The 236,197-nt window shown below is 44.1% G+C and overlaps 9 protein-coding genes and 2 long non-coding RNA genes across 11 annotated transcripts; 10 read left to right on the top strand and 1 right to left on the bottom strand.

Moving 5' to 3' along the window:
• Positions 1–4,574: 4,574 nt before the first annotated feature.
• LOC115354423 (NLR family CARD domain-containing protein 3-like) lies at positions 4,575–16,979 on the top strand (the record flags this gene model as incomplete). Its single annotated transcript, XM_030044818.1, has 6 exons — positions 4,575–4,647; positions 7,844–9,574; positions 9,623–9,937; positions 10,330–10,495; positions 15,243–15,250; positions 16,823–16,979. Coding segments are annotated over exons 1-6 (2,445 nt in total), but the record flags the coding sequence as incomplete, so codon positions are not given.
• Positions 16,980–33,662: 16,683 nt separating this feature from the next.
• Positions 33,663–38,825, top strand: LOC115354078 (zinc finger protein 436-like). Its single transcript, XM_030044254.1, has 2 exons — positions 33,663–33,958; positions 37,313–38,825. Exons 1-2 carry the CDS (start codon positions 33,673–33,675, stop codon positions 38,401–38,403), a joined length of 1,377 nt encoding a protein of 458 aa, XP_029900114.1. The 5' UTR covers positions 33,663–33,672; the 3' UTR covers positions 38,404–38,825.
• Positions 38,826–54,739: 15,914 nt separating this feature from the next.
• On the top strand, positions 54,740–72,793 carry LOC115354422 (NACHT, LRR and PYD domains-containing protein 12-like; the record flags this gene model as incomplete). Its single annotated transcript, XM_030044816.1, has 7 exons — positions 54,740–56,076; positions 56,176–56,526; positions 62,077–62,247; positions 65,017–65,187; positions 68,210–68,383; positions 69,388–69,541; positions 72,096–72,793. Coding segments are annotated over 7 exons (2,898 nt in total), but the record flags the coding sequence as incomplete, so codon positions are not given.
• A 7,152-nt stretch (positions 72,794–79,945) lies between these two features.
• LOC115354079 (zinc finger protein 436-like) lies at positions 79,946–84,410 on the top strand. Its single transcript, XM_030044255.1, has 2 exons — positions 79,946–80,294; positions 83,254–84,410. Exons 1-2 carry the CDS (start codon positions 80,009–80,011, stop codon positions 84,342–84,344), a joined length of 1,377 nt encoding a protein of 458 aa, XP_029900115.1. The 5' UTR covers positions 79,946–80,008; the 3' UTR covers positions 84,345–84,410.
• Positions 84,411–106,555: 22,145 nt separating this feature from the next.
• On the top strand, positions 106,556–178,640 carry LOC115354421 (NACHT, LRR and PYD domains-containing protein 3-like; the record flags this gene model as incomplete). The annotated part of the gene is made up of 13 exons (XM_030044815.1): positions 106,556–107,740; positions 129,231–129,249; positions 149,870–149,881; positions 151,297–151,319; positions 157,877–158,343; positions 158,737–158,910; positions 163,841–164,011; positions 167,135–167,305; positions 170,445–170,615; positions 175,089–175,259; positions 176,288–176,444; positions 177,093–177,135; positions 177,906–178,640. Coding segments are annotated over 13 exons (3,315 nt in total), but the record flags the coding sequence as incomplete, so codon positions are not given.
• LOC115354081 (zinc finger protein 771-like) lies at positions 138,575–143,877 on the top strand. Its single transcript, XM_030044257.1, has 2 exons — positions 138,575–138,921; positions 142,400–143,877. Exons 1-2 carry the CDS (start codon positions 138,636–138,638, stop codon positions 143,488–143,490), a joined length of 1,377 nt encoding a protein of 458 aa, XP_029900117.1. The 5' UTR covers positions 138,575–138,635; the 3' UTR covers positions 143,491–143,877.
• Positions 153,046–156,351, top strand: LOC115354091 (uncharacterized). Its single transcript, XR_003927761.1, has 3 exons — positions 153,046–153,062; positions 153,343–153,456; positions 156,316–156,351. It is a non-coding gene; the product is annotated as an uncharacterized LOC115354091 (long non-coding RNA).
• Positions 178,641–184,546: 5,906 nt separating the features above from the next.
• Positions 184,547–186,042, bottom strand: LOC115354420 (putative nuclease HARBI1). The gene is made up of 3 exons (XM_030044814.1): positions 185,331–186,042; positions 185,018–185,263; positions 184,547–184,695 (listed from the first exon to the last, which is right to left on the bottom strand). Exons 1-3 carry the CDS (start codon positions 185,998–186,000, stop codon positions 184,547–184,549), a joined length of 1,065 nt encoding a protein of 354 aa, XP_029900674.1. The 5' UTR covers positions 186,001–186,042.
• Positions 186,043–192,838: 6,796 nt separating this feature from the next.
• Positions 192,839–196,850, top strand: LOC115354080 (zinc finger protein 436-like). The gene is made up of 2 exons (XM_030044256.1): positions 192,839–193,187; positions 195,349–196,850. Exons 1-2 carry the CDS (start codon positions 192,902–192,904, stop codon positions 196,437–196,439), a joined length of 1,377 nt encoding a protein of 458 aa, XP_029900116.1. The 5' UTR covers positions 192,839–192,901; the 3' UTR covers positions 196,440–196,850.
• A 7,185-nt stretch (positions 196,851–204,035) lies between these two features.
• LOC115354090 (uncharacterized) lies at positions 204,036–209,524 on the top strand. The gene is made up of 3 exons (XR_003927760.1): positions 204,036–204,204; positions 205,863–206,011; positions 209,503–209,524. It is a non-coding gene; the product is annotated as an uncharacterized LOC115354090 (long non-coding RNA).
• A 1,512-nt stretch (positions 209,525–211,036) lies between these two features.
• Positions 211,037–224,340, top strand: LOC115354417 (ribonuclease inhibitor-like; the record flags this gene model as incomplete). The annotated part of the gene is made up of 6 exons (XM_030044810.1): positions 211,037–211,112; positions 211,593–211,629; positions 212,024–212,194; positions 216,279–216,449; positions 219,551–219,721; positions 224,178–224,340. Coding segments are annotated over exons 1-6 (789 nt in total), but the record flags the coding sequence as incomplete, so codon positions are not given.
• Between the last annotated feature and the right edge of the window lie 11,857 nt (positions 224,341–236,197).

Here is a 236,197-nt window from a genome sequence, read left to right as displayed (position 1 = left end):
ACACACACACACACACACACACACACACACACACACACACACACACTCGTGTCGTGTGTGTGTGTGTGTGTGGAGCAGCAGTCCTATCTATCTGGCTCCGCCCCTGCACCATCACAGATATCCACCTGCGTCCTGTGCACCGTCCACACCACAGAAGAAGACCACAGCTGAGACCAGATCAGTGTTCCTGTGGCCTGAAGGGCGAGGCGGAGGGAACGGGCTGTTTTCAGATCGAGGCCTAAACGGAGAGGCGACGCTGACTGATCAAAGAAATATTGTGCCGCCCAGCATTTTGGAAACAAACTCTGTTGATTTGCTCATAAAGTGAAGCTGCAGATGCCTAAGGTGTGCAGATTACATTCTGTTAGTGTGCAGGTGAGTCCCTGTGAGTCCCTGAGAGGCTGCGGCTCCTCCTCCTCGCCGTCCGGACGCTCCGCTCCTCCTCCGGCTTCAACTCTCTGTCTGGGTGTTAAAAGCTCAGCTGTTTGTGCTCAGCCGCCGCCAGGTGGCGCCGTGCTCAGTCTGAAGATGCCGTGGCCCCGCCTGCGGGCCGCCGCCGCAGTTCCCGGTCGGGCCTGCGGGTGGCGCCGCGGCCCCTGAGCCCCGGCCTGTGTCCTCAGGAGAACTTCTTCTTGGTGGCGGTGAAGCGCTCCATGTACTGAGAGGCGAAGCAGCACTGATTATCTGATATTCATATATGGACCGAGCAGCCCCAGCTGCTCGGTCACAAACTGACTGATATGGGAGTAGGCTCACACCTGACGGCATGGATCATGGACTATCTGACAGGCAGACCTCAGTATGTGCGACTGGGGGACTGCAGGTCAGACACTGTGATCAGCAGCACAGGAGCGCCGCAGGGGACTGTGCTCTCTCCAGTCCTGTTCACCCTGTACACGTCGGACTTCCAGTACAACTCGGACTCCTGCCACGTGCAGGACGCCTCACGACTGGACAAACTGGTGAGGAAAGCGGGCTCTGTTGTGGGCACACAACTGGAGAGCCTGACATCTGTGGCAGAGCAACGGGCGCTGAGCAGGCTCCTGTCAATCATGGACAATCCACTGCATCCACTGCACAGCACCACCACCAGGCAGAGGAGCAGCTTCAGTGACAGGCTGCTGTCACTGTCCTGCTCCACCGACAGACTGAGGAAATCATTCCTCCCCCACGCCATGCGACTCTTTAACTCCACCCAGAGGAAGTAACTCTTACTATATGCACATTCTTCCTTCTACTCAGCACCTTATATTCCTATTTTTTATATATTCCTTGTTTATAGTGTATATATTGCTTGCTGATATTTATCATCTGTTTATACAGTAAATTTGCACATTGCCCACATCTATGCACATTGTATACATCTATGCACACGGTTTTTTGCACATTGGGTACTTAGATCTCTAGTGTCATCTTTTATTCTTTATTTTTTATTTATTTAATCTTGTAATCTGTGGATACTGTTGAAAACTGTGCATTTCCTTTGGGATGAATAAAGTATCTATCTATCTATCTATCTATCTATCTGAAGCGGCAAACATTAAAGAGAGGTATGGAGGAGAAGTAGGGGCCCGGTGCAGTAAGATATGGATGGCAGGTTGGGGCGGAGCTCTGGGTGTCCTGGGCCTATGGGGCAGGAAGTTTGGCATGTGGATCATCAGCCTGTTTAAGTGCAGACCGTCCAGCTGCTCCCACTGGGCTGCTCCTCCTCTCCAGATCTGTTCATCATCCTCATGGACTGGATCTCAAGGCCCAGTCAGCAGGTGGAAGGTTCCACTTTGGTGACCACACGACTGCAGATGAGATGTTCTGCTGGCCGCTTTAAGCCATGACCTCCCAGCATGCACAGGGGCAGTTTGTGAATGAGGACGAGGATCGGCACCTCTGAGTCCGAGGCCGTGGTTCTCTGCCGGAAAAAGGTGGTTTGCTCTCTCCGAGCGGGGAGTGAGTTCCTGCTTCATGTGGAGGAGCTTCTCAGGCTTCTCAGCATCTCAGGCTCTGGTTCACAGTGAGGAGAGAGGGGAGGAGGAGGTCGACAGGCGGGGGGGAGGAGGTTGAGGTTTTTTTTTGTATTTGCATGTATAAATCTTATTTATTCATGGACTTACAAAATATAAGACTTTTACTATAGACTTTTAGCAGATGCCTGTGTTCTTCTCTGCTAAGTCATACGGTCAAACAAGCATTACTTCATAGCTTTGAATAAATTACACATCTTGCTAATGCAGTTTTTCAATATAAATAATATTTTGGAAATGAATCACTTGGTATCAAGTGGCTGTTCCTGCACTTCCACCTGATATTAGAGCAACCTGTGGCCTTCCTGTCTGCCCTGATTCTTTCTCTGTCTTCTTCTCTTCTTTCTCTCCATCCTCACACCTGAATGACATGAACTTTGTGTTCAGGAGATTTCAAAAATACAGCAGTCAAACCACATATAAAAAACATGACATTTGAATTTTAAATGATATCCTTATTGGATATCAGTTAGTGATTGGACACTGCATCACATACATCACAGCAGAGCTGTAGTGTTATATAGTGTTATGTATTTATATATAGGTGTATCCCTCCCAAGTTCTATCATTTGTTTTATGAGTCACCATCTAGTTCAAAAAATGACAACAAAATAAGCACAAACAAGTTCCTTTATTTTTCTTGTCATGATCTGTTATATTGTCAATACTGATCAGCACACAGCTGCAGGACAACAGTAACCTGTGCTTTTACTGGTAGCTGACCTGAATATTTACAAGCCTCCTCCTGATTCACTGACATAACTTACCTGCTGTCTTTCTAACCCTTTGAAAAATGTCCAGAGTCCCAAAGCGCAGTGACGCAGGTGGGAGCTGCTGAATTTTCCCATGAGTCGACGAGGACGTGAACGCAGCACGAGTGAAAGTGAAAGTTTGGTTGAAGGTTTGGACGAGCCGCGACCAGGAGGCTCATCATCATCATTAATGTTGGACTGTCCCACTGTCATGATGTAGAAGAGCTGCACACGTTCAGACGGCAGGAGAGGATTTCTGTTTATCTTTGAGTTCAAGTCCAAGAAGAAAGAAAGAAAGAAAGAAAGAAACTTCTGCCTCTGCGGTGAGTCGACACTTTTGTCTGACACTGTTTTCAAGCTGCATTTTTCACTGTTGAGTTCATCTGTTAGAAATAAAATTAAAAAGTAAAGCAGTGATCATTTTCTTTGTGGTGATGAAAAAAAAAATCTCCTCAGGCGGTAAAAACAAATGTGAGCCAGTTCTATCCGTCAGACAGCACGTTTTTAAAGCCGTTTAATTCCGTTTATTCCACAGGAAATACAGACGGATCTGTATGTATGAAAGCCGCCACTGGTAAATGAACAAATTAATAAATTAATTAATTAAAAATGCAAATCTATTAATAGTTTTCAAACTGGGCAGGGCCCCCTGTGTTCCCAGGGCCCTGAACAGGCCTGTGGCTTTTTCTTTTTGCAGCCTGAACAGAAAGCAGTGTTTCTTGTTTGTCAGGTTGCAGGTTTCATGACGACACCAGGATTTGCTGGTGAGCGCAGCGACTGGAACGCAGCCTCTGGATTGGACAGAAACAGGGAAACATGTCCATGAGCTCTGCTGCATTTACACTCTTTCATTTGTGCATTCCTAAAGGGAATTTGTGCTTCACAAATTATTTATTAATCTGCATTTATTTGTGCAGATCATCAGCGGCTCCCGGCTCCTTTACAGAGACCAAACGCTGCATGCATGAAACTGGTCGCCATGACAAATTCAAATTAAAATGTCGAATTTCACTGTAAGGCTCGGGCTGGGTGACAGAGACTAAATCAAATAGGCCTATTTAGAAATATTTTGACCAAATCCCTCAATATGGTTAATGTAGGGATGAGTGCTGTTGCTCTGGGAAAATATTCACACACTGAGATTTTGGATAATATTTTTTAACGTCTTTATTTTTCTGTGAGTGAAAAATATATTCAGTAAAAAAGACGACATTCACAAGTCAGCAAAGTGAGTAAGGAGGAGTGAAGAGCAACATGTGATCTATGAAGACACTGTGTGTGTGTGTGTGTGTGTGTGTGTGTGTGTGTGTGTGTGTGTTTGTGTGTGTCACCTGCGTAAATTCACTTTATTATTTTTTGAGACATGAGGGGGAAAAATACAACAAATAATTAGCAAGACATTAATAAAAATTAAAAAAAATGAGATCAGTGTAAAGACTGACCAAAAAAATTTAATTAAAATTAAAAAAACATACATTTGCAAAATAACCATTTTGGAATTGAAGTAGAAAAAACAACATAGAAAATTATTATAGATATACACTAAATATAAAATAGCAACAAAATAACTGTGACGTTTCTACAAAAATATGTTGAAACACACATTATTTATGTGACTCCATTTATCACAGTTAATGCCTGTTGTCCAATAGGAAACTAGAACATCAACCCATATATCATCCCTTTGGTGTGTGTGTGTGTGTGTGTGTGTGTGTGTGCACCTCTTAGACTGACTTAAAGCAGAAGATGAGTGACTGTGTGGAGGAAGAGGAGGGCAGAGCAGCATCTGCAGTGTCCAGCCGTCTGTCCATGAAGAGTGACTGGTCTAAAGGACGAATTCCAGACTTCAGTGATGGACCTGGAGCTTCAGACACAAAGTAAGACAGCTGTTAGAGTGCAGTGTGTGTTCACTGTTTTCTTGTGAAATCTGTTTGTGGCTCATGGAGAAAGTAGACGTGACACTGAAACTGATGCTTCAGATCATGAGCCACATCCGCTCTTTTAGCTGGACCCCCCCTCACAAAAAAAGGTTGCGACCAAATCATGAGCTGCTGGGAGTGACTGGGAAAGCTGGGAGCACCAGTGCTGCCAGTGGAAAAGTTAGTCTGGAGCCCTGATTTACAAGAACTAATAACCTGTTTCAAACATTTGTGTTTCCAGAGGTTCCTGCCACAGAGCAGAGTCTGCAGTGTCCAGCTGTCTGTCCATGAAGAGTGACCGGTCTAAAGGACTACCTGAAGACTTCAGTGCTGAACCTGGAGCTCCAGACACAAAGTAAGACAGCTGTCAGACTGTGAGCCTGATGGAATATGATGACATGAGGTTTAGGCCTGTCACAATAACACATTTTGCTTTGCGATGAATTGCATCGGAATTGCGATAAGCGATAACATTACGTAATATTGTGCTTTTAACACAATTTTTATTATTGCTGTAATTTTGACATTTTCAGACCATTCTTTAAACTTTTATTATGATAATAAAGGCATAATGATGCAAGAACACCCTTTTGAAGAGAAATAAACATTTATTCAACAAGAATATTCAAAAATATAAACAAGAAATTTTAAATATCCAAAATAAAAAAAGACGTAAAAATACCAAAATAAATAAATAAAGACGTTATGAATACAAAAAACTGGCCCTGATAACAAAAAGTGCACTGTAATTAAAAAAAAAAAAAAAAAAAACACAACCAAAAACGTTGAAATGGACAAGAACAAACCGGAGAAAATCTTCAGAGTGACAGAGCTCCCACAGGATCTCCGTCAGAATGAGCCCTGATATCAGGAAATGATGCACATTTATGTTCTTAGGCTGGGCCTGCCCCGTACAGAGGTTGGAGTATAATTGGCCAGTTACCCGGACATGGACAGGCCAACCACTGTCCATGCCTTGTTCCCAGAATGTGTGATGCTGTGTGTGTGGATGTTGACTGGGCGTGTGTCTAATGCAACAGACCTAAATAACAAGATAAAGTACATCTGGCTCCTGTTTTATCTGTCCTCTGTTATGCTGAGCCCGCTCCAAGTGGACAAGCTGTCCTGAACTATATGATACACTGGACAATACAAGAGACACTGAACTATAAGGCCAATTATAACAGACTCAAGTCTTTGTGGTTTCAGAAGAAGTTCCATGTCGTTCGCTCTTTTCTCCGCCTCGTCTTTGTGTGTGTGTGTGTGTGTGTGTGTGTGTGCAGCCCATGGCCCCGCCCCCTCACAGAGACAAAGACACTCGATGACAGGAGCGTTCCCTCCGTTCATTCCTCTGATGAAGCAGCTCACCTGGCTGACAGACGCTCTTGTCCTCTGCTCTCTTTGGCAGAGAGACGAGGAAAACAAACACGCATGAACGTGGCGATTAATCGCGATCAGAAAAGTTACCAACTTCATTTAAATTTACCGTGCAATTAACCGACTTATCACATATCACGACAGGCCGACTGAGATTATATAGCAGAGCAAGAAGTGAGGATTGCTCCCTGCTCTGCAATCCAGCTGTTCAAACAAAACACATCTGGCTCTGTGCTGTTTTCCACAAACTATGATGCTGTTTGATGTTTTGCACCAAAGCACCTGAGAACATTTCCACCTGCACCTGCACTCACAAGTTCTTCACACACCTGAGTCTGAAGTTTAGATTCACATTGACTGACAGAGAAATCTGATCCTGTGCTGCTCAGACTGATGTGCATGTGATGCACCATGGCTCACATCACACATGCACACACACACACACACACACACACACACACACACGTCAGCATGGAGGTGCTTCACCGTGAGCAGTGGTGAAGCCCATGACTTGAGTTAAAGTGTAGATCCTCCTGGTCAAATATTACTGCACTGCCAGTGGAAGCTGCTCAGTCAAATGTTTTACTTGAGTTAAAGTAATCTCTTTTAAAAATACTTAATTATTCAAAAGTACATTTTCATTTCATCATCAAGATTCAAGGTAAAAAACACAAGGTTCAACACATCGCTCTTTTATTTTCACAATGCATTTACAGAACCTGAGAACTCTCTGGAAAATATATTGTTTCAAACTGGGACTAAATTTTAGTTTTAGTTTTTTTATTCTTAAGCTGTGGTGTGTTTGTGTGCAGATTGGGGCCTAAACAGTCTTGGAGCTGCATCAGTTGCTTTGACTGGAAAGCTGAGACTCTTGTGGATTCAATGAGCCACATTTGATTCCTGTGTGATGATGTTGGCCCCCATAGCAGCCATTTCACTGCAGGCAGAGACTTTTGTCAAACTGGACGTCGCTGGAGAAAATGACCTCTAGTGACCTCTAGGAGAATCACAGCCTCATCAAACTTTACACACACAACCTAGCGAGCGAGGCCGTTCAGAGGAGCTCTGCTTCTCCAGCTGGACTGACAGTGAGGGCCAGTTTCTGACACATTTATACAACAAGGATAAGAGGATACTTAAGAAACACAATATGTATTGATCGGCTCCCAGGTGTCATGATAGTATCGATCAGGAGATCAGCATATTGTCCCAGCCTGAGGTTGTAATACCTGACTTCTGGCCCTGGAACCAGACAGGAGCACTGGAACCCAGCATGAAAACCCACCTGGATGTGGAGGGGATTCAGACATTTGTTATGGGGTCTAGTCGTAGTAAACTGTAGTAGTAACCATGGTGACTAATCTCAGGCTTAAGTCAAGGGGGCGTCGTCCTCTTGTGTTTGTTGAAAGCTTGTTGCAGCGAATTTCCAAACAAAAACAAAACAAAAACATGAGCTGTCAATCTCTTGGATTGCTGTATTTGTCATAATCTGCTGCAAAAAGTCAAAGTGGATGTCTTGCTGCTTACATGGACATTTAGTCTTGTAAATACTATCTTAATTGCATTAATATTAGAATATTTTTGTCCATGTAAATGTAGTCACACAAAGTGACATAAGAGACCACTTATGATAATTGTAATAACCGTGGCTAAATGTCAAGTGTCACATCATCGTGTTTGTGTGTTTTTTACATTTTTTTTTTTTTTTTAAGATTTTAAGATTTCTGTTAAAACATAATTTTGTCTAAACATAAACAAACTGCTTTCATCTCCACAGGGACAGGAAGAGGAGTCGAGGTGATGTGAATGAGCAGCCGTCCTGCTGTGCTTTGTGTCAGGAGCTCCTGAGGGATCCAGTCTCCACCAGCTGTGGACACTGGTTCTGCAGACGGTGCATCACCTCAGACTGGGACCAGTCTGATCCATCAGGAGATCCTGCCTGTCCCCAGTGTGGAGAAAGATCCAGAACAAGACCTGGACTGCAGACACCCAGTCAAACCAGCCCAGTGGACGGCGGTCTGCAGGAGGTTTTAGACGAGCATAAGATCAGTCTGAAGAGGAGATGTGAATTTGTGACAGAAGGAACTGCTGCAGCAGGAAGTGGAACCCCCCTCAACAGGATCTACACTGAGCTCTACATCACACAGGGACAGAGGGAAGAGGTTAATACCCAACATGAGGTGTGGCAGCTGGAGACAACATCCAAGATGGAGACCCTCAGTGACACTCCAATCAGGTGCCAGGACATCTTTAAACCCTTACCTGGCCAAGACACACACATCAGAGTAGTTGTGACGCAGGGCGTTGCTGGCATTGGAAAAACCTTCTCAGTGCAGAAGTTCACTCTGGACTGGGCAGAGGGCTTGGAAAACCAACATGTCAGTCTTGTGGTTCTGCTCTCGTTCCGGGAGCTGAACTTGATCAAAGATGAGCGCTACAGTCTTCTCCAGCTGCTCCGTGTTTTCCATCCAACATTACAGACGGTCACAGCAGAGAAGCTCGCCGCCTGTAAAGTCGTGTTCATCTTTGACGGCCTGGATGAAAGCAGGTTTTCATTGGATTTCCAGAACAATGAGGTCGTGTCTGATGTCACACAGACATCATCAGTAGACGTCCTGCTGACAAACCTCATCAAGGGGAAGCTGCTTCCCTCGGCTCTCCTCTGGATAACTTCCAGACCTGCGGCAGCCAATCAGATCCCTCCTACATGTGTCGACAGGGTAACAGAAGTGCGAGGGTTCACTGACCTCCAGAAGGAGGAGTACTTCAGGAGGAGATCCAGTGATGAGGAGCTGTGCAACAGAATCATCTCACACATCAAGGCGTCCAGGAGCCTCCACATCATGTGCCACATGCCAGTCTTCTGCTGGATCACTGCTACAGTTCTGGAGCACATGTTGACTACAGACCAGAGAGGAGAGCTGCCCAAGAGCCTGACTGACATGTACTCACACTTCCTGCTGGTTCAGACACAGAGGAAGAAGCACAAGTACAATGAGAGACATGACAGGAGTCAGCAGGAGCTGATGAAGACTGACAGGAAAGTTCTTCTGAAGCTGGGCAGGCTGGCATTTGAACATCTGAAGAAAGGCAACCTGATGTTCTACCAAGAAGACCTGGAGGAGTGTGGTCTTGATGTCACAGAGGCCTCGGTGTACTCAGGAGTGTGCACAGAGATCTTCAAAACCGAGTGTGTGCTCTTCCAGAGAAAAGTCTACTGCTTTGTTCATCTGAGCATTCAGGAGTTTCTGGCTGCAGTCTACATCTTCCACTGCTACACCAACAGCAACACAGAGGTACTGGCCAGAGTCATGAGGAGAGAATGTGATGACAAAAAGCCATCGTTGGATATCTTCCTGAAGACAGTCATGTCTGAAGCCCTGAAGAGCGAAAATGGCCATCTTGACCTCTTTGTCCGTTTCCTTCATGGCCTCTCACTGAAGTCCAACCAGAAGCTCTTAGGAGGCCTGCTGGGGTCCAACCAGAAGCTCTTAGGAGGCCTGCTGGGGTCCAACCAGAGGCTCTTAGGAGGCCTGCTGGGTCGGACAGAGAGCAGAGCAGGAGACATCAAGACAGCCATCAACAACCTGAAGGAGATGAACACCGACAGTGTCTCACCTGACAGAAGCATCAACATCTTCCACTGTTTGATGGAGATGAACGACCTCTCAGTACATCAGGACATCCAAAAGTTCCTCAAGTCAGAGAACAGATCAGAGAAGAAACTCTCTGAGATCCACTGCTCAGCTCTGGCCTACATGCTGCAGATGTCAGAGGATGTTCTGGATGAGTTTGACCTGAAGGCGTACAACACATCAGATGAGGGACGACAGAGACTGATCCCAGCTGTGAGGAACTGCAGGAAGGCTCGGTTAGTCCTGATGTCAAATCAACATTATACAAACAGTGTAGAGCTGCTTCCATACCTGACACCATCAGAAATACAATAAAGATATGTAGTTCTCTAAATATTCAGGATAAAGATTGATTCTGAGAGAAAAAATATACTTCAGGCAGTCCAGGGTAAAAAGGAGGCAACACGATGGTGATGCCCACAGCAGCTCACGCCTACAATACTTCAAAACCAGAGTTTTTCCTGAGTAATTGAACTTGAGCATCTGGTTTCTACTGCTTGGTTTGTTCGGATATTATACATGAAGCACCTTTCAAAAAATTTGTATCCTGTAATACAATTTAATATTACTATAATATAACACTAGACACAAGAAAATCACAGACTTGTCATTAAATCTGTAATTACAGACTTTCTGGCTGTCGACTCTCAAAGACTCACTGTGGAACCGTGGCCTCGGCTCTGAAGTCCAACCCCCATCTGACAGAACTGGACCTGAGTGAGAACATCAGGCTGCAGGATTCAGGAGTGGAGCTGCTGTCTGCTGGACTGGAGAGTCCAAACTGCAGACTGAAGACTCTCAGGTCAGACTGCACTTTTTAATGATGTGTGAACATGTCACATTCTGTTAGCTGAACAGGAGTTTTACAAGCTTACATCTCAAATTGTTGTCAAACTGTATTTTCACACAATGCTTGTGTGTTGAAATGAAAAAACTGTGAACTTGAGTGATGATATCGTACATATTGTGCATGTAGGAGTCTTTGGGAATCTGATATTTATTGTGATAATTCCACAGAACGTATAGAGGACACCATGATGGAGGTCTTGGTCCAACTATGGATTCACAAAGGATTCCAATATTTTCTTTGATGAATCATCGGGGACAAAAATCCCATGTGGGCATATCAGTGCATTCTGGTATCTTTCACAGATTAGGCATGATGGGATGGAGTTGATATGTCCAACTTTTCCCATCCTGATCACATTCCCTCATGGTCACTGTTGTCTTGTAACTGTTCTGAACCTCAACTAAACCTTTAGGACCTCTTGTTTTTCATTGATTATTATTTTGATCATTTTCACACACTTTTTCACAGCTCACCTACTTCCCATGCAAAACTTTGTTTAAACTCTGCAGGCTGACAGACGACCACGCCAAATGAACATTTTGTATATTTCAGGATATTTTCTGTCTCTAGTCCCTCAGACTGAGCCACATGAACACAGTGGACTGTCACCATGTTTTTGACTGAATACTGTGATATCCATATTGTGAGGATCTTGTTAGGATGACTGGTTGGTGCTTTCATCAAAGTGTAAGTCATTAGTAACATGGATATGATGAGCGAGCAGGCTGAGGCCAATAACAGCAGAGAGGAGCGTCTAATAAGTTGAGAAAACTGCATCCCTTTACTGTAATGCAGCCTTTAAAAGCAGGAGAGGACAACACTGATGCCACAAGATATTACCATATCCCAAATCCCACATGATATCTGATCTCATATCACAGTATCCATATTATATCAATATATTGATGGGCCCACCTCTACTGCCACCACCTGGTTAATCTTTTTATTTATTTATTAGTTATTTTTAAGTTATTTTTATTTGGAAAAGCATTCCTTATACATTGTCTCACCTGAGGCCTGTATCAGGCAGCAGCTCAGTTTTCCCTGGATCTCTCAGACCTATCCGGCTGCACTAATGGAGATCCTGGTGATCAGGGATAACCGGCATCACAACACTGATTATCAGCTCGCTCACTCCATCCAGGTTTGCCTCATCAAGAGCCATGAATGCACATGTATAAGGGGCGGAGTCTGAAGGAGCCGACCAATCACAAACATGAGCCACAAGGAAAAACGCAGAGCGCGGCTGCCTCAAAGAGAAGGCAGAATTCTGGGTAACGAACTGCCGACTGCATAAATGTTGAAGTTGCACGTCATCGGCTCAAGTTTCCACATCTGACACTGAAACCCATGAACTCACTGCACAGCAGTGGTGTAGTCTACGTGATACGCAGGTATACGGCGTATACCCAGTAGAAAAGGGCCCGAATTTCCGTATAACAACTTAAAAATGCGCAAAGATACGTATGAGTATGTTTTTTTGACATAACGTTCACTTTCCCGTTCATAAAGTCGCCTTCTCTGTGTTATGAAGTGGGTTCTTTTTGACCATATTTTGGGGCACACTACAGCTGGAGCTAACGTTAACGTTTCAGAAAGGGAGCCTGTGTGTGTGTGTGTGTGTGTGTGTGTGTGTGCGTGCGCGTGTGTGTGTGTGTGTGTGTCTGTGTGTGTCTGTGTGTGTGTGCGCGCGCGTGCATGTTCATGCACGCGTATACCCACTAGAATACACTAGACTACACCACTGCTGCACAGATGTGCTGTGTGTATTTAACCCCCCTCAGGGGTTAAAAGAGCATGGGAGCAAGTAAAAACACAAGAACATCATTGCATTTGTTAAGTTTGCCTTTTTATTACCGCCTGTTATACAGGCGATAATAAAATAAAGCGGACGCCAAAATTCAGTCACGTCCGTGCATCAGGTTGACAGCCTGAATAAAATCAGACTCTGAGCTGCGTTAGAACTCAGCAGGAACAAAAGGCAAATCTAAAGGCCGACTCGCCTCTGGAATGAAGGACAAATGATCCTTTTTCACATTTGCATCAGCGAGCTGTCAATCAGGCCCATTCTCTCACCCAGGAATAATTTGCCCCCCAAAATATTTAGAGCTAATTAATTGTGCCATTTTAAATGTCCCTAAAATGTTGTGAAACGCCTCTAAAATCCTTTTAATGATCACATTTCCTTTAATGGTCTGTCCTGTGTTCCTCTCGTGCAGAGTGTCAGCTCTGTACAGCAGCAGCTGTTAGCCTGAAGCTGCTTCACATCAGCATCACAGCCTCTCTCTCACAGAGAGTCAGAGGCAAAATCTAACGGGTTTGACCGGTCCAGGAAAATCCTCTCACGCCGTAATGCTCTCCTTATTTGGACTCGTCGTTCAGGGGATCGTCAATGATTGGGCAGGCCACGTTCTGGCAAACAGCTGATTGGCCAGAGGGCGGAGCTTTATGTAGGATTCAATCCTGTCCTGAAAGCTAGCCTGCCCCGGAGCAGGCTAGCTTTCAGGACAGGTTCAGGACAGGTTTCCTGTCCCGATCAGAGGTGAACCAGCTTTGTGATACAGAAAATCCGGAGTGGAGCCTGAAGGCATCTCGCTAACGCCTTAATCCCACTTCGTGATACAGGCCTCTGGTATTAAAACACTAATATTCGGCTCACACAACATCAGCATAGAATTTTTCAAGTCGTAACTTTTCAAGTTTTGCCCAACAGACTATTTGAGTCAATATCAATATAGGGTACCATTTGGTGTCCCGGGCAGAAATCACTCACTTTTCATGAAAAATTTGCAAAATAAGAAAACTTTGAGGGTTTATTATAAATGGCCAAACATTTAAACACACATTGGTGAAGAGATACATCTTTAAAAGGGTGTTTTTCATATTTAAAAAAAATGTTTTATGTTTAGATGCATGTGATTTTGCAATGTCCCAAACTCCTCTCTACTAACTTCACTGAGTGAAATAAGTAGATAAATGATAAACAATGTACAAATCTTTTACATGCTCTTGTTGCTCTCAAGTACTTGAATAAAATGAGTCAATTGGATCATTTATGGTCTAATTTCATAATAATAATAAACGTTTTGCATGTGTCCCTGGATTTGCTGTCCACCCCGTCATTAGGTGGTTACTGCCACTATAAGAAACCACCTGCTGTAATCAGTGACATCACTACCACTGCTTTGTCTTTTACAAATGGAGTGAAGAATAGCTCCTGCAGAGAGAGTACATATCAACATTTATATTTTGACATTTTCAGCTTTTTATGATTGAACTTGAATGTGTTCAATCTTAATGTGTCCCCCCTGTCATTGCAAAATATGAATCTATATAAATGCTTTTCAGAAATTCAAAATATGTTTGTTAAAGTATACACAGTCACCTTCCTAACTGATACATGTTGCTAGCTAATGGCCCACCATGTGCTCATTAAATGCAAACTTCAGCCAGAAACGTCCTCCCTGTCATTGTCCACCCCGTCATCAAGTCTAGTTTTATAACAGTTTTATAAGTTTTTCAGTGTTCCAGAAGTCAAGTGGAGGACAAAACATATGCAGAGAAAGAAACCATTTGAAGGGATACCTATGTTTCTACTTTTTGTGGTAGGCCTACATTTAGGGACCAACATGTTTTTGTTTTGTTTATATTAATCTTGTTTTTTCGTCTAGTTGAAGGTTTTATTTATTTATTTTTGCTGTTGTTGAGTGTCATTTCCAAATGTAGCCTACCTGTGCACAATTCAAAATACAGTAGGTGAAAAAAGTCATGTTTTGACAAAAAACATTTGTTGACAAAACCATAACATTGTTTCCTTTAAATATATATGAGGCACTTCACTATTGTCCACCCTGTCATGCCAAGGTCCACCCCGTCATGTCATTGTCCACCCCGTCATGTTCATGTTTTATATGAATAAATAATTATTTTCACAAGTTATCAAAACCTTTTGTGTGATTTTGCTCTGAAGAGATTAGGGCCAAACAGTATTATTTCAAAGTTTTACCAGATACCTTTATTTATAGAGTTTATTCAGAAAAGAAAGTACAACTTTCACAGATTTTACATATACAAACATATTTTTCCATAATTTCTGTATTTTTGAGAGATGTTTTCCAGAAACTAAAATATATTCCTGAACGAGGGACCAAATACCTTTCTGAAAATGTACATTTTGTAATCAATATATGATTAGAATATATTTACTCTGTTTAGAAATTGTCCCATGACAGGGTGGACACATTTTGCAATTCGCTTGTACTTTCTATGCTTGCAGTCAATTTATAAAAGGTGCAGGAGCTTGACCAACATGCATTTCTAACAGCTTAAGGTCTACTTTATACAGTGGATATGGAGTTCAGTGGAAAATCTCATCTTTTTTTGTGTGACATTGGGAAGTCTCAGTGGCACTCTATACTGATATTGACTCATTTACATCTGAACCTGGAAGCTTTCCACTCCCCGTTTGAAGAGAGTTGTAGGGGACTGAAAAATAAATCAATAACTACATAAAAAATAAAAAAGAGAAAAACAAAGCATATGTATATCAGCCCACATATATACACCTACATACATACATAAATACATGTGCACACCTGTACAAAGATACACAAATATACATCCAACATTCATTTGTCTGTAAAAAAACACTCTATGGAATCAATTACAATCTGATCTTATTGGTGTTGTAGTCCTCGAGGTCGGTCTGGGTCTCGAGACCACTTTCTGAGGGTCTCGGTCTCGTCTCAGAATCGAAGATATTTTCACTCGGTCTTGTCTCGGTCTCGGACGGGGCGGAATTGTGATTTTTGATCAAGACCGGTCGAGACCAGGCTCTCACTGCTGTGATAAGAGAAAAAAGAAAAGTGCAGCTGCTTCCCAGGTCACTCAGCCTTTGAGACACCTTGAGTGACGCCCCCTGAACACGCAGAGTGCATGAAGACGGCTGGAGAAGCCGTGGTTATGTTTGGCATCCCCGGGAAATCGCCATGAAAAATGTCAGCAAACTCACGTATCATTAAGTTTAGTTTCCAAAATCATAAGGACTTTATCTGCAAAACCATATGCAAGCGAAAACAGTCTGCAGGGTGCAAATTCTGCGGTGCACAACTCACAGAAACCGCTGTGTATTTTATAAGAAAGTCAAAGTCAAAGTGCCTTTACTGTCATTATATTGTGAACAATACAACGAAATTAAAAGTGCCGCTCTGTTGGATGCATCTTATTTCACATGCAGGTGTATTAATTGCTCATTATAAGCCATATTCACCTGACAATTCCAGATTAATATCTTATTTCAAGATTCAAAGAGTCAAAATATAGCTGTCAAAGCATCAAAATGCAAAATGTTCTCAAATTAATTAAGTTAAGGACCCATGATCAAGAAAGTCAACAAAAACACCTCGCTGAAACGGTTTGTCAGGTTTTTTCACTTAGTTCATTTAATTTAGGCCTTATTCCTTTTTCTTTTAATCTTTCTTTATGAAATGACATATTTCTCATTGCTTGTCAGTGCAGTTTTAAAAAGTATGATGGTGTACTTTTTACAAGAAGTCAAACAACAAGTTTCCTTAGATTTGACATTAGTTAAAAAATGGTGCAATATTTTTTGCAGCAGAGCTCTGGCCATGCAGTCCAGCTGGTTGAATTCCACTGCTCTTCACATTTTCTCTGCCAACTCTCATCCCTAATCTGAAAACGAGCCTCCTTCTCCCGTTTCTTTGTTACCTAAAGCATATTTTCAGACCGACACTGGAGAATACCGTTGTCTGGTCAGTCTTTTGAAATGCTCCTAACTTTGGCCCTGATTGGTCCAGAGACTGGGTGCTGGTGTCATGTGATGCAGAAGCTCTTGTTCTCCAGTTTTACTCTGAGAAGATGGTCGACTGAAGGCATGTGAGGACTTTTCACTGAGCCATTCATTTGTTATTTATGGACGGACCTATGGCTGTTTTCACGTCTACTGTATTTAGCACTGAATTTGAATAATTTGGACCTTTTATCATTTCTTGCTTTCATGGTTTGTTTATTTGTGTTTTTAATATTTTGATGTCTTTTCATTTCCTTTGATGGTTTTGTAAAGCACATTGGAACTTTGCTTTAAAGGTCTAATATAAATATAAATTAGTGTTATCAGTATTATTATTAATATAATTGTTATAATAATTATTTAATTGGTTTGTCCTTCTTTTTGAATATTTTGAAAAATCTATGACTGATAAAAAAAAAAAAAAACTGGAAATAATAGCTCCATATTTTGTTCTTTATTCAGATTGAGGCGCTGCGGGTTGTCAAAGAGCTGCTGTGCTTCTCTGGCCTCGGCTCTGAAGTCCAACCCCCATCTGACAGAGCTGGACCTGAGTGAGAACCAGCTGTGGGATTCAGGAGTGAAGCTGCTGTCTGCTGGACTGAAGAGTCCAAACTGCAGCCTGAAGACTCTCAGGTCAGACTGCACTTTTTAATGATGACATGAATGTATGGATACTGTTTGAATCATATAGTAGCACTAAATGTCTATAAGGCAGATATTGCTGTGAAGTATATATTGTGCTTTTTTAAAGTCGGGGCTGCTGGTTATTTTAGTTTTTGTGAGGATGGTTGGTCAGGTTCTGTATCATGGATGCATGCGTGCTTTGTGAGGTTTGACAGGTAACTAACAACCGTCTCATGTGTCAGGAGAGAGAGAGCTCAGGTAAGGTAAGGTAAGGTGAGGTAAGGTAAGGTAATTTTTATTTCACATGCCATACACAAAAAAGGTCCCCAGCCCACATGGGCTTACAAGACAGTAAAAAGAAATAGAATAAAAAGGAGCAATAAACACAGTAAGCAAAAACAGAACTCCTCCATCTGTGTCACTCACTGTCAAGCAGATATAGGCCCAGTCAGTTAACTTGGGCAGTACAGCAAGAACAACAACTTCAATTTAAGTCAGAGGCAAACACATCAAACATAAAGCGCCCTCATACGCTGTATGAGCGCCCCCTGCAGGATCCTACACTGCAGGTCACCTGATCTTTTGTCCAGCGGGGCTTTAGAAGACACCCTCCACACTGGTCTACAACCATCAGACACCTTCAGTTTAGTCCTCCACACAGTGTCCTTTCTCTCAGCCAGCACTCCTCGGGTTAAAGCAGCAACACAACACTTACACAGACATTTCCTATTTGACATGTAAAGGTCCATCTTTATGGCTGACGTAGAGCCCAACAGAGATCCTGTTTTCCAGTCTGTTCTATTGTGAGACCCAACTCAGGGAAAGGATCTCTGCTGTCAGGAAGTTCAGTCCCATGAGCGTAGTCCTGTAGCATGTCCAGATCCTCAGCAGTAAGTCTCTTAGTCCAAGTGTTCAGAACAGCCCTGACATGTTGGTTGGATCTCAAACCCAACAATGAACTATGAACCCATGTGTAGTGTCGCTCTTTCTCATTCATCTCCCTCCATACATCGACCAAGCTGTGGGTTTCTATCAGCTGTTTGATTGCACCTCAGGAGGCTGCATGAGGCTCAAGGTGATTCCGATCCATTTGATCATTTTCTGTGCAGTTGAAATCTCCCCCAAGAAACAAGAACTCTTCAGACCCACTCTGACTTAGAACCACACTGAGATCAGCTAAAAACTGAACCCTGTCACACCCTGCATTCGGAGCGTATACATTTACAAACACTAAACTGTAAGATTCATATTTGGCTTTTACGACCAACAATCTACCTTTAACTGTTTCCTCCACCACATACAGAGTGTGGCAGAAAACTCTTTGAAAAAAGCAGAGCTACTCCTCCACTGTCATTACTTAGATGGTGATGTGGAAACTTCGGTCCAGATCAGGCCAGATTGACTGCAGAAAACTTTTTAGACTTGGTACCAAAAAACACCAATAAAATAAGTCTTGGAGGCTTCAAAAATTAAGACTAGGAACCAGGCAGAGTCTTAAGCAGGCAGGTTTATTTTCATTCGAGATCTCAAATGAAAAGAAACAGTGAGTCGATCCTTGAAGAAGACTGGGGTTCTTAGTTTATCCACCTGTTTATATGTCCTCCCAACTCCTGGGTGCCCACCCTCACTATTTTCCTTCTTTGGTGATTTTTGGGGACCAAAAACCATAGTGTCAGCAGTTTTGTTCATACAAAAAGATCCTATATGATCCCAGGAATAGCGGTGTCAGCATTCGGCCAGCTGGTGAGATTACAGCTACTAATTGGGCCAGATTTACCTCGGGCTTGTAGATCTTGGACTCTGGCCGATGCTTTGCGGTCACTTTTCTAGATAAGGAAAGCACTAAAAATATGTCTGGCTTTGAAGTGAATTAAAGAAAAACACATACACTTCAATCCATGACATTTGTGGTCAGTGCTGATGGATGTCTACTCATTAAAAAGTATTTTTTTAATCCTTGACATGTCTCGGCCAATGCTGATTTATGTTCCTCATGAGGTATCTTATCTTTATTACCTTCTACAGTGTTGGTATTTTTGGGCTCAGAATTACCTTTACAATGGCTCATACTGACTTCACCATCCCAGTCTTTCTCCCAGTCAGTGTCACTGGTGCTGTCACTGTGTGTCTCCTGAACAAACATGACATTAATGAACTTCACTTTTACAAGTTCAAAAAGACACGCTCTCTTTCTTCCATCCCTCGCTCCATTTACACGGAGGGTTGATATTTTAAAGTTGTTCATAACAACAGATGTAAAAAGAAACAACATGAGACCAGGCTGAAACAACAGGGGAGCCAAGCTGCCTTATTCTGTCTCTGCTTGTCCATGCTGTAGTTCTTGTTTTATTTTCTGCAGAATCGTCTTCAACCTGTACGTCTCTTGATCAGTGTAGCCTCCTTTGTCTCTACTAAAGCTCTGACTGAGTGTAGAAACAGCTCCTTGTCCTCAAAATAATCTTCAATTTTTACTTTCTACATATTCTTTATCTGCTGCAAGAAGTTTTTTACCTGTCTCATCTCATAATGCTTCTCATGCATGAGCAACAGACATTTTGGATTTACAGCTGTTCTGACTGCCTGCAGCACTCTCCTCTTGCTCCTCCTCCTGCTCCTCTTCTTCTTCCTCCTCCTCCATGTTCATCTCAGATTCTTGCTCTTCCTGTTGTCTGCCTAAACTCCTGGTCACAGTTCCTTTTTTGACCTTTGAATACTCAAGCTGTTCCCGTTTTCTTTTCAGTGCAGGGATCTTTCAAACCTGTTCTTCCTCCATCATATCATCATCATCATCATCATCATCATCAGTGTTGAGCTCCACACTCTGTGCAGTTTGGTCTGTAGTGTCTGCTGCTGCAGGCTGCTCTCCTGTCTCATTTTCAGTATCTGCAGTGTTTTTATCTGTTTTTCATCCACATTGCTCTGTACTGTTTCATTATTCTTTTGTTCTGCACTGTGTTGCTCTGAGAGTTTCCTCCGTCTGCATCACTCTGCACATTCTCAGCTGAGGAGTTTCTCAGGACACACATGCACCAGGTGACCTTCCACTCCACAACCAAAACACTTCAAAGTCCCAGAGTTTACAAAAATGGCATAATCAAAATCATTAACCTTCAGATTGAACACCAAATTCAACTCCTCGTCTTTTTTATTCAGGATCATGTACACCTGCCGTCTGTGTGACACGACATGCGTCAACAGCGGCGACTTACAGCCAGATGACAGTTTCTTTATAGGAGAAACTATTTTTCCATGTCTGGAAAGCTCTCTGATCAAAATCTCATCCTTAATGAACGGCAGGATGTTGGAGATCATTATTCTCTTTTCCAGCGCGGTGAGCGGTGACACCGACACAAACGTGTCTTTCACAACAATGCCCACTTCCACCACTTTGTTCGCTTTGTTCACATCATCCACAAAAATCACCACAGCGGAGAGGGAGAGGGAGAGAGACCTGTATCAGTGTGAGCAGGCTGCTGGAAAACATGGCAGATCCATAATAATAAGTAGATAATACGGAAGACGTGGTGAATGGTTTTAGATAGATAGATAGATAGATAGATAGATAGATATACTTTATTGATCCCAACCAGGGAAATTCTGGTGTTCCAGCAGCAACAGTAGAAACATACAATAAAGTTAACTAAAAAAAAGAATAAAGGCTAAAAATATACAATAAAGACTATAAAGACTAAAGACTCAAAAAATACAATAAGGGCTAACCTAAGGAAAGGAGATACGAGATGTGAAAATATACATATGGAATGAGTATGACAATATACAGATGGAGCTGAAGTATATACATGATTGTATAGATTGTATAGATAAGGAGAGTTAGTATGAAACCAGGAGACTAAGAACCAAGTGGCAGAACCTGACGCCACTTGACGCCACATCTGCAACTTGTCTTTTAACAGATTCTTTGTAAATGTGGGACCAGAATTAGCAGCAAAAATAAAGGAACCAGCAACAACAGAATGTGGTGGTGTGGAAGATTTGGGGGACAGAAATCCAAGTACAATTTTTCTAGAAGCAGTTGATGAAAAAGAAATTATTGAAATAGTAAGAAATTGTAAAAACAAAACCTCTACAGACTGGAACGATATCAATATGACCACAGTGAAGAATGTTATTGAAGGAATCGCAAAACCACTAACACACATCTGCAACTTGTCTTTTCAATCAGGTACATTTCCAAATAAAATGAAAATAGCAAAAGTGATACCACTGTTTAAAACAGGGGATAGACACAATTTCACAAAGTACAGGCCTGTTTCTTTACTCCCCCAATTCTCTAAAATACTTGAAAAACTATTTACACACAGACTAGACAAATTCATTGAAAAACACAACCTACTAACAGAAAGTCAGCATGGATTCAGAACGGACAGATCCACATCTCTAGCATTAATCGAATTAATAGAAGAAATTACAGATTGTATTGATAACAAAAAATAGCAATAGGCATATACCGATATCGATACCATCGATCATAGCACATTACTAAAAAAACTAGAAAGGTACGGAATAAGGGGGGTAGGGTTGAGCTGGCTGAAAAGCTAAGTAACAGGCAACAGTTTGTGCAAATAGGTGAGCATTAATCAGAGTACATGAAAGTCACATGTGGAGTACCACAGGGGTCAGTACTAGGCCCAAAGTTGTTTGTAATGTACATTAATGACATATGCAGAGTATCACAACTACTGAAATTTGTTCTGTTCGCAGATGATACAAATATCTTTTGTTCTGGGGAGAATTTACAGCAGATTTTGGAGATGATTACAACAGAAATGAACAAACTCAACCTGTGGTTTGACAGAAATAAATTATCATTAAACCTGAACAAAACAAAGATTATAGTGTTTGGAAGACATAAAACAGAACCTCATGTAGAACTGGTAATTGATAATACACAAATAGAAAGAGTAAATGAAATAAAATTTCTTGGTGTAATCTTGGACCACAAAATCTGCTGGAAACCCCACATAAGCCATGTAAGAGCAAAGCTAGCCAAATGCACAGCAATTCTTGGAAAAATAGGTAATTTTCTGGATACTAAATCACTGCATATTCTGTACTCTTCACTGTTTTTACCATACCTAACCTACTGTGTGGAAGTCTGGGGTAACATCTATAAAAGCATTCTACAGCCAATATACACACTTCAGAAAAGAGCAATAAGGACAATAAACAAAGCAGGATACAGAGAACAGAGAAGGAGGTTACAATCTAAGAGGAGAACTAAATTTCAAAAAACATAAAGTAAGAACAACGATGAAAAGTATGTGTATATCAAGCTGTGGGGTGACTTTGTGGAACAGTTTGGAGCAAGAGATAAAACAAAGTACAAATATAAATATATTTAAAAAGAGGTACAAAAATTTATTCATAAATAGGTATATGGAAGATGAGGGATAAAATAAATTGCTGAAATGATAAGGGATAAGCGGATAGGGGTAATTATGTAGAATAGACCAATTATTATAGAATTTAATGGCTGTGGTAAACATGTGTATTGATATGGATATCTATGTAGCATATATACAGTGATATGGATAAATATGTAGTGTATATATATATATATATATATATATATATATATATATACACATATACATATACATATACATATATATTTATATATGTATGTATATATATATGTGTGTGTGTGTGTGTGTGTGTGTATATATATATATATATATATATATATATACTACATATAAAATAATGGGGGCTGCTGTTTGACGCATGTTGTACGCCGCCGGTGTGTGTTGGGCTTGATGGTTTGGTAAAGCACTTTGGAACTTACCTTCACAGGTGTAATAGAAATATAAATGAGTATTTTCAGTATTATTATTAATGCAATTGTTATAAAAATTATTTCATTGCTGAATGACTGATAAATATACAAAACGCTGGAAATATATATACACACTACTCACAAAAAGTTAGGGATATTTGGCTTTCATTTATGGAAAATATAAAAAGTTCACGCTACAGTGATATTATATCATGAAAGTAGGGCATTTAAGTAGAAGCATACACTGGTGATTTCCTCATCTCAAACAATTTCTTGAAACAAAAGCCAACAACAGTGGTGGATATACCACAACAAAAAATGTCAGTGTCAATAACTTGTCATGTGCCCTTGAGCATCAATTACAGCTTGACAACGACGTCTCATGCTGTTCACAAGTGGACTTATTGTCTGCTGAGGCATGGCATCCCACTCTTCTTGAAGGGCGGCCCTCAGGACATTGAGGTTCTGGGGTACAGAGCTCCGAGCCTCTACACAGCCACTCAGCTGATCCCATAGGTTTTCTATGGGATGCAGGTCTGGAGAAAGTGCAGGCCACTCCATCTGAGGTACCCCAGTCTCCAGCAGCCGTTCCCTAATGATACGACCTCGATGAGCTGGAGCATCAACCACCTGATGTGAATTTTGCCGTTAAGCTCCTTGTTAGAGAACAGCAACTTGTGCAAAAAGTACTGAAACACTGAACAGTTGGACATGTGCAAATATATAAACTATAATGGGTAGGGAAGGGGTGGGAAATTTAAAAAAGTGCATACTTCTTCCCACTCCTGTTTCGAACTTGTGTTTATTATGAATTGATGATGATGCTTTTATTATTATTTTTGTTTTGTTTTGTTTTATGTATGCATGCATGCATGTACGTACATACACTTTTTGTTTTAGTATTTCTTTCTTTCTTTTTCTTTTAGATATGTTCGAAATAAAATTCATTCATTTATTCATTCATTCATTCATAGTGAAGTAGAAAAAGCTCACAGAGCGCAAGGAGCCAGTTGAAACTTACCTTCACAGGTGTAATAGAAATATAAATTAGGATTTTCAGTATTATTATTAATGCAACTGTTATAATAATTATTTCATTGCTGAATTCCTGATAAATATCCAAAACACTGGAAATTATAGCTCCATATTTTATTCTTTATTCAGATTGAGGAGCTGCAGCTTGACAGAGAGCTGCTGTTCTTCTCTGGCCTCGGCTCTGAAGTCCAACCCCCATCTGACAGAGCTGGACCTGAGTGAGAACCAGCTGCAGGATTCAGGAGTGGAGCTGCTGTCTGCTGGACTGGAGAGTCCAAACTGCAGACTGAAGACTCTCAGGTCAGACTGCACTTTTTAATGATGACAGAAATATATGGATATTGTTTGAATCATATAGTAGCACTAAATGTCTATAAGGCTGAGAGAGAGAGAGAAACCTTCTTCTTCATTTAGATTGGAGTGTTTGTGTGTTCTAAACTGGGTTTCTCTCAGAGCCACATGACGTCTATCAGAAAGAGCTGCTGAGGCGTCGGCTCCAGATCTCTGCTGTGTTTGTGGAAGAAAATCAAACAGATCAGGGCTCATCAACTCCATTTGTCCAAAGGCCAGAATGTTGTTAGGCAGACACTGTGGGGAGCAGACTTTACAATAACAACATATTCATTTATTTAGGAATAATTAGCCTGTTATTGTTTAGTATTTTCACTTTCTTACAAATGAACACGTGTATCAGTGTGAGCAGGCTGCTGGAAAACATGGCAAATCCATAATAATAATAATTAGTTAATAAATAGTTAATAATAACTAGACAGTGAAGTAGAAAAAGCTCTCAGAGCACAAGGAGCCAGTTCACTGAGGAGTGACGCTTCACATCTGGAATTATGGAAATGTTATGACTGACAGGAAGTTTGAATCCCCTTTAACCGGTGTTGACTCTGTAATGCAGCGCCCTGATTGGAGGAAAATGTTGAGCCCATGCTTGCATGAAGATACAGCACAAGACTCATTCCATTCCTCAAAGACAGGAAGTGGTTTGAGCTTCACCTGTCAGGCTGCTGCTCTTCAGAGACAAGCAGCCAATCAGACGCAGCTCTGAGAGGGAGGCCTGACACAGATCTGCACTCTGCCTGTCTTATAGTTTATTTTTTATTCTTCATTCAGACTGAGGTACTGCAGTTTGACAGAGAGCAGCTGTGCTTCTCTGGCCTCGGCTCTGAAGTCCAACCCCCATCTGACAGAGCTGGACCTGAGTGGGAACTGTCTGGAGGATTCAGGAGTGGAGCTGCTGTCTGCTCTGGTGGAGAGTCCAAACTGCAGCCTGAAGACTCTCAGGTCAGTAGAGGGGTGGAGTCAGTCCTCTGAGGTCAGTAGAGGGGTGGAGTCAGTCCTCTGAGGTCAGTAGAGGGGTGGAGTCAGTCCTCTCAGGTCAGTAGAGGGGTGGAGTCAGTCCTCTGAGGTCAGTAGAGGGGTGGAGTCAGTCCTAGAGGGGTGGAGTCAGTCCTCTCAGGTCATTAGAGGGGTGGAGTCAGTCCTCTCAGGTCAGTAGAGGGGTGGAGTCAGTCCTGTGAGGTCAGCAGAGGGGTGGAGTCAGTCCTCTGAGGTCAGTAGAGGGGTGGAGTCAGTCCTAGAGGGGTGGAGTCAGTCCTCTGAGGTCAGTAGAGGGGTGGAGTCAGTCCTAGAGGGGTGGAGTCAGTCCTCTGAGGTAAGCAGAGGGGTGGAGTCAGTCCTTTGAGGTAAGCAGAGGGGTGGAGTCAGTCCTAGAGGGGTGGAGTCAGTCCTAGAGGGGTGGAGTCAGTCCCAGAGGGGTGGAGTCAGTCCAGGCGGAGCAGCTTGGTTGCTTGGTTCTTGTGCTGGACACAGTCAGTGCAGGCAGCATTTCCTGGGAAATGTCCAAAGTGCTCAGTGGCCTCAGGACTGGACAGACAGACAGAGAGAGATCAGCCAATCAGAGCAGCCACAGTGTGTTGGGGTCATGTGACCTGCAGGTGATGATGATGATGATGATGAAGAGGATGATGGTTTTGTGTTCATCCCTACAGGCTGGGAAATGACTGGATTCCAGCTGACAGCCTGAGAGGATGTGAGTACTGAGACACACACACACACACACACACACACACACACACACACACACACACACACACACAGAGCAGAGCTCCAGCTTGTGCAGGCTGAGTCGTGGGTTTGAATCCCACCTCAGGCCCTTTGCTGCAGGGCGGCCCCTCTCTCTCCCCGGCCTTTCCTGTCTCTCTCTGATGAGTCCAGTCAAAGCTACAAGGACAAAAACACATTAGAAAAGGAGAAGACAGTATGAACAGATGTGGAGAGAAAGAAAGAAGCAGACAGGAACTCAAACAGAACAACAGAAAATTAGAAGAAAAAAATAATTAAGAAAGCAAATCAGTTGTAGTTTACTTTTTGTGTGTGAGTGTGTGTGTGTGTGTGTGTGTGTGTGTGTGTGTGTGTGTGTGTGTGTGTGTAAGGGGGGGTGTATGATGAGGGTAGGGGGCAGGGGAAAGGACAGAGAGGGGTAGAGAAAAAGAGACGGAGATATAAGAGAAAAAAAACCTGAAGGAGAAAAAGGAGATAAAAAAGGTCTCATTTGTTTAATTGTTGATATGTATTTATTTTTCTCTGGTATTTTGGGTGGATATGAAATCTGCCTTACAAACTCAACAAAAAATGAGCATTAAAAACAAAAAACTAAACAAGCAAATCCTCTAAAACCAAACTCAGATTGAAAACACAAAGGGCTCTAGTTTCGCAGACCTGGCGAGGCGCGGGCGCAGCGCAGCTGCGCTGCACCTACTGGGTGTGGCCAAGTGGATTTTGCAAGTTTGGCACGCCGTGCGCCTTGGCGCATCTACTGCGCCGTTCCTCCTACCGGCGCAAGGGAGGAGAGAAGGCGTGGTGTGGGTTTGACACAGCCGATTCACTTTAAGCCAATCAAATGAGCCCCTGTCCTCACCTTTAAAATGCGCTGCGCGAAGGCGTATTGGAAGTCTACACATTTGACATGGACGAAGAGAGCAGCCGCATCACACACTCAGTGAGGCCAGTCTTGGCTGCTGCAATGTTGCTGGAGCTACCTGCCATCCATCTGTCTACCCATCCATCTAGCCACCCATCCATCCATCCATCCATCCATGCATCTATCCTTAAAATCGTCTTCCTGAGTCCCCTGTCTTTCCATTACCTGCCTGCCTCACATCTCTTTTTTTCCAGCTCTGTCACCGTCTGTTAAAGTTATTGATTTTTACGAGCAAATATAAATTTTACTGTGAAGCCCTCATTTTTAATGAATGTTTTTACCTCAAAGCATAATCCTCGGCATATTCATATAAATACATGTTTGTTTTGCAACTTTCGACTCCATCACTTACTGATGCAACAACACACTAGAGATTAAAACAAAACCCGGTTCATGAAAGCTTTTACATTCGCTGTTCTAAACGCCCAGTGTCTGGCAAGGAACCGATGCATTTTACATTTTCGATGTGTGGAATCAGGGTTTCCGTTAGAAAAAATTGGCACGGGACAACATGACCGGCAGGTTTTCAATTTACCAGACAAATGTTTGAAATTACGGTCAAATATTATCTGAATTTATTGAGCTTAAAATTATATGCAGACTACATAAGAATGACATCAAGGCATGTCAGTTTATAGTGTAATCTTTGTATTGAAAAGCAGGCTGTATCAAATAAAATTAGTGCCGTCAATTGACTCACGTGCGTAACGTCTAAAATAAATAAATAAATATTGCACAAGCCTGTGCTCTTTTAACATGAACATTGCATACAATTGCAACTACAATTTGCAAACAAAAAAAACGGGCTCATATCATTTTAATAACGCTGCGTGCTGCCAACTTGAAATCAAATAGATGCAATTAAAACTTAATTCAGCAGCTGAATTAAAATCAAAAGTCTCAAGTGTCTCTCCACAACTTGCAATGCGCATCAGTCTTGTGACCTTGTTCTCCCCCAGGCGACTTCGCTGCGCTGTTTTGATCCGGTTCTGCAGAAAAAAACCCCTCTCTCTCCCTCTGGTACACCGGAGCAGTGGCGGTTCTGCCTATGTTGCCGCTCTAGGCGAAATTACTGGCTTGCGCCCTTTCATGTTACTACTCCAACCGGGGCAGCATCAGTCGGCATCAGGCGAGCCGGCACTGGCCGGCATTAAGCCGCTCACCTGTCAGATCCGGCAGACCAGACCGGGTGGGCGCGGTACCGGCCAGTGCCGCGGCCGGCCCGCCTGATGCCGACTGATGGTACTGATGGCATGTGCGGGTCAATACGGTAGTCTAGAAAACTGGCGATTTTTTTTTCTTGTGCGCCCCCAAGTAGATTGCGCCCTGGGCGGTTGCCCACACTGCCCATAGCAAAGACCGTCCCTGCACCGGAGACAGGGATCACGAAGTCTATTTTTTTTTTTTTTAATTATAAATAAAATTACGTGGAAATTGACTGTTTTAATAAAATTCAAATTGTGAATATTTTCACCGGACATTTAAAAATTACCGGACTTTGGCAGATTTTACCAGTCATAGCCGGTAATGAAAACCCAGAGTGGAATATTTATATATATGGAAGAAGAACTGTGTAGTTAACACAAGCAGCGCCAGACAGCATGACTGGAAAAAAGACACCACCATACTGGACACATTGTTTGACTGCAGGTGATCAGGTTGGGTTTCCATTACGCTGCCAAACGGTGCCAATCTCCTTTGATCTGACATCAGTTGTGTCGGGACAGTCGATATGGAGATACATTTATGTGCTGATTGAGATAGTAGCATTGAATAGTGGTTTTTGTGGGTATTTATTGCATTGTTAATGTGCCTGACAGCCTGTGAGGTTGTGGTGACGTGTGCGCACTGCCCGCCTGTCAGCCAAACTTCCACTGCGCCGGCCCCGCTGCACCTTGCGCCGAAAGTAGACGTGGTTTCAGGAGGCGAGCTTTTGGCGCACCTCGGCCTCTGCGCCGGGAAACTAGAGCCCAAAGTGTAAAATGACATTAAAAATTAAAACTAATGAAAAATGACTAATGAATAATAACCTTCTAAGAGCCAAGAGAGTGTGAGTGAATGAGGCTTTCTGAGGTGTGTTGTGTGTCTTCTCCCCATCAGATGCCTGTGATCTCACACTGGATCCAAACACAGCGAACAGACTCCTCCATCTGTCTGAAGACAACAGGAAGGTGACGGGGGCTAGAGAGAAGCAGCCGTATCTTTATCACCCAGACAGATTTAACCGGGTGCCTCAGGTTCTGTGTAGAGAAGGTCTGACTGGGCGATGTTACTGGGAGGTCCAGTGGAGTGGATGGGTTGATATAGCAGTGACTTACAGAGGAATCACAAGAAGAGGTGATGACTCTGTGCTTGGATACAATAAACAGTCCTGGAGTCTGGAGTGCTCTGATCACAGCTACACTGCCAGACACAACAGGAAGTCCACCAGACTCTCTCTCCGCCCCTGTGGATCTCACAGAGTAGCAGTGTATCTGGACTGCTCTGCTGGGACTCTGTCCTTCTACAGAGTCTCTTCTGACAGACTGAGACTCCTGCACACCTTCAGCTCCACCTTCACTGAGCCGCTCCTCCCTGCGTTTCGTTTGTGGTCACATGATTCTTCTGTTGTGGTTGAGCTGCCAGTTTCTCAGAAACAAACTCTGACCTGAAAGAGTTCAGAACATGTTTGGATGATTTGTGGTTTCTAGTTTGTTTGGTTTTTATTGTATCAGGCATCTTGGTGGATAATTGTTAACTGACTGATTGGACAGGCTTGTAAAAATAATGAGTCATTATAATGTTTGTATATTCAAATCTTAATGTTGTGCAAAAGTGTCATTTAAACCTCCTCCTCCACTGATTGATTTTTTTTATATTTCTCTAATAAACACAGATGTGAGAATGACAGCACATTGCACACTGGAGAGCTGTGACTGGAGCCCCTCTCCTTTTGTGCCCCTCCCTTCACCTGTTGATCTCCAAGTCACATTAACATGTTTAACGGTCTGTACCTGAGGTTTGACTTTCAGCAGAGTTGTATTTCATGTTGGACAGTGCACATTAATAAACACATGACTGTAAATGTGTCAGAGGCTTTTCTCACCTGCAGCCCCTGGCCAGGTGTTCCACAGGTTTCCTAAAACTGAAGACGACTTGAAGAGGGAACAAATCTGATTTGAACTCAGCAGCTGGATGGCTGCTTTGTGTGACTCGATGTTGAATGGCAGGACAGGTTTGCTCTTTGTGGAGCTCGAGCCCTATTTCCAGATTATCTGGCATCATCCTCAGACGTAGAGAACATCATGTCACCTCTCACCTCAGTATTGATCCTGATATTGATTTAGCTGCAGGCCACAGCAGCGCTCAATGGGCCGATCGGCTTTGAAACACTAAGAAATGGTTGCTCTTCTGAAACGGACAGCTCGATGTAGACTCTTCACCGGTCGCAGAATGCAGCTGCAGGTAAACAACACAGCCTGGTGATCAGGTATAGTTTTGAACAAAGTTTGTCATGCAAGTCTGCAAGAGTCATAAAACCACCCAGCAGACTCATCGAGGAATAAGGAGACAATATTTTTTCACGAGGAGAGAGAGATTTCTTCTACACCACAGTAAGCAACATGCGGAAATTACGTAATGTTTGTCGAATATCATGTAGGCTATGTACAATATTTGACTTCGGGATGAATGGTGTTTATCTTATGTTCCACATTATCTTATGTTCCACATTATCTTATGTCTGAATTAGTTTTGGGATGCCTGCTGAGGGGACATCCGTGGTACAGAACGGACACGGTCGCGGTCGTAGTGGTATGCGTCTGAGGCAGGAAAACGGCGCCGGTGCTAGCGCTGCTAGCTTCTATTTGTTGCAGTTATTCTTTTATGGTTTACAGACAGTCAAATAATATTCTCGGTTAACTGAAATAAACCGATTAATGAGAACCGGTGGTCGACCAAGAAAATTTTCCATTTTCACCATCCCTATCATTTACACATGAACAAACAGCTGGTAAATACAGAAAATGCAGACTCGAAATATTTTCCCTCCATCCCTTTAAATGCGGCCCCTATGCGCCGCATGCAGTGCAGACCCACTCTCTGCACCACTGCCATCAGGCTGGAGGAGGAGGCCCTCTGGGAGCTCCAGGTGAGGGCGGGGCGACCCGACTACACCAGTTTGCGAGGTCGAAACTGCCAGAAATTAAAAAGAAGAAGAAGAAGAAGCGGCTTCCTCTGGTCTGCGGGTGAAAGTGTGTGTGAGAGCCATTTAGCCATTTAGATCTGCAATTATTGCAAGTTAAGGCAAAGAAGAAAAATGTAGATTTGGTAGAGGAATTCTATGTATATGTAGAAAGGAAATATATGGATTATGTACAAGTTTACTCTGATGGATCCAAAGACCCTGTATTGAATAGGACTGGTGCTGCAGTGGCAGTTCCTAGTCATAACGTAGGTATAAGTAAGAGGACATCAAGCTTCCTCAGTGTATCTACAGTTGAAATGTATGCAGTTAAGATGGCAATAGAATGGGTGGAGCACGCCAAAGTTAAGAGAGCAATTATATGTAGTGATTCATCAGCTGCACTGCACAGCTTGAAGGATGGAATAGTTAAAAACCATCAAGAAACTGTTTATGAAATATTGGAATTGTACACAAGGGTGAAGAGAGGGGGCACTGAGGTGATGTTAATGTGGGTCCCAGCACATGTGGGCATCACTGGCAATGAAAGGGTGGATAGATTAGCCAAACAAGCCCAGGGACCACAGATGAAAATTAGCAACATAGCTAATTCTGGTAAATGATCTATTCTGCACATGGCCCCTGTTAAATAAACCAATAAACTAAACTAAGCTAAACTTAAAAAAGAAAACATAGAGGTTAAAATTAAACTGTCAAAAACAGAAGGGACCATTGCATGGAGGGGAAGCATGAGAGAGTGGCAGCACTGATGGGATCAAAGGACTAAAGGAAGATCGCTGTATGAAATATACAAAAGAGTGGGGACTGGAAGGAGCAGGGGAGGAGACAGGAGAGAGGAGGTGATCATGACAAGGCTGCGTATAGGGCACAGTTATCTCAATGGGACTGTCCACATGATAGGGAGGCACCCAACTGGACTATGTGAACAGTGTCAGGAAAAAGAAAATGTAGAGCATGTAATGATTAGACGCAGGAAATATGAACTGGAAAGAAGGGACATGATGGAGGGAATGAAGAGAGAAGGAGTAGCAGGAACAGGCTTAAAGAATATAACTGAGGGTGGTGAGAGTGGAAGTGGGAGAAAGTTACTAGTAAACTTTCTAATAAGGACAGGACTGATGAAAAGAATATAGAGGATGGAATATTGTAGGGGTTGAATAACCCCGATAGGTGGCGGTAATGCAACGATAAGGATGCAAGCTGCCTTTAACACCAAAGAAGAAGAAGAAGAAGAAGTACAGTGTGTGTGAGCAGAGGAAGATGCTGCTCTCAAGCACTGAGACTTTGCTGTGGTGCGCGAAAAACAACCCCTGTGTCAGCTCTGCAGGTAGAAGTGGGAGAAACGCCGTTGTATCTCAGAAGGAAACAATTAATGGTAACCTACTGGGCAAATCTCCAGGGACACACAGGAGACAAACACCCAACGGTAAAAGTGCTTCTTCCATGTTGGGACAGAGAGAGATATAAGGGAGAATGTTTTGCATGGAGCAGTGGAAGAACAGCTGCAGAGATGGAATTAAGTCAGAAAAATGTTATTTCTGCTGTGCAATTAACAGTAACACCACCCTGTTTTTTTTTCCATCAGTTCATATTGACTTTCACATTCAAGAAATTGTGCATAAAGGTTGTGGAGATGTTGTGAGTTTAGTGGAGGAAAGATTACATACCATATATCATACATTTATTCCAGTATTTACAGATGGATCCAAAGACCCTCAAACTGGAAGAACAGGATTTTCCATTTTTATTCCACAGATGAAAAATTCAATCAAAAGGAGGACATCTGATGATTTGACTGTATGCACTGTTGAGGTGTTGGCAATATTAAAAGCTTTGCATTGGATTGAAGAATTAAGATTCCAGAAAGTTATTATATGTTCAGATTCAAGATCAGCATTACTATCAATACAATCATTCACATCTAGCAGCAGGCAGGATGTAGTTAATGAAGTCTATGAATCCATGTACAGACTTCAGAGGCAGGATAAGGTAGTCACCTTTATGTGGACCAGCTCACAGAGGAATTAAAGGCAACGAGATGGCTGATACACTGGCTAAACAGGCATTAAAACAACAGGAGAGTATGGCTGTTTCACTCAGTAAATGTGAAGCAAAAGGAATTCTAAAAAGAAATATACACAAGGAATGGCAACATGAATGGGATAATGGGGAGGTGGGAAGACACTTATATGCAGTACAACAGGAAGTGGGCACGGTGAGATCAGTGAAAAAGAGCACTGAAGAAGAAAATACAAGGTTGAGGGTAGGTCACACTGGGTTGAATAAAACACTTCACTTGATCAAAAAACATCCAACAGGCCTTTGTGATGTATGCTCAGTGGAAGAGTCAGTAGAACACGTCATTGTTCATTGCAGCAAGTATTCTAGAGAGAGAGTCAGTCTACAGAACGAGATTAGACGGATTGGAATACAAGATCTAACATTGGGAAGTGTATTAACTGTTGGATTAGGGAAACTCATTCAATTTATAAAAGATACAGGGCTAAATAAGAGAATATAATTATTATTTATTTATCTAGTTATTTATTTATTTTATTTATTTTGTAGTAGGAATGGATGATTCTGGTTCACACTCCAGCACAGTAGGTGGCGGAAATGCACCTTAACGTTGGTTGCCTCCCGCCATAAAATACGAAGAAGAAGAAGAAGGAAGAAGGAAGATGCTGCCGCTGCAGCTGCTGAGGGTGTCGGTCCATGAGCGGATCAGCGCCGCTGCTGCAGACTTTCTGCTGCTGCTGGAAAAAGGCAGAGAAGCGGCTGAGATCCCGGAGCTGAGAGCGCTGCTCACCGAGCGGCTGACGGCGGCCGCGGAGGAGATTGTCGGCCTGTTGGAGAAAACCGTGGCGGAGTACGAAGACAAAGCTGAGCGGGCAGAGCAAGAGATGTGCCGCCAGAGGAAGCTGCTCAACATCCTGCTGAAGCCCCAAGTCAGGCTGCACAGAGCAGGTCAGTCAGCCAGTCAGCCAGTCAGTCAGTCAGTCAGCCAGTCAGTCAGTCAGTCAGTCAGTCAGTCAGTCAGGCTGCACAGAGCAGGTCAGTCAGTCAGTCAGTCAGTCAGTCAGTCAGGCTGCACAGAGCAGGTCAGTCAGCCAGTCAGTCAGTCAGTCAGTCAGGCTGCACAGAGCAGGTCAGTCAGTCAGTCAGTCAGTCAGTCAGGCTGCACAGAGCAGGTCAGTCAGCCAGTCAGTCAGTCAGTCAGTCAGGCTGCACAGAGCAGGTCAGTCAGTCAGTCAGTCAGTCAGGCTGCACAGAGCAGGTCAGTCAGTCAGTCAGTCAGTCAGTCAGTCAGGCTGCACAGAGCAGGTCAGTCAGTCAGTCAGTCAGTCAGGCTGCACAGAGCAGGTCAGTCAGCCAGTCAGTCAGTCAGTCAGTCAGGCTGCACAGATCAGGTCAGTCAGTCAGTCAGTCAGTCAGGCTGCACAGAGCAGGTCAGTCAGTCAGTCAGTCAGTCAGTCAGTCAGGCTGCACAGAGCAGGTCAGTCAGCCAGTCAGTCAGTCAGTCAGTCAGTCAGTCAGGCTGCACAGAGCAGGTCAGTCAGTCAGTCAGTCAGTCAGTCAGTCAGTCAGTCAGTCAGGCTGCACAGAGCAGGTCAGTCAGTCAGCCAGTCAGTCAGTCAGTCAGTCAGTCAGTCAGTCAGTCAGTCAGGCTGCACAGAGCAGGTCAGTCAGCCAGTCAGTCAGTCAGTCAGTCAGTCAGGCTGCACAGAGCAGGTCAGTCAGTCAGTCAGTCAGTCAGTCAGTCAGTCAGTCAGTCAGGCTGCACAGAGCAGGTCAGTCAGTCAGCCAGTCAGTCAGTCAGTCAGTCAGTCAGTCAGTCAGTCAGTCAGTCAGTCAGGCTGCACAGAGCAGGTCAGTCAGTCAGTCAGTCAGTCAGTCAGTCAGTCAGGCTGCACAGAGCAGGTCAGTCAGTCAGTCAGTCAGTCAGTCAGTCAGTCAGGCTGCACAGAGCAGGTCAGTCAGTCAGTCAGTCAGTCAGTCAGTCAGGCTGCACAGAGCAGGTCAGTCAGTCAGTCAGTCAGTCAGTCAGGCTGCACAGAGCAGGTCAGTCAGTCAGTCAGTCAGTCAGTCAGTCAGTCAGTCAGTCAGGCTGCACAGAGCAGGTCAGTCAGTCAGTCAGTCAGTCAGGCTGCACAGAGCAGGTCAGTCAGTCAGTCAGTCAGTCAGTCAGTCAGTCAGGCTGCACAGAGCAGGTCAGTCAGTCAGTCAGTCAGTCAGTCAGTCAGGCTGCACAGAGCAGGTCAGTCAGTCAGTCAGTCAGTCAGTCAGTCAGTCAGGCTGCACAGAGCAGGTCAGTCAGTCAGTCAGTCAGTCAGGCGGCTGGCGTGTTGTTAGCCTCGTCTCGCTAAGTGCTCGGCTAACGGCAGGCCGGCCTCATACAGTCACAGTGAGGGGAAAAAATCTCACAGTGTATCCATTTTTTAAATTTTATTTTTTCATGTGGTGGAAAATGGCTGCCATCTGGGGGTTGGTGCTAATATTTTGCAGCGTTTGGCAAAATCCCAACTCCAACTTTTTTTTAGTTACTTATAATCTGCACATATACTCTGCTACTTCCCATATACTCATATACGTTACTTAGATATGTAGATATCGACACACACACACACACACACACACACACACACACACACCAGGTGGTCAGAAAGAAATAGCCCGTCGAGCAATGGAATAAAATAATAATTTGAGAGTATACAATAAAGTGCTGTATAATAAATGTGCAAAGACATGAACCTTATGGGAACTGTAATTATACGCTGAAAGGCTGTAGCAAATAATATAATTATGACTCTTGTGCAGAAGAGCACAGATAAATCCTCGTTATACTGATGGGAGTCTTCGTCCAAAAGAGCACCTGTTGCAGTAGGTTGTTGCCCACGGTGCAGGGCGGGGTGTTGGGGTGGCCCACGGTGCAGGGCAGGGTGTTGGGGTGGCCCACGGTGCAGGGCAGGGTGTCGGGGTGGCCCATGGTGCAGGGCAGGGTGTTGGGGTGGCCCGTGGTGCAGGGCGGGGTGTTGGGGTGGCCCATGGTGCAGGGCGGGGTGTCGGGGTGGCCCACGGTGCAGCACTGACCCCTTTACTGGCCCAGGGGATGAAAGTCTTCCTCAGTCTCTCTGTTCTGGACTTTAGAAAATACAGTCACATCCTGGAACAGAGGGCTCCTTGCCTCCTCTCCTCGCCTCCTCTCCTCACCTCCTCGTGTCTTAGCTCCGCCCACAGGAGCTGCGAGGCCTTTAACAGAATGAGACCTCCTCAGTCCCTCAGCCTCATGTTAATGCACCATCAGTCACTGATGACGTGTTTCTCATCTGTAGTTTACTTCCTCTACTGAATTCTCCCAAATACAAAACCTGAAGTGCTCCAACAGAAATGCAGTAAATCCTCTGTGATGCCCCGTCCGGGCCTGTCCCGCACACGACATGAAAAAGCCCCGTCTTCTCCCCGTCGTCCCAAGCAGCCACAAAGACACATGCGCTCAATATAACAAATGTTAATGTATTTAGAATGTGAAAGTAATAATAAATACGGTAAAGTGATGTAATCAGTAATCAGTACAACCTGACTAAACCAAAAGAAGCCAGACGACAGCGGCTCGCCTCCCTGGCTGATAAAAAACAGGAGAGAACCAGGTGAAACCAAACTGGACCAACTCCAACTCACATTCACAAAACGTCTTCTGTTTGCAGTCCTCTGTGTCGTGAAGCGCAGCAGCTCCTTAGAAAGAGCTGTGGAGGAAACATGGTGATGATGGTGATGATGATGATGATGATGATGATGATGATGATGATGATGATGAGAGCCTGATGCACTGCATACAGGAAACAGTCTGTTGTGGGTGAACAGTTTCACATGATCACTCTGACCTGGACACAGCGATGCCCTAACAACCACCCACAACACCACAGCAACCGCCTACTGACACCATAGCAACCACTCCAAAGACCATACCGACCACCTAGCAACCACCGGGAACACCATAGCAACCACCTGCCAGTGTCCGAGCAACCATCTAGAAAAACAGCTACAAACCCAACACAGCCCACACACGGCCCGGTGGAGGGGTGGAGGGGTGGAGGGGCGGAGGGGCGGCGGTTTAGGGCGTGGCCACACGTTGGGTGACATCAGTAAACACATTTAAAGTTTTAATTATTGTTCCTGAAGGGCTTACTGCTTTTGATTCATTGTTTTTATGTTTTGTGTTTTTAGCAGTTGTTATTTTTGTGCATTAGGATGTCATGCTTTGGGGATATATATTATATTATATTGATAAATAAATAAATGTGTCCTTGGTGTGTGTTCCAGTGATGCCTCAGCAGCTGCTGGTGTGTAAAGAGGAGGCTCCCCCTGAGCAGCAGGAGCAGACCCCCAGCCTGGACCAGGAGGAGCCAGAGCCCCCGCCCATTAAAGAGGAACAGGAGGAGCTGTGGACCAATCAGGAGGCAGATCTCACCACGTTCCCCTTCACTGCTGTGAAGAGTGAGGATGATGAAGAGGAAGCTCCGCCCTCACAGCTTCATCACAGCAGCTCCACTGAACAGATGGAAGCAGCCAGGAGGTCAGATCCAGCTGCTGGTGTGGAGACGTCCGACTCCTCTGAACCTGAGACTGAAGACAGTGAGGACGACTGGAGAGCGAGCAGAGAGCCTCAGGCGGCTCCAGAGTCCCAGGACAGACTCCTCAGTGAGGACACAGCTGACACCCCCCACAGAGTCCACTCAGAGAGCAGACAGGTGACCTGCTCACTTTGTGGCAGGTGTTTCAGCGGGAGCTCTCGGCTGGACAGACACATGAGGATCCACACGGGGGACAGACCCTTCAGCTGCTCTGTGTGCAGCAAACGCTTCAACCAGCAGGAGCACCTGAGCCGACACATGGTGACGCACAGCGGGGAGAAGCCGCACGGCTGCAGCGAGTGTGGAAAAGGATTCACACAGGTGAACGACCTGAAGGTCCACATGAGACGTCACACCGGAGAGAAACCCTACAGCTGCAGCGCCTGTGGGACGAGCTTTCACCGCCGGGACTGGCTCAGGAGACACCGGTGTGGCGGCGAGCCGACAGAGGGGAAACCTCACGGCTGCGGCGCGAGCGGCGGGACGGACGCAGCCGTCCACGGCGGGGAGAAAGCGTTCAGCTGCAGCGTGTGCTGGAAGAGATTCTGCAGCAAGAGAGACACGCTGAGACACATGAGGACGCACACGGGGGACAAACCCTTCAGCTGCTGCGTCTGCAGCAACACTTTCAGACAGAAGTCACACTTGTCCTTACACATGAGGACGCACACCGGGGAGAAACCCTACAGCTGCAGCGCCTGTGGGCGGAGCTTCAACCGGCAGGGACACCTCAGAGGACACAAGTGTGCCGGCAAGAGACGGACCGGAGAAACACCATGACGTCCAACGGTTTAGCGGCCTGCCTGTGTGTGTGTGTGTGTGTGTGTGTGTGTGTGTGTGTGTGTGTGTGTTCACATTCATAACAGCTTTTTTGAATTTGGTTTGTATTGAATAAGTCTGATTGAATGGTTGTGATGCTACACATCAAAAACTCATTTAAATTGTCTGAGCTGCAATAATCTTTATTGTTCACATTTAATATTTCCACTGAGGGTAAATGTGCTTTTTGTGAAAACTTTTCTAAAGAAATGAATTTGACTTGTCCCTCAGAGGCTTCCAGAGCACCAGCCTCCACTTCACTTTGTGCCTTGAAACTTTAACACACATCTGATCCTGATTAGCCCTGAATTATCAATTAGTTTTACTCTTATTTCATAAATAAATGAATACAGAAATCTTTGTTAATTTTCTGGTAGCGTTTTCTTGTTTGTTTTCCTGGTAATTTTCTGGTAATATTTTATCTTTTTTTTTTTTTAACTGATGCACTTTATGTGCTGATTTCCTCACAGCCTTTTCTCCATGTTTTTGAGAGCTCGGGTTTCACAGGTTTAATATTTTGTGCAGCAGAAGGCAGCAGCTGTAGGGAGGAGAAACATTACTGAGCCGGAGGAGTGGGGGTAATATTCCACCAAAAAAAAAAAAAAAAAAAAAAAAAAAACTCAGATATTCTCTAAGATTAAACTCTCAAAGTTATGAGAAAACCTCAGATATTCTTAGAGTAAAGTCATGAATTTCCAAGAAAAAAACTCATATTGTCTGAGACTAAATTCACAAATTCATAAGAAAAAAAAAACAAAAAAAATCTGAGATTATAAACTCTAAATTTAGAAAGAAAAAACTGACAATCCTCAGCATGTGGACTCTGAAGAGACGTTGCTGTGACTTGAGCCGATTCAGAAGAAAACAATCTGCTGATTCTGGGTCAGATCAGCAGGATCTCCTTGTTCCTGTAGACCACAGGTGTCAAACTGGTGCCATGGAGGCCAAGAGGCTGCAGGTTTTCATTCCAACCAAAAACTCCACCAGGTGATGTCACTGATTAGTCCCGCCTCTCTGTTTGGAGGTGGGGTGATCAGTGAAATCACCTGGTGGAGTTGGAATGAAAACCTGCAGCCTCTTGGCCTCCATGGCACCAGTTTGACACCCCCTGCTGTAGAATCTGCTGAGGGGATCAGCTGCAGGCCTGAGACACGGCCAGCAGGGGGCAGCACATGAAAACTGAAGAAGCAGAAGAAAATGTGTTTCTCTGAGGTTTTTTCTCTGCATTTTGCCCCCGTCCCTCGGCTCCATCACTTCTGTGTTAACCAGGTGAGAGTTTCTGAGTGAGGGCAGAATAAAGGAGTCAGACAACAGACGTGATGTTAGATGTTTATGTTGAGTGAAGCCGAGGAGACAAACAGCCTGGAAACAGTCAGCGTGTTGACAGATTGATGGCCTCACACTCCTGCAGAGGAAACCCCTGCAGCCCGTCGCCCTGCTGAAGCCCCGTCCCAGAGACTCTCTGCACGTCCCACAACGTTCCTCTGATCTCCCCCCAAAGCGAGCAGTGCTCTCACTCCTCCTCCCTCTCCTCCAGCCGCTGGTTTCCATTCATTCCACCACGATATGAACATGAACTCTGAGAAATGTCGAGGACTTTGTTCGCTGCAGAAGCAGAACATTATGAGGTGGAAACTCACACTTTTGGTTCTGTGATGTGAAATCTGTGGTTCCTTCGCAGGATTTGATCAACGGTTTGTTGACGTGGAAAATGTGAACGAGACAAACATTAAAAATCACTGGGACGGAGCTTTGAACTGGGACAGGAAACAGGAAGTGCAGGTTTCTGATGGATCACCACAACTGTCTCATTTTATCCCAAAATCGATCAATAGACCTGATCAAAAAAAGCCCTCTGTCTCTGAGGTGACACAGCTGATCGCCTTCCACAACAACAAAGTTAATGAGCTGATATAAGACTCTTTGACAAAATGGATCAAATAATGCCTAACATTATTCAAAAGTGTTAAATAAAACCATTAAAAGAGATTTAAATACATGTGGACCATGAAGGCAGCAGCTCTGAGGATTCCTTCATTCCAGGAGAAATTTACAACAACCTCTGGCTCCCGTAGTGTTTCCAGAGTTTACATTCGGAAATATCATTTCACTGCAGAAAACCTTAAACACATTATCAGGAAAAAAAAAAAAGCCTATGATCTAAAAGCCATTCAACAGAGCTGCTACTTTGCTTGAAACTCCAGAGCATTCAGAAGTTTGTTTCCAAAATGACAAAAAAAAAAAAAAAAAAAAAATCAAATCTTTCTTTAAAATAAAGAATAAAGATTTCCGGTGGCTGGGTTGGCTGACAGACTTCAGGATGTAAAACTGGGCTCCCACTCTGCCACATTTCCCTGAATCTTTAGTCCTTTTTTCATGCCGACAATTTGGAATTTCAGTGACGAATAATTTTATTTTCTCTTGACGAAAATGTTCAATTCAGGCTCACATTCTTATGAAGGTTTATCACTCAATATATCTATATATATATATTAAAAAAAAAAATCAACATTAGGGCTGACAACATTCAATAATATTCAATAACTGGTCCTGAGAAATTTTCAATTCTCAGATTTTTCTGGACCTGAAAGACACCGTCCCGGCCGTCAGGACACACACACACACACTCGTGTTGTGTGTGTGTGTGTGTGTGTGTGTGTGGACCAGCAGTCCTATCTATCTAGCTCCGCCCCTGCACCATCACAGATATCCACCTGCGTCCTGTGCACCGTCCACACCACAGAAGAAGACCACAGCTGAGACCAGATCAGTGTTCCTGTGGCCTGAAGGTCGAGGCGGAGGGAACGGGCTGTTTTCAGATCGAGGCCTAAACGGAGAGGCGACGCTGACTGATCAAAGAAATATTGTGCCGCCCAGCATTTTGGAAACAAACTCTGTTGATTTGCTCATAAAGTGAAGCTGCAGATGCCTAAGGTGTGCAGATTACATTCTGTTAGTGTGCAGGTGAGTCCCTGTGAGTCCCTGAGAGGCTGCGGCTCCTCCTCCTCGCCGTCCGGACGCTCCGCTCCTCCTCCGGCTTCAACTCTCTGTCTGGGTGTTAAAAGCTCAGCTGTTTGTGCTCAGCCGCCGCCAGGTGGCGCCGTGCTCAGTCTGAAGATGCCGTGGTCCCGCCTGCGGGCCGCCGCCGCAGTTCCCGGTCGGGCCTGCGGGTGGCGCCGCGGCCCCTGAGCCCCGGCCTGTGTCCTCAGGAGAACTTCTTCTTGGTGGCGGTGAAGCGCTCCATGTACTGAGAGGAGAAGCAGCACTGATTATCTGATATTCATATATGATATTATCATCTGATTATTAGCAAACAAACCTGGATCAATTAAAAAAACATCTTGTATTATTAAATTAGTATTTTAGAAAGAATTAGAAAGTTAGAAGAAGCTGGCCATAAATGAAACCAAACATAACCTGAAAATCTGAAGAAATGACCGTGTTTATAATTATTAAAATAACGTATTAACCTTCAGATCAGGTGGCTTGTGTGTGAATGTGTGAGAGGCTCTGTCCTTGTTCAGATTATTTTGGTGGTTTTCATATCAATCATCATGTCAATCAACATTACACCTGACACATCCTGAACACTGGCTGTGAAAGTCGAGCGGGGTGTTCGTTGTTTGATTCCACGCGTGTCAGATCCACTCAGGATCTGTCTGGAGTGTCGCTCAGGATTATTTCATCATCTCTCAGTCTATATTTGAGCAGAGATTATCAGAGAGCAGGAGGGATTATGAGCGTCTGACGGCAGGAAGTAATCTCATTGCTCTGCTGAGACGTGCTCCTGCCACACACACACACCTGGGCTCTACCTGGGTTTGTGTTCCGTCCAATCATCAGAGCGAACCTCAGCTGACGTGACCTTTAACCCTTCCAATCCCAGGAGGCCGGGAGCGGGCACGTTTATGAAGGGAATAAATAAAATAATTTCTTGTAACTGTTTTGAACATTTTTTTTTATTGACTTTGATTTAAGCTTTATTTATACAGGTAATCTGATGGGGTCTCACTCTCAAGGGACACCTGTCCAACAGATTTTTGGGAGGGGGGAGCAGTTCTGTTGTAATGTTATGGCAGTTTTCATGCAATTTATTTGAAAAAATATAACTGTCATAATTATAAATTATTTCCTAGTAATTTCTATTCCTATTTTTATATTTAAAAAATTCTACAAAGCCCCTCGAGGAGAATATTTCATTACTGTGAGGGACGGAGTGACTTCACTGTTTCCTCCTGCAGTCCAAACCTTCATGCAGTGTTTGGATTTGACACAGCTTTATTTTGACCTTAACACTGAAATATGAGGACACACTGCTTAAAGCCGAGTCGTCATGAACCGTGTCATTAAAGTTTTTATGAAAGAAGCCACGTCCCACAGAGCTGAATGACTTCAGGCCGGTCGCCCTGACGTCACATGTGATGAAGACCATGGAGCGGCTGCTGCTACACCATCTGAGACCGCAGGTGAGCCATGCCCTCGACCCTCTGCAGTTTGCGTACCAGGAGAAGGTGGGAGTGGAGGACGCCATCGTCTACATGCTACACCGATCCCTCTCTCACCTGGACAGGGGCAGTGGTGCTGTGAGAATCACATTTCTGGATTTCTCCAGCGCCTTCAATACCATCCAGCCCCAGCTGCTCGGTCCCAAACTGACTGATATGGGAGTAGGCTCACACCTGACGGCATGGATCATGGACTATCTGACAGGCAGACCTCAGTATGTGCGACTGGGGGACTGCAGGTCAGACACTGTGATCAGCAGCACAGGAGCGCCGCAGGGGACTGTACTCTCTCCAGTCCTGTTCACCCTGTACACGTCGGACTTCCAGTACAACTCGGAGTCCTGCCACGTGCAGAAGTTCGCGGACGACACGGCCATCGTGGGCTGTATCAGCGGTGGACAGGAGGAGGAGTACAGGAAACTCATCCAGGACTTCGTAGCATGGTGTGGTTCCAACCACCTCCACCTGAACACCTCCAAGACAAAAGAAATGGTGGTGGACTTCAGGAGGACCAGGTCTCGCCCGAAGTCTGTTAGCATCAACGGTGCCTGTGTGGAAATGGTGCAGACCTATAAATACCTGGGAGTGCAGCTGGATGATAGACTGGACTGGACAGCCAACACTGAGGCTCTGTGCAGGAAAGGACAGAGCCGACTGTACTTCCTCAGGAGGCTGGCGTCCTTCAACATCTGCAAAAAACTGCTGCTGATGTTCTACCAGTCTGTTGTGGCGAGCGCCCTCTTCTATGCGGTGGTGTGCTGGGGAGGCAGCATCAAGAAGAGGGACGCCTCACGACTGGACAAACTGGTGAGGAAAGCGGGCTCTGTTGTGGGCACACAACTGGAGAGCCTGACATCTGTGGCAGAGCAACGGGCGCTGAGCAGGCTCCTGTCAATCATGGACAATCCACTGCATCCACTGCACAGCGCCACCACCAGGCAGAGGAGCAGCTTCAGTGACAGGCTGCTGTCACTGTCCTGCTCCACCGACAGACTGAGGAAATCATTCCTCCCCCACGCCATGCGGCTTTTTAACTCCACCCGGAGGAAGTAACTCTTACTATATGCACATTCTTCCTTCTACTCAGCACCTTATATTTCTATTTTTTTATATATTCCTTGTTTATAGTGTATATATTGCTTGCTGATATTTATCATCTGTTTATACTGTAAATTTGCACATTGCCCCACATCTATGCACATTGTATACATCTATGCACATGATTTTTTGCACATTGGGTACTTAGATCTCTAGTGTCATCTTTTATTCTTTATTTTTTATTTATTTAATCTTGTAATCTGTGGATACTGTTGAAAACTGTGCATTTCCTTTGGGATGAATGAAGTATCTATCTATCTATCTATCTATCTATCTATCTATCTATCTGAAGCGGCAAACATTAAAGAGAGGTATGGAGGAGAAGTAGGGGCCGGGTGCAGTAAGATATGGATGACAGGTTGGGGCGGAGCTCTGGGTGTCCTGGGCCTATGGGGCAGGAAGTTTGGCATGTGGATCATCAGCCTGTTTAAGTGCAGACCGTCCAGCTGCTCCCACTGGGCTGCTCCTCCTCTCCAGATCTGTTCATCATCCTCATGGACTGGATCTCAAGGCCCAGTCAGCAGGTGGAAGGTTCCACTTTGGTGACCACACGACTGCAGATGAGATGTTCTGCTGGCCGCTTTAAGCCATGACCTCCCAGCATGCACCGGGGCAGTTTGTGAATGAGGACGAGGATCGGCACCTCTGAGTCCGAGGCCGTGGTTCTCTGCTGGAAAAAGGTGGTTTGGTCTCTCCGAGCGGGGAGTGAGTTCCTGCTTCATGTGGAGGAGCTTCTCAGGCTTCTCAGCATCTCAGGCTCTGGTTCACAGTGAGGAGAGAGGGGAGGAGGAGCTCGACAGGCGGGGGGGGGGGGAGCTCGACAGGCGGGGGGGAGGAGGTTGAGGTTTTTTTTAGTATTTGCATGTATAAATCTTATTTATTCATGGACTTACAAAATATAAGACTTTTACTACAGACTTTTAGCAGATGCCTGTGTTCTTCTCCGCTAAGTCATACGGTCAAACAAGCATTATTTAATAGCTTTGAATAAATTACACATCTTGCTAATGCAATTTTTCAATATAAATAATATTTTGGAAATGAATCACTTGGTATCAAGTGGCTGTTCCTGCACTTCCACCTGATATTAGAGCAACCTGTGGCCTTCCTGTCTGCCCTGATTCTTTCTCTCTCTTCTTCTCTTCTTTCTCTCCATCCTCACACCTGAATGACATGAACTTTGTGTTAAAGAGATTTCAAAAATACAGCAGTCAAACCACATATAAAAAACATGACATTTGAATTTTAAATGATATCCTTATTGGATATCAGTTAGTGATTGGACACTGCATCAGATACATCACAGCAGCACTGTAGTGTTATGTAGTGTTATATATTTATATATAGGTGTATCCCTCCCAAGTTCTATCATTTGTTTTATGATTCACCATCTAGTTCAAAAAATGACTGAGACAGTCAAAAAATGATCTGTCTGAACAACAAAATAAGCACAAACAAGTTCCTTAATTTTTCTTGTCATGATCTGTTATATTGTCAATACTGATCAGCACACAGCTGCAGGACAACAGTAACCTGTGCTTTTACTGGTAGCTGACCTGAATATTTACAAGCCTCCTCCTGATTCACTGACATAACTTACCTGCTGTCTTTCAACCACTGTAAAAAGCCTTTTTCATCCCTACCAAATCTTTCTCCTTCTCCCTCTGCCGAGAGCTTTCTTTTCTTTTCTGCCTCTCCATCATGAACTCCCTGTCATCAGATGACAACACGATTCAAATGAAAGCACTCGTGCTCCTGCGCATGCTCGAGTCCAGAGTCCCAAAGCGCAGTGACGCAGGTGGGAGCTGCTGAATTCTCCCATGAGCCTGATGAGGACGTGAACGCAGCACGAGTGAAAGTGAAAGTTTGGTTGAAGGTTTGGACGAGCCGCGACCAGGAGGCTCATCATCATCATTAATGTTGGACTGTCCCGCTGTCATGATGTAGAAGAGCTGCACACGTTCAGACGGCAGGAGAGGATTTCTGTTTATCTTTGAGTTCAAGTCCGAGAAGAAAGACAGAAAGAAAAGCATCATGAGACCAACTTCTGCTTCTGCTGTGAGTCACTGCTTCTGTCTGACGCCATTTTCAAGCTGCATTTTCACCGTTGAGTTCATCTGCTAGAAATAAATTTAAAAAGTAAAGCAGTGATCATTTTCTTTGTGGTGATGAAAAAAAAAATCTCCTCAGGCGGTAAAAACAAATGTGAGCCAGTTCAATACGTCAGACAGCACGTTTTTAAAGCCGTTTAATTCCGTTTATTCCACAGGAAATACAGACGGATCTGTATGTATGAAAGCCGCCACTGGAAAATGAACAAATTAATTAATTAATTAATTAATTAAAAATGCCAATCTATTAATAGTTTGTAAAGTGAGCAGGGCCCCCTGTCTTCTCAGGGCCCTGAACAGGCCTGTGGCTTTTTCTTTTTGCAGCCTGAACAGGAATCAAAGTGTTTCCTGTTTGTCAGGGTGAGAACAGGCCTCTGGGCCCTCAACACAGAAAAGAGAATAAGGGCCAAACCTGTGGCTCCTTAACAAGAAAGCATCATCTGCTTTGAAGCTTTGATGGAAAGGAGTTTGTGTTTTTGTGCTGAGGCTCTGTTCTCTGAGAACAACAACAAGAAAAAGACATGAAGGGAACACGGTGCGCCACCAAAACTACTGAAAGAAACATTTGCAGGTTTCATGACGTCACCAGGATTTGCTGGTGAGCGCAGCGTCTCGAACGCAGCCTCTGGATTGGACAGAAACAGGGAAACATGTCCATGAGCTTTGCTGCATTCACACTCTTTCATTTGTGCATTCCTAAAGGGAATTTGTGCTCCAGAAATTATTTATTAATCTGCATTTATTTGTGCAGATCATCAGCGGCTCCCGGCTCCTTTACAGAGACCAAACGCTGCAGGCATGAAACTGGTCGCCATGACAACTTCAAATTAAAATGTCAAATTTCACTGCGAGGTTCGGGCTGCGTGATAGAGACTAAATCAAATATCATTAAATATTTTGACCAAATACGTCAATATGGTTAATGTAGGGATGAGTGCTGTTGCTCTGGGAAAATATTCACACACTGAGATTTTGGATAATATTTTTTAACGTCTTTATTTTTCTGTGAGTGAAAAATATATTCAGTAAAAAAGACGACATTCACAGGTCAGCAAAGTGAGTAAGGAGGAGTGAAGAGCAACATGTGATCTATGAAGACACTGTGTGTGTGTGTGTGTGTGTGTGTGTGTGTGTGTGTGTGTGTGTGTGTTTGTGTGTGTGTTTGTTTCAGTGTGTGTGTGTGTTTGTGTGTGTCACCTGCGTAAATTCACTTTATTATTTTCTGAGACATGAGGGGGAAAAATACAACAAATAATTAGCAAGACGTTATTTAAAAAAAAAAAAATTAGATCAGTGTAAATAATGACCAAAAAAATTTAATTAAAATAAAAAAATAAAACATACATTTGCAAAATAACCCTTTTGGAATTGAAGTAGAAAAACAACATACAGAAAATACACAAAAATATGTTGAAACACACATTATTTATGTGACTGACTCCATTTAATACAGTTAATGCCTGTTGTCCAATAGGAAACTAGAACATCAACCCATATATCATCCCTGTGGTGTGTGTGTGTGTGTGTGTGTGTGTGTGTGTGTGTGTGTGTGTGTGTTTGCACCTCTTAGACTGACTTAAAGCAGAAGATGAGTGACTGTGTGGAGGAAGAGGAGGGCAGAGCAGCGTCTGCAGTGTCCAGCTGTCTGTCCATGAAGAGTGACCGGTCTAAAGGAATACCTCCTGTCTTCAGTGCTGAACCTGGACCTTCAGACACAAAGTAAGACAGCTGTCAGAGAGCAGTGTGTGTTCACTGTTTTCTTGTGAAATCTGTTTGTGGCTCATGGAGAAAGTAGACGTGACACTGAAACTGATGCCTCAGATCATGAGCCACATCCGCTCTTTTAGCTGGATCCCCCCTCACAAAAAAAGGCTGCGAGCAACCCACCATCATGAGCTGCTGGGAGTGACTGGGAAAGCTGGGAGCACCAGTGCTGCCAGTGGGAAAGTTAGTCTGGAGCCCTGATTTACAAGAACTAATAACATGTTTCAAACATTTGTGTTTCCAGAGGTTCCTGCCACAGAGCAGAGTCTGCAGTGTCCAGCTGTCTGTCCATGAAGAGTGACTGGTCTAAAGATCATCCTCCACTCTTCAGTGCTGAACCTGGAGCTCCAGACACAAAGTAAGACAGCTGTCAGACTGTGAGCCTGATGGAATATGATGACATGAGGTTTAGGCCCGTCACAATAACACATTTTGCTTTGCGATGAATTGCATCAGAATTGCGATAAGCGATAATATTGCGTAATGTGCTTGAAGGAGCCAAGCCTATTGCTTGGCTACTGAGGTGATTGACCAGGAAAACCTGTGGTTGACGCACATTCGCTGCTGCTTGCTGTGTTCTCAGTAAGAATGTCCGCTCGCTGTTCTTCTGATGCAACGTAACAGACAATTTATTTCTAGTGCACGATAACAGTGTCACAGTCCATCTCTATTACAAAACAAAAACCGAGCAAACACACTCAAGCATGTTCGCACTCTCGCGGTCAAAAACCATTTGCCCTTCCGGGCCAAACACCTGCCGACAACAGTGACATCACTACCTATATACACCTGTGCACAATGACAGCACAGCGACACCCACAGTATATACAAGGAATAACAACTAAATTTGACACAACATATTTGGCTCCTATAGTGCTTTTAACACAATTTTTATTATTGCTGTAATGTTGACATTTTCAGACCATTCTTTAAACTTATATTATGATAATAAAGGCATAATGATGCAAGAACACCCTTTTGAAGAGAAATAAACATTTATTCAACAAGAATATTCAAAAATGTAAACAAGAAAATTTAAATATCCAAAATAAAAAAAGACATAAAAATACCAAAATAAATAAATAAAGACCTTATGAATACAAAAAACTGGCCCTGATCACAAAAAGTGCACTGTAATAAAAAAACACAACCAAAAACGTTGAAATGGACAAGAACAAACCGGTGAAAATCCTCAGTTTTCTACAAAATATTTATTTGGTCACATATAAAGCAAGGCAGCGCTGGGCTCAGAGTGACAGAGCTCCCGCAGGATCTCAGTCAGAATGAGCCCTGATATCAGGAAATGATACACATTTATCTTTTTTTACAGTGCTTTATTCACACACACACACACACACACACACACACACACACACAAAATAATTAATTTGCTAGACCGTGTTGTTGTAGTCAGTTCTTCTTGGGCTGGGCCTGCCCCGTACAGAGGTTGGAGTATAATTGGCCAGTTACCCGGACATGGACAGGCCAACCACTGTCCATGCCTTGTTTTCGGAATGTGTGATGCTGTGTGTGTGGATGTTGACTGGGCGTGTATCTAATGCAACAGACCTAAATACAAGATAAAGTACATCTGGCTCCTGGTTTATCTGTCCTCTGTTATGCTGAGCCCGCTCCAAGTGGACAAGCTGTCCTGAACTATATGATACACTGGACAATACAAGAGACACTGAACTATAAGGCCAATTATAACAGACTCAAGTCTTTGTGGTTTCAGAAGAAGTTCCATGTCGTTCGCTCTTTTCTCCGCCTCGTCTTTGTGTGTGTGTGTGTGTGTGTGTGTGTGTGTGTGTGTGTGTGTGTGTGTGTGTGTGTGTGTGTGTGTGTGTGTGTGTGCAGCCCATGGCCCCGCCCCCTCACAGAGACAAAGACACTCGATGACAGGAGCGTTCGCTCCGTTCATTCCTCTGATGAAGCAGCTCACCTGGCTGACAGACGCTCTTGTCCTCTGCTCTCTTTGGCAGAGAGACGAGGAAAACAAACACGCATGAACGTGGCGATTAATCACGATCAGAAAATTTACCAACTTCATTTAAATTTATCGTGCAATTAACCGACTTATCACATATTACGACAGGCCTACTGAGATTATATAGCAGAGCAAGAAGTGAGGATTGCTCCCTGCTCTGCAATCCAGCTGTTCAACCAAAACACATCTGGGTCTGTGCTGTTTTCCACAAACTATGATGCTGTTTGATGTTTTGCACCAAAACACCTGAGAACATTTCCACGTGCACCTGCACTCACAAGTTCTTCACACACCTGAGTCTGAAGTTTAGATTCACACTGACTGACAGAGAAATCTGATCCTGTGCTGCTCAGACTGATGCACCATGGCTCACACACACACACACACACACACACACACACACACACACACACACACACACACACACATCAGCATGGAGGTGCTTCACCGTGAGCAGTGGTGAAGCCCATGACTCGAGTTAAAGTGTAGATCCTCCTGGTCAAATATTACTGCACTGCCAGTGGAAGCTGCTCAGTCAGATGTTTTACTTGAGTTAAAGTAATCTCTTTTAAAAATACTTAATTATTCAAAAGTACATTTTCATTTCAACATCAAGATTCAAGGTAAAAAACACAAGGATCAACACATCGCTGTATTATTTTCACACTGCATTTACACAACCTGAGAACTCTGGAAATATATTGTTTCTAATTTGGACTAAATTTTAGTTTTAGTGTTTTTTATTTTTAACCTGTGGTGTGTGTGTGCAGACTGGGGCCTAAACAGTCTTGGAGCTGCATCAGTTGCTTTGACTGGAAAGCTGAGACTCTTGTGGATTCAATGAGCCACATTTGATTCCTGTGTGATGATGTTGGCCCCCATAGCAGCCATTTCACTGCAGGCAGAGCCTTTTGTCAAACTGGACGTTGCTGGAGAAAATGACCTCTAGTGGCCTCTAGGAGAATCACAGCCTCATCAAACTTTACACACACAAACTAGAGAGCGAGGCCGTTCAGAGGAGCTCTGCTTCTCCAGCTGGACTGACAGTGAGGGACACTTTCTGACACATTTACACAACGAGGATAAGAGGATACTTAACAATCACAATATGTATTGATCGGCTCCCAGGTGTCATTATAGTATCGATCAGGAGATCAGCATATTGTCCAGCCTGAGTGTTGTAATACCTGACTTCTGGCCCTGGAACCAGACAGGAGCACTGGGACCCAGCATGAAAACCCACCTGGATGTGGAGGGGATTCAGACATTTGTTATGGGGTCTAGTCATAGTAGACTGAAGTAGTAACCATGGTGACTAATCTCAGGCTTAAGTCAAGGGGGCGAGGGGGCGTGCAGGATCCCACAACGTAAGACTGCTTTTGGTCAGTGTTGTGCAAGTTCATAGTTCTCATGAACTAGTTCAAAGTTCAGTTCACACAGTCTAAAAATAAATAGTTCACGTTCATAGTTCACCATTTCAATTTTGAACTAGTTCAAAGTTCAGTTCATTTCAGTTTTTTTTTAGGTGAAAAGTGAGAATGAAAGACTGACCTTGTTTTTCAAAGAAAACTATGACATCCATCACCACCTAAAACTGTTCGCTGTTTACAATTATATATTGTCCTAGTGGAATTGTAGAAATCTGTAAACCCCCCCCCCCCAATCCGTGTATCATTCGTTCTTTCTATTTTCAATTGCCAATCAAAAATTAAAAAATGAAAAAGTGACTGGTTATTTTGTTATTTGTTTTTTAATCTAACACCAAAATCCAAAATATGCCTGGTTTTTCATAGTTCAATTTTAGGCTCGGATCAAAAATACGAAATGGAAAAACGGGAATGAGGACTGAATTTGATTTTATTATTTAATTGGTCCGGTTTACGTGACCCAGAAGTTTGGTAATGAGCCGTAGCTCACAGCAGATCACAGCAGCCAGGTGCATTCAGTCCCGCCACCCTGATCACCGCCACCATGGATAGTTATTACGTGTTGTTTCGAGGACCAAAGCGTGTGACTAAAAGAAGAGGACATGACAACCGAAAAAATCAGCTGAGCTTCTTAACAATGATGGGTAGTAGCTCCGGAGACCTTCTTAACCGATCTGGGAAACCCGGCCCTTTTCTGTGAAATTGCACAGTGGCGGTTCTGCCTATGTTGCCGCCCTAGGCGAAATTACTGGCTTGTGCCCTTCCATGTTACTACTCCTACCGCGGCGCCAGTCGGCCGCGGCATCAGGCGGGCCAGCCGCGGCACCGGACGGCATCAGGCGGGCCAGCCGCGGCACCGGACGGCATCAGGCGGGCCGACCGCGGCACCGGACGGTACCGCGCCCACCCGCTTTGGTCCTCGAAACAACACGTAGCCTAATAACTATCCATGGTGGCGGTGATCAGGGTGGCGGGACTGAATGCACCTGGCTGCTGTGATCTGCTGTGAGCTACCGCTCATTACCAAACTTCTGGGTCACGTAAACCGGACCAATTAAATAATAAAATCAAATTCAGTCCTCATTCCCGTTTTTCCATTTCGTATTTTTGATCCGAGCCTAAAATTGAACTATGAAAAACCAGGCATATTTTGGATTTTGGTGTTAGATTAAAAAACAAATAACAAAATAACCAGTCACTTTTTCATTTTTTAAATTTTTGATTGGCAATTGAAAATAGAAAGAACGAATGATACACGGATCCCCCCCCCCCCGAAATTCCGTTTTATTTTTTCCCAAATTCCGTTTTTTCCGTTTTAATTTTTGGGAATTCCGTTTTTTACCCTTTACTCTTATTTTCCTTTACTACCAAAAAAGAATGTTTTTAATGTTTATGACTAAAATGCACACAAATGAAATAGAAATTACCTTAAATTAATTGAGGTAACAAATAAACAACACTTTATTTATTTATTTATTTATTTAACAATTACATTGTTATAGCAGTAAAAGGTGAAAATGATATGTTATTAATAATTGAACAATGTTAAATTATTTGTTTTAAAAATGTAAATTACTTATCAAACAGACCTAACAATTCAGCTACCAATGAATGAGCAGTAGTATGCATGTGATAACATAGATTGAAAAATAAGCCGAAGTGATACCTCTTCTCTGAATAGACAAGCTAAGCCAGTGTGCCGCTGTTAGCCAGTGAAAATAGCGCAGAGTGGTAGCTCTTCGCGTTGTTACACAAGCTATGTCAGTGCGCCGCTGTAGCTGGAGAGTTTCTCTGCCTGTTGGACTTGTACGGTGCCGGTGCAGGTGTTGGAATGGTTTTCTTGGTGGTGCAGGTGCAGGTGAAACCACTGGAGGGGTTGTGCCACCCAGATTTGCTTCCGTCCATGTAATTTTCCCCAGACATACGTTCATATTCCACACAAAAACAGCATTTCATTCAAATTATGTCAAATTCCGCAATATTCCGTGTTAAAAAGGAGAAGGGAAATTCCGCAATAATTGGACCTAAACATTGGCGCTGACTCACATAATCTGAACGAGTTCACGTTCAAGTTCTTTGTTTACAAATACATTGCGTTCAGTTGAACGTTCTTAAAAAAATGAACTTGTTCAATGAACGCGTTCTTTTGAACTCGTTCATGCACAACACTGCTTTTGGTAAATCGTCTTTCATCTTCACTGCCAAAAAACAGTGGAATAACCTCCCAACCAAACTCACAACCACAACAAATCTACACACTTTTTCCCGCTTAACAAAGCAGTGGCTACTGTCACACCAGAGCTGCTCGCACCTGTAGTCGCACCTGCGGCTGTGTGCGTGTGCATGTGTGTGTGTGTGCGTGTGCGCGTGCGCGTGCGCGTGCGTTTGCGCGTGCGTGTGTGTGTGTGTGTGTAAGCACATACTGGGGGGGGGATTTTGGGTTGTAAGGGTCTGAGCTTTGTATTAGCTTTGTAAGTAACTATGGCCGATGGTTTGTTAGTTTACAATATTTTAATGATTGTATATTTGTTTGTTCAGGGACTAAGGGTGGAAATTAGCTTTAGGGCTATAGCCTTGTACAGTGCATCTCTCCCTTTCGGGTTAATGTCCCCTGTACCTTGTCCCTGTTTTCAAAAATAAATAAATAAATCAAATAAATAAATAAGGGGGCGTCGTCCTCTTGTGTTTGTTGAAAGCTTGTTGCAGCGAGTTTCCAAACAAAAACAAAACAAAAACATGAACTGTCAATCTCTTGGATTGCTGTATTTGTCATAATCTGCTGCAAAAAGTCAAAGTGGATGTCATGCTGCTTACATGGACATTTAGTCTTCTAAATAATATCTTAATTGCATTAATATTAGAATATTTTTGTCCATGAAAACGTAGTCACACAAAGTGACATAAGAGACCGCTTATGATAATTGTAATAACCGTGGCTAAATGTCAAGTGTCCCATCATCATGTTTGCTTGTTTTTTACTTGTTTTTTTTTTTTTTTAAGATTTTAAGATTTCTGTTAAAACATAATGTTGTCTAAACATAAACAAAGTGCTTTCATCTCCACAGGGACAGGAAGAGGAGTCGAGGTGATGTGAAGGAGCAGCTGTCCTGCTGTGCTTTGTGTCAGGAGCTCCTGACGGATCCAGTCTCCACCAGCTGTGGACACTGGTTCTGCAGACGGTGCATCACCTCATACTGGGACCAGTCTGATCCATCAGGAGATCCTGCCTGTCCCCAGTGTGGAGAAAGATCCAGAACAAGACCTGGACTGCAGACACCCAGTCAAACCAGCACAGTGGACGGCGGTCTGCAGGAGGTTTTAGACGAGCATAAGATCAGTCTGAGGAGGAGATGTGAATTTGTGACAGAAGGAACTGCTGCAGCAGGAAGTGGAACCCCCCTCAACAGGATCTACACTGAGCTCTACATCACACAGGGACGGAGGGAAGGGGTTAATACCCAACATGAGGTGTGGCAGCTGGAGACAACATCCAAGATGGAGACCCTCAGTGACACTCCAATCAAGTGCCAGGACATCTTTAAACCCTTACCTGACCAAGACACACACATCAGAGTAGTTGTGACGCAGGGCGTTGCTGGGATTGGAAAAACCTTCTCAGTGCAGAAGTTCACTCTGGACTGGGCAGAGGGCTTGGAAAACCAACATGTCAGTCTTGTGGTTCTGCTTTCGTTCCGGGAGCTGAACTTGATCAAAGATGAGCGCTACAGTCTTCTCCAGCTGCTCCGTGTTTTCCATCCAACATTACAGACGGTCACAGCAGAGCAGCTCGCCGTCTGTAAAGTCGTGTTCATCTTTGACGGCCTGGATGAAAGCAGGTTTTCATTGGATTTCCAGAACAACGAGGTCGTGTCTGATGTCACACAGACATCATCAGTAGACGTGCTGTTGACAAACCTCATCAAGGGGAATCTGCTTCCCTCGGCTCTCCTCTGGATAACTTCCAGACCTGCGGCAGCCAATCAGATCCCTCCTACATGTGTCGACAGGGTAACAGAAGTGCGAGGGTTCACTGACCTCCAGAAGGAGGAGTACTTCAGGAGGAGATCCAGTGATGAGGAGCTGTGCAGCAGAATCATCTCACACATCAAGGCGTCCAGGAGCCTCCACATCATGTGCCACATCCCAGTCTTCTGCTGGATCACTGCTACAGTTCTGGAGCACATGTTGACTACAGACCAGAGAGGAGAGCTGCCCAAGAGCCTGACTGACATGTACTCACACTTCCTGCTGGTTCAGACACAGAGGAAGAAGCACAAGTACGATGAGAGACATGACAGGAGTCAGCAGGAGCTGATGGAGACTGACAGGGAAGTTCTTCTGAAGCTGGGCAGGCTGGCGTTTGAACATCTGGAGAAAGGCAACCTGATGTTCTACCAAGAAGACCTGGAGGAGTGTGGTCTTGATGTCACAGAGGCCTCGGTGTACTCAGGAGTGTGCACAGAGATCTTCAAAACCGAGTGTGTGCTCTTCCAGAGAAAAGTCTACTGCTTTGTTCATCTGAGCATTCAGGAGTTTCTCGCTGCAGTCTACATCTTACACTGCTACACCAACAGCAACACAGAGGTACTGGCCAGAGTCATGAGGAGAAAATGTTATGACAAAAAGCCATCGCTGGATATCTTCCTGAAGACAGTCATGTCTGAAGCCCTGCGGAGCAAAAATGGTCACCTGGACCTCTTTGTCCGTTTCCTTCATGGCCTCTCACTGAAGTCCAACCAGAGGCTCTTAGGAGGCCTGCTGGGGTCCAACCAGAGGCTCTTAGGAGGCCTGCTGGGGTCCAACCAGAAGCTCTTAGGAGGCCTGCTGGGGTCCAACCAGAGGCTCTTAGGAGGCCTGCTGGGTCGGACACACAGCAGAGCAGGAGACATCAAGAAAGCCATCAGAAACCTGAAGGAGATGAACACCAACAGTGTCTCACCTGACAGAAGCATCAACATCTTCCACTGTTTGATGGAGATGAACGACCTCTCAGTACATCAGGACATCCAAAAGTTCCTCAAGTCAGAGAACAGATCAAAGAAGAAACTCTCTGAGACCCACTGCTCAGCTCTGGCCTACATGCTGCAGATGTCAGAGGAGGTTCTGGATGAGTTGGACCTGCAGGCGTACAACACATCACAGGAGGGACGATGGAGACTGATCCCAGCTGTGAGGAACTGCAGGAAGGCTCGGTTAGTCCTGATGTCAAATCAACATTATACAAACAGTGTAGAGCTGCTTCCATACCCACTGTCAGAAATATATTAAAGATATGTAGTTCTCTAAATATTCAGGATAAAAGATTGATTCTGAGAGAAAAAATATACTTCAGGCAGTCCAGGGTAAAAAGGAGGCAACATGATGGTGATGCCCACAGCAGCTCACCCCTACAATACTTCAAAACCAGAGTTTTTCCTGAGTAATTGAACTTGAGCATCAGGTTTCTACTGCTTGGTTTGTTCTGATATTATACATGAAGCACCTTTCAAAAAATTTGTATCCTGTAATACAATTTAATATAACTATAATATAACACTATATAAACACAAGAAAATCACAGACTTGACATTAAATCTGTAATTACAGACTTTCTGGCTGTGAACTCTCAGAGACTCACTGTGAAACTGTGGCCTCGGCTCTGAAGTCCAACCCCCATCTGACAGAGCTGGACCTGAGTGAGAACAAGCTGCGGTATTTAGGAGTGGAGCTGCTGTCTGCTGGACTGGAGAGTCCAAACTGCAGACTGGAGACTCTCAGGTCAGACTGCACTTTTTAATGATGTGTGAACAAGAAATATTCTGTTAGCTGAACAGGAGTTTTACAGGCTTACATCTCAAATTGTTGTCAAACTGAAATGAAATGAAAATTGAAATGAAAAACTGTGAACTGTGAGTGATGATATCGTACATATTGTGCATGTAGGGGTCTGTGGGAATCTGATATTTATTGTGGTAATTCCACAGACGTATAGAGGACATCATCATGGAGGTCTTGGTCCAACTATGGATTCACAAAGGATTCCAATATTTTCTTGAAGAATCATCAGGGACAAAAATCCCATGTGGGCATATCAGTGCATTCTGCTATCTTTCACAGATTAGGCATGATGGGATGGAGTTGGTATGTCCAACTTTTCCCATCCTGATCACATTCCCTCATGGTAACTGTTGTCTTGTAACTGTTCTGAACCTCAACTAAACCTTTAGGACCTCTTGTTTTTCCTTGATTATTATTTTGATCACACACTTTTTCCCAGCTCACCTACTTCCCATGCAAAACTTTTTTTAAACTCTGCAGGCTGACCGACGACCACGCTAAATGAACATTTTGTATATTTCAGGATATTTTCTGTCTCTAGTCCCTCAGACTGAGCCACATGAACACAGTGGACTGTCACCATGTTTTTGACTGAATACTGTGATATCCATATTGTGAGGATATTGTTAGGATGACTGGTTGGTGCTTTCATCAAAGTGTAAATTAGTGCTGAACAGTCATTAGTAATATGGATATGATGAGCGAGCAGGCTGAGGCCAATAACAGAGCAGCGAGGAGCGTCTAATAAGTTGAGAAAACTGCATCCCTTTACTGTAATGCAGCCTTTAAAAGCAGGAGAGGACAACACTGATGCCACAAGATATTACCATATCCCAAATCCCACATGATATCTGATCTCATATCACAGTATCCATATTATATCAATATATTGATGGGCCCACCTCTACTGCCACCACCTGGTCAGTCTTTTTATTTATTTATTAGTTATTTTTAAGATATTTTATTTGGAAAAGCATTCCTTATACATTGTCTCACCTGAGGCCTGTATCAGGCAGCAGCTCAGTTTTCCCTGGATCTCTCAGACCTATCCGGCTGCACTAATGGAGATCCTGGTGATCAGGGATAACCGGCATCACAACACTGATTATCAGCTCGCTCACTCCATCCAGGTTTGCCTCATCAAGAGCCATGAATGCACATGTATAAGGGGCGGATTCTGAGGGAGCCGACCAATCACAAACATGAGCCACAAGGAAAAACACAGAGCGCGGCTGCTGCGAAGAGAAGGCAGAATTCTGGGTAACGAACTGCCGACTGCATAAATGCTGAAGTTACACGTCAACGGCTCAAGTTTCCACATCTGACACTGAAACCCATGAACTCACTGCACAGCAGTGGTGTAGTCTACGTGATACGCAGGTATACGCCGTATACCCAGTAGAAAAGGGCCCGCATTTCCGTATAACAACTTAAAAATGCACAGAGATACATATCAGTATGTTTTTTTGACATAACGTTCACTTTCCCGTTCATAAAGTCGCCTTCTCTGTGTTATGAAGTGGGTTCTTTTTGACCATATTTTGGGGGACACTACAGCTGGAGCTAACGTTAACGTTTCAGAAAGGGAGCCTGTGTGTGTGTGTGTGTGTGTGTGTGTGTGTGTGTGTGTGTGTGTGTGTGTGTGTGTGCGTGCGTGTGCGTGTGTGTGTGCGTGCGCGCGTATACCCACTAGAATAAACTAGACTACACCACTGCTGCACAGATGTGCTGTGTGTATTTAACCCCCCTCCGGGGTTAAAAGAACGTGGGAGCAAGTAAAAACACAAAAACACCAGAACATCATTGCATTTGTTAAGTTTGCCTTTTTATTACAGCCTGTTATACAGGCGATAATAAAATAAAGCGGATGCCAAAATTCAGTCCGGTCACTGCATCAGGTTGACAGCCTGAATAAAATCAGACTCTGAGCTGCGTTAGAACTCAGCAGGAACAAAAGGCAAATCTAAAGGCCGACTCGCCCTCTGGAATGAAGGACAAATGATCCTTTTTCACATTTGCATCAGCGAGCTGTCAATCAGGCCCATTCTCTCACACAGGAATAATTTGCACCCCCAAAATATTTAGAGCTAATTAATTGTGCCATTTTAAATGTCCCTAAAATGTTGTGAAACGCCTCTAAAAATCCTTTTAATGATCAGATGTCCTGTAATGATCTCTCCTGTGTTCCTCTCCTGCAGAGTGTCAGCTCTGTACAGCAGCAGCTGTTAGCCTGAAGCTGCTGAACATCAGCATCACAGCCTCTCTCTCACACAGAGAGTCAGAGGCAAAATCTAACGGGTTTGACTGGTCCAGGAAAATCCTTTAATGCCGTAATGCTCTCCTTATTTGGACTCGTTGTTCAAGGGGATCCTCAATGATTGGGCAGGCCACGTTTTGGCAAACAGCTGATTGGTCAGAGGGCGGAGCTTTATGTAGGATTCAAGGACAGGTTTCCTGTCCCGATCAGAGGTGAACCAGCTTTGTGATACAGAAAATCCGGAGTTGAGCCTGAAGGCATCTCGCTAACGCCTTAATCCCACTTCGTGATACAGGCCTCTGGTATTAAACACTCTGATATTCGGCTCACACAACATGAGTGTAGAATTTTTCAAGTTGTAACTTTTCAAGTCTTGCTTTTCCAGACTTTTCCTTTCATGGCCCAACAAACTATTTACATCTGAACCTGGAAGCTTTCCACTCCTAGTTTGAAGAGAGTTGTTGGGGACTGAAAAATAAATCAATAACTACATAAATAAATAAAAAAGAGAAAAACAAAGCATATGTATATCAGTACACATATATACACCTACATACATACATACATACATACATGACATGTGCACACCTGTACAAAGATACACAAATATACATCCAACATTCATTTGTCTGTAAAAAAAACACTCTATGGAATCAGTTACAATCTGATCTTATTGGTGTTGTAGTCCTCGAGGTCGGTCTGGGTCTCAAGACCACTTTCTGAGGGTCTCGGTCTCGTCTCAGAATCAAAGATATTTTCACTCGGTCTTGTCTCGGTCTCGGACGGGGCGGACTTGGGATTTTTGATCAAGACCGGTTGAGACCAGGCTCTCACTGCTGTGATAAGAGAAAAAAGAAAAGTGCAGCTGCTTCCCAGGCCACTCAGCCTTTGAGACACCTGGAGTGACGCCCCCTGAACACGCAGAGTGCATGAAGACGGCTGGAGAAGCCGTGGTTATGTTTGGCGTCGCCGGGAAATCCCCATGAAAAATGTCAGCAAACTCACGTGTCATTAAGTTTAGTTTCCAAAATCATAAGGACTTTATCTGCAAAACCACATGCGAGCGAAAACAGTCTGCAGGGTGCAAAGTCTGTGGTGCACAACTCACAGAAACCACTGTTACCCCTTTTCCACCAGGGCTGGTTTGGAGCTGGTGCCTGACTTAGCACCAGTTTTTTGGTTTTCTACCGCCCAAACTGGGGCCAAACTGGTGCCAAACTGGTTCCAAACTGGTGCTAGGCAAGCACCGACTCCGAGCAGGGGCTAAACAGGAGCCAGAGAAAGAACCGATGACGCGGCCCACCGCGTCATTGGTGGGCGGGGTTACAAAACAAAACGAACTGCGAACGCTTATAAACATAAACAATAATCCCTGAGAAGCCACGGGTTATACTGATTTTACAACGGCATGGAACGCGGCTCAGCCAATCACATTTAAGGATGAGAAGCACCCGTTTTATAACTAAACATAGCGGTCATCCGTTCCGATCACGAATCCGACAGGTAGCCGGCAATAATTGTGTTTTTAGCCTCTGTATTGAAATGTAGGCTTCTAAAGACACACGCAGTATTTGCATCGCTAATAAATCCAGATCCTGCTCCACCCGGGGCCAGAAACTGTATGGGGAAAGCAGCGTTATGTGTTTGACTGAGACGCGGCTCACGAACATCATCCCCGACTCACTGATCAGTTTCACCGGCTTCAGGACAGGACGGGCGGACAGAGACAGAGACGCTGCAGCCGCTGGACTGTATGAGTGTGCAGTTTTATGTGTGTTGAAGTGATGAAGCTGCCGTGACAATGTAATTTCCTGCAAAGGATTAATTAAGTATCATTCATTCATTCATTCATTCATTCATTCATGATGGTTATTGTGATTCTGAGCGAGCGTCTCACGCACCCGTCATCACGTTTTCCAATGACGTCATGACGTAGCTCTGAATTGGCTCCACTTTGCTCTTGACCGGTGGAATAGCAAACCGGTTCTTCGTTGGCACCAGTTAAGCACCGGCTCTAGCACCAGCTCCGAACCAGCACCAGGTTTTTTCTGGTGGAAAAGGGGCATGTGTCTTTTATAAGACCCGTGCAAAAACTAAAAGAAAGTGCAGCTTATTTCACATGCAGGTGTATTAATCGCTTTACACTCATTATAAGACATATTCACCTGACAAATCCAGATTAACATCTTATTTCAAGATTCCAAGTGTCAAAATTCAAAGAGTCAAAATATGGCTGTCAAAGCACTGAGGACTTTTCACTGAGCCATTCATTTGTTATTTATGGAGGGACCTATGGCTGTTTTCACGTCTACCGTATTTAGCACTGAATTTGAATTATTTTGGACCTTTTATCATTTCCTGCTTTCATTGTTTGTTTATTTTGTGTTTTTAATATTTTGAAGTCTTTTCATTTCAGGTGTTATCTTTATCTTTTCATTTACTCCGATGGTTTTTCAAAGCACTTTGGAACTTTGCTTTAAAGGTCTAATATAAATATAAATTAGTATTATCAGTATTATTATTAATATAATTGTTATAATAATTATTTAATTGGTTTGTCCTTCCTTTTTGAATATTTTGAAAAATCTATGACTGATAAATATCAAAAAAACAAAACAAAAAAAAAAAACACTGGAAATTCTAGCTCCATATTTTATTCTTTATTCAGATTGAGGAGCTGCTGGTTGTCATGGAGCTGCTGTGCTTCTCTGGCCTCGGCTCTGAAGTCCAACCCCCATCTGACAGAGCTGGACCTGAGTGAGAACAAGCTGCAGGATTCAGGAGTGGAGCTGCTGTCTGCTGGACTGGAGAGTCCAAACTGCAGCCTGAAGACTCTCAGGTCAGACTGCACTTTTTAATGATGACATGAATATATGGATATTGTTTGAATCATATAGTAGCACTAAATGTCTATAAGGCTGACATTGCTGTGAAGTATATGTTGTGCTTTTTTAAAGTCGGGGCTGCTGGTTCTTTTAGTTTTTGTGAGGATGGTTGGTCAGGTTCTGTATCTTGGATGCATGCGTGCTTTGTGAGGTTTGACAAGTAACTAACAACCGTCTCATGTGTCAGGAGAGAGAGAGGTAAGGTAAGGTAAGGTAAGGTAAGGTCATTTTTATTTCACGTGTCATACACCAGAAAAGATGCCCAGCCCACATGGGCTTACAAGACAGTAAAAAGAAATACAATAAAAAGGAGCAATAAACATAGTAAGCAAAAAGAGAACTCCTCCATATGTGTCACTCACTGTCAAGCAGATATAGGCCCAGTCAGTTAACTTGGGCAGTACAGCAAGAACACAACTTCAATTTAAGTCAGAGGAAAGCACATCAAACATAAAGCGCCCTCATACGCTGTATGAGCGCCCCCTGCAGGATCCTCCACTGCAGGTCACCTGATCTTTTGTCCAGCGGGGCTTTATAAGACACCCTCCACACTGGTCTACAACCATCAGACACCTTCAGTTTAGTCCTCCACACAGTGTCCTTTCTCTCAGCCAGCACTCCTCGGGTTAAAGCAGCAACACAACACTTACACAGACATTTCCTATTTGACATGTAAAGGTCCATCTTTATGGCTGACGTAGAGCCCAACAGAGATCCTGTTTTCCAGTCTGCTCTATTGTGAGACCCAACTCAGGGAAAGGATCTCTGAACGACCAGGATTGATCGGTCCAGGAAAATCCTCTCACGCCGTAATGCTCTCCTTATTTGGACTTGTCGTTCAGGGGGATCCTCAGTGATTGAGCAGGCCACGTTTTGGCAAACAGCTGATTGGCCAGGGGGTGGAGCTTTATGTAGGATTCAATCCTGTCCTGAAAGTTAGCCTGCCCCGGAAAGGCTAGCTTTCAGGACAGGTTCAGGACAGGTTTTCAATCCTGATGAGAGGTGAACCAGCTTTGTGATACAGAAAATCCAGAGTTGAGCCTGAAGGCATCTCGCTAACACCTTAATCCCACTTCGTGATACAGGCCTCTGGTATTAAACACTCTGATATTCGGCTCACACAACATCAGCGTAGAATTTTTCAAGTTGTAATTTTTCAAGTCCTGCTTTTCCAGACTTTTCCTTTTATGGCCCAACAAACTATTTACATCTGAACCTGGAAGCTTTCCACTCCTAGTTTGAAGAGAGTTGTCGGGGACTGAAAAATAAATCAGTAACTACATATATAAATAAAAAAGAGAAAAAGAAAGCATATGTATATCAGCCCACATATATACACCTACATACATACATACATACATACATGACGTGCACACCTGTACAAAGATACACAAATATACATCCAACATTCATTTGTCTGTAAAAAAAACACTCTGTGGAATCAGTTACAATCTGATCTTATTGGTGTTGTAGTCCTCGAGGTCAGTCTGGGTCTTGAGACCACTTTCTGAGGGTCTCGGTCTCGGACTGGGCGGACTCTGGATTTTTGATCAAGACCGGTTGAGACCAGGCTCTCACTGCTGTGATAAGAGAAAAAAGAAACGTGCAGCTGCTTCCCAGGTCACTCAGCCTTTGAGACACCTGGAGTGACGCCCCCTGAACGCGCAGAGTGCATGAAGACGGCTGGAGAAGCCGTGGTTATGTTTGGCGTCCCCGGGAAATCGCCATGAAAAATGTCAGCAAACTCACGTATCATTAAGTTTAGTTTCCAAAATCATAAGGACTTTATATGCAAAACCACATGCAAGCAAAAACAGTCTGCAGGGTGCAAAGTCTGCTGTGCACAACTCACAGAAACCACTGTGTCTTTTATAAGACCCGTGATAAAACTAAAAGAAAGTGCAGCTTATTTCACATGCAGGTGTATTAATCGCTTTACACTCATTATAAGCCATATTCACCTGACAAATCCAGATTAACATCTTATTTCAAGATTCAAAGTGTCAAAATTCAGAGTCAAAATATAGCTGTCAAAGCACCAAAATGCAAAATGTTCTCAAATTAATTATTTTAAGGACCCATGATCAAGAAAGTCAACAAAAACACCTCGCTGAAATGGTTTGTCAGGTTTTTTCACTTAGTTCATTTAATTTAGGCCTTATTCCTTTTTCTTTTAATCTTTCTTTATGAAATGACATATTTCTCATTGCTTGTCAGTGCAGTTTTAAAAAGTATGATGGCGTACTTTTTACAAGAAGTCAAACAACAAGTTTCCTTAGATTTGACATTAGTTAAAAAGTGGTGCAATATTTTTGCAGCAGAGCTCTGGCCATGCAGTCCAGCTGGTTGAATTCCACTGCTCTTCACATTTTCTCTGCCAACTCTCATCCCTAATCTGAAAATGAGTCTCCTTCTCCCGTTTCTTTGTTACCTAAAGCGTATTTTCACAGCGACACTGGAGAATACTGTTGTCTGGTCAGTCTGTTGAAATGCTCCTAACTTTGGCCCTGATTGGTCCAGAGACTGGGTGCTGGTGTCATGTGATGCAGAAGCTCTTGTTCTCCAGTTTTACTCTGAGAAGATGGTCGACTGAAGGCATGTGAGGACTTTTCACTGAGCCATTCATTTGGTATTTGATAATTATAAAAAAAAACAAACAAACAAACAAACAAACAAAAAAAAAACACTGGAAATAATAGCTCCATATTTTATTCTTCATTCAGATTGAGGAGCTGCTTGTTGTCAAAGAGCTGCTGTGCTTCTCTGGCCTCGGCTCTGAAGTCCAACCCCCATCTGACAGAGCTGGACCTGAGTGAGAACCAGCTGCAGGATTCAGGAGTGGAGCTGCTGTCTGCTGGACTGGAGAGTCCAAACTGCAGCCTGAAGACTCTCAGGTCAGACTGCACTTTTTAATGATGACATGAATATATGGATATTGTTTGAATCATATAGTAGCACTAAATGTCTATAAGGCTGATATTGCTGTGAAGTATATGTTGTGCTTTTTTAAAGTCGGAGCTGCTGGTTCTTTTAGTTTTTGTGAGGATGGTTGGTCAGGTTCTGTATCATGGATGCATGTGTGCTTTGTGAGGTTTGACAAGTAAGTAGGATTCAAGGATTCAAGGAACTTTATTGTCATACCAGCTCACATTTACATCTTAGTGGTACGAAATTAGCACTCAGGTCCCGGTTTAAGCCTAAATAAATAAAGCAAGGTAAAAACGAAATGTAAATATAAAATATAAGATATATAAGTATAAACAGTATATATAAATATAAACAGTATATATATAATAAATATAAATATACGGCCTATAAATATAAGTAGAGTACAGGCCAAAAGTTTGGACACACCTTCTCATTCAATGCGTTTTCTTTATTTTCATGACTATTTACATTGTAGATTCTAACTGAAGGAATCAAAACTATGAATGAACACATGTGGAGTTATGTACTTAACAAAAAAAGGTGAAATAACTGAAAACATGTTTTATATTCTAGTTTCTTCAAAATAGCCACCCTTTGCTCTGATTACTGCTTTGCACACTCTTGGCATTCTCTCCATGAGCTTCAAGAGGTAGTCACCTGAAATGGTTTTCACTTCACAGGTGTGCCTTATCAGGGTTAATTAGTGGAATTTCTTGCTTTATCAATGGGGTTGGGACCATCAGTTGTGTTGTGCAGAAGTCAGGTTACTACACAGTCGACAGCCCTATTGGACAACTGTTAAAATTCATATTATGGCAAGAACCAATCAGCTAACTGAAGAAAAACGAGTGGCCATAATTACTTTAAGAAATGAAGGTCAGTCAGTCCGGAAAATCGCAAAAACTTTAAATGTGTCCCCAAGTGGAGTCGCAAAAACCATCAAGCGCTACAACGAAACTGGCTCACATGAGGACCGACCCAGGAAAGGAAGACCAAGAGTCACCTCTGCTTCTGAGGACAAGTTCATCCGAGTCACCAGCCTCAGAAATGGCAAGTTAACAGCAGCTCAGATCAGAGAGCAGATAAATGCCACACAGAGTTCTAGCAGCAGACCCATCTCTAGAACAACTGTTAAGAGGAGACTGCGCCAATCAGGCCTTCATGGTCAAATAGCTGCTAGGAAATCACTGCTAAGGAGAGGCAACAAGCAGAAGAGATTTGTTTGGGCCAAGAAACACAAGGAATGGACATCAGACCAGTGGAAATCTGTGCTTTGGTCTGATGAGTCCAAATTTGAGATCTTTGGTTCCAACCGCCGTGTCTTTGTGAGACGCAGAAAAGGTGAACGGATGGATTCCACATGCCTGGTTCCCACTGTGAAGCATGGAGGAGGAGGTGTGATGGTGTGGGGGTGTTTTGCTGGTGACACTGTTGGGGATTTATTCAAAATTGAAGGCACACTGAACCAGCATGGCTACCACAGCATCCTGCAGCGACATGCCATCCCATCCGGTTTGCGTTTAGTTGGACCGTCATTTATTTTTCAACAGGACAATGACCCCAAACACACCTCCAGGCTGTGTAAGGGCTATTTGACCAAGAAGGAGAGTGATGGAGTGCTGCGGCAGATGACCTGGCCTCCACAGTCACCGGACCTGAACCCAATCCAGATGGTTTGGGGTGAACTGGACCACAGAGTGAAGGCAAAGGGGCCAACAAGTGCTAAACACCTCTGGAAACTCCTTCAAGACTGTTGGAAAACCATTTCAGGTGACTACCTCTTGAAGCTCATGGAGAGAATGCCAAGAGTGTGCAAAGCAGTAATCAGAGCAAAGGGTGGCTATTTTGAAGAAACTAGAATATAAAACATGTTTTCAGTTATTTCACCTTTTTTTGTTAAGTACATAACTCCACATGTGTTCATTCATAGTTTTGATTCCTTCAGTGAGAATCTACAATGTAAATAGTCATGAAAATAAAGAAAACGCATTGAATGAGAAGGTGTGTCCAAACTTTTGGCCTGTACTGTACGTACATACACTTTTTGTTTTAGTATTTCTTTCTTTCTTTTTCTTTTAGATATGTTTGAAATAAAATTCATTCATTCATTCATTCATTCCTTCATAGTGAAGTAGTAAAAGCTCACAGAGCGCAAGGAGCTTTCATTCATTCTGAAGCCCAACACACACCGGTGGCGCAGCGTCGCGGTGCGTCAGGTGATGCGCGTCACCTGAAGCACCCAACACAAAGTGGAGGCGTGGCTCTGTAGAACGTCAATAACCTTCCTCATGTGATAACTCCCCTGCTGACCTGCTGTGCCAGCTGTAGACGTCTATAATTAAGGATATATGATAAGGATCCAACGCCCAGTTTTCATTGCATCACCTGGAGTTCAACACGTTTGATCTTTAAAAAATTATGACCAACATAATTCATTAGATTTCATTTATTTATTATACATGAAAATAATTAAACACAACGTTTTAGTTATATGTAAAACTGCCATGACTCGTTTAAAAACTGATTTACAGCAAAGTGAAGACAGTAACATTTTAAATTCATGTGTTGACACCCAGTAACGTTACTGAAACTGGATTTCTCACCTGAAGAGCCAATCTCCGAGCTACAGCTCGAAAATACAGGAAAGTGCCACAGAAGCAGAGAAGAAGAGCAGCTACGGAAGCTGGGATGGACATCCAGAAGGGAGAAACTACGCTTTTCAGGCGCGTTGACGCTGGAAATAGGACAGTGGCGTGAAAGGTAGCAGCGCGGCGCGTTGACGCGCGTCTAGCCACCACCGGTGTGTGTTGGGCTTGATGGTTTGGTAAAGCACTTTGGAACTTACCTTCACAGGTGTAATAGAAATATAAATTAGTATTTTCAGTATTATTATTAATGCAATTGTTATAATAATTATTTCATTGCTGAATTATAAATAAATATCCAAAACACTGGAAATTATAGCTCCATATTTTATTCTTTATTCAGACTGAGGCGGTGCAGGTTGACAGAGAGGAGCTGTGCTTCTCTGGCCTTGGCTCTGAAGTCCAACCCCCATCTGACAGAGCTGGACCTGAGTGAGAACTATGAGCTGCAGGATTCAGGAGTGGAGCTGCTGTCTGCTGGACTGGAGAGTCCAAACTGCAGCCTGGAGACTCTCAGGTCAGACTGCACTTTTTAATGATGACATGAATATATGGATATTGTTTGAATCATATAGTAGCACTAAATGTCTATAAGGCTGATATTGCTGTGAAGTATATGTTGTGCTTTTTTAAAGTCGGGGCTGCTGGTTCTTTTAGTTTTTGTGAGGATGGTTGGTCAGGTTCTGTATCATGGATGCATGTGTGCTTTGTGAGGTTTGACAAGTAACTAACAACCGTCTCATGTGTCAGGAGAGAGAGAGAGAGAGAAAGAGAGAGGGAGAGAGGGGGGGGGGGAACCTTCTTCTTCATTTAGATTGGAGTGTTTGTGTGTTCTAAACTCGTTTCTCTCAGAGCCACATGACTTCTATCAGAAAGAGCTGCTGAGGCGTCGGCTCCAGATCTCTGCTGTGATGTGAGGAAGAAAATCAAACACATCAGGGCTCATCAACTCCATTTGTCCAAAGGCCAGAATGTTGTTAGGCAGACACTGTGGGGAGCAGACTTTACAATAACAACATATTCATTTATTTAGGAATAATTAGCCTGTTATTGTTTAGTATTTTCACTTTCTTACAAATGAATACCTGTATCAGTGTGAGCAGGCTGCTGGAAAACATGGCAAATCCATAATAATAATTAGTTAATAAATAGTTAATAATAACATAATAATAGTGACGTAGAAAAAGCTCTCAGAGCTCAAGGAGCCAGTTCACTGAGGAGTGACGCTTCAAATCTGGAATTATGGAAATGGAATGACTGACAGGAAGTTTGAATCCCCTTTAACCGGTGTTGACTCTGTTATGCAGCGCCCTGATTGGAGGAAAATGTTTAGCCCATGCTTGCATGAAGATACAGCACAAGACTCATTCCATTCCTAAAAGACAGGAAGTGGTTTGAGCTTCACCTGTCAGGCTGCTGCTCTTCAGAGACAAGCAGCCAATCAGACGCAGCTCTGAGAGGGAGGCCTGACACAGATCTGCACTCTGCATGTCTTAGAGTTTATTTTTATTCTTCATTCAGACTGAGGGACTGCAGGTTGTCAGAGAGCTGCTGTGCTTCTCTGGCCTCGGCTCTGAAGTCCAACCCCCATCTGACAGAGCTGGACCTGAGTGACAACGGGCTGCAGGATTCAGGAGTGGAGCTGCTGTCTGCTCTGGTGGAGAGTCCAAACTGCAGCCTGAAGACTCTCAGGTCAGTAGAGGGGTGGAGTCAGTCCTCTGAGGTCAGTAGAGGGGTGGAGTCAGTCCTCTGAGGTCAGTAGAGGGGTGGAGTCAGTCCTAGAGGGGTGGGGTCAGTCCTCTGAGGTCAGTAGAGGGGTGGAGTCAGTCCTCTGAGGTCAGCAGAGGGGTGCAGTCAGTCCTAGAGGGGTGGAGTCAGTCCTCTGAGGTAAGCAGAGGGGTGGAGTCAGTCCTAGAGGGGTGGAGTCAGTCCTCTGAGGTAAGCAGAGGGGTGGAGTCAGTCCTAGAGGGGTGGAGTCAGTCCTCTGAGGTCAGTAGAGGGGTGGAGTCAGTCCTAGAGGGGTGGAGTCAGTCCCAGAGGGGTGGAGTCAGTCCTCTGAGGTCAGTAGAGGGGTGGAGTCAGTCCTCTGAGGTCATCAGAGGGGTGGAGTCAGTCCTAGAGGGGTGGAGTCAGTCCTCTGAGGTCAGTAGAGGGGTGGAGTCAGTCGTAGAGGGGTGGAGTCAGTCCTCTGAGGTCAGTAAAGGGGTGGAGTCAGTCCTAGAGGGGTGGAGTCAGTCCTCTGAGGTAAGCAGAGGGGTGGAGTCAGTCCTCTGAGGTAAGCAGAGGGGTGGAGTCAGTCCTAGAGGGGTGGAGTCAGTCCTCTGAGGTCAGTAGAGGGGTGGAGTCAGTCCTAGAGGGGTGGAGTCAGTCCCAGAGGGGTGGAGTCAGTCCTCTGAGGTCAGTAGAGGGGTGGAGTCAGTCCTCTGAGGTCATCAGAGGGGTGGAGTCAGTCCTAGAGGGGTGGAGTCAGTTCTCTGAGGTCAGTAGAGGGGTGGAGTCAGTCCTAGAGGGGTGGAGTCAGTCCTCTGAGGTCAGTAGAGGGGTGGAGTCAGTCCTAGAGGGGTGGAGTCAGTCCTCTGAGGTCAGTAAAGGGGTGGAGTCAGTCCTAGAGGGGTGGAGTCAGTCCTCTGAGGTCAGTAAAGGGGTGGAGTCAGTCCCAGAGGGGTGGAGTCAGTCCTCTGAGGTCAGTAGAGGGGTGGAGTCAGTCCTAGAGGGGTGGAGTCAGTCCCAGAGGGGTGGAGTCAGTCCTAGAGGGGTGGAGTCAGTCGTAGAGGGGTGGAGTCAGTCCTCTGAGGTCAGTAGAGGGGTGGAGTCAGTCCTAGAGGGGTGGAGTCAGTCCTCTGAGGTCAGTAGAGGGGTGGAGTCAGTCCCAGAGGGGTGGAGTCAGTCCTAGAGGGGTGGAGTCAGTCCTCTGAGGTCAGTAGAGGGGTGGAGTCAGTCCTAGAGGGGTGGAGTCAGTCCTAGTGGGGTGGAGTCGGTCCTAGAGGGGTGGAGTCGGTCCTAGAGGGGTGGAGTCAGTCCCAGAGGGGTGGAGTCAGTCCTCTGAGGTCAGTAGAGGGGTGGAGTCAGTCCTAGAGGGTGGAGTCAGTCCTAGAGGGGTGGAGTCAGTCCTAGGGGGGTGGAGTCGGTCCTAGAGGGGTGGAGTCAGTCCTAGAGGGGTGGAGTCAGTCCTAGAGGGGTGGAGTCAGTCCTAGTGGGGTGGAGTCGGTCCTAGAGGGGTGGAGTCAGTCCTAGAGGGGTGGAGTCAGTCCCAGAGGGGTGGAGTCAGTCCTCTGAGGTCAGTAGAGGGGTGGAGTCAGTCCTAGAGGGTGGAGTCAGTCCTAGAGGGGTGGAGTCAGTCCTAGGGGGGTGGAGTCGGTCCTAGAGGGGTGGAGTCAGTCCCAGAGGGTGGAGTCAGTCCTAGAGGGGTGGAGTCAGTCCAGGCGGAGCAGCTTGGTTGCTTGGTTCTTGTGCTGGACACAGTCAGTGCAGGCAGCATTTCCTGGGAAATGTCCAAAGTGCTCAGTGGCCTCAGGACTGGACAGAAAGACAGAGAGAGATCAGCCAATCAGAGCAGCCACAGTGTGTTGGGGTCATGTGACCTGCAGGTGCTGATGATGATGATGATGAAGAAGAGGATGATGGTTTTGTGTTCATCCCTACAGGCTGGAACATGTAGAAGACTGGATTCCAGCTGACAGCCTGAGAGGATGTGAGTACTGACACACACACACACACACACACACACACACACACACACACACAGAGCAGAGCTCCAGCTTGTCCAGGCTGAGTCGTGGGTTTGAATCCCACCTCAGGCCCTTTGCTGCAGGGCGGCCCGTCTCTCTCCCCGGCCTTTCCTGTCTCTCTCTGCTGAGTCCAGTCAAAGCTACAAGGAGAAAAACACATTAGAAAAGGAGAAGACAGGATGAACAGATGTGGAGAGAAAGAAAGAAGCAGACAGGAACTCAATTAGAAAATTAGAAGAAAAAAATAATTAAGAAGGCAAATCAGTTGTAGTTGAAATCTGCCTTGCAAACTAAACAAAAAATGAGCATTAAAAACAAAAAACTAAACAAGCAAATCCTCTAAAACCAAACTCGAATTGAAAACTCAAAGGTAAAATGACATTAAAAATTAAAACTAATGAAAAATGACTAATGAATAATAACCTCATAAGAGCCAAGAGAGTGTGAGTGAATGAGGCTTTCTGAGGTGTGTTGTGTGTCTTCTCCCCATCAGATGCCTGTGATCTCACACTGGATCCAAACACAGCGAACAGAGAGCTCCGTCTGTCTGAGGACAACAGGAAGGTGACGGAGGTGAGAGAGCTGCAGCCGTATCCTGATCACCCAGACAGATTTGACCAGCCTCAGGTTCTGTGTAGAGAAGGTCTGACTGGGCGATGTTACTGGGAGGTCCAGTGGAGAGGAGGGGTTGATATAGCAGTGACTTACAGAGGAATCACAAGAAGTGGTGAAGACTCTCAGCTTGGAAACAACAAACAGTCCTGGAGTCTGGAGTGCCATGATGACGGCTACTCTGTCAGACACAACAGGAAGTACACCAGCATCTCTCTCCGTCCCTGTGGATCTCACAGAGTAGCAGTGTATCTGGACTGCTCTGCTGGGACTCTGTCCTTCTACACAGTCTCTTCTGACAGCCTGAGACTCCTGCACACCTTCAGATCCACCTTCACTGAGCCGCTCCACCCTGGGTTTTGTTTGTGGTTACCTGGTTCTTCTATTGTGGTTGAGCTGCCAGTTTGTCAGAAACAAACTCTGACCTGAAAGAGTTTAGAACATGTTTGGATGATTTGTGGTTTCTAGTTTGTTTGGTTTTTATTGTATCAGGCATCTTGGTGGATAATTGTTAACTGACTGATTGGACAGGTTTGTAAAAATAATGAGTCATTAAAATGTTTGTATATTCAAATCTTAATGTTGTGCAAAAGTGTCATTTAAACCTCCTCCTCTGATTGACTTTTTTTGTATTTCTAGTCACTAAACACAGACGTGAGAATGACAGCACATTGCACACTGCAGAGCTGTGACTGGAGCCCCTCTCCTTTTGTGCCCCTCCCTTCACCTGTTGATAAGATAAAATAAGATAAGATAAGATAAGATATTCCTTTATTAGTCCCACAGTTATGGGATCACCCCTTCCCCTCCAGTCTTTACGTGTTATCTGCCAGTAGTGTAGGGTGTGTGTGTGTGTGTCTGTGTGTGTGTGTGTGTGTGAGTGTGTGGGTGGGGGCAGCAGGGGGGGTAGTTAAGGTGCTGAGAATGTGCATTCTAGTGCAGTCAGTGCAGTCCTGGAGAGTGTGTGGTCTACTGGGAGCACTGGTTGTTATAGAGTCTGACGGCTGCAGGAAGGAAGGACCTGCGATAGCGTTCCTTCACACACTTTGGGTGAAGCAGTCTGTCGCTGAAGGAGCTCTCCAGTGTAGTTAAAGTGTCCTGCAGGGGGTGGGAGTCGTTCACAATCATGGATGACAGCTTAGCCATCATCCTCCTCTCACCTACCACCTCCACTGAGTCGAGGGGGCGTCCCAGGACAGAGCTGGCCTTCCTGATCAGTTTGTCAAGTCTCTTCCTGTCAGCCGTCGAGATGCTGCTCCCCCAGCAGACCACTCCATAAAAGATGGCTGATGCCACCACGGTGTCATAAAAGGTCTTCAGGAGTGCCCCCTGCACTCCAAAAGACCTCAGTCTCCTGAGCAGATAGAGTCTGCTCTTATTGTGACTTGATCTCCAAGTCACATTAAGATGTTTAACGGTCTGTACCTGAGGTTTGACTTTCAGCAGAGTTGTGTTTCATTTTGGACAGTGCACATTAATAAACACATGACTGTAAATGTGTCAGAGGCTTTTCTCACCTGCAGCCCCTGGCCAGGTGTTCCTCAGGTTTCCTAAAACTGAAGACGACTTGAAGAGGGAAGAAATCTGATTTGAACTCAGCAGCTGGATGGTTGCTTTGTGTGACTCGATGTTGAATGGCAGGACAGGTTTGTTCTTTGTGGAGCTCGAGCCCTATTTCCAGATTATCTGGCATCATCCTCAGACGCAGAGAACATCATGTCACCTCTCGCCTCAGTATTGATCCTGATATTGATTTAGCTGCAGGCCACAGCAGTGCTCAATGGGCCGATCGGCTTTGAAACACTAAGAAATGGTTGCTCTTCTGAAACGGACAGCTCGATGTAGACTCTTCACCGGCCGCAGAATGCAGCTGCAGGTAAACAACACAGCCTGCTGCTAGCTTAAGGAGCGGCAGAGTCCCATGTGGCAGCATCCAGAACAAGTCCCAGAAGAATACGACTGTCTGAGACCAGAACTATGGACATGCTCGCTTTGAGACGCCCTTTTCAGGAGGAACATCTAAAGCAGCAGAGACTAAACTAAACAAAGACAGGAGAGACTGAGCCTCTCTCACAGTTGATGTACAGTACACTGTGTGTATTTGAATTGGGTGATGTCCTCTTTGATTGGATTAAAAATGTAAATATTCCTCTTCCTCTCTTGTTTTATGTTTGTGTGCTACGGAGCCGTGGAGGGCAATAGTATGTGTCTGCAGACCCGGAGACTGCAGATTCAGACCCACAGTTCAGAGCGGCGCCTAATCAGTGGCGTGCCGCTGTTATTGATCATATCATTTACACATGAACAAACAGCTGGTAAATACAGAAAATGCAGACTCGAAATATTTCCCCTCCATCCCTTTAAATGCGGCCCCTATGCGCCACATGCAGTGCAGACCCACTCTCTGCACCACTGCCATCAGGCTGGAGGAGGAGGCCCTCTGGGAGCTCCAGGTGAGGGCGGGGCGACCCGGCTACACCAGTTTGCGGAGTCTAAGCTGCCGGAAATGAAAAAGAAGTAGAAGCGGCTTTCTCTGGTCTGCGGGTTAAAGTTTGTGTGTGCGGGTTACAGTGTGTGTGAAGTTTTTGCTGGACAGGAGACTTAATGGCAAGAGACTTAGGGCCCTATCTTGTGCCACCCGCTATCCGCTGCCACTACCCGCTACCCGCAAATTGCGGATTTAGGAGCTTCCGCTATCCCTAAACGGTATTTTGCGCCACCCGCTACCCGCTGTCCGTTATGCCGACTCCATCATTTGTGCCTGGAGGTGTGTCCGTGGGCGTGTTTCATGCGCTATCCCTAAAGTTGCTATCTTGCGCACACACTTTAGGGAAAGCGGATAGCGGGTGGTCCTGACCACCCGCCCGCTTTCCCTAAAGTTTGGGCTGTTAGGAGAGCGCGCCCAGGCGGCTTCAGTGCGCGCCCCGACGGAGCCTCGCCACGCACACGGTCGGACTGATACCGGGACGCCGCCGGAATGGACTGAGTATATTACTCATATAGACTGTTTAGAGGAAAGACTGTTTTAATTGGACACTTACGCCAGCATGTTTTATTGTTTTATCATAAGCCAGCAGCTGTGCTATATTTTTATTTTTAATATTTTATTTGCCCAATCTACCTTGTCAATAAATTAGTTTACACATAATTCCACCTCTGCCTCTTGTGTGTCTGTGGTGTGGCCCGGGGATTTTACTCAATCAGTACAACCTTGTGACAAGTCCACTTGGACACATGTGGCTCCACCTCCCGAATTAACTCGCCTATAATATAATATATAATATGCATATATATATAAAGCCAACTTGCTTTAGCCTCAGTAGAAGCCCTGAGAAAATCTACCTCCCTCTCTCCATCGCGGATTTAGGATTTAGGATTTAGGATAGCGCATCCTGCCCTTAAAGGCAATGACATCTGGCACACTGATTGGTTTAACTGGCGTAACGCCCAAAACACGCCTATGCATAATGTAGCGGGTAGCGCAGGTGTTTTGCGGATAGCGGGAGGTGCACAAGATAGCAACTTTTACGGGGGAACGCCTGTTCCTAAATCCTAAATCCGCAAATAACGGGTTTAGGGAGTCTGGCGCAAGATAGGGCCCTTAGGGTTATATGAGCAAGAGTTCTGCCCAGCAGTGGTGTGACCTACAACCCCAGTGTGGGCATTAGAGCCATTTAGATCTGCAATTATTGCAAGTTAAGGCAAAGAAGAAAAATGTAGATTTGGTAGAGGAATTCTATCTATATATAGAAAGGAAATATATGGATTATGTACAAGTTTACACTGATGGATCCAAAGACCCTGTATTGAATATAATGTAGGTATAAGTAATTATACAACACGTAGATCCGACCGAACAATCTGATTGGTCAATCAGACGTTTAGAATGTGCTCAAATGAGCAATTGAAATGAAAAAAAAAAAAACAAAAAAAACAAAAAACAAAACTCATCACTGAAAATATTACTCCGCTCGGCAATATTATTGCCAGAGTCTGTGTGGTTTCCATGGCAACACGACACGTTTCACTGAAACCCGCATCAAAAGCCGCTGTCAACTTTGTAAGCCTGCATAATGGACCGTTCTGTTGTCAATTTTGGTTAATTTGGCGACTTAAATTTGGATAAACGGCTGAACGAGGAAGACAAGACAGAAGAGAAAAAGCCGAGATACACGAGAGTGACGAGTGAAGAGCTGGATCAGCTGGAGAGGTCAGGAAATGAAGCCGGTACGGCCCAACGTCTTGGGCCGTCAAATGTCTACAAGACTACCTGACAAACCCCGGGCAAACAGCTGATTTCTCACCTGTAAGGAAAGAAGAGCTGAACAAGATCCTCCGTGAATTTTATGGCGCTTTAATTTCTAGCCTATAATAAAGTGCAGCAGCGGAGTCAGCACCACGGACAGTACCCACTGAGGCAGATTCAGCACCATGGACAGTACCCGCGGAGGCGGATGCAGCACCACAGACAGTACCCGCTGAGGCAGATTCAGCACCATGGACAGTACCTGCTGAGGCAGATTCAGAACCATGGACAGTACCTGCTGAAGCAGATTCAGCACCATGGACAGTACCTGCTGAGGCAGATTCAGAACCACGGACAGTACCTGTCAGATTTTCCAGGAGATGTGCGGCTATAACTTTGTTCTTGTTATTAATGTGTTAATGTTATCAGTTATTAATTATCCCATTAATCGTTATTAATTTGGTTTTTCTTTATGAGTTTCCTAGGCCATTGATTTAATTAATTTGTCAATTTATTTGCATCTGTACACTGAAGTGAACTTTTAATAAATCAACACATCTGTGAAAACTGTTGTCTTTATTTCAGAGGTAAATTGCTAACAGCCTGAAAAGGTGGTTCTATAACTCTGTTCAGCCTTAATGTGACTGCTTACTGTCCTTACTTTTGCTGCTAAGTCACATTAATCGGAGCTGACGTTAAATTGGAGTGACACACCCCCAGCTGAAATAAAACATCTGCCGGTGAGTTTATGAAAAGACAGATGTTTGTTGTGGCGCCGACACTGGAAAGCAGTAGCCTGTATTTAAATATAACTGTTAATGTACGTTGGTTGTAGATAAAGATCAGCCGTGTTGGTGAGTCGCTGTCACGGCACCTGTTAGATTAAAAATGACTGAGAAATCGGCAGAAGTATAACTATCAGTCCATGAAAAATTTATTTTTTCCAGTGGATATTCTAGTTCCAACATGATTGAGCTAGCAGATCAGTTCTGTGTTGCTATATGTGGTATTTATTCAGTTTTGGGAAATCACGATGTCTAGAAAACATGATAAGGCCAAGTTGGCTGGCTGACAAGGACTAGTTACCGTCAGATCTCATGTGTTTCCGCTGAAACGGAGAGAATGCTAGCAAAAAACTTTTATATTTTAAGAGCGAAATGCCCACAGTATGAATACATTATGATTATACATTTTATTTTGTTGTTAATAGTTGCATAATCGCATTATTATACTCGAGGGTGTGCTTGACCGTTAGTATTGTCACTTCATCGATGCTAATAATTGACAATAATAATAATAACGGTCAAGCACACCCTCTCGTGTAATAATGCTTAAGAGGACATCAAGCTTCCTTATACAGTTGAAATGTATGCAGTTAAGATGACAATAGAATGGGTGGAGCAAGCCAAAGTTAAGAGAGCAATTATATGTAGTGATTCATCAGCTGCACTGCACAGCTTGAAGGATGGAATAGTTAAAAACCATCAAGAAATTGTTTATGAAATATTGGAATTGTACACAAGGGTGAAGAGAGGGGGCACTGAGGTGATGTTAATGTGGGTCCCAGCACATGTGGGTATCACTGGCAAGGAAAGGGTGGATAGATTAGCCAAACAAGCTCTGCTGACTAGAACTAGGACAAGAGATCATATTACTCCAATATTGGCTTCTTTACATTTGGCTTCCTGTAGAATCTAGAATAGAATTTAAAACTCTTCTCCTCACCTATAAAGCTCTTAATGGGCAGGCACCATCTTATCTGAAAGAGCTCATAGTTCCTTATCACCCTGCCAGAGCACTGCACTCCCAAAATGCAGGTTTATTGGTGGTTCCCAAAATCTCTAAAACTAGATCAGGAGGCAGATCCTTCCAATTCCAGGCTCCACGTTTGTGGAACAAACTTCCTATCTCAGTTCGGAGGGCAGATTCACTCTCTATCTTCAAGAGTAGAACTTTCCTTTTTGACAAAGCTTATAGTTAGGGCCAGCCCAGGTTGCCCTGGACCAGCCCTTAGTTATGCTGCTATAGGCTTAAACCAGGGGTGTCAAACTGGTTCCATGGAGGGCCAAGAGGCTGCAGGTTTTCATTCCAACCAAAAACTCCACCAGGTGATTTCACTGATCACCCTACCTCCAAACAGAGAGGCGGGACTAATCAGTGAAGTCACCTGGTGGAGTTTTTGGTTGGAATGAAAACCTGCAGCCTCTTGGCCCTCCATGGCACCAGTTTGACACCTGTGGCTTAGACTGTCGGGGGACTTCATATCATGCTCTGAGCCCTTCCTCTTTTCTAATCTTCCTCTTCCCTCTTCCTTTCTTCTTCTTCCTGTCCTCCTCTATACCCCCCTTTTTTACTCAGTGCATGCTGTTGTTCCAGAGTCCACTGCCCCTTTGCTTTCGTTGTGCCTTTTGTGTCTTGTCTACGTCAAACTGTCCTGCTCATCCTGGAAGGTCATCCAGCTGCAGACGAGAAGGCTGGATGCTGCGTGTCACTTCCATCTACCTGTTCAGGATACCCTGCTGTTTCTGCTGTTGTCTGCTGTTCCAGTTTCTCCTTATCTCCCTGTTTCTGTCTCTTTGTCTCTCTCTCTCTCCCCTCCCCACCCAACCGGTAGAGATAGATGACCGCCCGCCCTGAGTCTGGTTCTACTTTAGGGTCCTTCCCATTAAAGGGGAGTTTTACCTTGCCACTGTCGCCAAGAGCCAAGAACTCAGGAGGGAATCTGTTGGGTTTCTTGTTTTCTTTTTTTTTTCTACTATAATTTGTAGAGCGTGGTCTGCTCTACCTGTAAAGTGTCATGAGATAACTTCTGTTGTGATTTGATGCTATATAAATAAAGTTTGATTGATTGATTGATTGATTAAAAAAGAAAACATAGAGGTTAAAATTAAACTGTCAAAAACAGAAGAGACCATTGCATGGAGGGGAAGCATGAGAGAGTGGCAGCATTGATGGGATCAAGGGACTAAAGGAAGATCGCTGTATGAAATATACAAAAGAGTGGGGACTGGAAGGAGCAGGGGACGAAACAGGAGAGAGGAGGTGATCATGACAAGGCTGCGTATAGGGCACAGTTATCTCAATGGGACTGTCCACATGATAGGGAGGCACCCAACTGGACTATGTGAACAGTGTCAGGAAAAAGAAAATGTAGAGCATGTAATGATTAGACGCAGGAAATATGAACTGGAAAGAAGGGACATGATGGAGGGAATGAAGAGAGAAGGAGTAGCAGGAACAGGCTTAAAGAACATAACTGAGGGTGGTGAGAGTGGAAGTGGGAGAAAGTTACTAGTAAACTTTCTAATAAGGACAAAACTGATAAAAAGAATATAGAGGATGGAATATTGTAGGGGTTGAATAACCCCGATAGGTGGCGGTAATGCAACGATAAGGATGCAAGCTGCCTTTAAACACCAAAGACGAAGAAGAAGAGGAAGTACAGTGTGTGTGTGTGTGTGTCTGTGTGTGTGTGTGTGTGTGTGTGTGTGTGTGTGTGTGTGTGTGTGTGTGTGTGTGTGTGTGTGTGTGTGTGTGTGTGTGTGAGCGGAGGAAGATGCTGCCGCTGCAGCTGCTGAGGGTGTCGGTCCATGAGCGGATCAGCGCCGCTGCTGCAGACTTTCTGCTGCTGCTGGAAAAAGGCAGAGAAGCGGCTGAGATCCCGGAGCTGAGAGCGCTGCTCACCGAGCGGCTGACGGCGGCCGCGGAGGAGATTGTCGGCCTGTTGGAGAAAACCGTGGCGGAGTACGAAGACAAAGCTGAGCGGGCAGAGCAAGAGATGTGCCGCCAGAGGAAGCTGCTCAACATCCTGCTGAAGCCCCAAGTCAGGCTGCACAGAGCAGGTCAGTCAGTCAGTCAGTCAGTCAGTCAGCCAGTCAGTCAGTCAGTCAGGCTGCACAGAGCAGGTCAGTCAGTCAGTCAGTCAGTCAGTCAGTCAGTCAGTCAGTCAGGCTGCACAGAGCAGGTCAGTCAGTCAGTCAGTCAGTCAGTCAGTCAGTCAGGCTGCACAGAGCAGGTCAGTCAGTCAGTCAGCCAGCCAGTCAGTCAGTCAGTCAGTCAGTCAGTCAGTCAGTCAGTCAGTCAGGCTGCACAGAGCAGGTCAGTCAGTCAGTCAGTCAGTCAGGCTGCACAGAGCAGGTCAGTCAGTCAGTCAGTCAGTCAGTCAGTCAGTCAGGCTGCACAGAGCAGGTCAGTCAGTCAGTCAGTCAGTCAGTCAGTCAGTCAGGCTGCACAGAGCAGGTCAGTCAGTCAGTCAGTCAGTCAGGCTGCACAGAGCAGGTCAGTCAGTCAGTCAGTCAGTCAGTCAGTCAGTGAGGCTGCACAGAGCAGGTCAGTCAGTCAGTCAGTCAGTCAGTCAGTCAGTCAGGCTGCACAGAGCAGGTCAGTCAGTCAGTCAGTCAGTCAGTCAGGCTGCACAGAACAGGTCAGTCAGTCAGTCAGTCAGTCAGTCAGTCAGTCAGGCTGCACAGAACAGGTCAGTCAGTCAGTCAGTCAGTCAGTCAGTCAGTCAGGCTGCACAGAGCAGGTCAGTCAGTCAGTCAGTCAGTCAGTCAGTCAGTCAGGCTGCACAGAGCAGGTCAGTCAGTCAGTCAGTCAGTCAGTCAGTCAGTCAGGCGGCTGGCGTGTTGTTAGCCTCGCCTCGCTAAGTGCTCGGCTAACGGCAGGCCGGCCTCATACAGTCACAGTGAGGGGAAAAAATCTCACAGTGTATCCATTTTTTATTTTATTTTTTCATGTGGTGGAAAATGGCTTCCATCTGGGGGTTGGTGCTAATATTTTGCAGCGTTTGGCAAAATCCCAACTCCATCTTTTTTTAGTTACTTATAGGCTGCACATTTACTCTGCTACTTCTCATATACTCATATATGTTACTTAGATATATAGATACCGACACACACACACACACACACACACACACACACACACACACACACACCAGGTGGTCAGAAAGAAATAGCCTGTAGAGCAATGGAATAAAATAACAATTTGAGAGTATACAATAAAGTGCTGTATAATAAATGTGTAAAGACATGAACCTTATGGGAACTGTAATTATACGCTGAAAGGCTGTAGCAAATAATATCATTATGACTCTTGTGCAAAAGAGCACAGATAAATCCTCGTTATACTGATGGGAGTCGTCGTGCCAAAGAGCACCTGTTGCAGTAAATGCTGTACTGGCAGGAGGGTGTTGGGGTGGCCCATGGTGCAGGGCGGGGTGTTGGGGTGGCCCACAGTGCAGGGCGGGGTGTCGGGGTGGCCCACGGTGCAGGGCGGGGTGTCGGGGTGGCCCACGGTGCAGGGCGGGGTGTCGGGGTGGCCCACGGTGCAGGGCGGGGTGTCGGGGTGGCCCACGGTGCAGGGCGGGGTGTCGGGGTGGCCCACGGTGCAGGGCGGGGTGTCGGGGTGGCCCACGGTGCAGGGCAGGGTGTCGGGGTGGCCCACGGTGCAGGGCGGGGTGTTGGGGTGGCCCACGGTGCAGGGCGGGGTGTTGGGGTGGCCCGCGGTGCAGCACTGACCCCTTTACTGGCCCAGGGGATGAAAGTCTTCCTCAGTCTCTCTGTTCTGGACTTTAGAAAATACAGTCACACTCTGGAACAGAGCCGAAAGGCCGGGCTCATTTCTTAGTGGTACGTCCTCGCCTCCTCTCCTCACCTCCTCTCTCCTCACCTCCTCTCCTCTCCTCTCCTCATGTCTTAGCTCCGCCCACAGGAGCTGCGAGGCCTTTAACAAAATGAGACCTCCTCAGTCCCTCAGCCTCATGTTAATGCACCGTCAGTCACTGATGACGTGTTTCTCATCTGTAGTTTACTTCCTCTACTGAATTCTCCCAAATACAAAACCTGAAGCGCTCCAACAGAAACGCAGTAAATCCTCTGTGATGCCCCGTCCGGGCCTGTCCCACACACGACATGAAAAAGCCCCGTCTTCTCCCCGTCGTCCCAAGCAGCCACAAAGACACATGCGCTCAATATAACAAATGTGCATGTATTTAGAATGTGAAAGTAATAATAAATACGGTAAAGTGATGTAATCAGTAATCAGTACAACCTGACTAAACCAAAGAAGCCAGACGACAGCGGCTCGCCTCCCTGGCTGATAAAAAAACAGGAGAGAACCAGGTGAAACCAAACTGGACCAACACCAACTCACATTCCCAAAACGTCTTCTGTTTGCAGTCCGCTGTGTCGTGAAGCGCAGCAGCTCCTTAGAAAGAGCTGTGGAGGAAACATGGTGATGATGATGATGATGATGGTGATGATGATGATGATGATGATGATGATGATGATGATGATGGTGATGATGATGATGATGATGATGAGAGCCTGATGAACAGTTTCACATGATCACTCTGACCTGGACGCAGCGATGCCCTAACAACCACCCACAACGCCACAGCAACCGCCTACTGACACCATAGCAACCGCCTACTGACACCATAGCAACCACTCCAAAGACCATACCGACCACCTAGCAACCACCGGGAACACCATAGCAACCACCTGCCGGTGTCCGAGCAACAATCTAGAAAAACAGCTACAAACCCAACACAGCCCTCACACGGCCCGGTGGAGGGGCGGAGGGGTGGAGGTTTAGGGCGTGGCCACACGTTCGGTGACGTCAGCAAACACATTTAAAGTTTTAATTATTGTTCCTGAAGGGCTTACTGCTTTTGATTCATTGTTTTATGTTTTGTGTTTTTAGCAGTTGTTATTTTTGTGCATTAGGATGTCATGCTTTGGGGATATATATTATATTATATTGATAAATAAATAAATGTGTCCTTGGTGTGTGTTCCAGTGATGCCTCAGCAGCTGCTGGTGTGTAAAGAGGAGGCTCCCCCTGAGCAGCAGGAGCAGACCCCCAGCCTGGACCAGGAGGAGCCAGAGCCCCCGCCCATTAAAGAGGAACAGGAGGAGCTGTGGACCAATCAGGAGGCAGATCTCACCACGTTCCCCTTCACTGCTGTGAAGAGTGAGGATGATGAAGAGGAAGCTCCGCCCTCACAGCTTCATCACAGCAGCTCCACTGAACAGATGGAAGCAGCCAGGAGGTCAGATCCAGCTGCTGGTGTGGAGACGTCCGACTCCTCTGAACCTGAGACTGAAGACAGTGAGGACGACTGGAGAGCGAGCAGAGAGCCTCAGGCGGCTCCAGAGTCCCAGGACAGACTCCTCAGTGAGGACACAGCTGACACCCCCCACAGAGTCCACTCAGAGAGCAGACAGGTGACCTGCTCACTTTGTGGCAGGTGTTTCAGCGGGAGCTCTCGGCTGGACAGACACATGAGGATCCACACGGGGGACAGACCCTTCAGCTGCTCTGTGTGCAGCAAACGCTTCAACCAGCAGGAGCACCTGAGCCGACACATGGTGACGCACAGCGGGGAGAAGCCGCACGGCTGCAGCGAGTGTGGAAAAGGATTCACACAGGTGAACGACCTGAAGGTCCACATGAGACGTCACACCGGAGAGAAACCCTACAGCTGCAGCGCCTGTGGGACGAGCTTTCACCGCCGGGACTGGCTCAGGAGACACCGGTGTGGCGGCGAGCCGACAGAGGGGAAACCTCACGGCTGCGGCGCGAGCGGCGGGACGGACGCAGCCGTCCACGGCGGGGAGAAAGCGTTCAGCTGCAGCGTGTGCTGGAAGAGATTCTGCAGCAAGAGAGACACGCTGAGACACATGAGGACGCACACGGGGGACAAACCCTTCAGCTGCTGCGTCTGCAGCAACACTTTCAGACAGAAGTCACACTTGTCCTTACACATGAGGACGCACACCGGGGAGAAACCCTACAGCTGCAGCGCCTGTGGGCGGAGCTTCAACCGGCAGGGACACCTCAGAGGACACAAGTGTGCCGGCAAGAGACGGACCGGAGAAACGCCATGACGTCCAGCGGTTTAGCGGCCGGCCGGCGTGTGTGTGTTTGTGTGTGTGTGTGTGTGTGTGTGTGTACCTGGTATTGCTAATGTTGTGGGGACATAAATCTGTTTACACAGTCACGTTGTGGGGACTCGCCTCCCTTATGGGGACAAAAAGCAAGTCCCCATAAGGGAGCACCATTAATTTTAGGGTGAAGACTTGATTTAAAGCCAAGATAACTTTAGGGTTAAGGTTAGGTTAGGGTTAGGGGTAGGATAAATCTCCAGGAAATGAATGTAAGTCAATGTAATGTCCCCAGAAGTGATGGAAACCAACATTGTGTGTGTGTGTGTGTGTGTGTGTGTGTGTGTGTTCACATTCATAACCGCTTTTCTGAATTTGGTTTGTATTGAATAAGTCTGATTGAATGGTTGTGATGCTACATATCAAAAACACATTTAAATTGTCTGAGCTGCAATAATCTTTATTGTTCACACATTTAATATTTCCACTGAGGGTAAATGTGCTTTTTGTGAAAACTTTTCTAAAGAAATGAATTTGACTTGTCCCTCAGAGGCTTCCAGAGCACCAGCCTCCACTTCACTTTGTGCCTTGAAACTTTAACACACATCTGATCCTGATTAGCCCTGAATTATCAATTAGTTTTACTGTCTTATTTAATAAATACATGAATACAGAAATCTTAGTTAATTTTCTGGTAGCGTTTGCTTGTTTGTTTTCCTGGTAATATTTTCTTTTTTTTTTTTAACTGGTACACTGTTTATGCTGATTTCCTCACAGCCTTTTCTCCATGTTTTTGAGAGCTCGGGTTTCACAGGTTTAATATTTTGTGCAGCAGAAGGCAGCAGCTGTAGGGAGGAGAAACATTACTGAGCCGGAGGAGTGGGGGTAATATTCCACAAACAAAAAAAACAAACAAACTCAGATATTCTCTAAGATTAAACTCACAAAGTTATGAGAAAACCTCAGATATTCTGAGAGTAAAGTCATGAATTTCCAAGAAAAAAAACTCATATTGTCTGAGACTAAATTCACAAATTCATAAGAAAAAAAAAATAAAAAAAATCTGAGATTATAAACTCATAAATTTAGAAAGAAAAAACTGACAATCTTCAGCATGTGGACTCTGAAGAGACGTTGCTGTGACTTGGGCCGATTCAGAAGAAAACAATCTGCTGATTCTGGGTCAGATCAGCAGGATCTCCTTGTCCCTGTAGACCACAGGTGTCAAACTGGTGCCATGGAGGCTGAGAGGCTGCAGGTTTTCATTCCAACCAAAAACTCCACCAGGTGATGTCACTGATTAGTCCCGCCTCTCTGTTTGGAGGTGGGGTGATCAGTGAAATCACCTGGTGGAGTTGGAATGAAAACCTGCAGCCTCTTGGCCTCCATGGCACCAGTTGACACCCCTGCTGTAGAATCTGCTGAGGGGATCAGCTGCAGGCCTGAGACACGGCCAGCAGGGGGCAGCACATGAAAACTGAAGAAGCAGAAGAAAATGTGTTTCTCTGAGGTTTTTTCTCTGCATTTTGCCCCCGTCCCTCGGCTCCATCACTTCTGTGTTAACCAGGTGAGAGTTTCTGAGTGAGGGCAGAATAAAGGAGTCAGACAACAGACGTGATGTTAGATGTTTATGTTGAGTGAAGCCGAGGAGACAAACAGCCTGGAAACAGTCAGCGTGTTGACAGATTGATGGCCTCACACTCCTGCAGAGGAAACCCCTGCAGCCCGTCGCCCTGCTGAAGCCCCGTCCCAGAGACTCTCTGCACGTCCCACAATGTTCCTCTGATCTCCCCCCAAAGCGAGCAGTGCTCTCACTCCTCCTCCCTCTCCTCCAGCCGCTGGTTTCCATTCATTCCACCTCGATATGAACATGAACTCTGAGAAATGTCGAGGACTTTGTTCTCTGCAGAAGCAGAACATTATGAGGTGGAAACTCACACTTTTGGTTCTGTGATGTGAAATCTGTGGTTCCTTCGCAGGATTTGATCAACGGTTTGTTGACGTGGAAAATATGAAAGAGACAAACATTAAAAATCACTGGGACGGAGCTTTGAACTGGGACAGGAAACAGGAAGTGCAGGTTTCTGATGGATCACCACAACTGTCTTATTTTATCCCAAAATCGATCAATAGACCTGATCAGAAAAAGCCCTCTGTCTCTGAGGTGACACAGCTGATCGCCTTCCACAACAACAAAGTTAATGAGCTGATATAAGACTCTTTGACAAAATGGATCAAATAATGCCTAACATTATTCAAAAGTGTTAAATAAAACCATTAAAAGAGATTTAAATACATGTGGACCATGAAGGGAGCAGCTCTGAGGATTCCTTCATTCCAGGAGAAATTTACAACAACCTCTGGCTCCCGTAGTGTTTCCAGAGTTTACATTCGGAAATATCATTTCACTGCAGAAAACCTTAAACACATTATCAGGAAAAAAAAAAAAAGCCTATGATCTAAAAGCCATTCAACAGAGCTGCTACTTTGCTTTAAACTCCAGAGCATTCAGAAGTTTGTTTCCAAAATGACAAAAAAAAAAAAAAAAAAAATCAAATCTTTCTTTCAAATAAAGAATAAAGATTTAAGGTGGCTGGGTTGGCTGACAGACTTCAGGATGTAAAACTGGGCTCCCACTCTGTCACATTTCCCTGAATCTTTAGTCCTTTTTTCACGCCGACAATTTGGAATTTCAGTGACGAATAATTTTATTTTCTCTTGACGAAAATGTTTAATTCAGGCTCACATTCTTATGAAGGTTTATCACTCTCTCTGTATATACACTATATTACCAAAAGTATTCGCTCACCTGCCTTTACTCATACTATGAACTGAAGTGCCATCCCATTCCTAACCCATAGAGTTCAATATGATGTCGGTCCACCTTTTGCAGCTATTACAGCTTCAACTCTTCTGGGAAGACTGTCCACAAGGTTGAGGAGAGTGTTTATAGGAATTTTTGACCATTCTTCCAAAAGCGCATTGGTGAGGTCACACACTGATGTTGGTCGAGAAGGCCTGGCTCTCAGTCTCCGCTCTAATTCATCCCAAAGGTGTTCTATCGGGTTCAGGTCAGGACTCTGTGCAGGCCAGTCAAGTTCATCCACACCAGACTCTGTCATCCATGTCTTTATGGACCTTGCTTTGTGCACTGGTGCACAGTCATGTTGGAAGAGGAAGGGGCCCGCTCCAAACTGTTCCCACAAGGTTGGGAGCATGGAATTGTCCAAAATGTTTTGGTATCCTGAAGCATTCAAAGTTCCTTCCACTGGAACTAAGGGGCCGAGCCCAGCTCCTGAAAAACAACCCCACACCATAATTCCTCCTCCACCAAATTTCACAGTCGGCACAATGCAGTCTGAAATGTACCGTTCTCCTGGCAACCTCCAAACCCAGACTCGTCCATCAGATTGCCAGATGGAAAAGCGTGATTCATCACTCCAGAGAACGCGTCTCCACTGCTCTAGAGGCCAGTGGCGGCGTGCTTTACACCATTGCATCCGACGCTTTGCATTGCACTTGGTGATGTGTGGCTTGGCTGCAGCTGCTCGGCCATGGAAACCCATTCCATGAAGCTCTCTGTACTGTACTTGGGCTAATCTGAAGGTCACATGAAGTTTGTAGCTCTGTAGCAATTGACTGTGCAGAAAGTCGGCGACCTCTTTGCACTATGCGCTTCAGCATCCGCTGACCCCTCTCCGTCACTTTACGTGGCCTACCACTTCGTGGCTGAGTTGCTGTTGTTCCCAAACGCTTCCATTTTGTTATAATAGAGCTGACAGTTGACTGTGGAATATTTAGGAGCGAGGAAATTTCACGACTGGATTTGTTGCACAGGTGGCATCCTATGACAGTTCCACGCTGGAATTCACTGAGCTCCTGAGAGCGGCCCATTCTTTCACAAATGTCTTGTTTCACAGTCTGCATGCCTGAGTGCTTGATTTTATACACCTGTGGCCAGGCCAAGTGATTAGGACACCTGATTCTGATCATTTGAATGGGTGAGCGAATACTTTTGGTAATATAGTGTATATATATATAAAATCAACATAAGGGCTGACAACATTCAATAATATTCAATAACTGGTCCTGAGAAATTTTCAATTCTCAGATTTTTCTGGACCTGAAAGAGACCGTCCCGGCCGCCAGGACCCTGGGAACCCGCCCTCCCTGTCCCGAGAGACGAACATCAGATCACCTGCTGGGACGTTTCACCGAGGCCTCGGCCGCCTGGACACACACTTCTCTGAAAACACAACTTCATTTGTTTTTTGTTTTTGTTTTTTTTTAAAAAAAAAAACCTCCGTCCACAGAAGAGCGTTGTTGAAAACCAAACATAACCTGAAAATCTGAAGAAATGACCGTGTTTATAATTATTAAAATAACGTACTAACCTTCAGATCAGGTGGCTTGTGTGTGAATGTGTGAGAGAGGCTCTGTCCTTGTTCAGATTATTTTGGTGGTTTTCATATCAATCATCATGTCAATCAACATTACAGCTGACACATCCTGAACACTGGCTGTGAAAGTCGAGCGGGCCGTTCGTTGTTTGATTCCACGCGTGTCAGATCCACTCAGGATCTGTCTGGAGTGTCGCTCAGGATTATTTCATCATCTCTCAGTCTATATTTGAGCAGAGATTATCAGAGAGCAGGAGGGATTATGAGCGTCTGACGGCAGGAAGTAATCTCATTGCTCTGCTGAGACGTGCTCCTGCCACACACACACACCTGGGCTCTACCTGGGTTTGTGTTCCGTCCAATCATCAGAGCGAACCTCAGCTGACGTGACCTTTAACCCTTCCAATCCCAGGAGGCCGGGAGCGGGCACGTTTATGAAGGGAATAAATAAAATAATTTCTTGTAACGGTTTTGAACATTTTTTTTTAATTGAATTTGATTTAAGCTTCATTTTTACAGGTAATCTGATGGGGTCTCACTCTCAAGGGACACCTGTCCCACAGATTTTGGGGGGGCAGTTCTGTTGTAATGTTATGGCAGTTTTCATGCAATTTATTTAAAAAAATATAACTGTCATAATTATAAATTATTTCCTAGTAATTTCAATTTCTATTTTTATTTTTAAAAAACTCTACAAAGCCCCTCGAGGAGAATATTTCATTACTGTGAGGGACGGAGTGACTTCACTGTTTCCTCCTGCAGTCCAAACCTTCATGCAGTGTTTGGATTTGACACAGCTTTATTTTGACCTTAACACTGAAATATGAGGACACACTGCTTAAAGCCGAGTCGTCATGAACCCTGTCATTAAAGTTTTTATGAAAGAAGCCACGTCCCACAGAGCTGAATGACTTCAGGCCGGTCGCCCTGACGTCACATGTGATGAAGACCATGGAGCGGCTGCTGCTACACCATCTGAGACCGCAGGTGAGCCATGCCCTCGACCCTCTGCAGTTTGCGTACCAGGAGAAGGTGGCAGTGGAGGACGCCATCGTCTACATGCTACACCGATCCCTCTCTCACCTGGACAGGGGCAGTGGTGCTCTGAGAATTACATTTCTGGATTTCTCCAGCGCCTTCAATACCATCCAGCCCCAGCTGCTCGGTCACAAACTGACTGATATGGGAGTAGGCTCACACCTGACGGCATGGATCATGGACTATCTGACAGGCAGACCTCAGTATGTGCGACTGGGGGACTGCAGGTCAGACACTGTGATCAGCAGCACAGGAGCGCCGCAGGGGACTGTACTCTCTCCAGTCCTGTTCGCCCTGTACACGTCGGACTTCCAGTACAACTCGGAGTCCTGCCACGTGCAGAAGTTCGCGGACGACATGGTCATCGTGGGCTGTATCAGCGGTGGACAGGAGGAGGAGTACAGGAAACTCATCCAGGACTTCGTAGCATGGTGCGGTTCCAACCACCTCCACCTGAACACCTCCAAGACAAAAGAGATGGTGGTGGACTTCAGGAGGACCAGGCCTCACCCGGAGCCCGTAAGCATCAACGGTGCCTGTGTGGAAATGGTGCGGACCTATAAATACCTGGGAGTGCAGCTGGATGATAGACTGGACTGGACAGCCAACACTGAGGCTCTGTGCAGGAAAGGACAGAGCCGACTGTACTTCCTCAGGAGGCTGGCGTCCTTCAACATCTGCAAAAAACTGCTGCTGATGTTCTACCAGTCTGTTGTGGCGAGCGCCCTCTTCTATGCGGTGGTGTGCTGGGGAGGCAGCATCAAGAAGAGGGACGCCTCACGACTGGACAAACTGGTGAGGAAAGCGGGCTCTGTTGTGGGCACACAACTGGAGAGCCTGACATCTGTGGCAGAGCAACGGGCGCTGAGCAGGCTCCTGTCAATCATGGACAATCCACTGCATCCACTGCACAGCGCCACCACCAGGCAGAGGAGCAGCTTCAGTGACAGGCTGCTGTCACTGTCCTGCTCCACCGACAGACTGAGGAAATCATTCCTCCCCCACGCCATGCGGCTTTTTAACTCCACCCGGAGGAAGTAACTCTTACTATATGCACATTCTTCCTTCTACTCAGCACCTTATATTTCTATTTTTTTATTTTTTATATATTCCTTGTTTAAAGTATATATATTGCTTGCTGATATTTGTCATCTGTTTATACTCTCATTATACACATACTGCACTACTGGTAGATAGACTCTCATTATACACATACTGCACTACTGGTAGATAACACGTAAAGACTGGAGGGGAAGGGGTGATTCCATGAGGCTGGATCAAGTCTGACAGTTCCTGAATTCCCAGTACCGGGCGTCAGGTTCTGTCGACGGTCTTGGTCTCATGGTTTCACACTAACTCTGAACCTCGGTCAGAGCGTGTGTTCCTCAGGTTAGGTTATTTTCCACTGCTGTTTGAACTGTTAATACTTCTGTTTAAATTGTTCATATTTCTATTTTTTTTTTTTTATAATTCTTGTTTATAGTGTTTATATTGCTTACTGCTATTTATCATGTGTATACTGTATATTTCTTCTAAATTTGCACATTGACCTACCTCTATGCACATTTTATACACACATGCACACGGTTTTTTCTGTTTTTTTTTTTTTGTTGTTGCACATTGCTTTTTGCACACTGGGTTGGGTACTCAGATCTTATTCTGTTGTACTTAGATCTTTATTAGATCTTATTATTTTTTTTTTTATTTAATCTGTAATCTGTGGATACTGCTGAAAAACTGCGAATTTCCTGCGGGATGAATAAAGTATCTATCTATCTATCTATCTATCTATCTATCTACTGTAAATTTGCACATTGCCCACATCTATGCACATTGTATACATCTATGCACACGGTTTTTTGCACATTGGGTACTTAGATCTCTAGTGTCATCTTTTATTCTTTATTTTTTATTTATTTAATCTTGTAATCTGTGGATACTGTTGAAAACTGTGCATTTCCTTTGGGATGAATAAAGTATCTATCTATCTATCTATCTATCTATCTATCTATCTATCTATCTATCTGAAGCGGCAAACATTAAAGAGAGGTATGGAGGAGAAGTAGGGGCCGAGTGCAGTAAGATATGGATGGCAGGTTGGGGCGGAGCTCTGGGTGTCCTGGGCCTATGGGGCAGGAAGTTTGGCATGTGGATCATCAGCCTGTTTAAGTGCAGACCGTCCAGCTGCTCCCACTGGGCTGCTCCTCCTCTCCAGATCTGTTCATCATCCTCATGGACTGGATCTCAAGGCCCAGTCAGCAGGTGGAAGGTTCCACTTTGGTGACCACACGACTGCAGATGAGATGTTCTGCTGGCCGCTTTAAGCCATGACCTCCCAGCATGCACCGGGGCAGTTTGTGAATGAGGACGAGGATCAGCACCTCTGAGTCCGAGGCCGTGGTTCTCTGCTGGAAAAAGGTGGTTTGCCCTCTCCGAGCGGGGAGTGAGTTCCTGCTTCATGTGGAGGAGCTTCTCAGGCTTCTCAGCATCTCAGCCTCTGGTTCACAGTGAGGAGAGAGGGGAGGAGGAGCTCGACAGGCGGGGAGGAGGAGGTCGACAGGTGGGTTGGGGCAGGGGCGGCTCTGTGGTCGCTGTACCTGAGCCAGCAGGTGAGGCTCTTGATTTACTGGTTGATCTTTGTTGCAGCTCTCCCCTGTGGTCACGAGCTGACTGAAAGACTGAGATCACGGATACGAGCGGCGGAAATGAGTGAATGTGGCAGCAGACATCACCTCTCTGGAGGGGGAGGCTGACACCCGTTTGTTGCTATGGCGACCCAGGAGCCGGAGGTGGACACCATCAGGCAGGAGCACAACTACCTACTTTCTGAGGGCTATGCAAACATGTTTCAGGCACCCCTCCCCCCCCCAACCTGATGTTTTTTGGTCTTTTTTTTTTTTCTATATTTACGTGTATAAATCTTATTTATTCATGGACTTATAAAATATAAGACTTTTACTACAGACTTTTAGCAGATGCCTGTGTTCTTCTCTGCTAAGTCACACAGTCAAACAAGCATTATTTAATAGCTTTGAATAAATTACACATCTTGCTAATGCAGTTTTTCAATATAAATAATATTTTGGAAATGAATCACTTGGTATCAAGTGGCTGTTCCTGCACTTCCACCTGATATTAGAGCAACCTGTGGCCTTCCTGTCTGCCCTGATTCTTTCTCTCTCTTCTTCTCTTCTTTCTCTCCATCCTCACACCTGAATGACATGAACTTTGTGTTAAGATTTCAAAAATACAGCAGTCAAACCACATATAAAAAACGTGACATTTGAATTTTAAATGATATCCTTATTGGATATCAGTTAGTGATTGGATTCTGCATCAGATACATCATAGCAGCACTGTAGTGTTATGTAGTGTTATATATTTATATATAGGTGTATCCCTCCCAAGTCCTATCGTTTGTTTTATGAGTCACCATCTAGTTCAAAAAATGACTGAGACAGTCAAAAAATGATCTGTCTGAACAACAAAATAAGCACAAACAAGTTCCTTTATTTTTCTTGTCATGATCTGTTATATTGTCAATACTGATCAGCACACAGCTGCAGGACAACAGTAACCTGTGCTTTTACTGGTAGCTGACCTGAATATTTACAAGCCTCCTCCTGATTCACTGACATAACTTACCTGCTGTCTTCAGGGGCGGACTTACCATTAGGCAAAACTAGACGGTTGCCTAGGGCCCCAAGTTCCTGAGGGCCCCATAAAACTCCTCATACACTCATGGTTAATACAGTTATTACTTATTTGCGCACATCAGGGCCAAAACCACCATTTCAACATTGGGGGGGGGGGGACTTGTCCCCCCCAATGTATATGGACGTTTGGTCCCTGGTGCACATTAATTATGTTTTTGATTAAAATCCTTTTGCTAAAATGCCAGCAGAATGCTTATCATATTATGTGTCTCGGGGCCCCTGTTTTGTGTGTTGTCTTCTCATTTCAGAGGGCCCCATGCCTGCCTTTGCCTTGGGCCCCAAATTTCTTAAATCCACCACTGGCTGTCTTTCAACCACTGTGAAAAGCCTTTTTCATCCCTACCAAATCTTTCTCCTTCTCCCTCTTCCGAGAGCTTTCTTTTCTTTTCTGCCTCTCCATCATGAACTCCCTGTCATCAGATGACAACACGATTCAAATGAAAGCACTCGTGCTCCTGCGCATGCTCGAGTCCAGAGTCCCAAAGCGCAGTGACGCAGGTGGGCGCTGCTGAATTCTCCCATGAGCCTGATGAGGACGTGAACGCAGCACGAGTGAAAGTGAAAGTTTGGTTGAAGGTTTGGACGAGCCGCGACCAGGAGGCTCATCATCATCATTAATGTTGGACTGTCCCGCTGTCATGATGTAGAAGAGCTGCACACGTTCAGACGGCAGGAGAGGATTTCTGTTTATCTTTGAGTTCAAGTCCGAGAAGAAAGAAAGAAAGAAAAACATCATGAGACCAACTTCTGCTTCTGCTGTGAGTCACTGCTTCTGTCTGACGCCATTTTCAAGCTGCATTTTCACCGTTGAGTTCATCTGCTAGAAATAAAATTAAAAAGTAAAGCAGTGATCATTTTCTTTGTGGTGATGAAAAAAAATCTCCTCAGGCGGTAAAAACAAATGTGAGCCAGTTCTATCCGTCAGACAGCACGTTTTTAAAGCCGTTTAATTCCGTTTATTCCACAGGAAATACAGACGGATCTGTATGTATGAAAGCCGCCACTGGAAAATGAACTAATTAATTTATTAATTAATTAATTAAAAATGCCAGTCTATTAATAGTTTGTAAAGTGAGCAGGGCCCCCTGTCTTCTCAGGGCCCTGAACAGGCCTGTGGCTTTTTCTTTTTGCAGCCTGAACAGAAAGCAAAGTGTTTCCTGTTTGTCAGGGTGAGAACAGGCCTCTGGTCCCTCAACACAGAAAAGAGAATAAGGGCCAAACCTGTGGCTCCTTAACAAGAAAGCATCATCTGCTTTGAAGCTTTGATGGAAAGGAGTTTGTGTTTTTGTGCTGAGGCTCTGTTCTCTGAGAACAACAACAAGAAAAAGACATGAAGGGAACACGGTGCGCCACCAAAACTACTGAAAGAAACATTTGCAGGTTTCATGACGTCACCAGGATTTGCTGGTGAGCGCAGCGTCTGGAACGCAGCCTCTGGATTGGACAGAAACAGGGAAACATGTCCATGAGCTTTGCTGCATTCACACTCTTTCATTTGTACATTCCTAAAGGGAATTTGTGCTCCAGAAATTATTTATTAATCTGCATTTATTTGTGCAGATCATCAACGGCTCCCGGCTCCTTTACAGAGACCAAACGCTGCATGCATGAAACTGGTCGCCATGACAACTTCAAATTAAAATGTAGAATTTCACTGTGAGGTTCGGGCTGCGTGATAGAGACTAAATCAAATATCATTAAATATTTTGACCAAATCCCTCAATATGGTTAATGTAGGGATGACTGCTGTTGCTCTGGAAAAATATTCACACACTGAGATTTTGGATAATTTTTTTAACGTCTTTATTTTTCTGTGAGTGAAAAATATATTCAGTAAAAAAGACGACATTCACAAGTCAGCAAAGTGAGTAAGGAGGAGTGATGAGCAACATGTGATCTATGAAGACACTGTGTGTGTGTGTGTGTGTGTGTGTGTGTGTGTGTTTGTGTGTGTGTTTGTTTCAGTGTGTGTGTGTGTGTTTGTGTGTGTCACCTGCGTAAATTCACTTTATTATTTTCTGAGACATGAGGGGGAAAAATACAACAAATAATTAGCAAGATGTTATTTAAAAAAAAAAAAAATTAGATCAGTGTAAATAATGACCAAAAAAATTTAATTAAAATAAAAAAATAAAACATACATTTGCAAAATAACCCTTTTGGAATTGAAGTAGAAAAACAACATACAGAAAATACACAAAAATATGTTGAAACACACATTATTCATGTGACTGACTCCATTTAATACAGTTAATGCCTGTTGTCCAATAGGAAACTAGAACATCAACCCATATATCATCCCTTTGGTGTGTGTGTGTGTGTGTGTGTGTGTGTGTGTGTGTTTGCACCTCTTAGACTGACTTAAAGCAGAAGATGAGTGACTGTGTGGAGGAAGAGGAGGGCAGAGCAGCGTCTGCAGTGTCCAGCCGTCTGTCCATGAAGAGCGACCGGTCTAAAGATTATCCTCCACTCTTCAGTGCTGAACCTGGACCTTCAGACTCAAAGTAAGACAGCTGTTAGAGTGCAGTGTGTGTTCACTGTTTTCTTGTGAAATCTGTTTGTGGCTCATGGAGAAAGTAGACGTGACCCCAAAACTGATGCTTCAGGTCATGAGCCACATCCGCTCTTTTAGCTGGACCCCCCCTCACAAAAAAAGGCTGCGACCAACCCACCATCATGAGCTGCTGGGAGCGACTGGGAAAGCTGGGAGCACCAGTGCTGCCAGTGGAAAAGTTAGTCTGGAGCCCTGATTTACAAGAACTAATAACATGTTTCAAACATTTGTGTTTCCAGAGGTTCCTGCCACAGAGCAGAGTCTGCAGTGTCCAGCTGTCTGTCCATGAAGAGCGACCGGTCTAAAGATTATCCTCCACTCTTCAGTGCTGAACCTGGAGCTCCAGACACAAAGTAAGACAGCTGTCAGACTGTGAGCCTGATGGAATATGATGACATGAGGTTTAGGCCTGTCACAATAACACATTTTGCTTTGCCATGAATTGCATCAGAATTGCGAAAAGCGATAACGTTGCTTAATATTGTGCTTTTAACACAATTTTTATTATTGCTGTAATTTTGACATTTTCAGACCATTCTTTAAACTTACATTATGATAATAAAGGCATAATGATGCAAGAACACCCTTTTGAAGAGAAATAAACATTAATTCAACAAGAATATTCAAAAATGTAAACAAGAAAATTTAAATATCCAAAATAAAAAAAGATGTAAAAATACCAAAATAAATAAATAAAGACCTTATGAATACAAAAAACTGGCCCTGATAACAAAAAGTGCACTGTAATAAAAAAAAAAAAACACAACCAAAAACGTTGAAATGGACAAGAACAAACCGGAGAAAATCTTCAGTTTTCTACAAAATATTTATTTGGTCACATATTAAGTAAGGCAGCGCTGGGCTCAGAGTTTGTTTGTTTGTTTGTTTTATTTAGATCCCCAATTAGCTTTTGCAAGCAGCAGCTATTCTTCCTGGGGTCTATAATCATTCATAATGACAATACAACATCAATACACAGATAGACATGAGAGATGTGCACACATGTGCGTACATGACACAACATACCTGACACAACATACGCTACATTATATAATGACAGCACACAGACATTACATAATAATCATATATCATGTAAAACAAGATCACAAGACAAATACAAACAAAACATAAGACAGACACTGCAATTATAACCAACTGAAAAAAAAAAAAAAAACAGAATATATTTTAACACAAATTTTACACAAATAAACAATAAACGAGGACTCACACATCAACAATGTCCAGATGCTCACCCATGCTGACCCGCGCCCACCCCAACAGCAGGGGCCCTGGCAGCAGCAGCCTTAATACCTGTGCACCCGTGAATCAAGCTCAGGCCACCAAGCATGAGCAGCCAGGCAGTGCACACACAAAACATCCACTGTTCATCTAACTCTGATATCATAAGGAGCATCAGTGACCAAAATTCATATTTTGAAAATACATTTTTAGTTGTTTTTTCAAGCTGCTAAGATTTAATTGAGTCAGAGAATAGGGAAGCAAATTCCACTGTTGCATTGCTCTATATGTCACTGTACATTGAGTCAAGGTCTTGGATTTTGGTAGGGTAAAACGACCTTCAACAGCATGTCTAGTTGAATAACTGTGTGCCTCAGACCTAAGAGACAATTTTTCATGAATAATGACAGGAAATTTTGAAGTAATGACATTCTTGATAAAAATTATTAATAAGTACAATAATCTATTTTTCACATCTAACCAACGTAACGATTCATGCATTTTGGATACATTGGTTCTCCATCCACAGGACAGAGCAACTCGTGATGCTTTATTCTGGACCAGCTGCAATTTCATAATATTACTCTTTGATGTATTGGACCATATTATAGAGCAATAGTCCAAGTTAGATAGGACCAAGGCTTCGATCACTTGTTTAACAAGTTGGTGGGTTAGATATTTTGCGCATCTTTTAACCAGTGCTAAGGCATTTCCCATTTTGGTCACCACCTTTTGTATATGTTTGTTCCATGATAACTTGTTGTCAATGATGACTCCCAGCAATTTAACTTCCTCTACTTGATTAATCACCGTATTATTTAAAATGAGATTAAGCTTTGGCTTAGACCGCAATGAGTGATCTGTACCAACAACTATACAATTAGTTTTAGTCACATTTAAAATGAGCTTATTATTTTTTATCCAGTCTACCACCATAGTCATCTCTTTGGTTAGATTAGCATTTAATTCTTCAATTGTTGCTGCAGCCAGTTAAACTGTTGAGTCATCAGCATACATCGAGATGCAAGCTTTCTCTAGTACTAATGGAAGGTCATTTGTGAAAATGGAGTATAGGAGTGGCCCCAGGCAACTGCCCTGAGGCACACCATGCTTCACATCTATAATGTTTGAACAGCTTCCATTAAAGTAAACTAGTTGTTTCCTCTCACTTAGGTAGCTGTTTATCCAGGATAAAGCAGACTGAGTAAAACCATAATAATTCATTTTTTCCAATAATAAGTCATGGTTAAGAATATCAAAAGCTGCAGAAAAATCTAATAGTACCGCACCTACAATATTTTTATTTTCCAATTCCTGTAACCAGTCATCAACCATCTGTGTTAGGGCAGTAGCCGTAGAATGTTTGGCTCTATATGCATGCTGAAAATTTGTCATTAGATTATTATGACAAAGTAAGACTGAATTTGTTCGTACACAATTTTTTCCATAATTTTGCTTAAAATTGGCAATAGGCTAATAGGTCGACGGTTGGTCTCAGAAAAAGGTAATCTATTATTTTTGGGTATGGGCACAACCTTAGATATTTTCCATGTTTGTGGGCATTTATTTTCCTTGAAACACTGATTGATAATATGTGCGACCATAGGAGCGATCCATGCAATGATGGGTTTGAGGATTCTACCATCAATATCATCAACCCCCGGTGGTTTATCCTTACAAGTCATCAACATTAGTTCAATTTTAGCAACACTAACCTGACTGAATTCAAAGCTACACTTTTTGCCTTGCATAATCTGAGATATTAATCGACAAGATAGATCTGTTTTGTTAGATTGTGGACTTGTACTACTTTCTAATTTGTCAATTTTAGTTATGAAATAGCTGTTCAGATAATTTGCTATATCTACTGGCTTTGTGAGGAAACCACCTTCTGTGCCCAAATAAGATGGGGTAAACTTAGAACTACCTTTTAATAAGTTCTTCAATGTGTTCCATAATTGTTTGCTATCATGTTTAATTTGGCTTAATTTATCTTCATAATACAATTTCTTTTTCTTTTTGTTCAATTTAGAAACAAAATTTCTCAACTTACGGTAGACTTGCCAATCAGATGTAAGACCAGAAGATATTGCTGAACGTTTTGCTTGATCCCTTTCTTTCATGTGCTCTTTTAATTCCACATCCAGCCATGGGGTGTTGGCATTCCTAACCGTAAACTTTTTAGTCGGGGCATGATGGTCTATAACAGCCGAAAATACTCTATTGAAAGCCTGAAGTGCTTCCTCTGGATCTTGCATTAGGAACACCTCAGACCAATCAGCATTCTTGATATCTCTTTCATAATTGTCTTGATTAAAACAGTTGAATGATCTTTTCTGTATTATTTTCACACCAGGCTTGGGGACCTTTGTTTTCCGAACTATAGCTACAAGGTTGTGGTCACTGCAACCCATAGGGACAGATATGGATGTAGAACAGACCTCAGGTGAATTTACATAAATGTGATCAATGCAAGTAGCAACTCTAGTACCGTCACTCTTCCAGCTTATTCTGGTAGGTTTCTTCACAACCTGTGACAATCCACAAGCACCACATATATCCATTAGTTTAGTTTTCATTGGACAGCAAGATGAATTCCAATCTATGTTCAGATCTCCCAAGAAATAAATTTCATAATTACTACTACTCACTTGATCAAGCATATTACAAATTGTGTCTAAATATAAGCTGTTAGCATTAGGGGGTCTATAACAGCATCCTATTAATATAGGTTTAAGATGTGTCAAATGCATTTGTAGCCAAAGAACTTCAATGTCAGTTGTCATCAGGTCATGCCTAACTTGAATAGGTATTTGACTTTGTATATAACAAGCAACCCCTCCACCATATGCATTCCTGTCTTTTCTATATATGTTATATCCATTGATCATCAATAGTGAATCCTCAAAAGTGGCATCTAAATGAGTTTCTGACACTGCCAATACATGCAAATTATTTACCAGCAGTACATCAGCCACTTCAGTTAGTTTATTTCTGATACTACATATATTTAGGTGGGCCATTCTAAGCCCTTTCTTTGGCAGCTTATCAAACATTACCATTTACCATTTCTAATTTAGTGAACCCACAATCAGAGCTATATTTACAGCTAGAGTTTATTGCAGTTTCAACCCATAAACACACACATAAACACATATAAACACATATACATATAAATCCATGCATTATCCGTGCGTCTGTAGCAATGACAGCCACAAAACATCCGCCACACCTATTTGTACTCCAAAACTATTTTATTATTACTTTGACCTGACAGAAATTTAATAATCTTATCCTATACTTCCTCTGAGGAGTTCTTGCTCCAGCAGGAACCTGCAATGTGAAATCAACAGCCTATAGACCTACATCCACATGACGTACGGGCGTTAACATATGCGTTCGCGCATGCGCAGTCACATTCGTACGGCTCCGATCACCTGTGAACGGAAGACAACAACAAGGCCATTGTTTACATTACATTGGCCGGGATCTTCGAGTTGTCATTTAGAACAGTCAGTGAGAAAACAGTACCGGTAGACTCAACTCGCGATAGGTAGTCAGTGTCAGTCAGCAGACTGAGTTGATAGATATTGTAGCCTACCGTGAGTCAAGTTCACTGGAATATAGTCCTGGGACCTACGAAGACAAAGTTGGTTTAATGGACCTCACGTAGAAAGCCATCGCCTCCTGTGCTTTTGTAAAGGAATGGGTCGTGCCGTTGAAGGTAACCAACAACTTCGCCGGGTAAGCCACACCGTATCTCAGCCCAGTTTTACTCAACAGGCTGCGAACTGGGTTGAACGCTGCCTGTTGCTCGCGTAGTTCCGCCGGGATGTCCGGGTAAATGCTCAGCTTCTGATCTTGGTAGGACAACGTCCCTCTGTTCTGGGCCACAAGACGCTGAATCTTCATTTTTGTTTCCATGCTAATCATCTTCACCATCATGCAGCGATCACGGTTATCCTTTACCGGGCCAGTGCGGTAAGCCGCGCCGACCAGTGGTGGGGGGCCGAGCGTATCTTCCCCAAATAGTTTGTAGAGGAGTTGTTGAGCAAAGGCTGTTGGTTGACCCTGTTCCACGTTATTTCTAATTCCCAGGATTCTCAGATTAAATTTCTTAGCTTCATTTTCTAGCACGACAGTTCTTTTCACGCTCCCATCATGCTTAGTTTTCAGCTCTTGGTAGTCCTTTTCTAGCGTAGCCAAACGCGTGCTGTGTGTTTGAGCCGACACTTCCAAAGCATTCACTTTTTCGTTACAATCCTTTAGAGAGTCCTCAAGTCGTTTCAGAGTTGTTTCTATCGGCGATAGGGCCGTCTTAATCTCCTCACGGAGAATTTCTCTGATCAACTTGCCCAAAGCCTCTGGTTCCATGGCAGCTGGTGTGGTGGTTGGCGTTCTGCGTTCAGACTTGCTGCGCGTTTTAGATGACATAAACTACGCCAGATGAGCTTCCCACTAGCAACGTTTATCTAAACAGTTACTCTAATTATTGTTACATCAATCACAGTTACTTTAAATCCATCAGGACTGAAATAAAGCTCCAATTAGGAGAACAAACCGGCATGAGGCCAACACCCCTACTTGCCACTGTCAGCCATCTTGTCTGACATCTTGAGTGACAGAGCTCCCACAGGATCTCAGTCAGAATGAGCCCTGATATCAGTAAATGATGCATATTTATGTTCTTGGGCTGGGCCTGCCCCGTTCAGAGGTTGGAGTATAATTGGCCAGTTACCCGGACATGGACAGGCCAACCACTGTCCATGCCTTGTTCCTAGAATGTGTGATGCTGTGTGTGTGAATGTTGACTGGGTGTGTATCTAATGCAACAGACCTAAATAACAAGATAAAGTACATCTGGCTCCTGTTTTATCTGTCCTCTGTTATGCTGAGCCCGCTCCAAGTGGACAAGCTGTCCTGAACTATATGATACACTGGACAATACAAGAGACACTGAACTATAAGGCCAGTTATAACAGACTCAAGTCTTTGTGGTTTCAGAAGAAGTTCCATGTCGTTCGCTCTTTTCTCCACCTCGTCTTTGTGTGTGTGTGTGTGTGTGTGTGTGTGTGTGTGTGTGTGTGTGTGCAGCCCATGGCCCCGCCCCCTCACAGAGACAAAGACATTCGATGACAGGAGCGTTCCCTCCGTTCATTCGTCTGATGAAGCAGCTCACCTGGCTGACAGACACTCTTGTCCTCTGCTCTCTTTGGCAGAGAGACGAGGAAAACAAACACGCATGAACGTGGCGATTAATCGCGATCAGAAAATTTACCAACTTCATTTAAATTTACCGTGCAATTAACCGACTTATCACATATCGCGACAGGCCTAATGAGATTATATAGCAGAGCAAGAAGTGAGGATTGCTCCCTGCTCTGCAATCCAGCTGTTCAAGCAAAACACATCTGGGTCTGTGATGTTTTCCACAAACTGTGATGCTGTTTGATGTTTTGCACCAAAACACCTGAGAACATTTCCACCTGCACCTGCACTCACAAGTTCTTCACACACCTGAGTCTGAAGTTTAGATTCACACTGACTGACAGAGAAATCTGATCCTGTGCTGCTCAGACTGATGCACCATGGCTCACACACACACACACACACACACACACACACACACACACACACACACACACCGTGAGCAGTGGTGAAGCCCATGACTTGAGTTAAAGTGTAGATCCTCCTGGTCAAATATTACTGCACTGCCAGTGGAAGCTGCTCAGTCAAATGTTTTACTTGAGTTAAAGTAATCTCTTTTAAAAATACTTAATTATTCAAAAGGGCATTTTCATTTCAACATCAAGATTCAAGGTAAAAAACACAAGGTTCAACACATCGCTGTATTATTTTCACAATGCATTTACAGAACCTGAGAACTCTGGAAATATATTGTCTCAAACTGAGACTAAATTTTAGTTTTAGTTTTTTTATTTTTAACCTGTGGTGTGTGTGTGCAGACTGGGGCCTAAACAGTCTTGGAGCTGCATCAGTTGCTTTGACTGGAAAGCTGAGACTCTTGTGGATTCAATGAGCCACATTTGATTCCTGTGTGATGATGTTGGCCCCCATAGCAGCCATTTCACTGCAGGCAGAGACTTTTGTCACACTGGACGTCGCTGGAGAAAATGACCTCTAGTGACCTCTAGGAGAATCACAGCCTCATCAGACTTTACAGACACAAACTAGAGAGCGAGGCCGTTCAGAGGAGCTCTGCTTCTGCAGCTGGACTGACAGTGAGGGCCAGTTTCTGACACATTTCCACAACGAGGATAAGAGGATACTTAACAATCACAATATGTATTGATCGGCTCCCAGGTGTCATGATAGTATCGATCAGGAGATCAGCATATTGTCCAGCCTGAGTGTTGTAATACCTGACTTCTGGTCCTGGAACCAGACAGGAGCACTGGGACCCAGCATGAAAACCCACCTGGATGTGGAGGGGATTCAGACGTTTGTTATGGGGTCTAGTTGTAGTAGACTGAAGTAGTAACCATGGTGACTAATCTCAGGCTTAAGTCAAGGGGGCGAGGGGGCGTGCAGGATCCCACAACGTAAGACTGCTTTTGGTCAGTGTTGTGCAAGTTCATAGTTCTCATGAACTAGTTCAAAGTTCAGTTCACACAGTATAAAAATGAATAGTTCACGTTCATAGTTCACCATTTCAATTTTGAACTAGTTCAAAGTTCAGTTCATTTCAGTTTTTTTTTAGGTGAAAAGTGAGAATGAAAGACTGACCTTGTTTTTCAAAGAAAACTATGACATCCATCACCACCTAAAACTGTTCGCTGTTTACAATTATATATTGTCCTAGTGGAATTGTAGAAATCTGTAAATCTCAAACAATGTAGTCCATTATTAATTTGTCTACCTGTTGCTGGGAAATCCAGTAATACCCCTGAAGGCTGCAGGCAGTGTGACTTGGGTCGTTTGGGGCTGGCAGGGGGTGTTCTTGCCCATTCCTGATGACTTTTTGGGATTGTCAAGGACTTGTAGATATTTTGTCACACTGGATGGATACTTCAACTCCAAATGCCTTTTCAAATTTGAAGTTGACATGTCCACCTGCGCTGAAAGTGTTTTTCAGCGCAGGTGGACATGATTTGCACTGAAAGGTTAGATTTTTGCTGTCGGAATCAATGTAGGGCCCTAAACACCGTTTTTTACCCTTTACTCTTATTTTACTTTACTACCAAAAAAGAATGTTTTTAATGTTTATGACTAAAATTTACACAAATTAAATAGAAATTACCTTAAATTAATTGAGGTAACAAATAAACAACACTTTATTTATTTATTTATTTATTTAACAATTACATTGTTATAGCAGTAAAAGGTGAAAATGATATGTTATTAATAATTGAACAATGTTAAATTATTTGTTTTAAAAATGTAAATTACTTATCAAACAGACCTAACAATTCAGCTACCAATGAATGAGCAGTAGTATGCATGTGATAACAGATTGAAAAATAAGCCGAAGTGATACCTCTTCTCTGAATAGACAAGCTAAGCCAGTGTGCCGCTGTTAGCCAGTGAAAATAGCGCAGAGTGGTAGCTCTTCGCGTTGTTACACAAGCTATGTCAGTGCGCTGCTGTAGCTGGAGAGTTTCTCTGCCTGTTGGACTTGTACGGTGCCGGTGCAGGTGTTGGAATGGTTTTTCTTGGTGGTGCAGGTGCAGGTGAAACCACTGGAGGGGTTGTGCCACCCAGATTTGCTTCCGTCCATGTAATTTTCCCCAGACATACGTTCATATTCCACACAAAAACAGCATTTCATTCAAATTATGTGAAATTCCGCAATATTCCGTGTTAAAAAGGAGAAGGGAAATTCTGCAATAATTGGACCTAAACATTGGCGCTGACTCTCACATAATCTGAACGAGTTCACGTTCAAGTTCTTTGTTTACAAATACATTGCGTTCAGTTGAACGTTCTTAAAAAAATGAACTTGTTCAATGAACGCGTTCTTTTGAACTCGTTCATGCACAACACTGCTTTTGGTAAATCGTCTTTCATCTTAACTGCCAAAAAACAGTGGAATAACCTCCCAACCAAACTCACAACCACAACAAATCTACACACTTTTTCCCGCTTAACAAAGCAGTGGCTACTGTCACACCAGAGCTGCTCGCACCTGTAGTCGCACCTGCGGCTGTGTGCGTGTGCATGTGTGTGTGTGTGCGTGTGTGTGTGCGTGTGTGTGTGCGTGTGTGTGTGTGTGTGTGTGTGTGTGCGTGTGCGTGTGTGTGTGTGTGTGTAAGCACATACCGGGGGGGGATTTTGGGTTGTAAGGGTCTGAGCTTTGTATTAGCTTTGTAAGTAACTATGGCCGATGGTTTGTTAGTTTACAATATTTTAATGATTGTATATTTGTTTGTTCAGGGACTAAGGGTGGAAATTAGCTTTAGGGCTATAGCCTTGTACAGTGCATCTCTCCCTTTTGGGTTAATGTCCCCTGTACCTTGTCCCTGTTTTCAAAAATAAATAAATAAATAAATCAAATAAATAAATAAGGGGTCGTCGTCCTCTTGTGTTTGTTGAAAGCTTGTTGCAGCGAGTTTCTAAACAAAAACAAAACAAAAACATGAACTGTCAATCTCTTGGATTGCTGTATTTGTCATAATCTGCTGCAAAAAGTCAAAGTGGATGTCTTGCTGCTTACATGGACATTTAGTCTTGTAAATAATATCTTAATTGCATTAATATTAGAATAGTTTTGTCCATGAAAACGTAGTCACACAAAGTGACATAAGAGACCGCTTATGATAATTGTAATAACCGTGGCTAAATGTCAAGTGTCCCATCATCATGTTTGCTTGTTTTTTACATTTTTTTTTTTTTTTTTTTTAGATTTTAAGATTTCAGTTAAACCGTAATGTTGTCTAAACATAAACAAACTGCTTTCATCTCCACAGGGACAGGAAGAGGAGTCGAGGTGATGTGAAGGAGCAGCCGTCCTGCTGTGCTTTGTGTCAGGAGCTCCTGAGGGATCCAGTCTCCACCAGCTGTGGACACTGGTTCTGCAGACAGTGTATCACCTCATACTGGGACCAGTCTGATCCATCAGGAGATCCTGCCTGTCCCCAGTGTGGAGAAAGATCCAGAACAAGACCTGGACTGCAGACACCCAGTCAAACCAGCCCAGTGGACGGCGGCCTGCAGGAGGTTTTAGACGAGCATAAGATCAGTCTGAGGAGGAGATGTGAATTTGTGACAGAAGGAACTGCTGCAGCAGGAAGTGGAACCCCCCTCAACAGGATCTACACTGAGCTCTACATCACACAGGGAAAGAGTGAAGAGGTTAATACCCAACATGAGGTGTGGCAGCTGGAGACAACGTCCAAGATGGAGACCCTCAGTGACACTCCAATCAAGTGCCAGGACATCTTTAACCCCTTACCTGGCCAAGACACACACATCAGAGTAGTTGTGACGCAGGGCGTTGCTGGCATTGGAAAAACCTTCTCAGTGCAGAAGTTCACTCTGGACTGGGCAGAGGGCTCGGAAAACCAACATGTCAGTCTTGTGGTTCTGCTTTCGTTCCGGGAGCTGAACTTGATCAAAGATGAGCGCTACAGTCTTCTCCAGCTGCTCCGTGTTTTCCATCCAACATTACAGACGGTCACAGCAGAGAAGCTCGCCGTCTGTAAAGTCGTGTTTATCTTTGACGGCCTGGATGAAAGCAGGTTTTTATTGGATTTCCAGAACAATGAGGTCGTGTCTGATGTCACACAGACATCATCAGCAGACGTGCTGTTGACAAACCTCATCAAGGGGAAGCTGCTTCCCTCAGCTCTCCTCTGGATAACTTCCAGACCTGCGGCGGCCAATCAGATCCCTCCTACATGTGTGGACAGGGTAACAGAAGTGCGAGGGTTCACTGACCTCCAGAAGGAGGAGTACTTCAGGAGGAGATCCAGTGATGAGGAGCTGTGCAGCAGAATCATCTCACACATCAAGGCGTCCAGGAGCCTCCACATCATGTGCCACATCCCAGTCTTCTGCTGGATCACTGCTACAGTTCTGGAGCACATGTTGACTACAGACCAGAGAGGAGAGCTGCCCAAGAGCCTGACTGACATGTACTCACACTTCCTGCTGGTTCAGACACAGAGGAAGAAGCACAAGTACGATGAGAGACATGACAGGAGTCAGCAGGAGCTGATGGAGACTGACAGGGAAGTTCTTCTGAAGCTGGGCAGGCTGGCGTTTGAACATCTGGAGAAAGGCAACCTGATGTTCTACCAAGAAGACCTGGAGGAGTGTGGTCTTGATGTCACAGAGGCCTCAGTGTACTCAGGAGTGTGCACAGAGATCTTCAAAAGCGAGTGTGTGCTCTTCCAGAGAAAAGTCTACTGCTTTGTTCATCTGAGCATTCAGGAGTTTCTGGCTGCAGTCTACATCTTCCACTGCTACACCAACAGGAACACAGAGGTACTGGCCAGAGTCATGAGGAGACAATGTGATGACGAAAAGCCATCGCTGGATATCTTCCTGAAGACAGTCATGTCTGAAGCCCTGCGGAGCAAAAATGGCCACCTTGACCTCTTTGTCCGTTTCCTTCATGGCCTCTCACTGAAGTCCAACCAGAAGCTCTTAGGAGGCCTGCTGGGGTCCAACCAGAGGCTCTTAGGAGGCCTGCTGGGGTCCAACCAGAGGCTCTTAGGAGGCCTGCTGGGTCGGACACACAGCAGAGCAGGAGACATCAAGACAATCATCAACAACCTGAAGGAGATGAACACCAACAGTGTCTCACCTGACAGAAGCATCAACATCTTCCACTGTTTGATGGAGATGAACGACCTCTCAGTACATCAGGACATCCAAAAGTTCCTCAAGTCAGAGAACAGATCAAAGAAGAAACTCTCTGAGATCCAGTGCTCAGCTCTGGCCTACATGCTGCAGATGTCAGAGGAGGTTCTGGATGAGTTGGACCTGAAGGCGTACAACACATCAGATGAGGGACGACGGAGACTGATCCCAGCTGTGAGGAACTGCAGGAAGGCTCGGTTAGTCCTGATGTCAAATCAACATTATACAAACAGTGTAGAGCTGCTTCCATACCTGACACCATCAGAAATATATTAAAGATATGTAGTTCTCTAAATATTCAGGATAAAAGATTGATTCTGAGAGAAAAAATATACTTCAGGCAGTCCAGGGTAAAAGGAGGCAACATGATGGTGATGCCCACAGCAGCTCACCCCTACAATACTTCAAAATAAGAGTTTTTCCTGAGTAATTGAACTTGAGCATCAGGTTTCTACTGCTTGGTTTGTTCTGATATTATACATGAAGCACCTTTCAAAAAATTTGTATCCTGTAATACAATTTAATATTACTATAATATAACACTATATAAACACAAGAAAATCACAGACTTGACATTAAATCTGTAATTACAGACTTTCTGGCTGTGGACTCTCAAAGACTCACTGGGAAACCGTGGCCTCGGCTCTGAAGTCCAACCCCCATCTGACAGAGCTGGACCTGAGTAAGAACCAGCTGTGGGATTCAGGAGTGGAGCTGCTGTCTGCGGGACTGGAGAGTCCAAACTGCAGACTGAAGACTCTCAGGTCAGACTGCACTTTTTAATGATGTGTGAACATGTAATATTCTGTTAGTTGAACAGGAGTTTTACAGGCTTACATCTCAAATTGTTGTCAAACTGAAATGAAATGAAAATTGAAATGAAAAACTGTGAACTGTGAGTGATGATATCTAAAATCCCATGTGGGCATATCAGTGCATTCTGCTATCTTTCACAGATTAGGCATGATGGGATGGAGTTGGTATGTCCAACTTTTCCCATCCTGATCACATTCCCTCATGGTCACTGTTGTCTTGGAACTGTTCTGAACCTTTAGGATCTCTTGTTTTTCCTTGATTATTATTTTGATCATCTTCACACACTTTTTCACAGCTCACCTACTTCCCATGCAAAACTTTGTTTAAACTCTGCAGGCTGACAGACGACGCCAAATGAACATTTTGTATATTTCAGGATATTTTCTGTCTCTAGTCCCTCAGACTGAGCCACATGAACACAGTGGACTGTCACCATGTTTTTGACTGAATACTGTGATATCCATATTGTGAGGATATTGTTAGGATGACTGGTTGGTGCTTTCATTAAAGTGTAAATTAGTGCTGAACAGTCATTAGTAATATGGATATTATGAGCGAGCAGGCTGAGGCCAATCACAGAGCAGAGAGGAGCGTCTAATAAGTTGAGAAAACTGCATCCCTTTACTGTAATGCAGCCTTTAAAAGCAGGAGAGGACAACACTGATGCCACAAGATATTACCATATCCCAAATCCCACATGGTATCTGATCTCATATCACACTATCCATATTATAGCAATATATTGATGGGCCCACCCAGTGGCGTAGCTGGCTGGTTAATGCAGGGGGGGCGGGACCTTGTAGTGGGCCTATCAGGAATAAGATGCTATACAAAGTGTTTTATTGTTAATATTTGGCCTATTATTATTATTATTATTATTATTATTATATTATCATTGTTATTATAATGTTGTTGTTGTTGTTGTAAGGAGTCAAAGAAGCTTGTAGTGTTATTTCAACACCATGGCAGTGCCATGGATTTATCGGATGAGTGAAATGCTGATATTTTGCAAAACAACACTTTAGCCTTGGCCAACTGTAGTCTATTTCAGCACCATGGTTATTGCCATGGATTTTACAAATAATTTATGGTACTTTTTGATGGTTAAATCATAATACAGCCACATCAATTCACACAATCAAGCCAAGCCACATACGCCTAATCAATCCACACAAAACGTAGGCCTAACGTACAAGCGACAACAGCCTATTTCAGCACCATGGTCAGCGCCATGGATTTACCAAATAATGTGATGGTTGAATGAATCATCATAAAGCCACACAGCCATAATATTAAACAAGTTACTCACCAATGGTGTCTTCAGCGTAGATTATTACTACTATCCTCCTCATCGCTACCACTAGCATCATCCTCAGCGATACGCAAGCTAACGTTAGCAACATGCTGTGTCCCACAACTTTTGGTAAGGTTAGCGGGGCGAGCATCCAGCTGGCCAGGGGTCCGTTTCCCAAAGCAGGTTTAGTGAAAACTCTGAGTCTGTTAACCCTGAAATGAGGGAAACCCTGAGTTTTCCGTTTCTCAAAGGGGGGTAAGTCAAAGCAGAGAAAGAGGGGTAACTCCAGCCTGTTTCACAAAGGGAGGTAACTCAAAGCAGAGAAAGAGGGGTAACTCCAGCCTGTCTCACAGAGGGAGGTAACTTAAGCTCTCGGCAGGCCCGGACTGTACATCGGGAGAACCGGGAGAATTCCCGAAGCGCCGGCCTGTCACTGGCCTGCTGGCCTGCCTGTCTTTTTTTTTTTTTTTTTTTTTTTTTTTTTTTGGACAGGTCGCCGGCCAGGCCAATCAGCTGTCATGCCGGTCCGCTCTCCGGTTGGCCTGTCCCTTTACAGAGGGACAGGCCAGGCCAGGCCAATCAGAGGCCAGCAGCCTGTGACAAGATCAAGACGTGATTGGTTTGTTTTGATTAACACCCGCCCCAACAGTCCGAGCACGCTGTAAACATAGGAGGGGGTGTGGCGACTCGCGCGAGTGTGTTGGACTGTGGAGGAGAGCGGAGGAGGCGGAAGGAAAGGTTTAGTGATTACATTGCAGTTGATAAATAAATTTTTCCATGGACCCCAATCCAAATCCGGGGAAAATAAAGAGGAAAGGTGGGGCAGAAAGGGAGAGAGAGAAAAAAAGAAAGGCACTCGAGGAAGACGCTGCCAAGTGCCTCAAGTTGCCCTTGTTATTCAGCCCCCCCCTCGCTGTCGCACCGTCAAAAAAAAGTGATGTTTCAGCAAGTGAGTTTTCTAAAACACACTGGTTTTTCTCAGTAGGAGGTTCTTTAGGCCATGTACACTCTCAGTTAGAGTTGAATTAACACTGAGGATTAGATTTTACACGTACAGTGTAGAAATGTAGGACCTGGACTTGAAATTCAAAAGTTTTGAAATTAAATAAGGATTGAGGTTTTAAAATCACTGATTTACAAGCCATATTTTTTTTTACTGCCTTTGAGATTAATTTTTTTGTGCAACAAATGGGATATACTCCATGAAACTAACCTGGTCGTGACCAGGTTTTTCTCATGAAACCTCGAGTTTCTCTCTGTGTCCGCCCTCTTTCAGCCACACACGGTATTTAACTTCCTCATTCATTCAGTCAGCAGGCCAGTTTTGGCGTGGCGTATTAGTTCTGCCGTCTGTTATTTAAAAAAAAAAAAAAAAAAAAAAAAAAAAAACAGTCAGTAGGCCTTTATTAGAAGTCCATTAGTAGTTAGGTGGCGGCTTTTTTTCCACGAACATGGCATGTCCTTTCGACAACGATCCCATGGATGAAGGTGCAGTGTTACGGCGCAGAGAATCAAATATTCGTCGGGAGATGGTTATAAGACCGCGCAAGATTGAACAATGTTTTTATATTTCATCTTAAGCTGCTGCCAAGTGCGCTTCTCCCCCGCGGAATTGCACCTAAATGAAATAAATGAATAGGCTACCATTTAAGCAGTTTTCCCCTGTAATATTATTGTGATTGCACCGGACGACATTTAAACATAAGCATTGACCCGAGCAGCAGTGTTCTCCCACGCCGTCTCCCTCTCCTTTGCCGCTGCAGCGGTGTTGCACTTTAAAAAATAATAATAATAAAAACTTGTTCAAACTCACTGTATGAATGAAATGCAGCCCGACGCTTCCTCGTTGCCATGGTGACTCGTCAAATCGGGGCTCCATTGACGCTGTCTTTTTATAGCTGTGGTGCACGCGCTTAACTCCAGGTGAAACTACTCAGAGTTGATCAAACTAACTCAGATCAGCTGTTCTGGAACCGAAAAATCAGTTTCCTATCTCAGAGTAGATCAACTCAGAGTTCAGGGTAAGACTCGGAGTTTGTTGAAACTGCTTTGTGAAACGGACCCCAGATGTCGAAGCAGAGGGTTGAGTTGTGAAGCACACAAGGCCACTAGGTTTTAGGTTCGTTGACAGACTAGCGGCACGGGGGAGGGGGCCTGTTAAAGTGGTACTGCGACGGGCTGAATTGACAGATGACGGCCGATTGCTGCAACCACAGCAAATCTGTTTGTGAGGCAAACAGATTGCAGCAGTGTGGTTGCAGCAATCGGCCGTCAAGAGCCCCCTTGTCAGGGGGCCTATCATGAGCTGGGGCCTGGGGCGCGCGGCCCCCTTGCCCCCCCTCCAGCTACGCTACAGGGCCCACCTCTACTGCCACCACCTGGTCAGTCTTTTTATTTATTTATAAGTTATTTTTAAGTTATTTTTATTTGGAAAAGCATTCCTTAAACATTGTCTCACCTGAGGCCTGTATCAGGCAGCAGCTCAGTTTTCCCTGGATCTCTCAGACCTATCCGGCTGCACTAATGGAGATCCTGGTGATCAGGGATAACCGGCATCACAACACTGATTATCAGCTCGCTCACTCCATCCAGCTTTGCCTCATCAAGAGCCGTGACATCATCAGGAGCCGACCAATCACAAATATGAGCCACAAGGAAAAACGCAGAGCGCGGCTGCCTCAAAGTGAAGGCAGAATTCTGGGTAACGAACTGCCGACTGCATAAATGCTGAAGTTACACGTCAACGGCTCAAGTTTCCACATCTGACACTGAAACCCATGAACTCACTGCACAGCAGTGGTGTAGTCTACGTGATACGCAGGTATACGGCGTATACCCAGTAGAAAAGGGCCCGCATTTCCGTATAACAACTTAAAAATGCACAGAGATACGTATCAGTATGTTTTTTTGACATAACGTTCACTTTCCCGTTCATAAAGTCGCCTTCTCTGTGTTATGAAGTGGGTTCTTTTTGACCATATTTTGGGGGACACTACAGCTGGAGCTAACGTTAACGTTTCAGAAAGGGAGCCTGTGTGTGTGTGTGTGTGTGTGCGTGTGCGCGTGCGCATGCGCGTGTGCGTGCGCGCGTATACCCACTAGAATAAACTAGACTACACCACTGCTGCACAGATGTGCTGTGTGTATTTAACCCCCCTCAGGGGTTAAAAGAGCATGGGAGCAAGTAAAAACACAAAAACACAAGAACATCATTGCATTTGTTAAGTTTGCCTTTTTATTACAGCCTGTTATACAGGCGATAATAAAATAAAGCGGACGCCAAAATTCAGTCACGTCCGTGCATCAGGTTGACAGCCTGAATAAAATCAGACTCTGAGCTGCGTTAGAACTCAGCAGGAACAAAAGGCAAATCTAAAGGCCGACTCGCCTCTGGAATGAAGGACAAATGATCCTTTTTCACATTTGCATCAGCGAGCTGTCAATCAGGCCCATTCTCTCACACAGGAATAATTTGACCCCCAAAATATTTAGAGCTGATTAATTGTGCCATTTTAAATGTCCCTAAAATGTTGTGAAACGCCTCTAAAAATCCTTTTAATGATCAGATGTCCTGTAATGATCTGTCCTGTGTTCCTCTCCTGCAGAGTGTCAGCTCTGTACAGCAGCAGCTGTTAGCCTGAAGCTGCTGAACATCAGCATCACAGCCTCTCTCTCACACAGAGAGTCAGAGGCAAAATCTAACGGGTTTGACCGGTCCAGGAAAATCCTTTAATGCCGTAATGCTCTCCTTATTTGGACCCGTTGTTCAAGGGGATCCTCAGTGATTGGGCAGGCCACGTTTTGGCAAACAGCTGATTGGTCAGGGGGCGGAGCTTTATGTAGGATTCAAGGACAGGTTTCCTGTCCCGATCAGAGGTGAACCAGCTTTGTGATACAGAAAATCCGGAGTTGAGCCTGAAGGCATCTCGCTAACGCCTTAATCCTGCTTCGTGATACAGGCCTCTGGTATTAAACACTCTAATATTCGGCTCACACAACATCAGCGTAGAATTTTTCAAGTCGTAACTTTTCAAGTCTTGCTTTTCCAGACTTTTCCTTTTATGGCCCAACAAACTATTTACATCTGAACCTGGAAGCTTTCCACTCCTAGTTTGAAGAGAGTTGTAGGGGACAGAAAAATAAATCAATAACTACATAAATAAATAAAAAAGAGAAAAACAAAGCATATGTATATCAGTACACATATATACACCTACATACATACATACATACATGACATGTGCACACCTGTACAAAGATACACAAATATACATCCCACATTCATTTGTCTGTAAAAAAACACTCTGTGGAATCAATTACAATCTGATCTTACTGGTGTTGTAGTCCTGGAGGTCGGTCTGGGTCTTGAGACCACTTTCTGAGGGTCTCGGTCTCGTCTCAGAATCGAAGATATTTTCACTCGGTCTTGTCTCGGTCTCGGACTGGGCGGACTCGGGATTTTTGATCAAGACCGGTCGAGACCAGGCTCTCACTGCTGTGATAAGAGAAAAAAGAAAAGTGCAGCTGCTTCCCAGGTCACACAGCCTTTGAGACACCTTGAGTGACGCCTCCTGAACACGCAGAGTGCATGAAGACGGCTGGAGAAGCCGTGGTTATGTTTGGCGTCCCCGGGAAATCGTCATGAAAAATGTCAGCAAACTCACGTATCATTAAGTTTAGTTTCCAAAATCATAAGGACTTTATCTGCAAAACCACATGCAAGCGAAAACAGTCTGCAGGGTGCAAAGTCTGCGGTGCACAACTCACAGAAACCACTGTGTCTTTTATAAGACCCGTGCAAAAACTAAAAGAAAGTGCACCTTATTTCAGATGCAGGTATATTAATCGCTTTACACTCATTATAAGCCATATTCACCTGACAAATCCAGATTATCATCTTATTTCAAGATTCAAAGTGTCAAAATTCAAAGAGTCAAAATATAGCTGTCAAAGCACCAAAATGCAAAATGTTCTCAAATTAATTATTTTAAGGACCCATGATCAAGAAAGTCAACAAAAACACCTCGCTGAAATGGGATGTCAGGTTTTTTCACTTAGTTCATTTAATTTAGGCCTTATTCCTTTTTCTTTTAATCTTTCTTTATGAAATGACATATTTCTCATTGCTTGTCAGTGCAGTTTTAAAAAGTATGATGGCGTACTTTTTACAAGAAGTCAAACAACAAGTTTCCTTAGATTTGACATTAGTTAAAAAATGGTGCAATATTTTTGCAGCAGAGCTCTGGCCATGCAGTCCAGCTGGTTGAATTCCACTGCTCTTCACATTTTCTCGGCCAACTCTCATCCCTAATCTGAAAATGAGCCTCCTTCTCCTGTTTCTTTGTTACCTAAAGTGTATTTTCAGAGCGACACTGGAGAATACTGTTGTCTGGTCAGTCTGTTGAAATGCTCCTAACTTTGGCCCTGATTGGTCCAGAGACTGGGTGCTGGTGTCATGTGATGCAGAAGCTCTTGTTCTCCAGTTTTACTCTGAGAAGATGGTAGACTGAAGGCATCTGAGGACTTTTCACTGAGCCATTCATTTGGTATTTATGGAAGGACCTATGGCTGTTTTCACGTCTACCGTATTTAGCACTGAATTGGAGTTATTTTGGACCTTTTATCATTTCCTGCTTTCATTGTTTGTTTATTTGTGTTTTTAATATTTTGATGTCTTTTCATTTGCTCTGATGGTTTTATAAAGCACTTTGGAACTTTCCTTTAAAAGTGTAACATAAACATAAATTAGTGTTATCAATATTATTATTAGTATAATTGTTATAATAATTATTTAATTGGTTTGTCCTTCCTTTTTGAATATTTTGAAAAACCTATGACTGATAAATGTAAAAAAAAACAAAAAAAAAAAACAAAAGAAAAACCACTTGAAATTATAGCTCCATATTTTATTCTTTATTCAGATTGAGGAGCTGCAGGTTGTCAAAGAGCTGCTGTGCTTCTCTGGCCTCGGCTCTGAAGTCCAACCCCCATCTGACAGAGCTGGACCTGAGTGAGAACCAGCTGCAGGATTCAGGAGTGGAGCTGCTGTCTGCTGGACTGGAGAGTCCAAACTGCAGACTGAAGACTGTCAGGTCAGACTGCACTTTTTAATGATAACATGAATATATGGATATTATTTGAATCATATAGTAGCACTAAATGTCTATAAGGCTGATATTGCTGTGAAGTATATGTTGTGCTTTTTTAAAGTTGGGGCTGCTGGTTCTTTTAGTTTTTGTGAGGATGGTTGGTCAGGTTCTGTATCATGGATGCATGCGTGCTTTGTGACGTTTGACAAGTAACTAACAACCGTCTCATGTGTCAGGAGAGAGAGAGGTCAGGTAAGGTAAGGTAAGGTAAGGTCATTTTTATTTCATGTGTCATACACCAAAAAAGGTGCCCAGCCCACATGGGCTTACAAGACAGTAAAAAGAAATACAATAAAAAGGAGCAATAAACATAGTAAGCAAAAAGAGAACTCCTCCATATGTGTCACTCACTGTCAAGCAGATATAGGCCCAGTCAGTTAACTTGGGCAGTACAGCAAGAACAACAACTTCAATTTAAGTCAGAGGCAAACACATCAAACATAAAGCGCCCTCATACCCTGTATGAGCGCCCCCTGCAGGATCCTCCACTGCAGGTCACCTGATCTTTTGTCCAGCAAGGCTTTATAAGACACCCTCCACACTGGTCTACAACCATCAGACACCGGCTGTGTCCCAATTCAAAGGCTGTACGCTACCTAGGTCGTATCTGTAGGCTGCTTACGTCACGTCGGAGCCACAAGTGCTGTCCCAGTTCGATTTTACCGCGCAGGGTCCTGCAAATGCAGCCCACAGATGCAGCCTATTTCTGACTAATTTGCAGGAAACACCTCCACGATGCTTCACGGCCAACATTACAGCTTACTTCCCATGGTACCTTTCGGTCCAGTTGAATTTCTGGATCAGCCACCATTGCTGGAATTATTAAGCATGTTTTAGACCGTCTTCATGTTTATATCATGACGTTTTGATAAGTTTTCGTGCCTATTATTACCACCAGAGATTCGGTTTAGCTGTTAACTGTATCTGAACAACACCTGTAAATGCAAGTTTAGTTAGATGAGTTAGATAGGCATTTTGCATGATGTTTCCATAGCAACCATCAGCGCATCAGGTACGTTACAATGTAGCCATGTGTACAATTACTTTAATTGGGATAGTCTGTTGCAGTTTGTGAGGTGTAACAATTATCTTAATTTTCTGCATCTTCACGAAGACAAAATAAAATAAAATACATCAAACTACAGAATCAATGTTGTCCCATCTTGAAGCTGCTTATCGTTTGGTTTCATGCACAGGTGTTCACCGACACACCTCCGAAACATACTTCGGCATTTTACGCTGCATCACTCGAATGCGCTTTGGGAAGCCTCGATAATAATGACGTAGGAATCCTCCGCAGGCTACACCGTCCCAATTCACTAAACTTTTAGTTCCGGTAAACTTGGTATCGGCACCGACGTCGGACGCCTCCTACGTGGGCACCGTGGGCTGAGACCTAGAAGTCATCTAGCCCTTCGATTGAGACAGACCCACCTTCAGTTTAGTCCTCCACACAGTGTCCTTTCTCTCAGCCAGCACTCCTCGGTTTAAAGCAGCAACACAACACTTACACAGACATTTCCTATTTGACATGTAAAGGTCCATCTTTATGGCTGACGTAGAGCCCAACAGAGATCCTGTTTTTCCAGTCTGCTCTATTGTGAGACCCAACTCAGGGAAAGGATCTCTGAACGAACGGGATTGATCGGTCCAGGAAAATCCTCTCACGCCGTAATGCTCTCCTCATTTGGACTTGTCGTTCAGGGGGATCGTCAATGATTGGGCAGGCCACGTTCTGGCAAACAGCTGATTGGCCAGGGGGCGGAGCTTTATGTAGGATTCAATCCTGTCCTGAAAGCTAGCCTGCCCCGGAGCAGGCCAGCTTTCAGGACAGGTCCAGGACAGGTTTTCTATCCTGATGAGAGGTGAACCAGCTTTGTGATACAGAAAATCCGGAGTTGAGCCTGAAGGCATCTCGCTAACACCTTAATCCCGCTTCGTGATACAGGCCTCTGGTATTAAACACTCTAATATTCGGCTCACACAACATCAGCGTAGAATTTTTCAAGTTGTAATTTTTTGCTTTTCCAGACATTTCCTTTTATGGCCCAACAAACTATTTACATCTGAACCTGGAAGCTTTCCTCTCCTAGTTTGAGGAGAGTTGTAGGGGACTGAAAAATAAATCAATAACTACATACAGTACAGGCCAAAAGTTTGGACACACCGCCTCATTCAATGCGTTTTCTTTATTTTCATGACTATTTACATTGTAGATTCTAACAGAAGGAATCAAAACTATGAATGAACACATGTGGAGTTATGTACTTAACAAAAAAGGTGAAATAACTGAAAACATGTTTTATATTCTAGTTTCTTCAAAATAGCCACCCTTTGCTCTGATTACTGCTTTGCACACTCTTGGCATTCTCTCGATGAGCTTCAAGAGGTAGTCACCTGAAATGGTTTTCCAACAGTCTTGAAGGAGTTCCCAGAGGTGTTTAGCACTTGTTGGCCCCTTTGCCTTCACTCTGCGGTCCAGCTCACCCCAAACCATCTGGATTGAGTTCAGGTCCGATGACTGTGGAAGCCAGGTCATCTGCCGCAGCACTCCATCACTCTCCTTCTTGGTCAGATAGCCCTTACACAGCCTGGAGGTGTGTTTGGGGTCATTGTCCTGTTGAAAAATAAATGATGGTCCAACTAAACGCAAACCGGATGGGATGGCATGTCGCTGCAGGATGCTGTGGTAGCCATGCTGGTTCAGTGTGCCTTCAATTTTGAATAAATCCCCAACAGTGTCACCAGCAAAACACCCCCACACCATCACACCTCCTCCTCCATGCTTCACAGTGAGAACCAGGCATGTGGAATCCATCCGTTCACCTTTTCTGCGTCTCACAAAGACACGGCGGTTGGAACCAAAGATCTCAAATTTGGACTCATCAGACCAAAGCACAGATTTCCACTGGTCTAATGTCCATTCCTTGTGTTTCTTGGCCCAAACAAATCTCTTCTGCTTGTTGCCTCTCCTTAGCAGTGGTTTCCTAGCAGCTATTTGACCATGAAGGCCTGATTGGTGCAGTCTCCTCTTAACAGTTGTTCTAGAGATGGGTCTGCTGCTAGAACTCTGTGTGGCATTTATCTGGTCTCTGATCTGAGCTGCTGTTAACTTGCGATTTCTGAGGCTGGTGACTCGGATGAACTTGTCCTCAGAAGCAGAGGTGACTCTTGGTCTTCCTTTCCTGGGTCGGTCCTCATGTGTGCCAGTTTCGTTGTAGCGCTTGATGGTTTTTGCGACTCCACTTGGGGACACATTTAAAGTTTTTGCAATTTTCCGGACTGACTGACCTTCATTTCTTAAAGTAATGATGGCCACTCATTTTTCTTTAGTTAGCTGATTGGTTCTTGCCATTATATGAATTTTAACAGTTGTCCAATAGGGCTGTTGGCTGTGTAGTAACCTGACTCCTGCACAACACAACTGATGGTCCCAACCCCATTGATAAAGCAAGAAATTCCACTAATTAACCCTGATAAGGCACACCTGTGAAGTGAAAACCATTTCAGGTGACTACCTCTTGAAGCTCATCGAGAGAATGCCAAGAGTGTGCAAAGCAGTACTCAGAGCAAAGGGTGGCTATTTTGAAGAAACTAAAATATAAAACATGTTTTCAGTTATTTCACCTTTTTTTGTTAAGTACATAACTCCACGTGTTCATTCATAGTTTTGATTCCTTCAGTGAGAATCTACAATGTAAATAGTCATGAAAATAAAGAAAACGCATTGAATGAGAAGGTGTGTCCAAACTTTTGGCCTGTACTGTATATAAATAAAAAAGAGAAAAACAAAGCATATGTATATCAGCCCACATATATACACCTACATACATATATACATACATGACGTGTGCACACCTGTACAAAGATACACAAATATACATCCAACATTCATTTGTCTGTAAAAAAACACTCTGTGGAATCAATTACAATCTGATCTTACTGGTGTTGTAGTCCTCGAGGTCGGTCTGGGTCTCGAGACCACTTTCTGAGGGTCTCAGTCTCGTCTCAGAATCGAAGATATTTTCACTCGGTCTTGTCTCGGTCTCGGACGGGGCGGACTCAGGATTTTTGATCAAGACCGGTTGAGACCAGGCTCTCACTGCTGTGATAAGAGAAAAAAGAAACGTGCAGCTGCTTCCCAGGTCACACAGCCTTTGAGACACCTTGAGTGACGCCCCCTGAACACGCAGAGTGCATGAAGATGGCTGGAGAAGCTGTGGTTATTTTTGGCGTCCCCGGGAAATCGCCATGAAAAATGTCAGCAAACTCACGTATCATTAAGTTTAGTTTCCAAAATCATAAGGACTTTACCTGCAAAACCACATGCAACCAAAGGCAGTCTGCAGGGTGCAAAGTCTGCGGTGCACAACTCACAGAAACCACTGTGTCTTTTATAAGACCCGTGATAAAACTAAAATAAAGTGCACCTTATTTCAGATGCAGGTGTATTAATCGCTTTACACTCATTATAAGCCATATTCACCTGACAAATCCAGATTAACATCTTATTTCAAGATTCAAAGTGTCAAAATTCAAAGAGTCAAAATATAGCTGTCAAAGCACCAAAATGCAAAATGTTCTCAAATTAATTATTTTAAGTACCCAATGATCAAGAAAGTCAACAAAAACACCTCGCTGAAATGGGATGTCAGGTTTTTTCACTTAGTTCATTTAATTTAGGCCTTATTCCTTTTTCTTTTAATCTTTCTTTATGAAATGACATATTTATCATTGCTTGTCAGTGCAGTTTTAAAAAGTATGATGTCATACTTTTTACAAGAAGTCAAACAACAAGTTTCCTTAGATTTGACATTAGTTAAAAAATGGTGCAATATTTTTGCAGCAGAGCTCTGGCCATGCAGTCCAGCTGGTTGAATTCCACTGCTCTTCACATTTTCTCTGCCAACTCTCATCCCTAATCTGAAAATGAGCCTCCTTCTCCCGTTTCTTTGTTACCTAAAGCGTATTTTCAGAGCGACACTGGAGAATACTGTTGTCTGGTCAGTCTGTTGAAATGCTCCTAACTTTGGCCCTGATTGGTCCAGAGACTGGGTGCTGGTGTCATGTGATGCAGAAGCTCTTGTTCTCCAGTTTTACTCTGAGAAGATGGTAGACTGAAGGCATCTGAGGACTTTTCACTGAGCCATTCATTTGGTATTTATGGAAGGACCTATGGCTGTTTTCACGTCTACGGTATTTAGCACTGAATTTGAATTATTTTGGACCTTTTATCATTTCCTGCTTTCATTGTTTGTTTATTTGTGTTTTTAATGTTTTGATGTCTTTTCATTTCAGGTGTTATCTTTACCTTTTCATTTGCTCTGATGGTTTTATAAAGCACTTTGGAACTTTCCTTTAAAAGTGTAACATAAATATAAATTAGTGTTATCAATATTATTATTAATATAATTGTTATAATAATTATTTAATTGGTTTGTCCTTCCTTTTTGAATATTTTGAAAAAGCTATGACTGATAATTATAAAACAAACAAACAAACAAACAAAACAAAAAAAACCACTTGAAATTATAGCTCCATATTTTATTCTTTATTCAGACTGAGGCGCTGCAGGTTGTCATGGAGCAGCTGTGCTTCTCTGGCCTCGGCTCTGAAGTCCAACCCCCATCTGACAGAGCTGGACCTGAGTGAGAACCAGCTGCAGGATTCAGGAGTGGAGCTGCTGTCTGCTGGACTGGAGAGTCCAAACTGCAGCCTGAAGACTCTCAGGTCAGACTGCACTTTTTAATGATGACATGAATATATGGATATTGTTTGAATCATAGAGTAGCACTAAATGTCTATAAGGCTGATATTGCTGTGAAGTATATGTTGTGCTTTTTTAAAGTCGGGGCTGCTGGTTCTTTTAGTTTTTGTGAGGATGGTTGGTCAGGTTCTGTATCATGGATGCATGTGTGCTTTGTGAGGTTTGACAAGTAACTAACAACTGTCTCATGTGTCAGGAGAGAGAGAGGTAAGGTAAGGTAAGGTAAGGTCATTTTTATTTCACGTGTCATACACCAAAAAAGATGCCCAGCCCACATGGGCTTACAAGACAGTAAAGAAATACAATAAAAAGGAGCAATAAACACAGTGAGCAAAAAGAGAACTCCTCCATATGTGTCACTCACTGTCAAGCAGATATAGGCCCAGTCAGTTAACTTGGGCAGTACAGCAAGAACAACAACTTCAATTTAAGTCAGAGGCAAACACATCAAACATGAAGCGCCCTCATACGCTGTATGAGCGCCCCCTGCAGGACCCTCCACTGCAGGTCACCTGATCTTTTGTCCAGCGGGGCTTTATAAGACACCCTCCACACTGGTCTACAACCATCAGACACCTTCAGTTTAGTCCTCCACACAGTGTCCTTTCTCCCAGCCAGCACTCCTTGGGTTAAAGCAGCAACACAACACTTACACAGACATTTCCTATTTGACATGTAAAGGTCCATCTTTATGGCTGACGTAGAGCCCAACAGAGATCCTGTTTTCCAGTCTGCTCTATTGTGAGACCCAACTCAGGGAAAGGATCTCTGAACGAACGGGATTGATCGGCCCAGGAAAATCCTCTCACGCCGTAATGCTCTCCTTATTTGGACTTGTCGTTCAGGGGGATCCTCAGTGATTGGGCAGGCCACGTTCTGGCAAACAGCTGATTGGCCAGGGGGCGGAGCTTTATGTAGGATTCAGGACAGGTTCAGGACAGGTTTCCTGTCACGATCAGAGGTGAACCAGCTTTGTGATACAGAAAATCCGGAGTTGAGCCTGAAGGCATCTCGCTAACACCTTAATCCCACTTTGTGATACTGGCCTCTGGTATTAAAACACTCTAATATTCGGCTCACACAACATCAGTGTAGAATTTTTCAAGTTGTAATTTTTCAAGTCTTGCTTTTCCAGACTTTTCCTTTTATGGCCCAACAAACTATTTACATCTGAACCTGGAAGCTTTCCACTCCTAGTTTGAAGAGAGTTGTAGGGGACTGAAAAATAAATCAATAACTACATATATAAATAAAAAAGAGAAAAACAAAGCATATGTATATCAGCCCACATATATACACCTACATATATACATACATACATGACATGTGCACACCTGTACAAAGATACACAAATATACATCCAACATTCATTTGTCTGTAAAAAAACACTCTGTGGAATCAGTTAAAATCTGATCTTACTGGTGTTGTAGTCCTCGAGGTCAGTCTGGGTCTTGAGACCACTTTCTGAGAGTCTCGGTCTCGTCTCAGAATCGAAGATATTTTCACTCGGTCTTGTCTCGGTCTCGGACTGGGCGGACTCTGGATTTTTGATCAAGACCAGTCGAGACCAGGCTCTCACTGCTGTGATAAGAGAAAAAAGAAAAGTGCAGCTGCTTCCCAGGTCACTCAGCCTTTGAGACACCTTGAGTGACGCCCCCTGAACACGCAGAGTGCATGAAGATGGCTGGAGAAGCCGTGGTTATGTTTGGTGTCCTTGGGAAATCGTCATGAAAAATGTCAGCAAACTCACGTATCATTAAGTTTAGTTTCCAAAATCATAAGGACTTTATCTGCAAAACCACATGCAAGCGAAAACAGTCTGCAGGGTGCAAAGTCTGCTGTGCACAACTCACAGAAACCACTGTGTCTTTTATAAGACCCGTGATAAAACTAAAAGAAAGTGCACCTTATTTCACATGCAGGTGTATTAATCACTTTACACTCATTATAAGCCATATTCACCTGACAAATCCAGATTAACATCTTATTTCAAGATTCAAAGTGTCAAAATTCAAAGAGTCAAAATATAGCTGTCAAAGCACCAAAATGCAAAATGTTCTGAAATTAATTAAGTTAAGGACCCATGATCAAGAAAGTCAACAAAAACACCTTGCTGAAATGGGATGTCAGGTTTTTTCACTTAGTTCATTTAATTTAGGCCTTATTCCTTTTTCTTTTAATCTTTCTTAATGAAATGACATATTTATCATTGCTTGTCAGTGCAGTTTTAAAAAGTATGATGGCGTACTTTTTACAAGAAGTCAAACAACAAGTTTCCTTAGATTTGACATTAGTTAAAAAATGGTACAATATTTTTTGCAGCAGAGCTCTGGCCATGCAGTCCAGCTGGTTGAATTCCACTGCTCTTCACATTTTCTCTGCCAACTCTCATCCCTAATCTGAAAATGAGCCTCCTTCTCCCATTTCTTTGTTACCTAAAGCGTATTTTCACAGCGACACTGGAGAATACTGTTGTCTGGTCAGTCTTTTGAAATGCTCCTAACTTTGGCCCTGATTGGTCAAGAGACTGGGTGCTGGTGTCATGTGATGCAGAAGCTCTTGTTCTCCAGTTTTACTCTGAGAAGATGGTAGACTGAAGGCATGTGAGGACTTTTCACTGAGCCATTCATTTGTTATTTATGGACGGACCTATGGCTGTTTTCACGTCTACTGTATTTAGCACTGAATTTGAATTATTTTGGACCTTTTATCATTTCCTGCTTTCATTGTTTGTTTATTTGTGTTTTTAATGTTTTGATGTCTTTTCATTTCAGGTGTTATCTTTACCTTTTCATTTGCTCTGATGGTTTTATAAAGCACTTTGGAACTTTCCTTTAAAAGTGTAACATAAATATAAATTAGTGTTATCAATATTATTATTAATATAATTGTTATAATAATTATTTAATTGGTTTGCCCTTCCTTTTTGAATATTTTGAAAAACCTATGACTGATAATTATAAAAACAAACAAACAAAACAAACAAACAAACAAAAAAACACTGGAAATTATAGCTCCATATTTTATTCTTTATTCAGACTGAGTGACTGCATATTGACAGAGAGCAGCTGTGCTTCTCTGGCCTCGGCTCTGAAGTCCAACCCCCATCTGACAGAGCTGGACCTGAGTGAGAACCAGCTGTGGGATTCAGGAGTGGAGCTGCTGTCTGCTGGACTGGAGAGTCCAAACTGCAGACTGATGACTCTCAGGTCAGACTGCACTTTTTAATGATGATATAAATATATGGATATTGTTTGAATCATATAGTAGCTCTAAATGTCTATAAGGCTGATATTGCTGTGAAGTATATGTTGTGCTTTTTTAAAGTCGGGGCTGCTGGTTCTTTTAGTTTTTGTGACGATGGTTGGTCAGGTTCTGTATCATGGATGCATGTGTGCTTTGTGAGGTTTGACAGGTAACTAGGATTCAAGGATTCAAGGAACCTTATTGTCATACCAGCTCACATTTACATGTTAGTGGTACGAAATTAGCACTCAGGTCCCGGTTTAAGCCTAAATAAATTAATAAAGCAAGGTAAAAACGAAGTGTAAATATAAAATATAAGATATATAAGTATAAACAGTATATATAAATATAATCAGTATATATATAATAAATATAAATATACAGCCTATAAATATAAGTAGTATATATATATATATATATATATATATATCCACATGTGTTCATTCATAGTTTTGATTCCTTAAGTGAGAATCTACAATGTAAATAGTCATGAAAATAAAGAAAACGCATTGAATGAAAAGGTGTGTCCAAACGTTTGGCCTGTACTGTACGTACATACACTTTTTGTTTTAGTATTTCTTTCTTTCTTTTTCTTTTAGATATGTTCGAAATAAAATTCATTCATTCATTCATTCATTCATTCATTCATTCATTCATTCATAGTGAAGTAGAAAAAGCTCACAGAGTGCAAGGAGCCAGTTCACTGAGGAGTGACGCTTTCATTCACTCTGAAGCCCAACACACACCGGCAGCGCAGCGTCGCGGTGCGTCAGGTGATGCACGTCACCTGAAGCACCCAACACAAACTGGAAGCGTGGCGCTGTAGAACGTTAATAACCTTCCTCATGTGATAACTCCCCTGCTGACCTGCTGTGCCAGCTGTGGACGTCTATAATTAAGGATATATGATAAGGATCCAACGCCCAGTTTTCATTGCATCACCTGGAGTTCAACACGTTTTATCTTTAAAAAATTATGACCAACATAATTAGGGCCTGAGCACTGTCCCAGTGTGAAGCCCTATTGTTTTTGCTTCGTTTTTTTTTTCTCCTTCTCCTTTTCCCTTATTATTACGTCTCTTTAACCCTTAATTTGACCCCCTAAACATGCTCAAAAACTCACCAAATTCGGCACGCACACCAGGTCTGGCGAAAAATTCGATAAAATCAAAAATTGAACCCCCCAGGTGCAAAAATGGGCTCGGTAGCGCCACCTAGGGACGCAAAGGCAGCCCCTGCGGCCCACAGGAATGTCATAGAAAGACCAAACCAGCGCCGAAACGTAGATCTCATCAAGCCCGACATTTTTCGTGCTCGTGCCCCCCACCTAAAACCAACAGGAAGTCCGCAATTTGCGTTTGAAAGTCACGTTTTCGCCCAAATTTCCACTTTGCATGAAATCTATAAACTCCCAGGGCGTTAATTTTATCGGCTTGCAAATTTCACAGATGACAGAGAACATAGTGCTTAACAAAAGTTCAGAAGGAATTTACATTCCTTCGAACTGTTTGGATTTCAGAAGGACCCAAAGTCAGAGTGTCCACAACCAACGCCTCCACTTTTTCCCATGGACCCTGGTGTGCCTGCTCTGAATAAACAGCCACTTGCCCTGACAATGGACACTAATTAGGCCCCAGGAGTCCAAAGTAAAAGTCTGACAGCTTCCAAACCTATGCCGATGGAAAGAGGACGAACATTCCTACAAAAGTATACATTATGGTGTGGATTGGAAAAAGTTTGGCCACTGTGAAGACTAGTTTAACAGGTTTGGACTCTGGTCAGCTCTGATCTGCTCTGCACTCTCTGTCTATTGACACTGCAGCTGCCAGTCCACCCCCCCACACACACAGAGACTGAGAGATCTCAGAGGGAACAGAAACAGCTCTCAAACTACATGAACTTACAACACTGGACAAAATGGACCGTTCCCGACGGGCATGAGGGGAACGCGGGGCACGGGTGCGAGGGCCCGTCCAACGCTGCTTGCAGCTTTAATTCATTACATTTCATTTATTTATTATACATGAAAATAATTAAACACAACATTTTAGTTATATGTAAAACTGCCATGACTCATTTAAAAACTGATTTACAGCCAAGTGAAGACAGTAACGTTTCAAATTCATGTGTTGACACCCAGTAACGTTACTGAAACTGGATTTCTCACCTGAAGAGCCGATCTCCGACCTACAGCTCGCTATAGCTCGAAAATACAGGGAAGTGCCACAGAAGCAGAGAAGAAGAGCAGCTAGGGAAGCTGGGATGGACATCCAGAAGGGAGAAAATATGCTTTTCAGGCGCATTGACGCTGGAAATAGGACAGTGGCGTGAAAGGTAGCGGCGCGGCGCGTTGACACGTGTCTAGCCGCCGCCGGTGTGTGGACATACATAGAAAATAATGGGGCTGCTGTTTGCACGTCGTACGCCGCCGGTGTGTGTTGGGTTTGATGGTTTGGTAAAGCACTTTGGAACTTACCTTCACAGGTGTAATAGAAATATAAATTAGTATTTTCAGTATTATTGTTAATGCAATTGTTATAATAATTATTTCATTGCTGAATTACTGATAAATATCCAGAACACTGGAAATTATAGCTCCATATTTTATTCTTTATTCAGATTGAGTGACTGCAGCTTGACAGAGAGCAGCTGTGCTTCTCTGGCCTCGGCTCTGAAGTCCAACCCCCATCTGACAGAGCTGGACCTGAGTGAGAACTGGCTTCAGGATTCAGGAGTGGAGCTGCTGTCTGCTCTGGTGGAGAGTCCAAACTGCAGACTGGAGAGACTCAGGTCAGTAGAGGGGTGGAGTCAGTCCTCTCAGTCAGTAGAGGGGTGGAGTCAGTCCTCTCAGGTCAGTAGAGGGGTGGAGTCAGTCCTCTGAGGTCAGTAGAGGGGTGGAGTCAGTCCTCTCAGTCAGTAGAGGGGTGGAGTCAGTCCTAGAGGGGTGGAGTCAGTCCTAGAGGGGTGGAGTCAGTCCTCTCAGTCAGTAGAGGGGTGGAGTCAGTCCTAGAGGGGTGGAGTCAGTCCTCTCAGGTCAGTAGAGGGGTGGAGTCAGTCCTAGAGGGGTGGAGTCAGTCCTCTGAGGTCAATAAAGGGGTGGAGTCAGTCCTAGAGGGGTGGAGTCAGTCGTAGAGGGGTGGAGTCAGTCCTCTGAGGTCAGTAGAGGGGTGGAGTCAGTCCTCTGAGGTCAGCAGAGGGGTGGAGTCAGTCCAGGCAGAGCAGCTTGGTTGCTTGGTTCTTGTGCTGGACACAGTCAGTGCAGGCAGCATTTCCTGGGAAATGTCCAAAGTGCTCAGTGGCCTCAGGACTGGACAGAAAGACAGAGAAAGATCAGCCAATCAGAGCAGCCACAGTGTGTTGGGATCATGTGACCTGCAGGTGATGATGATGATGATGTTGATGATGAAGAGGACGATGGTTTTGTGTTCATCCCTACAGGCTGGAACATGTAAAAGACTGGATTCCAGCTGGCAGCCTGAGAGGACGTGAGTACTGACACACACACACACACACAAATGTGAGCGAGCTGAAACTATATGTGTGTGTGTGTGTGTGTGTGTGTGTGTGTGTGTGTGTGTGTTTCCAAAAGCAGCTCAAATCAGCTGACAGGACAGAGAAAGCTGGGCGCCCTGGGAGCTCACGTGCTGCAGAGCTCCAGCTTGTCCAGGCTGAGTCGTGGGTTTGAATCCCACCTCAGGCCCTTTGCTGCAGGGCGGCCCCTCTCTCTCCCCGGCCTTTCCTGTCTCTCTCTGCTGAGTCCAGTCAAAGCTACAAGGAGAAAAAACATTAGAAAAGGAGAAGACAGGATGAACAGATGTGGAAAGAAAGAAAGAACAAAACAACACAGAAAATAATAAGAAAAAAAAGTATTAAGAAAGCAAATCAATTGTAGTTTACTTTTGGTGTGAGTGTGTGTGTGTGTGAGTGTGTGAGTGTGTGTGTGTGTGTGTGTGTGTGTATGTGTGTGTGTGTGTGTGTGTGTGTGTGTGTGTAAGGGGGCAGGCAAGGACAGAGAGGGGTAGAGAAAAAGAGACAGAGATATAACAGAAAAAAAACTGAAGGAGAAAAAGGAGAAAAAAAGGTGTCATTTGTTTAATTGTTGATATGTATTTGTTTTTCTCTGGTATTTTGGGTGGATATGAAATCTGCCTTACAAACTAAACAAAAAATGAACATTAAAAACAAAAAACTAAACAAGCAAATCCTCTTTAGAAATGAATTCAAACCAAACTCAGATTGAAAACACAAAGTGTAAAATGACATTAAAAATGTAAAACTATAATAACCTCATAAGAGCCAAGAGAGTGTGAGTGAATGAGGCTTTCTGAGGTGTGTTGTGTGTCTTCTCCCCATCAGATGCCTGTGATCTCACACTGGATCCAAACACAGCGAGCAGAACCCTCCGTCTGTCTGAGGACAACAGGAAGGTGATGAATGTGTTCGAGCAGCAGCTGTATCCTCGTCACCCAGACAGATTTGACTGGCCTCAGGTTCTGTGTAGAGAAGGTCTGACTGGGCGATGTTACTGGGAGGTCCAGTGGAGCGGATTGGTTTCTATAGCAGTGACTTACAGAGGAATCACAAGAAGTGGTGCTGACTCTCGGCTTGGATTCAATAAAAAGTCCTGGAGTCTGGAGTGCTCTGATCACAGATACACTGTCAGTCACAACAGGAAGTCCACCAGCATCTCTGTCCGTCCCAGTGGATCTGACAGAGTAGCAGTGTATCTGGACTGCTCTGCTGGGACTGTGTCCTTCTACAGAGTCTCTTCTGACAGCCTGAGACTCCTGCACACCTTCAGATCCACCTTCACTGAGCCGCTCCTCCCTGGGTTTACTTTGGGGTCAGATGATTCTTCCATTGTGGTTGAGCTGCCAGTTTCTCAGAAACAAACTCTGACCTGAAAGAGTTTAGAACATGTTTGGTTGATTTGTGGTTTATGTTTTTTTTTTTTTTTTTTTTTTTTTTTTTATTTATTGTATCAGGCATCTTGGTGGATAATTGTTAACTGATTGATTGGAGAGGCTTGTAAAAATAATGAGTCATTATAATGTTTGTATATTCAAATCTTAATGTTGTGCAAAAGTGTCATTTAAACCTCCTCCTCCACTGATTGATTTTTTTTTTTTTTTTTTTGTATTTCTCTAATAAACACAGACGTGAGAATGACAGCACATTGCACAGTGGAGAGCTGTGACTGGAGCCCCTCTCCTTTTGTGCCCCTCCCTTCACCTGTTGATCTCCAAGTCACATTAAGATGTTTATCGCTCTATACCTGATTTTTTACTTTCAACAGTTGTATTTCATTTTGGACAGTGCACATTAATAAACACATGACTGTAAATGTGTCAGAGGCTTTTCTCACCTGCAGCCCCTGGCCAGGTGTTCCACAGGTTTCCTAAAACTGAAGACGACTTGAAGAGGGAACAAATCTGATTTGAACACAGCAGCTGGATGGCTGCTTTGTGCACACACTCGATGTTGAATGGCAGGACAGGTTTGCTCTTTGTGGAGCTCGAGCCCTATTTCCAGATTATCTGGCATCATCCTCAGACGTAGAGAACATCATGTCACCTCTCGCCTCAGTATTGATCCTGATATTGATTTAGCCGCAGGCCACAGCAGCGCTCAATGGGCCGATCGTCTTTGAAACACTAAGAAATGGCTGCTCTTCTGAAACGGACAGCTCGATGTTGACTCTTCACCGGCCGCAGAATGCAGCTGCAGGTAAACAACACAGCCTGCTGCTAGCTTAAGGAGCGGCAGAGTCCCATGTGGCAGCATCCAGAACAAGTCCCAGAAGAATACGACTGTCTGAGACCAGAACTATGGACATGCTCGCTTTGAGAAGCCCTTTTCAGGAGGAACATCTGAAGCAGCAGAGACTAAACTAAACGAAGACAGCAGAGACTGAGCCTCCCTCAAAGCTGATGTACAGCACACTGTGTATTTGAATTGGGTGACGTCCTCTTTGATTGGATTAAAAATGTAAATATTCCTCTTCCTCTCTTGTTTTATGTTTGTGTGCTACAGAGCCGTGGAGGGCAATAGTATGTGTCTGCAGACCCAGAGACTGCAGATTCAGACCCGCAGTTCAGAGCGGCGCCTAATCAGTGACCTGCCGCTGTTATTGATCATATCATTTACACATGAACAAACAGCTGGTAAATACAGAAAATGCAGACTCGAAATAATTTTCCCTCCATCCCTTTACATGCGGCCCCTATGTGCCACATGCAGTGCAGACCCACTCTCTGCGCCACTGCCATCAGGCTGGAGGAGGAGGCCCTCTGGGAGCTCCAGGTGAGGGCGGGGCGACCCGGCTACACCAGTTTGCGGAGTCTAAGCTGCCGGAAATTAAAAAGAAGAAGTAGAAGCGGGTTACAGTGTGTGTGAAGTTTTTGCCGGACAGGAGACTTAATGGCAAGAGACTTAGGGGTATATGAGCAAGAGTTCTGCCCAGCAGTGGTGTGACCTACAACCCCAGTGTGGGCATTAGAGCCATTTAGATCTGCAATTATTGCAAGTTAAGGCAAAGAAGAAAAATGTAGATTTGGAAGTGGAATTCTATGCATATGTGTAACGGGATGGTTTTTCATGTAACGGGGATGGTTTTAGGACCCAGGGGATCCTATACAGGTGTAGCGGAAGCAGTGCCCTCTCTCTCTGGCTCGCGCCCTCTCTCTCTCATTAGGGAGTTTAAGCAACGACGGATTTTGCGGCGGCTACGGCAACCGGAAATGGATCTGCGCTCTGCTGATCGAGACTTCAGCCGTCGCGCCGGCGTTGTCTGCCGTAGTAGCCTGATCTACAACGGCGAAAGGATCATTCTCACGTTGTCGCTACAACGCGTGATATAGGCGTGTCAGTTAAATAGTTTTCCTCATATTTCTGAAATTAAATGTGTTCTTGCACGTCATGCAGGTCACGCACTGATCCCTTCACACTCCGATCAGATGTGTGCTTAATTGTAAATAATTAATTATTATTATTAATATATTATTATTATTATTATTATTATTATTAAATCTTTAAATTATTGTCCGAAATGCACACATCTTTCCGTTTTGCTTTCTACCTGCACTTGGCATAATGACAATACATTTGAATAGCAAAAAAACTATTCACACTCACTATGAGTGTAACACTTTTAATTAATAAAACTGCACAGCGTTGACGCTGAGGAAAACGCTGCCGCTGTCGCGGTAGTTTGCTTAATGACTACTGTGGATTTGACAGCTACGGCAAGAGCGTCGGGTGAGAGCCATTTCCGGTTGCAGTAGCCGCCGCACAATCCGCCTTTGCTTAAACTCCCTATTCTCGCTCTACCGGTGCGAGCAAACACGGAAGTGTGAAGCATAACAGGTGGGACGCTAATCAGTCAGAGAAACAATGTAATTTTCAGATCCAAGGTAGTCTATAACAGTATAGCGGAAGTAGCGTGCTCCTTTCCACTGGTATGCGCAGACATAAAAGTGCGGCCAGATAGAGAAGACGGGACTCCATTGTCCGCGTGCACCCTCCAGGCATCTGCATACGACAGCTGCGATTTGATTGTAAGTCTTGCACCTTTGTTTTATTTTTATGTGTTAAACTCATGCATGCATTTAAGTGCATTTAAGCTGTGGCGTTTAAAGATATTTGATGGTGTTTTTAGTACTGTGACAGGCCCTGGGTGCTGGTTAACACAACGCCGCAACAAACTGCTGGTCTGGGTGCTAGTTAAAACGACGCCGCAACAAACTGCTGGTCTGGGTGCTAGTTAAAAATACCTGCAGGTATGGTGCATTCGGTGATTTTGTTTATCCAGTGGTATTTTATAATATGTACGGAATGTACCTGTTTAAATGTATTTTGTATTTTCTTTTGTTTCAGTAGCAGACACTGCCACATGGTCTGGGGGCTAGTTAAAACAACGTAACAACAAACAGCTGGTCTGGGTGCTAGTTAAAAATAACCAAAGGTACAGCATATTTAATTATTTTAGTTATTAGTTAGTATTTTTTTTAAAGGAAATATGCTAAACACAGTATAACCCTCATGCTTGTGTTTTTATATAGGACTGTTAATGGGTGCAGTGTCTGTCACTGTTCTTTTCCTTTTCTTCCCAACCTTAATTTTAATTGTTGGCCTGTGTTTTGTTGTTTTTTTGATATTTGCTTTTGTTTTCTTTTAATTTCTTTCTTTTCGATATTTATTTAAAGTGGGCTTGGTGTAAGATTGAGCATACTGCTAAATTCAGGAGTGGTAACTGGTCTGGGGGGGAGTTTTAGGCCTACCATTTAGTGACCTCTTGGTTTGTGTGCTCATAGTGTGTTTTTTTGGCAACATTGTGTGTGTGCTCTCATTGTGTGTAGTGATATCTATTATCCTCCTTGTGGAGTGTACTGGTCTTAAATGTGTTAGTGGATCCTATATGCTCTCTCGTAGAGTTTGTTTTTTTCCATTCTTATGAATATGGGTGTTTTGCTTGACGAATTGAATCTTTGCACATTTGCTACTGGGTAGCTACCAGCCCACATTGTCTTTGTCTGATTGTATTGATTCTATTTTTGTAATAAATTTATATTTTTTATAAGTTGTCAGCCTCCTGTCCTGGTCATTCTGGGCACTTACCTGTTCGCATTGAATGAGCTAGTGAAGCCTTAATTATAGCACTAATAAGAGGCTATTGTAATCACTACATATGTAGAAAGGAAATATATGGATTATGTACAAGTTTACACTGATGGATCCAAAGACCCTGTATTGAATAGGACTGGTGCTGCAGTGGCAGTTCCTAGTCATAACGTAGGTATAAGTAATTACAAAACACGTAGATCCGACCGAGCAATCTGATTGGTCAATCAGATGTTTAGAATGTGCTCAAATGAGCAATTGAAATGAAAAAAAGAAAAAAACTCATCACTGAAAATATTACTCCACCCGGCAATATTATTGCCCGCGTCTGTGTGGTTTCCATGGCAACACGAAACGTTTCACTGAAACCCGCATCAAAAGCCGCTGTCAACTTTGTTAACCTGCATAATGCACCGTTTGGTTGTCAATTTTGATTAATTTGGCGACTTAAATTTGGATAAATGGCTGAACGAGGAAGACAAGACAGAAGAGAAAAAGCCGAGATACACGTGACGAGTGAAGAGCTGGATCAGCTGGAGAGGTCAGGAAATAAAGCCGGTACGGCCCGGTCAACGTCTTGGACCGTCAAACGTCTACAAGACTACCTGACAAACACCGGGCAAACAGCTGATTTCTCACCTGTAAGGAAAGAAGAGCTAAACAAGATCCTCCTTGAATTTTATGGAGCTTTAATTTCTAGCCTATAATAAAGTGCCGCAGCGAAGTCAGCACCACAGACAGTACCCGCCGAGGCAGATTCAGCACCACGGACAGTACCCGCCGAGGCGGATTCAGCTCCACGGACAGTACCTGCTGAAGCAGATTCAGCACCATGGACAGTACCCGCTGAGGCAGATTCAGCACCACGGACAGTACCTGTCAGATTTTCCGCGGAGATGTGCAGCTGTAACTTTGTTCTTGTTATTAATGTGTTAATGTTATCAGTTATTAATTATCCTATTAATCGTTATTAATTTGGTTATTCTTTATGAGTTTCCTAGGCCATTGATTGAATTAATTTGTCAGTTTATTTGCATCTGTACACTGAAGTGAACTTTTAATAAATCAACACATCTGTGAAAGCTGTGGTCTTTATTTCAGAGGTAAATAGATAACAGCCTGAAAAGGTGGTTCTATAACTCTGTTCAGCCTTAATGTGACTGCTTACTGTCCTTACTTTAGCTGCTTAGCCACATTAATCGGAGCTGACGTTAAATTGGAGTGACACACCCCCAGCTGAAATACAACATCTGCCGGTGAATTTATGAAAAGACAGATGTTTGTTGTGGCGCTGACACTGGAAAGCAGTAGCCTGTATTTAAATATAACTGTTCATATAAGTTGGTTGTAGATAAAGATCAGCTGTGTTGGTGAGTCACTGTCACGACACCTGTTAGATTAAAAATGACTGAGAAATCGGCAGAAGTATAACTATCAGTCCATGAAAAATTTATTTTTTCCAGTGGATATTCTAGTTACAACATGGTTGAGCTAGCAGAGCAGTTCTGTGTTGCTGTGTTTGGTATTTATTCAGTTTTGGGAAATCAGGATGTCTAGAAAACATGATAAGCCCAAGCTGGCTGGCTGACAAGGACTAGTTACCGTCAGATCTCATGTGTTTCCACTGAAACGGAGAGAATGCTAGCAAAAAACTTTTATATTTTGAGAGTGAAATGCCCACAGTATGAATACATTATGATTATACATTTTATTTTGTTGGTAATAGTTGCATAATCGCATTATTATACTCGAGGGTGTGCTTGACCGTTAGTATTGTCACTTCAGCGATGCTAATAATAGACAATAATAATAATAACGGTCAAGCACACCCTCTCCTGTAATAATGCTTAAGAGGACATCAAGCTTCCTTATACAGTTGAAATGTATGCAGTTAAGATGGTAATAGAATGGGTGGAGCAAGCCAAAGTTAAGAGAGCAATTATATGTAGTGATTCATCAGCTGTACTGCACAGCTTGAAGGATGGAATAGTTAAAAACCATCAAGAAACTGTTTATGAAATATTGGAATTGTACACAAGGGTGAAGAGAGGGGGCACTGAGGTGATGTTAATGTGGGTCCCAGCACATGTGGGTATCACTGGCAACGAAAGGGTGGATAGATTAACCAAACAAGCTCTGCTGACTAGAACTAGGACAAGAGATCATATTACTCCAATATTGGCTTCTTTACATTGGCTTCCTGTAGAATCTAGAATAGAATTTAAAACTCTTCTCCTCACCTATAAAGCTCTTAATGGGCAGGCACCATCTTATCTGAAAGAGCTCATAGTTCCTTATCACCCTGCCAGAGCACTGCGCTCCCAAAATGCAGGTTTATTGGTGGTTCCCAAAATCTCTAAAACTAGAACGGGAGGCAGATCCTTCCAATTCCAGGCTCCACGTTTGTGGAACAATCTTCCTATCTCAGTTCGGAGGGCAGATTCACTCTCTATCTTCAAGAGTAGACTTAAAACTTTCCTTTTTGACAAAGCTTATAGTTAGGGCCAGCCCAGGTTGCCCTGGACCAGCCCTTAGTTATGCTGCTATAAGCTTAAACCAGGGGTGTCAAACTGGTGCCATGGAGGCCAAGAGACTGCAGGTTTTCATTCCAACCAAAAACTCCACCAGGTGATTTCACTGATCACCCTACCTCCAAACAGAGAGGCGGGACTAATCAGTGAAATCACCTGCTGGAGTATTTGGTTGGAATGAAAACCTGCAGCCTCTCGGCCATCCATGGCACCAGTTTGACACCTGTGGCTTACCCTGTGTTCCAAATCGCATACTTATACTTTTTACTTTTAGTAGGTACTGCAGCTGCCCTTACAAAGTATGTAGTTTAGTATGAAATATGCATACATATGCATACTATTGGGACACACTACATACATCATCCCTGAAGTCCGAACCTCTCGCTCACTTCCGCCGCCGTCAGTAGCGGCAAATTTGAATGTTGTTGTCAAAATGCCGGTGCTGTTTCATACTGCGCTGTCGTCTGTCATGTTTCTGATCTTCTGTCTTCCTGTCGCTTCTGCTGTCACTGAGCGAGTTTTGTGCGATGTGTGTTTTGTTGTCGTCCGTATGTGGGCGTGGCCTGTACACGCAGTGCGACGTAACGTCCGCTGCACAAAGGATTGTGGGTCAGAATGGCCAGAGCAGCATGCTGAAATCCATACTGCGAAATCTGACCGGATGTAGTAGAACATCCTGGTACTCTTGGCATACTGCATCTGGCATACTATGTATTGGGACACACTAAATCTTTTTTTTCCCTACTAAATAGTATGATAGTATGAGTATTGGAACGCAGGGTTAGACTGTCGGGGGACTTCATATCATGCTCTGAGCCCTTCCTCTTTTCTAATCTTCCTCTTCCCTCTTCCTTTCTTCTTCTTCCTGTCCTCCTCTATACCCCCCCCCCCCCCCCGCCCCCCTTTTTTTTTACTCAGTGCATGCTGTTGTTCCAGAGTCCACTGCCCCTTTGCTTTTGTTGTGCCTTTTGTATCTTGTCCAGGTCAAACTGTCCTGCTCATCCTGGAAGGTCATCCAGCTGCAGACGAGAAGGCTGGATGCTGCATGTCACTTCCATCTACCTGTTCAGGATACCCTGATGTTTCTGCTGTTGTCTGCTGTTCCAGTTTCTCCTTATCTCCCTGTCTCTGTCTCTTTGTCTCTCTCTCTCTCCCCTCCCCACCCAACCGGTAGAGATAGATGACCGCCCGCCCTGAGTCTGGTTCTACTTTAGGGTTCTTCCCGTTAAAGGGGAGTTTTACCTTGCCACTGTCGCCAAGAGCCAAGAGCTCAGGAGGGAATCTGTTGGGTTTCTTGTTTTCTTTTTTTTTTCTACTATAATTTGTAGAGCGTGGTCTTTACCTGCTCTACCTGTAAAGTGTCATGAGATAACTTCTGTTGTGATTTGACGCTATATAAATAAAGTTTGATTGATTGATTGATTGATTAAAAAAGAAAAGATAGAGGTTAAAATTAAACTGTCAAAAACAGAAGGGACCATTGCATGGAGGGGAAGCATGAGAGAGTGGCAGCATTGATGGGATCAAAGGACTAAAGGAAGATCGCTGTATGAAATATACAAAAGAGTGGAGACTGGAAGGAGCAGGGGAGGAGACAGGAGAGAGGAGGTGATCATGACAAGGCTGCATATAGGGCACAGTTATCTCAATGGGACTGTCCACATGATAGGGAGGCACCCAATTGGACTATGTGAACAGTGTCAGGAAAAAGAAAATGTAGAGCATGTAATGATTAGACGCAGGAAATATGAACTGGAAAGAAGGGACAAGATGGAGGGAATGAAGAGAGAAGGAGTAGCAGGAACAGGCTTAAAGAATATAACTGAGGGTGGTGAGAGTGGAAGTGGGAGAAAGTTACTAGTAAACTTTCTAATAAGGACAGGACTGATGAAAAGAATATAGAGGATGGAATATTGTAGGGGTTGAATTGCCCCGATAGGTGGCGGTAATGCAACGATAAGGATGCAAGCTGCCTTTAAACACCAAAGACGAAGAAGAAGAGGAAGAGCTGTGTGGCTGTGTGGCTGTGTGTATGTGTGTGTGTGTGTGTGTGTGTGTGTGTGTGTGTGTGTGTGTGTGTGTGTGTGTGTGAGCGGAGGAAGATGCTGCCGCTGCAGCTGCTGAGGGTGTCGGTCCATGAGCGGATCAGCGCCGCTGCTGCAGACTTTCTGCTGCTGCTGGAAAAAGGCAGAGAAGCGGCTGAGATCCCGGAGCTGAGAGCGCTGCTCACCGAGCGGCTGACGGCGGCCGCGGAGGAGATTGTCGGCCTGTTGGAGAAAACCGTGGCGGAGTACGAAGACAAAGCTGAGCGGGCAGAGCAAGAGATGTGCCGCCAGAGGAAGCTGCTCAACATCCTGCTGAAGCCCCAAGTCAGGCTGCACAGAGCAGGTCAGTCAGCCAGTCAGCCAGTCAGTCAGTCAGTCAGTCAGTCAGTCAGGCTGCACAGAGCAGGTCAGTCAGTCAGTCAGTCAGGCTGCACAGAGCAGGTCAGTCAGTCAGTCAGTCAGTCAGGCTGCACAGAGCAGGTCAGTCAGCCAGTCAGTCAGTCAGTCAGTCAGTCAGTCAGGCTGCACAGAGCAGGTCAGTCAGTCAGGCTGCACAGAGCAGGTCAGTCAGCCAGTCAGTCAGTCAGTCAGTCAGTCAGTCAGGCTGCACAGAGCAGGTCAGTCAGTCAGTCAGTCAGTCAGTCAGTCAGTCAGTCAGTCAGTCAGGCTGCACAGAGCAGGTCAGTCAGTCAGTCAGTCAGGCTGCACAGAGCAGGTCAGTCAGTCAGTCAGTCAGTCAGTCAGGCTGCACAGAGCAGGTCAGTCAGCCAGTCAGTCAGTCAGTCAGTCAGTCAGTCAGGCTGCACAGAGCAGGTCAGTCAGTCAGTCAGTCAGTCAGTCAGTCAGTCAGTCAGTCAGGCTGCACAGAGCAGGTCAGTCAGCCAGTCAGTCAGTCAGTCAGTCAGTCAGTCAGTCAGGCAGTCAGTCAGTCAGTCAGGCTGCACAGAGCAGGTCAGTCAGTCAGTCAGTCAGTCAGGCTGCACAGAGCAGGTCAGTCAGCCAGTCAGTCAGTCAGTCAGTCAGCCAGGCTGCACAGAGCAGGTCAGTCAGCCAGTCAGTCAGTCAGTCAGTCAGTCAGTCAGTCAGGTGGCTGGCGTGTTGTTAGCCTCGCCTCGCTAAGTGCTCGGCTAACGGCAGGCCGGCCTCATACAGTCACAGTGAGGGGAAAAAATCTCACAGTGTATCCATTTTTAAAATTTTATTTTTTCATGTGGTGGAAAATGGCTGCCATCTGGGGTTTGGTGCTAATATTTTGCAGCGTTTGGCAAAATCCCAACTCCAACTTTTTTTTAGTTACTTATAGGCTGCACATATACTCTGCTACTTCCCATATACTCATACACTATATTACCAAAAGTATTCGCTCACCCATTCAAATGATCAGAATCAGGTGTCCTAATCACTTGGCCTGGCCACAGGTGTATAAAATCAAGCACTCAGGCATGCAGACTGTGAAACAAGACATTTGTGAAAGAATGGGCCGCTCTCAGGAGCTCAGTGAATTCCAGCGTGGAACTGTCATAGGATGCCACCTGTGCAACAAATCCAGTCGTGAAATTTCCTCGCTCCTAAATATTCCACAGTCAACTGTCAGCTCTATTATAACAAAATGGAAGCGTTTGGGAACAACAGCAACTCAGCCACGAAGTGGTAGGCCACGTAAAGTGACGGAGAGGGGTCAGCGGATGCTGAAGCGCATAGTGCAAAGAGGTCGCCGACTTTCTGCACAGTCAATTGCTACAGAGCTACAAACTTCATGTGACCTTCAGATTAGCCCAAGTACAGTACGCAGAGAGCTTCATGGAATGGGTTTCCATGGCCGAGCAGCTGCAGCCAAGCCACACATCACCAAGTGCAATGCAAAGCGTCGGATGCAATGGTGTAAAGCACGCCGCCACTGGCCTCTAGAGCAGTGGAGACGTGTTCTCTGGAGTGATGAATCACGCTTTTCCATCTGGCAATCTGATGGACGAGTCTGGGTTTGGAGGTTGCCAGGAGAACGGTACATTTCAGACTGCATTGTGCCGACTGTGAAATTTGGTGGAGGAGGAATTATGGTGTGGGGTTGTTTTTCAGGAGCTGGGCTTGGCCCCTTAGTTCCAGTGAAAGGAACTTTGAATGCTTCAGGATACCAAAACATTTTGGACAATTCCATGCTCCCAACCTTGTGGGAACAGTTTGGAGCGGGCCCCTTCCTCTTCCAACATGACTGTGCACCAGTGCACAAAGCAAGGTCCATAAAGACATGGATGACAGAGTCTGGTGTGGATGAACTTGACTGGCCTGCACAGAGTCCTGACCTGAACCCGATAGAACACCTTTGGGATGAATTAGAGCGGAGACTGAGAGCCAGGCCTTCTCGACCAACATCAGTGTGTGACCTCACCAATGCGCTTTTGGAAGAATGGTCAAAAATTCCTATAAACACTCTCCTCAACCTTGTGGACAGTCTTCCCAGAAGAGTTGAAGCTGTAATAGCTGCAAAAGGTGGACCGACATCATATTGAACTCTATGGGTTAGGAATGGGATGGCACTTCAGTTCATAGTATGAGTAAAGGCAGGTGAGCGAATACCTTTGGTAATATAGTGTATATGTTACTTAGATATATAGATATCCACACACACACACACACACACACACACACACACACACACACACACACACACACCAGGTGGTCAGAAAGAAATAGCCTGTCGAGCATTTGAATAAAATAACAATTTGAGAGTATACAATAAAGTGCTGTGTAATAAATGTGCAAAGACATGAACCTTATGGGAACTGTAATTATACGCTGAAAGGCTGTAGCAAATAATATCATTATGACTCTTGTGCAAAAGAGCACAGATAAATCCTCGTTATACTGATGGGAGTCGTCGTGCCAAAGAGCACCTGTTGCAGTAGGTTGTTGCCCACGGTGCAGGGCGGGGTGTTGGGGTGGCCCACGGTGCAGGGCGGGGTGTCGGGGTGGCCCACGGTGCAGCACTGACCCCTTTACTGGCCCAGGGGATGAAAGTCTTCCTCAGTCTCTCTGTTCTGGACTTTAGAAAATACAGTCACACCCTGGAACAGAGCCGAAAGGCCGGGCTCATTTCTCAGTGGTACGTCCTCGCCTCCTTTCCTCTCCTCCTCTCTTCTCCTCGCCTCCTCGTGTCTTAGCTCCGCCCACAGGAGCTGCGAGGCCTTTAACAAAATGAGACCTCCTCAGTCCCTCAGCCTCATGTTAACGCACCGTCAGTCACTGATGACGTGTTTCTCATCTGTAGTTTACTTTCTCTACTGAATTCTCCCAAATACAAAACCTGAAGCGCTCCGACAGAAATGCAGTAAATCCTCTGTGATGCCCCGTCCGGGCCTGTCCCACACACGACATGAAAAAGCCCCGTCTTCTCCCCGTCGTCCCAAGCAGCCACAAAGACACATGTGCTCAATATAACAAATGTGAATGTATTTAGAATGTGAAAGTAATAATAAATACGGTAAAGTGATGTAATCAGTAATCAGTACAACCTGACTAAACCAAAAGAAGCCAGACGACAGCGGCTCGCCTCCCTGGCTGATAAAAAACAGGAGAGAACCAGGTGAAACCAAACTGGACCAACTCCAACTCAGTTTAGGGCGTGGCCACACGTTCAGTGACGTGGGCAAACACATTTAAAGTTTTAATTATTGTTCCTGAAGGGCTTACTGCTTTTGATTCATTGTTTTTATGTTTTGTGTTTTTAGCAGTTGTTATTTTTGTGCATTAGGATGTCATGCTTTGGGGATATATATTATATTATATTGATAAATAAATAAATGTGTCCTTGGTGTGTGTTCCAGTGATGCCTCAGCAGCTGCTGGTGTGTAAAGAGGAGGCTCCCCCTGAGCAGCAGGAGCAGACCCCCAGCCTGGACCAGGAGGAGCCAGAGCCCCCGCCCATTAAAGAGGAACAGGTGGAGCTGTGGACCAATCAGGAGGCAGATCTCACCACGTTCCCCTTCACTGCTGTGAAGAGTGAGGATGATGAAGAGGAAGCTCCGCCCTCACAGCTTCATCACAGCAGCTCCACTGAACAGATGGAAGCAGCCAGGAGGTCAGATCCAGCTGCTGGTGTGGAGACGTCCGACTCCTCTGAACCTGAGACTGAAGACAGTGAGGACGACTGGAGGCCGAGCAGAGAGCCTCAGGCGGCTCCAGAGTCCCAGGACAGACTCCTCAGTGAGGACACAGCTGACACCCCCCACAGAGTCCACTCAGAGAGCAGACAGGTGACCTGCTCACTTTGTGGCAGGTGTTTCAGCGGGAGCTCTCGGCTGGACAGACACATGAGGATCCACACGGGGGACAGACCCTTCAGCTGCTCTGTGTGCAGCAAACGCTTCAACCAGCAGGAGCACCTGAGCCGACACATGGTGACGCACAGCGGGGAGAAGCCGCACGGCTGCAGCGAGTGTGGAAAAGGATTCACACAGGTGAACGACCTGAAGGTCCACATGAGACGTCACACCGGGGAGAAACACTACAGCTGCAGCGCCTGTGGGACGAGCTTTCACCGCCGGGACTGGCTCAGGAGACACCGGTGTGGCGGCGAGCCGACAGAGGGGAAACCTCACGGCTGCGGCGCGAGCGGCGGGACGGACGCAGCCGTCCACGGCGGGGAGAAAGCGTTCAGCTGCAGCGTGTGCTGGAAGAGATTCTGCAGCAAGAGAGACACGCTGAGACACATGAGGACGCACACGGGGGACAAACCCTTCAGCTGCTGCGTCTGCAGCAACACTTTCAGACAGAAGTCACACTTGTCCTTACACATGAGGACGCACACCGGGGAGAAACCCTACAGCTGCAGCGCCTGTGGGCGGAGCTTCAACCGGCAGGGACACCTCAGAGGACACAAGTGTGCCGGCAAGAGACGGACCGGAGAAACGCCATGACGTCCAACGGTTTAGCGGCCTGCCTGTGTGTGTGTGTGTGTGTGTGTGTGTGTGTGTGTTCACATTCATAACAGCTTTTCTGAATTTGGTTTGTATTGAATAAGTCTGATTGAATGATTGTGATGCTACATATCAAAAACACATTTAAATTGTCTGAGCTGCAATAATCTTTATTGTTCACACATTTAATATTTCCACTGAGGGTAAATGTGCTTTTTGTGAAAACTTTTCTAAAGAAATGAATTTGACTTGTCCCTCAGAGGCTTCCAGAGCACCAGCCTCCACTTCACTTTGTGCCTTGAAACTTTAACACACATCTGATCCTGATTAGCCCTGAATTATCAATTAGTTTTACTCTTATTTCATAAATAAATTAATACAGAAATCTTGGTTAATTTTCTGGTAATATTTTATCTTTTTTTTTTTTTTTTTTTTAACTGAAGCACTTTTTGTGCTGATTTCCTCACAGCCTTTTCTCCATGTTTTTGAGAGCTCGGGTTTCACAGGTTTAATATTTTGTGCAGCAGAAGGCAGCAGCTGTAGGGAGGAGAAACTTTACTGAGCCGGAGGAGTGGGGGTAATATTCCACAAACAAAAAAAAAAAAAAAACTCAGATATTCTCTAAGATTAAACTCACAAAGTTATGAGAAAACCTCAGTTATTCTTAAAGTCATGAATTTCCAAGAAAAAAACTCATATTCTCTGAGACTAAATTCACAAATTCATAAGAAAAAAAAAAAACAAAAAATCTGAGATTATAAACTCATAAATTTAGAAAGAAAAAACTGACAATCCTCAGCATGTGGACTCTGAAGAGACGTTGCTGTGACTTGGGCCGATTCAGAAGAAAACAATCTGCTGATTCTGGGTCAGATCAGCAGGATCTCCCTGTTCCTGTAGACCACAGGTGTCAAACTGGTGCCATGGAGGCCGAGAGGCTGCAGGTTTTCATTCCAACCAAAAACTCCAGCAGGTGATGTCACTGATTAGTCCCGCCTCTCTGTTTGGAGGTGGGGTGATCAGTGAAATCACCTGGTGGAGTTGGAATGAAAACCTGCAGCCTCTTGGCCTCCATGGCACCAGTTTGACACCCCTGCTGTAGAATCTGCTGAGGGGATCAGCTGCAGGCCTGAGACACGGCCAGCAGGGGGCAGCACATGAAAACTGAAGAAGCAGAAGAAAATGTGTTTCTCTGAGGTTTTTTCTGTGCATTTTGCCCCCGTCCCTCGGCTCCATCACTTCTGTGTTAACCAGGTGAGAGTTTCTGAGTGAGGGCAGAATAAAGGAGTCAGACAACAGACGTGATGTTAGATGTTTATGTTGAGTGAAGCCGAGGAGACAAACAGCCTGGAAACAGTCAGCGTGTTGACAGATTGATGGCCTCACACTCCTGCAGAGGAAACCCCTGCAGCCCGTCGCCCTGCTGAAGCCCCGTCCCAGAGACTCTCTGCACGTCCCACAACGTTCCTCTGATCTCCCCCCAAAGCGAGCAGTGCTCTCACTCCTCCTCCCTCTCCTCCAGCCGCTGGTTTCCATTCATTCCACCTCGATATGAACATGAACTCTGAGAAATGTCGAGGACTTTGTTCTCTGCAGAAGCAGAACATTATGAGGTGGAAACTCACACTTTTGGTTCTGTGATGTGAAATCTGTGGTTCCTTCGCAGGATTTGATCAACGGTTTGTTGACGTGGAAAATGTGAACGAGACAAACATTAAAAATCACTGGGACGGAGCTTTAAACTGGGACAGGAAACAGGAAGTGTAGGTTTCTGATGGATCACCACAACTGTCTTATTTTATCCCAAAATCGATCAATAGACCTGATCAGAAAAAGCCCTCTGTCTCTGAGGTGACACAGCTGATCGCCTTCCACAACAACAAAGTTAATGAGCTGCTTTAAGACTCTTTGACAAAATGGATCAAATAATGCCTAACATTATTCAAAAGTGTTAAATAAAACCATTAAAAGAGATTTAAATACATGTGGGCCATGAAGGGAGCAGCTCTGAGGATTCCTTCATTCCAGGAGAAATTTACAACAACCTCTGGCTCCCGTAGTGTTTCCAGAGTTTACATTCGGAAATATCATTTCACTGCAGAAAACCTTAAACACATTATCAGGAAAAAAAAAAAGCCTATGATCTAAAAGCCATTCAACAGAGCTGCTACTTTGCTTTAAACTCCAGAGCATTCAGAAGTTTGTTTCCAAAATGACAAAAAAAAAAAAAAAATCAAATCTTTCTTTAAAATAAAGAATAAAGATTTACGGTGGCTGGGTTGGCTGACAGACTTCAGGATGTAAAACTGGGCTCCCACTCTGTCACATTTCCCTGAATCTTTAGTCCTTTTTCATGCCGACAATTTGGAATTTCAGTGACGAATAATTTTATTTTCTCTTGACGAAAATGTTCAATTCAGGCTCACATTCTTATGAAGGTTTATCACTCAACATATCTATATATATATATATTAATATAAATCAACATTAGGGCTGACAACATTCAATAATATTCAATAAGTGGTCCTGAGAAATTTTCAATTCTCAGATTTTTCTGGACCTGAAAGACACCGTCCCAGCCTTCAGGACACACACACACACACTTGTGTCGTGTGTGTGTGTGTGTGTGTGTGTGTGTGTGTGTGTGTGTGTGTGGAGCAGCAGTCCTATCTATCTAGCTCCGCCCCTGCACCATCACAGATATCCACCTGCGTCCTGTGCACCGTCCACACCACAGAAGAAGACCACAGCTGAGACCAGATCAGTGTTCCTGTGGCCTGAAGGTCGAGGCGGAGGGAACGGGCTGTTTTCAGATCGAGGCCTAAACGGAGAGGCGACGCTGACTGATCAAAGAAATATTGTGCCGCCCAGCATTTTGGAAACAAACTCTGTTGATTTGCTCATAAAGTGAAGCTGCAGATGCCTAAGGTGTGCAGATTACATTCTGTTAGTGTGCAGGTGAGTCCCTGTGAGTCCCTGAGAGGCTGCGGCTCCTCCTCCTCGCCGTCCGGACGCTCCGCTCCTCCTCCGGCTTCAACTCTCTGTCTGGGTGTTAAAAGCTCGGCTGTTTGTGCTCAGCCGCCGCCAGGTGGCGCCGTGCTCAGTCTGAAGATGCCGTGGTCCCGCCTGCGGGCCGCCGCCGCAGTTCCCGGTCGGGCCTGCGGGTGGCGCCGCGGCCCCTGAGCCCCGGCCTGTGTCCTCAGGAGAACTTCTTCTTGGTGGCGGTGAAGCGCTCCATGTACTGAGAGGAGAAGCAGCACTGATTATCTGATATTCATATATGATATTATCATCTGATTATTAGCAAACAGACCTGGATCAATTAAAAAAAACATCTTGTATTATTAAATTAGTATTTTAGAAAGAATTAGAAAGTTAGAAGAAGCTGGCCATAAATGAAACCAAACATAACCTGAAAATCTGAAGAAATGACCGTGTTTATAATTATTAAAATAACGTATTAACCTTCAGATCAGGTGGCTTGTGTGTGAATGTGTGAGAGGCTCTGTCCTTGTTCAGATTATTTTGGTGGTTTTCATATCAATCATCATGTCAATCAACATTACACCTGACACATCCTGAACACTGGCTGTGAAAGTGGAGCGGGGCGTTCGTTGTTTGATTCCACGCGTGTCAGATCCACTCAGGATCTGTCTGGAGTGTCGCTCAGGATTATTTCATCATCTCTCAGTCTATATTTGAGCAGAGATTATCAGAGAGCAGGAGGGATTATGAGCGTCTGACGGCAGGAAGTAATCTCATTGCTCTGCTGAGACGTGCTCCTGCCACACACACACACACACACCTGGGCTCTACCTGGGTTTGTGTTCCGTCCAATCATCAGAGCGAACCTCAGCTGACGTGACCTTTAACCCTTCCAATCCCAGGAGGCCGGGAGCGGGCACGTTTATGAAGGGAATAAATAAAATAATTTCTTGTAACTGTTTTGAACATTTTTTTTTAACTGACTTTGATTTAAGCTTCATTTATACAGGTAATCTGATGGGGTCTCACTCTCAAGGGACACCTGTCCAACAGATTTTGGGGAGGGGGGGGCAGTTCTGTTGTAATCTTATGGCAATTTTCATGCAATTTATTTAAAAAAATATAACTGTCATAATTATAAATTATTTCCTAGTAATTTCTATTCCTATTTTTATTTTTAAAAAATTCTACAAAGCCCCTCGAGGAGAATATTTCATTACTGTGAGGGACGGAGTGACTTCACTGTTTCCTCCTGCAGTCCAAACCTTCATGCAGTGTTTGGATTTGACACAGCTTTATTTTGACCTTAACACTGAAATATGAGGACACACTGCTTAAAGCCGAGTCGTCATGAACCCTGTCATTAAAGTTTTTATGAAAGAAGCCATGTCCCACAGAGCTGAATGACTTCAGGCCGGTCGCCCTGACGTCACATGTGATGAAGACCATGGAGCGGCTGCTGCTACACCATCTGAGACCGCAGGTGAGCCATGCCCTCGACCCTCTGCAGTTTGCGTACCAGGAGAAGGTGGCAGTGGAGGACGCCATCGTCTACATGCTACACTGATCCCTCTCTCACCTGGACAGGGGCAGTGGTGCTGTGAGAATTACATTTCTGGATTTCTCCAGCGCCTTCAATACCATCCAGCCCCAGCTGCTCGGTCACAAACTGACTGATATGTGAGTAGGCTCACACCTGACGGCATGGATCATGGACTATCTGACAGGCAGACCTCAGTATGTGCGACTGGGGGGACTGCAGGTCAGACACTGTGATCAGCAGCACAGGAGCGCTGCAGGGGACTGTGCTCTCTCCAGTCCTGTTCACCCTGTACACGTCGGACTTCCAGTACAACTCGGAGTCCTGCCACGTGCAGAAGTTGGCGGACGACACGGCCATCGTGGGATGTATCAGCGGTGGACAGGAGGAGGAGTACAGGAAACTCATCCAGGACTTCGTAGCATGGTGCGGTTCCAACCACCTCCACCTGAACACCTCCAAGACAAAAGAAATGGTGGTGGACTTCAGGAGGACCAGGCCTCACCCGGAGCCCATAAGCATCAACGGTGCCTGTGTGGAAATGGTGCGGACCTATAAATACCTGGGAGTGCAGCTGGATGATAGACTGGACTGGACAGCCAACACTGAGGCTCTGTGCAGGAAAGGACAGAGCCGACTGTACTTCCTCAGGAGGCTGGCGTCCTTCAACATCTGCAAAAAACTGCTGCTGATGTTCTACCAGTCTGTTGTGGCGAGCGCCCTCTTCTATGCGGTGGTGTGCTGGGGAGGCAGCATCAAGAAGAGGGACGCCTCACGACTGGACAAACTGGTGAGGAAAGCGGGCTCTGTTGTGGGCACACAACTGGAGAGCCTGACATCTGTGGCAGAGCAACGGGCGCTGAGCAGGCTCCTGTCAATCATGGACAATCCACTGCATCCACTGCACAGCGCCACCACCAGGCAGAGGAGCAGCTTCAGTGACAGGCTGCTGTCACTGTCCTGCTCCACCGACAGACTGAGGAAATCATTCCTCCCCCACGCCATGCGGCTTTTTAACTCCACCCGGAGGAAGTAACTCTTACTATATGCACATTCTTCCTTCTACTCAGCACCTTATATTTCTATTTTTCATATATTCCTTGTTTATAGTGTATATATTGCTTGCTGATATTTATCATCTGTTTATACAGTAAATTTGCACATTGCCCACATCTATGCACATTGTATACATCTATGCACACGGTTTTTTGCACATTGGGTACTTAGATCTCTAGTGTCATCTTTTATTCTTTATTTTTTATTTATTTAATCTTGTAATCTGTGGATACTGTTGAAAACTGTGCATTTCCTTTGGGATGAATGAAGTATCTATCTATCTATCTATCTATCTATCTATCTATCTGAAGCGGCAAACATTAAAGAGAGGTATGGAGGAGAAGTAGGGGCCGGGTGCAGTAAGATATGGATGGCAGGTTGGGGCGGAGCTCTGGGTGTCCTGGGCCTATGGGGCAGGAAGTTTGGCATGTGGATCATCAGCCTGTTTAAGTGCAGACCGTCCAGCTGCTCCCACTGGGCTGCTCCTCCTCTCCAGATCTGTTCATCATCCTCATGGACTGGATCTCAAGGCCCAGTCAGCAGGTGGAAGGTTCCACTTTGGTGACCACACGACTGCAGATGAGATGTTCTGCTGGCCGCTTTAAGCCATGACCTCCCAGCATGCACCGGGGCAGTTTGTGAATGAGGACGAGGATCGGCACCTCTGAGTCCGAGGCCGTGGTTCTCTGCGGGAAAAAGGTGGTTTGCTCTCTCCGAGCGGGGAGTGAGTTACTGCTTCATGTGGAGGAGCTTCTCAGGCTTCTCAGCATCTCAGGCTCTGGTTCACAGTGAGGAGAGAGGGGAGGAGGAGCTCGACAGGCGGGGAGGAGGAGCTCGACAGGCGGGGAGGAGGAGCTCGACAGGCGGGGAGGAGGAGCTCGACAGGCGGGGAGGAGGAGGTCAACAGGCGGGGGGGAGGAGCTCGACAGGCGGGGGGGAGGAGGTCGAGGTTTTTTTTTGTATTTGCATGTATAAATCTTATTTATTCATGGACTTACAAAATATAAGACTTTTACTACAGACTTTTAGCAGATGCCTGTGTTCTTCTCCGCTAAGTCACACGGTCAAACAAGCATTATTTCATAGCTTTGAATAAATTACACATCTTGCTAATGCAGTTTTTCAATATAAATAATATTTTGGAAATGAATCACTTGGTATCAAGTGGCTGTTCCTGCACTTCCACCTGATATTAGATCAACCTGTGGCCTTCCTGTCTGCCCTGATTCTTTCTCTCTCTTCTTCTCTTCTTTCTCTCCATCCTCACACCTGAATGACATGAACTTTGTGTTAGGGAGATTTCAAAAATACAGCAGTCAAACCACATATAAAAAACATGAAGTTTGAATTTTAAATGATATCCTTATTGGATATCAGTTAGTGATTGGATTCTGCATCAGATACATCACAGCAGCACTGTAGTGTTATGTCGTGTTATATATTTATATATAGGTGTATCCCTCCCAAGTTCTATCATTTGTTTTATGAGTCACCATCTAGTTCAAAAAATGACTGAAACAGTCAAAAAATGATCTGTCTGAACAACAAAATAAGCACAAACAAGTTCCTTTATTTTTCTTGTCATGATCTGTTATATTGTCAATACTGATCAGCACACAGCTGCAGGACAACAGTAACCTGTGCTTTTACTGGTAGCTGACCTGAATATTTACAAGCCTCCTCCTGATTCACTGACATAACTTACCTGCTGTTTTTCAACCACTGTGAAAAGCTTTTTTTTTTTTTTCCATCCCTACCAAATCTTTCTCCTTCTCCCTCTGCCGGGAGCTTTCTGTTCTTTTCTGCCTCTCCATCATGAACTCCCTGTCATCAGATGACGACACGATTCAAATGAAAGCACTCGTGCTCCTGCGCATGCTCGAGTCCAGAGTCCCAAAGCGCAGTGACGCAGGTGGGAGCTGCTGAATTTTCCCATGAGTCGACGAGGACGTGAACGCAGCACGAGTGAAAATGAAAGTTTGGTTGAAGGTTTGGACGAGCCGCGACCAGGAGGCTCATCATCATCATTAATGTTGGACTGTCCCACTGTCATGATGTAGAAGAGCTGCACACGTTCAGACGGCAGGAGAGGATTTCTGTTTATCTTTGACTTCAAGTCCGAGAAGAAAGACATCATGAGACCAACTTCTGCTTCTGCTGTGAGTCACTGCTTCTGTCTGACGCCATTTTCAAGCTGCATTTTCACCGTTGAGTTCATTTGTTAGAAATAAAATTAAAAAGTAAAGCAGTGATCATTTTCTTTGTGGTGATGAAAAAAAAAAATCTCATCAGGCGGTAAAAACAAATGTTAGCCAGTTCAATACGTCAGACAGCACGTTTTTAAAGCCGTTTAATTCCGTTTATTCCACAGCAAATACAGACGGATCTGTATGTATGAAAGCCGCCACTGGAAATTGGACAAATGAATAAATTAATTCATAAAAAATGCAAATCTATTAATAGTTTTCAAACTGGGCAGGGCCCCCTGTGTTCCCAGGGCCCTGAACAGGCCTGTGGCTTTTTCTTTTTCCAGCCTGAACAGGAAGCAAAGTGTTTCCTGTTTGTCAGGGGGAGAACAGGCCTCTGGTCCCTCAACACAGAAAAGAGAATAAGGGCCAAACCTGTGGCTTTTCTGCTGAGGCTCTGTTCTCTGAAAACAACAAGAAAAAGACATGAAGGGAACACGGTGCGCCACCAAAACTACTGAAAGAAAGATTTGCAGGTTTCATGACGTCACCAGGATTTGCTGGTGAGCGCAGCGTCTGGAACGCAGCCTCTGGATTGGACAGAAACAGGAAACATGTCCATGAGCTCTGCTGCATTTACACTCTTTCATTTGGGCATTCCTAAAGGGAATTTGTGCTTCACAAATTATTTATTAATCTGCATTTATTTGTGCAGATCATCAGCGGCTCCCGGCTCCTTTACAAAGACCAAACGCTGCATGCATGAAACTGGTCGCCATGACAACTTTAAATTAAAATGTCAAATTTCACTGTGAGGCTCGGGCTGGGTGACAAAGACTAAATCAAATATCGAGAAATATTTTGACCAAATCCCTCAATATGGTTAATGTAGGGATGACTGCTGTTGCTCTGGGAAAATATTCAGACACTGAGATTTTAGATAATTTTTTAACGTCTTTATTTTTCTGTGAATGTAAAATATATTCAGTAAAAAAGACGACATTCACAAGTCAGCAAAGTGAGTAAGGAGGAGTGAAGAGCAACATGTAATCTATGAAGACACTGTGTGTGTGTGTGTGTGTGTGTGTGTGTTTGTTTCAGTGTGTGTGTGTGTGTGTGTGTGTTTGTTTCAGTGTGTGTGTGTGTGTGTGTGTGTGTGTTTGTTTCAGTGTGTGTGTGTGTGTGTGTGTTAACCCTCTGTCACCTGCGTAAATTCACTTTATTACTTTCTGAGACATGAGGGGAAAAATACAACAAATAATTAGCAAGACATTAATAATAATAATAATAAAAAAATGAGATCAGTGTAAAGAATGACCAAAAAAATTTAATTAAAATTTAAAAAACATACATTTGCAAAATAACTATTTTGGAATTGAAGTAGAAAAAACAACATACAAAATTATTATAAACATACACTAAATATAAAATAGCAACAAAATAACTGTGACGTTTCTACAAAAATATGTTGAAACACACATTATTTATGTGACTGACTCCATTTAATACAGTTAATGCCTTTTGTCCAATAGGAAACTAGAACATCAACACATATATCATCCCTGTGGTGTGTGTGTGTGTGTGTGTGTCTGTGTGTGCGTGTGTGTGTGTGTGTGTGTGTGTGTGTGTGTGTGTGTGTGTGTTTGCACCTCTTAGACTGACTTAAAGCAGAAGATGAGTGACTGTGTGGAGGAAGAGGAGGGCAGAGCAGCGTCTGCAGTGTCCAGCTGTCTGTCCATGAAGAGTGACCGGTCTAAAGGAGATCCTCCAGGCTTCAGTGCTGAACCTGGACCTTCAGACACAAAGTAAGACAGCTGTTAGAGAGCAGTGTGTGTTCACTGTTTTCTTGTGAAATCTGTTTGTGGCTCATGGAGAAAGTAGACGTGACACTGAAACTGATGCTTCAGATCATGAGCCACATCTCTTTTAGCTGGACGCCCCCTCACAAAAAAAGGCTGTGACCAAATCATGAGCTGCTGTGAGTGACTGGGAAAGCTGGGAGCACCAGTGCTGCCAGTGGGAAAGTTAGTCTGGAGCCCTGATTTACAAGAACTAATAACATGTTTCAAACATTTGTGTTTCCAGAGATTCCTGCCACAGAGCAGAGTCTGCAGTGTCCAGCTGTCTGTCCATGAAGAGCGACTGGTCTAAAGATTATCCTCCACTCTTCAGTGCTGAACCTGGAGCTCCAGACACAAAGTAAGACAGCTGTCAGACTGTGAGCCTGATGGAATATGATGACATGAGGTTTAGGCCTGTCACAAAAACACATTTTGCTGTGCGATGAATTGCATCGGAATTGCGATAAGCGATAATATTGTGTAATATTGTGCTTTTAACACAATTTTTATTATTGCTGTAATTTTGACATTTTCAGACCATTCTTTAAACTTTTATTATGATAATAAAGGCATAATGATGCAAGAACACCTTTTTGAAGAGAAATAAACATTTATTCAACAAGAATATTCAAAAATGTAAACAAGAAATTTTAAATATCCAAAATAAAAAAAGACGTAAAAATACCAAAATATATAAATAAAGACCTTATGAATACAAAAAACTGGCCCTGATAACAAAAAGTGCACTGTAATAAAAAAAAAAAAAAACACAACCAAAAACGTTGAAATGGACAAGAACAAACCGGAGAAAATCTTCAGTTTTCTACAAAATATTTATTTTGGTCACAGGTAAAGTAAGGCAGCGCTGGGCTCAGAGTGACAGAGCTCCCGCAGGATCTCTGTCAGAATGAGCCCTGATATCAGGAAATGATGCACATTTATGTTCTTGGGCTGGGCCTGCCCCGTACAGAGGTTGGAGTATAATTGGCCAGTTACCCAGACATGGACAGGCCAACCACTGTCCATGCCTTGTTTCTGGAATGTGTGATGCTGTGTGTGTGGATGGTGACTGGGCGTGTATCTAATGCAACAGACCTAACTAACAAGATAAAGTACATCTGGCTCCTGTTTTATCTGTCCTCTGTTATGCTGAGCCCGCTCCAAGTGGACAAGCTGTCCTGAACTATATGATACACTGGATAATACAAGAGACACTGAACTATAAGGCCAATTATAACAGACTCAAGTCTTTGTGGTTTCAGAAGAAGTTCCATGTCGTTCGCTCTTTTCTCCACCTCGTCTTTGTGTGTGTGTGTGTGTGTGTGTGTGTGTGTGTGTGTGTGCCGCCCATGGCCCCACCCCCTCACAGAGACAAAGACACTCGATGACAGGAGCGTTCCCTCCGTTCATTCCTCTGATGAAGCAGCTCACCTGGCTGACAGACGCTCTTGTCCTCTGCTCTCTTTGGCAGAGAGACGAGGAAAACAAACACGCATGAACGTGGCGATTAATCGCGATCAGAAAAGTTACTTACTTCATTTAAATTTACCGTGCAATTAACCGACTTATCACATATCACGACAGGCCGACTGAGATTATATAGCAGAGCAAGGAGTGAGGATATCAAGAAAAGAGACTGCAAAGAGAGAAATGACTGCTCCCTGCTCTGCAATCCAGCTGTTCAACCAAAACACATCTGGCTCTGTGCTGTTTTCCACAAACTGTGATGCTGTTTGATGTTTTGCACCAAAACACCTGAGAACATTTCCACCTGCACCTGCACTCACAAGTTCTTCACACACCTGAGTCTGAAGTTTAGATTCACACTGACTGACAGAGAAATCTGATCCTGTGCTGCTCAGACTGATGTGCATGTGATGCACCATGGCTCACATCACACACACACACACACACACACACACACACACCGTGAGCAGTGGTGAAGCCCATGACTCGAGTTAAAGTGTAGATCCTCCTGGTCAAATATTACTGCACTGCCAGTGGAAGCTGCTCAGTCAAATGTTTTACTTGAGTTAAAGTAATCTCTTTTAAAAATACTTAATTATTCAAAAGGGCATTTTCATTTCAACATCAAGATTCAAGGTAAATAACACAAAGATCAACACATCGCTGTATTATTTTCACAATGCATTTACAGAACCTCAGAACTCTGGAAATATATTGTTTCTAACTTGGACTAAATTTTAGTTTTATTTTTTTTATTTTTAACCTGTGGTGTGTGTGTGCAGACTGGGGCCTAAACAGTCTTGGAGCTGCATCAGTTGGCTTTGACTGGAAAGCTGAGACTCTTGTGGATTCAATGAGCCACATTTGATTCCTGTGTGATGATGTTGGCCCCCATAGCAGCCATTTCACTGCAGGCAGAGACTTTTGTCACACTGGACGTCGCTGGAGAAAATGACCTCTAGTGACCTCTAGGAGAATCACAGCCTCATCAGACTTTACAGACACAAACTAGAGAGCGAGGCCGTTCAGAGGAGCTCTGCTTCTCCAGCTGGACTGACAGTGAGGGCCAGTTTCTGACACGTTTACACAACGAGGATAAGAGGATACTTAACAATCACAATATGTATTGATCGGCTCCCAGGTGTCATGACAGCATCGATCAGGAGATCAGCATATTGTCCAGCCTGAGTGTTGTAATACCTGACTTCTGGTCCTGGAACCAGACAGGAGCACTGGAACCCAGCATGAAAACCCACCTGGATGTGGAGGGGATTCAGACATTTGTTATGGGGTCTAGTTGTAGTAGACTGAAGTAGTAACCATGGTGACTAATCTCAGGGTTAAGTCAAGGGGGCGTCGTCCTCTTGTGTTTGTTGAAAGCTTGTTGCAGCGAGTTTCCAAACAAAAACAAAACAAAAACATGAGCTGTCAATCTCTTGGATTGCTGTATTTGTCATAATCTGCTGCAAAAAGTCAAAGTGGATGTCTTGCTGCTTACATGGACATTTAGTCATGTAAATAATATCTTAATTGCATTAATATTAGAATATTTTTGTCCATGTAAATGTAGTCACACAAAGTGACATAAGAGACCAATTATGATAATTGTAATAACCTTGGCTAAATGTCAAGTGTCCCGTCGTCATGTTTGCTTGTTTTTTACATTTTTTTTTTTTTTTTTTAAGATTTTAAGATTTCAGTTAAAACATAATGTTGTCTAAACATAAACAAAGTGCTTTCATCTCCACAGGGACAGGAAGAGGAGTCGAGGTGATGTGAAGGAGCAGCTGTCCTGCTGTGCTTTGTGTCAGGAGCTCCTGAGGGATCCAGTCTCCACCAGCTGTGGACACTGGTTCTGCAGACAGTGCATCACCTCATACTGGGACCAGTCTGATCCATCAGGAGATCCTGCCTGTCCCCAGTGTGGAGAAAGATCCAGAACAAGACCTGGACTGCAGACACCCAGTCAAACCAGCCCAGTGGACGGCGGTCTGCAGGAGGTTTTAGACGAGCATAAGATCAGTCTGAGGAGGAGATGTGAATTTGTGACAGAAGGAACTGCTGCAGCAGGAAGTGGAACCCCCCTCAACAGGATCTACACTGAGCTCTACATCACACAGGGACGGAGGGAAGAGGTTAATACCCAACATGAGGTGTGGCAGCTGGAGACAACATCCAAGATGGAGACCCTCAGTGACACTCCAATCAGGTGCCAGGACATCTTTAAACCCTTACCTGGCCAAGACACACACATCAGAGTAGTTGTGACGCAGGGCGTTGCTGGCATTGGAAAAACCTTCTCAGTGCAGAAGTTCACTCTGGACTGGGCAGAGGGCTTGGAAAACCAACATGTCAGTCTTGTGGTTCTGCTTTCGTTCCGGGAGCTGAACTTGATCAAAGCTAAGCGCTACAGTCTTCTCCAGCTGCTCCGTGTTTTCCATCCAACATTACAGACGGTCACAGCAGAGAAGCTCGCCGTCTGTAAAGTCGTGTTCATCTTTGACGGCCTGGATGAAAGCAGGTTTTTATTGGATTTCCAGAACAATGAGGTCATGTCTGATGTCACACAGACATCATCAGTAGACGTGCTGTTGACAAACCTCATCAAGGGGAATCTGCTTCCCTCGGCTCTCTTCTGGATAACTTCCAGACCTGCGGCGGCCAATCAGATCCCTCCTACATGTGTGGACAGGGTAACAGAAGTGCGAGGGTTCACTGACCTCCAGAAGGAGGAGTACTTCAGGAGGAGATCCAGTGATGAGAAGCTGTGCAGCAGAATCATCTCACACATCAAGGCGTCCAGGAGCCTCCACATCATGTGCCACATCCCAGTCTTCTGCTGGATCACTGCTACAGTTCTGGAGCACATGTTGACTACAGACCAGAGAGGAGAGCTGCCCAAGAGCCTGACTGACATGTACTCACACTTCCTGCTGGTTCAGACACAGAGGAAGAAGCACAAGTACGATGAGAGACATGACAGGAGTAAGCAGGAGCTGATGGAGACTGACAGGGAAGTTCTTCTGAAGCTGGGCAGGCTGGCGTATGAACATCTGGAGAAAGGCAACCTGATGTTCTACCAAGAAGACCTGGAGGAGTGTGGTCTTGATGTCAGAGAGGCCTCGGTGTACTCAGGAGTGTGCACAGAGATCTTCAAAAGCGAGTGTGTGCTCCTCCAGAGAAAAGTCTACTGCTTTGTTCATCTGAGCATTCAGGAGTTTCTCGCTGCAGTCTACATCTTCCACTGGTACACCAACAGCAACACAGAGGTACTGGCCAGAGTCATGAGGAGACAATGTGATTGCAAAAAGCCATCATTGGATATCTTCCTGAAGACAGTCATGTCTGAAGCCCTGGAGAGCAAAAATGGTCACCTGGACCTCTTTGTCCGTTTCCTTCATGGCCTCTCACTGAAGTCCAACCAGAAGCTCTTAGGAGGCCTGCTGGGTCAGACAGAGAGCAGACCAGAAGACATCCAGAGAGCCATCAGAAACCTGAAGGAGATGAACACCTACAGTGTCTCACCTGACAGAAGCATCAACATCTTCCACTGTTTGATGGAGATGAACGACCTCTCAGTACATCAGGACATCCAAAAGTTCCTGAAGTCAGAGAACAGATCAGAGAAGAAACTCTCTGAGATCCAGTGCTCAGCTCTGGCCTACATGCTGCAGATGTCAGAGGAGGTTCTGGATGAGTTGGACCTGATGGCGTACAACACATCAAATGAGGGACGACGGAGACTGATCCCAGCTGTGAGGAACTGCAGGAAGGCTCGGTTAGTCCTGATGTCAAATCAACATTATACAAACAGTGTAGAGCTGCTTCCATACCCACTGTCAGAAATATATTAAAGATATGTAGTTCTATAAATATTCAGGATAAAGGATTGATTCTGAGAGAAAAAATATACTTCAGGCAGTCCAGGGTAAAAGAAGGCAACATGATGGTGATGCCCACAGCAGCTCAACCCTACAATACTTCAAAACCAGAGTTTTTCCTGAGTAATTGAACTTGAGCATCAGGTTTCTACTGCTTGGTTTGTTCTGATATTATACATGAAGCACCTTTCAAAAAAATTGTATCCTGTAATACAATTTAATATTACTATAATATAACACTATATAAACACAAGAAAATAACAGACTTGTCATTAAATCTGTAATTACAGACTTTCTGGCTGTCGACTCTCAGAGACTGACTGGGAAACCGTGGCCTCGGCTCTGAAGTCCAACCCCCATCTGACAGAGCTGGACCTGAGTGAGAACGACGAGCTGCAGGATTCAGGAGTGAAGCTGCTGTCTGCAGGACTGGAGAGTCCAAACTGCAGACTGAAGACTCTCAGGTCAGACTGCACTTTTTAATGATGTGTGAACATGTAATATTCTGTTAGCTGAACAGGAGTTTTACAGGCTTACATCTCAAATTGTTGTCAAACTGAAATGAAATGAAAATTGAAATGAAAAACTGTGAACTGTGAGTGATGATATCGTACATATTGTGCATGTAGGGGTCTGTGGGAATCTGATATTTATTGTGGTAATTCCACAGAACATATAGAGGACACTATCATGGAGGTCTTGGTTCAACTATGGATTCACAAAGGATTCCAATATTTTCTTGAAGAATCAACAAGGACTAAAATCCCATGTGGGCATATCAGTGCATTCTGGTATCTTTCACAGATTAGGCCTGATGGGATGGAGTTGGTATGTCCAACTTTTACCATCCTGATCACATTCCCTCATGGTCACTGTTGTCTTGTAACTGTTCTGAACCTCAACTAAACCTTTAGGACCTCTTGTTTTTCCTTGATTATTATTTTGATCATCTTCACACACTTTTTCACAGCTCACCTACTTCCCATGCAAAACTTTGTTTAAACTCTGCAGGCTGACAGACGACCACGCCAAATGAACATTTTGTATATTTCAGGATATTTTCTGTCTCTAGTCCCTCAGACTGAGCCATATGAACACAGTGGACTGTCACCATGTTTTTGACTGAATACTGTGATATCCATATTGTGAGGATATTGTTAGGATGACTGGTTGGTGCTTTCATCAAAGTGTAAATTAGTGCTGAACAGTCATTAGTAATATGGATATGATGAGCGAGCAGGCTGAGGCCAATAACAGAGCAGCGAGGAGCGTCTAATAAGTTGAGAAAACTGCATCCCTTCACTGTAATGCAGCCTTTAAAAGCAGGAGAGGACAACACTGATTCCACAAGATATTACCATATCACAAATCCCACATGATATCTGATCTCATATCACAGTATCCATATTATAGCAATATATTGATGGGCCCACCTCTACTGCCACCACCTGGTCAGTCTTTTTATTTATTTATTAGTTATTTTTAAGATATTTTTATTTGGAAAAGCATTCCTTATACATTGTCTCACCTGAGGCCTGTATCAGGCAGCAGCTCAGTTTTCCCTGGATCTCTCAGACCTATCCGGCTGCACTAATGGAGATCCTGGTGATCAGGGATAACCGGCATCACAACACTGATTATCAGCTCGCTCACTCCATCCAGGTTTGCCTCATCAAGAGCCGTGACATCATCAGGAGCCGACCAATCACAAATATGAGCCACAAGGAAAAACGCAGAGCGCGGCTGCCGCGAAGAGAAGGCAGAATTCTGGGTAACGAACTGCCGACTGCAGAAATGCTGAAGTTACACGTCAACGGCTCAAGTTTCCACATCTGACACTGAAACCCATGAACTCACTGCACAGCAGTGGTGTAGTCTACGTGATACGCAGGTATACGGCGTATACCCAGTAGAAAAGGGCCCGCATTTCCGTATAACAACTTAAAAAGGCGCAAAGATACGTATCAGTATGTTTTTTTGACATAACGTTCACTTTCCCGTTCATAAAGTCGCCTTCTCTGTGTTACGAAGTGGGTTCTTTTTGACCATATTTTGGGGGACACTACAGCTGGAGCTAACGTTAACGTTTCAGAAAGGGAGCCTGTGTGTGTGTGTGTGTGTGCGTGTGCGTGTGCGTGTGCGTGTGCGTGTGCGTGTGCGTGTGCGCGTATACCCACTAGAATAAACTAGACTACACCACTGCTGCACAGATGTGCTGTGTGTGTTTAACCCCCCTCAGGGCTTAAAAGAGCATGGGAGCAAGTAAAAACACAAAAACACAAGAACATCATTGCATTTGTTAAGTTTGCCTTTTTATTATCGCCTGTTATACAGGCGATAATAAAATAAAGCGGATGCCAAAATTCAGTCCGGTCACTGCATCAGGTTGACAGCCTGAATAAAATCAGACTCTGAGCTGCGTTAGACCTCAGCAGGAACAAAAGTCAAATCTAAAGGCCGACTCGCCTCTGGAATGAAGGACAAATGATCCTTTTTCACATTTGCATCAGCGAGCTGTCAATCAGGCCCATTCTCTCTCCCAGGAATAATTTGACCCCCAAAATATTTAGAGCTGATTAATTGTGCCATTTTAAATGTCCCTAAAATGTTGTGAAACGCCTCTAAAAATACTTTTAATGATCAGATGTCCTGTAATGATCTCTCCTGTGTTCCTCTCATGCAGAGTGTCAGCTCTGTACAGCAGCAGCTGTTAGCCTGAAGCTGCTGAACATCAGCATCACAGCCTCTCTCTCACAGAGAGTCAGAGGCAAAATCTAACGGGTTTGACCGGCCCAGGAAAATCCTTTAATGCCGTAATGCTCTCCTTATTTGGACCCGTTGTTCAAGGGGATCCTCAGTGATTGGGCAGGCCACGTTTTGGCAAACAGCTGATTGGTCAGGGGGCGGAGCTTTATGTAGGATTCAGTCTTCAGGTTCAGGACAGGTTTCCTGTCCCGATCAGAGGTGAACCAGCTTTGTGATACAGAAAATCCGGAGTTGAGCCTGAAGGCATCTCGCTAACGCCTTAATCCTGTTTCCTGATACAGGCCTCTGGTATTAAAACACTAATATTCGGCTCACACAACATCAGTGTAGAATTTTTCAAGTCGTAACTTTTCAAGTCTTGCTTTTCCAGACTTTTCCTTTTATGGCCCAACAAACTATTTACATCTGAACCTGGAAGCTTTCCACTCCTAGTTTGAAGAGAGTTGTAGGGGACAGAAAAATAAATCAATAACTACATAAATAAATAAAAAAGAGAAAAACAAAGCATATGTATATCAGTACACATATATACACCCACATACATACATACATACATGACATGTGCACACCTGTACAAAGATACACAAATATGCATCCAACATTCATTTGTCTGTAAAAAAAACACTCTGTGGAATCAGTTAAAATCTGATCTTACTGGTGTTGTAGTCCTCGAGGTCGGTCGGGGTCTCGAGACCACTTTCTGAGGGTCTCGGTCTCGTTTCAGAATCAAAGATATTTTCACTCGGTCTTGTCTCGGTCTCGGACGGGGCGGACTCGGGATTTTTGATCAAGACCCGATGAGACCAGGCTCTCACTGCTGTGATAAGAGAAAAAAGAAAAGTGCAGCTGCTTCCCAGGTCACTCAGCCTTTGAGACACCTTGAGTGACGCCCCCTGAACACGCAGAGTGCATGAAGATGGCTGGAGAAGCCGTGGTTATGTTTGGCATCCCCGGGAAATCGCCATGAAAAATGTCAGCAAACTCACGTATCATTAAGTTTAGTTTCCAAAATCATAAGGACTTTATCTGCAAAACCACATTCAAGCAAAAACAGTCTGCAGGGTGCAAAGTCTGCGGTGCACAACTCACAGAAACCACTGTTACCCCTTTTCCACCAGGGCTGGTTTGGAGCCGGTGCCTGACTTAGCACCAGTTTTTTGGTTTTCCACCGCCCAAGCTGGGGCCAAACTGGTTCCAAACTGGTGCTAGGCAAGCACCGACTCCGAGCAGGGGCTAAACAGGAGCCAGAGAAAGAACCGATGACGTGGCCCACCGCGTCATTGGTGGGCGGGGTTACAAAACAAAACGAACTGCGAACGCTATAAACATAAACAATAATCCCCGAGAAGCCGTGGGTTATACTGATTTTACAACGGCATGGAACGCGGCTCAGCCAATCACATTTAAGGATCAGAAGCACCCGTTTTATAACTAAACATAGCTGTCATTCGTTCCGATCACGAATCCGACAGGTAGCCGGCAATAATTGTGTTTTTCGCCTCTGTATTGAAATGTAGGCTTGTAAAGACACACGCAGTATTTGCATCGCTAATAAATCCAGATCCTGCTCCACCCGGGGCCAGAAACTGTATCGGGAAAGCAGCGTTATATGCTTGACTGAGACGCGGCTCACCAACATCATCCCCGACTCACTGATCAGTCTCACCGGCTTCAGGACAGGACGGGCGGACAGAGACAGAGACGCTGCAGCCGCTGGACTGTATGAGTGTGCAGTTTTATGTGTGTTGAAGTGATGAAGCTGCCGTGACAATGTAATTTCCTGCAACGGATTAATTAAGTATCATTCATTCATTCATTCATTCATGATGGTTATTGTGATTCTGAGCGAGCGTCTCACGCACCCGTCATCACGTTTTCCGATGACGTCATGACGTGGCTCTGACTTTTCTCCACTTTGCTCTTGACCGGTGGAAAAGCAAACCGGTTCTTCGTTGGCACCAGTTAAGCACCGGCTCTAGCACCAGCTCCGAACCAGCACCAGGTTTTTTCTGGTGGAAAAGGGGCATGTGTCTTTTATAAGACCCGTGCAAAAACTAAAAGAAAGTGCAGCTTATTTCACATGCAGGTGTATTAATCGCTTTACACTCATTATAAGACATATTCACCTGACAAATCCAGATTAACATCTTATTTCAAGATTCAAAGTGTCAAAATTCAAAGAGTCAAAATATAGCTGTCAAAGCACTGAGGACTTTTCACTGAGCCATTCATTTGTTATTTATGGACGGACCTATGGCTGTTTTCACGTCTACTGTATTTAGCACTGAATTTGAATTATTTTGGACCTTTTATCATTTCCTGCTTTCATTGTTTGTTTATTTGTGTTTTTAATATTTTGATGTCTTTTCATTTCAGGTGTTATCTTTATCTTTTCATTTGCTCTGATGGTTTTATAAAGCACTTTGGAACTTTGCTTTAAAGGTCTAATATAAATATAAATTAGTATTATCAGTATTATTATTAATATAATTGTTATAATAATTATTTAGTTGGTTTGTCCTTCCTTTTTGAATATTTTGAAAAATCTATGACTGATAAATATCAAAAAACAAACAAACAAACAAAAAACACTGGAAATTAAAGCTCCATATTTTATTCTTCATTCAGATTGAGGAGCTGCTGGTTGTCAAAGAGCTGCTGTGCTTCTCTGGCCTCGGCTCTGAAGTCCAACCCCCATCTGACAGAGCTGGACCTGAGTGAGAACCAGCTGCTGGATTCAGGAGTGGAGCTGCTGTCTGCTGGACTGGAGAGTCCAAACTGCAGACTGAAGACTCTCAGGTCAGACTGCACTTTTTAATGATGACATGAATATATGGATATTGTTTGAATCATATAGTAGCACTAAATGTCTCTAAGGCTGATATTGCTGTGAAGTATATGTTGTGCTTTTTTAAAGTCGGGGCTGCTGGTTCTTTTAGTTTTTGTGAGGATGGTTGGTCAGGTTCTGTATCATGGATGCATGTGTGCTTTGTGAGGTTTGACAAGTAACTAACAACCGTCTCATGTGTCAGGAGAGAGAGAGGTAAGGTAAGGTAAGGTAAGGTAAGGTTAGGTAAGGTCATTTTTATTTCATGTGTCATACACCAAAACAGATGCCCAGCCCACATGGGCTTACAAGACAGTAAAAAGAAATCCAATAAAAAGGAGCAATAAACAGAGTAAGCAAAAAGAGAACTCCTCCATATGTGTCACTCACTGTCAAGCAGATATAGGCCCAGTCAGTTAACTTGGGCAGTACAGCAAGAACACAACTTCAATTTAAGTCAGAGGCAAACACATCAAACATAAAGCGCCCTCATACACTGTATGAGCGCCCCCTGCAGGATCCTCCACTGCAGGTCACCTGATCTTTTGTCCAGCAGGGCTTTATAAGACACCCTCCACACTGGTCTACAACCATCAGACACCTTCAGTTTAGTCCTCCACACAGTGTCCTTTATCTCAGCCAGCACTCCTCGGGTTAAAACAGCAACACAACACTTACACAGACATTTCCTATTTGACATGTAAAGGTCCATCTTTATGGCTGACGTAGAGCCCAACAGAGATCCTGTTTTCCAGTCTGCTCTATTGTGAGACCCAACTCAGGGAAAGGATCTCTGAACGAACAGGATTGATCGGTCCAGGAAAATCCTTTCACGCCGTAATTCTCTCCTTATTTGGACTTGTCGTTCAGGGGGATCCTCAGTGATTGGGCAGGCCACGTTCTGGCAAACAGCTGATTGGCCAGGGGGCGGAGCTTTATGTAGGATTCAATCCTGTCCTGAAAGTTAGCCTGCCCCGGAAAGGCTAGCTTTCAGGACAGGTTCAGGACAGGTTTTCAATTCTGATGAGAGGTGAACCAGCTTTGTGATACAGAAAATCCGGAGTTGAGCCTGAAGGCATCTCGCTAACACCTTAATCCCACTTTGTGATACAGGCCTCTGGTATTAAACACTCTGATATTCGGCTCACACAACATCAGCGTAGAATTTTTCAAGTTGTAATTTTTCAAGTCTTGCTTTTCCAGACTTTTCCTTTCATGGCCCAACAAACTATTTACATCTGAACCTGGAAGCTTTCCACTCCTAGTTTGAAGAGAGTTGTCGGGGACTGAAAAATAAATCAGTAACTACATATATAAATAAAAAAGAGAAAAACAAAGCATATGTATATCAGTACACATATATACACCTGCATACATACATACATACATGACATGTGCACACCTGTACAAAGATACACAAATATGCATCCAACATTCATTTGTCTGTAAAAAAACACTCTGTGGAATCAATTACAATCTGATCTTACTGGTGTTGTAGTCCTCGAGGTCGGTCGGGGTCTCGAGACCACTTTCTGAGGGTCTCGGTCTCGTCTCAGAATCGAAGATATTTTCACTCGGTCTTGTCTCGGTCTCGGACTGGGCGGACTCTGGATTTTTGATCAAGACCGGTCGAGACCAGGCTCTCACTGCTGTGATAAGAGAAAAAAGAAAAGTGCAGCTGCTTCCCAGGTCACTCAGCCTTTGAGACACCTTGAGTGACGCCCCCCTGAACACGCAGAGTGGATGAAGACGGCTGGAGAAGCCGTGGTTATGTTTGGCGTCCCCAGGAAATCGCCATGAAAAATGTCAGCAAACTCACGTATCATTAAGTTTAGTTTCCAAAATCATAAGGACTTTATCTGCAAAACCACATGCAAGCAAAAACAGTCTGCAGGGTGCAAATTCTGCGGTGCACAACTCACAGAAACCGCTGTGTCTTTTATAAGACCCGTGCAAAAACTAAAAAAAAGTGCAGCTTATTTCACATGCAGGTGTATTAATCGCTTTACAATCATTATAAGCCACATTCACCTGACAAATCCAGATTAACATCTTATTTCAGGATTCAAAGTGTCAAAATTCAGAGTCAAAATATAGCTGTCAAAGCACCAAAATGCAAAATGTTCTCAAATTAATTATTTTAAGGACCCATGATCAAGAAAGTCAACAAAAACACCTCGCTGAAATGGTTTGTCAGGTTTTTTTCACTTAGTTCATTTAATTTAGGCCTTATTCCTTTTTCTTTTAATCTTTCTTTATGAAATGACATATTTATCATTGCTTGTCAGTGCAGTTTTTAAAAAGTATGATGGCGTACTTTTTACAAGAAGTCAAACAACAAGTTTCCTTAGATTTGACATTAGTTAAAAAATGGTGCAATATTTTTGCAGCAGAGCTCTGGCCATGCAGTCCAGCTGGTTGAATTCCACTGCTCTTCACATTTTCTCTGCCAACTCTCATCCCTAATCTGAAAACGAGCCTCCTTCTCCTGTTTCTTTGTTACCTAAAGCGTATTTTCAGAGCGACACTGGAGAATACCGTTGTCTGGTCAGTCTGTTGAAATGCTCCTAACTTTGGCCCTGATTGGTCCAGAGACTGGGTGCTGGTGTCATGTGATGCAGAAGCTCTTGTTCTCCAGTTTTACTCTGAGAAGATGGTCGACTGAAGGCATCTGAGGACTTTTCACTGAGCCATTCATTTGTTATTTATGGAAGGACCTATGGCTGTTTTCACGTCTACCGTATTTAGCACTGAATTTGAATTATTTTGGACCTTTTATCATTTCCTGCTTTCATTGTTTGTTTATTTGTGTTTTTAATATTTTGATGTCTTTTCATTTCAGGTGTTATCTTTATCTTTTCATTTGCTCTGATGGTTTTATAAAGCGCTTTGGAACTTTGCTTTAAAGGTCTAATATAAATATAAATTATTATTATCAGTATTGTTATTCATAAAATTGTTATAATAATTATTTAATTGGTTTGTCCTTCCTTTTTGAATATTTTGAAAAATCTATGACTGATAAATATAAAAAAAAAAAAAAAAAAAAAAAAAAACACTGGAAATTATAGCTCCATATTTTATTCTTCATTCAGATTGAGTGGCTGCAGGTTGTCATGGAGCTGCTGTGCTTCTCTGGCCTCGGCTCTGAAGTCCAACCCCCATCTGACAGAGCTGGACCTGAGTGAGAACCAGCTGCTGGATTCAGGAGTGGAGCTGCTGTCTGCTGGACTGGAGAGTCCAAACTGCAAACTGAAGACTCTCAGGTCAGACTGCACTTTTTAATGATGATATAAATATATGGATATTGTTTGAATCATATAGTAGCACTAAATGTCTCTAAGGCTGATATTGCTGTGAAGTATATGTTGTGCTTTTTTAACGTCGGGGCTGCTGGTTCTTTTAGTTTTTGTGAGGATGGTTGGTCAGGTTCTGTATCATGGATGCATGCGTGCTTTGTGAGGTTTGACAAGTAACTAACAACCGTCTCATGTGTCAGGAGAGAGAGAGGTAAGGTAAGGTAAGGTAAGGTTAGGTAAGGTCATTTTTATTTCATGTGTCATACACCAGAAAAGGTGCCCAGCCCACATGGGCTTACAAGACAGTAAAAAGAAATACAATAAAAAGGAGCAATAAACAGAGTAAGCAAAAAGAGAACTCCTCCATATGTGTCACTCACTGTCAAGCAGATATAGGCCCAGTCAGTTAACTTGGGCAGTGCAGCAAGAACAACAACTTCAATTTAAGTCAGAGGCAAACACATCAAACATGAAGCGCCCTCATACGCTGTATGAGCGCCCCCTGCAGGATCCTCCACTGCAGGTCACCTGATCTTTTGTCCAGCAGAGCTTTATAAGACACCCTCCACACTGGTCTACAACCATCAGACACCTTCAGTTTAGTCCTCCACTCAGTGTCCTTTATCTCAGCCAGCACTCCTTCGGTTAAAACAGCAACACAACACTTACACAGACATTTCCTATTTGACATGTAAAGGTCCATCTTTATGGCTGACGTAGAGCCCAACAGAGATCCTGTTTTCCAGTCTGCTCTATTGTGAGACCCAACTCAGGGAAAGGATCTCTGAACGAACAGGATTGATCAGTCCAGGAAAATCCTCTCACGCCGTAATGCTCTCCTTATTTGGACTTGTCGTTCAGGGGGATCGTCAATGATTGGGCAGGCCACGTTCTGGCAAACAGCTGATTGGCCAGGGGGCGGAGCTTTATGTAGGATTCAATCCTGTCCTGAAAGTTAGCCTGCCCCGGAGAGGCTAGCTTTCAGGACAGGTTCAGGACAGGTTTTCAATTCTGATGAGAGGTGAACCAGCTTTGTGATACAGAAAATCCGGAGTTGAGCCTGAAGGCATCTCGCTAACACCTTAATCCCACTTCGTGATACAGGCCTCTGGTATTAAACACTCTGATATTCGGCTCACACAACATCAGCGTAGAATTTTTCAAGTTGTAACTTTTCACGTCTTGCTTTTCCAGACTTTTCCTTTCATGGCCCAACAAACTATTTACATCTGAACCTGGAAGCTTTCCACTCCTAGTTTGAAGAGAGTTGTCGGGGACTGAAAAATAAATCAGTAACTACATATATAAATAAAAAAGCGAAAAACAAAGCATATGTATATCAGTACACATATATACACCTGCATACATACATACATACATGACATGTGCACACCTGTACAAAGATACACAAATATGCATCCAACATTCATTTGTCTGTAAAAAAACACTCTGTAGAATCAGTTAAAATCTGATCTTACTGGTGTTGTAGTCCTCGAGGTCGGTCGGGGTCTCGAGACCACTTTCTGAGGGTCTCGGTCTCGTTTCAGAATCAAAGATATTTTCACTCGGTCTTGTCTCGGTCTCGGACTGGGCGGACTCTGGATTTTTGATCAAGACCGGTCGAGACCAGGCTCTCACTGCTGTGATAAGAGAAAAAAGAAAAGTGCAGCTGCTTCCCAGGTCACTCAGCCTTTGAGACACCTGGAGTGACACCCCCTGAACACGCAGAGTGGATGAAGACGGCTGGAGAAGCCATGGTTATGTTTGGCGTCCCCGGGAAATCGCCATGAAAAATGTCAGCAAACTCACGTATCATTAAGTTTAGTTTCCAAAATCATAAGGACTTTATCTGCAAAACCACATGCAAGCGAAAACAGCCTGCAGGGTGCAAATTCTGCGGTGCACAACTCACAGAAACCGCTGTGTCTTTTATAAGACCCGTGCAAAAACTAAAAGAAAGTGCAGCTTATTTCACATGCAGGTGTATTAATCGCTTTACAATCATTATAAGCCATATTCACCTGACAAATCCAGATTAACATCTTATTTCAAGATTCAAAGTGTCAAAATTCAGAGTCAAAATATAGCTGTCAAAGCACCAAAATGCAAAATGTTCTCAAATTAATTATTTTAAGGACCCATGATCAAGAAAGTCAACAAAAACACCTCGCTGAAATGGTTTGTCATGTTTTTTCACTTAGTTCATTTAATTTAGGCCTTATTCCTTTTTCTTTTAATCTTTCTTTATGAAATGACATATTTATCATTGCTTATCAGTGCAGTTTTTAAAAAGTATGATGGCGTACTTTTTACAAGAAGTCAAACAACAAGTTTCCTTAGATTTGACATTAGTTAAAAAATGGTGCAATATTTTTGCAGCAGAGCTCTGGCCATGCAGTCCAGCTGGTTGAATTCCACTGCTCTTCACATTTTCTCTGCCAGCTCTCATCCCTAATCTGAAAATGAGCCTCCTTCTCCTGTTTCTTTGTTACCTAAAGCGTATTTTCAGAGCGACACTGGAGAATACTGTTGTCTGGTCAGTCTGTTGAAATGCTCCTAACTTTGGCCCTGATTGGTCAGGAGACTGGGTGCTGGTGTCATGTGATGCAGAAGCTCTTGTTCTCCAGTTTTACTCTGAGAAGATGGTAGACTGAAGGCATCTGAGGACTTTTCACTGAGCCATTCATTTGTTATTTATGGACGTACCTATGGCTGTTTTCACGTCTACTGTATTTAGCACTGAATTTGAATTATTTTGGACCTTTTATCATTTCCTGCTTTAATTGTTTGTTTATTTGTGTTTTTAATGTTTTGATGTCTTTTCATTTCAGGTGTTGTCTTTATCTTTTCATTTGCTCTGATGGTTTTATAAAGCACTTTGGAACTTTCCTTTAAAAGTGTAACATAAATATAAATTAGTGTTATCAATATTATTATTAATATAATTGTTATAATAATTATTTAATTGGTTTGTCCTTCCTTTTTGAATATTTTGAAAAACCTATGACTGATAATTATAAAAAAACAAACAAACAAACAAACAAACAAACAAACAAACAAAAAAAAACATTGGAAATTATAGCTCCATATTTTATTCTTTATTCAGATTGAGTGACTGCGGGTTGTCATGGAGCTGCTGTGCTTCTCTGGCCTCGGCTCTGAAGTCCAACCCCCATCTGACAGAGCTGGACCTGAGTGAGAACCAGCTGCTGGATTCAGGAGTGGAGCTGCTGTCTGCTGGACTGGAGAGTCCAAACTGCAGCCTGAAGACTCTCAGGTCAGTCTGTACTTTTTAATGATGACATGAATATATGGATATTGTTTGAATCATATAGTAGCACTAAATGTCTATAAGGCTGATATTGCTGTGAAGTATATGTTGTGCTGTTTTAAAGTCGGAGCTGCTGGTTCTTTTAGTTTTTGTGAGGATGGTTGGTCAGGTTCTGTATCATGGATGCATGTGTGCTTTGTGAGGTTTGACAAGTAAGTAGGATTCAAGGAACTTTATTGTCATACCAGCTCACATTTACATGTTAGTGGTACGAAATTAGCGCTCAGGTCCCGGTTTAAGCCTAAATAAATAAAGCAAGGTAAAAACGAAATGTAAATATAAAATATAAGATATATAAGTATAAACAGTACATATAAATATAAACAGTATATATATAATAAATTTAAATATACAGCCTATAAATATAAGTAGTATATATATATATATATATATATATATATATAGTACAGGCCAAAAGTTTGGACACACCTTCTCATTCAATGCGTTTTCTTTATTTTCATGACTATTTACATTGTAGATTCTCACTGAAGGAATCAAAACTATGAATGAACACATGTGGAGTTATGTACTTAACAAAAAAAGGTGAAATAACTGAAAACATGTTTTATATTCTAGTTTCTTCAAAATAGCCACCCTTTGCTCTTATTACTGCTTTGCACACTCTTGGCATTCTCTCCATGAGCTTCAAGAGGTAGTCACCTGAAATGGTTTTCACTTCACAGGTGTGCCTTATCAGGATTAATTAGTGGAATTTCTTGCTTTATCAATGGGACTAGGACCATCAGTTGTGTTGTGCAGAAGTCAGGTTACTACACAGTCGACAGCCCTATTGGACAACTGTTAAAATTCATATTATGGCAAGAACCAATCAGCTAACTGAAGAAAAACAAGTGGCCATCATTACTTTAAGAAATGAAGGTCAGTCAGTCCAGAAAATCGCAAAAACTTTAAATGTGTCCCCAAGTGGAGTCACAAAAACCATCAAGCGCTACAACGAAACTGGCACACATGAGGACCGACCCAGGAAAGGAAGACCAAGAGTCACCTCTGCTTCTGAGGACAAGTTCATCCGAGTCACCAGCCTCAGAAATCGCAAGTTAACAGCAGCTCAGATCAGAGACCAGATAAATGCCACGCAGAGTTCTAGCAGCAGACCCATCTCTAGAACAACTGTTAAGAGGAGACTGAGCCAATCAGGCCTTCATGGTCAAATAGCTGCTAGGAAACCACTGCTAAGGAGAGGCAACAAGCAGAAGAGATTTGTTTGGGCCAAGAAACACAAGGAATGGACCTTAGACCAGTGGAAATCTGTGCTTTGGTCTGATGAGTCCAAATTTGAGATCTTTGGTTCCAACCGCCGTGTCTTTGTGAGACGCAGAAAAGGTGAACGGATGGATTCCACATGCCTGGTTCCCACTGTGAAGCATGGAGGAGGAGGTGTGATGGTGTGGGGGTGTTTTGCTGGTGACACTGTTGGGGATTTATTCAAAATTGAAGGCACACTGAACCAGCATGGCTACCACAGCATCCTGCAGCGACATGCCATCCCATCCGGTTTGCGTTTAGTTGGACCATCATTTATTTTTCAACAGGACAATGAGCCCAAACACACCTCCAGGCTGTGTAAGGGCTATTTGACCAAGAAGGAGAGTGATGGAGTGCTGCGGCAGATGACCTGGCCTCCACAGTCACCGGACCTGAACCCAATCCAGATGGTTTGGGGTGAGCTGGACCGCAGAGTGAAGGCAAAGGGGCCAACAAGTGCTAAACACCTCTGGGAACTCCTTCAAGACTGTTGGAAAACCATTTCAGGTGACTACCTCTTGAAGCTCATGGAGAGAATGCCAAGAGTGTGCAAAGCAGTAATCAGAGCAAAGGGTGGCTATTTTGAAGAAACTAGAATATAAAACATGTTTTCAGTTATTTCACCTTTTTTTGTTAAGTACATAACTCCACATGTGTTCATTCATAGTTTTGATGCTTTCAGTGAGAATCTACAATGTAAATAGTCATGAAAATAAAGAAAACGCATTGAATGAGAAGATGCGTCCAAACTTTTGGCCTGTACTGTATATATATATATATATGTATATATCCACATGTGTTCATTCATAGTTTTGATTCCTTCAGGAATCAAAGGAATCAAATAGTTTTGATGCCTTCAGTGAGAATCTACAATGTAAATAGTCATGAAAATAAAGAAAACGCATTGAATGAGAAGGTGTGTCCAAACTTTTGGCCTGTACTGTACGTACATACACTTTTTGTTTTAGTATTTCTTTCTTTCTTTTTCTTTTAGATATGTTTGAAATAAAATTCATTCATTCATTCATTCCTTCATAGTGAAGTAGAAAAAGCTCACAGAGCGCAAAGAGCTTTCATTCACTCTGAAGCCCAACACACACTGGCGTCGCAGCGTCGCGGTGCGTCAGGTGATGCGCGTCACCTGAAGCACCCAACACAAACTGGAGGCGTGGCGCTGTAGAACGTTAATAACCTTCCTCATGTGATAACTCCCCTGCTGACCTGCTGTGGACGTCTATAATTAAGGATATACACTATATTACCAAAAGTATTCGCTCACCTGCCTTTACTCATACTATGAACTGAAGTGCCATCCCATTCCTAACCCATAGAGTTCAATATGTTGTCGGTCCACCTTTTGCAGCTATTACAGCTTCAACTCTTCTGGGAAGACTGTCCACAAGGTTGAGGAGAGTGTTTATAGGAATTTTTGACCATTCTTCCAAAAGCGCATTGGTGAGGTCACACACTGATGTTGGTCGAGAAGGCCTGGCCCTCAGTCTCCGCTCTAATTCATCCCAAAGGTGTTCTATCGGGTTCAGGTCAGGACTCTGTGCAGGCCAGTCAAGTTCATCCACACCAGACTCTGTCATCCATGTCTTTATGGACCTTGCTTTGTGCACTGGTGCACAGTCATGTTGGAAGAGGAAGGGGCCCGCTCCAAACTGTTCCCACAAGGTTGGGAGCATGGAATTGTCCAAAATGTTTTGGTATCCTGAAGCATTCAAAGTTCCTTTCACTGGAACTAAGGGGCCAAGCCCAGCTCCTGAAAAACAACCCCACACCATAATTCCTCCTCCACCAAATTTCACAGTCGGCACAATGCAGTCTGAAATGTACCGTTCTCCTGGCAACCTCCAAACCCAGACTCGTCCATCAGATTGCCAGATGGAAAAGCGTGATTCATCACTCCAGAGAACGCGTCTCCACTGCTCTAGAGGCCAGTGGCGGCGTGCTTTACACCATTGCATCCGACGCTTTGCATTGCACTTGGTGATGTGTGGCTTGGCTGCAGCTGCTCGGCCATGGAAACCCATTCCATGAAGCTCTCTGCGTACTGTACTTGGGCTAATCTGAAGGTCACATGAAGTTTGTAGCTCTGTAGCAATTGACTGTGCAGAAAGTCGGCGACCTCTTTGCACTATGCGCTTCAGCATCCGCTGACCCCTCTCCGTCACTTTACGTGGCCTACCACTTCGTGGCTGAGTTGCTGTTGTTCCCAAACGCTTCCATTTTGTTATAATAGAGCTGACAGTTGACTGTGGAATATTTAGGAGCGAGGAAATTTCACGACTGGATTTGTTGCACAGGTGGCATCCTATGACAGTTCCACGCTGGAATTCACTGAGCTCCTGAGAGCGGCCCATTCTTTCACAAATGTCTTGTTTCACAGTCTGCATGCCTGAGTGCTTGATTTTATACACCTGTGGCCAGGCCAAGTGATTAGGACACTTGATTCTGATCATTTGAATGGGTGAGCGAATACTTTTGGTAATATAGTGTATGATAAGGATCCAACGCCCAGTTTTCATTGTATCACCTTGAGTTCAACACGTTTGATCTTTAAAAAATTATGACCAACATAATTCATTACATTTCATTTATTTATTATACATGAAAATAATTAAACACAATGTTTTAGTTATATGTAAAACTGCCATGACTCGTTTAAAAACTGATTTACAGCAAAGTGAAGACAGTAACATTTTAAATTCATGTGTTGACACCCAGTAACGTTACTGAAACTGGATTTCTCACCTGAAGAGCCGATCTCCGAGCTACAGCTCGAAAATACAGGAAAGTGCCACAGAAGCAGAGAAGAAGAGCAGCTACGGAAGCTGGGATGGACATCCAGAAGGGAGAAACTACGCTTTTTCAGGCGCGTTGACGCTGGAAATAGGACAGTGGCGTGAAAGGTAGCAGCGCGGCGCGTTGACGCGCGTCTAGCCGCCGCCGGTGTGTGTTGGGCTTGATGGTTTGGTAAAGCACTTTGGAACTTACCTTCACAGGTGTAATAGAAATATAAATTAGTATTTTCAGTATTATTATTAATGCAATTGTTATAATAATTATTTCATTGCTGAACTATAAATAAATATAAATAAATATCCAAAACACTGGAAATTATAGCTCCATATTTTATTCTTTATTCAGATTGAGGCGCTGCAGGTTGTCAAAGAGCTGCTGTGCTTCTCTGGCCTCGGCTCTGAAGTCCAACCCCCATCTGACAGAGCTGGACCTGAGTGAGAACCAGCTGCAGGATTCAGGAGTGGAGCTGCTGTCTGCTGGACTGGAGAGTCCAAACTGCAGACTGAAGACTCTCAGGTCAGACTGCACTTTTTAATGATGACATGAATATATGGATATTGTTTGAATCATATAGTAGCACTAAATGTCTCTAAGGCTGATATTGCTGTGAAGTATATGTTGTGCTGTTTTAAAGTCGGGGCTGCTGGTTCTTTTAGTTTTTGTGAGGATGGTTGGTCAGGTTCTGTATCATGGATGCATGTGTGCTTTGTGAGGTTTGACAAGTAACTAACAACCGTCTCAGAGAGAGAGAGAGAGAGAGAGAGAGAGAGAGAGAGAGAGACAGAGAGAGAGAGAGAGAGAGAGAGAGACAGAGAGAGAAACCTTATTCTTCATTTAGATTGGAGTGTTTGTGTGTTCTAAACTCGGTTTCTGTCAGAGCCACATGACTTCTATCAGAAAGAGCTGCTGAGGCGTCGGCTCCAGATCTCTGCTGTGATGTGAGGAAGAAAATCAAACACATCAGGGCTCATCAACTCCATTTGTCCAAAGGCCAGAATGTTGTTAGGCAGACACTGTGGGGAGCAGACTTTACAATAACAACATATTCATTTATTTAGGAATAATTACCCTATTAGTGTTTAGTATTTTCACTTTCTTACAAATGAATACCTGTATCAGTGTGAGCAGGCTGCTGGAAAACATGGCAAATCCATAATAATAACTAGTTAATAAATAGTTAATAATAACTAGATAGTGAAGTAGAAAAAGCTCTCAGAGCTCAAGGAGCCAGTTCACTGAGGAGTGAAGCTTCAAATCTGGAATTATGGAAATGTTATGACTGACAGGAAGTTTGAATCACCTTTAACCGGTGTTGACTCTGTTATGCAGCGCCCTGATTGGAGGAAAATGTTGAGCCCATGCTTGCATGAAGATGCAGCACAAGACTCATTCCATTCCTAAAAGACAGGAAGTGGTTTGAGCTTCAGCTGTCAGGCTGCTGCTCTTCAGAGACAAGCAGCCAATCAGACGCAGCTCTGAGAGGGAGGCCTGCCACAGATCTGCACTCTGCATGTCTTATAGTTTATTTTTTATTCTTCATTCAGACTGAGTGGCTGCAGCTTGACAGAGAGCAGCTGTGCTTCTCTGGCCTCGGCTCTGAAGTCCAACCCCCATCTGACAGAGCTGGACCTGAGTGGGAACCAGCTGCAGGATTCAGGAGTGGAGCTGCTGTCTGCTGGACTGGAGAGTCCAAACTGCAGACTGGAGACTCTCAGGTCAGTAGAGGGGTGGAGTCAGTCCTAGAGGGGTGGAGTCAGTCCTCTGAGGTCAGTCGAGGGGTGGAGTCAGTCCTAGAGGGGTGGAGTCAGTCCTAGAGGGGTGGAGTCAGTCCTCTGAGGTCAGTCGAGGGGTGGAGTCAGTCCCAGAGGGGTGGAGTCAGTCCCAGAGGGGTGGAGTCAGTCCTAGAGGGGTGGAGTCAGTCCTCTGAGGTCAGTAGAGGGGTGGAGTCAGTCCTAGAGGGGTGGAGTCAGTCCTAGAGGGGTGGAGTCAGTCCTCTGAGGTCAGTCGAGGGGTGGAGTCAGTCCTAGAGGGGTGGAGTCAGTCCCAGAGGGGTGGAGTCAGTTCCAGAGGGGTGGAGTCAGTCGTAGAGGGGTGGAGTCAGTCCTAGAGGGGTGGAGTCAGTCCAGGCGGAGCAGCTTGGTTGCTTGGTTCTTGTGCTGGACACAGTCAGTGCAGGCAGCATTTCCTGGGAAATGTCCAAAGTGCTCAGTGGCCTCAGGACTGGACAGAAAGACAGAGAGAGATCAGCCAATCAGAGCAGCCACAGTGTGTTGGGGTCATGTGACCTGCAGGTGATGATGATGATGATGATGAAGAGGATGATGGTTTTGTGTTCATCCCTACAGGCTGGAACATGTAAAAGACTGGATTCCAGCTGACAGCCTGAGAGGATGTGAGAACTGACACACACACACACACATACACACACACACACACACACACACACACACACACACACACACACACACACAGAGCAGAGCTCCAGCTTGTCCAGGCTGAGTCGTGGGTTTGAATCCCACCTCAGGCCCTTTGCTGCAGGGCGGCCCCTCTCTCTCCCCGGCCTTTCCTGTCTCTCTCTGCTGAGTCCAGTCAAGCTACAAGGACAAAAACATGTTAGAAAAGGAGAAGACAGGATGAACAGATGTGGAGAGAAAGAAAGAAGCAGACAGGAAGTCAATTAGAAAATTAGAAGAAAAAAATAATTAAGAAAGCAAATCAGTTGTAGTTTACTTTTGGTGTGTGAGTGTGTGTGTGTGTGTGTGTGGGGTGTGTGTGTGTGTGTGTGTGTGTGTGTGTGTGTAAGGGGGCAGGCAAGGACAGAGAGGGGTAGAGAAAAAGAGACGGAGATATAACAGAAAAAAACCTGAAGGAGAAAAAGGAGAAAAAAAGGTGTCATTTGTTTAATTGTTGATATGTATTTGTTTTTCTCTGGTATTTTGGGTGGATATGAAATCTGCCTTGCAAACTCAACAAAAAATAAGCATTAAAAACAATAAAGTAAACAAGCAAATCCTCTTTAAAATGAATTCAAACCAAACTCAGATTGAAAACACAAAGTGTAAAATGACATTAAAAATGAAAACTATAATAACCTCATAAGAGCCAAGAGAGTGTGAGTGAATGAGGCTTTCTGAGGTGTGTTGTGTGTCTTCTCCCCATCAGATGCCTGTGATCTCACACTGGATCCAAACACAGCGAACAGATACCTCCGTCTGTCTGAGGACAACAGGAAGGTGACGGAGGTGAGAGAGCTGCAGCCGTATCCTGATCACAAAGACAGATTTTACCAGAGGTCTCAGGTTCTGTGTAGAGAAGGTCTGACTGGGCGATGTTACTGGGAGGTCCAGTGGAGTGGAAGGGTTTTTATAGCAGTGACTTACAGAGGAATCACAAGAAGAGGTCTTGACTCTGAGCTTGGAGACAATAAACAGTCCTGGAGACTGAGCTGCTCTGATGACTTCTACTCTGCCAGACACAACTGGAAGGACACCCGCATCTCTGTCCGTCCTCGTGGATCTGACAGAGTAGCAGTGGATCTGGACTGCTCTGCTGGGACTCTGTCCTTCTACAGAGTCTCTTCTGACAGACTGAGACTCCTCCACACCTTCAGCTCCACCTTCACTGAGCCGCTCCTCCCTGGGTTTCGTTTGTGGTCACCTGGTTCTTCTGTTGTGGTTGAGCTGCCAGTTTCTCAGAAACAAACTCTGACCTGAAAGAGTTCAGAACATGTTTGGATGATTTGTGGTTTCTAGTTTGTTTGGTTTTTATTGTATCAGGCATCTTGGTGGATAATTGTTGACTGACTGATTGGACAGGCTTGTAAATATAATGAGTCATTATAATGTTTGTATATTCAAATCTTAATGTTGTGCAAAAGTGTCATTTAAACCTCCTCCTCTGATTGATTGATTGACTTTTTTTGTATTTCTCGTCACTAAACAGACGTGAGAATGACAGCACATTGCACACTGCAGAGCTGTGACTGGAGCCCCTCTCCTTTTGGGCCCCTCCCTTCACCTGTTGATAAGATAAGATAAGATAAGATAAGATAAGATAAGATATTCCTTTATTAGTCCCACAGTTATGGAATCACCCCTTCCCCTCCAGTCTTTACGTGTTATCTGCCAGTAGTGTAGGGTGTGTGTGTGTGTGTGTGTCTGTGTGTGTGTGTGTGTGTGTGTGTGAGTGTGTGGGTGGGGGCAGCAGGGGGGTAGTTAAGGTGCTGAGAATGTGCATTCTAGTGCAGTCAGTGCAGTCCTGGAGAGTGTGTGGTCTACTGGGAGCACTGGTTGTTGTAGAGTCTGACGGCTGCAGGAAGGAAGGACCTGCGATAGCGTTCCTTCACACACTTTGGGTGAAGCAGTCTGTCACTGAAGGAGCTCTCCAGTGTAGTTAAAGTGTCCTGCAGGGGGTGGGAGTCGTTCACAATCATGGATGACAGCTTAGCCATCATCCTCCTCTCACCTACCACCTCCACTGAGTCGAGGGGGCATCCCAGGACAGAGCTGGCCTTCCTGATCAGTTTATCAAGTCTCTTCCTGTCAGCCGTTGAGATGCTGCTCCCCCAGCAGACCACTCCATAAAAGATGGCTGATGCCACCACGGTGTCATAAAAGGTCTTCAGGAGTGCCCCCTGCACTCCAAAAGACCTCAGTCTCCTGAGCAGATAGAGTCTGCTCTTAATGTGACTTGATCTCCAAGTCACATTAAGATGTTTAACGGTCTGTACCTGAGGTTTGACTTTCAGCAGAGTTGTATTTCATGTTGGACAGTGCACATTAATAAACACATGACTGTAAATGTGTCAGAGGCTTTTCTCACCTGCAGCCCCTGGCCAGGTGTTCCACAGGTTTCCTAAAACTGAAGACGACTTGAAGAGGGAACAAATCTGATTTGAACTCAGCAGCTGGATGGCTGCTTTGTGTGAATCCATGTTGAACGGCAGGACAGGTTTGCTCTTTGTGGAGCTCGAGCCCTATTTCCAGATTATCTGCCATCATCCTCAGACGCAGAGAACATCATGTCACCTCTCGCCTCAGTATTGATCCTGATATTGATTTAGCTGCAGGCCACAGCAGCGCTCAATGGGCCGATCGGCTTTGAAACACTAAGAAATGGCTGCTCTTCTGAAACGGACAGCTCGATGTAGACTCTTCACCGGCCGCAGAATGCAGCTGCAGGTAAACAGCACAGCCTGCTGCTAGCTTAAGGAGCAGCAGAGTCCCATGTGGCAGCATCCAGGACAAGTCCCAGAAGAATACGACTGTCTGAGACCAGAACTATGGACATGCTCGCTTTGAGAAGCCCTTTTCAGGAGGAACATCTAAAGCAGCAGAGACTAAACTAAACAAAGACAGGAGAGACTGAGCCTCCCTCACAGCTGATGTACAGCACACTGTGTGTATTTGAATTGGGTGACGTCCTCTTTGATTGGACTAAAAATGTAAATATTCCTCTTCCTCTCTTGTTTTATGTTTGTGTGCTACAGAGCCGTGGAGGGCAGTAGTATGTGTCTGCAGACCTGGAGACTGCAGATTCAGACCCGCAGTTCAGAGCGGCGCCTAATCAGTGACCTGCCGCTGTTATTGATCATATCATTTACACATGAACAAACAGCTGGTAAATACAGAAAATGCAGACTCGAAATATTTTCCCTCCATCCCTTTAAATGCGGCCCCTATGCGCCACATGCAGTGCAGACCCACTCTCTGCGCCACTGCCATCAGGCTGGAGGAGGAGGCCCTCTGGGAGCTCCAGGTGAGGGCGGGGCAGAGGTGGCAAAAGTACTGGGGCCTCATTTATCAACCGTGCATACGCACAGATGTGTGCGTAATGGGTGCGTAAGAACATTCCCACGCAAAGAATGGGATTTATCAACTTGTACTTTTGCGGAGGAACATTTGTAAATTTAAGTACAACTCTTACCATGCGTACACACAAAACCTAGTGGTAGAACGGTGAAACCACAAATAGAACGCACGAAGAGAGTCACAGTGTTCAGCAACTTCACACGTTCCCTGTTTCCTCTAATTCATAAAAAAAAATCTCAATTAGTATTTTAGCAGACAATTTCAATAATTGATGTAACAAGTTATAAAAGACAGCTGTGACAGGACAACCTGAAAAGAAAACTTGAAATGCAAGTGCCATGGCTTATCTTGCACTATTGGAGGATTTGGAGAACCGTTTTCAAAGAGCGTGCTGACAGTGAGAGCACAGAGTGGCATCTCAGCAGGTGAGTCAATATCAATATAGGGTACCATTTGGTGTCCCAGGCAGAAATCACTCACTTTTCATGAAAAATTTGCAAAATAACAAAACTCTGAGGGTTTATTATAAATGGCCTAACATTTGAACACACATTGGTACAGAGATACATCTTTAAAAGGGTGTTTTTCATATTAAAAAAAAATGTTCTATGATTAGATGCATGTGATTTTGCCATGTCCCAAACTCCTCTCTACTAACTTCACTGAGTGAAATAAGTAGATAAATGATATACAATGTACAAACCTTTTACATGCTCTTGTTGCTCTCATCAAGTACTTGAATAAAATGAGTCAATTGGATCATTTATGGTCTAATGTAATAATAATAATAAACGTTTTGCATGTGTCCCTGGATTTGCTGTCCACCCCGTCATTAGGTGTTTACTGCCACTATAAGAAAGCACCTGCTGTAATCAGTGACATCACTACCACTGCTTTGTCTTTTACAAATGGAGTGAAGAATAGCTCCTGCAGAGAGAGTACATATCAACATTTATATTTTGACATTTTCATCATTTTATGATTGAACTTGAATGTGTTCAATCTTAATGTGTCCACCCTGTCATTGCAAAATATGAATAAATGCTTTTCAGAAATTCAAAATATGTTTGTTAAAGTATACAGAGTCACCTTCCTAACTGATACATGTTGCTAGCTAATGGCCCACCATGTGCTCATTAAATGCAAACTTCAGCCAGAAACGTCCACCCTGTCATTGTCCACCCCGTCAAGTCTAGTTTTATAACAGTTTTATAAGTTTTTCAGTGTTTCAGAAGTCAAGTGGAGGACAAAACATATGCAGAGAAAGAAACCATTTGAAAGGATACCTATGTTTATACTTTCTGTGGGAGGCCTACATTTAGGGACCAAGGGTTTTTGTTTTGTTTATATCAATCTTGTTTTTTCGTCTAGTTGAAGGTTTTATTTATTTATTTTTGCTGTTGTTGAGTGTCATTTCCAAATGTGCACACTTCAAAATACAGTAGGTGAAGTAGTCATGTTCTGACAAAAAGCATTTGTTGACAAAACCATAACATTGTCCACCCCGTCATGTCATTGTCCACCCCGTCATGTTCATGTTTTCTGTGAATAAATAATTATTTTCACAAGTTGTCAAAACCTTTTGTGTGATTTTGCTCTGAAGAGATTAGGGCCAAACAGTATTATTTCAAAGTTTGACCAGATACCTTTATTTATAGAGTTTATTCAGAAAAGAAAGTACAACTTTCACAGATTTTACATATACAAACATATTTTTCTATAATTTCTGTATTTTTGAGAGATGTTTTCCAGAAACTAAAATATATTCCTGAACGAGGGACCAAATACCTTTCTGAAAATGTACATTTTGTAATCAATATGATTAGAACATATTTACTCTATTTAGAAATTGTCCCATGACAGGGTGGACACATTTTGCAATTCACTTGTACTTTCTATGCTTGCAGTCAATTTATAAAAGGTGCAGGAGCTTGACCAACATGCATTTCTAACAGCCTAAGGTCTACTTTATACAATGGATATGGAGTTCAGTGGAAAATCTCATCTTTTTTTTTGTGTCATTGGGAAGTCTCAATGGCACTCTATACTGATATTGACTCAGGTACCGCTTCCCCAAAAACATACTGATGGATTTATGCCGTGATTTACAACCAGTTTTGAAGTGAGAGACAAAACGCACCAAAGCCATCCCAGTGCGCATCCAGCTCCTGTCCACCCTGGGATTTTTGGCCACCGGAACATTTCAGCTAGAGTTTGGAGACATATGCGGCATTTCGCAGCCGACGTTAAGCAGAATCATGCCGGCAGTGTTGGATGCAATAATTTCTCTGGCCCCAACTTACATCCAGTTCTCATACAGACATCACCAACAAGCCGAAATTAAACGAGGATTTCACGCCGTCGCCGGATTCCCAAACATAATTGGAGCCATAGATTGCACCCACATCGCAATAAAAACACCACCACACAATCCAATTTCATTCAATCAATGCACAAATAATCTGCGATGCAAATATGTCTCTGTTAAACGTTGTTGCCCGGTAGCTTGGAGGAACGCACGACTCATTCATTCTGCACAACAGCTCTGTGGGTGTGCGCCTCCAAGCAGGAGCTCTTGAGGATGGCTGGCTTATTAGTGAGTGTTACAACGTTTTGAAATTATTTTCTGGGCTTCGTATGGTTTATTAAAACGGCTCTATGGGTAATCGGGGATAACCACTGAAGCCGTGGTTAATGACCCCCCGGAGCCAACCCGAGGACCCGCAGGAGCAGCGCTACAACCGGGCTCATGCTCGTTCAAGAACCATCATTGAGCGCGCGATAGGCCTGCTAAAAAGCCGAGGAAAAAAATCCATTCATGCGCTCTTAAAGGGATTGCTGCTACCATATATGGTCAATTGGAGGCGTTTCTGAATGCAAATGAGCCTAACCATGCACGAGCATGGCAGTTTAGCACAGGTGGGATTTATCATCACAGATTGCTTACTGGTGTGCGTACGACCGGTGTCCGCACATTTGATAAATACGGATTTTTTTGTACTTACACACATTCTAAGTTTCATTCCTACGAAAGAATTTAGAACCTTTTCTACGCACAGGTTGATAAATGAGGCCTCTGACATTCTGTACTTAAGTAGAAGTAAAGATACTTGTGTGAGAAAAGACTCTGGTAAAAGTAGAAGTACCAATTCAACTTCTTTACTCAAGTAAAAGTAAGAAAGTACAGGGGCCTCATTTATCAACCTGTGCGTAGAAAAGGTTCTAAATACTTTCGTAGGAATGAAACTTAGAATGTGTGTAAGTACAAAAAAATCCGTATTTATCAAACGTGCGGACACCGGTCGTACGCACACCAGTAAGTAATCTGTGATGATAAATCCCACCTGTTCTAAACTGCCATGCTCGTGCATGGTTAGGCTCATTTGCATTCAGAAACGCCTCCAATTTACCATATATGGTAGCAGCAATCCCTTTAAAAATGCGGGAATGGATTTTTTCCCTTAGGCCTGCTGTAATAATGGCGAAGAGGGCGAAGAAGAGAAATTTCTCCGATACAGAGATTGAGGTACTTGTAGGAGAAGTTGAAACAAGCCAAAATATACTGTTTGGAACACTAAATGCAGGTGTGACCAACAAAAGGAAAAATGCTGCGTGGGAGAAGGTGACGGCTGCCGTTAATTCTGTTGGGTCAGAGGAAAGAGCAGTCTCTGAGATAAAAAAGAAATGGTTTGACATCAAACTCAGTGCCAAAAAACGCATAACAGCCCATAGACACGAAATATCTGTTACTGGAGGAGGACAAGCAACAACTCAGCTTTCACCCATGGACACCCGTATTGCCAGCATCATCGGGCCCACACCACTTTGTGGAATTATTCCTGATGGAGACACAGACGCTCTCCCAACTGAACCAGCTGTACCATCGACCAGTCACACTGCAGGTAAAATAAAAAGCTGGGCTGAGGTGTTTAAACATTTAGACAGTTTAATTTGGGAAAATTAAAATAAACGTGACAATAATGTGATGTTTCTTCAATAACTCAGAAACTCAAGCCAGTCCCCCCTGCGCTCAGGAGCCGGAGGCGGCGGAGGAGCCGGGGGAGTTGGAGGAACAAGAGCAGCTGGGGCCATCCAACCCCCAGTCGGTGCATCCTGGGCCGAGGGTGCTGACACAGGCAGTGCTGCAAAACCAACAAGACACAACCAAAGCCATAAATGAAATAAAGGATCAACTGACCAACATCGCTAACACTTTACTGAAAATCAACGACTCACTGGCACAGATTGCTGCATGCGCATCACAAATGTTGAATAAATAAACTTTAAAATGTTGAATGATGTTGATTATTTCCCCCCACACACAAAGATAGCTAACAGGCAGACTTACCTAAAATCTCTGTATGATCCTCTCTCTTGTTTGAATGGCAGCGGCATTAGGGGGTGGGACAGGCTCTGCGATAGGCATGGGCTCGTCTGCTCTGGGGGGTTCCTGCAGAGGGACACCTTGTCTGATGGCCAAATTGTGAAGCACACAGCAAGCCATGATGATGTGGCAGACTTTTTCAGGCTTATACTGAAGTGCCCCCCCTGCGCTGGACAGGCACAGCCATCGGCCTTTTAGCAGGCCTATTGCGCGTTCAATGATGGTTCTTGAACGCGCATGGGCCCGGTTGTAGTGCTGCTCCTGTGGGGTCCTCGGGTAGGTTACGGGGGTCATTAGCCACGGCTTCAGTGGATATCCCCGATCACCTATAGAGATGTTATAATAAACCATACGACGCCCAGAAAAATAATTTCAAAATGTTGTAACACTCACCAATAAGCCAGCCATCCTCAACAGCTCCTGCTTGGAGACGCACACCCACAGAGCTGTTCTGCAGAATGAATGAGTCGTGCGTTCCTCCAGGCCACCGGGCAACAACGTTCAACAGGGACATATTTGCATCACAGATTATTTGCGCATTGATTGAATGAAATCCTTTCCTGTTCACGTAACTGTATTCATTGTGTGATGGTGCTTTTATTGTGATATGAGTGCAATCTATGGCTCCAATTATGTTTGGGAATCCGGCGATAGCATGAAATCCTCGTTTGATTTCGGCTTGTTGGTGATGTCTGTATGGGAACTGGATGTAAGTTGGGGCCAGAGAAATTATTGCATCCAACACCGCCGGCATGATTCTGCTTAATGTCGGCTGCGAAATGCCGCATATGTCTCCAATCTCTCGTTGAAATGTTCCGGTGGCCAAAAATCCCAGGGTGGACAGGAGCTGGATGTGCACTGGGATGGCTTTGGTGCGTTTTGTCTCTCGCTCCAACATGGGTTGTAAATCACGGCATAAATCCATCAATATGTTTTTGGGTAAGCGGTACCTGCTGAGAAGCCACTCTGTGCTCTCACTGAACAGATCAGCACGCTCTTTGAAAACGCGCTCCCTGCGGATCGCACGGTTCTCCAAATCTTCCAATAGTGCAAGATAAGCCATGGCACTCGCATTTCAAGTTTTCTTTTCAGGTTGTCCTGTCACAGCTGTCTTTATAACTTGTTACATCAATTATTCAAATTGTCTGCTAATTTACTAATTGAGATTTTTTATCAATTAGGGGAAACAGGGAACATGTGTGAAGTTTGTGATTGCTGAACACTGTGACTCTTTTCGTGTGTTCTATTGGTTTTTTCACTGTTCTACCACTAGGTTTTTTTGTGTACGCATGGTAAGAGTTGTGCTTAAATTTACACATGTTCCTACGCACAAGTACAAGTTGATAAATCCCATACTTTGCGTGGGAACGTTCTTACGCACCCATTACGCACACATCTGTGCGTACGCACGGTTGATAAATGAGGCCCCAGGCTTTGAAATGTACTAAAGTACAAAAGTAAAAAGTAAAAATGATTTTTCTATTTTTTTTTTCTTACCATTAATGATACATATACCTTTTTGATAACTTTTTGACGAAAAAAAAGTTCAGGGCACACAAAACAGGAACATTTCCTCTTTTATTAACAACCTGCAAAGTGCTGGTACAGAGAGAATGAAAATCACGCAACATTCTAGTTTTGCTGCAAGCCCAGTTTCACACAATAATCAAGACTGAACTGACCAGAGGTCTTGAATGAGTACCTTGATCACAGCTTTGGTACTCTCAATACTTAATATACTTAACGTATATGACTTTTAACAGATTTTTTCTTGCTTCTCCGACTCTGTTTTGTTGTCGGCTAACGTTATCTTCCCTGGCAACTGTCTTCCTCCATGTCTCCAGATTTCTCTTTATGGTTTTCTTTTTCTTAACTGCTCTCACGCCCTGTGCCCTCTCTCCCTTTCCCTCTCTGTGCAGGGTTTCCTCCAGGATTTTTTGAAACTGTGGGGGAGGGCTTCAGCATTAATATTAATAATTTTTACCACGGATCTTTTGTAGCACAGAGGAGATATGCTGCTCAAACACTCAGTATGTAGTGTTGGTGTATGTTTATGAGTTGTAGAACATAATAAATTATCTTGAAGGAGTAGATGTTGACTCCAATAATTTAAAAATATGTTAAATTATTATTTGTTTTAAAAATGTAAATTACTTATCAAACAGACCTAACAATTCAGCTACCAATGAATGAGCAGGAGTATGCATGTGATAACATAGAATGAAAAATAAGCCGAAGTGATACCTCTTCTCTGAATAGACAAGCTAAGCCAGTGTGCTGCTGTTAGCCAGTGAAAATACAGCAGAGTGGCAACTCTTCCCTTTGTTTCACAATCTATGTCAGTGCGCTGCTGTAGCCTGGAAAGTTTCTCTGCCTTTTGTTCTCTCAGGGTGCCGGTGCAGGTGTTGTAATGTTTTTCTTGGTGGTAACGAGCCCGCCCGCCCCCACCAAAAAGAGAGAGAGAGGGAGAGAGAAGTAACGAGCCTGTTTTGACAATGTAAGGAGTAGAAAGTACAGATATTTGTGTTCAAATGTAGGGAGTAAAAGTAAAAAGTCGGCAGAAAATTAAATACTCAAGTAAAGTACAGATACCTGAAAAATCTACTTAAGTATAGTAACGAAGTATTTGTACTTCGTTACTTCCCACCTCTGGGGCGGGGCGACCCGGCTACACCAGTTTGCGGAGTCTAAGCTGCCGGAAATTAAAAAGAAGAAGTAGAAGCGGCTTTCTCTGATCTGCGGGTTAAAGTGTGTGTGTGCAGGTTACAGTGTGTGTGAAGTTTTTGCTGGACAGGAGACTTAATGGCAAGAGACTTAGGGGTATATGAGCAAGAGTTCTGCCCAGCAGTGGTGTGACCTACAACGCCAGTGTGGGCATTAGAAACATTTAGATCTGCAATTATTGCAAGTTAAGGCAAAGAAGAAAAATGTAGATTTGGAAGAGGAATTCTATCTATATATAGAAAGGAAATATATAGATTATGTACAAGTTTACACTGATGGATCCAAAGACCCTGTATTGAATAGGACTGGTGCTGCAGTGGCAGTTCTTAGTCATAACATAGGTATAAGTAATTATACAACACGTAGATCCGACCGAACAATCTGATTGGTCAATCAGATGTTTAGAATGTTCTCAAATGAGCAATTGAAATGGAAAAAAAAAAAAAAAAAAAAAAAAAAAAACCTCATCACTGAAAGTATTAGTCCGCGCGGCAATATTATTGCCAGAGTCTGTGTGGTTTCCATGGCAACACGACACGTCTCACTGAAACCCGCATCAAAAGCCGCTGTCAACTTTGTTAGCCTGCATAATGGACCGTTTTGTTGTTAATTTTGATTAATTTGGCGACTTAAATTTGGATAAACGGCTGAACGAGGAAGACAAGACAGAAGAGAAAAAGGAGAGATACACGAGAGTGACGAGTGAAGAGCTGGATCAGCTGGAGAGGTCAGGAAATGAAGCCGGTACGGCCCGGCCAACGTCTTGGGCCGTCAAATGTCTACAAGACTACCTGACAACCACTGGGCAAACAGCTGATTTCTCACCTGTAAGGAAAGAAGAGCTGAACAAGATCCTCCGTGAATTTTATGGAGCTTTAATTTCTAGTGTATAATAAAGTGCTGCAGCGGAGTCAGCACCACGGACAGTACCCACTGAGGCAGATTCAGCACCACGGACAGTATCTGCTGAGGCAGATTCAGCACCATGGACAGTACCTGCTGAGGCAGAGTCAGCACCACGGACAGTACCTGCTGAGGCAGATTCAGCACCACGGACAGTACCTGCTGAGGCAGATTCAGCACCACGGACAGTACCTGTCAGATTTTCCATGGAGATGTGCGGCTATAACTTTGTTCTTGTTATTAATGTGTTAATGTTATCAGTTATTAATTAGCCTATTAATCGTTATTAATTTGGCTATTCTTTATGAGTTTTCTAGGCCATTGATTGAATTAATTTGTCAATTTATTTGCATCTGTACACTGAAGTGAACTTTTAATAAATCAACACATCTGTGAAAACTGTTGTCTTTATTTCAGAGGTAAATTGCTAACAGCCTGAAAAGGTGATTCTATAACTCTGTTCAGCCTTAATGTGACTGCTTACTGTCCTTACTTTTGCTGCTTAGCCACATTAATCAGAGCTGACGTTAAATTGGAGTGACACACCCCCAGCTGAAATCAAACATCTGCTGGTGAATTTATGAAAAGACACGTTTGTTGTGGCGTCGACACTGGAAAGCAGTAGCCTGTATTTAAATATAACTGTTAATATAAGTTGGTTGTAGATAAAGATCAGCTGTGTTGGTGAGTCGCTGTCATGGCAACTGTTAGATTAAAAATGACTGAGAAATTGCCAGAAGTATAACTATCAGTCCATGAAAAATTTATTTTTTCCAGTGGATATTCTAGTTACAACATGATTGAGCTAGCAGAGCAGTTCTGTGTTGCTGTGTGTGGTATTTATTCAGTTTTGGGAAATCACGATGTCTAGAAAACATGATAAGCCCAAGCTGGCTGGCTGACAAGGACTAGTTACCATCAGATCTCATGTGTTTCCACTGAAACGGAGAGAATGCGAGCAAAAAACTTTTATGTTTTGAGAGTGAAATGCCCACAGTATGAATACATTATGATTATACATTTTATTTTGTTGGTAATAGTTGCATAATCGCATTATTATACTCGAGGGTGTGCTTGACCGTTAGTATTGTCACTTCAGCGATGCTAATAATAGACAATAATAATAATAACGGTCAAGCACACCCTCTCGTGTAATAATGCTTAAGAGGACATCAAGCTTCCTTATACAGTTGAAATGTATGCAGTTAAGATGGCAATAGAATGGGTGGAGCACGCCAAAGTTAAGAGAGCAATTATATGTAGTGATTCATCAGCTGTACTGCACAGCTTGAAGGATGGAATAGTTAAAAACCAATATATTGGTTTTTGAAATATTGGAATTGTACACAAGGGTGAAGAGAGGGGGCAATGAGGTGATGTTAATGTGGGTCCCAGCTAGAGTTGCAAAATTCCCGGAATCTTCAAAGTTGGAAAATTTCCATGGAAATTTTTGGAAATTAACGGGAATTAACGGGAATTTATATTCACTGCATTCACCCGATCATATACATGTATACATAATAAACATTTTGGTTTGTTATAAGCAGATATGGGAATTTTCGGGAATTTTCCCTAGCTGAGTCAAACTGTGTTAATTCAGGCATAGGACTGTGTGCAGTACTATTAAGGTGTGCATATGAAGTGGTTCAAACTACCCATTCAAATGCATAGAAATGCAGGAAATTGAATTGTGATGCTCATGTGATGATCGTCTGTCTCAGTGGAAGTGCTGTAGCCTAGTGGAGTATAGGCTACTGACTGATGATGATCACATGTGCTCGGAATTATTTGCATATGTGAATCACGGTGCACAGGTGAATTTGCATTGAATCATTTAACATATTTGTTTCCACCAAAATGCAAAGTTGACTGTTTATATTTCAGTTTTACTTCACACACTTGGGTATGGGGATGATGATTTTACAGTGTGCTGGCATTGTGGCCTTTGGGTTAGAAGTGAGTCCTGAGTTCAGGAGATTAGGGTTTCCATTTCCAAAATGGTGATATTGATGTTGACATTCATTTTATTGATTATTGTTTATTTTTGCCCCATTCACCTTAAGTTAACAAAAACAAAAACAAAAATTTCCAAAATTCCGAAGCTTAAATTTCCATGGCAACTTTTTAAAAACCTCATTCAAATTGATGACAAGAAAAACGAAAATTCCCAAAATTCCCGAGCCGAATTTTCCTGGGAATTTTAGGTAAAATTGAAAAAAAAAAAAGTGACAGCAAAAATCTTCTGAAAATTTACAATATTCTAGAGTGAAAATTCCCATGGGAATCTTCGGAAACTTTCTGGGAAATTTACCGGAAACTTTCCACCCCTTTGCAACACTAGTCCCAGCACATGTGGGTATCACTGGCAACGAAAGGGTGGATAGATTAGCCAAACAAGCTCTGCTGACTAGAACTAGGACAAGAGATCATATTACTCCAATATTGGCTTCTTTACATTGGCTTCCTATAGAATCTAGAATAGAATTTAAAACTCTTCTCCTCACCTATAAAGCTCTTAATGGGCAGGCACCATCTTATCTGAAAGAGCTCATAGTTCCTTATCACCCTGCCAGAGCACTGCGCTCCCAAAATGCAGGTTTATTGGTGATTCCCAAAATCTCTAAGACTAGACTGGGAGGCAGATTCTTCCAATTCCAAGCTCCACATTTGTGGAACAATCTTCCTATCTCAGTTCGGAGGGGAGGTTCACTCTCTATCTTCAAGAGTAGACTTAAAACTTTCCTTTTTGACAAAGCTTATAGTTAGGGCCAGCCCAGGTTGCCCTGGACCAGCTCTTAGTTATGCTGCTATAAACTTAGACCAGGGGTGTCAAACTGGTGCCATGGAGGCCAAGAGGCTGCAGGTTTTCATTCCAACCAAAAACTCCACCAGGTGATTTCACTGATCACCCTACCTCCAAACAGAGAGGCGGGACTAATCAGTGACATCACCTGGTGGACTTTTTGGTTGGAATGAAAACCTGCAGCCTCTTGGCCCTCCATGGCACCAGTTTGACACCTGTGGCTTAGACTGTCGGGGGACTTCATATCATGCTCTGAGCACTTTCCTCTCTTCTAATCTTCCTCTTCCTTCTTCTTTTCTTCTTCTTCTTCCTGTCCCCCTCTATACCCCCCTCCCTTTTACTCAATGCATGCTGTTGATCCAGAGTCCACTGCCCCTTTGCTTTTGTTGTGACTTTTGTGTCCTGTCTAGGTCAAACTGTCCTGCTCATCCTGGAAGGTCATCCAGCTGCAGACGAGAAGGCTGGATGCTGCGTGTCACTTCCATCTACCTGTTAAGGATACCCTGCTGTTTCTGCTGTTGTCTGCTGTTCCAGTTTCTCCTTATCTCCCTGTTTCTGTCTCTTTGTCTCTCTCTCTCTCCCCTCCCCACCCAACCGGTAGAGATAGATGACCGCCCGCCCTGAGTCTGGTTCTACTTTAGGGTTCTTCCCATTAAAGGGGAGTTTTACCTTGCCACTGTCGCCAAGAGCCAAGAGCTCAGGAGGGAATCTGTTGGGTTTCTTGTTTTCTTTTTTTTTTCTACTATAATTTGTAGAGCGTGGTCTTTACCTGCTCTACCTGTAAAGTGTCATGCAATAACTTCTGTTGTGATTTGACGCTATATAAATAAAGTTTGATTGATTGATTGATTGATTAAAAAAGAAAACATAGAGGTTAAAATTAAACTGTCAAAAACAGAAGGGACCATTGCATGGAGGGGAAGCATGAGAGAGTGGCAGCATTGATGGGGTCAAGAGACTAAAGGAAGATCGCTGTATGAAATACACAAAAGAGTGGGGACTGGAAGGAGCAGGGGAGGAGACAGGAGAGAGGAGGTGATCATGACAAGGCTGCGTATAGGGCACAGTTATCTCAATGGGACTGTCCACATGATAGGGAGGCACCCAACTGGACTATGTGAACAGTGTCAGGAAAAAGAAAATGTAGAGCATGTAATGATGCAGGAAATATGAACTGGAAAGAAGGGACAAGATGGAGGGAATGAAGAGAAGGAGTAGCAGGAACAGGCTTAAAGAATATAACTGAGGGTGGTGAGAGTGGAAGTGGGAGAAAGTTACTAGTAAACTTTCTAATAAGGACAGGACTGATAAAAAGAATATAGAGGATGGAATATTGTAGGGGTTGAATATCCCCGATAGGTGGCTTTAATGCAACGATAAGGATGCAAGCTGCCTTTAAACACCAAAGACGAAGAAGAAGAAGAAGTACTGTGTGTGTGTGTGTGTGTGTGTGTGTGTGTGTGTGTGTGTGTGTGTGTGTGTGTGTGTGTGTGTGTGTGTGTGTGTGTGTGTGTGTGTGTGTGAGCGGAGGAAGATGCTGCCGCTGCAGCTGCTGAGGGTGTCGGTCCATGAGCGGATCAGCGCCGCTGCTGCAGACTTTCTGCTGCTGCTGGAAAAAGGCAGAGAAGCGGCTGAGATCCCGGAGCTGAGAGCGCTGCTCACCGAGCGGCTGACGGCGGCCGCGGAGGAGATTGTCGGCCTGTTGGAGAAAACCGTGGCGGAGTACGAAGACAAAGCTGAGCGGGCAGAGCAAGAGATGTGCCGCCAGAGGAAGCTGCTCAACATCCTGCTGAAGCCCCAAGTCAGGCTGCACAGAGCAGGTCAGTCAGTCAGCCAGTCAGTCAGTCAGTCAGTCAGGCTGCACAGAGCAGGTCAGTCAGTCAGTCAGTCAGTCAGTCAGTCAGTCAGGCTGCACAGAGCAGGTCAGTCAGTCAGTCAGTCAGTCAGTCAGTCAGTCAGTCAGTCAGTCAGGCTGCACAGAGCAGGTCAGTCAGTCAGTCAGTCAGTCAGTCAGTCAGTCAGTCAGTCAGTCAGTCAGGCTGCACAGAGCAGGTCAGTCAGTCAGTCAGTCAGTCAGTCAGGCTGCACAGAGCAGGTCAGTCAGTCAGTCAGTCAGTCAGTCAGTCAGTCAGCCAGTCAGTCAGTCAGTCAGGCTGCACAGAGCAGGTCAGTCAGTCAGTCAGTCAGTCAGTCAGTCAGTAAGTCAGGCTGCACAGAGCAGGTCAGTCAGTCAGTCAGTCAGTCAGTCAGTCAGGCGGCTGTCGTGTTGTTAGCCTCGCCTCGCTAAGTGCTCGGCTAACGGCAGGCCGGCCTCATACAGTCACAGTGAGGGGAAAAAATCTCACAGTGTATCCATTTTTTTAATTTTATTTTTTCATGTGGTGGAAAATGGCTTCCATCTGGGGGTTGGTGCCAATATTTTGCAGCGTTTGGCAAAATCCCAACTCCAACTTTTTTTTAGTGACTTATAATCTGCACATATACTCTGCTACTTCTCATATACTCATATACGTTACTTAGATATATAGATATCCACACACACACACACACACACACACACACACACACACACACACACACACACCAGGTGGTCAGAAAGAAATAGCCTGTAGAGCAATGGAATAAAATAATAATTTGAGAGTATACAATAAAGTGCTGTATAATAAATGTGCAAAGACATGAACCTTATGGGAACTGTAATTATACGCTGAAAGGCTGTAGCAAATAATATAATTATGACTCTTGTGCAAAAGAGCACAGATAAATCCTCGTTATACTGATGGGAGTCGTCGTGCCAAAGAGCACCTGTTGCAGTAAATGCTGCACTGGCAGGAGGGTGTTGGGGTGGCCCACGGTGCAGGGCAGGGTGTTGGGGTGGCCCGTGGTGCAGGGCAGGGTGTTGGGGTGGCCCACGGTGCAGGGCAGGGTGTTGGGGTGGCCCGTGGTGCAGGGCAGGGTGTTGGGGTGGCCCACGGTGCAGGGCAGGGTGTCGGGGTGGCCCGTGGTGCAGGGCGGGGTGTCGGGGTGGCCCACGGTGCAGGGCAGGGTGTTGGGGTGGCCCACGGTGCAGGGCAGGGTGTTGGGGTGGCCCACGGTGCAGGGCGGGGTGTTGGGGTGGCCCGTGGTGCAGCACTGACCCCTTTACTGGCCCAGGGGATGAAAGTCTTCCTCAGTCTCTCTGTTCTGGACTTTAGAAAATACAGTCACACTCTGGAACAGAGCCGAAAGGCCGGGCTCATTTCTCAGTGGTACGTCCTCGCCTCCTCTCCTCACCTCCTCTCTCCTCACCTCCTCTCCTCTCCTCTCCTCGTGTCTTAGCTCCGCCCACAGGAGCTGCAAGGCCTTCAACAAAATGAGACCTCCTCAGTCCCTCAGCCTCATGTTAACGCACCGTCAGTCACTGATGACGTGTTTCTCATCTGTAGTTTACTTCCTCTACTGAATTCTCCCAAATACAAAACCTGAAGCGCTCCGACAGAAACGCAGTAAATCCTCTGTGATGCCCCGTCCGGGCCTGTCCCGCACACGACATGAAAAAGCCCCGTCTTCTCCCCGTTGTCCCAAGCAGCCACAAAGACACATGCGCTCAATATAACAAATGTGAATGTATTTAGAATGTGAAAGTAATAATAAATACGGTAAAGTGATGTAATCAGTAATCAGTACAACCTGACTAAACCAAAAGAAGCCAGACGACAGCGGCTCGCCTCCCTGGCTGATAAAAAACAGGAGAGAACCAGGTGAAACCAAACTGGACCAACTCCAACTCAGTTTAGGGCGTGGCCACACGTTCAGTGACGTCAGCAAACACATTTAAAGTTTTAATTATTGTTCCTGAAGGGCTTACTGCTTTTGATTCATTGTTTTTATGTTTTGTGTTTTTAGCAGTTGTTATTTTTGTGCATTAGGATGTCATGCTTTGGGGATATATATTATATTATATTGATAAATAAATAAATGTGTCCTTGGTGTGTGTTCCAGTGATGCCTCAGCAGCTGCTGGTGTGTAAAGAGGAGGCTCCCCCTGAGCAGCAGGAGCAGACCCCCAGCCTGGACCAGGAGGAGCCAGAGCCCCCGCCCATTAAAGAGGAACAGGAAGAGCTGTGGACCAATCAGGAGGCAGATCTCACCACGTTCCCCTTCACTGCTGTGAAGAGTGAGGATGATGAAGAGGAAGCTCCGCCCTCACAGCTTCATCACAGCAGCTCCACTGAACAGATGGAAGCAGCCAGGAGGTCAGATCCAGCTGCTGGTGTGGAGACGTCCGACTCCTCTGAACCTGAGACTGAAGACAGTGAGGACGACTGGAGAGCGAGCAGAGAGCCTCAGGCGGCTCCAGAGTCCCAGGACAGACTCCTCAGTGAGGACACAGCTGACACCCCCCACAGAGTCCACTCAGAGAGCAGACAGGTGACCTGCTCACTTTGTGGCAGGTGTTTCAGCGGGAGCTCTCGGCTGGACAGACACATGAGGATCCACACGGGGGACAGACCCTTCAGCTGCTCTGTGTGCAGCAAACGCTTCAACCAGCAGGAGCACCTGAGCCGACACATGGTGACGCACAGCGGGGAGAAGCCGCACGGCTGCAGCGAGTGTGGAAAAGGATTCACACAGGTGAACGACCTGAAGGTCCACATGAGACGTCACACCGGAGAGAAACCCTACAGCTGCAGCGCCTGTGGGACGAGCTTTCACCGCCGGGACTGGCTCAGGAGACACTGGTGTGGCGGCGAGCCGACAGAGGGGAAACCTCACGGCTGCGGCGCGAGCAGCGGGACGGACGCAGCCGTCCACGGCGGGGAGAAAGCGTTCAGCTGCAGCGTGTGCTGGAAGAGATTCTGCAGCAAGAGAGACACGCTGAGACACATGAGGACGCACACGGGGGACAAACCCTTCAGCTGCTGCGTCTGCAGCAACACTTTCAGACAGAAGTCACACTTGTCCTTACACATGAGGACGCACACCGGGGAGAAACCCTACAGCTGCAGCGCCTGTGGGCGGAGCTTCAACCGGCAGGGACACCTCAGAGGACACAAGTGTGCCGGCAAGAGACGGACCGGAGAAACGCCATGACGTCCAACGGTTTAGTGGCCTGTGTGTGTGTGTGTGTGTGTGTGTGTGTGTGTGTGTGTGTGTGTGTGTTCACATTCATAACCGCTTTTCTGAATTTGGTTTGTATTGAATAAGTCTGATTGAATGATTGTGATGCTACATATCAAAAACACATTTAAATTGTCTGAGCTGCAATAATCTTTATTGTTCACATTTAATATTTCCACTGAGGGTAAATGTGCTTTTTGTGAAAACTTTTCTAAAGAAATGAATTTGACTTGTCCCTCAGAGGCTTCCAGAGCACCAGCCTCCACTTCACTTTGTGCCTTGAAACTTTAACACACATCTGATCCTGATTAGCCCTGAATTATCAATTAGTTTTACTCTTATTTCATAAATAAATGAATACAGAAATCTTGGTTAATTTTCTGGTAATATTTTATCTTTTTTTTTTTTTTTTTAACTGAAGCACTTTTTGTGCTGATTTCCTCACAGCCTTTTCTCCATGTTTTTGAGAGCTCGGGTTTCACAGGTTTAATATTTTGTGCAGCAGAAGGCAGCAGCTGTAGGGAGGAGAAACATTACTGAGCCGGAGGAGTGGGGGTAATATTCCACAAAAAAAAAAAAAAAACTCAGATATTCTCTAAGATTAAACTCACAAAGTTATGAGAAAACCTCAGATATTCTTAGAGTAAAGTCATGAATTGTCTGAGACTAAATTCACAAATTCATAAGAAAAAAAACCAAAAAAAATCTGAGATTATAAACTCATAAATTTAGAAAGAAAAACCTGACAATCCTCAGCATGTGGACTCTGAAGAGACGTTGCTGTGACTTGGGCCGATTCAGAAGAAAACAATCTGCTGATTCTGGGTCAGATCAGCAGGATCTCCTTGTTCCTGTAGACCACAGGTGTCAAACTGGTGCCATGGAGGCCGAGAGGCTGCAGGTTTTCATTCCAACCAAAAACTCCAGCAGGTGATGTCACTGATTAGTCCCGCCTCTCTGTTCGGAGGTGGGGTGATCAGTGAAATCACCTGGTGGACTTTTTGGTTGGAATGAAAACCTGCAGCCTCTTGGCCTCCATGGCACCAGTTTGACACCCCTGCTGTAGAATCTGCTGAGGGGATCAGCTGCAGGCCTGAGACACGGCCAGCAGGGGGCAGCACATGAAAACTGAAGAAGCAGAAGAAAATGTGTTTCTCTGAGGTTTTTTCTCTGCATTTTGCCCCCGTCCCTCGGCTCCATCACTTCTGTGTTAACCAGGTGAGAGTTTCTGAGTGAGGGCAGAATAAAGGAGTCAGACAACAGACGTGATGTTAGATGTTTATGTTGAGTGAAGCCGAGGAGACAAACAGCCTGGAAACAGTCAGCGTGTTGACAGATTGATGGCCTCACACTCCTGCAGAGGAAACCCCTGCAGCCCGTCGCCCTGCTGAAGCCCCGTCCCAGAGACTCTCTGCACGTCCCACAACGTTCCTCTGATCTCCCCCCAAAGCGAGCAGTGCTCTCACTCCTCCTCCCTCTCCTCCAGCCGCTGGTTTCCATTCATTCCACCTCGATATGAACATGAACTCTGAGAAATGTCGAGGACTTTGTTCTCTGCAGAAGCAGAACATTATGAGGTGGAAACTCACACTTTTGGTTCTGTGATGTGAAATCTGTGGTTCCTTCGCAGGATTTGATCAACGGTTTGTTGACGTGGAAAATGTGAACGAGACAAACATTAAAAATCACTGGGACGGAGCTTTAAACTGGGACAGGAAACAGGAAGTGTAGGTTTCTGATGGATCACCACAACTGTCTCATTTTATCCCAAAATCGATCAATAGACCTGATCAGAAAAAGCCCTCTGTCTCTGAGGTGACACAGCTGATCGCCTTCCACAACAACAAAGTTAATGAGCTGCTTTAAGACTCTTTGACAAAATGGATCAAATAATGCCTAACATTATTCAAAAGTGTTAAATAAAACCATTAAAAGAGATTTAAATACATGTGGACCATGAAGGGAGCAGCTCTGAGGATTCCTTCATTCCAGGAGAAATTTACAACAACCTCTGGCTCCCGTAGTGTTTCCAGAGTTTACATTCGGAAATATCATTTCACTGCAGAAAACCTTAAACACATTATCAGGAAAAAAAAAAAAGCCTATGATCTAAAAGCCATTCAACAGAGCTGCTACTTTGCTTTAAACTCCAGAGCATTCAGAAGTTTGTTTCCAAAATGACAAAAAAAAAAAAAAAAATCAAATCTTTCTTTCAAATAAAGAATAAAGATTTAAGGTGGCTGGGTTGGCTGACAGACTTCAGGATGTAAAACTGGGCTCCCACTCTGTCACATTTCCCTGAATCTTTAGTCCTTTTTTCACGCCGACAATTTGGAATTTCAGTGACGAATAATTTTATTTTCTCTTGACGAAAATGTTCAATTCAGGCTCACATTCTTATGAAGGTTTATCACTCAACATATCTATATATATATATTAAAAAAAATCAACATTAGGGCTGACAACATTCAATAATATTCAATAACTGGTCCTGAGAAATTTTCAATTCTCAGATTTTTCTGGACCTGAAAGAGACCGTCCCGGCCGTCAGGACAGTGGGAACCCCCCCCCTCCCGTCCTGAGAGACAAACATCAGATCACCTGCTGGGACGTTTCATTTACATCGCTTCTTTTATACCACAGATATCCACCTGCGTCCTGTGCACCGTCCACACCACAGAAGAAGACCACAGGCTGAGACCAGATCAGTGTTCCTGTGGCCTGAAGGTCGAGGCGGAGGGAACGGGCTGTTTTCAGATCGAGGCCTAAACGGAGAGGCGACGCTGACTGATCAAAGAAATATTGTGCCGCCCAGCATTTTGGAAACAAACTCTGTTGATCTGCTCATAAAGTGAAGCTGCAGATGCCTAAGGTGTGCAGATTACATTCTGTTAGTGTGCAGGTGAGTCCCTGTGAGTCCCTGAGAGGCTGCGGCTCCTCCTCCTCGCCGTCCGGACGCTCCGCTCCTCCTCCGGCTTCAACTCTCTGTCTGGGTGTTAAAAGCTCAGCTGTTTGTGCTCAGCCGCCGCCAGGTGGCGCCGTGCTCAGTCTGAAGATGCCGTGGTCCCGCCTGCGGGCCGCCGCCGCAGTTCCCGGTCGGGCCTGCGGGTGGCGCCGCGGCCCCTGAGCCCCGGCCTGTGTCCTCAGGAGAACTTCTTCTTGGTGGCGGTGAAGCGCTCCATGTACTGAGAGGAGAAGCAGCACTGATTATCTGATATTCATATATGATATTATCATCTGATTATTAGCAAACAAACCTGGATCAATTAAAAAAAACTGTCTTGTATTATTAAATTAGTATTTTAGAAAGAATTAGAAAGTTAGAAGAAGCTGGCCATAAATGAAACCAAACATAACCTGAAAATCTGAAGAAATGACCGTGTTTATAATTATTAAAATAATGTATTAACCTTCAGATCAGGTGGCTTGTGTGTGAATGTGTGTGAGAGGCTCTGTCCTTGTTCAGATTATTTTGGTGGTTTTCATATCAATCATCATGTCAATCAACATTACACCTGACACATCCTGAACACTGGCTGTGAAAGTCGAGCGGGGCGTTCGTTGTTTGATTCCGCGCGTGTCAGATCCACTCAGGATCTGTCTGGAGTGTCGCTCAGGATTATTTCATCATCTCTCAGTCTATATTTGAGCAGAGATTATCAGAGAGCAGGAGGGATTATGAGCGTCTGACGGCAGGAAGTAATCTCATTGCTCTGCTGAGACGTGCTCCTGCCACACACACACACACACCTGGGCTCTACCTGGGTTTGTGTTCCGTCCAATCATCAGAGCGAACCTCAGCTGACGTGACCTTTAACCCTTCCAATCCCAGGAGGCCGGGAGCGGGCACGTTTATGAAGGGAATAAATAAAATAATTTCTTGTAACTGTTTTGAACATTTTTTTTTAACTGTCTTTGATTTAAGCTTCATTTTTAGGTAATCTGATGGGGTCTCACTCTCAAGGGACACCTGTCCCACAGATTTTTGGGAGGGGGGAGCAGTTCTGTTGTAATGTTATGGCAGTTTTCATGCAATTTATTTTAAAAAATATAACTGTCATAATTATAAATTATTTCCTAGTAATTTCTATTTCTATTTTTATTTTTAAAAAATTCTACAAAGCCCCTCGAGGAGAATATTTCATTACTGTGAGGGACGGAGTGACTTCACTGTTTCCTCCTGCAGTCCAAACCTTCATGCAGTGTTTGGATTTGACACAGCTTTATTTTGACCTTAACACTGAAATATGAGGACACACTGCTTAAAGCCGAGTCTTCATGAACCCTGTCATTAAAGTTTTTATGAAAGAAGCCACGTCCCACAGAGCTGAATGACTTCAGGCCGGTCGCCCTGACGTCACATGTGATGAAGACCATGGAGCGGCTGCTGCTACACCATCTGAGACCGCAGGTGAGCCATGCCCTCGACCCTCTGCAGTTTGCGTACCAGGAGAAGGTGGGAGTGGAGGACGCCATCGTCTACATGCTACACCGATCCCTCTCTCACCTGGACAGGGGCAGTGGTGCTGTGAGAATCACATTTCTGGATTTCTCCAGCGCCTTCAATACCATCCAGCCCCAGCTGCTCGGTCACAAACTGACTGATATGGGAGTAGGCTCACACCTGACGGCATGGATCATGGACTATCTGACAGGCAGACCTCAGTATGTGCGACTGGGGGACTGCAGGTCAGACACTGTGATCAGCAGCACAGGAGCGCCGCAGGGGACTGTGCTCTCTCCAGTCCTGTTCACCCTGTACACGTCGGACTTCCAGTACAACTCGGAGTCCTGCCACGTGCAGAAGTTGGCGGACGACACGGCCATCGTGGGCTGTATCAGCGGTGGACAGGAGGAGGAGTACAGGAAACTCATCCAGGACTTCGTAGCATGGTGTGGTTCCAACCACCTCCACCTGAACACCTCCAAGACAAAAGAGATGGTGGTGGACTTCAGGAGGACCAGGCCTCACCCGGAGCCCATAAGCATCAACGGTGCCTGTGTGGAAATGGTGCAGACCTATAAATACCTGGGAGTGCAGCTGGATGATAGACTGGACTGGACAGCCAACACTGAGGCTCTGTGCAGGAAAGGACAGAGCCGACTGTACTTCCTCAGGAGGCTGGCGTCCTTCAACATCTGCAGAAAACTGCTGCTGATGTTCTACCAGTCTGTTGTGGCGAGCGCCCTCTTCTATGCGGTGGTGTGCTGGGGAGGCAGCATCAAGAAGAGGGACGCCTCACGACTGGACAAACTGGTGAGGAAAGCCGGCTCTGTTGTGGGCACACAACTGGAGAGCCTGACATCTGTGGCAGAGCAACGGGCGCTGAGCAGGCTCCTGTCAATCATGGACAATCCACTGCATCCACTGCACAGCGCCACCACCAGGCAGAGGAGCAGCTTCAGTGACAGGCTGCTGTCACTCTCCTGCTCCACCGACAGACTGAGGAAATCATTCCTCCCCCACGCCATGCGGCTTTTTAACTCCACCCGGAGGAAGTAACTCTCACTATATGCACATTCTTCCTTCTACTCAGCACCTTATATTTCTATTTTTTATATATTCCTTGTTTATAGTGTATATATTGCTTGCTGATATTTATCATCTGTTTATACAGTAAATTTGCACATTGCCCACATCTATGCACATTGTATACATCTATGCACACGGTTTTTTGCACATTGAGTACTTAGATCTCTAGTGTCATCTTTTATTCTTTATTTTTTATTTATTTAATCTTGTAATCTGTGGATACTGTTGAAAACTGTGAATTTCCTTTGGGATGAATAAAGTATCTATCTATCTATCTATCTATCTATCTATCTATCTATCTATCTATCTATCTATCTGAAGCGGCAAATATTAAAGAGAGGTATGGAGGAGAAGTAGGGGCCGGGTGCAGTAAGATATGGATGGTAGGGTGGGGCGGAGCTCTGGGTGTCCTGGGCCTATGGGGCAGGAAGTTTGGCATGTGGATCATCAGCCTGTTTAAGTGCAGACCGTCCAGCTGCTCCCACTGGGCTGCTCCTCCTCTCCAGATCTGTTCATCATCCTCATGGACTGGATCTCAAGGCCCAGTCAGCAGGTGGAAGGTTCCACTTTGGTGACCACACGACTGCAGATGAGATGTTCTGCTGGCCGCTTTAAGCCATGACCTCCCAGCATGCACCGGGGCAGTTTGTGAATGAGGACGAGGATCGGCACCTCTGAGTCCTAGGCCGTGGTTCTCTGCCGGAAAAAGGTGGTTTGCCCTCTCCGAGCGGGGAGTGAGTTACTGCTTCATGTGGAGGAGCTTCTCAGGCTTCTCAGCATCTCAGGCTCTGGTTCACAGTGAGGAGAGAGGGGAGGATAATGTCTACAGGCAGGTTGGGGCAGGGGTGGCTCTGCGGTCGCTGTACCTGAGCCAGCAGGTGAGGCTCTTGATTTACTGGTTGATCTTTGTTCCAGCTCTCCCCTGTGGTCACAAGCTGACTGAAAGACTGAGATCACGGATACGAGCGGCGGAAATGAGTGAATGTGGCAGCAGACATCACCTCTCTGGAGGGGGAGGCTGACACCTGTTTGTTGCTATGGCAACCCAGGAGCCGGAGGTGGACACCATCAGGCAGGAGCACAACTACCTACTTTCTGAGGGCTATGCAGACATGTTTCAGGCACCCCCCCCCCAACCTGATGTTTTTTGGTCTTTTTTTTCTATATTTACGTGTATAAATCTTATTTATTCATGGACTTATAAAATATAAGACTTTTACTACAGACTTTTAGCAGATGCCTGTGTTCTTCTCCACTAAGTCATACGGTCAAACAAGCATTATTTAATAGCTTTGAATAAATTACACATCTTGCTAATGCAATTTTTCAATATAAATAATATTTTGGAAATGAATCACTTGGTATCAAGTGGCTGTTCCTGCACTTCCACCTGATATTAGAGCAACCTGTGGCCTTCCTGTCTGCCCTGATTCTTTCTCTCTCTTCTTCTCTTCTTTCTCTCCATCCTCACACCTGAATGGCATGAACTTTGTGTTAAAGAGATTTCAAAAATACAGCAGTCAAAGCACATATAAAAAACATGACATTTGAATTTTAAATGATATCCTTATTGGATATCAGTTAGTGATTGGACACTGCATCAGATACATCACAGCAGCACTGTAGTGTTATGTAGTGTTATATATTTATATATAGGTGTATCCCTCCCAAGTTCTATCATTTGTTTTATGATTCACCATCTAGTTCAAAAAATGACTACAAAATAAGCACAAACAAGTTCCTTTATTTTTCTTGTCATGATCTGTTATATTGTCAATACTGATCAGCACACAGCTGCAGGACAACAGTAACCTGTGCTTTTACTGGTAGCTGACCTGAATATTTACAAGCCTCCTCCTGATTCACTGACATAACTTACCTGCTGTCTTTCTAACCCTTTGAAAAATGTCCAGAGTCCCAAAGCGCAGTGACGCAGGTGGGAGCTGCTGAATTTTCCCATGAGTCGACGAGGACGTGAACGCAGCACGAGTGAAAATGAAAGTTTGGTTGAAGGTTTGAACGAGCCGCGACCAGGAGGCTCATCATCATCATTAATGTTGGACTGTCCCACTGTCATGATGTAGAAGAGCTGCACACGTTCAGACGGCAGGAGAGGATTTGATCTTTGAGTTCAAGTGTGAGAAGAAAAAAAGAAAGAAAGAAAGAAAGAAACTCGTCATCATGAGACCAACTGCCGCTTCTGCTGTGAGTCACTACTTTTGTCCGACGCCATTTTCAAGCTGCGTTTTCACTGTTGAGTTCATTTGTTAGAAATAAAATTAAAAAGTAAAAGTAGTGATCATTTTCTTTGTGGTGATGAAAAAAAAATCTCATCAGGCGGTAAAAACAAAAAATGTTAGCCAGTTCTATCCGTCAGACAGCACGTTTTTAAAGCCGTTTAATTCCGTTTGTTCCACAGGAAATACAGACGGATCTGTATGTATGAAAGCCGCCACTGGAAAATGGACAAATGAATAAATTAATTCATAAAAAATGCAAATCTATTAATAGTTTTCAAACTGGGCAGGGCCCCCTGTGTTCCCAGGGCCCTGAACAGGCCTGTGGCTTTTTCTTTTTCCAGCCTGAACAGAAAGCAAAGTGTTTCCTGTTTGTCAGGGTGAGAACAGGCCTCTGGTCCCTCAAAACAGAAAAGAGAATAAGGGCCAAACCTGTGGCTCCTTAACAAGAAAGAATCATCTGCTTTGAAGCTTTGATGAAAAGGAGTTTGTGTTTTTGTGCTGAGGCTCTGTTCTCTGAGAACAACAACAAGAAAAAGACATGAAGGGAACACGGTGCGCCACCAAAACTACTGAAAGAAACATTTGCAGGTTTCATGACGTCACCAGGATTTGCTGGTGAGCGCAGCGTCTGGAACGCAGCCTCTGGATTGGACAGAAACAGGGAAACATGTCCATGAGCTTTGCTGCATTCACGCTCTTTCATTTGTGCATTCCTAAAGGGAATTTGTGCTTCACAAATTATTTGTGAATCTGCATTTATTTGTGCAGATCATCAGCGGCTCCCGGCTCCTTTACAAAGACCAAACGCTGCATGCATGAAACTGGTCGCCATGACAAATTCAAATTAAAATGTCGAATTTCATTGTAAGGCTCGGGCTGGGTGACAGAGACTAAATCAAATATCGAGAAATATTTTGACCAAATACCTCAATATGGTTAATGTAGGGATGACTGCTGTTGCTCTGGGAAAATATTCACACACTGAGATTTTAGATAATTTTTTTAACGTCTTTATTTTTCTGTGAATGTAAAATCTATTCAGTAAAAAAGACGACATTCACAGGTCAGCAAAGTGAGTAAGGAGGAGTGAAGAGCAACATGTGATCTATGAAGACACTGTGTGTGTGTGTTTGTTTCAGTGTGTGTGTGTGTGTGTGTGTGTTAACCCTCTGTCACCTGCGTAAATTCACTTTATTACTTTCTGAGACATGAGGGGAAAAATACAACAAATAATTAGCAAGACATTAATAATAATAATAAAAAAATGAGATCAGTGTAAAGAATGACCAAAAAAATTTAATTAAAATTAAAAAAACATACATTTGCAAAATAACTATTTTGGAATTGAAGTAGAAAAAACAACATACAAAATTATTATAAACATACACTAAATATAAAATAGCAACAAAATAACTGACGTTTCTACAAAAATATGTTGAAACACACATTATTTATGTGACTGACTCCATTTAATACAGTTAATGCCTGTTGTCCAATAGGAAACTAGAACATCAACCCATATATCATCCCTGTGGTGTGTGTGTGTGTGTGTGTCTGTGTGTGCGTGTGTGTGTGTGTGTGTGTGTGTGTGTGTGTGTGTGTGTGTGTGTGTGCACCTCTTAGACTGACTTAAAGCAGAAGATGAGTGACTGTGTGGAGGAAGAGGAGGGCAGAGCAGCGTCTGCAGTGTCCAGCCGTCTGTCCATGAAGAGTGACCGGTCTAAAGATCATCCTCCAGTCTTCAGTGGTGAACCTGGAGCTCCAGACACAAAGTAAGACAGCTGTCAGACTGTGAGCCTGATGGAATATGATGACATGAGGTTTAGGCCTGTCACAAAAACACATTTTGCTTTGCGATGAATTGCATCAGAATTGCGATAAGCGATAATATTGTGTAATATTGTGCTTTTAACACAATTTTTATTATTGCTGTAATTTTGACATTTTCAGACCATTCTTTAAACTTTTATTATGATAATAAAGGCATAATGATGCAAGAACACCCTTTTGAAGAGAAATAAACATTTATTCAACAAGAATATTCAAAAATATAAACAAGAAATTTTAAATATCCAAAATAAAAAAAGACGTAAAAATACCAAAATATATAAATAAAGACCTTATGAATACAAAAAACTGGCCCTGATAACAAAAAGTGCACTGTAATAAAAAAATAAAAAAAACACAACCAAAAACGTTGAAATGGACAAGAACAAACCGGAGAAAATCTTCAGTTTTCTACAAAATATTTATTTTGGTCACAGGTAAAGTAAGGCAGCGCTGGGCTCAGAGTGACAGAGCTCCCACAGGATCTCAGTCAGAATGAGCCCTGATATCAGGAAATGATACACATTTATGTTCTTGGGCTGGGCCTGCCCCGTTCAGAGGTTGGAGTATAATTGGCCAGTTACCCAGACATGGACAGGCCAACCACTGTCCATGCCTTGTTCCTAGAATGTGTGATGCTGTGTGTGTGGATGTTGACTGGGCGTGTATCTAATGCAACAGACCTAACTAACAAGATAAAGTACATCTGGCTCCTGTTTTATCTGTCCTCTGTTATGCTGAGCCCGCTCCAAGTGGACAAGCTGTCCTGAACTATATGATACACTGGACAATACAAGAGACACTGAACTATAAGGCCAATTATAACAGACTCAAGTCTTTGTGGTTTCAGAAGAAGTTCCATGTTGTTCGCTCTTTTCTCCGCCTCGTCTTTGTGTGTGTGTGTGTGTGTGTGTGTGTGTGTGTGTGTGTGTGTGTGTGCGTGTGCGTGTGTGTGTGTGTGTGTGCCGCCCATGGCCCCGCCCCCTCACAGAGACAAAGACACTCGATGACAGGAGCGTTCCCTCCGTTCATTCCTCTGATGAAGCAGCTCACCTGGCTGACAGACGCTCTTGTCCTCTGCTCTCTTTGGCAGAGAGACGAGGAAAACAAACACGCATGAACGTGGCGATTAATCGCAATCAGAAAATTTACCAACTTCATTTAAATTTACCGTGCAATTAACCGACTTATCACATATCGCGACAGGCCTACTGAGATTATATAGCAGAGCAAGAAGTGAGGATTGCTCCCTGCTCTGCAATCCAGCTGTTCAACCAAAACACATCTGGGTCTGTGCTGTTTTCCATAAACTGTGATGCTGTTTGATGTTTTGCACCAAAACACCTGAGAACATTTCCACGTGCACCTGCACTCACAAGTTCTTCACACACCTGAGTCTGAAGTTTAGATTCACACTGACTGACAGATAAATCTGATCGTGTGCTGCTCAGACTGATGCAGCATGGCTCACATCACACACACACACACACACACACACACACACACACACACACACACACACACACACACACACACACACACACACACACACACACGTCAGCATGGAGGTGCTTCACCGTGAGCAGTGGTGAAGCCCATGACTCGAGTTAAAGTGTAGATCCTCCTGGTCAAATATTACTGCACTGCCAGTGGAAGCTGCTCAGTCAAATGTTTTACTTGAGTTAAAGTAATCTCTTTTAAAAATAATAATTATTCAAAAGGGCATTTTCATTTCAACATCAAGATTCAAGGTTAAATAACACAAGGTTCAACAAATCGCTGTATTATTTTCACAATGCATTTACAGAACCTGAGAACTCTGGAAATATATTGTTTCTAACTTGGACTAAATTTTAGTTTTAGTTTTTTTTATTTTTAACCTGTGGTGTGTGTGTGTGCAGACTGGGGCCTAAACAGTCTTGGAGCTGCATCAGTTGGCTTTGACTGGAAAGCTGAGACTCTTGTGGATTCAATGAGCCACATTTGATTCCTGTGTGATGATGTTGGCCCCCATAGCAGCCATTTCACTGCAGCCAGAGACTTTTGTCAAACTGGACGTCGCTGGAGAAAATGACCTCTAGTGACCTCTAGGAGAATCACAGCCTCATCAGACTTTACAGACACAAACTAGAGAGCGAGGCCGTTCAGAGGAGCTCTGCTTCTCCAGCTGGACTGACAGTGAGGGCCAGTTTCTGATGCATTTCCACAACGAGGATAAGAGGATACTTAACAATCACAATATGTATTGATCGGCTCCCAGGTGTCATGATAGTATTGATCAGGAGATCAGCATATTGTCCAGCCTGAGTGTTGTAACACCTGACTTCTGGTCCTGGAACCAGACAGGAGCACTGGGACCCAGCATGAAAACCCACCTGGATGTGGAGGGGATTCAGATATTTGTTATGGGGTCTAGTCGTAGTAGACTGAAGTAGTAACCATGGTGACTAATCTCAGGGTTAAGTCAAGGGGGCGAGGGGGCGTGCAGGATCCCACAACGTAAGACTGCTGTTGGTAAATCGTCTTTCATCTTAACTGCCATAAAACAGTGGAATAACCTCCCAACCAAACTCCCAACCACAACAAATCTACACACTTTTTCCCGCTTAACAAAGCAGTGGCTACTGTCACACCAGAGCTGCTCGCACCTGTAGTCGCACCTGCGGCTGTGTGCGTGTGCATGTGTGTGTGTGTGTGTGTGCGTGTGTGTGTGTGTGTGTGTATGTGTGTGTGTGTGTGTGTGTGTGTGTGTGTGTGCGCGTGTGCGTGTGTGTGTGTGTGTGTGTGTAAGCACATACCGGGGGGGGGGGATTTTGGGTCTTAAGGGTCTGAGCTTTGTATTAGCTTTGTAAGTAACTATGGCCGATGGTTTGTTAGTTTACAATATTTTAATGATTGTATATTTGTTTGTTCAGGGACTAAGGGTGGAAATTAGCTTTAGGGCTATAGCCTTGTACAGTGCATCTCTCCCTTTCGGGTTAATGTCCCCTGTACCTTGTCCCTGTTTTCAAAAATAAATAAATAAATCAAATAAATAAATAAGGGGGCGTCGTCCTCTTGTGTTTGTTGAAAGCTTGTTGCAGCGAGTTTCCAAACAAAAACAAAACAAAAACATGAACTGTCAATCTCTTGGATTGCTGTATTTGTCATAATCTGCTGCAAAAAGTCAAAGTGGATGTCAAGCTGCTTACATGGACATTTAGTCTTGTAAATAATATCTTAATTGCATTAATATTAGAATAGTTTTGTCCATGTAAATGTAGTCACACAAAGTGACATAAGAGACCGCTTATGATAATTGTAATAACCTTCGCTAAATGTCAAGTGTCCCATCATCATGTTTGCTTGTTTTTTACATTTTTTTTTTTTTTAAGATTTTAAGATTTCTGTTTCATAATGTTGTCTAAACATAAACAAAGTGCTTTCATCTCCACAGGGAAAGGAAGAGGAGTCGAGGTGATGTGAAGGAGCAGCTGTCCTGCTGTGCTTTGTGTCAGGAGCTCCTGAGGGATCCAGTCTCCACCAGCTGTGGACACTGGTTCTGCAGACGGTGCATCACCTCAGACTGGGACCAGTCTGATCCATCAGGAGACTCTGCCTGTCCCCAGTGTGGAGAAAGATCCAGAACAAGACCTGGATTACAGACACCCAGTCAAACCAGCCCAGTGGACGGCGTTCTGCAGGAGGTTTTAGATGAGCATAAGATCAGTCTGAGGAGGAGATGTGAATTTGTGACAGAAGGAACTGCTGCAGCAGGAAGTGGAACTCCCCTCAACAGGATCTACACTGAGCTCTACATCACACAGGGACTGAGGGAAGAGGTTAATACCCAACATGAGGTGTGGCAGCTGGAGACAACATCCAAGATGGAGACCCTCAGTGACACTCCAATCAGGTGCCAGGACATCTTTAAACCCTTACCTGGCCAAGACACACACATCAGAGTAGTTATGACGCAGGGCGTTGCTGGCATTGGAAAAACCTTCTCAGTGCAGAAGTTCACTCTGGACTGGGCAGAGGGCTTGGAAAACCAACATGTCAGTCTTGTGGTTCTGCTTTCGTTCCGGGAGCTGAACTTGATCAAAGATGAGCGCTACAGTCTTCTCCAGCTGCTCCGTGTTTTCCATCCAACATTACAGACAGTCACAGCAGAGAAGCTCGCCGTCTGTGAAGTCGTGTTCATCTTTGACGGCCTGGATGAAAGCAGGTTTTTATTGGATTTCCAGAACAATGAGGTCGTGTCTGATGTCACACAGACATCATCAGTAGACGTCCTGCTGACAAACCTAATCAAGGGGAATCTGCTTCCCTCGGCTCTCCTCTGGATAACTTCCAGACCTGCGGCGGCCAATCAGATCCCTCCTACATGTGTGGACAGGGTAACAGAAGTGCGAGGGTTCACTGACCTCCAGAAGGAGGAGTACTTCAGGAGGAGATCCAGTGATGAGGAGCTGTGCAACAGAATCATCTCACACATCAAGGCGTCCAGGAGCCTCCACATCATGTGCCACATCCCAGTCTTCTGCTGGATCACTGCTACAGTTCTGGAGCACATGTTGACTACAGACCAGAGAGGAGAGCTGCCCAAGAGCCTGACTGAGATGTACTCACACTTCCTGCTGGTTCAGACACAGAGGAAGAAGCACAAGTACGATGAGAGACATGACAGGAGTCAGCAGGAGCTGATGGAGACTGACAGGGAAGTTCTTCTGAAGCTGGGCAGGCTGGCGTTTGAACATCTGGAGAAAGGCAACCTGATGTTCTACCAAGAAGACCTGGAGGAGTGTGGTCTTGATGTCACAGAGGCCTCGGTGTACTCAGGAGTGTGCACAGAGATCTTCAAAACCGAGTGTGTGCTCTTCCAGAGAAAAGTCTACTGCTTTGTTCATCTGAGCATTCAGGAGTTTCTCGCTGCAGTCTACATCTTCCACTGCTTCACCAACAGGAACACAGAGGTACTGGCCAGAGTCATGAGGAGACAATGTGATGACGAAAAGCCATCGCTGGATATCTTCCTGAAGACAGTCATGTCTGAAGCCCTGCAGAGCAAAAATGGCCACCTTGACCTCTTTGTCCGTTTCCTTCATGGCCTCTCACTGAAGTCCAACCAGAGGCTCTTAGGAGGCCTGCTGGGGTCCAACCAGAGGCTCTTAGGAGGCCTGCTGGGGTCCAACCAGAGGCTCTTAGGAGGCCTGCTGGGGTCCAACCAGAGGCTCTTAGGAGGCCTGCTGGGTTGGACACAGAGCAGAGCAGGAGACATCAAGACAGCCATCAACAACCTGAAGGAGATGAACACTGACAGTGTCTCACCTGACAGAAGCATCAACATCTTCCACTGTTTGATGGAGATGAACGACCTCTCAGTAACTCAGGACATCCAAAAGTTCCTCAAGTCAGAGAACAGATCAAAGAAGAAACTCTCTGAGATCCAGTGCTCAGCTCTGGCCTACATGCTGCAGATGTCAGAGGAGGTTCTGGATGTGTTGGACCTGAAGGCGTACAACACATCAGATGAGGGACGACGGAGACTGATCCCAACTGTGAGGAACTGCAGGAAGGCTCGGTTAGTCCTGATGTCAAATCAACATTATACAAACAGTGTAGAGCTGCTTCCATACCCACTGTCAGAAATATATTAAAGATATGTAGTTCTCTAAATATTCAGGATAAAGGATTGATTCTGAGAGAAAAAATATACTTCAGGCAGTCCAGGGTAAAAAGGAGGCAACATGATGGTGATGCCCACAGCAGCTCACCCCTACAATACTTCAAAACCAGAGTTTTTCCTGAGTAATTGAACTTGAGCATCAGGTTTCTACTGCTTGGTTTGTTCTGATATTATACATGAAGCACCTTTCAAAAAAATTGTATCCTGTAATACAATTTAATATTACTATAATATAACACTATATAAACACAAGAAAATCACAGACTTGACATTAAATCTGTAATTACAGACTTTCTGACTGTGAACTCTCAAAGACTCACTGTGAAACCGTGGCCTCGGCTCTGAAGTCCAACCCCCATCTGACAGAGCTGGACCTGAGTGAGAACAAGCTGCAGGATTCAGGAGTGGAGCTGCTGTCTGCTGGACTGGAGAGTCCAAACTGCAGACTGAAGACTCTCAGGTCAGGCTGCACTTTTTAATGATGTGTGAACATGTAATATTCTGTTAACTGAACAGGAGTTTTACAGGCTTACATCTCAAATTGTTGTCAAACTGAAATGAAATGAAAATTGAAGTGAAAAACTGTGAACTTGAGTGATGATATTGTACATTATTTCAACATGCCTGGGTCCAAATGGCCTCCATCTGTGGGAATCTGATATTTATTGTGGTAATTCCACAGAACATATAGAGGACACCATCATCGAGGTCTTTGTCCAACTATGGATTCACAAAGGATTCCAATATTTTCTTGAAGAATCATCAAGGACAAAAATCCCATGTGGGCATATAGTGCATTCTGGTGTCTTTCACAGATTAGGCATGATGGGATGGAGTTGGTATGTCCAACTTTTCCCATCCTGATCACATGCCCTCATGGTTACTGTTGTCTTGGAACTGTTCTGAACCTTTAGGATCTCTTGTTTTTCATTGATTATTATTTTGATCATCTTCACACACTTTTTCACAGCTCACCTACTTCCCATGCAAAACTTTGTTTAAACTCTGCAGGCTGACAGACGACCATGCCAAATGAACATTTTGTATATTTCAGGATATTTTCTGTCTCTAGTCCCTCAGACTGAGCCACATGAACACAGTGGACTGTCACCATGTTTTTGACTGAATACTGTGATATCCATATTGTGAGGATATTGTTAGGATGACTGGTTGGTGTTTTCATGAAAGTGTAAATTAGTGCTAAACAGTCATTAGTAATATGGATATGATGAGCGAGCAGGCTGAGGCCAATAACAGAGCAGCGAGGAGCGTCTAATAAGTTGAGAAAACTGCATCCCTTTACTGTAATGCAGCCTTTAAAAGCAGGAGAGGACAACACTGATGCCACAAGATATTACCATATCCCAAATCCCACATGATATCTGATCTCATATCACAGTATCCATATTATATCAATATATTGATGGGCCCACCTCTACTGCCACCACCTGGTCAGTCTTTTTATTTATTTATTAGTTATTTTTAAGATATTTTTATTTGGAAAAGCATTCCTTATACATTGTCTCACCTGAGGCCTGTATCAGGCAGCAGCTCAGTTTTCCCTGGATCTCTCAGACCTATCCGGCTGCACTAATGGAGATCCTGGTGATCAGGGATAACCGGCATCACAACACTGATTATCAGCTCGCTCACTCGATCCAGGTTTGCCTCATCAAGAGCCGTGACATCATCAGGAGCCGACCAATCACAAATATAAGCCACAAGGAAAAACGCACAGCGCGGCTGCTGCGAAGAGAAGGCAGAATTCTGGGTAACGAACTGCCAACTGCATAAATGCTGAAGTTACACGTCAACGGCTCAAGTTTCCACATCTGACACTGAAACCCATGAACTCACTGCACAGCAGTGGTGTAGTCTACGTGATACGCAGGTATACGGCGTATACCCACTAGAAAAGGGCCCGCATTTCCGTATAACAACTTAAAAATGCACAGAGATACATATCAGTATGTTTTTTTGACATAACGTTCACTTTCCCGTTCATAAAGTCGCCTTCTCTGTGTTACGAAGTGGGTTCTTTTTGACTATATTTTGGGGGACACTACAGCTGGAGCTAACGTTAACGTTTCAGAAAGGGAGCCTGTGTGTGTGTGTGTGTGTGTGCGCGTGCGTGCATGTGCATGCGCGCGTATACCCACTAGAATAAACTAGACTACACCACTGCTGCACAGATGTGCTGTGTGTATTTAACCCCCCTCAGGGGTTAAAAGAGCATGGGAGCAAGTAAAAACACAAAAACACAAGAACGTCATTGCATTTGTTAAGTTTGCCTTTTTATTACCGCCTGTTATACAGGCGATAATAAAATAAAGCGGACGCCAAAATTCAGTCCCGTCAGCGCATCAGGTTGACAGCCTGAATAAAATCAGACTCTGAGCTGCGTTAGACCTCAGCAGGAACAAAAGGCAAATCTAAAGGCCGACTCGCCTCTGGAATGAAGGACAAATGATCCTTTTTCACATTTGCATCAGCGAGCTGTCAATCAGGCCCATTCTCTCACCCAGGAATAATTTGACCCCAAAAATATTTAGAGCTGATTAATTGTGCCATTTTAAATGTCCCTAAAATGTTGTGAAACGCCTCTTTTCATACTTTTAATGATCAGATGTCCTGTAATGATCTCTCCTGTGTTCCTCTCCTGCAGAGTGTCAGCTCTGTACAGCAGCAGCTGTTAGCCTGAAGCTGCTTCACATCAGCATCACAGCCTCTCTCTCAGAGAGTCAGAGGCAAAATCTAACGGATTTGATCGGTCCAGGAAAATCCTCTCACGCCGTAATGCTCTCCTTATTTGGACTCGCTGTTCAAGGGGATCCTCAGTGATTGGGCAGGCCACGTTTTGGCAAACAGCTGATTGGTCAGGGGGCGGAGCTTTATGTAGGATTCAGTCTCACGTATCATTAAGTTTAGTTTCCAAAATCATAAGGACTTTATCTGCAAAACCACATGCAAGCGAAAACAGTCTGCAGGGTGCAAATTCTGCGGTGCACAACTCACAGAAACCACTGTTACCCCTTTTCCACCAGGGCTGGTTTGGAGCCGGTGCCTGACTTAGCACCAGTTTTTTGGTTTTCCACCGCCCAAGCTGGGACCAAACTGGTGCCAAACTGGTTCCAAACTGGTGCTAGGCAAGCACCGACTCCGAGCAGGGGCTAAACAGGAGCCAGAGAAAGAACCGATGACGCGGCCCACCGCGTCATTGGTGGGCGGGGTTACAAAACAAAACGAACTGCGAACGCTTATAAACATAAACAATAATCCCCGAGAAGCCGTGGGTTATACTGATTTTACAACGGCATGGAACGCGGCTCAGCCAATCACATTTAAGGATGAGAAGCACCCGTTTTATAACTAAACATAGCTGTCATTCGTTCCGATCACGAATCCGACAGGTAGCCGGCAATAATTGTGTTTTTCGCCTCTGGATTGAAATGTAGGCTTGTAAAGACACAAGCAGTATTTGCATCGCTAATAAATCCAGATCCTGCTCCACCCGGGGCCAGAAACTGTATCGGGAAAGCAGCGTTATATGCTTGACTGAGACGCGGCTCACGAACATCATCCCCGACTCACTGATCAGTTTCAGCGGCTTCAGGACAGGACGGGCGGACAGAGACAGAGACGCTGCAGCCGCTGTATAGTATGAGTGTGCAGTTTTATGTGTGTTGAAGTGATGAAGCTGCCATGATAATGTAATTTCCTGCAAAGGATTAATTAAGTATCATTCATTCATTCATTCATTCATTCATTCATTCATTCATGATGGTTATTGTGATTCTGAGCGAGCGTCTCGCGCACCCGTCATCACGTTTTCCGATGACGTCATGACGTGGCTCTGAATTGGCTCCACTTGGCTCTTGGCTGGTGGAAAAGCAAACCGGTTCTTCGTTGGCACCAGTTAAGCACCGGCTCTAGCACCAGCTCTGAACCAGCACCAGTTTTTTTCTGGTGGAAAAGGGGCATGTGTCTTTTATAAGACCCGTGCAAAAACTAAAAGAAAGTGCAGCTTATTTCACATGCAGGTGTATTAATCGCTTTACACTCATTATAAGACATATTCACCTGACAAATCCAGATTAACATCTTATTTCAAGATTCAAAGTGTCAAAATTCAAAGAGTCAAAATATGGCTGTCAAAGTATTTGTTATTTATGGACGGACCTATGGCTGTTTTCACGTCTACCGTATTTAGCACTGAATTTGAATTATTTTGGACCTTTTATCATTTCCTGCTTTCATTGTTTGTTTATTTGTGTTTTTAATATTTTGATGTCTTTTCATTTCAGGTGTTATCTTTATCTTTTCATTTACTCCGATGGTTTTATAAAGCACTTTGGAACTTTGCTTTAAAGGTTTAATATAAATATAAATTAGTATTATCAGTATTATTATTAATATAATTGTTATAATAATTATTTAATTGGTTTGTCCTTCCTTTTTGAATATTTTGAAAAATCTATGACTGATAAATATCAAAAAAAAAAAAACACTGGAAATTATAGCTCCATATTTTATTCTTAATTCAGATTGAGGTTCTGCTGGTTGACAGACAGCTGCTGTGCTTCTCTGGCCTCGGCTCTGAAGTCCAACCCCCATCTGACAGAGCTGGACCTGAGTGAGAACCAGCTGCAGGATTCAGGAGTAGAGCTGCTGTCTGCTGGACTGGAGAGTCCAAACTGCAGCCTGAAGACTCTGAGGTCAGACTGCACTTTTTAATGATGACATGAATATATGGATATTGTTTGAATCATATAGTAGCACTAAATGTCTATAAGGCTGATATTGCTGTGAAGTATATGTTGTGCTTTTTTAAAGTCGGGCTGCTGGTTCTTTTAGTTTTTGTGAGGATGGTTGGTCAGGTTCTGTATCATGGATGCATGTGTGCTTTGTGACGTTTGACAAGTAACTAACAACTGTCTCATGTGTCAGGAGAGAGAGAGGTAAGGTAAGGTAAGGTCATTTTTATTTCACGTATCATACACCAAAAAAGGTGCCCAGCCCACATGGGCTTACAAGACAGTAAAAAGAAATACAATAAAAAGGAGCAATAAACAGAGTAAGCAAAAAGAGAACTCCTCCATATGTGTCACTCACTGTCAGGCAGATATAGGCCCAGTCAGTTAACTTGGGCAGTGCAGCAAGAACAACAACTTCAATTTAAGTCAGAGGCAAACACATCAAACATGAAGCGCCCTCATACGCTGTATGAGCGCCCCCTGCAGGATCCTCCACTGCAGGTCACCTGATCTTTTGTCCAGCAGAGCTTTATAAGACACCCTCCACACTGGTCTACAACCATCAGACACCTTCAGTTTAGTCCTCCACACAGTGTCCTTTCTCTCAGCCAGCACTCCTCGGGTTAAAACAGCAACACAACACTTACACAGACATTTCCTATTTGACATGTAAAGGTCCATCTTTATGGCTGACGTAGAGCCCAACAGAGATCCTGTTTTCCAGTCTGTTCTATTGTGAGACCCAACTCAGGGAAAGGATCTCTGAACGAACAGGATTGATCGGTCCAGGAAAATCCTCTCACGCCGTAATGCTCTCCTTATTTGGACTTGTCGTTCAGGGGGATCGTCAATGATTGGGCAGGCCACGTTCTGGCAAACAGCTGATTGGCCAGGGGGTGGAGCTTTATGTAGGATTCAATCCTGTCCTGAAAGTTAGCCTGCCCCGGAAAGGCTAGCTTTCAGGACAGGTTCAGGACAGGTTTTCAATCCTGATGAGAGGTGAACCAGCTTTGTGATACAGAAAATCCGGAGTTGAGCCTGAAGGCATCTCGCTAACACCTTAATCCCACTTCGTGATACAGGCCTCTGGTATTAAACACTCTAATATTCGGCTCACACAACATCAGCGTAGAATTTTTCAAGTTGTAATTTTTCAAGTCTTGCTTTTCCAGACTTTTCCTTTCATGGCCCAACAAACTATTTACATCTGAACCTGGAAGCTTTCCACTCCTAGTTTGAAGAGAGTTGTAGGGAACAGAAAAATAAATCAATAACTACATGAATAAATAAAAAAGAGAAAAACAAAGCATATGTATATCAGTACACATATATACACCTACAAACATACATACATACATGACATGTGCACACCTGTACAAAGATACACAAATATACATCCAACATTCATTTGTCTGTAAAAAAAACACTCTGTGGAATCAGTTACAATCTGATCTTACTGGTGTTGTAGTCCTCGAGGTCGGTCTGGGTCTTGAGACCACTTTCTGAGGGTCTCGGTCTCGTTTCAGAATCAAAGATATTTTCACTCGGTCTTGTCTCGGTCTCGGACTGGGCGGACTCTGGATTTTTGATCAAGACCGGTCGAGACCAGGTTCTCACTGCTGTGATAAGAGAAAAAAGAAAAGTGCAGCTGCTTCCCAGGTCACTCAGCCTTTGAGACACCTTGAGTGACGCCCCCTGAACACGCAGAGTGCATGAAGACGGCTGGAGAAGCCGTGGTTATGTTTGGCGTCCCCGGGAAATCCCCATGAAAAACGTCAGCAAACTCACGTGTCATTAAGTTTAGTTTCCAAAATCATAAGGACTTTATCTGCAAAACCACATGCAAGCGAAAACAGTCTGCAGGGTGCAAAGTCTGCGGTGCACAACTCACAGAAACCACTGTGTCTTTTATAAGACCCGTGATAAAACTAAAAGAAAGTGCAGCTTATTTCACATGCAGGTGTATTAATCGCTTTACAATCATTATAAGACATATTCACCTGACAAATCCAGATTAACATCTTATTTCAAGATTCAAAGTGTCAAAATTCAGAGTCAAAATATAGCTGTCAAAGCACCAAAATGCAAAATGTTCTCAAATTAATTATTTTAAGGACCCATGATCAAGAAAGTCAACAAAAACACCTCGCTGAAATGGGATGTCAGGTTTTTTCACTTAGTTCATTTAATTTAGGCCTTATTCCTTTTTCTTTTAATCTTTCTTTATGAAATGACATATTTCTCATTGCTTATCAGTGCAGTTTTTAAAAAGTATGATGGCGTACTTTTTACAAGAAGTCAAACAACAAGTTTCCTTAGATTTGACATTAGTTAAAAAGTGGTGCAATATTTTTGCAGCAGAGCTCTGGCCATGCAGTCCAGCTGGTTGAATTCCACTGCTCTTCACATTTTCTCTGCCAACTCTCATCCCTAATCTGAAAATGAGCCTCCTTCTCCTGTTTCTTTGTTACCTAAAGCGTATTTTCAGAGCGACACTGGAGAATACTGTTGTCTGGTCAGTCTGTTGAAATGCTCCTAACTTTGGCCCTGATTGGTCCAGAGACTGGGTGCTGGTGTCATGTGATGCAGAAGCTCTTGTTCTGCAGTTTTACTCTGAGAAGATGGTAGACTGAAGGCATCTGAGGACTTTTCACTGAGCCATTCATTTGTTATTTATGGACGGACCTATGGCTGTTTTCACGTCTACTGTATTTAGCATTGAATTTGAATTATTTTGGACCTTTTATCATTTCCTGCTTTCATTGTCTGTTTATTTGTGTTTTTAATGTTTTGATGTCTTTTCATTTCAGGTGTTATCTTTACCTTTTCATTTGCTCTGATGGTTTTATAAAGCACTTTGGAACTTTGCTTTAAAGGTCTAATATAAATATAAATTAGTATTATCAGTATTATTATTAATATAATTGTTATAATAATTATTTAATTGGTTTGTCCTTCCTTTTTGAATATTTTGAAAAATCTATGACTGATAAATATAAAACAAACAAACAAAAAAAAAAAAACACTGGAAATTATAGCTCCATATTTTATTCTTAATTCAGATTGAGGAGCTGCTGGTTGACAAAGAGCTGCTGTGCTTCTCTGGCCTCGGCTCTGGAGTCCAACCCCCATCTGACAGAGCTGGACCTGAGTGAGAACCAGCTGCAGGATTCAGGAGTGAAGCTGCTGTCTGCTGGACTGGAGAGTCCAAACTGCAGCCTGAAGACTCTCAGGTCAGACTGCACTTTTTAATGATGACATGAATATATGGATATTGTTTGAATCATATAGTAGCACTAAATGTCTATAAGGCTCAGGGTTTCCCCCAGGATTTTTTGAAACTGTGGTGCTGAGGTGGACGGACGGTTGGATTACCCCCCCCACCCCCCCCCACCCCCACCCCCCCCCCCCCCACCCCCCGAACCATAATGTCCCCAAGGGGGGTGGGGGGGGGGGGTGTAATCCAACCGGACCAAATGTGTTAGAATGTAACAGAAACACAGAGTTTGGTTCGGACCAATACACACTTTATCTGAGCATCAGAGGTGGCTGATGCTCAGGTCTGTCTTCACCTACACATAAATACAATTTAAAGTAAGTGGAAGTTGGTAAATTGAGAAAAACCAAACCTGGGTGGGGCTTGGGGTTTACTTGGTGCTGACTGGATTTACTCACGGCGCGATGTGGTGTCAACAGAAAGCAAACAGCCGGGCGCTAGGCGTCCCCTAGCAACACGGCCAACACTACCAAGCTAACGCTAACGTGCTAGCTAACGTTAACTAACAGTAACAACACACTTTTTAGCCGGCATTTTTAGGGGCGCTAACGTTAGTTTTAGGGAACGTTAGCTAACGCTAACAACAGGCTTTTTTAACAACAGGCATTTTGATGCCCCGGTCATGGTCGCGCAACCGCCCGGTAACTCTACAGGAGAGTCCTCTCACTCGGCCTCTCAGTGGAGACACGGCAGGTGAGAGGGCCGAGTGAGAGGACGTTCCTGTAGCAGCTCCTGCCCCCCAGATACTACCAGGGACACTGCAGAAGCCCCAGCCACAAGCCATCCACAACCCAAAAAAGCTCCAGCCCCGTCATGTCATATTTGGCTTTGACTATGACTGAACATTTGCTCTCACTTTAAGGAAAAAAATTCGGGATATATATCTTAAATCGATATTCAGCCAAAATATATCGGGATATGACTTTTGGTCCATATCGCCCAGCCCTACTGTCGGTCGCAATGCAATGTTAACATTAATAACATTAGGGTCGTTTTCACAGGCTTGAACAAAAAATGGATTAAACTTAATCTTGCTTAGGTACCTTGCTCTCGCCCTTTTCTCTCCCTCTGCTTCTTACCGCCTCCACTCTTGAGCGCGCAGCAGGAGGACAAAGCGGGCGGGTGATAACTCCGGTGCGTTTTCAAAATAAAATTAATTGCGGCGTAGTGTAACATGTCGTGATATTTAATTTATCATTTAAAACTCTGATCATAGTAAGTATATGTGCGCAAATATATGCTATGTGTGTATGTAGGGTCGTTTTCACAGGTCATTCATACAATATACTTAATTGTGTTAACACCCGGGGAAAAAAAAAAAAAAAAATCATCATTCCCAAGCCGTGGCGGCTTTTATTTAGCCGTGGCGGTGCGCCACGATCAATTACATGTAGCGGAAACCCTGAGGCTGATATTGCTGTGAAGTATATGTTGTGCTTTTTTAAAGTCGGGCTGCTGGTTCTTTTAGTTTTTGTGAGGATGGTTGGTCAGGTTCTGTATCATGGATGCATGCGTGCTTTGTGAGGTTTGACAAGTAACTAACAACTGTCTCATGTGTCAGGAGAGAGAGAGGTCAGGTAAGGTAAGGTAAGGTCATTTTTATTTCACGTGTCATACACCAGAAAAGGTGCCCAGCCCACATGGGCTTACAAGACAGTAAAAAGAAATACAATAAAAAGGAGCAATAAACATAGTAAGCAAAAAGAGAACTCCTCCATCTGTGTCACTCACTGTCAGGCAGATATAGGCCCAGTCAGTTAACTTGGGCAGTGCAGCAAGAACAACAACTTCAATTTAAGTCAGAGGCAAACACATCAAACATGAAGCGCCCTCATACGCTGTATGAGCGCCCCCTGCAGGATCCTCCACTGCAGGTCACCTGATCTTTTGTCCAGCAGAGCTTTATAAGACACCCTCCACACTGGTCTACAACCATCAGACACCTTCAGTTTAGTCCTCCACACAGTGTCCTTTCTCTCAGCCAGCACTCCTCGGGTTAAAACAGCAACACAACACTTACACAGACATTTCCTATTTGACATGTAAAGGTCCATCTTTATGGCTGACGTAGAGCCCAACAGAGATCCTGTTTTCCAGTCTGTTCTATTGTGAGACCCAACTCAGGGAAAGGATCTCTGAACGAACAGGATTGATCGGTCCAGGAAAATCCTCTCACGCCGTAATGCTCTCCTTATTTGGACTCGTCGTTCAGGGGGATCGTCAATGATTGGGCAGGCCACGTTCTGGCAAACAGCTGATTGGTCAGGGGGCGGAGCTTTATGTAGGATTCAATCCTGTCCTGAAAGCTAGCCTGCCCCGGAAAGGCTAGCTTTCAGGACAGGTTCAGGACAGGTTTTCAATCCTGATGAGAGGTGAACCAGCTTTGTGATACAGAAAATCCGGAGTTGAGCCTGAAGGCATCTCACTAACACCTTAATCCCACTTCGTGATACAGGCCTCTGGTATTAAACACTCTAATATTCGGCTCACACAACATCAGCGTAGAATTTTTCAAGTTGTAATTTTTCAAGTCTTGCTTTTCCAGACTTTTCCTTTCATGGCCCAACAAACTATTTACATCTGAACCTGGAAGCTTTCCACTCCCAGTTTGAAGAGAGTTGTAGGGGACAGAAAAATAAATCAGTAACTACATATATAAATAAAAAAAAGAAAAACAAAGCATATGTATATCAGTACACATATATACACCTACATACATACATACATACATGACATGTGCACACCTGTACAAAGATACACAAATATACATCCCACATTCATTTGTCTGTAAAAAAACACTCTGTGGAATCAGTTACAATCTGATCTTACTGGTGTTGTAGTCCTCGAGGTCGGTCTGGGTCTTGAGACCACTTTCTGAGGGTCTCGGTCTCGTCTCAGAATCAAAAATATTTTCACTTGGTCTTGTCTCGGTCTCGGACTGGGCGGACTCTGGATTTTTGATCAAGACCGGTTGAGACCAGGCTCTCACTGCTGTGATAAGAGAAAAAAGAAAAGTGCAGCTGCTTCCCAGGTCACACAGCCTTTGGGACACCTTGAGTGACGCCCCCTGAACACGCAGAGTGCATGAAGACGGCTGGAGAAGCCGTGGTTATGTTTGGCGTCCCCGGGAAATCCCCATGAAAAATGTCAGCAAACTCACGTGTCATTAAGTTTAGTTTCCAAAATCATAAGGACTTTATCTGCAAAACCACATGCAAGCGAAAACAGTCTGCAGGGTGCAAAGTCTGCAGTGCACAACTCACAGAAACCACTGTGTCTTTTATAAGACCCGTGATAAAACTAAAAGAAAGTGCAGCTTATTTCACATGCAGGTGTATTAATCGCTTTACAATCATTATAAGCCACATTCCCCTGACAAATCCAGATTAACATCTTATTTCAAGATTCCAAGTGTCAAAATTCAGAGTCAAAATATAGCTGTCAAAGCACCAAAATGCAAAATGTTCTCAAATTAATTATTTTAAGGACCCAATGATCAAGAAAGTCAACAAAAACACCTCGCTGAAATGGGATGTCAGGTTTTTTCACTTAGTTCATTTAATTTAGGCCTTATTCCTTTTTCTTTTAATCTTTCTTTATGAAATGACATATTTCTCATTGCTTATCAGTGCAGTTTTTAAAAGTATGATGGCGTACTTTTTACAAGAAGTCAAACAACAAGTTTCCTTAGATTTGACATTAGTTAAAAAATGGTGCAATATTTTTGCAGCAGAGCTCTGGCCATGCAGTCCAGCTGGTTGAATTCCACTGCTCTTCACATTTTCTCTGCCAACTCTCATCCCTAATCTGAAGCGTGTTTTCAGAGCGACACTGGAGAATACTGTTGTCTGGTCAGTCTGTTGAAATGCTCCTAACTTTGACCCTGATTGGTCCAGAGACTGGGTGCTGGTGTCATGTGATGCAGAAGCTCTTGTTCTCCAGTTTTACTCTGAGAAGATGGTAGACTGAAGGCATCTGAGGACTTTTCACTGAGCCATTCATTTGTTATTTATGGACGGACCTATGGCTGTTTTCACGTCTACTGTATTTAGCACTGAATTTGAATTATTTTGGACCTTTGATCATTTCCTGCTTTCATTGTCTGTTTATTTGTGTTTTTAATATTTTGATGTCTTTTCATTTCAGGTGATATCTTTATCTTTTCATTTGCTCTGATGGTTTTATAAAGCACTTTGGAACTTTCCTTTAAAAGTGTAACATAAATATAAATTAGTGTTATCAATATTATTATTAATATAATTGTTATAATAATTATTTAATTGGTTTGTCCTGCCTTTTTGAATATTTTGAAAAACCTATGACTGATAATTATAAAAAAACAAACAAACAAACAAACAAAAAAAAAAAAAACCCACTGGAAATTATAGCTCCATATTTTATTCTTTATTCAGATTGAGGCGCTGCAGGTTGACAGAGAGCAGCTGTGCTTCTCTGGCCTCGGCTCTGAAGTCCAATCCCCATCTGACAGAGCTGGACCTGAGTGAGAACCAGCTGCAGGATTCAGGAGTGGAGCTGCTGTCTGCTGGACTGGAGAGTCCAAACTGCAGCCTGAAGACTCTCAGGTCAGACTGCACTTTTTAATGATGACATGAATATATGGATATTGTTTGAATCATATAGCAGCACTAAATGTCTATAAGGCTGATATTGCTGTGTAGTATATGTTGTGCTTTTTTAAAGTCGGGCTGCTGGTTCTTTTAGTTTTTGTGAGGATGGTTGGTCAGGTTCTGTATCATGGATGCATGCGTGCTTTGTGAGGTTTGACAAGTAACTAGGATTCAAGGATTCAAGGAACTTTATTGTCATACCAGCTCACATTTACATCTAAGTGGTACGAAATTAGCACTCAGGTCCCGGTTTAAGCCTAAATAAATAAAGCAAGGTAAAAACGAAATGTAAATATAAAATATAAGATATATAAGTATAAACAGTATATATAAATATAAACAGTATATATATAATAAATATAAATATACAGCCTAGGGCTGCACAATTAATTGAATTTTAATCGTGATCACGATTTTGGCTGCCACGATTAAATGAGCCTGATCGTCGGCGATATTTACATTTAAAATGCGGGCTCTGCTGCGTATCTAATCAAGCACTTTCCCAGCCAGTAGTCAGCCAACCACCAGGGGGCGAACGCACGGTTAAGGCTTCATTAAGCTGCCTAAATAACAAGCGAGCGCACCCTGCAGCGGCAGCCTCAAGTTACTCGGTGGACTCATGGTGGACTGATGAGAGTGAGTCATGTCGGGAGAAGAAGGTACGGCAGTTCCTGCAACAAGTTCCCCGTTACTAAATTGTACTAAAACAAAAAAGCCCCTCTCCCCAGTCCCCGGCTGGCCTGCACTCACATTAGCTAAAGCCCAAGCGTCATCATCATGTTTTCCTTTTAACTAAAAGAGGTTTTTGTTTCTTTTAAATTAGACATAGGTTAAGGGATGTTCATTTACCTTGACAGTTTCGGAGGTAACTTCCTCCTTCAGAAAGCGTCCAACTGACAGCCGGAGCGGCATGTCAGCTGGCTGCTACATTCAACCGGGTGGCCGCGCACACCGTGCGATACCGCGGCCGGTCCACCTGGTGCCGGACGGTCCCGCGGCCGGCACCGCGCCCACTCGGTCAGGTCTGCTGGATCTGACAGATGTGCGGCGCACACAGACTGCCATATATACTTTTCATTATAAATCAACTTTTGTTTTTACGCGGTTGCAGCAGCACAACGGACAGACACAGATAACACGGTTGATTATTGATTGCAAAGCGGCCATTCGCCGGTAATCGTGCTGCGCGCATTAATCGATTTTGCGGAGGCAGGAGGAAAGTTGCATGATTTACGTTGTATCCACGTTCGCGCGCTGCGCGCGTGACCGTGCATGTGCTCGTGCATGAACGCCCTACCGTGCTGGAGCACACCGCTTCCAACTGTGCCAGAGCGGGGGAAGGGTGCTGTATTCAAGCACAGAACGAAGCGCTCACACTAGTCAAATAATTTTATTTTTTATTATTAAGCATTTATTCTTGTTTAAAGTTTCATTTTGCACTGAAAACTGTTCATATATTGTTTGTTTAAAAGTAGTGCAATAACAATACAGATGCTTTCCCTAACATGATGAATAATCGTGATTACAATATTGATCAAAATAATCGTGATTATCATTTTGGCCATAATCGTGCAGCCCTAATACAGCCTATAAATATAAGTAGAGTACAGGCCAAAAGTTTGGACACACCTTCTCATTCAATGCGTTTTCTTTATTTTCATCGACTATTTACATTGTAGATTCTCACTGAAGGAATCAAAACTATGAATGAACACATGTGGAGTTATGTACTTAACAAAAAAAGGTGAAATAACTGAAAACATGTTTTATATTCTAGTTTCTTCAAAATAGCCACCCTTTGCTCTGATTACTGCTTTGCACACTCTTGGCATTCTCTCCATGAGCTTCAAGAGGTAGTCACCTGAAATGGTTTTCACTTCACAGGTGTGCCTAATCAGGGTTAATTAGTGGAATTTCTTGCTTTATCAATGGGGTTGGGACCATCAGTTGTGTTGTGCAGAAGTCAGGTTACTACACAGCCGACAGCCCTATTGGACAACTGTTAAAATTCATATTATGGCAAGAACCAATCAGCTAACTAAAGAAAAACGAGTGGCCATCATTACTTTAAGAAATGAAGGTCAGTCAGGCCGGAAAATCGCAAAAACTTTAAATGTGTCCCCAAGTGGAGTCGCAAAAACCATCAAGCGCTGCAACGAAACTGGCACACATGAGGACCGACCCAGGAAAGGAAGACCAAGAGTCACCTCTGCTTCTGAGGACAAGTTCATCCGAGTCACCAGCCTCAGAAATCGCAAGTTAACAGCAGCTCAGATCAGAGAGCAGATAAATGCCACACAGAGTTCTAGCAGCAGACCCATCTCTAGAACAACTGTTAAGAGGAGACTGCGCCAATCAGGCCTTCATGGTCAAATAGCTGCTAGGAAACCACTGCTAAGGAGAGGGAACAAGCAGAAGAGATTTGTTTGGGCCAAGAAACACAAGGAATGGACATTAGACCAGTGGAAATCTGTGCTTTGGTCTGATGAGTCCAAATTTGAGATCTTTGGTTCCAACCGCCGTGTCTTTGTGAGACGCAGAAAAGGTGAACGGATGGATTCCACATGCCTGGTTCCCACTGTGAAGCATGGAGGAGGAGGTGTGATGGTGTGGGGGTGTTTTGCTGGTGACACTGTTGGGGATTTATTCAAAACTGAAGGCACACTGAACCAGCATGGCTACCACAGCATCCTGCAGCGACATGCCATCCCATCCGGTTTGCCTTTAGTTGGACCATCATTTATTTTTCAACAGGACAATGAGCCCAAACACACCTCCAGGCTGTGTAAGGGCTATTTGACCAAGAAGGAGAGTGATGGAGTGCTGCGGCAGATGACCTGGCCTCCACAGTCACCGGACCTGAACCCAATCCAGATGGTTTGGGGTGAGCTGGACCGCAGAGTGAAGGCAAAGGGGCCAACAAGTGCTAAACACCTCTGGGAACTCCTTCAAGACTGTTGGAAAACCATTTCAGGTGACTACCTCTTGAAGCTCATGGAGAGAATGCCAAGAGTGTGCAAAGCAGTAATCAGAGCAAAGGGTGGCTATTTTGAAGAAACTAGAATATAAAACATGTTTTCAGTTATTTCACCTTTTTTTGTTAAGTACATAACTCCACATGTGTTCATTCATAGTTTTGATGCCTTCAGTGAGAATCTACAATGTAAATAGTCATGAAAATAAAGAAAACGCATTGAATGAGAAGGTGTGTCCAAACGTTTGGCCTGTACTGTACGTACATACACTTTTTGTTTTAGTATTTCTTTCTTTCTTTTTCTTTTAGATATGTTTGAAATAAAATTCATTCATTCATTCATTCATTCATTCATAGTGAAGTAGTAAAAGCTCACAGAGCGCAAGGAGCTTTCATTCACTCTGAAGCCCAACACACACCGGCGGCGCAGCATCGCAGTGCGTCAGGTGATGCGCGTCACCTGAAGCACCCAACACAAACTGGAGGCGTGGCGCTGTAGAACGTTAATAAGCTTCCTCATGTGATAACTCCCCTGCTGACCTGCTGTGGACGTCTATAATTAAGGATATATGATAAGGATCCAACGCCCAGTTTTCATTGTATCACCTGGAGTTCAACACGTTTGATCTTTAAAAAATTATGACCAACATAATTCATTACATTTCATTTATTTATTATACATGAAAATAATTAAACACAACGTTTTAGTTATGTAAAACTGCCATGACTCGTTTAAAAACTGATTTACAGCAAAGTGAAGACAGTAACGTTTTAAATTCATGTGTTGACACCCAGTAACGTTACTGAAACTGGATTTCTCACCTGAAGAGCCAATCTCTGAGCTACAGCTCGAAAATACAGGGAAGTGCCACAGAAGCAGAGAAGAAGAGCAGCTACGGAAGCTGGGATGGACATCCAGAAGGGAGAAAATACGCTTTTTCAGGCGCGTTGACGCTGGAAATAGGACAGTGGTGTGAAAGGTAGCAGCGCGGCGCGTTGACGCGCGTCTAGCCACTGCCGGTGTGTGTTGGGCTTGATGGTTTGGTAAAGCACTTTGGAACTTACCTTCACAGGTGTAATAGAAATATAAATTAGTATTTTCAGTATTATTAATGCAATTGTTATAATAATTATTTCATTGCTGAATTATAAATAAATATAAATAAATATCCAAAACACTGGAAATTATAGCTCCATATTTTATTCTTTATTCAGATTGAGGAGCTGCAGGTTGACAAAGAGCAGCTGTGCTTCTCTGGCCTCGGCTCTGAAGTCCAACCCCCATCTGACAGAGCTGGACCTGAGTGAGAACCAGCTGCAGGATTCAGGAGTGGAGCTGCTGTCTGCTGGACTGAAGAGTCCAAACTGCAGACTGGAGACTCTCAGGTCAGACTGCACTTTTTAATGATGACATGAATATATGGATATTGTTTGAATCATATAGTAGCACTAAATGTCTATAAGGCTGATATTGCTGTGAAGTATATGTTGTGCTTTTTTAAAGTCGGGGCTGCTGGTTCTTTTAGTTTTTGTGAGGATGGTTGGTCAGGTTCTATATCATGGATGCATGCGTGCTTTGTGAGGTTTGACAAGTAACTAACAACCGTCTCATGTGTCAGGAGAGAGAGAGAGAGGGAGAGAGAGAGAGAGAGAGGGGGGGGGGGGAGAGGGGGGGGAGAGAGAGACAGAGAGAGAGAAACCTTCTTCTTCATTTAGATTGGAGTGTTTGTGTGTTCTAAACTCGTTTCTCTCAGAGCCACATGACTTCTATCAGAAAGAGCTGCTGAGGCGTCGATTCCAGATCTCTGCTGTGATGTGAGGAAGAAAATCAAACACATCAGGGCTCATCAACTCCATTTGTCCAAAGGCCAGAATGTTTTTAGGCAGACACTGTGGGGAGCAGACTTTACAATAACAACATATTCATTTATTTAGGAATAATTAGCCTGTTATTGTTTAGTATTTTCACTTTCTTACAAATGAATACCTGTATCAGTGTGAGCAGGCTGCTACAAAACATGGCAAATCCATAATAATAACTAGTTAATAAATAGTTAATAATAACTAGATAGTGAAGTAGAAAAAGCTCTCAGAGCTCAAGGAGCCAGTTCACTGAGGAGTGACGCTTCAAATCTGGAATTATGGAAATGGAATGACTGACAGGAAGTTTGAATCCCCTTTAACCGGTGTTGACTCTGTCATGCAGCGCTCTGATTGGAGGAAAATGTTGAGCCCATGCTTGCATGAAGATGCAGCACAAGACTCATTCCATTCCTAACAGACAGGAAGTGGTTTGAGCTTCACCTGTCAGGCTGCTGCTCTTCAGAGACAAGCAGCCAATCAGACGCAGCTCTGAGAGGGAGGCCTGACACAGATCTGCACTCTGCTTGTCTTATAGTTTATTTTTTATTCTTCATTCAGACTGAGAGACTGCACCTTGACAGAGAGCTGCTGTGCTTCTCTGGCCTCGGCTCTGAAGTCCAACCCCCATCTGACAGAGCTGGACCTGAGTGAGAACCAGCTGCAGGATTCAGGAGTGGAGCTGCTGTCTGCTGGACTGGAGAGTCCAAACTGCAGCCTGAAGACTCTCAGGTCAGTAGAGGGGTGGAGTCAGTCCTCTGAGGTCAGTAGAGGGGTGGAGTCAGTCCTCTGAGGTCAGTAGAGGGGTGGAGTCAGTCCTCTGAGGTCAGTCGAGGGGTGGAGTCAGTCCCAGAGGGGTGGAGTCAGTCCAGGCGGAGCAGCTTGGTTGCTTGGTTCTTGTGCTGGACACAGTCAGTGCAGGCAGCATTTCCTGGGAAATGTCCAAAGTGCTCAGTGGCCTCAGGACTGGACAGAAAGACAGAGAGAGATCAGCCAATCAGAGCAGCCACAGTGTGTTGGGGTCATGTGACCTGCAGGTGGTGATGATGATGATGAAGAGGATGATGGTTTTGTGTTCATCCCTACAGGCTGGAACATGTAAAAGACTGGATTCCAGCTGGCAGCCTGAGAGGATGTGAGTACACACACACACACACACACACACACACACACACACAAACACACACAGCTCACGTGCTGCAGAGCTCCAGCTTGTCCAGGCTGAGTCGTGGGTTTGAATCCCACCTCAGGCCCTTTGCTGCAGGGCGGCCCCTCTCTCTCCCCGGCCTTTCCTGTCTCTCTCTGCTGAGTCCAGTCAAAGCTACAAGGACAAAAACATGTTAGAAAAGGAGAAGACAGGATGAACAGATGTGGAGAGAAAGAAAGAAGCAGACAGGAACTCAATTAGAAAATTAGAAGAAAAAAATAATTAAGAAAGCAAATCAGTTGTAGTTTACTTTTGGTGTGTGAGTGTGTGTGTGTGTGTGTGTGTGGGGGGGGGGGGGGGGGGGGGGTATGTGTGTGTGTGTGTGTGTGTGTGTGTGTGTGTGTAAGGGGGCAGGCAAGGACAGAGAGGGGTAGAGAAAAAGAGAGGGAGATATAACAGAAAAAAACCTGAAGGAGACAAAGGAGAAAAAAAGGTGTCATTTGTTTAATTGTTGATATGTTTTTGTTTTTCTCTGGTATTTTGGGTGGATATGAAATCTGCCTTGCAAACTCAACAAAAAATAAGCATTAAAAACAAAAAACTAAACAAGCAAATCCTCTAAAACCAAACTCAAACTGAAAACACAAAGTGTAAAATGACATTAAAAATAAAAACTAATGAAAAATGACTAATGAATAATAACCTCATAAGAGCCAAGAGAGTGTGAGTGAATGAGGCTTTCTGAGGTGTGTTGTGTGTCTTCTCCCCATCAGATGCCTGTGATCTCACACTGGATCCAAACACAGCGAGCAGAAAGCTCCGTCTGTCTGAGGACAACAGGAAGGTGACGATGGTGTTTGAGCAGCAGCCGTATCCTCGTCTCATCCTGGCAGTCGTATCCTGATCACCCAGACAGATTTGACCTGCAGCCTCAGGTTCTGTGTAGAGAAGGTCTGACTGGGCGATGTTACTGGGAGGTCCAGTGGAGAGGAGTGGTTTCTATAGCAGTGACTTACAGAGGAATCACAAGAAGTGGTGATGACTCTGAGCTTGGAGACAATGAACAGTCCTGGGGCCTATTCCATCAAGCTGGCTAACGGGATAGCCTGGCTTATTTCGATGAGTCTCGCTAATTTAAGTGGGAGTTCCGTTCCATCAAAGTGGCTTATATGAGTTGCAGCTCAATAACCATGGTAACTTAGTCAGCAGAACTAGCCTGCTCCGTGGCGGCTTACAGCCAAGCTTAGCTCAGCTGCTGTCAGAGAATGTCCGACGGACGCAAACAGACCCCCAAATGACGGCTCCGTCACGTCTATATTGTTGCCCCGGCATCACATATTCAATTTAATTAAGTTCAAATTTAATTATGTAGCACCATGTCCGTGTTCGGAAATATAAATTCAGACATTGGGCCCTATCTTGTGCCACCCGCTATCCGCTGCCACGACCCGCTACCCGCAAATTGCGGATTTAGGAGCTTCCGCTATCCCTAAACGGTATCTTGCGCCACCCGCTACCCGCTATCCGTTATGCCGACTGCATCATTTGCGCCTGGAGGTGCGTCGTGGGCGTGTTTCATGCGCTATCCCTAAAGTTGCTATCTTGCGCACACACTTTAGGGATGGCGGATAGCGGGTGGTCCTGACCACCCGCTATCCGCTTCTAAAGTTTGGGCTGTTAGGAGAGCGCGCCCAGGCGGCTTCAATGCGCGCCCTGACGGAGCCTCGCCACACACACGGTCGGACTGATACCGGGACGCTGCCGGAATGGACTGAGTATATTACTCATATAGACTGTTTAGAGGAAAGACTGTTTTAATTGGACACTTACCCCAGCACGTTTTAATGTTTTATCATAAGCCAGCAGCTGTGCTATATTTTTATTATTATTTTAATATTGTATTTGCCCAATCTACCTTGTCAATAAATTAGTTTACACATAGTTCCCCCTCTGCCTCTTGTGTGTGTGTGGTGTGACCCGGGGATTTTACTCAATCAGTACAACCTTGTGACACGTCCACTTGGACACATGTGGCTCCACCTCCCGAATTAACTCGCCTATAATAAAATATATAATATGTATATAAAGCCAACTTGCTTTAGCCTCAGTAGAAGCCCTGAGAAAATCTACCTCCCTCTCTCCATCGCGGGTTTAGGATTTAGGATTTAGGATAGCGCATCCTGCCCTTAAAGGCAATGACACCTGGCACACTGATTGGTTTAACTGACGTAACGCCCAAAACATGCCTATAGGCCTACATAATATAGCGGGTAGCGCAGGTGTTTTGCGGATAGCGGGAGGTGCACAAGATAGCAATTTTACGGGGGAACGCCTCTTCCTAAATCCTAAATCCGCAGATAGCGGGTTTAGGGAGTCTGGCGCAAGATAGGGCCCTTAGCCTATTTCCCACAATGTGACCAAGCATGAATGTACGTGTTTACTTAATAAAAAATAAACCTAATGAAAATCATGTGTTATCACTGTCAGTCTCCGAAATCAACCGAATAAACAATCAATTACTCAATCAAATTTTATTCATATAGCACAAGTCATACATCAAATGCAACAACAAGCGTTGAACATAAAAGGGTTGAAAAGAACATGAGGTTAAATAAAAAAAGACGTCTTATTTTATTTCCCACCCGCAATTTGCGATGACCCGCCTCTATTCTGCCCGAAGCCAATAGATTAGTTGACATAGGTGAGGGACGTAAGAACACATATTTCAGTTAATCCCAATTGGATTCATGGTCATCCCACTTTTTGAATGATCCCTTTATATTTGAATTTTTACATGTAGCCTACCTATAATTTCATATGTAATGTAAATTCCTAAGTTTTGAAATAATTTAGCCTATTAACCATTAAAACAACAACAAAACAAACTCAATAATCATCATTTTGTTCAAGCTGTGAAGACAAAGAATGAAAGCATTAAATACAGTCCAAACCATGGCTTTCTGTTGTGTTTAAATTTATAGGCTACTTAGCCTACTTCCTTCTCCAGTTTTTTTATTTCCATATCCCGACGGTGTCGCGCCGGTCAACAATTCTGCTTCCGGCGCCCCTCTGGCCACTAGCGGCGCCCCTCCAGCAGATGGCGCCCTAGGCAATTGCCTATACCGCCTATGCCAAAAACCGGCCCTGTTTGTGATGATTTCCCTATATTCTTCATATAGTTCCATCAGCAGTGTCTGCTCCGCCGCTGAAAATGTTGAGGCTCTCCTTTTCCCCTCCTTTTGAGACAGTTGTACGTTCGTTTCGACAATCGACTGTTCTGGGCTGCTTATGTGCCCCGTGAACGCGCGCACTTGAGGCTTGTTCAAACGTGGCTAGAATTAGCGCTGACTTGACGCGGCTGAATCGCGTTAGTGGAACGGGTTGAGGCTTTAGTGAAAGTTGACGCTAATTCAAGCCAGGCTATATCACGTAAGCGCAGCTTTCTTTAGCTGCTTTCATGGAATAGCCCCCAGGAGTCTGTTGTGCTGTGATTATGGTAACAGATACTCTACCAGACACAACAGGAAGTCCACCAGCATCTCTGTCCGTCCCAGTGGATCTCACAGAGTAGCAGTGGATCTGGACTGGTATGCTGGGACTCTGTCCTTCTACAGAGTCTCTTCTGACAGACTGAGATTCCTGCACACCTTCAGCTCCACCTTCACTAAGCCGCTCCTCCCTGCATTTCATTTGTGGTATTCTGGTTCTTCTATTGTGGTTGAGCTGCCAGTTTGTCAGAAACAAACTCTGACCTGAAAGAGTTTACAACATGTTTGGCTGATTTGTGGTTTCTAGTTTGTTTGGTTTTTATTGTATCAGGCATCTTGGTGGATAATTGTTGACTGACTGATTGGACAGGTTTGTAAATATGAGTCATTATAATGTTTGTATATTCAAATCTTAATGTTGTGCAAAAGTGTCATTTAAACCTCCTCCTCTGATTGATTGATTGACATTTTTTGTATTTCTAGTCACTAAACACAGACGTGAGAATGAGAGCACATTGCACAGTGGAGAGCTGTGACTGGAGCCCCTCTCCTTTTGTGCCCCTCCCTTCACCTGTTGATAAGATAAGATAAGATAAGATAAGATAAGATAAGATATTCCTTTATCAGTCCCACAGTGGGGAAATTTCAAGTATTACAGTAGCAAAGTGGATAGCAGAATATGAAGCAAATTTACATTATAAACAGATAATAAATAGCAGCAAGCAATATAAACACTATAAACAGGAATATAGAAAAAATAGAAATATGAACAATTTAAACAGCAGAAAATAACCTAAACCTGAGGAACAACCCGCTCCGCCAGAGGTTCAGAGTTAGTGTGAAACCATGAAACCAAGTGGCAGAACCCGACGCCCGGTACTGGGATTCAAGAACTGTCAGACTTGATCCAGCCTCATGGAATCACCCCTTCCCCTCCAGTCTTTACGTGTTATCTACCAGTAGTGCAGTGTGTGTGTGTGTGTGTGTGTGTGTGTGTGTGTGTGTGTGTGTGTGTGTGAGTGTGAGTGTGTGGGTGGGGGCAGCAGGGGGGGTAGTTAAGGTGCTGAGAATGTGCATTCTAGTGCAGTCAGTGCAGTCCTGGAGAGTGTGTGGTCTACTGGGAGCACTGGTTGTTGTAGAGTCTGACGGCTGCAGGAAGGAAGGACCTGCGATAACGTTCCTTCACACACTTTGGGTGAAGCAGTCTGTCGCTGAAGGAGCTCTCCAGTGTAGTTAAAGTGTCCTGCAGCGGATGGGAGTCGTTCACAATCATGGATGACAGCTTAGCCATCATCCTCCTCTCACCTACCACCTCCACTGAGTCGAGGGGGCGTCCCAGGACAGAGCTGGCCTTCCTGATCAGTTTATCAAGTCTCTTCCTGTCAGCCGTCGAGATGCTGCTCCAGCAGACCACTCCATAAAAGATGGCTGATGCCACCACGGTGTCATAAAAGGTCTTCAGGAGTGCCCCCTGCACTCCAAAAGACCTCAGTCTCCTGAGCAGATAGAGTCTGCTCTTAATGTGACTTGATCTCCAAGTCACATTAACATGTTTAACGGTCTGTACCTGAGGTTTGACTTTCAGCAGAGTTGTATTTCATGTTGGACAGTGCACATTAATAAACATGACTGTAAATGTGTCAGAGGCTTTTCTCACCTGCAGCCCCTGGCCAGGTGTTCCACAGGTTTCCTAAAACTGAAGACGACTTGAAGATGGAACAAATCTGATTTGAACACAGCAGCTGGATGGCTGCTTTGTGTGAATCGATGTTGAATGGCAGGACAGGTTTGCTCTTTGTGGAGCTCGAGCCCTATTTCCACATTATCTGGCATCATCCTCAGACGCAGAGAACATCATGTCACCTCTCGCCTCAGTATTGATCCTGATATTGATTTAGCTGCAGGCCACAGCAGTGCTCAATGGGCCGATCGGCTTTGAAACACTAAGAAATGGTTGCTCTTCTGAAACGGACAGCTCGATGTAGACTCTTCACCGGCCGCAGAATGCAGCTGCAGGTAAACAACACAGCCTGCTGCTAGCTTAAGGAGCAGCAGAGTCCCATGTGGCAGCATCCAGAACAAGTCCCAGAAGAATACGACTGTCTGAGACCAGAACTATGGACATGCTCGCTTTGAGAAGCCCTTTTCAGGAGGAACATCTGAAGCAGCAGAGACTAAACTAAACGAAGACAGCAGAGACTGAGCCTCCCTCACAGCTGATGTACAGCACACTGTGTGTATTTGAATTGGGTGACGTCCTTTTTGATTGGATTAAAAATGTAAATATTCCTCTTCCTCTCTTGTTTTATGTTTGTGTGCTACAGAGCCGTGGAGG

This window comes from Myripristis murdjan, chromosome 22 (genome assembly GCF_902150065.1).
Source record: "Myripristis murdjan chromosome 22, fMyrMur1.1, whole genome shotgun sequence".
Taxonomy (NCBI): Eukaryota; Metazoa; Chordata; class Actinopteri; order Holocentriformes; family Holocentridae; genus Myripristis; species Myripristis murdjan.
This window is presented reverse-complemented; position numbering and strand designations above follow the sequence as displayed.

Excerpts from the sequence above, each read along its gene's own strand:
- LOC115354081 (XM_030044257.1), top strand. The coding sequence starts at position 138,636 with ATGCTGCCGCTGCAGCTGCTGAGGGTGTCGGTCCATGAGCGGATCAGC. Across the intron at positions 138,922-142,399 it reads AGTCAGGCTGCACAGAGCAG|TGATGCCTCAGCAGCTGCTG; the intron begins GTCAGTCAGCCA and ends TGTGTGTTCCAG.
- LOC115354420 (XM_030044814.1), bottom strand. The coding sequence starts at position 186,000 with ATGGCTTATCTTGCACTATTGGAAGATTTGGAGAACCGTGCGATCCGC. Across the intron at positions 185,264-185,330 it reads TGAGGATGGCTGGCTTATTG|GTGATCGGGGATATCCACTG; the intron begins GTGAGTGTTACA and ends ACATCTCTATAG. Across the intron at positions 184,696-185,017 it reads CAATTTGGCCATCAGACAAG|CACTGCCTGTGTCAGCACCC; the intron begins GTGTCCCTCTGC and ends TTGGTTTTGCAG.
- LOC115354080 (XM_030044256.1), top strand. The coding sequence starts at position 192,902 with ATGCTGCCGCTGCAGCTGCTGAGGGTGTCGGTCCATGAGCGGATCAGC. Across the intron at positions 193,188-195,348 it reads AGTCAGGCTGCACAGAGCAG|TGATGCCTCAGCAGCTGCTG; the intron begins GTCAGTCAGTCA and ends TGTGTGTTCCAG.
- LOC115354079 (XM_030044255.1), top strand. The coding sequence starts at position 80,009 with ATGCTGCCGCTGCAGCTGCTGAGGGTGTCGGTCCATGAGCGGATCAGC. Across the intron at positions 80,295-83,253 it reads AGTCAGGCTGCACAGAGCAG|TGATGCCTCAGCAGCTGCTG; the intron begins GTCAGTCAGTCA and ends TGTGTGTTCCAG.
- LOC115354078 (XM_030044254.1), top strand. The coding sequence starts at position 33,673 with ATGCTGCCGCTGCAGCTGCTGAGGGTGTCGGTCCATGAGCGGATCAGC. Across the intron at positions 33,959-37,312 it reads AGTCAGGCTGCACAGAGCAG|TGATGCCTCAGCAGCTGCTG; the intron begins GTCAGTCAGCCA and ends TGTGTGTTCCAG.